Source organism: Clavelina lepadiformis, chromosome 2, assembly GCF_947623445.1.
Source record: "Clavelina lepadiformis chromosome 2, kaClaLepa1.1, whole genome shotgun sequence".
NCBI classification, from domain to species: Eukaryota; Metazoa; Chordata; class Ascidiacea; order Aplousobranchia; family Clavelinidae; genus Clavelina; species Clavelina lepadiformis.
In genome coordinates, this window is record NC_135241.1 from 3,114,246 (window position 1) to 3,346,835 (window position 232,590).

Below are 232,590 nucleotides of genomic sequence, written 5' to 3' on the forward strand. Positions count from 1 at the left end.
ATATGTGTTGAATGCAACATATGAAAGGATTATGTGACACTGGCAAATAGTTATGAAATGGAAAGACGTTTTTTTGATGCAGACGATGCTAAGCAATATTGCTAAAGCTCAATTGCATAGTTAAAGGGTGTTTGGCGTTTAAATATGGGTCCAGATACTGGAACGGCCCGTACCGTACCGGTATCATTAGCGAGCAGTTTGTGCGAATGGTAGGATGTTTCAGGCAATAAATTGTGGAAAGTAATTTTTTATGTATCAATCATTTGCTTTGGATCATGCAACTCTTACTCAAATGAAGGGCTACCACATTGCCTTATGCTAGGCTTATACGGTACCGGTAGGCAATTAGCCTAGACAAACTTACTCATTGCTACAGCTAAAATACAAATATTTACAAAAACAGTCAGTGATAGCGCAGTGCAAACACCTCGGCTTTTCGAAAAACTTCTATAGAATTAGGCCTATACAGAACTAATTTACAATTGGCTTTTAGCCTTTGTCTCATTCTCTCCCAACGCTTTTGGGCGCATGTGTCATCGCAGGCTTGCTTCACTTTTCAGCGAGAGTTGGATATCTAGTTATTATATATAAGATATCTATGACTGCAACTGGAACTGCATCAGTAAAACGAGTGATTGCATTCTGCAGTCATGACTCAGCACGGTCGTTTTTCAGTCTGTTTGTGGGCCGTAACGAGACAGAGTGGTTTCCATGAACTAATTTTGCGTTTCGAGTACAGGTATACAACTTCCTAATTACCCAAATACTCGGGTGCAAGTACAGGCACTTTAGTAACAGTACTGACGGAAAAGTATAAGCTACTCCAGTAGTATTCGAGTCAAGGACTCCTATTACCAAATGTTTTGTTATTGCCTTCGTTTTTGCCAATACATCACAATTAACAAAAATTTGGGAGTTCTCATTTCCCAGAATTCGACGTAAACAGCTTACAGGTTTCAGCGATGCAACCACAGCCTGGTCAAAAAGGTCAGGTAACTAAAATGCTTTTAAAAAATCTTGACCCAACGTGTTTGAAACGGCTGTTGGGATTATGTGCAGGTGCCATGGGCATTCCGATGCAATAAGATCTTGCTTGAATAGCATATAGCAGTAGAATAGTGTCATCTTAAACGGTGATTCTGTTTATTTTGTTTGTTTATTATTTAAAAATACCAGATACGCAAAGAGACGTAAAACAATTCGAACGACATTCACTCATGTGTTGCACAAAGCTGGTTTCTGATTGTGGCTTAACGCTTCATGCATCGTTTAACAGTCAAGGAAAAGCGGTCTAGCACGCCTCAAATTATATAGAAGCTTCAGGTACTTCCACAAGCCTTACAATCACAAAACCTGTTAGCTGCCTATATTGCGACTGCAGCCAGATCATTATCTGGGTAAGAAACTTTTGCGTAAAGCTTGTTGTTAGAAGACACTGCGTGCAGTGAGTTTACCGTGATGAGGCCTATTTAAAAAAAATTGAAGAGAAGTCTGGAAAAAATATTAGCTTTTAAAGCTACAGTGCATATCTTTTTACATACATATATAATTTTGAAATCAGACTAGTCTTGAAATCAGTCTGCGGTTTTAAGGCTCAAGTGATTCGTGACGTATGCTTAGCAATTATAGCAAGGAGTACAGAGCGATAGACCAATCGGCATCGGTTAATGTTAGAGTTTGAACACAACACCAAATCCTCGTTTCAAGTTCCTGCAATTGTTTCTATTCTTACAACATGCCTATCTTTACATGCGTACAGTAACAGAAATAATAAAATCACTGACGAAAAGGATGCGAAAATAACTGGCATTGAATGTGCCATGTGCGTTTGAATAAATGAAGATACCTGTTAGTGCGCGTGTGAACAAACATGGCTGGCTGTTATGCTTAACTTACGTTTATGTTTTCATGAAAAATCAAGCTAGGTATGCTTATGAACGTTATTTTGTTTCGAAAAAACTATGCATAGTTTTTGAAGTCTAAACGCAAATTTAGCAAAGTTGTCTTTCTGCACGCAATGTATACAGCAAGCGATTACCATAAGCAGCAAATTTTGCTGGCAAGGTGATACTGCATTTTGTTCTACGTATAACCAATATACAAGAACTGCATCTACCAATATCAGTTATTCTGGAGCAGTATTAAACCGAACAATTATTATAGAACAGCTTCTTTCCTGCGATATGGCGAGTTGGAAATTGTTTGTTCTCATTAACCCGTTGCAATGCACAACAATTAGAACTGTTGAGTTAATGTTTAAGTCCGTTGGGCTCTTGCCAATGTTTCTTTAACAATGGCTTAATATAATTAATTAATCTAACCCGGATTTTATTTACATCGCTTACCTAAAATAACGTCACTTGTTTTGTTCCCGGTAGGGCTTATACTTTGCATCATTAGGAGTTCTGGGCTTATGGTTTCGTTCAGGATGATTTCTTCTTTCAATGTCTGAATCGTTCATCGTTGTTTTGTTTGTTGGCACATGCTAATTACAATCAAATGTTTTGATCTTACTTTTTAAAATATAGGAAGAAGGAGATGCTAAGGTTTTTTCGAGTGTTGCTTAAAACAGCGTAAAGATATATTTGAGAAAACATAGTGCAGTCAAATAATTGCTAACGCTTTTATGACTATTTTCTATTAAGAGGAGATAGATTAAGAGTTTTGGGTTGACTGATCATAATCGCAAAACTTTCCAGTGCTATGAAAAAAGCAATTGTACCATCTATTTTTTACAGTCACAAGAGATTTACAACGCCTTAATAACCAACCAGGCCCGTGGCCAGACTGTGGCACGGGGGAGATGTCTGTCTCGTGTTTGGCTAAAATACAATTTTTGCAATTTTAAATGCTCAAGTAAAATTACCCACGTGTAAACGATTTTAGAATGGTGTTGATAAAAAATCTCCCATTTGCTCACCGACGCTTTATGTAACTGTTATAAAATATTAAGCCTATCTACGTATATGTAACTTTACCTGTATATATTGTTTTAACGTCCTTTGCCTGGGACTCAAACTTACCTAAAAGTGGGTTTCATTAAATTCCTCAAAATAAAACCATTTTACGTAATTGTTTACAATTTTATTTATTCGTTCAAAATCGCGAATATTATCGATCTTTTTGGCCAACCATAGCCCCCATGCATTTTCCCTGGTTGCTCCCTTTTCACTGCTTTTAAGTTTTACAATTTACCGTAGTTCTATCGCCCTCAGACATCAATACTGAAAGTGCTGCACTGGGCCGTCATCCTGAACTGTATCTCGCTAATAAGACTTGCAAGTACCTAACGTTTTGACATTTCGACCAAATAACGTGCGGTTAGTTCACCAGGAAAATTTGTTGTTACGAATTCAAGTATGCAAATTTGTTAACAGACTTTCCTTTGGTTGATGCAAAACGAAAGAATGAGTCAAAACGCGGCTACGTCGCTACGTCTTCACTTTTTGACAGATGCAAGAACAAAAAAATGTTTGCTTTGCATGCGACTTCAGATTGCAAAGTTTAATTTTTTTATTGACAACATCTTGTCGCTTGTCTCTTCCTTGTCAAAAATTTTTTTTCGTAGATTAGTCACTCGTGCGTAAATCGCAATTTGCGTTAAGAGCGCAATGCAGTTGCGGTTATTCACTGGGTCATAAAACTAATTCGTCGGACAAAATGTCGCATGGCCATGCGACGAAGATTGTTGCGATACTTCCGAAGGCACGACCACGTGTGAAAAGCGCCACTGAACGCAATGCAATGATGTGGTCGGCTCGGTAGCCGAGTGGTTCGAACGCTGACCTCGCAAGAAATGTGGCTTGTGTTCCATGTTTGTTGCCCAGTGGTGCCATACCGTTGTAATGTTCTCGAGTAAGGTGTCGTTAACGACACTTGCCTCTGCTCAGTGGACCGTCTGTTTGACATTTCTAAATTTGGCCAATACTATACAAAAAAATCAAAAAAAAACAAAATAACACCTGTGTGGCAATCGGAATTTGCAAAAGGCTATCTCGGCTACCGGGGCCCGAGCGATTAGGAATCATCGCAGTGCAAGTTGTGCGAAGACTTTCCTCAGCCCCAGTATAAAATTATCATTCTATATGGGCGTATGACTGAATCGCGCCGTGTGAAGCTGCCCTTAAACGGTTAATCCACATGCAGCAGCGCTTAAAAATTGAGCAAGGTATAAACAAGGAATCATCCCCGAGTTTAAGTCAGGCAAAAACTTTCCTCAGTCCGAGGAAAATAATTGTGATATCACACCAAATCATAATTATACCAAGGGTACCAAATACCTCAGAAATGAAGAACGAGAACAAAATAGGGAATTCCCCATGTTAGAAAAACGCTTTGGCTTGCAAGCGTTAGTACGGTAGCTTTCAATCGTTTATGATTGTCACCAATTCGTTTTGTACAGGTAGGTGTGTTCGCATCCATGTGCTGATAAGCAACTAAATGTGTACATAGCTATGAATAGTTCTTTGTTCATGTTTACATAACTATCAGTAAAATGCAAATCGTATTTTTTTAGCGGGGAAACAATGTAATTTTTGAATGTTGTAGACAGCTTGAGCTGAATGATTATTACTGAGGAATTTCTAAAAACTTTGCAAATAATGAAATAATAAATGAGAAATGATTTGAGATTGTTGCACTCAGAAATGACCGTGCAACCAGGTGTCAAAAGTCCAATGAAAGAAAACAGTTTATATACTAGATTTAGATTTTCATGTTGTAAAGTAAAGCTCCAACCTACAACTTTACAAATGTGCATTAGAAAATGTAATATTATGCTAGCATGCTTTCCTACGTTTTGGTATTGAGAGTTGTTTTCATTGTAAATTACCAAATTAAGCAATTTATTGTTTTTCTTCACGTGACAAGTCTGACCAGACTTAGGCCCTCATGCACATGTCTTTCCCTTTATCTCTCAGTTTATTATATAGCCTAATAAGCACTTTATTATAGCCTAAAAAATAATAGCACTGAAAGACGACAATAGCTCATGCCTTTTTTCTCTAGGACCGAGACTATAAACTACTAAAGAAATAGTTAAATACATGCCAAATTTGAAAAAAATATTATTTTTATTAAATTATTTTTTAGTAGGATATGTAGCCTAATGACCATACCTACTGGCCTCAGCTGATAGTTTGTAGTAGAATGTTCAAGAATAAAACAGTAGAAGCTCGATAACTAAACTTCATGAGTTAACGATAACTAATTTCATAGTTTTGACTTTTTGTCAAACCATCTCCATGCACTTTTATTTGTCATTCGATTTAATCATTTTCAATCTTGATTCCACAATCATATGATTTCAAGCTCCTTCATTTGTCTTCTACTTAAAATGCCAGCCTCTATTGGTATTCATCATAACAAAGAATGGATTTGTAGCCGATTGTATTGATTCAATCCAAACATGGTACTTATCACTAAGAGTAAAATGGCTGTTGAAAGATGAATGCATAAATAGCACAACCATAAAATCTGCAACAACTTGCAAGGTTATAAAATTGTGTTGCAGAAAACAACTTTTCTCACAACAAATGCACTGCTGACAAGAAGAAAAATAGTAACGCATTTACAACAACACACAAGTATTCCCTCATTTAATGACAATATCAGATCTGCATTATTTATTTGCAAGTATTTTGTTAAAAATTGGTGCCAATAAACAGTCAGCACAATATATGTACACATTGTTATTGTTAGTTGAAGTCAAGATTAGATTAGATGAAAGCAATCATTTCTATTATTCACTTCTCTTTTTGAGCATTTTTGCATCAATTTTATTGTTGTTCTGTTTTTACTTTTCTTATATACGCACGCTATTCGCTTCCCCTTATGGGCATTGTTGCGTGAAGTTATGTTTTTATCTTTTTTTATGGATACAATCTAGAATAATAAGTTTTTTGTTCCTTTGTTTATCTTTATGATTATTTTTATTTTTGCTTCGCTATTTTTTGTGATAGACTTATTGACATGATTTTAAAGACATGTTAATGCAACCGGAATATTTACATAATCAATTCTCAGGTTCTGATAAACACATGAACATTTAACATTGAGCAGCAAAATTCTACTTACTACAATAGGTCATTGCAGCAATGATTTTGATTGAGACCATACCTCCATTAAGGGTATTTCACATCTGTAATAATTGAAATAGACAGAGAAAAAATGATTTAAAGAAGATAGGAATTGTATTTTTTATACTTTTTGAGACTAGTTTAAGTTTTTAACTCATCTAGTTTTTGTTATGTAATATTTCAAAATCTTTGAATTTTGACTGTATGATCGATTTTAAATGCAACAATGTAAAGTTATTTTAGGGTGTTTTAAATTATTTTTCAGATTTTAGAACCACCATTTTTTAATTTCAAAATCCTGTCATGCTATAGCCCACCCAAGTTGTCAGTAAAAATTAAAACTGTTCCTACTTTGGTGAGGCTGAGATTTTTGTATTTTGCCTTTAACTGTTACTGACTTTGAATCAAAGGTGGTAGTGTGAGCAAGCCTGAACTTCAACCCATACTATCAAGAGATGGAGTTGCAAAACTTTGCTTTGTGAAAAACACCAGATACCGGAAAATGGACTTCAAAAAAACCAAACGCAAGCTTGCTGGGTAGGCCTTAAGCTACAATATCTTGCTGTTATGATATAGACAAAAAGCATAATCTTCACATTCTAGTTTTTTGATTCTTGCGACTTTTTATGATAAGTAAGCCCATAAAAATATAACCAACTAATATTTGAAGTTATAATGTAGTCAGACTATACTACTAATTTTGTATATATCTGCATTGTTATTTAAGTTAGTGGCAAGAGCATGTTTTTTCCATTTTTAGGCTCTTTACACTTTCAGACGACCCAAATGAACCAGACGAGGATGTTATCCCTTGGTGAGAATTAAGAAATGTTTAAACAAATGGCTAAAAATTTTGAAATATTTTTATACAAGCAAACAAGTTTTGTTACATGCATTATTATTAAGATTTATTATGAACATAATGTTTATAAAGTAATAAATGAATGAATGTTGTTTACATGTAGTTAAAGTGATTTTGTCCTGATAAACTACAATTTAATATAAGCTGCAGTGACAAGCCTGTGCTTATACAGGGATCAAACAGAAGTTACTGCTTCAATCTATAAAAAATATTCCATTAAAAAGCTTGAGCAAATGCTGAATGATGAACCTGATAGATATAAGAAGTGTAGATTGGAGAGACTGGAACATTTTCTCGGCACAGCTGTTATTCTAACATACGGTGGAGCTGAATATGGAAAGAAAATTGAAGTCAGCACTAAACGAAACCTTGGTCGATCTTTTAATGGCGACATCGTTGTGGTTGAGGTAACAGTGATCTGCTCTAGTATATCATCATGTTAGTTTCAAAATCATCCACCGGTTTTCATCGCTTGTAAAAGGAATATATCTAACCTTTTTACTGCTTTTAAAGATAACTGCTCGAAGTAAACCAAGTACTTCCCACGGAGAATCAAAGTTGGCTGGAAGAGTTTTAGGAGTGTTGGAGAGGTATGGTAGCAATTGTAGCGCAAATGTAGCAATAAACTGTTAATTATGCCATGATAGAATTGCAATTCACTATGAAACTTGAATTCTATTCTAGGGAAAGATTGATCTTGAAATAGTTTCAGCTTATGTATTATTAAACTTGCAAACCATCACAGAAAAGAAGACATTTACAGTAAAATATTCATCTGCCGTCTTGACGAGTTTATGAGGATGGTTCCAATTGATGAGAATTATGTTAAGTTTTACATCAAACATCCATACTATCAGATAAAAGCAAAAAAAGTACATTTCTACAAAAGATCACAATTAAGTAAGCCAAAAGTACAATATTTTGTTGAAGATGGTTTAACGATTTTTTGCGACTTTCTGATGAAAAAAAAGTGATGATTTCTTGACATATTTTAGCATATTGCATACCTTGGCTTAAAACAACGCTGATGATCAAGCTAAAAGATTCAAATTCGGAATATTACTGTATTAGCAGGGAAATCCACAGATAATGAAATTGGTCTGGAACTGAAACACTCCAAACCTGTAGATCTGCATGCAAGTCACCACCAGGAGGCAGATTTGTACAGTGTTCGATACATGAAGTGGTCATGTAATCGTTTTTATCCATTTGGATATGTAGAAGGCAAGTTTGCTGCAGGGAAATTAACAATTTTTGATGTGAGATACAGGGCACCAGGATGTCACAGGTAAGTTTCTTTTATAATGGTAAATAATATAAATCTTACAATCTAAGATTACTTAGCCATTGAATAATCTGGACAAATTTTTTTTATTAAGAATCCCAAGAAATGAACAAAAGTAAACAATGCACATGTAACTTTCTCGTTTATTCAGACTAACCTCCGCTTAATATGAACAATGATATACATGCATTTGAATGATTTGCACACATATTGAGGGTTACAATGAAATAACAATGCTACTGTATTAATGAAAGCAAGATAAGCCGACTTTACCGCCTGTTAATGAACATTGGACAGTTTTAAATACAGTATTGTTGAGTTATGGCATTTGCTGCTTAATGTATGTATTTTTCACGCGCATAAATGATCCTTTACCAGGCTTAAGTGTTGCTTTTAAGGACGGCTGTATTGCCTACCTAACCTACTACCCTTTTAAAGTACAACAATAAAGTTAGGCTAATTAGCCACTTGTGGCACATCTTTCAATAATTTGGACCTGCTTGTTTCCCTGCTTAGCTCAGACAAACGCACCCGGGCCCGGATAAAGTGCCCGGATAAAGTGGAGTTGACTGTATATCAATTTTGTTTACAATTATAAGGAATGAAATTACAAATGAAGCAAAAAAGCAAATAGCAGCACTCAAAATAAAAAAAATAATCTCCATTACGAAGAAAAGAGATGATTTGACAAATCTTTTCACTTTTACCATCGATGGAGAAAATACAAGAACATACGATGATGGTTTTAGTGTGGACGAATGCAAGGGCCATGAAAACTGCTGGAAGGTAAATAAACTTAGATAAAATGACAGTAAAAAAGAAGCAAGCAAAGCTTAATCAACTTTTAAGTTTTCTAATTTCAACATATTTTTGTCCAAGGTTGGAATTCATGTAACAGATGTTACTTCATTTGTACCTGAGGACAGTGAATTAGATAAGGAAGCAGAAAAACGTGCATCATCGTTTTTGGGTTGGATTCTGTATTTTGTTTGATTCTGTTGGGTTGGATTCATATCACTTTTTAAAAAAATTTCGACTGGCTGGGCTTATACACTATAAACAGCAGTTCGATGAATAATATCTATGACTATTACTCACATGTATTACAGCAAGCTTTTTAATGTTGAATCACAATCCATGAAACTCTAATCATACCTTTAGTTTAAACTATATATGAATCATTCTAACTGAAGGAAACAATACGGATAAGGGCAAAATGCTACCACAACCAATTAATGAAGAATGCAGTTTGATAAGTGGAAAAGAACGTTCAGCTGTGTCATTCTTTCTGCATTCAAGTCAACCACCATTGTGTATCTATTCCAGTTATGACATGGATGGTAGGTCTTCAAATAAGATCACTTCTTCAACACTGTGTAATCTCAGAACTGGTTTACATCTTTATCATATGCAGATTAATTATTATTACAAGAAAAACCATACCAGAGTGAAACATATGCAAACAATTGTCCTGAATTAATTGTACCTTGAAGACATGTTCATTATTTTAAATGCTACTTTAAGTTACCGAAGAAGCAGAGTACAAATCCCTGAAACCACAGTTAACAAAGATACAAATGAAAAAAAATTTAACATTCTCTGAAGCTCAAAATTACTTAAACAAAGAAATGGATTTTTTGTATGAAGCAAATGATTTAATTGTAAACGCACACCTGTATCAGAAAATGGGTAAGTTTATAAAGATTATTGAAGTAAACCGTTTTTGCATATTGATTTTTGTGGCTTTGATTCATAAGCTAAATTTTCTCTTTTGCTTTCCTTTGTTTGCAGATAAGCTTTGGACAATAATGTGGGAACTGCGTGTGCTGCGCTTGGGTGCAGCTGCTTTCTACAAAGAACCAGAAGATGGTGTTAATGATTGGCACAATGTCTGTATGGCTCAAATTCTAGTTGAAGAGGCAATGATAACATACAACTCTTGCATGGCCTATTATATGAAAGTAAATTGGCTGTTTTTTAGTGTTTCTGATGATTATACTAGAAATAAAGATACATACAAAAAATTCATTGACTCCTCAAATGTGAGTTCTACACTACTAATCTTTTATACAGCAATAGGCTTATTTAGTTTTGTACTCAATGAAATAGTCACAATGTCATGTATAGAATGATAGGCCAATAACAGAAGTCTTTGTAGACTCTCCTGTAGACTTAATTTGAACAAAAACTGACATAACATCAATGTATATATTAGAATTCCGATGAATCTTTTATTGGAAGAGCTCTGAAAGAACCAAACCCTGCTGATGTTGAAATATGGAACCCTTCTGTTCTCTCTCTGTATCAAATATCTTTCTATGAGTTTATCAATAGCCAGAGAAGAAATGAGATAAAAGTATGTTTCTAGTTTATTTAAACTACCTGCCATATACATCTCTAGTACGACCTTTGTAGGTGCAATTACTCACATTATAGAAACCTAGCACCTACCTTGCTAAGCTATTGTTTTAATTCCTTTATGGAAGAATTGAGTGCTGTTTGATTAATTATAATGAACAATAACAAATAAAAGGCAAGACAAAAAACGTCCAAGTGCAAAACAAAACGAACATGGAAAATATTATAATACCTTTCCTTTCGTAAATTGCAACCAATCCTGAAAGTAAGGCTTAGTACAGTTTTTAGGCCTGTTTTGTAAGATAAATCCTACCTCGAAATATGCTAGATAGGGCTGGGTATTTAGTCGATTTTCTTTAGCCATTAACCGGATGGCATAGCCGTTAATTGTCAAGTCACATTGTTAATTGCAGGCAAAAGTACTATTTATTTTTAAGAAATGTTTTGAAAAACGTTGTATTAGCAATTTCTGCCATGCCAGATCAAAAAGCTTATCAAGAAAACAAACTATTTAAGAATTAGAATTATTAATGGAGCAGCAAATTTAAGTGAATCAATAGATTACCAAAAATTTTGCTCAAAATTTTCTCTTACATGTACGTTTAAGGCTAATGGCAAACAAAAAATTTAACTGAGCAAAGAGCTTTCAGCCGCTGACGGCTGTTAGCCGGCCAAATTTTCCCAGCCTTAATGCTAGAAGACAGCAAGTAGCAGTCTGAATTCTTGATATGGTGTTGTGTAGTGCTTTCTAATCTCTTTTCTGCTTTTTAGTTACCACAACGCTTTTAGCGTATATATTCGTAAATGCTGTAGCATGATACACATTTCCAAGAAAATAAGTGAAAGCTGTTGTTTAAACTTTAAACCACTTCCTTAAAAAAGGCCAAGAAACTTTTTAAGAGCAAAAACGTTATTAAATCCCAAACATTTGTTGTAACATTGTTTTGTAACATTTGTTTGTTACAAAACACACACAAGAAGCTTCTTAACTGGAACTGAACTAAGTTTTATTTAAATGTTACAATAAATACTCGTACTTATATAACATTCCATGAAATCGTCTGAAACAATATGAGCAAAGACTGAGTAAATACTTACTTTGAGTATTAAGCACTTAAGATGAACATATTATTCAATTTTCTAGTAAATTAGTAGCAAAGTAACTTCAGGAGAATATAAATTTTTAGAAAACTTCACTTGAAACAACCATGCCTGTGTCTAGTGAGGTGTGGGAGATCATTGAAGATGCTCTAAATAATGATAAAGTGGAAACAGCAGTGTTGCTGGCTTGCTGTGATGACAAGCAACCTATGTTAATCCCTGGTTTGAATAGGTATGCTTTGCTTGTTACATCACTCACAAGATGAAGAATTTAATTTTCATGATCTCTTAATAATTTGAAAACAGAACCTGTAATTACTCTATTGAGAAAAGTGGAAAGTAATCTTTAATTGAGTTGATTCATATTTGGAATAATTCGCTTCATCTTTAGATGTTGTCTTACTTATTAATTATTTAGATTCAAGGCAATAACACAAATAGCTGAGTGCAGATCGATGAACCGAGATGACAATACAACTCACTTTTTGCTGCGTGTAAAAGCATACGCTCACTGTTCTTCCCCACTGCGCCGATATGCCGACATTGTCAACCAGCGCATAGTGGTTGGGTTACTATGCAGCAGAAAAGTAGAAGACAAGAACTCTTATCATGTTCCAGAAGACATCGCAAAAAAGTACGGAGAAAATTTTGACACATCGAATATTAGAGTACAATAATCCCAAAGTTGTGTAAATTCACTAACAAAATAACGAAACAAGGAAACTGCTGAATGTATTTTTAAATATAGTATATAATTGAGAGTCTAATAGACAAATCTAATAGACAATTTAATAAGTCTAAAAATATTTTCCAAAGCACGAGCTAAGGGATCCAGGGAAAGTTTTCGGGTAATTAGGTTGAAAATTTTGATTTGCTTTCTTTTTTGATTTGTTAAATATTTTTCACAAATTACTGTAGCTGTCCAAGCCAGTGAGGATTTTGAACTGGTCGTTGAATGAATAGTAAATTAATGATAATGGTCATTGTGACATCATATGGCATATTAACAATGAATACTGTTGTGATGCCAAATGCAATATGTAAGCTCTATATATAAGGCATGATGGTAGTTTTGTGTTGGAGAGGCAGGATAAGACTGCAAAAAGTTAATCAGCCCAGTGAAATTTAGCAAAAGGCTTGTTGTATAGCATAACTATATCACCATATCATCTTAGTACTTGATCCATAAAAATAAAAGCTTAAAGAATTTGAAAAACTTTGATATAGCGGTTTGTAGAATTTGCAATTTATTTTTAAGGGGTCTGTACCAGAAAAAGATTGAAAACCTCTGAGCTGTAATGTAAAACAAATTGCTGGCTTCAGCAGCATATAATAAAGGTTTGTTTTCTTTAGGGTTCATGAGTTGTCACAAAGAGAGGAAAATGCCATTAATTACGAGAGGGCTTTGCGTTGCTTTCATTCAGAGAAAACATTTTCTGCTAAATTTTGTGAAGGTTTTCTCACAAAGGTATTTTGGAATTTTTAAAATTTGTTTGTTTCTTATTATTTGTTTAGTACCGGTAAAGCTTTCCTTAATGTAAAATGTGAAGTTTGGTGTAAGTAGCATTAACGTAAGACTATTGTCAACAACTAGATTAGAGAAGAGCTACTAGATTCAATAAGTGGACTTTAAATAGCAGGTATTGTTTTTTTAAGAAAGATTGACGACGTATTATTCTCAGTAACGTTTCCATCCTTGTCACGCACATATCGAATTTCAGCAGCAAACATTGCTCTGTTTCAGACAAACAATACAAAATTCATTTGGAAATTTAGGTATCACTTTATCATTTACTTTTTGCATTTAGTATATAAATTTTCTTTATTCTTTTCTTATTTAGCATATAAACATAAATTTAACTTATGTTGTTTGAGCTTACAAATTAAAATCTTAAACAATAAATGCATAGCTTATGTCATCAAAATATATTCCATAGTGTATGTATAGTCATTTGATAATTTCAGAAACAGGCTTTAACTTAATCATAATTACTTGAACTTAAAAATTCTGATTGCAATTTACTATTAAGATTTCAAGGATTTAAGTTTAGGAAAATCTAAATCTTATCTGTTACAAGTTGTCTCCAGTCAATTTCCCACATTAAGTGCATTTAATTCTACTATTAAAGTTACGTTTTTCTTAATTATAGCTTACTCATTTTATACAGGTCATATCATCATGGAGGTCGCAAACATTATATGAACTTTGGTGGAGGCATAGCTATAGCAACAAACAAATGGAAAGGACTTCTTTCACTACTTGAGTGTGATTTACTTTTACAAAGGAAAAGAAGTGATGTGAAAAATACCCTCTTAGAGTAAGTTGTTCTAATTATTGATATTTTATTTTGCAGTATCAATTTTTATTTAGTGAAGCCGTTCAACAAAAATGTTAGGTTGTAAAATCCTAAACATTGCAAATAATAAGAAGGATAATAAACATTTCTTTCATGTCATAGCATCATTGCCAATGTGGAACATATGCCAGTGAACTCAACTGCCGCACAATCAACCTTAAATCATTTCTTCAAACTGGAGATTGACATCAAACTACAACCTCTTCATTTCCAGCTTTCCAGGGGTGTGGAATGGGGAATACCCACCTTAGTCCCACAACTTGTGCATCTTAATGACCAGTTTGATGTTTGCTTACAACATCGACGTCATGTAGATGTGTTTGAGATACATAGGCCAGCAGGTAAATTTACCATGATTGCTTAGAATTTAATTTGCTATTGTACATTTAATTGTTGTGTTTGTGCAAGTATATTGTTGGGTACTGCCATTTTTTATTGACTACTACAGATATCTAAAAGGTTAGCTGGTATAAAGTTTACTTTCAGTTAATCTTTTGCTCCATTGAAATTTGTGTTTGTTTTATTGAGATTTCATTTGCATGTTTCTCTAGAAAAAAAGCTGAAATTTAAAAATATGAAACTGAAATACTATCATGACCACTGGGTATCACTTGTTCGACTTGATGGCCAATACTCTGCAGTTCATACTCTCAACTCAATATATTTAAATTCAGTTGATGTGGCATTGGAAGTTAAAAATGGTATATTGAAAGCAGAGTCATAACCAAGTCATCAAACTCGAGTCACAAGTCAAGTTTTTTTGTAGAAGTGACTTGAATCAAGCCAAGTTATTTAATAAATACGACTTGGGTGAAATCAAGTTATTTCATATCTAAAACCAAGCCATATGAAAAGCAAACATACCATTTTTGTCAACAAAAAACGTTTGGAGTTTTTTTCATTTGCTGCGTTCGTAGCTGCATATGCGTTTGTAGACAAAAAACTTTATTTAAAATTACATATTGATATGTTTGGAGAAAGAAAAAAAGTTTGTTTTAGCTTAACGCTGAAACCTAATCAACAAGAACAGCCTCGAGTCAAGTCATGTTTGTAATTTCATAGAGTGGGACTCAAGTCAAGTCTTATCAAAAATTGACTCCGAGTCACTGACTTCATTCGTTACGACTCTGGTTGAAAGAATGTCTCTTGCTAATTTGTGGATAATATTCCTACCAGTAGTTTCTATATTCCTAGTATAGACAATCCTATTTTAGAGTTAAAGTTTGAAGTTTCCAACATTCTTTGTTAATTAAAATCATGTGTCAATTTGTATTACAAAAACCTTCATCAGCAATAACAGATTTGCAATTTTAGATCAAATCATGGGTTGTTTTATGCTGGAAAAGATTTTTTGTCAAGAGCGGTTCATTTATTTCCATGAAGGTGATCTCCTTTGTTTGCGGGAACAACAGTCTTCTTCAGGTTTTAAATCATTAGATTAATTATGTGTTGTTGTGGATACCTTCTAGTAATTTAAATATATACGAGAAAAAGATGATATAAAATGTAGAACATTATGCTCGATTTCAGCAATAGTACATAATGTATATATATTTGCAACTGTAAGTTTGTAGTTTTGATGCAATTTAATCAAACTGAGCTTGGTAGCGTGGTGAAAAGCAATTATACTATGTATTTCCATCCATGTTTAGTAATTGGTTGGACTAATTCAGCAGCTGCGTACATCAAAGTAATGAAAAAACCAATATTGATCAATAACATATGGTAAAAATTCCTTGCTAGTTATAGTGTTTCTACTTTTATAGTTTTGATATTATTAAAATAAATAAATGGTGTTGTATTGTAATATATAAATACTGGAAATAAAGGACTTCTTTAAAATAGGCACTAAGAGACTTTGTAAAAGTCAAAAAATATAAAATCCTGTTTTGTTAAAAAACTGCCAACAGATTGTTGAAACAGGTATTTTCACGTACTTGCCCTCCAAATTTAACACTTTACCAACAAAAAAAATACCAAATATTATAGCTTTGTTTTTGCTTAGACATAATTTAAAATATTTTGAAATATGGCATTAATGTTTCCCTAATGTAAATTTAGAGAGCAATTTTTGGAAACATACAAAACTTTTTATAAAATTACCTATTTTTAATGTGGTTAACCTTGTACCTTGGTATAGGACAGGGGTGGCCAAACTGCGGCTCTCGAGCCGCATGCGGCTCTTTGAGCCTTTAATTGCGGCTCTTTAATGAATTTGCATTGTTGAATTAGACATGCATTTTCCCGGTCTAGACGAGTTGTTTCATCAGATTATGAAACAATGCGTTCTATCACACGTAGTAACAATGGACTCATTGTTAGTAATAATCAAATTACACTCCAAAAAGGACATTATTGTACAGAAGTGTGCTAACTTGTACACTGTAGTTAAGTAAACTGTCAGTTTGAAGCTGTACCTCAGGGCTGACCTAGTTTTAAGTCTCGGTTACGGTTACACTAATAATTGCAAAAAGAGTTGGTGAAGCCCAGGTGGAGACTCATAGTATCACCACGCAGCACTAATGTTTATCAATAGCTTCACTTCGTTGTGAGTGAATAAATTCGTATTTTTTATTGTGTTTGTGTTGCGGCTCTTTTAAAGCTCGAATTGGTAATATGCGGCTCGAGCATGAAGCAGGTCTGGCCACCCCTGGTATAGGATGTTTGTAATAAACTCTATCCCCATGGTTCAGAGTTTTTCTTGCAGGGCATAAAAGTTTATTAGTGAAACAAAACAAAATATTTTAATAATCGATGTTATTTTTAATATTTATTGCAAAACTAAAAAGTAAAATCTTTAATATCTATTATATGACATGAAAAATTTAGCATTTTGCATTTAGTTACTTTTATATCTTTACAACAGGCAAGTAGGCTACATTTTTTATCAAAAAATTATCAAAACAATGCTACTGAGCAAAGCATGTTGCTTAACCTTAGATTTTGTTTGAAAGGCAATGTATGGATTGCACATGCTGTAATCAACGAAGTCAAGAATGATTTTTCAACAACTAAGGTCACATTCACTGTATCCAAGTATCACACAAATGGTTTGCCACCACCACCACATCCACAACAAATGATGTGTGAAATAATCTCGTTGGATATTTCACATAGGTTTGTTAACTTTAGTAGCGATTTGAATCCAGAAAATGAGCTTTTAGTATAAAAAGTATAAATGCATTGAACAAAATACCTGCAAAGGCAATACATAAGCTTAACTTATAGCTTAGCTTCTTAAAAAAGTTGTGGTAAGTTGTAAACCAAATGCTTTTCTTACTATTTACAGTGGCAGTTTCGTAATATTTTATGCTGCCAAAAGAGATAAGTTTTAGGGACGACATATATCATAAAAATGATATTTATTGCTGGCATGCAAATGGAAAATTATAATTTTATCGAAAAATAACTTAAAGTTTACGCGAAATTATTTTACATGACCCTCTTATATTGCAGGAGAATGATCAAAGCTCTGCATTCTTTGCACAATCCAGATCAATCTGCATTGATTGAAGACATATGTCTTAATACACTAACTCAAGAACATATGAAATCTGACATTCGTGTTGATCGTGTAATAAATTCCATCGGTAAAACGCGTCTTGAAGCATTAAATGTTGATCTAAACGAAGAGCAAATAAAGAATATAAAAGTTGCATTGAAAAACAGGCTAACAATTATACAGGGCCCACCAGGTTAGAACCTTTCTAATAACTCAATGTTTAGAACATGTGTAGCAATATAGCAATAATTGTGATTCCATGGTTTTAAGGTACCACTATTGTCATAAATGTTGCACTTTATTTTGCTACAGGTACAGGAAAATCACTTATGGGTGCCCATTTAGCTTATTACTTTTGCAAAATCAATAAAGTCATGATGAGGAAAACAAAACTGCTTTACTGCGGCCCATCAAACAAATCTGTGGATGTAGTCGCAGGTGAAGTAACCAAATCGTTTGAACAATGTGTTTAATTTTATAAGTTTGTTTTGTCATACGTTACATTTTACAATGATATCATATGCAAACAACACTACTAATGCTTTGCAAGAAATTAACCCATTAATTATATATCAACAGTTAAATTGTTAATTAAAGCATTACTAGCCATTGGCATATTTTACTTCGACAGAACGCAATAAAATTCTACATTTTCTTACTCAGAATATTTAATGAAGACGAAATCATTGAAAATAGTAAGAGTGTATGGAAATATTTTGGAGGAACTGGATTTCCCGATTCCAAATAAACCAAAGTTGTTTGGTCTTTCTGAAAACCCAACAGATCCAAAGTTACGTCCATTTGCTTTACATCATATCATCAGAGAAGAAGGAAAACCATTTGCTGAAAAGCTTCAGCACTTCAATCAAACGTTTGTTAACATTGAATTGGATTTGGTATTTGGATTGATAATTTGATTAAATTTTGACTTTGTGTGGTACCATCACCTTAATCATATTTTGCATGAAATGTTTCAAAGCTTTTTCATTAAACAATATAATGTTTTTCAAGGTTTGCTGAAGCAATGGTGGATCCAAACAAAGCTGACTGCATTAAACTTCAGACATACCAAGAATATGACAAATTATTGAAAGAAGCCAAAGAGGCAGAGCTCAAGGACAAAGACATTGTCCTCTGCACATGCATTGCTGCAGGAGGTATTGCAAACATTTCTTAATTACTGCAGTTTTGATGACTGACGATCATGGATTTGTGCTTTTAATAAGCTTCATTTCCACTTGAAGGTCCACTGCTGTCAGGCTTAACATATGCACAGTGCATCATCGATGAATGTGGGATGTGCTCCGAACCTGAATGCCTTGTACCACTGGTGGCTGCAGCAAAGACAGAGGCAACAGAGCTTGAACATTTGCACTAATAGCAAATTATACATACATTTTGTTTATAGTATTACAGCATTGTGATATTTACCATGTGGTAAATGGTAAATCTTATAAGTAGGGTGATTATTTTTTGACCTAAAAAACGAAAGTTTTTGATCTAAAAATTGAAAATTTTGACAAATTTTGACATTAAAAAACTTTCTTTTGACAAATTTTGACATATGAAGAACTCAAGTAGTGAAATTACGCATTATTGTACAAAAAGTTAAAATTTATTGTAGTAAATAAGTGCAAAAATGTGAACACCGACCTAGCCTATTCTGAAAAAGGAAATGAGCTAATTACAAATCACTGCCAAAAAAACTGCAACTAAGACACAACAAAAACTGTTCAATACATTTGTCTAAACTAAAGATACATGAAGTTATTGAACTATCTAAAGCAGAACCGAAGGAAGAGCTGATTCACAATAAGTAGACAATGGGCCATTTACAACAATATAAAGTAGGCTACAAGGTGTACAATGTAAAATGACAAGTTCACCTACAGTGCAACCTCTAAGACACCACGAAAATGCAGTTTGTAAACAATTTTGACTTGTAAAAAATTTTGACTTAGTAAACAATTTTGACATTTTTTGACCTAATGCTGTAAATTTGACAAATTTTTGACTTGTTTTGACAAGTCAAAAAACAATCGCCCTACTTATAAGTGTTTTTATTTTGTACTTAGATATAAGTTTGCTTTCACAAAATGCTGTTGCTCATAGGAACATCTACAAGTGACACTCATAGGAGATCACAAACAACTGCAACCCATTGTTATTTGTCATGAAGCAAAGCGTGGGGGATTGGATAAATCTTTGTTTGAGAAACTCAGTGAACATGCTCTAAAGCTCACGAGACAATACAGAATGGTATTAAAAAGTAATTATCTCTCAAAAGGAGAGCCTATTCTAACAAAGTTAAAATTTTTGTTTCTTATTCTTGTTATTTAAACACTAACTGTAACAATATTAATCAGAAAATAGAGTAACGTTGTAAATTGCACAACAATATAACTGAAGCTATCTACGTTCATTAAGAATAATTTTTACATATTTCTCCAATGTGCTTATTTTGTAGAGCATAATGGTTAAAACTAAAACGGAATTTTTTGTTTTGAAACAAAGTTGCTTTAGCAACGCACTTGGATTTTAAGAAGCCATGATAGGTTATTATTGTTGTTTATGCAAAGCATCCAGGTATCTGTGAATTTCCGTCAAAAGAATTTTATGGTGGTGAATTAATAACTGACCAATCAGTTGAACAAAGATCTGTGGTTGTTGATCCAATTAAGTTTTACCATGTCAATGGTGAGGAAGAAGAAGACAGCAGCAAATCCAAGTTTAACACAAAAGAAGCTGAGCTTGTGGTTGGTTTATGTATCTATGTAGCTACATAATTAATTGTATACACCAACTTGGCAATGAATTCCACCTGATCAAGTGAGTTGTCAGTACTCTGCTGTTCACCAGCTCAATTCAATTTTTTGGGAAGATTTTTATTTAAAATGTGTTAAACAGTTTTCTTCTAATGGAACCGGTCACTATGCTCATACAAAGCTTTCTTATACGTTTGTTTGAGCCACCTTTTGACATGGTATGCGAATACTAATGAATAATACATGTACAACATCGAAAAAGCTGACAAATGTGAGAACTGTACTTCAACAAGTTGTTATGATATAATAGTATATTTTTTGGATGTTTTACAGGCTATTCTGACTGAAAAATTTTTGAAGAAATTCCAGGCTAAAGACATCATGATATTGACACCGTATCTTGCTCAGTGTAGCAAAATACGAGAAATAATCAAAAAGAAACTAGGTGTCATGGGTCACAAAATTCATGTTGGCACTGTTGTTACCAGCCAAGGTTTTATTTGTTTGTTTTATTTGTTTCTTTGACAAAAAGGTTTTAGTGGAATTGTTTTTTGGGGTGAATTATCGGTAAATAAAGCGGTTTAGATTTTTTTTCAATTTTTTCTGTTGAATGTGAATCGTCTTTGTGAGTTTTTTTTATCGGGCATAGGGCGCTGTTCAAATGTTTATTATTATTTGGGAAAAGTTAAAGTGGTTTGTAAATAGTTTAGAAATATTTCAACCGCATCTTTCAATTAATCAAAATAAGGGACTTTTATATGACAACAATATTTACCTCTCCAACAATATGCTTTTTTCTTTAATAACTTTTCGCATATCTACTCAGGAAGCGAAGCCGATTACATTCTTTTATCCATGGTTCGTTCCAACCAGATGTTGCCCCTAGAAGAAGACCCAGAAACCGCCTGGGTGTTCAGAAATATTGGATTCGTATCAGATGATCACCAGATCAATGTAGCAATTACTCGTGCTCGATTGGCCCTAAGAATAGTAGGTGAGCAAATCATGTTATCATCACGTGACCTAATAAATCATTATCATGCGTGCATACAAAGTATTTTGCGTGTTGTTGTCAAGGCTGTAAATTATATTAATGAGACAAACCTGTATTTAGAACAAATGTTAAGATAATCGATGTAATTTGATTTATTCTCTATTGTATTTGGTGGAAGGAAACAAAGATTTACTTTGCAAACATCCCACATGGAAACACTTGGTGACTCACTACAGAAAAGAAAAGGCTGTTGAAGAATGCAAATAAAGAAAAATGGAATACATGCATCGAAGAGTAGTGAACTTTATAGTAGCTCACGTAACTATCATTTTGCTATCTAACTTTTCATGATATTTTGAAAATGCACAATCAGGATATTTTTTCATTCGTTGCACTCATATGCCTATATCATCGTAATAATTATACGTTTTACTTTTCCCATTTCTGTAAAAACGTTGTGATTTTTAATTTACTCATTCGTTTTATCCACGGAAGTAATAATATAAGGTATAGTAATAGTAATAGTAATAAGGTATTGAAAGGCAAAAATTTTAGTTTCGTTATTGCTTTTTACGATTACTTTAAATAGCATGTTAATTTTATCCCTATAACAGTTTCAAGATCGTTATTATACATTTAATTTTTAGATTTTTTATGTTGTGCTTGTTTGCTAAATATTTATCAAGCAAAGTTGTTTTAAAACTAATGTTTAATTTTTCCTGCAATTTGTATAAAGCCCGTTGCCCAACATCTCAACCAATGTAAGATATAAACAATACATAACATCTGCACTTGCACTGGGTTATGCGCAGTTTACCATTATATATCAACTATTTTACACGGAGTATTAAATTATTTTTACAACCGTGAACTCGATGATCTATTTTTGCAACGTTACTTACGTAATAAAATATTCTACCAACCATCATTCCTGTTACAGTAATGCGCTGTTTTCTTTTCAAAGTTTTGTACACTATCTGTCAATGATTTTTCCTTGTATTTGAATATATGTGTCAAACATTCACAGCATACTATTAAATATACTATTAAAAGTATTTTCTGCAAATGAAAAAATCTTCTCAAGACGTGATTTCCGTCAATATGCACAGTTTTACAAAGTTAGTGGGTGTTGTAGGCGCGAACTATGATGGAGTCAGTTAATTTTCGCGTTTGGCCATCCCGTCCAAAATGCACACAAAAATGTGCGGGTTTTGGTTATGCTTCACGTGTATTGTGCGAGCCTGAAAACTGCTACTATATTATAGAATTGTGCTTTAATGCCACCAACACATTTCCATTCTTAAAATTATTATTAGAAATTTTGATCTCATTTGGCCCTCCCATATCGCTGCGCTCGGGGATACATGTCTTTACTTGGCGGGACATCATCGAATAAATAATTGTCATAATTGGGCAAAGTGATCTTTGGCAATGCTTCAAATACACCATAAGCTAAACACTTACGAATTTACAGAAAATACAAAACAAACAACGCTTAGAATGCTAATTTATAAAAAGTGAAGAATTGTGCAGTGCTTAATTACTGTTAACCTTTGAAGGTTTGAAATTGTTATTACGCATTTCTGATAACAGTTAATTCATATTGCTGTACAGTAAACAAAAATAGTAATTCAAAGCTTTCCCATAATGTACTATTTTTCAAAAACAAGGGATCAAACTTGCCATAAAATCAATTTACCAGCGCATTGGGTTATTGTTATATAACTTATTAAAAATAGCAACTTATACTATATTGTTTTTTTTTTCATTAACTGTGCGGACCGATAGTGTAGTTGTCCAATAGTGTCATCTTCCAATAGTGTGGTTGTTTCGTTGTTTGTATTATGTTGGTTTTAAATTCGTCAAAGTTAGGAACTGTTTTAAAGGTTTGATGGCCATGCTAACCTACCATCTTATAGCACAATTCTGTTATTGCTATCTTGCATAATGGACCAGCAAAATCATATCATTGGCCAGTGCAAAGACCAGACCAGTGTTGGGTTCCGTTTTAGCATATTTTGTGTTGCATCGAGTGTCCGTTTTGGCAAACATTTAGGGGGCAACACCAAATAAAGGCTGAATGCCTCAACAAAATCTAAGAAAAAAATCCGTGGTTATTTTATAAATAAGTCGTTGTGCAAAGTTATTGTTGTTGTTTTGAAAATATTCTTAAATTGATCTTTTTATCGCATTACTAATTTGTGCATTAGGCTACTTATGTTTCTCTACACTGTAAGTATGGAGTAAATGTAAGAACTGCAAACAATCAATTTGCTATTCAATTTGAAAAGTTAAAAATGAGACATGAGATGTTCAATGTTCAAAAGAAAATTTTTTACTAAAGTTTTAATACATGTGACACGTCCAATTCAATTGTAATTTGTTGACCTTTTTTATTTGAATGTATAACGTTGAAAGCGCAATGTTTGAGAACCAGTATTGCAGTAGAGCAGTATTTGATTTAAATATGAAAAATTTAATTATCTTTCTTAATACTGTTTCAAATGGTTACCGTTTTATCTTTGTCAGGGAATACAGTTGTTTATAAAGAGATTTTGCTGATAGAAACTTTTCAGTTTCAGTACAGTGAAGTCAATCATGAAGCGAGGAATAAGCTTAGAAGCTTATTTTTCAGCGTCAAAAGAGTAGAAAAATTTGTTACTTTCCGAAACGACTAAAGCTGTAAGTGGTGATGTGACAGAAAACGATCACAATAACGGTCCATGTTCCAGTAAAAAGAATATCAAATGTTTGTCGACCGCAGTGTCGCCACTTGACATACTATTGACGTTCCTGTGTTAGATGACGGAAAACGTCTTGCTGCTTTTATGAAATTCCATGGTGTGCATACTTTGAGCTGACCTTCACTTTAGTAGTAATAACATATCGCAAGGGTAATAACAAAACTACAATTCATTTTCAGACGTTTTTAAGCGGTTTTTAAACATAGAACAAAATTTTTACGCTCCTCACATTTTCGCGGAAAGGAAATACAAGAGAGTTTTAAATCTAGCACTAAACATTTTGCCCCCCCCCCCCCCAACGCCATCCTAACTACGTCACTGCTTGCAAGTGCCCACGAGGATCTGAAAATTAAGTGATTTTTTAAATGAAAATGAATAAAACAAAGTCCGGCCGCGGTGTGTTGCATCGGAACTCTTAACACTAACAAAACTGTTAAAGTTGGAGCAGGCAAAATTTTTGTATAATCTTTACGGTTTTGGTTGGAGATTTCTACGGTCTTTGGCCGCTAGGTAAGATTGGCGGGAAACATAGAAATAAAATCGAACATGAACAGTGAACATAGCGATGATGCAGACGTTACAGATCTAGGCTAATGCCGTATATAGGACAATTTCGGGTAGGCCTACATGGACATTAAATGATATAATCTTTTTCAAAACTAATATTAAGTTTTATACCTAAATACGTGAATAATCTTCTACCGTCTATATATAGGCGCGGGCAGGACCGGATTAAGCTTTTTATGGGCCTGGGGCTCTATGATAGTCAGAGGCCTATTTTTTATTCTATTCGTTGTACTAAAAACTAACCATAATTGAAACGAAAAACAAATATTAATACATAAACAAAGTATATATTTACTTTGTATGCACACATTCAAATGACGCATTTTCTGGATTTAGACAATGCAAAGCTCTTAATAATGTCATCGGTGTCTATTTTTTGCAAAATGTCGTTTTCGATGCAGAGTATAGCTAAGGAATTCAACCTTTTCTGCCTCATAGACGAACGCAAATGATTTTTTACTCTTTTTAGTGCTGAAAATGAGCGCTCGCCAGAGCAATTAGAAATCATCAGACAAAGATAAAGCTTGAAAACAACCGATACATTAGGAAATGCATGCGCGAATTCATTTTCATTTATGAACTTAAACATCTGAATTTCTTTGCATTCACTGTTGAAATGGTGTTGTTTTATCAGTGTAGAAAAATGAATCATCTCCTCAGGCAATGACTCCTCCAGATCATCTGGATAATATTGAAGTAACGATTTCGCACTTGCTTCAATTTTGCAGTTAGACATGGTGTTCAATTCTATCAGAAACGAAAACTTTCTTTGGAGACCGTCGTAAGCTTCTAGTCGGGTTTTCATAGACGAAAGAATTTGGTCAATGATCGGCAGATATGAGTCTACTTTGAATCTGCTCGATGGATCAAGTGATGTGTCTTCAGATTCACCTTCGCTATCCAACCCTACTTTTCTTCTTTTCTTTCTTGAAATTTCTTCAGTGTAATGATGACAGCCACTTAATGTTGACCTCTTCCTTCAAATGTTTGAAATTGGGGTCTGAGAAGTTGAATAAAGTTCTGTAGACCCTGAAGCAAATTTGTTGCCTTATTCAAAGTCATGTTGCTGTCCTGCAGAGCCTGACTCGTCTTATGGAACCGTTCCATTATGCACGACCATACCTCGACTAAAATACCAGTTTCAAGCTTTTTCATCGATGAAACAAAACCCCTGGCTGTTTCTTTAGTTTGATATGTTTCATCATTGTCATCAGATATTGCCGTCAAGACTTGAAGAACCGCTTGGTAACCTTTTCTTAGTGCATGTAGCGCATCATATCGCGCCTCCCAACGTGTATCAGACAAAGGCTTAATTGTTGGACATTTAAGTGGTTTCAGTGCATCAACAAGAAGATTCCACCTGTGTGTTGAAGCTGAAAAGAATACATAGAGTCCTTGAACAAACATGAAAAAACGAACCGCGGATTGGCAACACTCAGCAGCACATTTTCCCACAAGATTCAAGGAATGTGCTACGCAAGGAATATATTCTGCTTGGTGGTTGCGTTCTTTTATTATAGCTTGCATACCTTTATATTTTCCGCTCATGTTAGCAGCGTTGTCATAAGATTGTTCTCGGAGATCTTTCAAACTGATCCCATTGTATTCTATAAACTCCAAAAGTATATCAGCCAATTGGCGACCAGTGTGTCCACGGGTGGGCATAAATTTGACAAATCGTTCCACGGGACCATCAGGTAAAACATACCGAAAAATTATTGTTAACTGGTCAACATTTGCAATGTCAGGTGTTGAGTCCACGGACACTGAATAATACTTTGCTTGTTTTATTTCGGAAATAATAATATGTAATACTTTTGTTGCAATTGCGTCAATGAATTCCTCACATACAGTCGATGAGAAATACGAAACGTGTCCCTTGCCTTTGTTCACTCTCTTTTGAATATGCTCAGCAAGGAAAGTATCGTATTCTGCCAACAACTCCAAAATTCCAAGGAAGTTACCGTTTTGTGGAGAACCAACCCTCTCACTACTTCCGCGGAAGGCCAGCCCTCTGGATGATAGGAATTTTATCACGCTTAAAACTCGAGCTAATACTTTGCACCAATATTTTCTGTCAGATTCTTTTTGCTCTTCCAAATCTTTGCAAATGCTTCCTTTTTTTGCTCTTCGAAAGAAATATGTTGAAAGATAACTTAAGTGTTTGTTAGAAGATTCGTGCCTGGCCAGGTCGCGTGGTGCATGTTTCCAGTCGCCATAACCAACTGATGCCAGCTGCAGCATGATTTTCTCAGAATCAGACGCAAAAAGTTTGCAAAAAAAGCAGTAAAGTTTCTTGGTTGAAGGCGAATAGCACAACCATTCGCGTTTCACTATTTCGCCGTTCAATTGTTCTCGCCAAAATAGCGATTTAGAACAACGCCGTTTAAATTTATCGCCAGTAATACGTGTCTCTGAAGTTGAAAAATCTACATCAAGATGTTGAAATTCTAAACTTCCTATTTGGCAGCAGTAATCTCTCAGCTGGTCAGAAATTCCTCCCCAGCATCCAACATCCATGTCGTGTTGAATAGTTTCTTTTACCCCATGTGTTTCATCCTCAGCAACATTAGATGACTTGGTTTTTAAATTTGGTTCCGATGAAACAATATTTATATGTCGCTCTGCAATACAGTCACTCGAAGTAGATGGTCGCAAAGCAGTTGCATTAGGCCTACAGGACGTCGTTTCTGCAATGTTGCTTTTCGGTTCGCTTACAACATCAAAAAAATCAGTCACTTTTTTTAACCTGCTACAACTTTTTTCAATTTAGCTTCTGCTTCTCTTCTAGATTTCTCCTTTTCCCAACCGCTTTTATACTTCTTCATTTTTATTTTTAAATTAATTTAGCCAAGCTAAAAACAAAACAACTAAAAACAATATGTTGCTATACTCTAGCCTAGACTATAGCAACAGCTACTCTAGCTACGCCTAGAGTCTCTAGGCGAGCTAGATTTAGATGACCCAATAGTGGTCTTTCGCTACTGCCTGCATGCGCAATATTGTTATGTGCGTTATTGCGAAATAAACTTGACTTGACTTGGCTACTAACAATCCTGCCTAACAGCCGAGAAAAAGCGATTGTTGCGTCATAGTGACCAGGTTGGGTTTTACAGTGCATGGACTGTGTTTTCAATAATAGCTGGGAGATTTGTATTAGCCTAGGCTACCTTAGTTGTTTCATTGACTTAGTGCAGTGGTGGGCCTATATTTGGGTGTGGACCTGGGGCTGCAGCCCCATCAGCCCCCGCCTTAATCCGGCCCTGGGCGCGGGTAAGGGTAATAACAGAAATTACTCGATAGGCACGTGGCGGCGCGCGCCACGCTTCGAACATTTTCTTTTTAAAGTTCCGTTTTCTTTCTTAATTTAAATTCTTGCGTTATTTACTTTGTTGACTATGGAGTACCTTAGTTTACATTACGTTTGTTAGTTCGTATATAAAGCTTTATTAGTTTTTTCATTTGTTGGCTGTTCTGTTAAGCACGCGCAATGCCGGGATAAATTTGTAACCATACTATATCTTGGTATGTTTATTGTTCTTATAATTGTAAAAGAGGATAATACGTGTTTCTGAGATTAGAATTTCGGTGTGAGGGTTTTAATTAGAAATTAGCAGTAAACACTCAAGTGGCCCGCGCAATCATTCGTAAATCGCATGTGGCCCTTTGGCCAAAAAGGTTGGACACCCCTGCTGTAAGATGTCCATAAATGTTATTATTTAAAGCGGAAATCAAGGAACTGTTTCAGGTTTCATTACTATAATCAGTTGAACAAGATAATAGATCTATTTCTGTATAATTTAGCCTATACAGCGTTTAGTGAGTTTCTGCAAAATGTAACCACCAATGTACTGAATTAAGAATTCTTTGTCTCGGGTTAACTTGTGTAATGTCAAGTCTTTCCCCTTTTTGTCGTGTGCAACAGCGGAAACGTGTGATAAAAATATATCAAACAATTTTCGCGTTAAACAAATGCACACACAAACTTGCAACATAAGGCTTATGCCAATGAGTCTTAGTTGCTAATTAGTCTTGCTTGACTGAAGCGAAATGTGGGGAACGAAAAAATCTTCCCACGCAACTCAAGTAGGCTAAGCTATATCTTGCTACAAAACAGCAGCATTGTCAGGTGACGGAACTGAAACTAAGCTAATTGATAAACCTAAAACTTTCACCTGATTTCAATAATTAATTTCAAATTAACATCCATTGGATCTCGACAACTGCACTGAAACAATAAAACGAAACGGTTATGCAGTGAACCGTGACCGAATCGAAAGCAGAAAATGCTCCAAGTGAATAAAAGAAACCAAAATTACGTCATGCGACAAAGAAAAGTTTCTACTCATGTGTTAAAATCTCTTTGAGCAGAAGGACGATTTATGCCAAAAAAAGGAATCGACTGTCTTATGATAGTTTGCAACATTAAATTTATGCAGTAGTACCAAGGGTTTTTAAGACTGTCGAATGTACTTCGACTTGTCACCGAGCGACTGACGTTGTGAATAAAGGTGGTGCTCAGTTACTACTGTGGTGTTTGTTTCTTTCAGGCGATCGTATCAATAAGTAAGTGTACGCTAAATTGCATTTTCATATTGGTGCAAAAAATGAGTAGTCAAATTCCTCGGGTAGAAGAGAGAGAGAGACCCATCAGCCAACCAAGACGAGAGCCAAACTCAAAACAGCCAACTAACGTGACGAGTTGAGGATACTGTTTGGTCGTAATAAGTTATAGTGACGTCACATTTATGTCCAAAACCTCGATAAGAGGAAATGAGTCATAAAGGCGTGTGAATGAACAACACGATATTTGATGTATTTCAAGTTTACAAGAAACAATTAAATGTTAAGTACTGTAGCAAGAACGGTAAACACAACGTGAGCCTGATGCAATCATAAATAAAAAATCGTCAATGATGTAACTGGTAAGAAGAAATGGGCAGTCGGTACTTCGAAAGTGTCGTCGGTAACGGTATCGGTACTTGGCAAAAAATATACCGACAGTTTCGGTATTCGGTACTATTTTAAAAAAGTAGTTTGGTGCTTTGTCGGTACTCGTACCGGTATTTTTTGTGTAAAAGATACTGCTGCAAATGCTTTGTTTACCTCAACTATGACCCCGGTAAAGGTTACTCCAAGTCAAAACATATGTTACGTTAATCGCTTGCAATTGTTTTTGGCATTTCTACATTAAAAAAGATCAAGAGATGCTAAAATTGGCATTAAGGATTAATTAACATGTATTTTTGAAAACATACTTGTTAAAATTTTGAAATTATCACTTGAAAAAAACGAGTACCAGGACCGACTGAAATTTCTTGAAAAAAGTAATTCGGTACAGAGATTCGGTACTTTTAGTACCGACGGTATCGGTATTAAAAAAGTACCGCGGTACAGTAATTCGGTACTGCCTACCTATGCTGGTAAGCGTCCGACGTCTTATATTATTCACAAGATAAAATGACGCATGGCGCGACGAATAAAATGAACAGGGTAGCGAACTTCAGGACATAACAAAATTGGGAATTCCCCACGCTGGAAGGCGTAGTTTCGCGTGTTATTGAAAGTTCGGTTCATCATTTCCTACGCAGCACATGTTTCCTCTTACACAGTTACGTCATTTCAACAACTTTGCGTGGGGAATGAGTGTTTGTATTTCCGTGTGATTTAATATTTAAAATACTTCTTATGCTGGTAAGCTGTCGTTACCTACAGTAGTTAAAGATAGGCGGTTAGGTTAGGAATATGGGTATGCAAAAAGTCGATTAACGCTATTTAGGATATAATTGAAGTTAGATTTAGATTAGAGGGAAAGTTTTGTTTAGGTTTGCGTTACTAGGTTGCAACATTTAAGTTAAGTTAACTAGAAAGCTTGAAAAATAGCTTTGGACGTACAATTTTTTTCGGTGAAATAGTGACAGTCAATAAATAAACCACACGGTCCACGCTACTCATTCATGGCGCGACTTATGACCAACACTCCAAAAGTGAATAGGACTACGTCTACCTCTAAATCTTCAAAACTGTTACTTCAGGTTAAGTTGTGTAGGTTAGCTGTGTTTAAAATACTAGAACCTACTTAATACAGTAGAACATGAACTTTAAAATATCCAAAGATAAATTTGTTGGGTAAGTTGTGTAATTAGGCTACTTGCATTGTATATTTATATATTATAATATACGCAAAATTAATCTACATATCCACATTGTATCTGTGTATCTAGACCAGGGATGTCCAACCTTTTATTAAAGTGGGCCGCATTGTCACTTGAAATAATTCAATGGGCCGCAGAACCTATTAAATTTCAAGAAAAATGGGTACATAAAGTACATATTTTTGGAGTGAAAATGACTAACGGGCCGCACAAAAATCTCAAGCGGGCCGCAGGTTGGACATCCCTGATCTAGACATTCAGGTAAAGTTGAGTCTTTTGAGTTTTACAGTATTTAATAGTATTTTCAAGATATCTAACAAATAATAGGAAGTTGGTAATTAATTAGACTTGCACTGTGGTCAGATTATATAAATAATTTTATGTTTATTGTCTAGTCCAGTGGTTCCCAAACTATGGTACGCGTACCACCAGTGGTACACGAAGGTCTTCCAGGTGGTACGCGAGCAACTTATCAAGTTCACACCAAACGATCACAAAAGATCTTTTATTGTCGTCGGCATTATTTTAATTCACATAAATTAAGTAGAGCGTGAAATTTCATGCTTTATTCCCTACTGAATACTAATTCCTTAGGGTATTGACGCATTGGATTGTAAAACAGGGTTTCTTTGTAAAGAAACAGAACGTCATTAATTACTACGTAACAAATCTTTGAAGTCAGTTTTTGTAATACCTTAGTTATGCTGTAGCACTGTAGCGAGGGCGTTAAAAGTTCGACTAATTTTTGTTTAATATTCACGAGCCTTTAGTAAACATTTTGCCTATCATTTTTTATTTTTGAATTCTGGAGTTTTGTCGGACCACCTACAATGTAGGTGGTACGAGAACGCTGCATGAACCAAAAAAATGGTACGCGAGTAGATAAAGTTTGGGAACCCCTGGTCTAGTCTATCCATTAAAAAATTGGCAAGAATACTTTTTTTAAAATTTAGATCATTTACTCTCTCAGACGATCCAAATGAACCAGACGAAGACGTTTTCTCATGGTAAGAATTAAACAATGCTGAGACATATTGACAAGATTTATAATTTCAAAATGTTCTATATGAAATTTATTTCATTAAAGTGTAACTCTGTAGAATTATTAAAACTATTGTTTTGATGAAATTATAAAAGAAATTTATTTTGGAAGATTTTTTACCAAATACACAGGAATCGTGAAGAAGAAATAACAACACTTTACAAAAAGAATTCTGTTGAAAAGCTTGAAAAGATGCTCAAAGACGATCCCAACAGATATAAACAGTGTAGACTGGAGAGACAGGAACACTTCCTTGGCACAGCAGTCATTTTGAAACCAGGCAATGCTGAAAATGGGAGAAAAGTAAACATCACCACCAAGAAAAATCATGGTCGAACTTTTGATGGTGACATAGTTGTGGTTGAGGTACTCTTGGGAATGATTTATTGTGCTTTACAAGCACATGCAGTGATCTCAGCTCTTGTAAAATGTGCATGACTTAACAGTTTTACATTTTTTCAAGATATTTACACAAAATACACTGAGCTCATCAAATGAAGAAACAAATTTGACTGGAAGGATTGTAGGAGTGCTAAAACGGTATGGCATTTCATTAATGTAGCGGCTACCTGAAATATGTGCCATAAACTTTGCAATCCAACATTATCAAAATATGTTTTCATTCTTGGAAAAGATCAATCTTAAAATAGTTTAATAGAGTCTAAAGCATTATTAAACTTGCAAACTATGGCAGGAAAGAAGACATTTACAGCAAAATCTTCATCTGCCGTCTAGATGACTTTATGAGAATGGTTCCAATTGATGAAAATTATATCAAGTTTTACATTAAATCTCCATACTATGAGATAAGAGCAAAGAAAGTACATTTCTACAAAAGATTACAAAGTAAGTCAGGATGTTACAGGTTAACGAAAGTAGCTTTAAGGCTGAGTTTTTTCAAAATTTCTACAAACACAAAATCATTGGTTTCTTGGCTTAATTTAATACAAAGCATGTATGTCATTAGTTGATAAAAAACTCCTCTGATCCTGAAAAATAATTAACCATCCAGACTAAACAGAGTCATAAAGTCATTGTTTTTACAGTTGAACACGAAAATAGCGAAATTGGTCTGGAATTTAAACGCTTTCAATGTGTAAATCCACACTCAAGTCATCACCAGGAGGCAGATCTTTATAGTGTTCGTTACATGCACTGGTCTTGTAACCATTTTTATCCATTTGGATATGTCGAGGGCAGGTTTTCTGCTGGTAAATCAACCATTTTTGATGTGAGGTACAGAGCGCCAGGGGTGCACAGGTAGGTTTGTTTATAACAAAAAAACTAAAAATAGGTGAGATTGTAAAGCTTAATGACTGATCTACAATTTTGAGGAATGAAATAAAAAATGAAGCAATGAAGTTCGTAGAAGCATTCAGCAGAAAAGAAGCCACATCCATTACGACAGAAAAAAGAGAAGATTTGACCAAACTTTTTACTTTTACCATTGATGGAAAAAGTACAGAAATATTTGATGATGGTTTCAGTGTGGAAAAATGCAAAGACCATGAAAACTGCTGGAAGGTAAATATACTTAAATGAAATCATATTTACTTAAAAGGAAGCATATATCAATCAACTTTTCATATTTTTATGATTTCAACATATTTTATCCAAGGTTGGAATTCATGTAACAGATGTTACTTCATTTGTACCCGAGGACAGTGAATTAGACATTGAAGCTGAAGAACGAGGATCATCTTTTACAGGTTTTTCATTTAGATTTAGCATTTTTGCTTAAACAAATAAGAATTACTGGTTTTAGAGATGATATGTAAATGCAATTCTAATAAAAATTTTATACCAAGGAAATGATACGGATAAGGGCAAAATGCTTCCACAGCCAATTAATGAAAAATGCAGTTTAACAAGTGAAAAGGAACGTTTAGTTGTGTCACTTTTTATTCATTCAAGTCAACCTCCATTGCATATCTACACTAGCCATAAGTTGAAAGGTAGTTTTTTCATGGTTATCAGTTATAAAGTGGTTGCTTGATTTATAGCCCACTGAAAGCACGTAATATAATTAAAACTATACTGAAGTAAAATGGGTAAAACAAAAGATGTGCTTGTAATTTACAAAATTGAATTTTAACCACTATTTCATCTTTCTAAAGGAGCAGACCACGAAATGCCGCAACCACAATTAACAAAGATAAAAATTGGAAAGAATTTAACTTTCTCTCACGCACAGAAGTACTTGAACAAACAAGTTGATTTGTTGAATTCCGAAAAGGATTTTACAGTTTTGTTTGAGAAAATCAGTAAGTTTCTTACAGCTAGTTAATGACAATTTTGCTTTGGTTTTGCCTTCTGATAACAACAATGCATATGAACGAGAAAAATTAAATTTTTCCATCATGCCTTTAACTTCAGATAAGCTTTGGACAATAATGTGGGAATTGCGAGTGCTGCGCTTGGGTGCTGCAGCTTTTTACAAAGAACCAGACGATCCTGTTAATGATTGGCACAATGTCTGTATGGCTCAAATTCTAGTTGAAGAGGCAATGATAACCTACAACTCCTGCATGGCCTATTATATGAAAGTAAATTCGTTATTTTTTGGTGTTTGTGTTTTACCTGATATTTGTATTAAAAAATGAGATACAAAAATCTTTTACTTTCTTTAAACTCGATTTTCTATGCACTTACAAACAACAATATTTAATATTCTGTAATTTCTACATTATTAGTACAGTATCGCAATGTTAAACATAGAGCAATGGGACAATGATAGAATTATTTTCAGGACGTTTCATATTGTTTTAATTAAACCCAAATACATGTAATCAGTCTTTGCCAATGCACATTCTAGAGCTCTGGTGAATCTTTTATTGGAAGAGCTGAAAAAGAACCAATTGCTGCCGATGTTGAAATATGGAACCCTTCTGATCTCTCTCTCTATCAAAAGTCATACTGGACATTCATCAATAGAAACAGTCGAATAAAGGTAAAAGTATATTCATTGTTTCTTTGCATTGCCTGTATTAGGTATTCTTGGTTTCATCTTTGTAGGTAGAGTGTGTGCTAATTGTCATAATTAGCCCTTACTCCTATCGAATTATTGCGCCGGTCTGATGATATTATAATGTTATTATCGTTCTATTTCGTGAGTATACCAACAATTGCTGTGCTACATTTTGGCTTTGCTTTAGTATGCGTCCTGTTTTCAATTACTTCTGGATTACATAAACTGCTACACAGCGCACAATGTGCTTTGTCTGCATTTAGTATAGTTTTGCAGTGATGTTGAATGCATCTCTGATATGTGCTCTGAAAGCAGTAATTATTTTGATATGAATCAATAACACAACTACCATATTCGAGAACTCTGTCAGCTTGGTTAACGCACTGTGATGCTTAACTGGTATATCAATGGTTAACAAATACGCACATTATTGGAGTCAGATAAGTGAACAACCATTTAATTAATACAACTAAACCACTAGTTGGCACAAGTGATCTAGACAGTGACACGGTGTAACACAGACACATATAATATAACATTTAATGTAATATATACATAATAAGATATCGCAAAAAAAACGTAAAATCCTAACTTAGTTAGGAAAAATTGACATTTATTTTCTGTAAAACACACACACAAAAACTGTTAACAGGAACTGAACTAAGTTTGCAGAATTTGTCAACAAATTGACTTAAAGCATACATAGCCTTGGACATAAACTAGATTAGATTTAAATTTGAGGATAATTATTTATTCATCTTTGCATGAAATTGTCTGAAACATACATAAACTAATTGCTTAACATGAATATTAAGTGCTTGAGATAAACATTATAGTTAATGTTTTGGTGGTAAAATAGTAGCAAAGTAATTTTTGAAACTTAATTTTTCAGAAAACTTCACTTGAAACAACCATGCCTGTGTCTAGTGAAGTGTGGGAGATCATTGAAGATGCTCTAAATAATGACAAAGTGGAAACAGCAGTGTTGCTGGCTTGCTGTGATGACAAGCAACCTATGTTAATTCCTGGTTTGAATAGGTATGCTTAGTTCAATACATCATTAAATAGGTTTATGATTTCTGTTTCCTCATCATTATAACAGACTAAACATTTTTTGCTGGTTGAACATTGAAAGTTACCTTTTCAAATTAAAGATGGTTATCATATGGTTAGATTTAGTTCAAATAATTTGCTGCATATTTTTGCTGAACTTTATTTACAGATTCAAGGCAATAACACTGAAAGCTGTGCCGAAAAAAATGAACCATGTCGATGATACAACACATTTTTTGCTGCGTGTTAAAGCATATGCTCAGTGTTCTTCCCCACTGCGCCGATATGCCGACATTGTCAATCAGCGCGTAGTGGTTGGGTTACTATGCAACAGAAAGGTAGAAGGAAAGAACTCTTATAATCTTCCAGAAGACATTACGCAAAATTTAAAAAAAAAGTAAGCCATCAAATAAATATTCTAACCCTCAAAGAACAAAAATATAAACAGTAAAACTTTGTGAAAATGCGATCGCCTGGGGTTGATGAAGTATATAAACAATATAAACAATGTGCAATAAACAAAGACCCATTATACAATAAAAAACATATATGCACATATTTGGACATTCCAATATATTTATATATATACGATTTTGGTTTTTATCCGGTCACATTATAGCAAAGTTTTAGATATAATCTATAACAATATACGTATAAGTAGCAGTACTTAGCAAACACTAGCTTCAAGAACTTGCTAATAAACTGAGAAATACACTGGTACTTGTCCTACAAAATTACACCAAGTAGGAAAATTAGACAGTTGCAGCAGCATTTGACAATGGGCTTGTTCTATTCAGAATTCATGAGTTGTCACGAAGAGAGGAAGATGCTGTAAATCATGAGAGAGCTTTACATTACTACCATTTTGTAAAAAATTTCAAACCTGAATTTCATGAAGGTTTTCTCACTAAGGTATTTTTGGATTGTAATCTTTTTTTTGTGTCCAATCACTTACTGATCATACAACATTGACAACTCTTACTTTAAGGTGGATGACTTAAAGGTCTCAGCAACCTTTCCATCCTTAACTCGCACATTTGAAATTCCCAAGGCGGAGATTGCTTTGTTTCAAACAGAAAACACAAAATTCACTTGGATGTTCAGGTATCATGTCATTAGCTTTCTTTGTATTTTATTTAAACTGCTTTATGTATGTTTTGTAATACAACTTTATGTACAGATGTAGATAAGTAGAATACAGTTTTAGATACTGTATATATAAAAGATATATAGAATCTTTAAATATGCCATAGTTATTTATGATATCTGAAATAAGTTTGCAGATGTACAACTCTCCACATACTTTTTACGTCTTGGTAAATATATGTCATACGTAAGATGATTTATGAATGTAAAGTGATGGACTATAAGATGAAAGGCTTAATAAATAATTAGGTGTAAAGCATTTGTAAGATACAAGCCAAAGCATTATATGTTGCTGATAGGAGCTTGCATTTAATTTTATCCTTTTAAACAGATCATGCAGTCTTTCTAACCAAGAGCACCGCAGACGTGATGACAAGGATTGCAATGATGACTACTATCCAAATTTGAGTGCATGCAAGGATATAAGAACAAGAAAATGGCTTGATTTTCTTTTATTATTGGAAAGTGATTTGCTTTTACAAGAGAAAAGAAATGATGTTAAAAACGCCCTCTTAGAGTATGTTGTTTTGAAGTTACTCAATTTTATTCAATGCTTATGTAAAGTTATTTTGAAGTTGTTTATAAGAGTGTTAGATCGCAGACAACCAAAAATATGACAAAAGAAATTTACAGTTTATGGGATAAGTCATGCTTTTCATGTCATAGCATCATTGCCAATGTGGAACATATGCCAGTGAACTCAACTGCCGCACAATCAACCTTAAATCATTTCTTCAAACTGGAGATTGACATCAAACTACAACCTCTTCATTTCCAGCTTTCCAGGGGTGTGGAATGGGGAATACCCACCTTAGTCCCACAACTTCTGCATCTTAATGACCAGTTTGATGTTTGCTTACAACATCGACGTCATGTAGATGTGTTTGAGATACATAGGCCAGCAGGTAAATTTACTATGATTGCTTAGAATTTAATTTGCTATTGTACATTTAATTGTTGTGTTTGTGCAAGTATATTGTTGGGTACTGCCATTTTTTATTGACTACTACAGATATCTAAAAGGTTAGTTGGTATAAAGTTTTCTTTCAGTTAATCTTTTGCTCCATTTTAATTTTAATTTGTGTTTGTTTTATTGAGATTTCATTTGCATGTTTCTCTAGAAGAAAAGCTGAAATTTAAAAATATAAAAATGAAATACTATCATGACCACTGGGTATCACTTGTTCGACTTGATGGCCAACACTCCGCAGTTCATACTCTCAACTCAATATATTTAAATTCAGTTGATGTGGCATTGGAAGTTAAAAATGGTATATTTAAAACAGAGTCATAACCAAGTCATCAAACTCGAGTCACAAGTCAAGTTTTTTTGTAGAAGTGACTTGAATCAAGCCAAGTTATTTAATAAATACGACTTGGGTGAAATCAAGTTATTTCATATCTAAAACCAAGCCATATGAAAAGCAAACATACCATTTTTGTCAACAAAAAACGTTTGGAGTTTTTTTCATTTGCTGTGTTTGTAGCTGCATATGCGTCTGTAGACAAAAAACTTTATTTAAAATTACATATTGATATATTTGGAGTAAAAAAAAGTTTGTTTTAGCTTAATGCTGAAACCTAATCAACAAGAACAGCCTCGAGTCAAGTCATGTTTGTAATTTCATAGAGTGGGACTCAAGTCAAATCTTATCAAAAATTGACTCCGAGTCACTGACTTCATTCGTTACGACTCTGGTTGAAAAAATGTCTCTTGCTAATTTGTGGATAATATTCCTACCAGTAGTTTCTATATTTCTAGTATAGACAATCCTATTTTAGAGTTAAAGTTTGAAGTTTCCAACATTCTTCGTTAATTAAAATCATATGTCAATTTGTATTACAAAAACCTTCATCAACAATAACAAATTTGCAATTTTAGATCAAATAATGGGTTGTTTTATGCTGGAAAAGATTTTTTGTCAAGAGCGGTTCATTTATTTCCAAGAAGGTGACCTCCTTTGTTTGCGGGAACAACAGTCTTCTTCAGGTTTTAAATCATTTGATTAATTATGTGTTGTTGTGGATACCTTCTAGTAATTTAAATATATACGAGAAAAAGATGATATAAAATGTAGAACATTATGCTTGATTTCAGCAATAGTACATAATGTATATATATTTTCAACTGTAAGTTTGTAGTTTTGATGCAATTTAATCAAACTGAGCTTGGTAGTGTGGTGAAAAGCAATTATACTATGTATTTCCATCCATGTTTAGTAATTGGTTGGACTAATTCAGCAGCTGCGTACATCAAAGTAATGAAAAAACCAATATTGATCTTTTTCCTGTTCTGCAATCTAAGATACTGTAGCATTGCACAAGACGACAAAGTTATTTAAAAAAAAACAAGCCAAAAATGTGTTTATCAGAAAACAACTTTCTAATTGAGGAAAAAGTGTTGTTAAAACCTTGCCAAGCTGAATTTGTGCAGAAAAAGTTTTAATGCAATGATAAACTTTCTGTTACTATATAAGTTTATGAAAATAAAGCTAAACTACCAATCAATCTATTATCTTATGCAAAACGAAGGCAAATAATTAATTTCATTAAAAAGGTTGTGTCTGGATTGCACATGCCGAAATTACAGAAGTCGGGAATAAAACCTCTACAACTAAGGTCAAATTTGCTGTTTCAAAATATCACAAAGATGGTTTGCCACCACCACCATATCCACGACAAGTTACGTGTGAACTAATCCCACTGGATATCTCACATAGGTTTGTTTTCTCATGTTGTTAAGCAATTTAAATTGTTAAATGGTCTGCCATTGTTAAACTCCAGTACATGTGTATTACACACTACAAACGTTTTTACAGAAAGTTTTCAGAAGTTATATTGTTATCACACTGGCTGTTGATCAAGAAATATATGTTATGCAGTATTAGTTGCACACAGTAGAATTTTGTTAGTTAAACAAATAAAGCTTTTAATTTTATTTTCTATGACTATTTTTTAATAACATCAACCCAATGTTTTTCCATGACTTTTTATTGCAGGAGAATGATCAAGGCTCTGCATGCTTTGCATAATCCAGATCTACCTGCATTTATCAGGAACATCTATCTTGATACTTCTAATCAAGAATCCATGATATCTGACATTCGTATTGATCATGTGATCAACTCTGTGGGTTCGGTGCGTGTTAAAGCATTCAACGTTGATCTAAATGAAGAGCAAATAAAAAGTATAAAGACCGCATTGAAAAACAGATTTACTCTAATACAGGGCCCACCAGGTAAGATCTTTTCTACAGCTAAACATACACCATTGACTTGTACGTGGGATGTACAATTACAACAATACATTTTTGTATTAACAGCAGCAATAGGAAAGCTTTATTGTTGTTAATCGTTTGTATTATATTTTTCTCCAGGTACAGGAAAATCACTTATGGGTGCCCATTTAGCTTATTATTTCTGTAGAATCAATAAAGCCTTGACGAAGAAAGCAAAAGTTCTTTATTGCGGCCCATCCAATAAATCTGTGGATGTAGTTGCAGGTACAGTAAAAAATCGTTTGAATTATGAGTTTAATTTGGCACAATTTTTAAGTCTTCAAAATTTGCATTCTTCATTGGCGCTGTAAATTTGTAAAATCTTCAAATTGCTTTGCAAGAAATTAATCCATTACGCATCAACAGTTGGGTATCAAATTAAAGCTTTATATCTAATTAAGATTTCTCTGACGTAGTGTAATAAGCATTTTGTAATGTGCATTTTCTGATTTAGAGTATCTAATGAAGACAAAATTATTGAAAATAGTAAGAGTGTATGGAAGCATGTTGGAGGAACTGGATTTCCCAATTCCAAATAAACCAAAGTTGTTTGGTCTTTCTGAAAACCCAACAAATCCAAAGTTACATCCCTATGCTTTACATCATACCATTAGAGAAAAAGGAAAACCATTTGCTGAGAAACTTGAAGAGTTTGACTTAAAGTTTGTCATGATTAGATTTCGTATTTGATTTGAATATATTCTGAGCATATACACCACACAAACGTTTGTCAGTCAGTTCATTGAATCCATTAGCTAAGATCAATTAACAATGAAAATTGAGATTTTAACAGTAAACAAAGCAAGGATATTTTTTACGTTTTTTTCAAGGTTTGCTGAAGCGTTGAAAAACCAAAACAAAGCTGACCGCATTAAACTTCAGACATACCAAGAATATGACAAATTATTGAAAGAAGCCAAAGAGGCAGAGCTCAAGGACAAAGACATTGTCCTCTGCACATGCATTGCTGCAGGAGGTATTGCAAACATTTCTTAATTACTGCAGTTTTGATGACTGACGATCATGGATTTGTGTTTGTAATAAGCTTCATTTCCACTTGAAGGTCCACTGCTGTCAGGCTTAACATATGCACAGTGCATCATCGATGAATGTGGGATGTGCAGCGAACCTGAATGCCTTGTACCACTGGTGGCTGCAGCAAAGTCGGAGGTAATGAAATATGAACATTATCACTGGTAGGATTTAGTCCAAGTGCGTAACATGTTGTGATCTGCTTGTAGCCACTGTATTGTTTACTGTGTGTGAAAGTGTTTTCAATTCGGATTTTAATTACGTGTTTTTAACATCAACAATTTACAAAATGCTGTTGCTCATAGGAACATCTACAAGTGACACTCATAGGAGATCACAAGCAACTGCAACCCATTGTTACTTGTCATGAAGCAAAGCGTGGGGGATTGGATAAATCTTTGTTTGAGAGACTCAGCAAACATGCTCTAAAGCTCACCAGGCAATACAGAATGGTACAAAAATTAATATTGTTTCAGTAAAAAAAAAGGCCGCCTATATGTTGAAATAAAGAATGGGATTTTTTACAAGGAATCGTCAGACAAGTATATTATTAAAGTAAACAAAATATTTATTTTAGTTTTTGTGGTAACAAATGTATGTATGTATGAATCAATGAATGATTTATATTGAAACGAAAAAGTGAGCATTTCATTGCTCAATGACAAAATTGACTTAATATGTTTGTGCAAAGCATCCAGGTATCTGTGAATTCCCATCAAAAAAATTTTATGGTGGTGAATTAATAACTGACCAATCAGTTGAAAAAAGACCTGTTGTTGTTAATCCAATTAAGTTTTACCATGTCAATGGTGAGGAAGAAGAAGACAGCAGCAAATCCAAGTTCAACACAAAAGAAGCTGAGCTTGTGGTTGGTTTATGTAATTATATATATTAATAACTGTACTGTCTGCACACAACATCACAGCCTTTGAACTGCATTTGTTTAACTCAGTGGCCCATTTTCCTCACAATCTCATTTAATTAAATAAATATGTTAATTAAAACAATCCTTTCAAATAAAATTGAGTTTGTTAAAAGGAGCCAATTGAACCAATTTGCCTTTTTCCAAGCAAGTTATGCATATACAGTCTTCACGAGAAAACATTTTCATTGTGTTAAAAATAGTTTTAACATTACTTTTTTCATTAGTATTAGTAATGTTTTTCTTTTAACCACGTTTTTGGAAGATATACAAAACCACTAAATAATATGACTTATTCCAACCAATAAGAAAGACAAATGCTTCAACCACACTTTAAAAGGATGCAGTAAAACACATTATTACTTCTTTTTCTATAGGTCACTTTGGTAAAAAAAATGTTGGAAAAGTTTCAGGCTAAAAACATCATGATATTGACACCATATCTTGCTCAATGCAGCAAAATACGAAAAATAATAAACAGCAAACTGGGTGTAAATCTTCATGTTGGCACTGTTGTTACCAGTCAAGGTTTGTTTTAAAAAACTTTATTTTATTTATGTAAGAAAATCAGTTTTAATAGAATTGCTTTTCAAAATGAATAAATTTTAAAGTGACTTTCACATAACGATAAGTTTGATACCGCTAACTAAGTACTTTGTTCCCAAACAACTGTTTTCTTTCTTCAAATCTACTCAGGAAGTGAAGCTGATTGCATTCTTTTATCCTTGGTTCGTTCCAACCAGATGTTGCCCTTGGAAGAAGACCCAGAAACAGCCTGGGTGTTCAGAAATATTGGATTCGTATCAGATGATCACCAGATCAATGTAGCAATTACTCGTGCTCGATTGGCCCTACGAATAGTAGGTGAGACGATGGTGTTTTCAGTAATGTGTGAAGTGAATGTCTGAAACATGAAAGCCAAATGTGTTGCAATAGGAGCTAGTTACCTTCATAAATCTATATTTATATTATCAATAAAATAAGATAATACTTGTTAAAATTATTAAAGCGAGTTTCATTTAGTTTATTGTCATCTGTTTTTGGTTGAAGGGAATAAGGATTTACTTTCCAAGTATTCCACTTGGAAGCACTTGGTTGCTGACTACAAAAACAAAAATGCTCTTGAAGAAACCAAGTAGAGCAGCTTGCAAATATAAGCAGGAGTTTTATTCAATTTTTACTACTAATTTAGCTAACATTTTATCTGCAGAAATTTTTTTTTGAATTGTGTACACAAGTTTAATCGAGATTTCTTTACATATTTTCACCCTGCCTGCCATCATAGTGATTACGCTTTTCAACACTTCCTATGCCAGTCATCCTATTCCTATTGCCATAACTCTATGATTTTATTTTATGCATTTTTGTTTGCCCATAAGAAATCATCTTGTATCAGTTAGACTGTGTCTGTGTTTTAGCTGAAAATTCATTTATCAGAGTATTGTTTATGTGGGTTCTTAAGCATGTTGTCAACGTTGCTGCACCAGAATTCCAAAGTGTCTTCCACTGTGGGTGGAGCAACACGGTAATAAAATAGAAAACTCCGGTAACATGGGACAGGAAACTCTGCTCAGAATTAAGTGAGCTTCTACCATTTTCGGCTTTAAAAAATAAAAAGCTGAAAGTTAGCACTAACATCGTTGTTTACCGTGCAAATTTTTAAATCGACTCTGCTATACGGCGACAAGTTATATAATATAAGATACACTTGCAGGACATATTGAAAATCACATCCAAAAAAAAGTTACAACACACCGAAATTTTCCAACATTCTGAAACTTTGAGCATTAAATACAATAAGTTGTCCAAGCTCGTCCAGTGGATTGTTCATGTCATTTGCATGCCACACCACCGCTTACCCTAATTGGTGTTAAAACATGCAAGATAGCAATAATACAATTGTCCTAAAAGATGTAGGTTAGCGTGGCCACCAAACCCACATTAAGCAATGCCTCGAAAAGAGCGACATTCTGACACGACACCGAAAAGAGCTTGCATATTGATCTGACCGCGACCGTTGGCACTAAAATAATTTATTTTCGTATACCAACGAAGGTCTTACTTGCAAGGTTTTCGTCTTTATCTGGAAGGCCAAATGACACTAACACCACCTAAATACCCACATCAGAGAAAACGTTGTTGTTAGTTATAACTTGAGATCAGAATAATAACCTAAGTAGCTACGTGTGTGAGTATAGCTGTGTGAGTACGCTTAGTGTGAGTATAGCCAATATCCGCCAAAATTTGGCAGTTGAAAAATAGCGAGACCATAAAAATGACTTTAGTTACAAAAAGACAATTTCTAGCGACTTAAAATTGCTAACGTAGTGGTTTCCATTTTTTAATAATAGTAGAAGCGACAAGTCAAGGATTTTAGGTAGATTGTTATAATAAGTAATTGGAAAAGTTCTTCACCACGTTAAAGGTATGCAGTTAAGCGATCTCTTTCCTTGCAGTTACAAGGGCTTCACTACGCCTTATTACCCATCGTCACGTCTCACCAACGCCCGAAAAAGTTTGCACCAAATACATGAAAAAGAAAATTAGGTATCCTAACATACGAAACAGGCAACGAAATAGGGAATTGCCCATGCTGGAAAGTGCAGTTTTGTGTGTCATTAAAAGTTCAGCTGATGATATACCACTCAAAACATGTCATATCCAGTTAACTCTTTCTGATAACGTTTGTGTGGTGGATGACCAATTATTTGCATTGTGATTCATTATGTAAAATCACTCTTATTCCGGTATGTCGTCGTTGTTAGTTTGTTGTTACTCAATGAACAATACGTACCCTACTCACGCAATCCGTTCAATTCATAACCTAACAAACTGTGAACAGGCCAACTACGTCTACCTGTGAATCAGAAGTGAAGGGCTAGCCGCCAGCCGTAAATAACAACTATGTTTGCTTCAGATAGCTCAGTTGTGTAGATTAGCTGTGTGCAAATTGTTAGAGCTTACTTAATACATTAGAACATGAACTTTAAAATATCCGAAGATAAATTTGCTGGGTAAGTACCGTACGGTTTATTTTTCGTTATTGCTTGTGGGGGAGCGGAAAATAAAATGCTAACCATTATAGCAAGATGACATAATTAATAACTCCGCAAACGAACAGCGAACGGGAAAAAGCAGCAAAGCCTAAAGGCTGAAAACGTGTATGAGTTAAAAAATAACTTGGTAACAATGAATAAATATTAGCACTACCAATAACCCCAAAAAAAGCAATACGTACAAGAAGGGGGATAGTTAATGGGGGTGGGACGAAAATCAAATTACTTGGACTCGTTAGGTCTGAGTGTCTACTGGTCGTTACTCGATTGAGTACTCGCATATGACGTCACGATACATTTTGGCGTGAAACATTAAAAAAGAATTGCCTGCATTAACTGCATGTCACAAGCAGCGCTGCCTACCAACGGCAAATTAAATTGCAGTATGACTGCAGCATTTTTACGGTTTCAATGTGGGCATGAAGTTGAACTTTTGAATTATTCTAAAAATTTGACAAGAAGCTTTTTATCTCAGTCGTTTGTTCTATTAAATTCCTGGCACCTACTGTATTTTGGCACTTTCTTTTTTGTTACGCTTCAGTTGCGATAGAACTGCCTTGCTCACTAAACTAAACTAACTAACTACACTAACTAACTGTGCTAACTAAACTGTGCGGTGGTAGTGCTTCATAGAATATGTGTTTATCTGACTCCAAAGTTGTATGCAGTCGACAAATTGCTTGATGCTAGTTGAACATCACTGTATGTTAATCAAACCAACAGTGTTGCTGTTATTGTATTGGTTCATATCAAAACGAATACAGGTTTCAAAAAACATTCCGAAGAGATGCTTTCCAAATAAATGCTAATCGTTGGAAAAACGTTCCTTATAGTAACAAATGTACGTACACCATAAGTAGTTCAACTTGAACGCGCATTAAACAGGGACTAAATTATAGCCTACCACAGCGTTTGATAGTAAACGACTAAATACATTACTAATAATTTAATATTAAAATTTTACCAAATCTGCACAAAGATTCCATTGGGAAATAAGGGCTAATTAAGACGATTAGCATGCACATTATACAGATACTCCGGTTAATTTGTCCAAGTCTTTTGAATTTCATAGTAAAAGGTATTTAACAAATAATAGGAAATTGATTTATAGATTTAAATAATTTTGTTTTTATTGTTTAGTTTACCCATTTCATAGTAGCAAGAAAAGTTTTTCTTCTTCTAGGTCTTTTACTCTCTCAGATGACCCAAATGAACCAGATGAGGATGTTATCCCTTGGTGAGATAAAAGAATTAAATGTCAAAACATAGACAAGAATTTGCCTATAAATTGGAAATTTTCTGTTTGAAATTAATTTTAACAAAACACGATACTGTAAAATTATTATAATCAAAATTTCAATAAAATAATAAAAGATTTTTGCCAACAAATTTGGAAGATTTTTGTGCCAAATACACAGGAATCGTGAAGGAGAAATAACAACACTTTACAAAAAGAATTCTGTTGAAAAGCTTGAAAAGATGCTCAAAGATGAACCCAACAAATATAAACAGTGTAGACTGGAGAGACAGGAGCACTTCCTTGGAACAGCAGTCATTCTGACACCAGGCAATGCTGAATATGGGAGAAAAGTAAACATCACTACAAAGAAAAATCATGGTCGAACTTTTGATGGTGACATAGTTGTGGTTGAGGTACGCTAGGAAATTATTACTGTACTTTACAAGCACATGCAGTGATCTCAGCTCTTGTAAAATGTGCATGACTTAACAGTTTTACATTTTTTCAAGATATTTATACAAAATACACTGAGCTCATCAAATGAAGAAACAAATTTGACTGGAAGGGTTGTAGGAGTGCTAAAACGGTATGACGTTTTATTAATGTAGCAGCTACCTGAAATATGTGTCAAAGAAACTTTGCAATCCACCCTTAACAAATTATGTTTTCATTCCTGGAAAAGATCAATCTTAAAATAGTTTAACAGAGTCCAAAGTATAAGCAAACTTGCAAACTATGGCAGGAAAGAAGACATTTACAGCAAAATCTTCATCTGCCGTCTAGATGACTTTATGAGAATGGTTCCAATTGATGAAAATTATGTTAAGTTTTACATTAAATCTCCATACTATAAGATAAGAGCGAAAAGAGTACATTTCTACAAAAGATTACAAAGTAAGTCAGGATGTTACTGGTTAACGAAAGTAGCTTTAAGGCTGAGTCTTTTCAAAATTTGTACCAACACAAAATCATTGGTTTCTTGGCTTAATTTAATACAAAGCATGTATATCATTGGTTGATAAAAAACTCCTCTGATCCTGATAAATAATTAACCATCCAGACTAAATAGAGTCATAAAGTCATTGTTTTTACAGTTGAACACGAAAATAGCGAAATTGGTCTGGAACTTAAACGCTATCAATATGTAAATCCACACTCAAGTCATCATCAGGAGACAGATCTTTATAGTGTTCGTTACCTGCACTGGTCTTGTAACCATTTTTATCCATTTGGGTATGTCGAGGGCACGTTTCCTGCTGGTAAATCAACCATTTTTGATGTGAGGTACAGAGCGCCAGGGGTGCATAGGTAGGTTTGTTTATAACAAAAAAACTAAAAATAGGGGAGATTGTAAAGCTTAATGACTGATCTACAATTTTGAGGAATGAAATAAAAAATGAAGCAATGAAGTTCGTAGAAGAATTCAGCAGAAAAGAAGCCACATCCATTACGACAGAAGAAAGAGAAGATTTGACCAAACTTTTTACTTTTACCATTGATGGAAAAAATACAGAAATATTTGATGATGGTTTCAGTGTGGAAAAATGCAAAGACCATGAAAACTGCTGGAAGGTAAATAAACTTAAATGAAATCATATTTACTTAAAAGGAAGCATATATCAATCAACTTTTCATATTTTTATGATTTCAACATATTTTATCCAAGGTTGGAATTCATGTAACAGATGTTACTTCGTTTGTACCCGAGGACAGTAAATTAGACATTGAAGCTGAAGAACGAGGATCATCATTTACAGGTTTTTTAATAAGATTTAGCATTTTTGCTTAAACAAATAAGAACTACTGGTTTTAGAGATGATATGTAAATGCAATTCTAATCAAAAAATTTATACCAAGGAAATGATACGGATAAGGGCAAAATGCTTCCACAGCCAATTAATGAAAAATGCAGTTTAACAAGTGAAAAGAAACGTTTAGTTGTGTCACTTTTTATTCATTCAAGTCAACCTCCATTGCATATCTACACTAACCATAAGTTGAAAGGTAGTTTTTCATGGTTATCAGTTATAAAGTGGTTGCTTGATTTATAGCCCACTGAAAGCACGTAATATAATTAAAACTATAGTGAAGTAAAATGGACAAAACAAAAGATGTGCTTGTAATTTACAAAGTTGAATTTTAACCACTAATTCATCTTTCTAAAGAAGCAGACCACGAAATGCCGCAACCGCAATTAACAAAGATAAAAATTAGAAAGAATTTAACTTTCTCTCACGCACAGAAGTACTTGAACAAACAAGTTGATCTGTTGAATTCAGTTTTGTTTGAGAAAATCAGTAAGTTTCTTACAGCTAGTTAACGACAATTTTGCTTTGGTTTTGCCTTTTGATAACAACAATGCATATAAACGAGAAAAATTAAATTTTTCCATCATGCCTTTAACTTCAGATAAGCTTTGGACAATAATGTGGGAATTGCGAGTGCTGCGCTTGGGTGCTGCAGCTTTTTACAAAGAACCAGACGATCCTGGTAATGATTGGCACAATGTCTGTATGGCTCAAATTCTAGTTGAAGAGGCAATGATAACCTACAACTCCTGCATGGCCTATTTTTTGAAGGTGAATTTGTTATTTTTTGGTATTAGTGTTTTACCTGATATTTGTATCAAAAATGAAATACAAAAATCTTTTACTTTCTTTAAACCCAATTTTCTATGCACTTACAAACAACAATACAGTATTTAATATTCTGTAAATTCTACATTATTAGTACAGTATCGCAATGTTAAACATAAAGCAATGGGACAATGATAGAATTATTTTCAGGACGTTTCATATTGTTTTAATTAAGCCAAAATACATGTAATCAGTCTTTGCCAATGCACATTCTAGAGCTCTGGTGAATCTTTTATTGGAAGAGCTGAAAAAGAACCAATTGCTGCCGATGTTGAAATATGGAACCCTTCTGATCTCTCTCTCTATCAAAAGTCATACTGGACATTCATCAATAGAAACAGTCAAATAAAGGTAAAAGTATATTCCTTGTTTCTTTACATTGCCTGTAGTAGGTATTCTTGGTTTTATCTTTGTAGGTAGAGTGTGTGCTAATTGTCATAATTAGCCCTTACTCCTATCGAATTCTTGCGCCGGTCTGATGATATTATAATGTTATTATCGTTCTATTTCGTGAGTATACCAACAATTGCTGTGATACATTTTGGCTTTGCTTTAGTATGCGTCCTGTTTTCAATTACTTCTGGATTACATAAACTGCTACACAGCGCACAATGTGCTTTCTCTACATTTAGTCTAGTTTTGCAGTGATATTGAATGCATCTCTGATATGTGCTCTGAAAGCAGTGATCATTTTGATATGAATCAATAACACAACTACCATATTCGAGAACTCTGTCAGCTTGGTTAACGCACTGTGATGCTCAACTAGTATATCAATGGTTAACAAATACGCACATTATTGGAGTCACATAAGCGAACAACCATTTAATTAATACAACTAAACCACTAGTTGGCACAAGTGATCAAGACAGTGACACGGTGTAACACAGACACATATAATATAACATTTAATGTAAGATATACATAATAAGATATTGCAAAACAACATAAAATCCCAACTTAGTTAAGAAAAAATAACATTTATTTTCTGTAAAACACACACACAAAAACTTGTTAACAGGAACTGAACTAAGTTTGCAGAATTTGTCAACAAATTGAATTAAAGCATACATAGCCTTGGATATAAACTAGATTAGATTTCAATTTTAGGATAATTATTTATTCATCTTTGCATGATTTTGTCTGAAACATACATAAACTAATTACATACTATGAATATTAAGTGCTTGAGATAAACATTACGTTTAATGTTTTGGTGGTAAAATAGTAGCAAAGTAATTTCAGGAAATTCTAATTTTTCAGAAAACTTCACTTGAAACAACCATGCCTGTGTCTAGTGAGGTGTGGGAGATCATTGAAGATGCTTTAAATAATGACAAAGTGGAAACAGCAGTGTTGCTGGCTTGCTGTGATGACAAGCAACCTAGGTTAATTCCTGGTTTGAATAGGTATGCTTAGTTTAATACTTCATTAAATAGGTTTATGATTCCTGTTTCCTCATCATTTTGACAAACTAAGCATTTTTTGCAGGTTGAACATTGAAAGTTACCTTTTCAAATTAAAGATGGTTATCATATGGTTAGATTTAGTTCAAATAATTTGCTGCATATTTTTGCTGAACTTTATTTACAGATTCAAGGCAATAACACCAATAGCTGAGTGCAGATTGATGAACCGAGATGACGATACAGCACATTTTTTGCTGCGTGTTAAGACATACGCTCAGTGTTCTTCCCCACTGCGTCGATATGCTGACATTGTCAATCAGCGCGTGGTAATTGGGTTACTTCGCAACTCTTATCATCTTCCAGAAGACATCGTACAAAGGTATAAACAAAATTTTAAGCCATTTAGTGTTTTAGCTCCTAAAAACAGCAAATTTACACCACGAAACTTTGTTACAATGCCCTTATCGAGGTTGCTAAAATGCTTGGAATGAACGCAAGAGACAAAACAATACAAAACATATTTCTCATGTAGACATATTGGTCATAGGGACTTCATGTATAAACATAACTCTGCTTGAATTTGTATTCTTGCACCCATCTCCAAACAAAAATTACCATTTTCAAACAATGGGACTGAAATTCTCATAAGCTGGCACCAAGTCCATCGTAGGTATGATGCCTTAGCCTTGTACTGTAGTGCAACATTATCTCGGGCTAATTGGGGTCCATCAATTTATCACGTTATATCCAATTTCAGACTTTACCATGGTGCAGTATAACAAAGTTTCACCATAAATTATATAATAATATATAAGCAGCAGTTATTAGCAGAGAGTAGTTTCTAGGCTTTGCTGATAAATGAGAAATACACCAGCATTTATCCTACAAAAGTACACTAAGTATGAAAGTAGCATAAAAATGGTCAAATGCAGCAGCATATGACATTGGGCTTGTTCTATTCAGAGTTCATGAGTTGTCACGAAGAGAGGAAGATGCTGTAAATCATGAGAGAGCTTTACAATACTACCATTTTGTAGAAAATTTCAAACCTGAATTTCATGAAGGTTTTCTCACTAAGGTATTTTTGGATTGTAATCTTTTTTTGTGTCCAATCACTTACTGATCATACAACATTGACAACTCTTACTTTAAGGTGGATGACTTAAAGGTCTCAGCAACCTTTCCATCCTTAACTCGCGCATTTGAAATTCCCAAGGCGGAGATGGCTTTGTTTCAAACGGAAAACACAAAATTTACTTGGATGTTCAGGTATCATGTCATCAACTTTTTGCATTTTGCTTAAACTTTTCTTTAAATTTGTTGTGTAGTATAACTTTATGTATAGTTGTATATATAGAGAAAAAAATTTTAGAAACTTAGCAGTAGAGCTGCTTAAAGCAAGTAAAGTACTTCTCTCAATTACTACTCAAATACCATTTTTGTGGTACTCGAGTACTGACTTGATTTTTTTTTAAATATTTGAATTGGTTTTATTAACTTTTGTATTTGATTTATTGATTGCATACAAATCTTTCTTAAATAAGATTGTCAAACTATAGGCTTAAGCTATAGTACAGTAGGAGTGTTCATTTGTCCAAAGTTTTTTTCACTATTACCCTTTTGATCATTACTACTATTATGTTTAAAAATGTAAGTGTTATGAGGTAGGAATGTGTTGGTCTTGGTGGACAGAAGAAATGATTACAAAGGAATTAAAAATTATCCTGTAACTTCTATATTACAATAAAGTAGGCGAGGACTTATGCTAAGCAGTTGTTACTTATCACCTGGACTAGTATTTGTACTCAAATGTTTTCTGAACTGACTACTTGTACTCGAGTTGTTAAATTAGCGCTTGTATACTGCCCTGCCCAACAGCATATAAATTCTTTAAACATGCCATATCTATTATGATATCTTAAATATGTTTGTAGATATAAACTCTCCACATATTCAAATTATGTATTAGTAGATATGTGTCATATGTATAATAAAATTGATCATTTATAATGAAAAGTCATGGATTATACTCAAAAAAAATAAAGTGTAAAACAATTATGAGTTAAAACTAAGCTTTGTTGTTGCTAACAGCAACTAGTTTTCAATTTCATCTTTTTAAACAGATCATACTGTCTTGTCAACCGAGAGGGCTTTCTAAATTTGAGTGGATGCATGGTTATAGAAACAGTGAAATGGAATGAGTTTCTATCATTGTTGGAAAGTGATTTGCGTTTACAAAGGAAAAGAATTGTGAAAAATGCCCTCTTAGAGTATGTTGTTGCAATTTTACTTAATACTTATGCAAAGTTATTTTTAAGCCGTGAGCAAAAGTGTTAATATGTGGAAAATCTAAAAATCAAAATTATGAGGAAACAATTTAAGATCTTTTGTTATCATAGAATCATCGAAGAAATGGAATGCATGCCAGTGAACACAACTGACACAAAGCCAACCTTAAATCATTTCTTCAAACTGGAGATTGACATCAAACTGCAACCTCTTCATTTCCAGCTTTCCAGGGGCGTGGAATGGGGAATACCCACCTTACTTCCACAACTTGTGCATCTTAATGACCAGTTTGATGTTTGCTTACAGCATCGACGTCATGTAGATGTGTTTGAAATAAATCGGCCCAAAGGTAAACTTGTTGTTTATTATTAACTTTTTGAAATTTAATTTGCTAGTATCAGTGTATCGTAACTTGTATCTTTAGCCTACTAGTTGCTACCCCAGAATTCATTATAAGTTCTTCATACATGATCAACATTTTCCTCTAACAATTGTTTTTATACTAACAATAAATACAACTGTTTGGTACAAATAAAGATTGCATGTTTTTGCAGATGAAAATTTAACGTTTTCAACTTTAAAATTGAAATACTATCATGACCACTGGGTATCACTTGTTCGACTTGATGGCCAATATTCTGCAGTTCATAGTCTCAACTCAATATTTTTAAATTCATTTAGTGTGACATTGGAAGTCAAAAATGGTATGTTGAAAATATTCTCTTTGCTATGTTGTAGACAATATTCCTAGTTTCTGTATTTCTATAGATATTCCTGGCATAGAATTAAATGAAATTACAAGAACATAAACAACTTAGTAATTTTAGGACAAATCAATGGTCGATTTATGCTGGAAAAGATCTTCTGTGGTGAGCGATTCATTTACTTCAATGAAGATGATCTCATTTGTTTGCGGGAAAGACAGTCTTCTTCAGGTTTTAAATCATTATATAAATTGTGTATTGTAGTGGACACTCTGGTTATTTAAATATATACGAGAAATAGATGATATTAGCAATAGTGCATACTGTATATATGTAATATTTGCAACTGCAAGTTTGTAGAAGTGAAAAGAAACTATAAGTTTAGTAGTGTAGTGGTAAGGAATTATGCCCTTGGAAATGGCATTATTGATACTTTTTCTTGTCAAGCATTCCAAGAAATTGTAGCAAACTTGCGCAAAATGACAAAGTTATCTAAAACAATATATGGTCATCTTAAAACAAACTTTGTAATTGGGGCAAAAGCCTTGTGGAAGCATTGCCTAGTTTGATTTGTGCAAACAGTTTCATTAGTGCAAAACTATAACTTTCTGTTACAATATCAGTTTACTAAACTAAAACTATACTACCACTTAATTAATAATCTCATTTAAAAGGTGATGTCTGGATTGCACATGCTGAAATTACGGAAGTCAAGAATAATGACTCCACAACTAAGGTCACATTTGTTGTTTCCAAGTATCACACAAATGGTTTGCCACCACCACCATATCCACGGCAAATGACATGTGAAATAATTCCTCTGAATGTTTCACATAGGTTTGTTCATTTATTTAAATCTGGTAAATGGTCTGCCACTGTTACATTCCAATGCAGGTGTACTACATATCATTTACAGAATGGTTCCACGAGTTATTTTGCTGCCACGCTGACTATTTTTTTATTAAGAAATATATGTAATGCAGCATTAGTTGCACACAGTAGAGTTTTGTTGGTTTAACAAATAAAATTTTTGAAATGTTTTTTCCAAAACTCGCTTATATTACAGGAGAATGATCAAAGCTCTGCATTCTTTGCACAATCCAGATCTACCTGCATTGATTTTGAACATTTGTCTTGAAACTCCTAACCAAGAATCTATGATATCTGGCATTTGTGTTGATCATGTGATCAACTCTGTTGGTTCGGTGCGTGTTGAAGCATTCAATGTTAATCTAAATGAAGAGCAAATAAAAAACATAAAGACCGCATTGAAAAACAGATTTACTCTAATACAGGGCCCACCAGGTAAGATCTTTTCTACAGCTAAACATTGACTTGTACGTGGGATGTACAAATACAACAATACATTTTTGTATTAACAGCAGCAATAGGAAAGCTTTATTGTTGTTAATCTTTTGTATTATATTTTTCTCCAGGTACAGGAAAATCCCTTATGGGTGCCCATTTAGCGTATTATTTCTGTAGAATCAATAAAGCTTTGACCAAGAAAGCAAAAGTTCTTTATTGCGGCCCATCAAACAAATCTGTGGATGTAGTTGCAGGTAAAGTAAAAAATCGTTTGAATTATGAGTTTAATTTGGCACAATTTTTAAGTCTTCAAAATTTGCATTCTTCATTGGCACTGTAAATTTGTAAAATCTTCAAATTGCTTTGCAAGAAATTAATCCATTACGCATCAACAGTTGTGTATCAAATTAAAGCTTTATATCTAATTAAGATTTCTCTGACGTAGTGCAATAAGCATTTTGTAATGTGTATTTTCTGATTTAGAGTATCTAATGAAGACAAAATCATTGAAAATAGTAAGAGTGTATGGAAGCATGTTGGAGGAACTGGATTTCCCAATTCCAAATAAACCAAAGTTGTTTGGTCTTTCTGAAAAACCATCACGGCCACCAGATCCAAAGTTACATCCCTATGCTTTACATCATATCATTAGAGAAAAAGGAAAACCATTTGCTGAGAAACTTAAAGAGTTTGACCTAAAGTTTGTCATGATTAGATTTCGTATTTGATTTGAATATATTCTGAGCATTTACACCACACAAACGTTTGTCAGTCAGTTCATTGAATCCATTAGCTAAGATCAATTAACAATGAAAATAGAGATTTTAACAGTAAACAAAGCAAAGATATTTTTTACGTTTTTTCAAGGTTTGCTGAAGCGTTTAAAAACCAAAACAAATCTGACTGCATTAAACTTCAGACATACCAAGAATATGACAAATTATTGAAAGAAGCCAAAGAGGCAGAGCTCAAGGACAAAGACATTGTCCTCTGCACATGCATTGCTGCAGGAGGTTTTGCAAACATTTCTTAATTACTGCAGTTTTGATGACTGACGATCATGGATTTGTGTTTGTAATAAGCTTCATTTCCACTTGAAGGTCCACTGCTGTCAGGCTTAACATATGCACAGTGCATCATTGATGAATGTGGGATGTGCAGCGAACCTGAATGCCTTGTACCACTGGTGGCTGCAGCAAAGTCGGGGGTAATGAAATGTGAACATTATCACTGGCAAGAGTGACATGTTGTGATCTGCTTGTAGCCACTGTATTGTTTACTGTGTGTGAAAGTGTTTTCAATTCGGTTTTTAATTACGTGTTTTTAACATCAACAATTTACAAAATGCTGTTGCTCATAGGAACATCTACAAGTGACACTCATAGGAGATCACAAGCAATTGCAACCCATTGTTACTTGTCATGAAGCAAAGCGTGGGGGATTGGATAAATCTTTGTTTGAGAGACTCAGCAAACATGCTCTAAAGCTCACCAGGCAATACAGAATGGTACAAAAATTAATATTGTTTCAGTAAAAAAAAGCCACCTTTATGTTGAATTAAAGAATCGGATTTTTTACAAGGAATCGTTAGACAAGTATATTATTAATTTAAACAAAATATTTGTTTTAGTTTTAGTGGTAGCAAATGTATGTATGAATCAATGAATGATTTATATTGAAACGAAAAAATGAGCATTTCATTGCTCGATGACAAAAATGACTAAATATGTTTGTGCTAAGCATCCAGGTATCTGTAAATTCCCATCAAAAAAATTTTATGGTGATGAATTAATAACTGACCAATCAGTTGAACAAAGGCGTGTGGTTGTTGATCCAATAAAGTTTTACCATGTCAATGGTGAGGAAGAAGAAGACGGCAGCAAATCCAAGTTCAACACAAAAGAAGCTGAGCTTGTGGTTGGTTTATGTAATTATATATATTAATAACTGTACTGTCTGCACACAAAATCACAGCCTTTGTTTAACTGCATTTGTTTAACTCAGTGGCCAATTTTCCTCACAATCTCATTTAATTAAATAAATATGTTAATTAAAAACATCGTTTCAAATAAAATTGAAGTTGTTAATAGGAACCAATTGAATTGTTTAATTTAGAACAAATATTTGCCTTTTTCCAAGCAAGTTATGAATATACAGTATTCACAATAAAACATCTTCATTGTGTTAAAAGTAGTTTTAACATTACTTTTTTGATTAGTATTAGTAATGTTTTTCTTTTAACCACGTTTTTGGAAGATATACAAAACCACTAAATAATATGACTTATTCCAACCAATAAGAAAGACAAATGCTTCAACCGAAGTAAAAACACATTATTACTTCTTTTTCTATAGGTCACTTTGGTAAAAAAAATGTTGAAAAAGTTTCAGGCTAAAGACATCATGATATTGACACCATATCTTGCTCAATGCAGCAAAATACGAAAAATAATAAACAGCACACTAGGTGTAAATCTTCACGTTGGCACTGTTGTTACCAGCCAAGGTTTGTTTTAAAAATCTTTATTTTATTTATATAAGAAAATCAGTTTTAATAGAATTGCTTTTCAAAATGAATAAATTTTAAAGTGACTTTCACATAACGATAAGTTTGATACCGCTAACTAAGTACTTTGTTCCCAAACAACTGTTTTCTTTCTTCAAATCTACTCAGGAAGTGAAGCTGATTGCATTCTTTTATCCTTGGTTCGTTCCAACCAGATGTTGCCCTTAGAGGAAGACCCAGAAACTGCCTGGGTGTTCAGAAATATTGGGTTCGTATCAGATGATCACCAGATCAATGTAGCAATTACTCGTGCTCGATTGGCCCTACGAATAGTAGGTGAGACGATGGTGTTTTCAGTAATGTGTGAAGTGAATGTCTGAAACATGAAAGCCAAATGTGTTGCAATAGGAGCTAGTTACCTGCATAAATCTATATTTATATTATCAATAAAACAAGATAATACTTGTTAAAATTATTAAAGCGAGTTTCATTTAGTTTATTGTCATCTGTTTTTGGTTGAAGGGAATAAGGATTTACTTTCCAAGTATTCCACTTGGAAGCACTTGGTTGCTGACTACAAAACCAAAAATGCTCTTGAAGAAACCAAGTAGAGCAGCTTACAAATATAAGCAGGAGTTTTATTTAATTTTTACTACTGATTTAGCTAACATTCTATCTGCAGAAATTGTTGTTTTGAAATGTATGCACAAATTTATCGAGATTTTTTCACGTATTTGCACTCTGCCTGCCATCATAAGGATTATGCTTTTTTAACATTCCCTATATCAGTCTTGAAATATTGCAGAGACTTTGTGATTTTTATATTTGAATTTTATTCGCCTATGAGTGATCAACGATATAAAAAATATATGCAATGTAGTTTTAGAAATATTTTGCAATGTTTGCGTATTAAATACCTGGGGGAGATATTTTAAGCATAAATTTTGCGTACAACTTTTACTTTGCTTTAACAAATCTAATGTATAACATTTGCACTTTTAGTAGTTGATAAATAAAATATTAGCAGTATTAAAAAAATTTTAAATATTGTTTAGAGTAGACTATACCTACCATATATGTTTATTGAAACAGATTTTAGAAACATGATGCAACTTCTGTCAGACTAGTGTCAATAAATTGTTCATACCCTAATGACACATTGTTTGGTTTTGATATGTACATTTTTAACTTTTCTTTTCTATGTGTAAATTTATTTGTGTAGTGATCACAGCTCAGCGCAACAGTAAGAAATAAGACATCAAGATCTTTACATGAAAACTGATTATTTTGGTAAAATATATTATATTTGATAAAGCAACTGTGACAAGTTACTCAGTTCATTACGTGACCAGTACATTACGTCAGCGGAAGATTTCGGACAACCGAATATTGATGACATCAACGTCGCATGCTGCGGAAGTAATCAAATCCAATTATATATCCAGCCCGTACGCGATCTGGGAACCAAGTTCAAGAAAACGACGTTCTACAGCATAAAAAAGCACTTATGAAGATCAAAGATGCGTTTGTTCTTTCGAAGAGGAAAATTCTTAGCCATGGAAGTTTAGGTTGCCTACCGCCAAAGAGAGATAGTTATTGCAAAGATTTTGTACCCGGAAATTCTCGTGAACTAGTGTTATAGCCATGAGCGAATCTAAATGACCAACCGAAGACGTCACCGTCTATTCTTTTCACCTTTTATCCAATCAGACTTGGTCGTCGAGCTCATCCGATAGGCTGACCATGCCTTATACCTACTAATATGGGCATAATGGCCAGTATAAAGAGAGTAATTGAAACAGCTATTTAACACACAGCAATTCAATTCGAGCTTTAAGACTGACTTTGGAAACGAAGGTGTCGAACAGACTTGAGTGAACTTTGTTAGTTCGAAAAGTGTTGTTGGTCGTAATGCTCTAAAAAATGACAATTCATGAACGAGCATTAAGAGTACAACTGAAACATTAAGTGCAATTATTGTTTTCCTATACTAACTTATCGGAGGCGATTGTGTGAGAGTCGAAAAATATAATTTGTACATATGCTGCTTGCCGTGTTCTTTTGTTCCAGAAGTCAGTAGGCTTGTGTAAGCGAAATAAACATTAAACTCACCGGCAACTCAAGGCTGTCTCTCAGTTGGTTCTCATTGCGCAAATTAGACAGTGACGAGGCATTCAACAAGTAATTGTGACATCAACAACCTACGAATAAACAATTTTTGTCATACAACCGATTCTTTTAGCAATATGCAGTTTTATATCTTGTGAAATATAAAGGCGAATTTTAGCTTTCTTCTTATCATATCGTAGGTTCATAAGTCATAGCATATATTCAGAAACTACTGTAGAATCGAAACAGTTCAAAATGTATTATGGATGAATAAAATAAATGAGAATAAAGAAAAACTAAACTTTGAAGCACAAAGCTACATTTCATTGAGGCATTTCAAAATCCAGAAAATTACGTCACACAAGTTTGCATTGAAGATGACACCACACTGGTAAACTTAATCATGCCAAACAAAGGAATGTGCCCATAATAGTCCTCACGCCAATTAATAATTAATTAATGAAGCCCGAGTTTTATTTGTATTGCATCGTTCTCATGTTACATAAAGTCACCTTTATTTGTTTTGTTTGCTCCCACTGATCACTTACTGTGTAAAAAAAGTTTTAAATCTTATTGCTTGTTAGTAGACGATATTTTTTTCAGTGCTGCCAAGGTTTCACGTTCGAAAAGTGGATGGTACCAGAATCAAAATACTTCAAGTTTAACTAAGTTGTTATAGTTAACTTGGATTAGAGTTAAGATAGGGCTTAGAAAAAGTTTAAGTAAAAGATTTTCAATAAAAAAGTTGAAAGATTTTAGAAACAATTACACCCGGACAATACATTCATCTTGTTAGCAAAAACAGAAATGTGATATACTTCTTAAATAGCCTTCACAGGTACATAATAATTAATACAGTCATAGTGATTGATTTTTGAGAAACAAGGTGTATAAACATAATAGCTGAGTTGTAGAAAAAAAGCAAAAACACCGTAAATGAGTGTGTAGTAATTATTACCAGAGCTCGGCACACACTCACCGCGCAAAAAATTTAATGCAGCCTCTGTCCCCGCGCATTTCGTATTTTACGATGTAGAAATAATTTTCTGCAAGAAAACAGTACAATAAGCTTCCCTCACACACGATACAAACAGTAAAGATAAAGCCAAACAACTTGCACCTACCGTCAGTGAAGGCACCGGGTCAACGCATTAATTACTAAAGCAAGTTGATAAGAGCAATCCTTAGCACTAAACATCCGCAAATAGAAGCCAGGAGAAAATCAAACTGTAAGTCGACAGAAAACATCCTGAATTACTTTAACCCAAAGCTTTAAAACAGTGAAACATGTCTAAATGATTGGATTGCTGATGATGGAAAAAACACAGGACCTCCACGCGTCCACCTATCAAGTATAATTGGCAGCAACCATGCGGGAGCAACATTCTGTTGTGTCATAATAAACCAAAGTCTTTATATAACCCTGTTTCTATGGTCTTTGATAATAGTAATAAACGAATGACTATCTGTGACGTAATATACCGCAACAAAAAGCATCGCATGATAAGACGTAAACGAAATGAAGCATACGATAATACTAAAAAATGACTAATACGTAACAACTAACAAGTGCATGCCTTCGCCAATTTCCTATTGTCAAAATTTCAATAAATGTTTCGTCGCAAACCGTTAAGCCGAGTTCACATAGAAATTTTGAATAACAAATAATTATCATAAATAATTTTGATAAATTTTTGTAGCTCGCTTGCTCTGTTGTGTTGTTGTTGTATATAAGTAGAATATCTTAGCAAAAAATCGTTTTGTAAACCTAAACTTGCACTATAAAGCTTTGATTTATTTTTCGCCATGTTTGTACGGACAAGTTTATTAGTAATACAGTACTGGTTGCAAGTTCTTTCTTTTGAATAGGCCTGGTTGTATTTCTAAAATAAGTATTCGTTTGGCTTAATCAATAACGATGTCATATAAGCAAATAACCTGCTAACAATTACCAACGCCCCATCCACACTACCTAAGACAGCACAATATCATAGCCAAGTTATACTGAAACGTTTATGAAAACCAAATACTTTTTGAGTAGTGTTGCTATCAGAGAGTCGACAGAAAGCATAACCTCTTTTGGAGGTAACTTGTTGGAAAAAGAGAACGAAATAGGGAATCCCCCATACTAGAAAGACAGGTTTCGCTTGCGGAGGAGAGTTTAGTTCCCATGCAAACAAGTTCGTGGTTTCTGTATTTTGTTTGTGACGCTTTTATGAGTGCTGACGTCAAATTATTTCACGTGATCACTCCGATTGCCACGACCTTTGTACATCGATCGCCTACTTATTGTTGTTACTGTTGCCGTTGCCGTTGCAGATGCAGTTTTATTTTGGATGAGACAGGTTCCCCTGAATAACTGTTAACTTTTAGACAGACTGCCTTTTGTTGACATCAAGTTTTGTTCCTTAACCGCAAAAAGTATTGCATGTAGTAGTAAGTGCAGTAACGTAGTGGCGCAATATGAAATCTAAAACATCAAAGGACAAATTTGATGGGTAAGTTACACAATAACTCTATTTAAAGTCGTCTTAATTCAACTAGATGGCTTTTTCAAACTTAGGATTAGGAATTTAGCTGAATGTTTTTAACTATTAGTCAGTTGACATCAGCCATTACCTGGCGGAGAGTCTCTATGGACGGTACTGCTGCTTGCAAGCAGTTATGGATTTGTTCTCAATAAGTGAAATTGTTTATGTAGGTTAAAGATTTCATGCCAGATTTCAAAACTTGCTTTAAACAGGAAACTGCAGTTGTGAACAAGACATTATACGTTGCATCTAACCCTAGAGCTAACAGAGCCAATTTTGCTGCTTTAATGCAATTAAAGTACTAAAACAGTCAATGGCATGTACTCGAAATTCCCACATGTGGGCTTCAAAAATTAAACGTAGATTCGGTTTGCCCTTGGCTATTGTATTATGGAATATAAACAAAATTATATATTTCAAAATGCTAGCAAAAAAATACAGACTGAAGAGTAGATAGTTTAAGCACTGGGAGACATGCAGAAAGCAAATGCTAATGAATCATAAGAACCACAGCTTGACTAGGGATACCCACAATATGAAAAATGAATACATGACTGCTGACTAGGGATTATACAAATGCACTGTTTCAGTAGCCTACATTGAAGTTGTACCATACTTTAATAAAAAGTGAAATTTTCTTGGTCAAAATTAGTTTTAGGTAAAGTTTTTGAAACCGGTGTTGCGTTATGACAATTGTAATGGCAAAAAAGACAACTTTAGCTAACAAGAACAGATATTTTTTTTTAAAATTTTCCTGCAACTCCTTGCAATAAGTATCAACCATGCTAATGTGTAGACACGCATGACGTTATTGTAGCCAATTTAATGTGACACTTATAGTGTGACCTCAAAAGAGGTATTGACTAATTTGACTTGACTCTAGTCTCAGTTTCAAATTGACTCGACTTGACTGGAGTCGCAACTCAAAATGACTTAACTTGAGTCAAGCCATAAAAAATGATTTGTTTACTATGGTTAAAAATCGTTACAGTTTAATAATAACAGAAAAAATAATATCATGATAATTTATTAAGAGAAAACATTATGATAAAATTAATCTTGACAGGACAAATATTGGAAATGTGATACCGGGATTTTGTAGAGTTGCTTTTTGAACAAGATCTGTCCTCCATGGTATTAACCATTTCGTTATCACCATCAATACTTACGCATTTTTTATTATTTAGACAAGACTTTAGTATGTTTTTTTATTAAGTTTTATTATATTTTGTATACCTATTTCGCAAATGATGTAAAGGTTTAACGTTTAACTCACAACGAACATCAATGTTATAAATAAAGGCCAAATAAAGCTGCGTTTATTTAATGTGCTTCTATACAAAAAAGAAACAAGAGCGTTTTTTTTCTTTATTTACAGGTTTTTTACACCCTCAGATGATCCCAATGAACCCGATGAAGATGTTTTCAGGTAACAAGAGTTGAAACATTGCAGATGACTGGATGTTGGTTGCAGTTTTCAAAATTCTGATCAAAATTGTTTGTTAACAAAAAGTGTTTGAGTTTAAAACTATTTGACTAAAATGCTGTAGATATGATAATGTTGCTTGTCTATTAGATTGTGTTCATCATCAATTTAATTGTAAATACGTAACCTTTCACACAGGGATCGAGCGGATGAAATTACACCAATTTATCGAAAGTATTCCATTGAAATGCTTGAAAAAATGCTTCTTGATGAACCTAAGAAATACAAGAAGTGCAGGTTGGAGAGATTGGAGCACTTTCTTGGCAGAGCAGTCATTCTAACATACGGTGGAGCTGAATATGGGAAAAAAATCGAAGTCAGCACTAAGCGAAATCTTGGTCGAACTTTTAGTGGCGACATTGTTGTGGTTGAGGTAACTTGGGTTTATTACACTTACTTTGTATTTAACATATTTTGCATCGAGACCTTTACTAGCTTAACCTATGTTGAGTAAGCTCTGAAAAATTATTGCAGTTAAAGTTTCTTATAGAGTTTCTTTCATTTATAAACAACCAAAAGAAAAACAGCAAATTTGCGAGTAGGAAATAAGGAAAGTTTTGTATATGTAACTGGGACGATGCCTTTTAGTATAAAGTTTTTTGGGAAATGATCATAACAGTTTCTTATGATAGGAATAATAGATTTTGATATTCATGCAAATCTGATTCTGCTAAATTTGCTCATCATGCTTAATCAAAGTATCAGTTAAGCAAGAAAATCATGCCTCAACCTGTCAGGTTATTGAAAATTTATAGAAATTGACTTTTTCTTGTTGCTTATGCAAAAATTGCTAAATTTTCTTGGGATCATTTTACAATGTTCAATGTCAACCATACAACCGAAAGTGCTAAGTTTATTCAAGAAAATGTATCTGGCCTGAATTTGCTTGCAAAATTCATATTCGTGAGAATAATAAGAACTGTCAATACTTGTATGTAATAGTCAAATTCACATTTGAAGCAAAACACCTCTATACAGCGTTAAATCATTTTGCATTTACTCATCTAACTTCATCAAGTACACTGCCCATTAGCAGTGCAGATATATGATGTTCTCATATTTTCAAGATAATTTCACGAAGTAGACGCAATACTTTGAATGGAGAAGTAAATTGGGCTGGAAAAGTTGTTGGGATTCTAAAACGGTGCAAAATTGTATTGGTTAAGATGGGTGCTATCTTATATTGTACAATATCATGTCATAAGCCTGTTATTAATATTTTTAGTTAGTTGATGCTTCAATTTGTTAGTAATACACAGAAACACAAAAACTAACCTTTATGAATAGATTATAAACTTAATCTTGCAAATTGTCACAGGAAAGAGGACATTTACAGGAAAAGATTCATCTGTCGCCTTGATGACTTTATGAGGATGATTCCAATTGATGAAAATTATCTGAAGTTTCACACCAAGTGTCCATACTATAAAATTAAAGAAAAACACGTACATTTCTACAAGCGGTCACAATCAAGTAAATAACTCCCGAAATTACAGTCTTTAATGCACACTAATGCACAAAAAATATATGTTTTTGACATATTTCAACTAGCACTAAGTAAAAGAGTTTTGAATCTGGAATGAATAGCTCTAGCTCCTTATTTTCATTGGAGTTGTACTTTTTTAAACCAACAGATGGAGATATTCATCTGAAACATAAGAATTTTAGGACTGTAAATACCCATGCAAGTAATCACCAGGTGGCAGATCTTTATAGTGTTCGTTACATGCACTGGTCTTGTAACCATTTTTATCCATTTGGGTATGTCGAGGGCAGGTTTCCTGCTGGTGAATCAACCATTTTTGATGTGAAGTTCGGACCACCAGGAACTCACAGGTAAGTTTATTTTGTTATGAAAAAAATATTTATATGATATTGAAATTTGTCAGCATAAATATTGCACAGTCCATACTTTTAAGAAACAAACTAAGAGATGAGGCAAGAAAGCAGATAGTAACATTCAAAATAAAAGAGATGCTATCCATGGCGCGGGAAAGGGAAAATTTAACAAACCTTTTTACTTTTACCATCGATGGAGAAAAAACAAGAATATTTGATGATGGTTTCAGTGTGGAAAAATGTAAAGATCATGAAAACTGCTGGAATGTAAATATACTTAAATAAAATCGTTTTTACTTAAAAGGAAGCATATATCAATCAACTTTTCATAATTTTATGATTTCAACATATTTTTATCCAAGGTTGGAATTCATGTAACAGATGTTACTTCACTTGTACCCGAGGGCAGTGAATTAGACATCGAAGCTGAAGAACGGGGATCATCTTTTACAGGTTTGCTGGATTCTGTGGTATTGCTGGGGTTAAGTTGGTTGCAAAAAACTGATTACAAAGATTTCAAGATTGCATTGAACTGATTAGTAAAACTACTTGTAGTAAAGTTGCCATTGTTTGCTGATCTTCTATTAAAGAAATTCCAGGAAACAGATTTTTAATCCAAGTTTTTGATAGGGGCAAAGAATTTGGTTAAATTTTATTTCTTCATTAATATATCAGTTGGCACTAGCTATTAGCTGCTTTGGTCGCCATTTGCTAAACTATGTAGTCATTTACTACTAATGCAGGTAAAATACTCTTCACTTTCAAGAGTTAGGATCACATTTTTTGCATTGAAACAAACATGTCATGTCAGATTTAAAAGTTTAGCATGACGATGTAATTGTGTGAAAATAACGAAATGATAAAGCATCAAGACAATATAATCAGATAAATGCATTGTAATACATAGATCGACTACAATAACTGTCTCAATTTGTTTTTTTACTAAAATAATTTTGTCTAATCACTAACAAAGTTGATGATTTTCAGCTGATGACTGATAGCCACATAAAATAAGTTACCAGTTTCAATTTTTAGCTTTTTTTTCTGCTGTTGCTTGTGCGTATTTTGATTTAAGCTACACATCAATACAATACATAAAATCATATTCATCCATGGTCTAGTAATAATATATACTAGTGAAATTATTACAAAGCTTGTTTACACTGTGTTGGCTTCTAAATGTTTTTGAAAACCTTTTTATGTTAAGGAAATGGTACAGATAGTGGCAGAATACTCCCGCAGCCCATCAATGAAGAATGCAGCTTAACAAGTGGAAAGGAACGTTTAGCTGTGTCTTTTTTTATTCATTCAAGTCAACCTCCATTGCATATTTATACCAGTCATAAACTGAATGGTACATTTTTTTGTGATATATTTTTAAAGCTTGCTTAACCTAGACATAACTTGCAGCTGAGTTAAAGCCATGCTATTGCAACAGAAAAATAATAAATTATCAGGAACATTTTTTACCTAATTGCTGTCAAAAAAAATTAAAGGTGTGCTCTATGTTTGTAATATTGTTTAAAGACTGGGAAGAAGCAGACTATGAAATGTTGAAACCGCGTTTGACAAAGATCAAAGTAAAACAAAATTTTACTTTCGCCGAAGCCCAGACCTACTTAAACAAATATAACAATGGATTAATTGTAGATGCACAAATGCTCGATAAAATGAGTAAGTACATTGCATTGGGTGTTGCAAACGTATGAGAAAAATTGTGATATTTGCACAAGCTGTACCTATATGTTCAGATAAGCTTTGGACAATAATGTGGGAGTTGCGTGTGCTGCGCTTGGGTGCAGCTGCTTTCTACAAAGAACCAGAAGATCCTGGTAATGATTGGCACAATGTCTGTATGGCTCAAGTTGTTGTTGAGGAGGCAATGATAACATACAACGCATGCATGGCTTATTTTATGAGGGTGGGTTACAGCTATTTCGCTTTTCTTCTTGCAGCTAATGATACTTGAAAATTTGGCAATTTATTAAATTGTTTAACCATTTTTATTAAATAGATCTTAAAGCAATAGACTTCTTATACCAAACGGCTGCAAATAGTCCAACAAGACGCATTTCTGTTATATGTCTTTTTTCGTCGAAAGTTATGCCCCTTTTTTATTTATGTTAACGTCTTCTCATTTAAACACAATGTAATTCTAGATTTATACATGCTACAATGAGGGACTTATGTAAGTCCAAAACATGCCTGTTTTTAAAATATAACATTAATGTATCTGCCCTAATTGTGCACTACTATAGCACCACTATAGTTAACACTTTGCATATTTTAAACCCTGGGGTTTTCCCGATTGTTGATTGTTTGTTAGCAAATTTTATTTTTGTTTTAGCATGCTATAATGAGGTTAGCAGTATACGTTTTTTGCTCCCCACAGTCAATGGCAGAAAATAAGCAATCCAAAAAAATTGGGAATTTTTGTTAAATTATTTAGATTCTTTAGAATATGTTTCTGTACAAGTATTGCTTTTTGTCACAGCAAGTCTTAGCGCATTTGGTTCTTGGTTTAATTAGGAAAAGGAAGTTTAATAATCTTTTTCAACAATATGCTAGGCTTCTGATGAATTTTTTATCGGAAGAGCTCTTAAAGTGCCAAGTCCTGCTGATGTCGAGCTATGGAACCCGTCTGACCTTTCTCTGTATCAAATGTCTTACTGGGAGTTCATTAACAAAGAGACTGAGAAAGAGATTAAAGTAGGTTGTTTACAGTTGTCTTAAGTATGTTTGGCTTGATATTTCTCAGCATCATAGTTCAAACAGCAAAGTTTTCGCTCAAAACTCGAAAGCAAGAGGCTTCGAGCTCAAGGCTGTTTGATAGCATTTTATACTTAATGTGATGTGATCTTAGGCAAGGTTTACGTCATTATCGCGTGAATTCATTTGAACAGCTCTAAACTTGAAACAAAGCAAAAGAAAGGAAAAATTTTCTACTCTGACAAAAACAAAGTATCAAAAGACAAAGGATGCTTGAAACAACAACCAAGTCCTCAGTGCTTACAAGACTATATTTGTGTATTTCAAACTAATCAAAACATATCATTTATAGAAGCCTTCAAGTGAAGGAATCATGCCTCTATCGAGTGAGGTTTGGGAAGTTATAAAGAGGGCCTTGGAAGAAAATAATGTTGAAATAGCAGTCATGTTGGCATGCCAAGATGATAAGCAACCAATGTTAATGGCTGGATTGAATAAGTAGGTTCTACATTTTGTGTCGTTCAACAAGTTGCAATTTTAGATCGAATTCTTTTAATTTTTGAACAACATTACCTTGGAATAAAATTACAATTTCAATCTGTTGGGTGTAATACCTGTTTTTTTTAAAACAATTTGGCAAAATTCTCTTCACATGCACCAGAGGTATACGACGTACGGTCCACAGTCCAAGATACAGGCCCTAACAACCACTTTGTATGGCCCACATAAACTTTGAAATGTAGGCTATACTTTGCTAATATCTTTATTACCTTTTTTCTCTTCTATTAACTCTGAGAAATATGTATACTAATAGAAATATGCTTTAATAGTATAGTATAAACGGCATTTCTTGTTGCCGACTTATGGATGTAATAATTGCTCTGCAATTTTTTACGTCAGTACAATGACATTCTTTTAACGTCATTATTGGCACTGTTAACATTTTTTACAAGATAATGTAAAGACACAAGATGTCAAACATCACAATAACTACACGTAATGAGATGTGAGAGCCTGGAAACTTTTTGGCAACAATAAAATAACATTCTTTTCAGTATTTGTGAATATATAATTAACTGATTATCTGACCTTGTCACGTATTATAAGTTGGCCTTTTGGATAAACTGCTGCAATGACAGACACCTTGTGTTGCACTTCACTTTTTCTGACTCACTTTATTTTTAGATTTAAAGCAATAACACCTAAGATTGATTGTGGAACAATGAATCGTGTCGATGATACAACGCATTTTTTGTTGCGTGTTGAATCATATGCTCACTGTTCTTCCCCACTGCGCCGATATGCCGACATTGTCAATCAACGTATGGTGGTAGGATTACTTCGCAACACAGAAGCACATAGCAGAAACTGTTATCACCTTCCAGAAGACGTCACAGAAAAGTAGAAATCACACAATTTTCATGAGATAAAATAATGTAGCTTATACCATGGTCTAAGCATTTCCAAGTCAAGTGCATTAAAGACTAAACAAATAATACAAAAGATGTTTATAAGTAGTGGTTACTGATGTTCATAAACCTTATTCTAGCTTGCATAAAAGTTTGATAGGCCAAGTTGTGATTAAATAGTATATAGAAGTGCTAATAAATGTATAAGCTGGATAGCATGTGTTGTTGTACATTCAGGGTGCATGAGCTTTCAAGGATAGAGGACAATGCAATGCAACATGAGAAAGCCTTGCAATATTTTCATTTTGAGAAAAACTTCAAGCCTAAATTTTATGAAGGCTTTGTAACAAAAGTACGTTGAACAGCTTCACTCTTTTTTCTGCTGTCGTTTCTTAATAGTACCACTTATAAAACTTTTTTCGATAAAGGTGGATGACTTCAATCTCCTGGTTACTTTTCCATCTCTGTCTCGCCCATTTAAGATTTCTACCAAAGAAATTGCTTTGCTTCAGACAAACGACACACAATTTACATGGGAGTTCAGGTATTACTGTAATTGCATTCGGAAACAATCGTATTTTATAGTTGGTTCAATTATTAATATTTTATTGATTAAGGTGCTTCACATTTGCATTTCTTCAATCATTTTTAGGCAAATCTCCCAAACCTATCGTTCATTTAAAAAATATTTAGTGAAATAATTCCACTAGTTTTGTTATCCAAGCCATTTACTAACCCATAACTATGTTGATTGAACTTAGGTTTTTAGCTTATTTCTATAAAGGTTTTATAAAGATCAGTGTGTCTCAATGTAAAGCCACAGTGGGGCATGAAACATGTGTATTTAGGTCTAATGAATCAATATGTGTTCATTTTCAAAGTTGTGAATTTTCAAAATGAGCAGAAATACACCACGGGAACATACAAATATATTCACAGACATGTCTGGGAGTCAGAAACAAGTTTACAAATGTATTTACAAACAACATGGTTGACAGAAACTGCTCTATTACTTGAAATAAATTTTTAATAAAACCTTTTAAATATGTAAATAAGTACTATGCACTGTAGCCAGTGCAGTGAATCAGGGATTGTTATTCGCGTTTTTATGATTAAAGTGGGTTGTGAAACAACATAATTTGGGAAACACTCTTAAAAATCATAATAAGTGAGACATCTCCAGGGTGAGATTTCAAACTTTATATGTTGTCAGCAGCTCGGTTTGGTGCTGTCAACAGCTTTTTATTTAGTGTGTTTAATATATTTTGCCTGTAAACAGGTCTTACAATATTGTCGACCAAGACCACTTTGTTAATTTGACTGGATGCAAGGTCATAGAAACAAGAAACTGGCAAGAATTTCTTTCAACATTAAAGTGTGATTTGCTTTTGCAAAGGAAAAGAAATGATGTTAAAAATGCTCTTTTAAGGTATATGTTGTTCTGACTTAAAGATTACATGTTATTTGATACAGGTATTAAACAAAGCCTCAACAAAACATGTACATGTTTGTTTTGGTGTCAATAAAACCGATAAGCTGCTGTAAATGTAAAAATGGCAACGTGTGAAGAAATGCACGTCATGCTTTTATGTCATAGCATCATTGACAATATGGAAAGCATGCCAGTGAAATTGAACGACAAAAGATCAAGTTTAAATCACTCTGTTAAACTGGAGATTGACATCAAACTGCAACCTCTTCATTTCCAGCTTTCCAGGGGCGTGGAATGGGGAATACCCACCTTACTTCCACAACTTGTGCATCTTAATGACCAGTTTGATGTTTGCTTACAACATCGACGTCATGTAGATGTGTTTGAGATACATAGGCCAGCAGGTAAATTTACGATGATTGCTTAGAATTTAATTTATTAAGCTCTATTAAGCTTTCAGTTATGTAATGTTTGGTGACTTACTTGTAGAAGAAAAACTGCAATTTCAAAATGCAAAGCTAAAGCTCTATCACAACCACTGGTTATCACTTGTTCGACTTGATGGCCAATACTCCGCAGTTCATAGTCTCAACTCAATGTTTTTAAATTCAGTTGATGTGGCATTGGAAGTCAAACACGGTTTGTGGAAAAGCTTAAACTATTTTGGTCTAAAATTAAACTTTGCAATGACCACAAAAATTTTTTTTGTTTAGGTAAAATCATTGGTCAATTTATGCTTCAAAAATTATTCTGTGATGAGCGGTTTATTCACTTCAATGAAGATGATCTAATTTGTTTACGGGAACGACAATTATTTACTTCAAGTATAAGTCATTATTTTATGTAAAGCGATTAATAATGCAGAGGATATCAAAAAAGATACATCTTAAATAAGATTAAAAATACTGTTAATTATATTAAATAATAAGATAATGATAAATTAATAATAAGATTATAATACTATTTTAAAATCAAAATAACAATTGGCTGTCAAAATTCTGATTTTACTTCAATTAACATCATTTTGCAAAATGAAGATAAATCGTTGATTTTATTTAAAAGGTCGAAAAGGTTACGTCTGGATTGCACATGCAGTAATTACGGAAGTCAAGAATAGTGACTCCACAACTAAGGTCACATTCACTGTATCCAAGTATCACACAAATGGTTTGCCACCACCACCACAAACACGGAAAATGACGTGTGAAATAATCCCATTGGATATTTCACATAGGTTTGTTAACTTTAATAGTGATTTGAATCCAGGATATGAGCTTTTTAGGGTAAAATGTATAAATGAATTGACTAAAATACCTGCAAAGGCAATATATAAGATTTTCCATAAGAAAACTAAAAAATGTGTTTGGTTTTCTTTAAGCAACAGCAAAAAAAGTTAATGAACAGCTATAAATAAAAACATTTTAGCAGGCTATTTATTATGTAAGAGTACTAACAAACAAAATAATATTATTTTCAAACTTTGGATTTTTTAGATGAGTCTCTTTTATTGCAGGAGAATGATCAAGGCTCTGCATGCTTTGCACAATCCAGATCTACCTGCATTTATCAGGAACATCTATCTTGATACTTCTAATCAAGAATCCATGATATCTGACATTCGTATTGATCATGTGATCAACTCTGTGGGTTCGGTGCGTGTTGAAGCATTCAACGTTGATCTAAATGAAGAGCAAATAAAAAATATAACGATTGCTTTAAAAAACAGGCTAACACTTATACAGGGCCCACCAGGTTAGAACTTTTCTATAGCTAAAGACTTTTTAAGTGTTAACATTTGTGTGACTGCACATTTATTGTTTATTTATTTTTCTTGTGGCGAAATGGTATTATTGTTAATTTTTTCCATTATATTTTTCTCCAGGTACAGGAAAATCACTTATGGGTGCCCATTTAGCTTATTATTTCTGTAGAATCAATAAAGCCATGATGAGGAAAGCAAAACTGCTTTACTGCGGCCCATCAAATAAATCTGTGGATGTAGTTGCAGGTTAAGAAACAAAGTTTTTTAAATTAATTGTGTGAACTATGAAGTTTGTTAGTACTGTTATACATAATACAAACTTTACATGACAAGCGTATGAAACATTTGGGTAACTTTGTAAGAATGTAATCTATTTTTATTGGTTATGTTAAGGGATTATTTGATATTGACTTTGTCTCACTTTCAACAGCATAAGCTTTTTATTAACTTCTTTTTATTATTTAGAATACTTAATGAAGACGAAATCATTGAAAATAGTAAGAGTGTATGGAAGCATGTTGGAAGAACTGGATTTCCCGATTCCAAATAAACCAAAGCTGTTTGGTCTTTCTGAAAAACCATCACGGCCACCAGATCCAAAGTTACGTCCATTTGCTTTACATCATATCATCAGAGAAGAAGGAAAACCGTTTGCTGAAAAGCTTAAGAAGTTTGACCAAAAGTTTGTCATTTTATATTTAGACTTGGTGTTTCATCTATTTATGCTATGATATCTTATACTGGTTTTACAGTAATTTTGTTTCAAGTTTATAAGATTTCCATAGCAGCCTTTTCTATTTATTTACAGCAAGTAATATGTATTTTGTCATCCAATTCTTCCGAATCTTCCTAGATCCTGAGATAGATCGACTAAAATCAAAAGTATTTGGAACAATGCAACAGGATTTTTAATTGCAATGAAAGCTAAGGAAAATTTATACATTAAAACGTTTTTCAAGGTTTGCTGAAGCAATGGTGGATCCAAACAAAGCTGACCGCATTGAACTTCAAACATACCAAGAATATGACAAATTATTGAAAGAAGCCAAAGAGGCAGAGCTCAAGGACAAAGACATTGTTCTCTGCACATGCATTGCTGCAGGAGGTATGACAAACATTTTTTGAACATTGCAGTTACGATAATGGAGGGTCATAGATTTATGATTTAAGATACTTCATTTCCACTTGAAGGTCCACTGGTGTCAGGCTTAACATATGCACAGTGCATCATCGATGAATGTGGGATGTGCAGCGAACCTGAATGCCTTGTACCACTGGTGGCTGCAGCAAAATCGGAGGTAATGAAATGTGAACCATTGTCAGAATAAGTTGGTAGCATAAGGTGTTCTGCTTTAACATTCCACCGAATTTCAATGAATTTACATGTTTTGGGCGACAAATATTTTGTTATTGCTTGCAGGAAAATTATTTGCAAGTGACACTTATTGGAGATCACAAACAACTGCAACCCATTGTTATTTGTCATGAAGCAAAGCGTGGGGGATTGGATAAATCTTTGTTTGAGAGACTCAGCAAACATGCTCTAAAGCTCACCAGGCAATACAGAATGGTATAGAAAGTTATCATCTAAAAGATATTCTTTTAAAATACACTTTAGTTTATGAATAAATATATATATTTTGTGAATTATAAAAAGAAAGTGTTTGGTTTGAGGCATATTTTTCTAAAGAGGTTAGAATTAACAACATGAATATTTTTTGAGCTTATTGTTTAAAATACAGTATCAATATAAGGATGTAGTTAATATGTCTATGCACTTGTGGCGTCCATTAGTGAAATATTTTCCAATTTATCATTAAAACTAATGTAGATAAATTAACTAGATTTTACTTAATTCATTTTAAGAAGCCATGATTGGTTATTATTGTTGTTTGTGCAAAGCATCCAGGTATCTGTGAATTCCCATCAAAAGAGTTTTATGGTGGTCGATTAATAACTGACCAATCAGTTGAACAAAGACCTGTGGTTGTTGATCCAATTAAGTTTTACCATGTCAATGGTGAGGAAGAAGAAGACAGCAGCAAATCCAAGTTCAACACAAAAGAAGCTGAGCTTGTGGTTGGTATATTTATTTGTATACACCTATGATTTATTAAAAACATTGTCATGGTTGAATTTCACTTGATTAATCTCATATCGGATTAGTCAAAACCACGTAATAAGGTGACTACTTGCAAGGACTAACGCAATCCATTGTGTAGCAGGACTATTCCAACTTTGACATATGTTACCGGTCCCATCTCTTTGTTAACAACCAACAACGCTTTGTATTGTTTAAAGACACCTTCTGACAAAATATGTGCAAGAGATGTCGCAATCCTTTACTTCTTTTTCTGCAGGTTACTTTGGGGGAAAAGTTATTGAAAAAGTTCCAGGCCAAAGACATCATGATATTGACACCATATCTTGCTCAGTGCAGCAAAATACGAGAAATAATCAAAAAGAAACTAGGTGTCATGGGTCACAATATTCATGTTGGCACTGTTGTTACCAGCCAAGGTTTGTACTGTACAAATATGTTTTATGCCTCAGGAAAACTATTTATGCGTGATTCACTCAATTTGGTATAATTAATTTTGGAGTTACACACGACAACAATGTTGACTTCAGTACCAAAAATGTGCTTTATTCTCTAATAGCAATTTTCTTTCTTCAAACCTACTCAGGAAGCGAAGCCGATTGCATTCTTTTATCCATGGTTCGTTCCAACCAGATGTTGCCCTTGGAAGAAGACCCAGAAACAGCCTGGGTGTTCAGAAATATTGGATTCGTATCAGATGATCACCAGATTAATGTAGCAATAACTCGTGCTCGATTGGGTCTACGAATAGTAGGTGAGACGATGGTGTTTCTATTTCTGTCTGAGGTGATAATAAGTGATGTCTGGAAGGCGATTGTTTTGCACTGTTGTTACGTCTATCTAAAGATGTAGTTATTTATAAGGTACATTAGTATTCTTTTTTAATAAAGAGAGCAATAATCATTTGGAGCGTTTTCTTTTTTATGTTGAAGGAAACAAAGATTTACTTTCCAAGTATCCCACGTGGAAACATTTGGTGGCTCATTACAAGGACAATAACGCCCTTGAAGAATGTAATTAGAGCAGAATGCAAGCAGAAACATAACTCGCAATACTTATATCTTTCCAAACTATTTCATTTGTATAATAAGTCACTGCCCTTTATCATAAAAAGTGCAATGAAATGTTTGCAATGTAGAAATATTTAGTGAAGCTTTGCTCATTTGTTTGAACACCACCTGCCATTATAATAATTTTACTTTGTACATTCCTTGTTTATGTGTTTTTACCCATGAAATAATGAACATTTTTTTGTAATTTGTGCTGTTTCTTTCTCCATCAGAGGTGTTCGAACACTCAAACGTTTTTCACCATTTTACGTATTTACGATTGCTCTTTTCTTATAATTTGCAAATTATCTCTCTACGGCTTACAAATGTTTTAGTTTTGTTAATATATATTTTTTCTATAGCCATTGGATGTTTTTTAAGAAAGGGTTTTTAAAGCTTGTATATGCGTAACTACAACACTGGCACTGGCTTGTAACCGCTTGGATGGCTCTTTTCGCATCACATCATTTTCTACAAGCATTTTTTCTAACTTGCAAATGAATTTTACTTATATGTTTTCCAACTTGTGCGTGAAATTCATTTATAAGTTTTTTAGAGACTAAATTGGTGATGGATATTTTACAAACTTGCTTTCAAATACATTCTGTATAAACTCTTCCCGTTCTCTTTCCCAAGTTGTATTCTATTAGGTTGTGGTAATCGGGAAATTCAATTTTTTTAACGTAAAAATTTGTAGTTTATGTTGTCACATCTCACTGCGGTCTTTGGTACATTATGTTGTTTTTACCAGTTTTATTGCCGCACAACTGGGTGCATTATCGAATGAGTATCGTCTTTTACTAACTTTTTTCCACCATATCAATCTTCACAATTTGATCATAAAAATCAGATGAGATTGACAAATTATTGTGCTAGACCTCATTGCAGCTCGATGTATTTAATGATGTTAAAACTGTACAGTGTTGGAATAAAAACTTCTATCGTTACGATGCTTTGTATGAGCGAATGTGGAATGGGTAAACATAGAGTAGGGCTACTTTACTGGAGTAATTATAGCTACTTGCGTAACCTGGACACAGATTCTTTTTTCAGGGCCAACTATTGGAATTGTTCCTCAACAGGTTTATATTCGTTAAACAAGAACAACATTTTAAATGAACCATTCAACCAGGGACGCGATCGAGCTTTAGGCAGAGCGGCTCGTTCAAAAAGTGAGCAGCATTCTACGGGAATGTTATACCCCCAGTTTAACAGAAAATGAGCAGAAACTAATTGAAAAAGCCCATAGCGTAACATTACTAGGATATTCTCAGCATCTCTTCAACAAATCGCTACAGTTCTGGTAACTATTCAGCTGGCTGATGGGTGAACAATTGATGCGAGTGACGTATTCTGCACTAATATTTTGAACTTACGACAGACAGGTATAGCAAGATTAGAAACTATTCCCGGTGGCAAATTTATAACAATTATTGCTTTTTGTTTTTTTTAGTTGCAAATTTAAACGTTAGGGTAAAACCAAAAGTAAAGCTCGGGTTCGTGTTCGGCACATCTCTAAATTTTACGTTCGTAACCTGTTTAGCATTTTCGTAATGTGTTAAAGTTATTCTTCTGGGAGTCAATTTTGCTGTACATAGTGAAATGTTCTATTCTGTTAGATTTGTAAGGCTAGTAAAAAATGTAAACAAGCAAAATAACAGTTTACTAAAAATGACTAGGAATGATGACAACAGAAGATGTTGGGGTTGTAATGAAACCAATTGTTTGGTAGATTTAGTTAAAGAAAACTACGAATTTCCAACGGCAGCATGCCGTGCATCTACTCCATGCATCTAAAAAAAAAACGAGAAATATGGAGGATAAAGAGTGGGCGGAAATTAATAGCCCTGTCAATGTGCATGGAGTTGGCTCTGTCAGACTGGCTTTTGACAGAAAAAAAAATAGAGAAAGAATACAGAAAAAATGGTTCGAATTAAGATCCATCAGCAAGAAAGCAGTTAGTAAGTACAAAGCTAATATAGGTACAACAGGTGGTAAATGGGGAAAGGCCGAAGGACTTATACAGGCAAACTGTACACTGAGGGTATTCCAAGTATAGAGATACGCGACATAACGTTACAAGTCGAAACTCAATTGCAACCTGAAACGTCGGTGTACCAATCATCAAGAATAGTACCAAGAGCAGTACAACAAAGAACCAGTCAACGGCGCAAAACGTCCAAAGCATTGCAAGCGGAAATTGCAATATGACAAACTATTGCGCGAGAAATCCAACCTATAGTTGAAGATATGGACAACATGAAAAAAAATTGGAAAGAACGCACGAACGAACCTTTGGGCACTTACACCACAGCCTTGACCGCTGCTCGAAATGCTCGAAAAGCCATTTCTGTCTAATTACGGCAAAGTTCGTACCCTGTACCATAAATAACCCTGTCTGCAGCTATAATAATTTTATCTTTGGTCATGATAACGTGTGGTTTTTAGAAGTCGATAAATACAGATAATTTTGACGTCATAAAACGAACGCTTTTGTTTTCTATTCATTATTTCTAAGCATAGAGTACCATTTTTATCAAATTTTTAGAAATACAAAATAACGAAATTCTTTACTTAATGTAGAGCATGAAGTGAAGACATTAGATTGTTTGGTCAGTCCGACCGGGAAGAAAGACGTTGACTTACAATCTAGGATTCTAGGCCTTTTAATTTTTATAACATAGAAAATGAAAATTGAAGTTTTTACAATATTTATTTTACAACTTCTATGTCATTAATATGTCTTCTACATAAACACGGTTATACTACATTGTTGTGAGCATACAGAATTGACGAGAGTTACGTCTTCCGTTATTTAAGTGTTAAGATATTAGTTCAAGGCTATCGTACACTCAGGGTTAAATGCAAGTTATAAATAACATACGCAGTTCAGTTCGAATCGTTTTGCGTGGCAGTTTTTACACCTGACAATATTTTACGATGGTTTCTTCAGACCTATAAAGAAGACCTAATTTTTCCCAAGTCCATTTCGTAAATTTCAACATTGCATGGACTCGCCGACTGAGTTAACAATAGATTTGTTGAACACACGCGAAACCCTGTAAATCCATTACTGCTCAAAGTTTACTTTTTTTTATCATGACGTGAGTGTTTATTTACATAACGTCAGCCACAAATATTTCGACAATGCTGGCTAAGAACTTGACAGATGAACGCCCACGATGACCTTTTTAAAAGCTAAAAAGAGCAAACAGCCATTTAAATTGCCATTCTTTTTCAATGTTTATGGTAGTGTGATTTCACGTGCTAACTGAAAGAGAACAGAATATTCAGAAGAACATGTAAAAAAAAACTTCATACTGTATTTCGACCCATTAGTTGAAGGGCGTTAACTGAAGTGCCTCAGCTCATCTATATATACAACCCGTAATTTGTATTGCTTGCCTGACTTAAGCACCAGGTTTAAAAGCTTCAACTTGGATTGAAAAGCTTTCTTTCGTACTGAACTTTTACGTGAAACATAATACGTCATTTTGACGTCAAATGACGTATGGCTATTGAGATGTAAATCAAGTTGGTGACGTAGAAAGAAGAGTTATTTGGTGATGATTGTACCAATGATTTCATCTTGTTAATAATAAGATGTTTGACAGCGGAAATATCTATCTGATAGCACAGTGTTTAGTTCGCAAACAAAGTAATGTGTTTTTCTATGAACTCAGGAAAAATTGTTTGGGTTTAAAATGCAAAAATGCAGTGTAACTTAAAATTCAAGTTATATATAAAGATGTGTAAGGGTTTAATGGTTGCTTTCAAAACCAGTGAAACGGACACGCGCCATTATACATTTCGAATAAAATATGCAACATGAAATAAGAAGAGGTGCTCGGATTATTTGTGCGTTTAAAGGCATTGAACTAGTATGCCTGCAGCTTGTCGAGCCCAACCAATTGAATATCTACAGTTTAGTACATATGCTTTATGTTACGTAAGACTTGCGATACTTAAGCTTTTGTTAGTGTATTCTCACATGAATTAAGATCATCAAATCAGCTTTCGATTCGCCATTGTTTGAATACGATGACGTAACAAGAAAATACCCGGCTTTACAAAGAAGCTTGTTTGCTAATCCACTAACCTCGATCGATTTTCAGGAAGGAAGAAACAACAAAGTCAGACGGTAATTAATGAACTTGATTGTTTTATGTCTTGAAAGTGGTCTTGGTCTGTTGGCTTGTTAAAGATGAAGAGGTTACACCCCTTAAGAAATTTGTCACACTTTAAAACAGAAGGCCTTTTTTATCCGTACCTTTCAGACTTAGAGGAAACCAAGAATTTTTTGGTTTCAGAAAGGGTATAGACTAGTCATTAAGCGGTGCATAGTACACTTAAGACCATTTAAGTTTCAATAGTTTGATGAATGGTATACTGTCGGCAGTTTTGTTTTCAGCACAAAGCGGAGTGAGAACGAAAAGTAACCCTACGAATGTAAAACTTAAGTTCTTAATGGCAGTTGGGCCCGACTTGAGAAAACTACTTGTATTATCTGCCAACTAAAACATGCAGGCCTCGAAGCGTGAGCTTAATTTTACGGCTTATACGGCTGCAAAAAGCATTTAACGATATTCGGTTACAAGATACATGATAGACTGCTGGTTTCACGCTAGCATCGAAGGAGAAAGATTTTCAACTCTAAAGAGTCAAGCAAACTGTTAATGACGAATCGCTCACTGCCGTAGCGGGGCAGCCACGCATTTATTTGCTGTCAACAAAGCGTGAATTTACGACCTGGTGCTATATGAAATGAAAGTAATTACAGTACAATGTGTGAGGCCTAGAACACGAGGGGTTTAAATTTGTCTATCACGTGGTTCAAGTTAAACGTACAGCTCGACCGCAATCGTCTTCTTTCCATTGTTGTCGTTCACAGCAGCTCACTAACTTTGAAATATAGAAATGAAACGTTGGTTAAATGTTTTTTTGGTTGTTTGCTTTTAGAGAAGAGTCGATCAGCAAAATCTGAGGATTATAAGTGAAATATATGATAGAACTGTCGGTAGAACGTACAGCATATGAATACCGCAACATAAAACGTTTTACAGAAAACATAATTTCGTTCCTGATTAGTTTTAATTGGCAAAAATATACTCAGGTATGACGCAACGAGATGAAGGTAGTTTACAGCATCTGTATGCTTTTGTCTATTTTAAGCTTTTCTTCAAGTGATAACTATAACAAGCGGAGAAAAAAGTCCCCAAAAAAACCACATGTTGTCTTCGTGCTTGCCGATGACTTTGGCTTCAATGACATAGGATACCACGCCAGAGATTATGGTTCGCAGATGTACACCCCTTTTCTCGACAGTTTGGCAGGTGACATTTTGTTTAACGTTATAGGTTCTAAGTGTGATAGACAGAAGTTAGTTGGTTTAATCAACCGGATCCTAAGTAAAACTTTTATACCGTTGTATTACCTTTAAAATAAAGTTGTCGTGTTTAAAAGTAATTACAAAAGGCATCTAGCGCATACCATCAATATAATAACAGTTCTTTCATTTTACAAAAAAAAGTATCTTGATCCAATAGTTTAGATTAAATTTGAACCTAATTTCTAAGTAACCGGCCTTAATCTATCCTTATAGCCCTTAATTAATCTCAAACGGATTAAGTTTGACGTTTTGTCTAAAATTTTTCTCAAAACCTACAAAATAGGTTAAGTTAATTGCTTGCTGCAATCTACGTCCTATTAAAAAACCAAATGGTCTCTATAATTTCTTTGTTTTTCAGAGAAAGGTGTCAAATTGGAAAATTATTATGTTCAACCAATATGCTCTCCTACAAGAGGCCAGCTGCTGAGCGGAAGATATCAGGTATCATATTATCATGTTGATATCATCTTGCTGGTATTAAAATATATCAAGCACAATGTACCTCAGTCTTATCTTGAAAAGTTATTTGATACTGATCTTAATGGTGGACTGCAAACTAAAAAAAGTATTTGCCCGGTCAGATTCATACAGGACTGATGCATGGCGTCTTAAAAGGAACACAAGCCCATGGGTTTCCGCTGGACAATATTCTTCTACCCGAGCAGCTACGCAATTGTGGTTACAAGACCCACATGTTGGGAAAATGGCATTTAGGCTTCCACAAAGACGAATATCTCCCCTGGAATAGAGGATTTCAGTCATTTTTCGGTCAGACGTTATATTTAAAATGGTTTTTGAAATACCATCAAACAACTAAATAGGTTTAGCTGATTGTAGGCCTATTTTCAAGCAATAATTTTCATTGTGAAAACGTAACTGTTGTTAATTAAGGCTTCCTTACCGGCGGCGAAAATTATTACACCAAGCACAAATGCGAACCGAAGAAAACACGTAAATATTGCGGCGTCGACATGTACGATTCAAGGCGAGGACCAACCAACAGCACATGGGGTGTATATTCCACTGACGTATACATCCGTAAAGCAAAGCAAATAATTTCAGCTCACCGAAAAACCAATAAGGTTTGGCTGGGACCGTTAAGCACAAGATACCGCATCTTGCTTAATATATACATATCGACTTAAAGGCGAAAGCATATTTGTTTAATATGTGCCGCGGTATGTTCATTGTGTATGTATAACATATGTACGGTAAAATGGCATCTGTTGTACGTCAAAACAGGAATGCTTGTGTAAACTGTTTTAAAATTTAGAATTAATGCACTAAATCTTTCTGTCTTAAGCCTTTGTTCCTGTATCTTGCGCTACAATCCGTCCATGGACCTCTCCAAATGCCACCTCAGCGCTCGAGAAGGTTTCGGGACATTAAAGACAGGGACAGGTACGTAGCTGTACCCCCGTTTACGCAATTACAACCCCTAGCATACTGTGTGCTAGAAGTAATACATATCAGTAAACTGCATATGTATAGGAGTGTTACTTTGCCTCATCTTGACATCAGTCAATCAGCTTCTTGATTTAACGCTTCAAAAAGCTGGCAGTTTTCTTATGCAGGCGCGTATACGGTTCAATGGTGTTGGCGATGGATCGAGCGTTGAAGCGTCTGAGCCAGCATCTGAAGCATGCCCGGATGTGGAAAGACACGATATTTATTTTTTCAACTGGTGAGCATCTTTGAAATATAAATCTATGACATTGTTTTTTTACAATTATATACGGACCTGTAACTAGCTTGGGACAGTAGAAGAGGCAAAGAGTATTTTAGAAGCGGCTCAAACAAAAAATGCTCTAAATGTATGACAAGAATGAACGTGTTACTTTTAACCGATGCCCGACGCATTTTTCAATTAGGGTTCTTTTCCTAGACATCGCAAGACCAATTTAAACATAATCCAGTTACGTACTTCATAAGGTAATATATTTTTATCTCGTTTACCAGACAATGGCGGTCAGGTCAAAAGAGGCGGAAACAATTGGCCGCTAAGGGGAAGCAAAGGGACACTATGGGAAGGTGGGGTGAAAGCGGTTGGTTTCATCCACGGGAAGTTCCTTGGGCTCCAATCATCAAACGTGGTGAACCGTGAACTAATCCACGTTTCTGATTGGCTACCAACAATCATGAGCGCTACCAAGTGTCCAATCATGACAGGAACTAAACCATTGGACGGCTATGACCAATGGGATGCAATACGGTGAATGCCTGGAAAAATGTTTTAGAAATAAAAGCAGAGTAGGCTTTTATGATATAGTTTACTAAAAACACTTTGGCAATGAGCACGTTACAAATACTATGATTTATGATGCAAACTATTACGTCATCACTTTAAAGGAAGAAGTACGAGGCATTAATAAAAACAACCTTCTAAGATTCTCATCTTCAAAATCTTGTCGATAGCAAGATTGAGCTATAATGCAGCATATTAATCTAGCCTATCTGATAATTTTTTCCAGAGGACTTAGTCGTTCAAAACGCACAGAAATCCTCCACAACATAGATCCACTCTTCAACAAGAAGAAGTTGAACGTTACGCCTGATATAAGACACGGATTCGACGTCTCCATCCGTGCTGGCATACGCTCCGGGAAGTGGAAGCTCTTAACCGGAATTCCAGGTAAAAAGATCTGATGGCAGAAGGTTGAATTAAATTAACTGGAGGATTTTGTGCAACCGTTCCCGGGGAAAATCATTATACTGGAGTGATGCAACAGTACTGTAGATAGAACGATACTACTACAGGCGTTTGATACGTAATATGTCTAAGCAAATTAGGCTATAAGCACGCAAGCGGTATTCCCACAAAAAACACCGACATTTATTCCCAGGCATGGACTTGTGGGTTAGGCCACCAGAGTGCGACTGCTACAACAAGAGTGAGCTAAATTTCAAACCGCAAAACAACCCAACACAAAACGTCAAACTTTTCGACATCGAGAACGACCCGAACGAAACTGCGGAAGTGTCAAAATTTCACCCCGAGGTGCCAAAATGATGTATCCAAGTAGAGCTTTCGTTCCTGCTGCATATAGTAAGACGATTGCTCACTTTGCAATTAAGAAGGCTTAACCTTTTGCTATTTACTTGAAGGTGGTAGAGTTACTTCTGTCTCGTCTCGTTGAATACAACGCATCGGCAGTTCCTGCGGTTTATCCACCAAATCGGCGCTTGGTCGACCCCAAACTACACGGCGGGTTCTGGGTGCCGTGGAAAAACAAACCCCAGAAACAAGGTCGGATCGAGAAGAAATCCCATAAATATGGGCCCCGTAATCACGCACCTGATTCTGCGCAAAAATTCAAAGCAGGAAAGTTCGAAACTTTTAAGGATTTATTTTGGGAAAAGAAATCTCATAAACGCAGACTTGTTAAGCTTTTCTAGGACCTTAATCGATCTTTTTTTGTGTAAGTTTTTTAGCTGTTCGTTGCAATTTCTGCTTTCTTGTTTCTCATGTTTTTGCACATTTGTCATAGCAATCATCGCGTACGTTTATTAAACCTGTCCCGTCTAGACTTGCATGGTTAAATCAAAACGAAGGCAAGCATATCAAAAGCAGCCTAAACACGCGACTCACTGTTCAAAGGTACCTCACCTACTAGCGTTCTGCTCAAGCCAAAGTGCGTTTTTGTTTTTGCCTTTTCGTATTTACAACAAGATTTTCAACATTAAGTAGGGAACAAACTATTTTCGTCCAAAGTTTTAAAATAACTTACTAAAAAGTAAGGCATCTAATGTTTTTAATCCTCTATTGCAATCAGGGCTGGCCTTAGCAAGCGTGGGGCCCAATGCAAAAGCTGAGGCCCTTGCCGATTTTAAATAACTTGATGTAGGCCTAATAATAATAATAATAACGTAAAACAAATATCAACTCTTCGCAAATCAGTTCCCATCAAAGCTTTGCGTCGTGATTTATTTTTCACCAAATCATGATCTTAATTTCGAGAAAAAATTGTGGAATAACGTCGTGATTTGCGCAAAATAAAAGCTTAATTATTATCTTCAATTTAATGCTAAGCAGCACGGAGCCCAACGCAATCGCATCGTCCTCAAGGCCGGCCCTGATTGCAATATCGATGGTGCTGTCGGTGGAAATCCACTTCTGATACTTAGCGATCTATCGGCATCACTACAATGTATTGCAAGAATAAGATTAAAAAAGACAGTACAAGACACGCTAGCAGGGCGGCAAGCTTATTGGCAATGCACAGGTGAAAAAAAAAATTGGCGAATTCAGAACTTGGTCGTCTGCTTGGCTGCTGGTATTGTCACGTCACAGAACCCGCCTCTGTGTAGTGAGCGACCAAATTCCTCCAGGTTTTGTGTTTTGAAAGTAGATGTTTGTTTCCTGCAAGTGTAATTGTACTGCTTTAATGACCAATGGCTGTTTTTTGCTTCCAATATTTTATGTTTACAATTTTGCATAATTAGCAGCAGCAGACGAACCGAGAATAACCATTTCAATTACAAAGCGGGTAGTCACGTTAGGTTCGGTGTAGAATCAGAACACAGATTGGAATGGGGTTTACAATGATTTATGTTGAGTTTGTTTAACTTGTCAAAGTTTATGCTAGATCATGTTCTGCGGTGAAAAGGTCATGCTTTCGACCGAAGCATATCGCGTCGATGAGCGATTTTGCGCGTATGATAGAAGCTATGTATTGCTGTTACCCTGAAAGCAAACCTAAACAAACTCACCAACAACCTTCAAGCTCAACTTCGCTCTCGTAATCGCGACGTTGACCTGGTGGTCGTCTGACACGAAACCGAGATTCTTGTACAACCAGGGTCGTTCCGGATTCTTTTCCCGTGGGAGGGCGCTGTTGGAGCGTACCGTCGACAAGATCACGTGATTAGCCTCGCTGCCTGTGATAAGTTACACGTCATCAAAACAAAAAGAGACCTGAAGCGAACATAATATCATATCGTTGATGGCATGAAACCAACCTTGACTGGAAATGACGGTCCCTATACGGAGGTTCTTGTAAGCGACTTGAAGACGTTCTCGAAGTTTCTCGCACTGGGCAATGTACGGAGTTAAAATCATGACGTCCTCCGCTGAGTCGGCAGCCAACTCCTGTACCTCCTTCACCTAAAGTGTGAAAAATTTGCTTAATAGGGTGCTGGATAATTGAATGCGTGATCGACTGGTCGCGTTATCACAGCAGCAAACATCAGAGAAATTGATCAAGTCTGGAATGTCGTGAATTTATCGAACCCAATATTGGAACAGCGACGCATATTGCGACTAGCCGGGCATCAGTTACCGTTTTAAAGCAAACGTTAAATGGATTCTTTTTTCGCAGTTGTGGTTTAAAAGCTCCAATCTAATTTTAGTCTACTTCTGTCTACCAGAACTTTCAATATTTTCTTAATTACTGTAAGTAAAAAATAACTGTCATGGAAGATGTCAAATTTTCGATATTCACTAACTCGTATCTGAAGCCCAACAAGTGTTGTAGTGTCTGATACCAGGGAATTTTTAACTAGTCAACGTCAAAAACAACTTCATACGAACCACGGCATCGACTTCTCCGATGTTAAATTTGGATTTGACGTCATCTTCCGCTTCCTCACCTTCAACGTGTCGAAATACAATTGGTTCATGTCGATTGACACGTTGTTTCACTGAAATGTCGGTCTTCAGCTCATCATTGTAAAACTCTTTCGACGGGAAGGAGCAGATTTTCTCATCCTGGTATGACATTTCAGCCATATTGAGAGAAAAGTCGACAAAATATAAGTAAAATAAAGTCGACGACTGCAGCATCAAGAAGTGTAACTAGGGTTTCTTACCCTAGTTCCAAAAAAGCTTTGGGATACGAGAAGGCCCATGAAATGTTTTTAGTCAACCTAAGCATTACTCTTGTACCGGTAATCACTATTATTCTAAGAGTGCATGCCGCCCGGACCTCAATTATTTTCACGCAAAATCAAGCGTCACTTGTCTAACAAGCTTAATAAAATAAAAATGTTTTCACATGGTGGTAATGTAATTTCATTACCACCATGTAATTTCATGGTAATTTCATAGCTTAATAGATAATAATAGATAACAGATCATCTCCAGCTTTGCGAAATAACCTTCTAATATCATATACCCACCATTCTATATTGTCTTGTTAATTTTCCCGCGTATTTGTTGAGTCGTTCAAACAGCGAGGTTTTTAAACCGGTTCTAGCCGCTTGTTCGCATGTGATGATCGGCTCCAGTTGCTTGTGATCGCCAATCAAAGCGATTTGTAAAGACTGCGGTAGAAGACGACAGAATTATTTACCGATTAACATTGGTAATATGCATGTCTGACATGTTTCATAGAAAACCTGTACTCCCAACTCGTTTATCATAATCCGTTAAACATTTTTTGACATAAAACATTATATTTCAGCTTAACACCGAATGTCTTTGTCAAGCAAAGCTCGGAATATTCAGCAAACAGTTTAGAATATAATAAGATGTAAAAACAGGAACTAAATAAAACATCCCGTAACCTCTGACTGGGCGGCTGCTGTAGTAAGTGGCACCAGACATTCCGGCTCGCTGCACATTCCGCATTCGTCAACAATGCAGTGCGTGTATTGAACATTGTTGACAGGACTGCCTGGTTGTAAGATAAACAGATTTTTGCCTTAAATTAGTCGTTGTATGGTTTGATAAGGACACACAATAACACTAAAATAAGGTTTTCGTTATGACATTCTAAACAAATTATTCAACTAACTATAAGTCCATTTATTAAGGTTACTTTAATCATAAAGACACTAACAAGTAGAACACTAGATATTAATTACCTCCCGCAGTGATGCATGTACATAATACTACATCAGTGTTGGACAGCACATCCAATTTGGCGTCTTTAAGAAGACTGGTGTACTGGTTGAATTCTTCAAATGACACCTTTCCCGGCTCCGTTGCAAATCTGAAATTATTATTTACTTATTGATGTGACCACCTGTCTGAATATCTGAATGTCTTTTTACCGACAGTATCGAATCCATACAAAAATGATTGATAAAAAACTGACCGCTCATCAAACCGCTTGAGTTTTGAAGCGGATGGTTTCCCATCTTCTCTTATGATGTGATGTAAAGCAAAGGAACGTAATTTTGGATCTGGCGGAACTTCTGACTGAGAATGCAGCCTCGGCTTATTTGGTATCGGAAAATCTTTTTCTTCAAGGAGGCTGCCATACACTCGTACTATTCGCAGGTCGGTGAAGTTCTTCAGATAACCTGCGTGACAAGAAGATTGTTGATGGGGTGCTAATGAAAAAAAAAACTTTGTCTTGTATCTATGTCTTGTCTCGCAAAAAACACAATTAACTGAATAAAATGGCAGAAGAATTTTGAAAAAATTTTCACAAGTAAAGTAGTTACCGCAACAAGCATGCTGCAAATTTGACGGTCGTTGTGACACACTGATAAGAATTAATCAACAAATCGCTGTGTCTTAACTCTTAATTAATCGGCATCGCCACCTGTCGCTTTTTATCTGCTCATAACCTCTCATTCGGTGCAAATTCAGCAAAACACTGACTGTAAGCGTCATTGTCATGCACGATGATTTTCGTGTATGACGTCACAGTCGCCCCAGATTTGTGACATATTTTTGCCGATAAATCTTTAGGCAGAGAAAGTTTTCACCAGTTTATTCAGTTAACAGTTCTCTTTGAAATAACATGAACTTGATTTTGCACTAACCCCTCTTTCAGTTCAATAAGGTTGTTTGAACTGAGTGGAATAGTAGAGCCTTTTTATCGATTACCGTTTACCGATTACCTTTTTACCGTTAGAATATGAAAGAGAAAATGGTTATGCTCGAGTGATTTTAAACCTATTAGCCGGCAAGAAATCGGTACTTTGAAAGTATCATCAGTAGGGCAACCATAAGTCAATATGGTCAATTTTTTTAAACCTGCCCAGAATGTTATCAAACAAGCACAAAACAAATTTCAGCTTTGTACGACGTGTGGTATAGAAGTTATTAGGTCAAATAAAGTCAAAATGTTACGTTAGGTCAAAATACGGTCAAATTGTTTCTTTAGGTCTTTTTTTAGGTCAAAATCTATTAAACTTGTAATTTTGTAACCATTTTGTAATATTATTCTTCCGTTTTTCTCTTTTCTTGTACCGCAAACAATTCCAGTGCCGCAAATTTTACTTAGAACCAAAGCCACAAAGAGAGGGAAGGCTTTTCAGCGCGTTTGGTGACGTCACGATGTGACGGCATTGCATTCGAAACTGCAAGTTGTCAATCTTAATACGCAGAAACGAAAAAAAGTCAACACTAGAAAAGCATTTTGTCATTTTTAAATGCAGCTTTAGATTAGAAAGTTGCTGTAGACAGTGTAGAGACTATCAGTACGTATAGCGTTTTTAAAAATGAGGTCAAAATTTAAACGTTTTAGGTCAAAATAAGGTCAAAACTTAAACTTTTTAGGTCAAAATGAGGTCAAAATTTGCAAATTTCAAGGTACCGGTAAAAAAGTTCCCGACGGTTCGGATATTCGGCACTATTTCAAAAAAGTATCTCGGTACTTTGCCGGTACTTTTTGTACAGCGGATACTGTTGCAAGTGCAATTTTTGCCGATATTATGTCCACGCTAAAGGTTATATCTGGTCAAAAAGATGTAAACTAACTCTTGCGATTTTATTAGACATTTTTAGACCAAAAAAAGAACAGAAAGGCCTAACATTGGTACTAAATTTTAATTACAATGAAGTTTTAAAAAATATACTTTTCAAAGCCTTGAAGTAATGATTTTAAAAGTACCGAGTACCGGGACCGACTTATATTTCTTGAAAAAAGTAATTCGGTACCGGTACTGAAAAAGTACCGCGGTACAGCCCATTTCTGCCGGCAAGCTAGATGAAACTTTTTTCCACACTTTGGAAGAGACCCGCTCTTTCACATTCCAATGGGTGATAAAAACGCTCTGAGTGAAATGTGAAATAAAATGGACCTGAGAAACGCCAACTGCTACCAACGAAGTACCTGCCACAACGTCCACGGATTTGTTGGATGGGCCGCAATACAGAACTTTTGCTCGTTTTCTTGTTTCATCTTTGAGCAAGTTCAAGCGTGCTTGGACGTAGTAGTATGCCAAATATGCACCCATGAGAGACTTGCCAGTGCCTAAATGTCAACCGTTTATTACGAATTATTCTTAACAAAATATAACATACACCCATGTTATTTTCACCTACATCAATTTTAATGAACATTTGTACAGTTATTATTCTGACCTATTTCGGTTTTATATAATCGATAACAACAGTCTGCTTATTACAACGTATTTGTCACATATTAAATAAATACCATAAACAACTACTACCGTATATGAAGACTAGTCAGAAAACCATCACTTACACAGTATTAGATTACCTGGCGGTCCTTGTATTAAAGTCACTTCTTGGCATAAAGCTTTTTTGATTTGTTCCACTTGTTCAGCGTTTAAGCTGGTTTCGAGGCCATCGACCGATTTAAGAATGGAGTTTATGACGTCATTCACACCTGACTCAAGAATTATCTTGGACTGCATAACTGAGTCAATATTTCCCAGGCAGATGTCTTTGATCAATGGCTTTGTGTTTGGAAGTGATCTCAATGCGTTTATCATTCGCCTGCACAGAAATATAAGCAAAGTTTGTCAGTGCAAGAACACAAATGACCCATATAGAAAAGCAGACAAACTGCCAGACAACCTGTGTGATATAGAAAGGGATATGATCTCTAATAACGCAACCATTCCACGTTTAGGGGGCGACCCCATTTCGTCGATTTTTGAAACCATGAAAGTTATTGTTGCATCATAATCGTTCTTGTTGACTCCAGTGATAATTCCATGGGCAACCCATGAACAGTTTCTGTCTGTTTTGGTGAAAAACAAACCAGTTGTTAAGCGTTCACGGTTGGATTTTAACTCGTACAAAATGTGAGCGAGCAGTACACGTAGTTTCCCGTTTGAAGAACGACACTACCATTACATAAGTCAGACGGAGTGTGCAATATTCACAAAGGCATTAAAGTGTACGAAGTAAAGCAAAGTCGAAAACTTCAATCAACTGAAAACCTGATTGTTTCTTTGGCGCTCTCACGCAAACAAAATCGTCTTCTCTAATTACAAGAAACCTTTCCTCACAATAAGCAATTGAAACTATGAAGACACCAAATAGTTGGCCTGCGTGAATATAAAAAGTTTGCGATAGCATATATACTTATTGAGAAACGCATACAGATTTTCGTTGTTGAAACGTCTTTAATACTGACCTTTTACGCAAACAACAGTTAATTTGCTTTTCAAGTAAATCGAATTCCCATTAGACACAGATGCATATACGCCATCTAAATGAACCAGATCAAACCAATGCTCATAATACGTTCTCAGTTCGTCATCCACGAACAACGTACTGCCTGTAAACATTTAGCAAACGGTATCTTTTGTTAATCAATATTTTAAGATTCACGTTAAACATAAGCAACAAGCCAAGCTTTGAGGTACCAAACTGCATAAAACCTTTATCGTATGGAAAATCAAAGACGCCGTAACGAGATCGATGATGAAGACAGAGATTAAAGTTATCCTGCACGTGAAGAAGTTGAGGTGTCAGCTTCCAAATTCCATTTCTGACGGTCTTGAACAACTGAAAATGAAGAGTGGAACTCCGGCTTATATTTAGTTGTATTTTCTTTCCATGGATGATACCGTTTGTTGTTCTCAGCTTTTCACTGAGTTCAATTCTCTGCGGTAACTTTCCAATGCTGTTGATTGCACTAGCACAAGCAAAACAAAAGATAATTTACATTAAGATAATAATATAAGAAACCATAAGATAATAATTTATAAAGATATTTACCTGCTGTTGAACGTATTTTTAGAAGAGACAGGAACAACGTTAACTACTGATTAACCAATGGCTTACCTCGACAAAGCCTTCTCTATGTTGTTTCTGTTTTGTTGCATCAGTTTATTTTCATTCAAAACCATCAAGAAATTCATCCAAGCTCTCGTATCGATAGTTCTTGCTTCAACAAAATCAGGTGGAGGAATGAGATCAGTTTCATCCAAGTCATAATACCTATGCATGCAACGACCTGTTACTTATGGTATTTGATGATATTTTTATTTGAAACCTTAGGTATTTTATTTCGCAGTCCTATAGCACAATAACAAAATTATTACCTGATCAGCCAGGAAAACTTTGTTTCCACCTTAGTGTTTTCTGTCTTTGTTGGAAGTAATTTGGAATTGTAAACCATACATGGTTCACCCAAGATAGGAAATGACACTTCAAATCTGTCACTGACAACCTGAAAAAAATTAATATTGCTAATGCTTACTACAGAAAAGTACACAAAAAATTTCAGTGAAATAAACATGTTGCACACTTGCGGATGAACGAACTAACATAGCCTACTTCTAACGTCTAAGCAAGTATTCTTCTCTTTTCCATTATAACCATGGTCTAATGTTTCCTGTCGCCAGTTGTAATGCTAAACTGACAGCTTTCCAATGTTATAAGCATTGTAATGTTTTCCCTAACCCTTAGTTGTTAAACTAGCATCTGTTTTGCCGCCACAGATTAATAAATGCAAATAAACTGCATCCAACCGGACTGGATAAGAAAAAGGCATCGATCGAGTGCAAGAAAGTCATAACTTAAAAAGAAAATGCAATCACCACTATTTATAACATTTACCTGAGTAACAAAACCTTCAACGTAATGCGGTTGAAACTGTTGGCACAACTTAAAAAGGTCAACTTCCTTGTCGTGTTTCTTGTGGTTGGTTTCTTTTTCGTTAATATGCTCAGCTCTGCAAAACCGGGTCAGTTTATTTGCATTCAGATTTGCCTAAACTTTGGATTATATGCATTTTTATTTGGGCTTCATTCCAACACATACGTAATAAAGTGTAGCAAGGTATTACGAAAAACTTACAAGTTTTTGCCAATTGATTTCCGCAGAGTTAAAGGCTTTCTGGACAATCCATTCAGAATTCTAACCAAAATTTTCTGATTTTGAAAATCTTCGTACCTCCTCATAGGCGATGAGCAGCGCGCATAAGCTTCCAAACGCAGATGGCAGTGTGCCTTGTATGTGGCAGAATGCAGACAAACTCCTTTGGGCAATATGCTGTGCAATCTGCAACAACATATGTCATAATAATCAAGGCATTAGTAATTTTTATTAGAAAGTTTTCATTACTTTTTCAAGCCATGCATAAATTCAGGTTGTTTGTTATCGCAGCATGCTAAGAAAACCGCGGCTTCTAATTTTCCTTTCCGCAGAGCCATACTAATGTCATCCCAGACTTTTGAAGAGATCAAGATTTTATCTTTAGGTGGCGCTTTCTAGATGCATCATAAAATACAATACCATTACCCAATTCATCAACAATCAATTCAAAGAAGATGGTCAAATAAGATCCTAAAAATGATTCAATTCAAACCTCTTCTCCATTTAAAACGCTGACACACTTGCAAAAGTATTTGTAACATGAGGTTTGGTAAATTGATAAAGTGGAATGTGGCCAACGTAGTAGTTTCATGTCACTTGGTGCACTTTGTGCTCTGGCATAAAATTCACACTGAAAGTAAAAATCAAAAGACCTGAAATCAAGCAATCAAAAGCATATTATGAAATCGTAACAAATGCAAAGTAAAAATAAAAATACTCAAATCAAATTTATGGTAGAAAATCAAAATCAAAATTAATTTTTCCAGCAAAACCTCGTGAAGCTTCATAAATTTCACAGCTAACAGATTTGAAGTAATCATTGCCTCCTCCACTAAAATACGAGCCATGCAGTTATAGTACCATTCACTATTTGAATAATCAGATTCCTGGAATTGTTGATAAAATGCAGCTGATTCCAACCGCATTACTCGAAAGCCCCAGAAAATTTTCCACAATTGATCTGACAAAAACAGGAAATGACATGTTAGTAGATGATGGATCAGTATTAAAAGGTTAATACAGGAAATGGCGTCAAAAACAACACAGCAACTGCATGGAGCCAACAACACATGTTAGAGAGATTGCAAATGTTGATTTAAAAAAAAGGTGTTAACCATCTAAGTCTAATCATTAATACAAAATGACCAAGCGGAAGTTACACACAACAGTGAATAATATGAGGATTACAACTTCATGCAGTTTAAATAACAACACACCTCGATGGAACTTACATATCTGTTGTGTCATATTGTCCACACAACTCTTGGAAAACTTTTCACGATTCTCTTCATCTAAATACTTTTGCGCGTTTTCAAAGCTCAAATTCATTTTTGGTTGAACCTTTGTTAAAACAATGTCAAAATCCGGAGAACAGGACTCATCTTTGTCTAGAAAATATAGGGAAGTATGCAGTTTTGCCACAAGCAATTATTATTATTATTATGTGCAAGTACAATGTATGTGCATTATGTAACAATGATTGAAAGTAACGACCAACATTATTTTCAAATTGCCAAAATTGTATTTTATATTTATATTTTATTTCTAAATTTGTCTTACATAAACGCATTAAGCAATCACCTTGGCTAGCAGTGTCATCTTTTAAAACGGAATACAAATCCTTGGGCGGTTTACTTGAGTGGAAAAACGTGGACACAGTATACACGTAGTTGCCGGCAGTTAAACTACAGCTATCATTAATCGCTTGTGGAAGCATTTTTCCCTCAGATGGTGCTGTTCAGAAGATATTTGTGTTCCACATTTAATTCGTACTAAGCAAAATCATCATGTGAAAAATGATATAACAAAGACAGCTTAATAGGTCAATCACTAATATACGATTCAACCTTAAATCTATTAAAGCTTATTGAGTCGCTTCAAAAGTTCAACTTTTCTCCAATCAATAATTAATTCATTGCTATTCTGTTTTATGCTTGGTACTTACAGCCAGTGCTAAATGTACAGCAGCGGGTCTTTGCTTCTTTGTCCACCAAAGAGTCTTGCGGAATAACAGAGGCTACATCTGCAATGTGCACACCCACCTACAAATAAAAATTTGTCTCATTTAAATGTATTATCTTTAACCTTTCAATTCATTACCGAAAAATAAAATATAACTTTGTGTCAGTCCAAGACCATATCACCTTCCAGCAATCTTTGTGTTCCTTGCATTGTTCTATGCTGAGCCCATCGTCATAGATTTTTGCCCGCTTATCATCAATGGTAAAAACAAAGAGCTTTGTTAGATCACGTCTCTTAGGCTTGGATGAAACGAACGCTTGCACCAACCTACGAGCTTCTTTGTTAATTTCTCTCCTAAAAATAGAAACAAAGTGCAGGAAAATAGATCTTAATACATTATATAAACAGCAGCATACGTCACAGAACTATTCTTTTAAACATTCATTTAGTATTCATTTGTACATGTTGCTATATATAAAATCTACCTATGCTCTCTTGGCACGTGGTACTTCACATTAATCTGAGTCTGTCTATCATTAGAGTACAAGCCTTCCACATAGCCAAGAGGGTTGCGATGATAGTGCGTCCAGCGCATGTAACGAACACTAAACAATTTTCCCACATTCAGTTGATTTCTGCTGAAATTTTCCACCTCACTACGAAGGTCCTCTTTTTCTGTCAGGGTCACCATCCCTGATAGACACCATTTATAGAGTTTGTGAAAATTTAATCGAACCTAAGCATAATGATGTGAATCTGAAGTTATTAGCTACAAAACACAGTGCATACCAATGTACCTGAAACAACAGAAAATTTTTCAAATAAACTACAAACAAATCTAACAACAGCCTTAAAGGAAAAATACCATCTGTTTCTGCTCTTTTAAAAACATGAATTCTTCTCGTGTAAAAGTGAGATTTAGGGGACTTCAGGTTGAATGAAACAGATTCATTTCCAATCGCAACCATTCTCATTTTTTCGTCCAGTTGACATACAAAAATTTTCTTATATATGTCTTCTCTTCTATATACGAAAACAGCGAATAAAAATCAACAAAAACAAGACCAATGTTAAAAGTACAGTGACAGAATAGCACCACCAAGTACAGTTTACATACTTCTGAGTCTATATTTACCCACTAGCGTACCACACCAAGCTTAGCCAAAAGGTTGTTGTATTTGACACCATATCTTTTGTATTTAAGCAGTTAAGTTTTTTGGCAAAAATAAACTATGTGAGAACACGTACCTTTTTAACACTCCAATGACTTGTGCTGTTTGGAAACCGTTCCTTTCTTCAGAAATCTTAAAACATGTTGTTCAAGACACAGTATTTGTGTTGGATTTTTTTACGTTTACCTCTATTTATACCATACGTTCAAAACTTACATGGACAACAACAGTATCACCATCAAATGCTCGACCAAGGCTTTTCATTGTCGGCAGTTGAATGACATTTTCATCACCTTCATCGTCAATAACCATGGCCTTCCCAGACCACCTGCTCCTCTGCATTCTGCACTTCTTGTACTTTTGTGCATCTTCTTGCAACAATTGCTCCAACTCATCAACAGAGAACACTTCGTGTATTTGATCTCGATGTTTCGCGTAAGCACTGGTGTGTTTTATACAGTTAAATGTGTACTCTCAAATTTATGGCTTGAGTGGCCATAATTATGAAATGAAGTATTTCATGACAAATTGATGTTGTCTGAATTGCATTAACCAAATTTTATAGTAAAATAAACACAGGATATAGTTTAGCACTCTGAAGGTTAACTTTATTTATATTTTTCCACACTTCATTTTCATCAGTTAATATAAATATAAAAAAGTATAGAAGAATATATAAAAACATAATAAACTATAAAAATAAATAATGTATAAATATAAATAATGAAAAACATGAATAAAGTTAGCCTTTAGAGTGTCAAACTATATCCTGGTTTTATGTTATGACAGATTGAGTTAATGTCACATTGACTACCAGTAACAGCGAAGTAGTAGTAACAGAAAATATGACTTTACATTTGTGCTAAAAGGCATAACACCAAAAATAGTACAACATTTGACACAGTAAATATTGAAGAAAGAACATCTTGTTCTTAACATAAGCCATTTGCGAACTAATACTTTCAGCTAACTATTTTCAGGCTCTGTTGAAAAACGTCTAAAAGCACATCACACACTAAACAGTCACATATCTGTACATGCATGTTTCACTGTTTATCAAAGGCATAATAATTTTATTTACCTTGTATCGGTGTCTGGTTCATTGGGGTCCTTTGCAATTTCCATTGCTATTGAACTACAGCAATGTGCAAGCCTCGTAGTGTGATAGTAACTGAAGCAAATTGCATTTCTTTCTTTATTTTATCGTCTATGTTAGACTAGAAATATTGACTAGCACTACAAAACCCTCGTGTCATACATTTTTTCATAAAACCAAACGTGAATCAATGCCTCACATGATCTAAGACAAACTGTGTGAGGTGTATATTAATAACATGTCGCTGGTAAAAGGAAGCAATACACCACAGATGCGTTCTATGAGTAAGCGCATGCAAATGGTGCAGTGTAATTATGAGCAAAGAATAATCGAGCTAAATTTCGATGTATTAAATTTCACACCACTCTTGCCTTGCTCTTTTCCAGACACACACTGTAATTTTATACGAATATCAGCAATGCAGATATATACAATATGAAATATTCATACAAAAATATAACCATCCTTTTTCATGCTCTATAATTAACTTTAATACTTTTTGTAGGATTAAAATAATTGGTTTCACAAAACTTAAAGTTGTTTGAAAGGCAGCACAACGCTGTTGAAAAAGTGTTGTAAGTTCCAGCATATTCAGAAACAAGCCAATTCCATACAAGATAAATTGCGAAAAGACTTAGTGCAAATGATGTGTTCTAGGTTTAGCTTTTATGTTAATCCCAACACCAAATTCAGCCTGCCGTGAGTAAATTATCACAGACAGTTTACAGCTGGAACAGTATACATGGCAATTATATTTCTTATAAAAATGTAGGTATTTCATCTTATTATTTTACAAGCTTTTGTTGAACTAACTTTTCCAATAACCAGTGGTTCAAAATGCAAAACAATCAAGTTTTGCTTACAAGATGGTAAGAAGTGAGATCTAACTCAATTACTTGATTAAATGTGGGAAAGAGAGTATAGTAAGCCACAACATTGAAAATACAGCTGGTATCAAATTATGTGACTAAATCCGCAGTGATTTTAGAAAATATCTAAACAACATTGAATAAATTTTACTTGTCATCAAACCTTTACTTTCTAAAACAATTTTACAAAGTTTCAGATTAGGATGACACTGTAGAGGAACTATGGTTTCGCTTACCGCTATTCTATTCTTTAACCTATGTCGCCATCAAGCTGACATATACAAACATGCACAAAGATGATTGCTTATTAACAACACCATCTGAAGGCCATTTAAACCTGTTGTTACCACTGCTTGGTAACAAAATTACGAAGTTATGATACAACGTTATCATAGCCATGCAGTTTTCGTTTTAGTTCATGACAATTCTGAATGCAGTGTTAACAGCAAGAACAATGTTTGTGTGGGAAAGCTATGACATCCACAAACAGGGTTAAAATGATGTTTTGTTCGGAGTATTTGCATGCCGGTTACAGCTGTTCACACAGGAAGTACATTCGGGCATGTTCAAAGTTGCGTCATTGCAAATGTTAATAAGGAATAATTAGCACGTTAAAAAAAACAAAATACAACAAAAAACAGTCCAGATTGAAAAACTACAATCTCATGCGAAGTAGTTTCCAAAGTGAGATGGAAGATATAGAACACTCACATTGCAAACATACTTTTAAACCTTCATAGGCTATCTCTCTTATAACGGAGGCTTAAAACCAACACTAAAATTTTGGCATATAATGTATGTTTTACCTATTTTCATGCCCAATTTTAACTAAATTCTTCATGGGACCAGAAACACCCAATTGTTAGGGTAATTCCCACCAGGTAAATACACAACGTCAACCATACTGCCCTCTGATTGGCCCAATCAGGGTATTTAAATGCTTTTGTAAGACGCTATACACTTTGATAGAGATTTTAACTTTTACCTAATTTACGGCTCCTTCACGCTTTCGAACTTCTAATGCTCTTTGCATACTTGTAAATATAAAATGATCTTGCACATTTATTAATACTGACTATATGTTTAGATACAAATCACAGTTTTAAAAGGTACTTGAAAATACAAAAATTTACAAAAATAAACCATGAAAAACACTTTAAATTCATCCTAATTGTACAAGCACATTTGAGTTTATGGCGCAAATACTGCAAACAAAATGCTAAATCTTTTTCTATTCGATAAAAGTGAGAAACAAAACATTTGCATAAATATTTTAGAAATTATAATTTATGAAACATAAGTGAATAGTGTAAATTGATAATGCACTATTGACCGCATTGCTATTGGATCATTATTTACAAGTGATACGATTTTCACATCCTCTTCAATTTACAGAAGCTGTTAATTGTAAAAATCCAACGCCAAAAAATCAGCAAAAAATAAAAAATCGTAAGCAAATTAAAGCGGGTTAAAAAATGGGCCAAAACATATCTTATGCCTCTTCAACGAATTCCTCCAGAAATTCCTCTTCAACTGTCAATGATACAACCCGCCTCTGTGTAGTGAGCAACCAAATTCCTCCAGGTTTTGTGTTTTGAAAGTAGATGCCTGTTCCCTGTAATAGACATACAGTTGAAATCATCCATAGCTGTGGATGATTCACACCCGTTGCAGGTATAAGCTTTGTACAAAAAGAGTATTAGTGAGTGTGCAATGTACATGTTGTTAACATACTTGGTGTAATTAGAAACCAAAATTTCAAATGATCTTACTAAAACAATATGTTCTTAAGATGTAAGAAGTCAGCTAATAAGATTGAGACAGTCAACAGTTAGTGCTACGTGTATATAGGTTTCACTTTATAACGTTCACGTAAAATTTCTGATTAGACTAACGCTTGACCAAAAATCCTGCTCGGCGTGTGCAGTTGTTGCTGGTCAAATGGACGCTGTAGCGTTGGCTCACATTAGCAATAACTAAAAAACCATCGCACAAGCGCGCTCATTTGTACTTCAAAAACCAATTTTGCGCTTTCAAATCATTATTTTCCGTCACCAACCACAGTCGTTGCTAATTAAAAAATACCCAGAAAAAATCACTACATTTCCGCATATAGCTATTCAAAAAATGACAACTTTCTTTCAGAGCAGCAAACCTTGCAGATAAATTCTCGCAAGAATAACCATTTTCATATGGAAGACGTTCTTATTGGACAAAAAGTCTGCGAGAGGAGGTCTACCACTTGAAGTTGTTGGTTTGCAAAAATAAACTCGCCGCCAAAAAAATCTGAATCTTGTCTCTAAAAGATGCGACCGTTTATGGGAAACAACAGGCTTTGCTACATTTTACATTTTTGCGCAATTTCTACTTTCTAATGACAATCTAAGCCTGGAGTCGTATGTTCTTTAAGCGCGAGTTTATGTACAAAATTCACCTTTTCAAAAGAACTGCGGCGCACAATCGCTGCGCATCAACGAAACTAAACATTAAAAACATGATCAGGCGTGCAAGTGTACAAATTTTGAACTTTGAAATTCGTAAACCAGCCAGTTCGCCCAACGTGGAATCATCCCAAAACATACTTACCAACAATCCTCAAGCTGTCTCTAGCTCGTGTAATCGCGACGTTGATTTGGTGGTCGTCTGACACGAAGCCGAGGTTCTTGTACAACCAGGAATTATGTGGAAGCTCTTCCCGCGGCAGCGCGCTGTTAGAGCGTACCGTTGATAAGATCACGTGTTTCGCCTCGCTCCCTATTGCAAGAGTAATTACGTAATTTTCACGTCATAGAAAAGTCATTAGTAAAAAGATAAACTAAATGACACCAACCTTGACTGGAAATAACGGTCCCTATACGAAGGTTCTTGTAAGCGACTTGAAGACGTTCTCGAAGTTTCTCGCACTGGGCAATGTACGGAGTTAAAATCATGACGTCATCCGCTGAGTCTGCAGCCAACTCCTGTACCTCCTTCACCTAAAGTGTAAATGTTCTGTTTAAAAAAATGGATAAGCGGATGCGCTGGTGGTTAAATGTTAAAACAACGGCAAGTATCATAGACATCACGGAAATTGGTTACAATTCTCGTAATACACTTGGTTCCGTTTGAGAGCAACAAAAGCATATCAAGACTTGCTTAAAACCCACTCACGAGTTACACCAATTTCAACAATTTAAATTTCCAACGTATGGCGGAAGTGAATATCAAATAGAAGTTTTAGACCATAACCATATTAAAATTTTTAGTATACAAAAAAAATTCGAAATTTACTCAAATTGCAACTGATATCCGGGGATTTTTAAACTAGTCAACATCAAAAGCAACTTTATACGAACCACGGCGTCGATTTCTTTGATGTTAAATTTTGATTTGACGTCATTTTCCGCTTCCTCACCTTCAACGTGTATAAATGCAATTGGCGGACGTTCAATTTGCCGCCAAAAGGCAGAATCGTCGGTTTTCAACTCGTTACCGTAGAACTCCTTTGACGGAAAGGAACAGATTTCCTCAACCTGCCAAGAAATTTAATGTATTTCATAAAAACTGCTGGCACCATGTCATTTGTAAAAAAATCTACGATACCTTTTACACTTTCAAAATAAAATGTGTCATTGTATTCACCAAAAGTGACACAGAAAGCGGGATTAATTGATCATCTCCAGCTTTGTGAAATAACCTCCTAATATCATGTACCCACCATTCTATATTGTCTTGTTAATTTTCCCGCGTATTTGTTGAGTCGTTCAAACAGTGAGATTTTTAGACCGGTTCTGGCCGCTTGTTCGCATGTGATGATCGGCTCCAGTTGCTTGTGGTCGCCAATCAAAGCGATTTGTAAAGACTGCAAAGACATGATTCGAATGTGAATATCAAGACATGATTGCTGTGCAATGTGTGAACAGCATCGTAGTGCATGGTTCGAAATAGAGACAACTGAACGCAGAAAATAAGCACTAAAACCTTGTTACAATGTAAAACTACCGCTATAATATATATAGCGCTATACCGCTATAATATATATATATATGCTATAATATATATAGCATCAATAAAACTTTGCAGACAAGATACAGTGTACTGTGGAGTTGTAATTTCCAGTAGTGGTAGGTCTATTCTAGTGCACTGTAAAGGATTGTAAACCTTATTACAAATAAATAAAAGAAATAAAACATCCCGTAACCTCTGACTGGGCGGCTGCTGTAGTCAGTGGCACCAGACATTCCGGCTCGCTGCACATTCCGCACTCGTCAACAATGCAGTGCGTGTATTGAACATTGTTGACAGGACTGCCTGGTTTTAAGATAAACAGATTAAAAAAAAACAGATTTGTTGATATAACTAGGTTTTATGAGATCACATAACACCAAAAATATTTTTCACCATTAAAATACAACATATTTATCACTTATCGGTATTACTTATTAACTGATTAACATTAATTACAACAAGATGTATTACAAGATATTAATGACCTCCTGCAGTGATGCATGTACATAATACTACATTTCTTTCTTTCAATTCCGTCATTTTTGCTTTCTTGAGTATTTTTGTGTATTCCTGGTAATCTTCAAATTTCACTTTTTCCGGTTTTTCTTTAAACCTAAATTAAGTTTTTCAAATATTACCACGTCAATATTTCATCTGCATCTGCTAACTTTCTTAAAACAGCATGAATATTAGTTTCCAATGAACAACGGAAAGCTCATATAAATGCAACAGAAATAAAGAACTAACAGTTTGTCAAACTCTGTGAGTTCTGAAGCAAATGGTTTCCCATCCTCTCTTATGATGTGATGTAAAGCGAAGGAACGTAATTTTGGATCTGGAGGATCTTCTGACTGAGAATGCAGCCTCGGCTTAATTGGTATCGGAAAATCTTTTTCTTCAAGGAGGCTGCCATACACTCGTACTATTCGCAGGTCGGTGAAGTCCTTCAGATAACCTGCAAAATGTGAAAATCATTTTAGTTTAGAAAAGTATTTGCACGCATCATAGAATTATACTGGCTCAGTACCCACCTGCCACAACGTCCACGGATTTGTTGGATGGGCCGCAATACAGAACTTTTGCTCGTTTTGTTGTTTCATCTTTGAGCAAATTCCAGCGTGCTTTGACGTAGTAGTATGCCAAATATGCACCCATGAGAGACTTGCCAGTGCCTAAATGTCACTTTTATGGTCACTTTTACACAAACCAGATCTCTAACATATCATCTCATGCCATCTTTAATTATTTTTATAGATGTGCAATGAATATTTTCATAATTAGAATATTGGACGGTGATTTTGTACAATCAACTACAAAAACTAAAACAACTAACCAACAACAACAAATTTTAAGCGTCTCAAAAGTTAACAAGAAAAAAATCAAAAATCCTTGCTAATATAATAAAATACCTGGGGGTCCTTGTATTAAAGTAACTTCTTGTGATAAAGCCTTTCTAATTTGCTCCACTTGTTCAGCGTTTAAGCTGATTTTACGATCACCAACTGGCTGTCTAGAGACAGATTGTATGAGATGATTGGTGCTGGAGCTACTTGTTATCACTGGTTCCATTCTTGAGTCAATATTTCCCAGACAAATGTCTTTGATCAGTGGTTTTGTCTTCGGAAGTGATCTCAAGGCTTTTTTCATTCGTCTAAAAATCGATAAAAGTAACTTTTCTGCAACTTTGCATGATTACCAGGAAAGTACACTATAAGAGATAAACAGCTGAGACAACAAAAGCTTTAAAATACATAACAACCTGTGTGATATGGAAAGTGGTATAATCTCCAGCAACGCAACTATTTCACAGTTGTGAGGTTTCATTTCCATTTCATCGATTTTTGAAATCATGAAAGTTATCTCTGCATCGGATTTGGTTTCTTCATCCTTGTTAACTACTGTAATAATTCCATGCGCAACCCATGAGGAGTTCTTACCTGCATCAATGAAGAATAATCTGGATTGCAAGCAAGCGACTTAACAGACTTTAAATTTTTGGGTTTTGATAAATAGTAAAAGAGAAATGAAAAAATTCTAACTGCTAAAACCTGATTCTTTCTTCGGTGCTCTCACGCACACAAAATCACCTTTTCTTAAGACAAGAAACCTTTCCTCACAATAAGTTGTTGAAACTGTGAAGACACCAAACAATTGCCCTGATGGAAACAAATATTAACCGAATAAGCTGACAATTGACTTAATAAGAACCCTACAAGTACTTTTATAAAAAATTACTCGCAATACATTTTAAATACTGACCTTCTTCAGAAGAAACAGTCAATTTGGTTTTCAAATAAACTGAATTTCCATCAGACACAGATGCATATACGCCATCTAAATGAACCAGATCGAACCAATTTTCATAATACGTTCTGAGTTGCTCATCGACAAACAATCCACTACCTGAAAAAAAGCAAACAGTGTTTTCATTGACCTACATTTCAATAAGCACCATATCAAGTTCTGTATCTAACGAAGCTATCCAGTTAGAAACAAGCTGTATCTAACCTTTATCGTAGGGAAAATCAAAAACACCAGGGCGAGATTGATGATGAAGACAGAGATTAAAGTTATCCTGCACGTGAAGAAGTTGAGGTGTCAGCTTCCAAGTTCCATTTTTGATGGTCTTGAACAACTGAAAATGAAGAGTGGAACTCCGGCTTATATTCAGTTGTATTTTCTTTCGATGGTTGAATGGTGTTGTTGACGGTTCACTGACATCATTTCGTTGTGATAACTTTTGAATGCTTTTAATCACACTGTTATACAAGAAGATAGGTTATTAGAATATTCAATGAAATGTATAATATAGAAATTAAGAAAACGTGTTAATTACTGGTTCATTAATGATTTACCATGACAAAGCCTTCTCTATGTCCTTTCTGTTTTGTTGCATCAGTTTATTTTCATTCAAAACCGTCAAGAAATTCATCCAAGCTCTTGTGTCGATAGTTCTTGCTTCAACAAAATCAGGTGGTGGCATCAGTTCAGTTTCATCCAAGTCATAATACCTATGCATGTAACAACCTGTTACTTGTGTTATTTCTTAAAATTTTTTTCTTTTTCCTTAAACCTAAATCATTTTACTTCACCCATCTACAACGCAATTGATAAATGTCAACAGCAGTAACAAATTTAACCTGATCAGCCAGGAAAAGTTTGTTCCAAACTCAGTATTTTCCGTGTTTGTTGGAAGTAACATAGAATTGGAAATCTTATTTGATTCACGCAGAATAGGAAATGACACTTCAAAGCTGTCATTGTCAACCTAAAAGATTAGTATTTTTAAAATTGACAAAAAAAATTCAGACACTGTACAAAAACGTTAACAACACAGAGATGTTGCTTAGATTCAAATGAGGTTTTAATCTTGCTTTGTAATAACTAACCATGCTTTTCTTCCAGCCACTAGTCGAAAAAAGAATAACGACCTAATGATGTCATTGCAAAACCGCAGCCGCATTAAATCAACGTCAGTAAACCACAATAAACAAATCAATTCAACATCGCTGCATTTACCTGAGTGACAAACCATTCAACATAATGTGGCTGAAACTCTTGACACAATTTAAAAAGGTCAACTTCCTTGCCATGTTCCTTTTGGTTCTTTTCTCTTTCATCAATGTGGCGAGCTCTGTGAAACAAGTTCATTTTACTTTGCTTTAAATTTACCTGAAACTTGGATTATATTTTTTATATACTGTATAATATCCGCACCTATCATAAACAGTTGAATAAACAAGTCTGCAAAACTTACAAGTTTTTCCCATCTTCTTTTTGTTCAGCTGTATTTTCTCTTGACTCCCCATTCAGAATTCTAACCAAAATTTTCTGATTCTGAAAATCTCCGTACCTCCTGATAGGCGATGAGCAGCGTGCATAAGCTTCCAAACGCAGATGGCAGTGTGACTTGTATGTAGCAGAATGCAGACAAGTTGCTTTGAACATCATCTTGAACATTCTACAAAAAAAATCTGTGCTGTCAAAAAGATAAGCTAATGCATTTACTCCAAATAATGATAAATGTTACAATGAAAGAAGTACCAATATTTCACACATTTTCATTTACTTTTTCGACCCATGCATCAGTTCAGGTTGCTTGTCATCACAACAAGCCAAAAAGATTGCTGCTTCTAATTTTCCCTCACGCAGTGCCATAGCAATGTCATCCCAAACTTTTGAAGATACCAAAATTCTCTGTTTGGGTGGCGCTTCCTTAATGCATTACAAAAGCAATGCTGCAACTATTGTGCCGAATCCCTATTTTTTTGGTCAAATAATTGGTAACAAAACTAAATTAGTTTAGGTTTGGCATGACTTTACTAAACTAACACGATTTATACCTTTTCATCACTAGGCATCCCAACACACTTGCAAAAGTATTTGTGAAATGAGGTTTGGTAAATTGATAAAGTTGAATGCGGCCATTCTAATAATTTCTCCTTGCTTGGTGCACTTTGTGCTCTGGCATAAAATTCCCACTAAAACAAAAATTAAATAGGTTGGGTTGCAAGGTCATATACAGAGAAAGTAATCCTGCAGGAAAAGAATAAAAAAGAAAGTCCATTGCAAAACAAACATAACTTTTCCAGCAATACCTTGTGAAACTTCATAAATTTCGCAGCTAACAGATTTGAAGTAATCATTGCCTCCTCCACTAAAATACGAGCCATGCAGCTTTTGTACCATTCACTATTTGAATAATCAGATTCCTGGAATTGTTGATAAAATGCAGCTGATTCCAACCGCATTACTCGAAAGCCCCAGAAAATTTTCCACAACTGATCTGGTAAAAACAGAAAGCAGTCAGTCACAATGTTTTTTACTAAGCATTAATATTGAAAAGAAATCTTAGCTAGAGGGTGGGTCAACAGCACTTACATATCTGTTGTGAGAAGTTATTTTCACAACCGCTCTCAAACTTTTCACAATTCTGTTCATCCAAATACTTTTGGGCTTCTTCAAAGCTTAAGTTTAATTTTGGTCGAATTTTTGTTAAAACAAAGTCAAAATTCAGTGAGAGACTGGATCCATCCTGATCTAGAAAAAAGGTAAATGCAAAACATGGGCATACCTTTTGCAAAAAGTCAAGTTCTGCCAATGTTGCTCAACTAGATTTACCTTGGTTTGCAGTGCTTTCTTTTAAACTTAAGTACAAGTCCTTTGGTGGCCTACTAGAGTGAAAAAACAAAGACAAAGCATATGTATCTGTTCCACTGGTTAAGCTACAGCTCTCATTAATGGCTTTTGGAAACATTCTTCCTTCTGAAATTGCTTTTTAAAAGAAAAATGTGGAAAGTAAAGAAGCTACATGTAATATTTTAGATTAGCTATATAATCATCAAAAGAACCGTTGATCAAGCCGACTTAACTCAAAAACCACCATTAGCGCAAAATGTAATAAGTTAACAGATTTGAACAGATTTATGCCAAACTAAGATTAAACCAATTATTTTACGATAAAAATATTTTGTTCTTTTAAATGTATACTTACAGCCAGTGAAAAATGTACATCCACGAGCTTTTGCTTCTTTTTCCACCAAGGAGTCGTCTGGAATAACAGAGGCTACATCTGTAATGTGCACACCAATCTAAAAAGAGCAAAACTGAAAACTTCAACTACCTATTGTCGTAGAAGCATAGTATGTAGATGGTTTCATATGGTAGTGAACAGTAATAAGTTTGAATAATAATGCATGAAAACCAAAAACCAAACAAAACCTTGATAACTGGGACTTATGTGGTGAATAAACATCACCAAGTTGACACCGTGCAAATATTATTTTCAGTTTGAGTAGAGTATCTGAGTTACACCATGCAGTGTTGCAGTTTATGGTTAAATATCACCTTCCAGCAATCTTTGTGTTCCTTGCATTGTTCTATGCTGAGCCCGTCGTCATAGATTTTTGCCTTTTTATCATCAATGGTAAAAACAAAAAGCTTTGTGAGATTACATCTCTCGGGCTTGGATGACACGAAGTCTTTCACTAATCTGTAAGCTTCTTTATTATTTTTTCTCCTAGAAATAGGAGAAAAAAATATCAATGACAGTAAATGTTATAAGGTTTTTATCCCTATCATTTAGATCGCATTCATTAATATACATCACTTTATGTTAGTTTAATACCAACAATTCACCTGTGTTCTCTTGGCGCTTGATATTGAACATTGATCCAAGTTTGTTTTTCATTTGAGTACAAGCCTTCCACATAGCCAAGAGGATTGGGATGATAGTGCGTCCAGCGCATGTAACGAACACCAAACAATTTTCCCACATTCAGTTGATTTCTGCTATAACTTAGCACCTCACTCCGCAGATTGTCTTTTTCTGTTAGCGTCACTACTCCTAAGAATAACATTAAAACTTCATTTACAAAGCTTTCACAACAATTTCATTTCTCATTCTAAACATTAGAGCAGTGGTTCCCAACCTTTTCCTACTTGCGGAACCCACCCAGCTACAATAATTCCTTTCTCGTGGTACCCAACTTCAAAATAGTTACGTCATAGGCTATTTATTAGGAAGTAAAGTCACCTGTGGACCGCCTGAGACCCCTTCGCAGACCCCAGGTTGGGAACTACTGCATTAGAGTCTGATTTTACAAGTTGCATTGGCGCAGTAAACTGCAATATTCTTAATACAAAGCAGTTTTTAAAACATACTGCTTTGCAAGCAAAACTAAGCAAACCTTAAAACACAGTACCATTTAATTCGTCTCTTTTATAAACATGTATTCTTCTGTCGTCAACATGGAGGTTAGGGGTTTTTAAGTTGAACGAAATAAATTCATTTCCAATGGCAACCATTTTCATGTTCTCATTCAATTGACATATAAAGATTTTTTTATATATATCGTTTTTCCTACAAAATAATGTCAAAAATGAAGACCCATAACAATTAAATCAATAACATGTAAACTAATGTGCTTGAAGAATAAGATTTTAACATGTCACAAATTACAAATTATACCAAACTTATTTCACAATCACGGCTCTTCAGTATAGTGTAATGTCAGACTACAGCTAACAGTATTCGAGAACCTATTTTGCCGATACAGTAATAAAATGTCAAAGCATTCCTACCTTGCTAATACTCCAATCACTTGTGCTGTTTGATAGCCATCTTCTTCATCAGAAACCTTAAAAAGTACTTTATATGTTATTATATCACACTATTTATAAATTAATAAATGTAAAATCAACAAAATAAATATTCAGTAAACACAATACAGATAGTAGAAAAGGCAATAGAAACAATGCAAAACAATCGATGCACAATACAATAAATGTATGCTTGCATAAATATCATTAAAATTAAAGCATTCATCAATTCAAAACTTACATGAACAACAACAGTATCACCATCAAATGCTCGACCAAGGCTTTTCATTGTGGTCAATTCGATGACATCTTCATTATCTTCTTTGTTAATAACAATTGCCTTTTTGCTCCTTCTTTGTAATCTGCACCTTTTGTACTTTTCGGCATCTTCTTGGGACAATTTTTCCAACTCACCAACAGAAAAAAGTTCATGGAATTGCTTTCGATATTCCTTGTAAATACTGGAGTAAAATGAACAAGAGTTACAATATATACCGGCACTATCACATTAATAATGAACTTCAGTATTTTGCAACAAAATATTCAATATCAGATCATTAATTGCAGGGTTAAAAATATAGCTTTTCCTTGAGTTAGTTAAGGCATTACTTTGAAACACAAATTAAACACTTTTTACGCAAGACTAATGCAAAATCGTTGCAGACTTAACGTGCTCATGCAAAATCTATTTTTCATAAAAAGACTGTAAATACACATCTTGCATGCATATTTGAGTCAGTTGAAATATTACTAAAATAAAGCTAAATCAAATTACCTTATATCAGTATCTGGTTCATTGGGATCTTTCGAAATTTCCATAACTGTTAAGAACTACTGCAACTCATACAGCTTGTGTTGTAACATTAACTGACATTAATTACTGTATTATTCACTGATTTTACTGACTGTAGTCGGTATTGGTTAAATAATTTCAGCAATGAATCCTACACATTACGCACTGTTGTGACAATATGTGTGACATGAGAAAAATTATACCATATATGGCGAACAATGAGTTGTACAGGGTGGTTGCCAATGACAAGCTAGTGTGGAGGATGCAATAGTCTACGTATTATGAGTAGGCCCACATTGTACTTACCCACCAACCAAAGATTAATGGAACTGTAATCAATTCAAAACTACGTTAATATGATATCTTCGTAAGGATTGCCGTACAACATTTACATTTAATACCATTTGGTTTTATATGTTTCATTGTTTGCTTTAATGCCGCGAGTGCAGTAAAAACTTCCAGAAAACTTAAAAAGGTTGTTCTGTTTATTTTTTAAAACTAGCACGGCACTGTTGTGAGAAAAAGACTTGAATTTCAACTCATGCAAAAATAAGCTTAACTTTGATACGAACAGAATAAAAACTTTATGGCTGACATCACACTACAAGATTAAGATGTGGTTTAGTTTTATCACAAAATTTGAACAGCTTCATTTAAATAAATTGTTACATATGAAAGTTGGTGGTTTATGAAGAAAACAACAGTAAGAACAATAAATATGGCAAATTTATTTTAAGTTCCTCATAAAACGGTCGATGTTTTTATCTAAGTATTCGCGAAATCTTTATTGAAGAAGCACAACATCATTCACTAGGGGTTTAACGAGCTTTAAAAACCTTCTCAAATTACAATACTAAGCTTTAAATTTTGCCTGAAGTATAACATGCTCACACTAAATTACTTTCATAAACTTGCAAACAACAGCACATTGAACTATTGCATAGGAAATATGGCAGCCTTCAAATTATGTGACTAAATCTGCAATGATCTTAGAGAAACAGCTACTCGGCGTTGAAAAACTTTCACTCTTCATCAGACCTTCACGTCCTGAAAATATATATGGTGTGTCAAGATCAGAGAATGAAGTCATTAAAATGCAGGTGGTATTATTTAAATATAAGAAACCAGCTGACAAATAAATCTGACATTAAACAAAGTCCATTATTAATCATTAACAGACCTCAGTATTATTGTAACGGAATCTATGACAATAAGGTGAAACTACTCTCTCTACCCATGGAGAAACTAATACCCATGGAGAAACTACTACCCATGGAGAAACTACTACCCTATCAGTTCATAATAAACAAACCGCTGTGTAAAGAGGAACAGAAAAAAAGATTCCTACCTTTATCGTAATGTCGGAATAAATCAAACTACGTAACAAGAGCCTAATCTCTGCAATTATGACAATTTTTTGAATTTTATTGAAACTAATCTTTGTTTATTATCGGAATTATGGTAAACTTTTAAGTGACTCTATCACATGTGTAGTGGAATTATTCTGGTAAGGATATACCAGCACTCAGCCATACCATGCGCCATCAAACTGAAATAGTGTTGAACATTTGCTTACAATGAAGTAAAGCTTTTCACATGAGAAGTATGCTGTGGCAATCTTACAAGTGCAGCAAAGCAGTCATGACATAGGAAAATGATATGTTAGTAAAAACAACAACAACCAATCAACACAGAAAGGCTCAAATTAAACAGTCAATGTTGACAAATTGCGAATAAATATAAAGCATGTAGTTCGAATGCAGCGTATACAGCTATAGAAAAACCCATCGAAACACTGGTTGAATGGAAGTTTCCGCTCTTATTTTTATTTACCCCGTTGGGAAGTTTGATTATTTACGCCATAGATTTTATTATTCTCCTCACTTTGACTTGTCTGGTGAAATTAAATTACAAAAACGCCGTGAAAGTGCGACGCATTTACCGTAACAACCAAAGCGTAGAGACGACATTCCTTTGTTTTCAATATATTTTGTGCTACCAAACGTACCACACGCGAAAAACTCTTATTGATTTTGAATGTATGCAGCGTTGTCTCACCTACAATTCGCGAATTAGGCAATTAGTTTATTGTTGTCTTTGTTCGGCTCAGGTGCAGTTGAAAGCGTGCACATGATTTTCAAGGTCTTTCTTTTAACCAAAATTTTGTAGCGTAAGTGCCGAGTCATGTCGTTTACTATGTGACAGTGCACCTCTGCGGCGAACCCTAGCGCACGCAAACTATGTGGTTACTTCGTAATTTCACATAGTCGACGCTGACACGTCTCGGGCGCGAGTTTAACAGCAGCAAATTGTGCTTTGTTTCTAATTTTGCGATTGTTAGTTTCGCGCTGAACTTTTAACAGATTGTGAACTGTCGGTATTTCTGGAAAGCCAATCACCAGTAGAATTAAATTATTCCGCGATCACTTAAAGGGTATGTACGGTGTGGGGTCAACCAATTGTTCCCCTTTTGCGTACGGTATGTCCAGAACTTTCATCGACGTTGTGACGTATTCAAATCTAACGAGTTTAAAAACTTTCAATCCATTGTTTTATCCAAAGTAATTGCATGCTGTGCGATTATGCTCTGAAGGCGGTTGAACATAGAGTCATAGACGGACGAAGTCACAGATACCTTTTGCGATTCTGCATTAAAACGAACTACAGGTAGTTTTATTATAGATTTCATTACCGGTCATATCCACATACAGTGATCTCTATACGATGGTTTAGCGCAACAAGTGACCTTTTTAATAGCAGGTCTCTGTAAAACGCAATCACTACAACCCAAACCCTTTGACCTCAGTTCAAATCTAGCTTCCATTCTAAATTTAATTGCATTTGATTTGAACTTTCTGCACGAGAGGTTTCCAAATTCAACTGCTTATGGATTCCAGTACCTTACGTGACGTCGTTTCGCGAAAATGTCAGTTGTAATTACTAGCTTACATTACATCCAACGATTCCATTTGCGCGGCTTATAAACAAAGAATATATACACGAAGGTTTACTGTCAAGGCAATAGCGAATATTTTGGTCAACAAACTAATTCTTAACACGCATAAAGATTTTGAACGGCCATACAACGGATAATGGTGGTTGATGGCCGAGTTGCATCACACACGGACTCAGTTTAACCAACGTACCTTTAAACTTTTAAGCCGGGCATCTATTATGGTCTGCATTTGTTTGCTTGATGTAAGTATGCTACCGGCGGCAATACGCAGACTTCGGTCAAATATCTTCCCAATTTCGCTCAAGTCCTAAAAATGGGACATAAATAACTTGTAAGCGGGAATATGACAGCTCTCCATGCTAAAATGCAAATATTAAGTCTACTCTATAGAATTAACGCACCGTAAAATTCAAATAAACATCAACCACACATTTAACGCTTTTTATAACAACTGGGAGGAGGGCATTGCCAGTTAAGCATTCAACGCCGCATTTTATCTTGCTCAGCGTTTACGCATGATGGAACGGATCGGTGTTGGTGGCGTAATTACTTTACCTTTCCACAAATTTCTTCATCACTTTTTAAGACTTCAATGTTTTCATTATTGGTTGACACAGGATTGGATGAATGTTCATTGGATGTGGACGAGTTTTCATCTTTTACATCACAACAAATTTCATTGTTCTGCTGGTTGCTCTGATTCGCAGCATCAGTGATGTTTAATTTGTTTTCAAGTGTTTCGTCCAATTCTGCTACTGAATCTTCATCATCTTCTTCGCTAAGTTTACAGCTGTCTCTCATGATCTTGACGTCATTTTGCAACCTCTTCATAGCAGATGTGAACTGCGCTCCGATTTCTTTCATTCCTTCAACACTCGCTTGGTAATCGTTGATGAAAGATGGCTGCTCAAAAATTTTTTGAAATTAGCAGAAGTGTCGGCCCGGAAAAATTTTCCTTTAATGTTAAAAAATGTTTCTTTATACATAAAGCAAAGATGTTACTTAAATAAAAAACTTCGAGCTTATACCAACTGTACTGGGGTTTGTTTTCCTTTCTTTTTTCGTTTTTTCCTCTGCAAATCGGACTTAACGGCCAGGACGTACGGCTGCATGCACACCAGTGACAACACGGATAAGCTAAACATCTCCATACAAAGTACGAGCCTGGATTCAATAGAAATGTTAGCAATGAAATAAGGGGTTTAGTGCAGCAATTATAAGTTTCAATTCACAAGCGACCAGATGCCACATGACACTAAAAAGTGAAATTAAATGCTTTTTAAATTAGGGCAGACGTGGCAATTTTATGGACGTAAACCATACCTTTCAATTACACCTGTCTTCACCCTTAACAGGTTTTCTGGTATAGGCTCTGTAAGCATGGAACCATCATTTATAGGGGCTTTAAAATCCTGCTTGCATTCTGCAAGAATGCCATGGCAGCAAGTCCCCAAAAATTCTGCACAAAATAACTGATGTCAAACTCAAATGATTGCTAAGTCTTTGAATTCCATTGGTAATAGAATAGCACAATTTGGTAAAGACCAGTATACTTATGGACTTACAATACCTTTAATATTGTCATAGACATTCTTTATCTTGTCTGAAAGCTCATCCAGTTGTTGCATGTTATCTTCAGACGCACTTGACAGGCCTTGACAATACCTGAGATGCAGTCAACAACAGTCATGCAACGTGCCATAAGAAACAGGTTACGTCAAGGTTACAAACCTGAATAACGAGACCATAGTTTGTGGGTATTTAGCTTCAAAACAGAGATGTAATTTTGTTGGATGAGGGCCATGGTATGGATACTGTGGAGGTGGTGAAAGTTCTTCGCTGCAGAACTTTTCAAGCTCTTCAACATAATCATCATCTACTTTTCCGTTTGAATCTAAAAAAAGAGGATAAATGCTATAAACTTTGACACCCCACTCTTTCAGGATAATGTATCTATATGGGTACAGCAGCGTCATTTGGTGGCAGTTTTTTGCAACTAAATATTGTTTGACAGAAGAGATCAAGAGTATGATCACAGTCTACCATCAAGCTAACATCAACCCAACGTTATTCAATTATTGAAATTGTCATAAGCAAAATACACTCGCAATCCTTCACTGGATTCTAAACCTTTCATTTTATTTCAATCCTTGATTTCTCTAAAACCCGTGGTTTGAGAAACAGTAGATAAGGAAGGCACAAGGCTTGCACTAATTTACAAATTCTTAGATGCACCAAAGAATTACAGACCACACATGATATCTTGTCAATATCAAGTCAATATCTTGAAACTTTGGAGACCAGACATACCAATATCACGAGAGTGGCCATTTTGTTGGGAAGTTTTGCTGCGAGCTCCATAAAGAATTGACTGAACACTGCGAAGTAAAAGCTCACGGAAGCATAGCCACCTTTTGTCTTCAATGAAGCTTTTGTCAATTAATTCATCGCATAATCGCCTACAACAACAAAACCATAATATTGATTATTATAATTGTAAATAACAAATTTTGGTCATGCGTTGATTAAATGGTGAAAAGAAAAATGCAAAAAATGTTAGTAATGTGAAATAATATGAATAAATAATAAATAAGAATAATAAATAATATAATCTAATAATACGTAATCTGAAATAAAACTTACTTCTTAACTGGGTTGATGTCGGAAATGACTGAAAAATCTCGATTGTCTGTTAGAAATTCAAATTCGATCCTGTCGGGATCAACGTTTTCGTGCAAACTGTCCAAGGCTTGATCACTGTAAAATCAGTTAAAATGTCTTGCAAAGTTTTTTAATCATGAAATGAGGTTTACACGTAACTGTCTACATCGATTTGTTCATACATGTCACATTCTGTATATAAATCCATGAGTACGTGTTCGGTTCTTATGTAAGCAGCATGTAGGGAGTTGCCGACTCTTCTCCTGTAACTTACAAGCTCAGATATCTGCGATAAAATAGAATTATCAGAGTTGGACAAGTGATTACGGTCTGAATTCAATCTCAATCAATATTTTCTACCTTAGTTTTTATTTCACGATTGAATTGACTAATTCGTAATGAATAAGAAACGTACTTGAACAATAACAAACACAGCAAAGCCAAGATACGGATATATATATATATTATATATATATATATATATACAGGTATATATATATATATCATATACTTATATTTAGCATAAGCACATATGTTACATTCTGTTTATAGCCATCTTAAGAAAGTGTTGCTTATGGTATTAAACTAACCAACATTTGAAGCTACACTATACCTTATGAAAGGTCCCATTGCGAAAGCATGTAATAAGGCATTCCACAGAATCTTTGTTGTTTGTGACATAGAAGCTACGAGCGACTTGGAAGACTTGGGATGCGAGATGAAAGTGGCCAAGATTTCCGACTTGCTCACATATTAAGTAACTGAGAAAGGAAATTATGACAAACTCAAAGAAATTTTAGACGTAAAGTTACCTTTAATTATTTTTCTGAAATTCACAACAACTACCCCAGTGTGTCATGTTGGATGTGTTTCAGTTCCAGTGAGTCATAGATTGAGGCGCACGGTGTGAAAAGGCCTAGCCTGCAGTAGGTTCTGATTAATAAGAGTTTCATTTCATAGTTATGTGGGCTATTTGTCAGCCCATACTCCAGTAAACCCACACATCTCCACAACCACATCGCGTCATCTGCGAGAAAGTCTTATTGTTGGTTTTTACTGCTGAGATTTCTATGATTTTGAAAAATCGAGTAGGATTTTTAATAATCTTAACCTGTATCTGTGAAGATATCAATCAATAACCAAACCACGGAAACACAGTACGCATCAACAACTATTCCGTCTGTGAGAGGTCTGTCAGCACCTGGGTATGCAAAACAAACCATTACATGCAAAACTACAGCTATTAGTTTATTACTATATTTATAAATGAAACTGAAGCTTCGAATCCTACATAAATAACAAGATATAAACGACCTTTATAGGCCAGCAGTGGTTTTTAAAAATATAGCAGTTTAAAGAACTCAAAACTATACACAAACAATTGGTACAACATAATTTTAATCTAGTTTAATCCGGAATTAAGGTGATCATAATTTCTCCATAGAATCCTAATATAACGAATAAACTGTTGAACTGACTGTAGCAGAGCCCCTTTTCATAACGTTCCATATAACCTTCGGCAAGTTTAATTTTTTCTTCAAGAGATAATAACTCGTGCTTGCCCAAGTACCTTCAAAAAACAAGAACATCGAGCAATCCAGTTTTATGTGAAATTTTTATATTTTGTATACAGATAAGTTCGCAAAGATACATAACAAAAGCTGTTAGTATTAACATGGTAACGTAATAATTGAGTTACAGTTTATGATCATATGCAAGCAACAATAAATCTAACTGAAGGAATAAAGACAGAGAAAGTTTAACCATACCGTGCTACTTGAACTATAAAAATATGTCGTTGTATTTCTTTTTCTTTTCCGCGATTAATTTCAGGGGTCGTAAGTTCACTCAAGTCGCTCTGCACATCACTTTCCATCAATTCATCCAGTTGATCTGACAACTCCTTAATAAACTGTAAAAAATACAAGTACAGTACCTAAAAGTTTATACATATACACTATTGGCTTTAAAAGTATTTGTGAGAAAAACAGTTAATGTGCATTGTGCGATGCTAAATCTTCAACTTGCCCAATAGTCCCTACTCTCAAATATTGCATTACACACACACTGACTACAGAAGTATTAAGTAAGATACACCCTTTTAAGTATGTGTAAGATATGGTTATAAAGTATGATATCTATGTGCATGTAGTAGCCTTACTCCTCCATGCCTTCAACACATTTGCTGCCATTACAGTTATGTGCTATGGAGTACAAGGCCATGCCTGGTAAGCCTGCTACAGTAGAAGGTTGCAATGGGTATCTCAACCATGTTACAACACACACCTCATCAACATCTTCCTGTGACAGCAGTGAGAGATACACCTTGACATCATGAAAGCAACAAGGCTTCGATGAAAAGTCTTGCGCATATTGCAGTAGAATCTTTCTTGGCGTTCCCAGTTGTTCTGTCTCATCTAGTATGAGAACCAAGAAAAGCTTTTGCATACGAAGCATCAAATACAAAAACCACAGTAGAGAATCTATACACTTTATTTAAACAATGGAAATAAAAGATGAACAACAAGTGTCACATTGTTAGTAGCAAGAACCTTGATTCTGTAGATTCATCTTCAACCTTAAAAGCATTTCTAACTTCAATAAATATGGTCCACGGCTTCTATTCCATTCATATTGGTTTTCTCTTTCCACTAGCCCATTAATGAAGGTGAATACTTGGTCCAGAGTATAATCAGGCTGGGGAATCAACCTATAATTCATATAAAGAAATTCCGCTTGTTTTGAAAACAAATTCACATCACGAGTCAAGGCACTGTGTTAAATGATAAAATTACTTAATGTATGTATTTAAGCAACAACAAAAAAATTTATAACTGAATGATCAATAAGAAAAGCTTGTAACTGACTTGTTAAGAATGCTGTTCTCTTCTTGTGCAGGTGGATTTTCATAAAGCTTGAAAAATGAGTTGAGATATCCCAATGCATAATTCCAAACATCTGGTCTGCAGGAGACAGTAAACAGTAAGAGCTGATATGTAAGTTTTTAGTTTGAAACCATAAAAGTTTGATGAAACAAAACCTCTCGTTTAGAAGGCGTTTATATTCTGCATTCACTCTGTCCCAACGATTGGCCTTTTCCTCGGCAGCCAAAACAGCAAACGCAAGGCCTTTAAGTTCCGATGTAAGCTTTTCTGCACACATTAGTTTCGAAATAAGCTGTTTATTTTTAAAGAATGTACTTAACTACAGCTTATTACACAAGCTAACTATCAAGCACTTACTTCCAAGATCTCCCTTTAACACAGCGAGAACTTTTTCATGTTTTTCAAGTAGATTGAGGATAAGAAGATAAAGACGAACCTCTGAGGTATTAAACAAAAAAGCACTTATTCTAAAGCACTTGTGCAAGCAATCTGTGCATAGGCATGTAATGCAACAAGCATTTAAAAGATAAGCAGGAGCTAGTAACATCTACGAGTCTGTCTATCTAGCGAATGAATTTCAATCACTAAAACATACAATTATATGATTTTGGGAATTATTTTAGGACGTTTTTTTAATGTTGGTATACTTTTCAACATCTACGACAGTTCAAACCTGCTTCTGCTTCGAGCTTTCCTTTCTCAATGTGTTTTTCGATCATCTTCTCTGCTAGTGGCAAATACATTGTTTCTGAAAGTTTTTGGTTCGAAGTGCTTTTGGCCTGTTATCAGGTTGAACATTGTTAGTGCAAACCTTAATCAAAATGCAGTGCACTAAACTACCAGCATATACAGTACTAGAATTAGAAAAAAATGTATTCAATGCCCTCTTCACCTGCAAAACAATTGCCATAATAGCCCAAAACAGGTACGGATTTTTGGGATGGTGTTTATAGAGTGTCATGGCAACCTGAAATACAAATGTGAATTAACACCCGGGCATTCAAGTACACACCTAACAAAGATAAACAAACAAGTTATCAGTCTCCTTGTTTCAGGAGGAGTTAATCTGGATACTTTTCAATGTACAGCTAAAAGCAGGGAAAGAAGCAAAGTTTTAAAAACATTCGGCCCCAACCCGTTGCATCTCTTGAAATTTCTCATGTCTGACGTAAGACATGAAAAGATGGGTTAGGTAATCTTCATTTGTTGGGAAACGTTTAACTGCAGCCTCATAGATTTTGCTGATTAATTCCGCTGAAACAAAAGCAAACAATTAAAATCATGTCTGCAACACTGTGAGGTTTCCACCAAGACATTAAAAAGGAATAAAAGTGCCTTTCCCATGAATTAAAAGTGGACATTTGCCTTAAACTTCCATTTAATTATTTGCATTATTCTCAGAACAATGAGGTGAGAACAAAAAATTGGAAGACAAATTTGCAACAACTGGACAATAAGGAATGAAACACAATTAGTAACAATATAACAGCAACAAACTTTTTTGGATTTCTTTGTAATAGAGACTAAGTCCTTGCAGACTATTTTCATCAGTAGGTTCCTGCGCCACAATGTCATTTGAAATAGCAAAAGCTTCTTGTTGTTTTCCCATTCTATGGAGAGCAATTGTTTTCAGAACCTTGAAGTGATAAACAGAAACATGTGTCAATTCTGAATAGAAATGCCCATGTACACAGCTACAAACCAGGTAAATCGCCGCATTTTATTCATCGGCAATGAAAACTGCAAGGATACTGTTATAATTATTATGACTTAGAGCAGGGCTTCTCAAACTTTTTTGTTCTGCGACCCCATTTTGAAAAAGGTATTTCTATGCGACCCCATTATGGGGACATTCACGTTAATGACATTAAAACGGGGTTAGTTCTTTTGTCTATTAAGACTAGGGTTAATTAGGATATCAATAATTGTTACTATCTGGATAACGGATATATCCGGATATTTCCATTTAGTTAACCGGTTAACCAGCTAATTACCGCTAAACAAAACAGACCCAATTTGTTTCGGTTATTTTTGGCTTTATAATTCAATTGCCGAAGTAACAAAACAATATCGAAAGGAACATGAAAACAACAACAATGAAACATGAAATAAAGCAACGAATGAAAACAAGAAATAACAAACAAATAATCCGACCCTAATTAAGACTATAACATTGACATTGTTACCACATGAATCTACGAAGCCTAACCACTGATCCATACTAAATTAATGTTGTAACTGCTTTAAACTTTAGCCTAGGTTCCTTCAGAAACTAGTTACTAGGCTACTCTGAAATCGTAATGCGAGCGGTAAGGTTACTTTTGGTCAGCACGTTACAGCAATCATAGCGTAACAATGCATCAATTGTTACGATTGGTTATATTTTATCTTTCGACATTTCACACCAACGGTTGCGGTCAATCCTTAAAAAACACATTTCTTGGAAACGGATAGCCTATTAACATGACAATAAAAATATTTAATAGACCCCAAAATTTCATTACGCGACCCCATTTGGGGTCGCGACCCATAGTTTGAGAAGCCCTGACTTAGAGTATCATGAAGTAAAGAGGTGAAATGTAAAAATTCATAATCATACCTTTGCAGCAAGCAAATTTTTTTGCTTTCTTAGAACCTTCTCTGCTTCATGGAATGCTTTTTTATTGTTTCCATTGTCAAGTTGCTCTGGATAAAGATACAATAATTATTCCAGAGGAAGAAAACCAATTCCATAAAGCCTATTTTATAGGCTCAAAAAATAACTTTACCATAAATCGGTCGCAATCTTCTTTCATTGACAGAATTTAAGGCAGTTGCCATGGCTGCTCTGCACCAGATGTCAAATCACCACCAAAATCAACCACAAAATTATACTTAAAATGTCACCACACTGAGGCTAGTAACAACAACATGAAATCTATGAAGTATTGCTCATGGTACAACCAAATACAACTTGAACACCAAACAGGATGTACACAAAAACATTGGTTGGAAGAAAACAAAAATGTACCACTCAATGTTAAAATTCTGTCCTCAAAAAAGTAAAAAATTAAGGCAAAGTCGCTCGATACAATTTTGCACCTATGCAACTTGGTCCAATTCTGTTAATTTCCACTTGCTTCATAGCCGGATTGCAGAATATGACCATTTTTAGCAAACATTGCGTGCGCCATACAACCAAAAATGACAAGAGTGGGTATACATAGTATACATAGTAAGGTATACAAGTGCATATTTAGGTGTGCAATGGCACAGTTATAAACACAGTTTGACTAATTGTATACATATATATGTATAATTGCAATGTATTTATACTTCACAATCAGATGTAGCAAACTAGGCTACAGATCCCAAGGTGCATTTCGTGCAATGTGTACACGCAAGGTTAGATAATTGACATACATTGCAAATATGCCATAGATGTTATGTCAAATGCAATTTCTAAAAAATGAGAAAGTGTGCTTTATTTCCTTTAAGGAAAAAATGAAAAGACAAAGTGAATTTGCAGTTGTGGTGGTTACAATAAGACTTGTATTTTCTCTGTGCTATGCTGAGGTCAAACAAAGTTTACACTGCTTGACCGTAATTCATGCTGAAGTCATCTTGGTATGGACCTAAAAGATCTTGCGCCAACTTAATATGCCAACAACCTACTTTTATAATGAGAACAAGTAACATTTCAGATATTTCAAAGAATTCCTATAACTTGATTTAATTTGTCCAAAATGACTTAAGTTGACTCGAGTCAGGTTATGTTATGATTGCATGACAGATCACAGATGCGACAAAAATAAAGCTTTACAAGTTTAAAATGCATATTTTTCTAAACCATTATCTTTCGCCGAAAAAAGGTTTATGAACCAGACTAATTTTGAGACAACCGTGACAACCCGGTCTGCAGCATATGTTCGTTTTCAATAAGATCTTATGTGTGCCAAACAACAAAAAATGACAAGTACGGCTGGACAAAAATACCCAAACACATTTGTGTGCAAATACACACTAAAGTGGAAAGTGTGGAACATGTATGCACGAGACTTACCAACTAGCACACGGAATTTTTACAAGTTCACGCTGATATATCATAAACAAATCAAGCAAAGTTGGTTGTGTAACTACTTAAGTGCCAATGAAGCTTCAGTGCATTCCATCACGCCAAAAATCGCGTCTAGACACACACGATTTCTCGTCGAAAGCCGCCATGTACTTTTCAGTCAGAATTAAAAAGACTGAGAGGTCGACTGATTCAATTTCTATAAGACAGTACGAACTAAAAATTAAGTGTGCAGAAGTTTTGTCATTAAATGCAAAACCAGGCATCTAAAGTACGTCATTGTTGCACATGAAAAGCAATATTGAGTGCGCTCAAGCTATAAAATCTGCAATTTGCCTGGCAACGACTGTATGACATAACATAACCAATTCAACACGTAATATGGCAAGAAAACTGTCCCAAATAAAAACAATTGACTTGACTCGAGTCAAAAGAAAATGACTTGGTTACAACCCTGCTAAAACCATGTAGCCAACACCCTGACAGACTGACAATAGCAAACAGGCATAGGCTATCCTGTAAGATAACTCTGAAGCCCACGCTTGCAAATCAATTAACCAACGCACAACGTTAACATAGCACTTTGCTTCTTGTTGTCATGAACATCCTATATTACATCTCAACATAGATTGTAGGAGGTCGATACGGTCCATTAAGACAAAATTGCCGATCGGGGGATAATTTGTGCTCTTCGCACGTACAAAAATGTTCCTATCTGTGGCTTATTCACATTCGTCAAATTTATTAATTCAATCGCAAAGAATTAGTGCTAAACGATTGCGACGGTCGTATTTTGAACTCCATGCTTTGTTTGTTTTCGCCATTCGCAATGCCGAAACGCTCCATTCAAAATGACACTCCAAAGAGCGTAATAGCCTAGTGACCGTGCTAACCTCTATTGCTATAGGCTAGAACTACTGCAGTTAACGTCCTGCACGTTTTAAGCTCTAGGGCAGTGAATTTCAACCTTTTTTGGCTTTCGGCACCCTGCAAACAACGAAAAGACTTTGCGGCACCCACAGTCGAACCTAAGAGCTTCCACATGCAATCAAATCAAATTTAGGTGTAAAGTTTGAAATCAAAATACTACATTGAAAAAAGTTTCGAAAAAAACTCAAAGTAAAGTACAGTAGGCCTACCTGTGCATAACATTTCTGACCTCAAATATAGCACCGGTATTAAGGCATAATAAAAATTTATGACTTCAAAATAACATCACAGCACGCTATCGTATTCCTTGGACTAGTGAATAATGTGCAATAGCTCATGGCAACCTAGCCAAACGCAAATGGAACCCTAGGGTGCCGCGGTACCCCAGTTGAGAACCACTGCCCTAGAGCTTTTCCGCCTTTTCCTTTTCGTTCATTGTATGTGAGCGTATCTTGCCTGTTTTAGCATGCTATAGGGCTATGGCCCAAAAAATTGGGTTTGTGAGGGGTGTGGATGGCCCAATGCATCCTTAAATACGCTTGTGAGACCGAATAACGATTAAGTAAGACCAGAGGTGGCCAGTTGGTACTTTGAAAGTACCATCGGTAACGGTACCGGTACTTGGTAAAAAATGTACCGACTGTTCCGATATTCGGTACTATTTTACAAAACTAGTTCGGTACTTTGTCGGTACTCGGTACCGGTACTTTTTGTGTAAAAGATGCTGCTGCAAATGCAATGTTTGTCACTATTATGCCCCCGGTAGCGGTTACTCCAGGTCAAAACATTTGTTACGTTAATCGCTTGCAATTTTACCGGGACCGACTGAAATTTCTTGAAAAAAGTAATTTGGTACAGAGATTCAATATTTTTTTCAAAAGTACCAGCGGTACAGGTTGTGACGGTTATGTCACGAGTCACGAGTTGTTTTCGAAATGCTGAAATTTTATTTCGGGATTTTGCAATTCTATTGTTGACCGGACTTGAATTCTCCTTCATGACGTTCAGATAAATTACCTCGCTTGAACTGGTGTGCCATAGGCCTATATATACCGATGTAATGTTTGCAATCCTGTAATGTTTACTACTGCGCAATGTAACATTCAGTAAGCTTTGTCCGAAGGTGAAAGCCTTTGTGTCTGATAATAAATAAAATGGGAACTTTATCATTTAGTAATATGCATAGCCAGAATTTAAGCAACTAACAACATTATCACGCCGTTTCAGAAATGAGAACTCAAATCATCGAAGCAGAAGTAAAACAAGTTATCAACCATTACTCGTCCTCGCTCATATTGCTACAGCCGCCAGTGAAGCCGGTCTTTATGACAGATATGTTTGTTGTGTAATACTTCACACAAGAAATACACAAACGAACTAAAATTTGTCAAAAGGTATCGGTACTGAAAAAGATACTGCCCGCCTATGACTAAAACATATTGAATGAAGGTAAACATAACAAAATTAAGCCCTTATAAAGAAGAGTAGTCTTTATAACATAGAACAAATCAAATTAAAATATCCAAGTGGGGTAGTTGATGTCCCATTCTGTCACGCACAACGCACAATGATGACGTCAGGGGAATGTTTGTTTGGCAGCTTCTCGCAGAAGCGAAGGAGGATAGTATTCAATATTCAAAACCAGTTGCTTTGCCAGGAAGCCGACATAGAATGTAATGTATTGGCTTCTGATGAAGTTTTTCGCCAGTTGAAATTTTACCAAATGTTTAAAGTTCTGTGCCTATAAGTTATACTATAGCCTACCTAGGCCATCTGAAAGTGAAAGGCTCGGATAGCTGGTGAAAAGCCATACGTATTTTTACAGTACTATCATCTTTGTGTTGCCACATTGTAGTCTTGCACGGCAGTTTCGCTTTTATATTTGTGCAGTTTTATCGATAGAGAGAACATTCTCGCCTAGTCGGAAAGTAAACACAATCTTATTTGTAATGTTTTTCGCTGCGGCAAGGCACCGTTCAAAGCGTTATTGCGTTGTATGGTTAATAGGCCTACATACAAGCAAGCTCGTAGCATCATGTTCAATCCGCCTTGTGATATTTCGTAAGGTAATGGTCCGTAGAGGTAGAAGTTAGGGTTGCCAGAACTAAGGAAGGGAGCTCCTGTTTAATACTCAGTTTTTTGTGGTTATTCTTGTCTAGCAGATTATTAGCATCTAACATTGTTGCTCACGCCGAAAGACGAATCGATCTTTGACAAGCACTGAGTGGTTAACGGGCCTAATTTACAGCGAAGTCGAGAAGTCATGTTCCGTAGGTCGTCGCTTTGCGATCTTTCGTTGCTGGGTAATGGCATTGTAGATGTTGAGGTCAAGGGAGAAGACAATGAACAGTTTTATAGCAGGTTATGAGGCCACAAACACTCTGTAGATTGTATTGCAACCGAAGTCAAGTCGACCGAAATTTCCATGTTAACAAGAGTCAATTCGAGATTTTTAAGCGCTAAAACACGAATCAAGCATAGGCGTAGCCAGGGGCCGGGGGAGGGGGCGAAAGGGGCCATGCCCCCCAAATTTTTGTGTCTATAGGCTTCTACATCAGGTGGCGGTGTCTTAAAATAAACACTTTATAGTTCCCTTAAACTCATGAAATATTTGCCCCCCCCCCAATTTTCTTTCTGGCTACGCCACTGGAATCAAGTCAAGTCTTTCTAAAGTCATGAACTCGAGTCTTTCGATCTCTGGGTCTAGCCTAGGCCAGTATCCTGATTCCGCGAAAAATGAAAAGTTGAGTTAACATTAACTGAAAATGGCCATTTAGATTTTAACAGTGGGTACCAAATGAAAAACCAAATGCCAGCGGAAAGGAGCATATTGATCAATCACTTTTATAGCAGTTAAAGCATATTAAATTTTAAACACTGCGCAGCGCAAAGTAACATTACGCCATATTACTTTATTAGTATATATAGGCCACTATATCCGGTATTGCAAGTAGAATAGTGAAAAGCACAAACAAATTACAATCGCAAATCGGTTAATTTACTAGAACTTGGTGAAATGCTATTTATTAAAATTCAACAGGAATTGGTCGATGCGCTCTACTCATGCAAACGAATGCGTTTACATAGCCTGGTGAAGCTTTAACCTGCATACAGACGACCAAAGAAAACAAAAAGAACAGATAACAATTGCTCTGCCAGGGCCACAGGCCGCTTTCGTCAAAGCAATAAACGATGCGATATAAGATGCAGTACGCATACTGAGGGAAATCTCACAATGCCAGTTATTATGCGCAAGCTCGTCAACGGTTTCAAATTTCAATGCAGTTGGTTCATAATGATTAAAAAGCCTTTAAACTAGTGCTAAAGCCTTAGGGAATATCTGATCTGGCCTGTTCCTGTTGAAAGCCATAAAACGACGCGTTTTTATCGAAAGCTTATTCTATACCTTGCAGTCGTAGAGAAAGGTATAGCTCTGTAGCATACTTTGTAGATATCTATCTCATTCCATTACAATTAATGAAAGATGACTCAACCAGCGTTGCGAAATGTGGTAAGTTTAACACAGTTTGTGTTTAACTAGAGTAGAATTGTTTTACTATGAACAAAGTTCTGAAAACATTGACAATTTCATACCTAGTTTGTTAAACTGTAGTGTAGTATGGATGTGGAAAGTGTGCTAACTTGATGAATGTGTATTAACATAGTAGCACGATGCTTGGAGTTGCGACTCAAACGCACAAGGAAAAATAAAGCCTACACAATATTGCTTTTACGACTATAACGTATTTAAAATTACTCTTTGCAGACTCTGCCGCTTACGACTCATATTAACGGAATGTACCCTGGCCGTATTATCACAGTCAACGGGATCGTACGGCCCAACGCAAACAGGTTAGTAAAGTATTTGTTGCCAATACGTGCCAGGTCGGAGAGCGCAAACACAACCCAGCCTAATCTGACAAGCTTTTGTGTGCAATAAGACTTTTTATGTAGATATGGCAAACAAATATCGGTACAAAATTAGCGTGCAATACATTCCGGTAATACAAGCTCATCAATATTACAACACGATCCCTTGCTCTGAATAATCTGGTAGAAACTGTCTTTGAAATACATGTGTATGTGCCCATTTAATTATCCACTTTTAATTACAAAGGAAGTGAGGGTAAAGTTTGCTTACGCACGTTAGTATGAAGATTGCGGACTGACTGATTATGACGTCATCATTAAAAAGACATTCAAATGTCATACGTAAGTGTAGGAGGCCCGTACTGGGCCAGTCCCACTCCATTTTAAAAGAAACGTTTGAAAAAAACAAGAATCTTTGGCGCGGTAAAATATCAATTTTAAGACCGCTCTAAATGCAATGAAGTGCTGGGTGCGGAAAACTAAAACGTTGGACTCGTGTTAATAATCATCCAGAACTGAATTTGCAGTCCACACCAGAACTGACTTGGTGGAATGTTAAAGTTCAACTGTAGGTAAAAAGTAAAAACCCCCTTGACCAGTGGTGAAGTGAACAGTTCAATATACGGGTGAGATTAAAGTAAATGAAAAAATTTCAAAAAATTACTTTGAAAAAAATCCAATCGTGCAGGTAAGATCGGTAATTGGGGTTTGAAGAAAAATTGGATTGAACTTACAAGCAATGCAGAGACTTCTCTCAAACCGTTGATAAAAGTTCCATTAGGCGTAACAGCGCTGATGTTGCCCGAATCGCAACAATAGAACTTAACGACTATGCGTGAGGAGTAAAGATGAGTTTTTTTTGTTTACAGGTTCTCTATCAACTTGCAAACGGGCTTCGCAGATAACTCGGACATCGCCTTGCACTTTAACCCACGCTTTAATGAAGGGAACATCGTAGTGAGGAACAGCCGGTTGAACGGGCAGTGGCAGGGTGAGGAAAGGGAAACGCCCAAGTTTCAATTCCGTCATGGACAGGCTTTTGAAGTTTCAATTCTTTGCAACGAGAACAAATACAAGGTGAAAGAAACTGTTGGCTATAGAGAACGATTTTCCGTCGGACGTTTTAATTCTTGGACATATATCGAGTACAACACGTTAAACGCATAAGTTTTTAAATAAAATTTTTGTTATTCTTAACCCAGCTGGGGCTGGAATGAGTATTTAAATTGTAAGTTTGCTAATACACACCTTTTGCGTATAGACTAACTATACCCTCCTTCCAATCTATTATTCTTTAATTGCAACCCAATATAGTCTACGTCTACGGTATTATTCTTGTCTCAGATATCGGTCAATGGAAAACACTTTGTTGGCTTCAAACATCGCATGCCCTTCTACGCCGTATCTCATCTTAAAATCCAGGGCGGTATTCAAGTGAGCAACGTGGCCTTCCTTACGGAGAACCAGGTACTTGGAGATTTTTTATCATTTACTGGCGACACGAAGAGATCTTGTTTCATTTGCCGTGCACGGACCTAGCTCTGCAAACAGCTACGAGTTTTTGCCGTTTAATTTAAGCTAATTGAATTACAGTTAGATAATAATGTATGTAATTATTTACTTGGAAGTTTATCAATACAACATCATAAATGCTATGTGTAGCCTTACACTATATCCAGTATGCGGCAAAAATCAAGTTATTAACTTAAACTAAAGATGTAGGCTTAACTGCTGATTTATTTTACAGTTTCCTCCGATAATGTCATCGTTAAGATCTCCAGTAAGTTAATTGTTAGCTGCGATTGTTACTTTTATTTCATTTGCTTAGTCGTTCATTGCTTTGGCAGCTTATAGCTAGTTTCATGCAAACTTTTAGGATTGTAACGTTTTGTAAAAGCTTTAATGCAAGCTATTTCCTTTCTAGAGTCCCGGCTCTACGGTGGGTATTCCATTCCGGAATATTCGTGATCACAGCGTGCATATCATTGGAAAAATGAAGCCACAAGCAAATAGGTAGAATGAAAAGCTGAAAGATGGTCGAATGTCGATTCAGTTTAATTCAAAGAAACGGATTTATTTGTAGAAAACTTAAAAATTCTTACCGCAAATTTTAACTTTCGGCTTAACAGACACTTAAAATAAATTATTTTTACAGATTTGCCATCAACTTTTTAAATGACGAAGGAAAGATCGTGTTTCATCTTAACCCGCGATTTGAAGAGCGCGTTATCGTGCGAAACGCAAATCTCGGAGGCTGGGGCCCGGAGGAGCGACAACTTAACGATGAATTTCCAATGGCCAAAAACTCGCCATTTGTGGTAAGCAATAAGCATACGTAATTCGTAGCGGGCTTCTCGTTAAATATATCAATTCCCCAACTGGTGTTGTCGCACAAGCTGTAACTTTTCTGTTTTATTTTTTTCAGTTTGACATTGCTGTGAACAAGCAAGGCTACCACGTCAAATTGAACGGGGTTCCTCAATTTCTCTTCAATCATCGCTTCCGTCCAATCAATAGAGTGAAGTGCCTCCAGGTTACTGATGGCGCTTTTATTTACGAAATCCTGTTCTATTAGACATTTGTCACAAATCACAAATGCAAAGACGGATGTATCAAATACGTCACTTGCGTATTCCTATAGATCGTGTGGATTTTTAATTCGATTCTTTCGGCCGTGCTTCGTTGAGTTTTAGTATGCAGTTGTTTTGTGCATTCTCGAGTTTCAAACAATACAGCAAGTGAAATATCGAGACGAGTTTGGATTGTAATTGTGGCCTGAGGAGACTTAGATGTTTCAAACTTATACAGCCAATTTTATTTCCGTCCGAGGTGTTGATGTTCAAATGTATGAAGCACAAAACGCTCTAAATGTCGCTGTACGTTCCAAGCAAAGGCCCCAAAATAAATCATCTTGTGTTCATATTTCCTCTCGAGTAAACAACAGTACATAATCGTTGTGTAACAAATCTGCACCTGCTTTCCAATTTAGGAGCGACTGCTTGGTTTGCAGCCCAAGCAAAATGTTTAAAGGTAAAAGCCGTTTTTATGGGGTTAAACACAACAGAAAGCCGTATTTGATGAGCAAGTACGTTTCATCTCTGGTGTTCAATAAAACTGTATTTCGAATTGTAATGCATTCTTAAAGCTCTTTTATTCTGACATTCAAACATTGAAATATCATCCCATTTGAACAACAAACCTCTACGATAATTTCAATATGATCTCCAGATCTGAATTAATGAAACGTGAAAAAGCGCAGAAATATGTCAGACCTGTTTACACAGAAACAAGCTAAACTACACTTGAAAACTAGCAATAAACTTGCAGGATACTCCTTCAAGTGCGATCTGATACTACAGTATAACAGTAAGAGCTTTTAGTAACTACTTCGAATCATGCAGTCTGATATGCCAAGGCGTACAAAAATGCCACGGACTGATTTGTAAAAAGTAATCTAAATTCTATTGGGGATATAATATACAAGCTTCATGGAAATTATTCGAAACGGTAGGACGGTGTTACTTCCATCAATGATATTGTACGTCTAATGCAAAAAATACGCATTTTACAGTAACATCACAAAAAATGTGTATGCCATTGAGTTCGTGAAAAGCTTTATTTTCTACTTCAATACATAATAACTTGGCATAACAAAAAGTAGATGCCATTCGGAGTCAATTGTTGACAATGTTAAACGATATTTTTAACGATATTTCAACAGTTTTCATTCAATAGTGAGTATAGAAAAATCAACTTGACACGGATATTGACAAAGCAGACACATTTTTAAGTATAAAAAACAAATTGCTAACCACTTTCGCTTTGCCACTTTCTATACGACAGAAGAAAAAATGTTAAACGTCTTCGAAGCAAAAATGCATTTGCACAGGGAGTCTTTTTCAAAGGACCTTACAAAGTCAGACTTGCAGAGGAAGAAAAAACAAAAACACAAGCCCGAAAACAGCCAAAATATTTAAACAACAACAAATCTGGGTTCACACAGTAAAGGGACAAAAAAGAAAAGTGATGTTTGTTACCAAATTAAAAAACTGTAATCAATGAATGCACCACGATAGATAAACTTTCAAAATTTACTAGTCTATTGGTTTGTTGCATTGTACGCATAATCAGCTTTGTTGTGCATCACTAACTTGCCATTGACGAAGTAGAAACTATCCGATTTGGTGTCGAAAGGGCTTTCTATCATAGTTGTAACTGTAAGAAAATGACAACAATCAGTGCGTTAAGAATTGTCAACATCGTTTTACACAATATCTAAAAAAACAACAAATTATATAAAGATTTAAACGTGAAATTAAAAAATTAACAGCGGACATACAATATCGCAAGCTTTCGTAAAACCTATTAAAATCACTGCTTCTATATTGTCAAAGGCTTTTTCCATTACTCCTGCTCATACTATGTTGAAACAATAAATATCAGTCACCACTTACAGAAGTGACTAAGCAAATATTTTTCAACAAACAGTTTTCCCCCTAACTATTTCGGCATACACAATGATAGTTAGTTGAGAAAAGAAGAAGCTTCCTTTGTACAAATAGTGTAGCAAAGGAATGTAGCACAAACATACTATACGAGAACAAGAAACATGTCTGTATAATTTTATGTGACAAATAGCAATGGTCCAATTTTTAGCAAGTGCTGTCAGTTCGAAATCTTCCGAATTCAGTCAGTTGGGTGAAAGAAACTAACACATTCATATAAGTATTCTGAAAGCAACATTAAATATTTACTTGATTCCTTGCTCAGTTGTGGAAACTCATAAATGTGTTCACACGTGTTGGTGCTGTTTGGAATGCAGAAGCCGAAGTCAAAATCGAAACTCTTAAGCAGTTGATCACGGAAATAATGACGCTCGATCATTCGAAAACTTTCCACAGGTTTATCGCCCACCACAAACTCAACTCTAAGAAATTCAAAGCATATATGAACAAAGATTCAAAACGACCCGGGATTCAAGCAGCTACTTATATTAAACTTAACAAAAAATACATGCAAAGGAAAACACCATGCTTTACAATATGAGTATTACTTTTGTATATATGTAACTAGAGCAATGGAGCCAAGTTGGCAACAGTGGAAAATAGTAAAAGGCTTAAAATGTAGGCTATGCAAATTTTCCACTACTTTTGAAAGCAAGAGCTTTCTTCATTGATAAGGTGAGTAAAGGCGATATTGATGGGTGGTTTCAGATTTCAGTTCAGTACGCTGTAGTGACTGTACACAGCTAAATGGTCGAATTGCATACGAAATCAATTTTAATGTTGAATAACAGGTTTTCAAAGCATTAAGCTTAATATTTTGATATCGTGGCACCAAAAGTACACAAATGCAGTGAGTTTCACTACTGTTAAAAGTAAAAACTAATGACAAGCAGTACAATTCAAACCATACTTACGTTGCACCAACAGTCCTCAGCTTCAAAAACATTGGAGTGAACTGATAACGAACAAAACGTCCGGCATTAGGATCTGATGTATCAAGAACTGCTGACATTTCAGACATTTCATCTGAAAAATATTAATGTATAAGATTTGCAATAAAATTGATTGCTTACATACACGATAAATTCAAAACCTATTCTCATGAGCCAATTCTTGTTACATAATGGTATTACATAACAAAAATATGGCCCCCAGCAAAATATTATACCTTATATATATATATACAGTAAAGTAGATACAGTAGATATGCTCTTCCTTTAAACATAAGATAAATTCCAACAAGCAGTAATATGATGCAAGTTCACACTCAGTATGGTGCAAGAGGCACAAATCAGCGAATGTCTGTTTCACAATTTACCATATATGCAGGCAAAAGGAAGAAGCTATTGTTGTTACAAAGTTGCCTTTGCCGTTTCTGACACTTGTTTTAAGAAAAAAGTAGGTGGTATAAAGTGGCCTTCAAAATAACAACTCTACTAAGTTTAATTAGAATCCAACTACTTGTACAGTTTCATTACTTATTCATAATGTACATCGATCTAAAAAGCATTTCCAATGCAGATATGTCATAACATGTCAATGCATGCATTTAATATAGTTGTACTCAGTTTGATTAAAGGAAACTGAACTGAACGGTTTGAAAGGTAACTGAACTGAAAATGTATTTATCTAAAACAGCATGAAGTAATTGTCTAACGGCATTGCAAATGTGTGTGTGTGTGTGTGCACTAAGTGTGTTTGGTGAAAGTTTTTACCTGGAGATGGTTTTGAAATTTCAAACAGCACATTCTCCGTGTCCAAGTCTCTTATTCGAAACCTTGTAAAGTCGATACCGTAAATGTTGTCTTCGACATCACACAGATAATCTGCACAAAAATCAATAACATTACAATTTACATCTGACATAGCACTGTCAAAAGCTTAGATTCAAATGAATTTAAAGTTTTGAAAAACACAAAGGAATTAAGAAATTGCATGTGCTTGCATCACTGGTGAAATCAACATTAAACGCTTTTCCCTTTCCAAGCTAAAGGTCATACATGAATAAGTTTTGCATATTTTATGAAGCAGTTGGTGCAATCCATTAACTTAGCAATGCATTTAAGGTAGCTTTAAACACTGTTCCCAAACGGCAACTAAATCAAATACAACAAAAACTAAAGGTAAAAAAAAACCTGATCTGTAATCTGTAATTACATAATATAGCCCACTAATAAAATCACAATTTAATACAAAGTACTGTTATTAGACACCATAAACTTACTATCTGTTGGGGCTATGAGCCGTAGCACATCTTCAGGAGATATAGTTTTCTTTTGCAAAAGTTCTTCTTCTGTTAGATAATTTTTTGAGGAGTCTTTTGGGTCCTTGCCCTTTCTTTTTGTTCTTGACAGTAAACCACTTTTCTTTTTGTTGCTTGAACCACTCATTGTCTTAGAAGAACTAGCCATAAGTTGTCATTAAAACAAGTATATAACGTTTATTGGCTTTCTACAAGTGGCAAAGACTTAGAGTTTAATGCATGAATTAACATACATATTGGGCAAAAAAATACTGTACAGTATATCCAAATTCTTTAACTTCTAGTGCGCCTCACTCTTTAATTTGTCAAAATTTGTTAAAATCTGTCTACATTTTTGTACCAATTAGTGACAACCTTTGACAAAGAGCTAGGTAATATATATAGTTTATCATGGTTAATATTGCAAAGATACAGTTCAAACAACTTTCTGAAAGAACATGTTAATTAATGAAATTTTATACAAATACAGTCAGCATTGCATATAAATATAGTAAACATTATCAAAGTTTTTTACATTGACCCCAGTAATAATTTTGCTGCAAATCTTCCAAAACAGTCTTTACTTTCGTCCCTATCAGGCTTTCATAATTAACAAACCATTGCGGATTGATCAAAATACCAAAGGTCTCAATTTAAAGCCTAATCCTCATCGTTTCATCCATACACCAAAGTGTTAAAGTACTTGTGTCAGTAATTTAATATTGTGTTTTCAATTGTCGGTCAAAGTTGATGCTTTCTTAATCCAGAAGAAGAGTTATATAATTGTTTTCATTTATCCATTTCGGTAATGAAACCAGAAGAAAATAAGTTCTAAACACAATGCTTTTTAATTGGATTAAAATAGTAATGTGTAATCTGTAAGTTGTGCTAAGTGTCTTATAATGTACTTATTGCAGGCTTGTAACAATTTAAAATACATTGTCTGTCACGCCTTTGAAAGTCATTATAAAAAGCTTGACAAAAATATGGTAGGGAAGGATGGAGTGATACAAATTTGTCGCGTAATGATGCAAAAGTTTTCGACTTCAAATTTGATTGCTCTGTGTTTGCTCTGTGTTTGCTCTTTAAGTTCGACACACTTTACATAAATTTATTGGTACTGGTGCAGATAGGTACAGTAACCTTGACCATTTCATTTGTTGTACAGGATGGTTCAATTTAGTGTCAACAACCAATTTATTTAGGTTTGACAAAAGATTTCCTTGAATTTTAATGGTCTTAAAGGCTAAAAAGGTTGAAAATCACTAGTTTAGCCAATCGAATGCATAAGTAGTTTGAAATGCCAACGATTCTGTATACAAGTATGCGACACGATACCAACACTTCACATTTGTCTGCATAGTTTTTGATATGGAAAAGCAGTTTCACAAAATATAAAAGATTTTCTTGACATGTTAGGATCTAACCAGCTAACATAATAACTACTATTTAGAAAAAAAAATATTCACATTTGGTTCAGTTTGCAGGTTATCCATTCTTAAGAGTTCCTGTTCTGAAGAAAGGAAACCCCACACTAAGCATTTAAGTGTGGGCGATTTTTGCAATAAGCACCATCTTCGCTTGATTTATTTTAGCAAAATGCTACAGGCTATGTATTGTGCGACACTACAACTGCAGTTTTTAAATCTCCAGGATATGGGCCATTTTGGGCTAGTTTTTCACTGCAGTGGTTTATTCAATCATCTTACTTTTTGCAATTGCCACGACTGGTGTAAAAAAACAGTGCTAAACCAGTTGGCAATATATGCTAATGCGCAAGAGGCAACATATGCTAATGCACAAGAGAAAGTGACACTGGGTAGTATGGTGATTTGTGGTATAATAATTCTTAATGTTAATCCCCCACGCACTTAGCAAACTTTCAAATCTGGATCACGACAGATTTCAGCTTCAGAAATTTTTAAGCATATTGCTTTTTTTTCGTGAGCTGGTATAGCTACCGCTACTTATTTAATAATTATTAGCTACATGTAACAGGATCAAGATCGGAGTCCATTGTCTTAGGCTAAGTCTCCTTTATCACCACTGGTGCAAATAAATACGAACAGTCCAAATCAAAAATTCTCACAAAATATTATTTGAGCAAAATCAGCTTTCAACAACAGTCACTGTGTTTATTTCACATCCTAAAATGTCATTGCGGGCTCAGTGCAGAAGTGCACAAACAGATGACGTCACAATTTCAGTACCTAACTGTATAGGGTCTAGTATACAAAGGCATCCTGTGGATATGGATAAATTGAATGAATGAATGGCTGTGCACTTCTACACTAGACCCGTTAAATTGCAATGTGGTCAATAATAACATTTCTTTATCGCTAGTGAATAAAGGTATAGGCCTACGTACCAGAAGTGGCATATTATCATTTTAAAAATAATGTAAGAAACAGGACATAGTTTGGCACTCTTAATATAAAGCCGTCGAAAAATATTAAGTTAACCTTAATAGTACCAAACTATATCTCGTTTCTTATATCACGTTTCAATATTGTAGCCTTATAGTTATGTTGTTCATTACCGGTAGTACCAGTTCATTCAGTCTATGACACTCAAACTGCGTTTTTGGCCTAAGATCTTGGATGTGCAACAGATCTAAGGGCACACTGACAGTTTGCCACTCCGGCACGAAAGTAGATTAGTCTGGCAGTTTTCGGTGAGAAATAGCCTAACCGGTCTTGATAAGTTGATAAACACCGTAAAAAAAACTTTACCAGAATTACGCTTAATATGGATACCAAAGTTTCAAAGCTTGTCCGCGAGTCCAGTTCAGGTTACCAGTATGCAGTATGCTACTTTATTCTCCACATAGTTACATTTCTTTGTTCAAAAGCACTTGGGTCCGGTAAAACTTTGGTGTTGAATACGTAACTTGAACCTGTCCACCGACCTTTCCCATGGTCGAACTAGGAACCTTTCGCCCTTACAGCGATTGTAATACTGATAAGTAGGGCCCGCAAAAGTCAATAAAGTCAAAAATTTTTAAGGACCTCGTCTGACCAGGAATTAAAGAGTAAAGTTGTTTTCAGCACCTAGGCCGGCTAGGGGATCGTTTCTAAGAAGTTTATAGGTCAAAATAAAGTCAAAATTTACAACAAAGTCAAAATTTTCAATAAAGTCAAAATTTGTCAAAATATGGATTTTTACAAAGTTTTTGTGTTTCTTGAGAGTAATTCTTGTAAAAATTCTCGTGGAAGCATTGTATATCAGGAACTGCGACACAATTAAACCATATTAACCCATAAAAGCATGAAATAAGTCACAATGCCCACTTGGATCAGCAGTAACTTTTATCGCAAAATGTCCATTCATTGTTACGTATTTAAATACTGTAATTCTTATAAAACACTTCCTCTTCATAAACGTGGTCTTTTCGAAGATCAACAGTCTGGATTTTAGGAATAGCCTACTGACATTCTGTAATACAAAAATGCCTAAGCAAGCTAAATCGTCTTCAGCAAAAGTTAGACAGATTTGTCGAGATTTTTCTGATGAATTTAATGCAACTTCCGGGGGTGGTTTAATGTGCAATTTTTGCGAGGTTATAGTGAAGTGCGATAAAAAGTATTTTGTCGAAAGCCACAGGAAAAGTAAACGCCATCAAGCTGGATTGATTGGAGCAGCAACAAGCATTCCCTGTTTAATTTGCTGTTTATTAGAATTTACCATGCGGAGAAAATCGAGGCAAAGTGCCCTTTTCACAAGGACAAAATAACACAAGCTACCTAAATCTATCGCCAAAAAACACGACACACTTTTTATAATCCATAAAACACCTTAACTTTTCTACAAAATATTACGTTTGGGTCTGAAATCGACAAAATATTATGTTTGGGTAACTGGAGGAAGAACTGTGGCCTTTACAAATAAGCAATTTCGTTAGGTCAAAATAAAGCCAAAATTTGATAAAAATAAAGTCAAAAAAAAATTTTTTCAGGTCAAAATAAAAATGGCCCTACTGATAAGTGATTTCTGATAACAGCTACAACTGGACTACGAAAACCGATTGCTTCTGGGCAACAATTGCTTGATTTTAGTCACCAAAATGATATTTTTTTGTAAATGTACATTTTAAAGACCTATCAAGTTTGCCAGTGTTAAAAATCATGCACCATTTTTGCCCAGGATCAAACTGGGAAGAGTTTTCGTGAAAAATGGACATTTGAAGTCACGGTTTTCCAATTCCACCATTGGTTGGCACAAGCATTGCTACCTAATCGTAAGAATTTAATCAGACTTCATCATAAATTCTAAATCTCTTGCAAGACTTCATGTTTCCGCCAACCATCAAAATGGACACCTTTCGCGTGTTGGGCGAGTTATGTGATAACCGCTACAATAAGGGAAGAGGACGTAATGCTAGTTTTAGTTTTGACGTATTTAGGAAAGGGCATTCCTTCTGTCACGAATCCAACGTTTTTAGGCCATAGACCTTTTTACGTCATCATAATTTTTCGTGTAAGATCAGAACTAACGTGCAATTACCCAAAATAAGCTTTTTATTGATTGAGACCGTAGTTATAAAACAATACTTTGATAAACATATGATAAATTAGACCAGCAGTTTATTAGGCGGTCATATTGATTGCATTTACATTTTGGCACATGGTTGGGGAAGGTTCGGCCATTTGATTCGAAGTATCCAGTAAAAAAAGGTCTTCTTCATTGGTGAAGTGATTGACTTGGCAAACTCTGACGATGAAGGGCAAGACAAAAATCTCGACATTAAATTTTATAGAAAGAACACCAAAAGTTCTTAAATCATTTGTTGAACCGCAAGTAGAAGATATCCACGCTGTGGAAAGCACACGAATTGCCTTGGTGTTGCCAAACCCTGTACGAGTGGGAGGATATAAACGGCAAATGGCCGCCCTTAGGTTTCCCATTAACCTTTCGTTTTACAACATGCGCTAATGTGCTGGTTGTAAAACGCTTAATTTTAATTTCTTTATTTCGTTAAATAAACGAAAAATATCTGTAAAATTTATACTGCCCGAGATGATCCCAAGCATATACGAAATTACCCCTGTACCGTGGTAATTTCGGACACTTGAGGACTGCACAGATAAGGCTTTTTTTAAGGACTTTCGGATACCTGAAACAAACGATCCTACAAACAAACGATAGACATGCAGTATGGATTGTTGAATAACGTAATATAGCCTACCAGATTTCGAGAGTGGTAATGCAACGAACGTGTTGGCCGCTACACGTACTACGGAAACACCACATGGAATGGACTAAAGTTAGGCCTAAGTGTTTTTTTTAACTTCTGAACAAGTAGGCCTACAGTATGCTGAGGGCAGTAAAATTCGATCCACAGTTTAAATTAAGAACAAATTTTATAAAGATGGTAATGTAATCTTCGACAGAGAAAGAGCAAGTTAAACATCCTTCAAAAACTTTAATCAAATGAAATCCAAATCAATTTATACGACAGCTTCAAATAGAATCATTGTCTGAGTAAAGTCTTCTTCTGCTTAACCGAATTTCCACTAGATTTTTGAAATTCGTTTTATCAGGCAATTGATCGTTGAGATGACGATGAGGAACCTGCGTATCTTGTCTGAAACAACTGGCTTGGTTATGGTTTCACAATCCCCAAACTCGTAGAGAGGGTTCTTTCGGTTTGATCCATGTAGAAATTGATTGCACTGCAAAACTGGGTTGCTCCCTCACGTTGTTAAGTTTTGAATTTCTGTTGTTGCTTCTCCAGGCAATTCTTTACAAAGGACAACCGCCGTGGTTTGCAACCATGTATCTTGCCATATCATAGGCCAGGTTTCCTCTGATACGGTTTGCTTGCTTTTTTAATTTCTTATATAATATGTCAATTAAATAAGTTTCATTGTAGACCTTTGGGATTGAATAAAACAGTTTTTCCAAGTCGACGTTCGTTGTTGAAGATTTTCGTCGCGGTTTTCTTGAATTCATAGCTTTATCCAATTCTTTCATTTTTCTCAGTTGTGTGACATCTCTATTCATTCTTTCTCGCCCATATTCATCTACTTTCCTCCACAAGGTGGCGTTGAAGTGGCGATACAGAATTAAATCCTGTAAACAGCAGTAACCATATGTAAGCAAGATTTATGTTTGAAACAGCAATGCAACAAAGTTAGACATTTCTTTCCATTGGGAAGTTTTAGCATAAACATAACTGGTGTTGCCATCAGTACTATGGACATACCAACTTAAAGAAATGTTGAAAATTGGCGTATCTTTCTGAATAACTTTTGAGATCAAAATGGATGTAATCTAGTGCTTTACGATCTCCCTGTAAAAGGTCTTCCCAATCCATTTTCAATTCATTCTGCGAAAATGCAAGGCTTTAAGTTAAGGTACTAGATAGTATAGCAGATAGCTTGTTATACGTACTTGATATTTAAACCAAAAAATAGATATAAGGTTACCTTTAACAAAACGAGGGATTCATCAATGTGTTCATTTATCATTACTAGATCCAACCCAGATTCGAGATGTTTGATCTCTTCTTCTATTTCCTCCTCATTGTCAATAAATGGATCAATACCCAAGTCAAAACCTTGCGGATTTTTACTTCTATTTACATAAGAATTGGATAATGGCTTTGGCTAGTTGGCTATAAGGCATATAAACTTAAATCCAGTCAATCATGTCTTAGTTTTTCAAACTTTTTCATTCTTATGTTTTTGACAAAAATCGTAGGCAAAATAAAGGTAAAAACCTACCTGAAGAAATAAGGAATGCTCCGGGTGAGATTTTCATAAGCTAAATCTAGATATTCCAAAACATTTATGAAGCGTCCTTTAGCTAATTGCAAGTAAGGATAAGGCAAGCAATTTGAGCCAAACATATTTTTTTCTCCCAATTTAATTTGGTTACCCTTTACAGCATAGTAGTAATTAAACGATGATTGAAACTGTCTCCAGGGTTCCCGAACGATAGAAAGTATCCTGTACAATTTTAGCATAAAACAGCTTCTTTGGGTTTGATTATTATATTGCCGAGAATAATCTAGCATAGCACTGGCTATATGTCTATGGACACTCAAACACACTACTTTTACTTAATTGAAAGACTATACGCTGCACATACTTTGCTCTCTTTGGCATAACACTTTTGGCAACACTGAGGTTCAAACGAAAATGACCGTTGATCACAGAGAATTCACATGCGCTGTTCTGGCACATTGACCCCAGCTCTGGTGTTGTGTCGTCGTTGTCGAAGAATACGAATTTGTTTTGCATAAAACCAGGATATCCTCCGATAAACGGAGGAGGAAATTTATGTACCTGTTCTCGAAAACAAAATTTTAATGAAAGCTACTATACAGTATTTCATCGTTTCACATTTTTTTTGAAGGTCACCCAGCCAGTAGTTGAAGATAGAAGTGTAGGTTTTTTTATTTAAAGCAAAACTGAAGTTAGATTTAGATAGAAGATCATAATCAGGTTATGTTTTGGTTACTATGTTAGAAATTTTCCAGTTCAAAAATCGGTGAAAACAGCTTTTTCTAATAGCAATTGTTTCGGGTGTAACAATAACTTACGAAGTCATTATTTCACCATGCGTAGGTCACGTAGCATGATGTTGCTAAAGATATACGGTTAGGGTAGTTATGGAGACAGATATGCAAAAAGTTAATTTTAATTTAAACGTTTAACTGGAGTCAGATTTAGATTGGAAGTTATATTTAGGTTACCATGTTATAACATTTTAGTTAGGTTTACAAAAAAATTGTGAAAAATAGCTTCAAACACACAATTATTTTTCTGGTGAAATGTTGGCAGCCAATAACTAAATAGTGACAGCCAATTTCATTACGGTAAAATGTGCGCTGTTCTTTACGATATTGGAACATAATTATGACGTACGTATGAAGAAAAAAGTCTCCGTAAAACATGATTATAGTTCAAGTGAAAAGCTTGGATCAACAGGCAAGTTTAATATATCGGTATTGATAAGGTCACCTTTCTAATGTGAAGTCTTTCTGTATAATGGTCCATCATGGCATTAACAGTAGAACTACCAGTTTTATGGGTCTTTACAAACACAAACGGTCTAAATGTGGTCCACTCACCAATAGTTTCATTACCCCAGTCAATCTAAATGCAAAAAGTTCAATGCTTGTCTAATGTAAATGCAATTGTTTTGACTTTAAAACTTTAACGCCATTCTTAATTTCAATTTGGCAGCGGTTTTACGGGTACAGAGCAATAGCCGGTATCACTATTACCGCTGTCAAACTTACGTAATTGTCGTCATAAAGCACACTTCTTGTAGTTGAGTATTCTTCCTGTAATAAGCTTTTGGAATTGTTAACAGTCGAAGTTGACATCCTCTCAGGTAACCTTTCTCCCAATTCTATGACCGCATAGGCACGTTGAACTACAAAAAACTTGACGTACCAAATATTCAAGCAAACAACTATGACTAGGAGGGTAATTTTATAACTAGTTTTGAATAACCCATTCAGGCGACTCCATTTCAGAAAGTACTCCATTTGCAACTAAATTTATGAAAGATTAGCCTACTTGTAGCTATTGCGCTAATTTGAACTCGTTATTGCAGTTTTAACTATGTGTGACACCATACATCTGAGATCAATACTATCATATTCGATGTAGGCTAAAACATCACAGCGCAAAAATAAAATTTACAATACAGAACTTCCGCCCATATATGGTCACACGCTATACGCTTTCCGCAGATGTGATCAGAGTCATGCTTTTTCGACCAACGCTCCTTCAAACAATTTTTTGAAAAAAAACTGAAAAAATTGGCTGGCTAGTAAGTAACAAGCTTTTTCGGAAACGATTAATATCTAGCGTACCTCCCGACGTCCAAATCTTCACTTCCTGCAAAACATTGAAATTCCGCAGCTTGAACTTGTCAAACATAACCAAAACACTAACAACAGCAAAGAGCACTATCGGAAATGGCAATACCTGCTTTAAAACGCGGTTTCTCTATTGAACGGTAAGAGCTGTTTTTACTCTGAAAGTGAGTATTTAAAAGGAAAGTGAAACAAGTTTCGTTATCACGGTATTTTCATTCTTTTTTCCCGCATTTGCTGTACATTTCTTTTTCTATTCAGGGATAAAAAAAAGAATTAGTGAATTTTTCACTGTCAGACTTCGCCTTTGGTTGCATGCATGGACCACGGTTTGACCACTGACCATGCTTCGATAGCATGAACTATTCAAGCTAAATGCTTGTCGCCACCTGTTAAGCAGCTGTGAGCGCTATCAATTTTTGAAAGTAAGGCCACTCCCTCTGCCAAACGATGTCACGTTGCTTTAAACGACAATGAATCTACTATAAAAAGCTGAGTATTCATAATGCGAAAATGGTCATTGGCTCCGTATCAATCAAAACTACTGTAATACCACCGACCGACCGCCTACGTCAGTACAACGCTTTTGTCCACCACATTTATGGCGAAAAGTAAAAAATATGAATTCTTCATAAATCGATGTTTTAATACTCTGTTTCGATACCAATGCTATATCGAAGCTGAAATATGCATCAAAATGATTTAAAACAGAACAGATAGAGCAATCTACATTTTTTGGTTAATTCTCTCTTTAATGAGTAAAACACTATGGAAATGGGGACTGAAAGATTTTCCCGCCCCTATCACTATCTGTGACGCAAAATACGTTAAAACTTGTGCAACTTGGCATGGAATAACATTATTTTATCAGTTGAATTTTAAAATTTCAAAGTGGAGTTATATTGAAAAAAAGTTTTCGCGTCACAAATATAGTTGTCAGCTAGACGTCTGTTTTTGAGAAATTTTCTTTACGTCAGATGTTGCAATGTTGTTTTGATTTTTAGGCTTTATTTTATTTCTTCTTTCTGCCAGGTCAGTCCACTCCTCACACTTCTTCCACAGTTGATCAGCCAAGTCGCCGTCACAAAGATCGCAAGTGGGCGCTATGGATTCGCAATCGCTTCAACATAAAAATCATCACATTGAAAGGATATGACAATGAGTAGTCACTGGTGTCGTACAAGTCTGAAGGACAATGCTCGGAAAAATCCAAACCTTACCTATAGTACCACCCGCTCTTATGGGTCAGACTAGGATCAGTTGCCAAATGTATGCTTGTCTGAGCTCCCTGCAGTGGAGTCTTCATTGCTGTGAGTAGCTTAAACGGCTCTGCAATTATGACAAAATCGTATACTCGGTTCTAAGTGTTAAAGCATAAACTGATACAAGGAACGTTTCTCCACTTCAAAATTTAATGTCATCATAAAAGCGTGTAGTTGTAGAAGAATAACTCACTTACTGAATAAGCTGTACATTGGAGCAACATAAAAAGGCACAGTTGAATATTGACTGATGTTAGTATCCACTATCCCGGGGTGGATGCAATTGCTGACAAGCTTCTCGTTATATTCCGACTTTGATCTGCGATTGAGTGAGTCTGTAAAGAGAACGTTGGCCAGCTTGCTCTGGTAATAAAGTTGGTTCAATCTCTCTTCTCCTTCAACGTCAGACTTGTCTATATTTTCGAGATCAATCTAAATTTTACATATACACAATGATATGGGACTGTAAGGAAAACACAGGGACTGAAATAGTCCCACTTTCCAAAATAAACCATGTTGACAATTACAATTTCTTGATAATCTGGGATAATTTTGTTAAAAAACTTTTGGATTATTCCAGGGTTGGGGTTGCGATTGAGATCAGACACTAATATCATAGTTAACAATACATTAAACCTAATGTTAAACTACAAAATTGGAATCTCCTGTTACAAGGCTTGGCGTAAAAATTAAGCCAGATGCATATCAGCAAAACAAGGATTTAAACATGTACGTAAGCAAAACAAAACTACCACTACTTAGCACACATCATTCACTGGGTGAGAAAAATGGACTTCCGCGTTGAAATACAGCTAATGCCCCATACTGAACTTTGGTTACTTACACTTCCTTGCTTGTAAGCGTCTGAAGTAATATTTATTACTCGTCCTGGCTCTTCGCCATTAGTTAGTTTCTCCAGCAGGAGGTTGGTTAGCAGAAAATGGCCTGAAAATATTTAACAAGGAATGGAAAGCATGCACTAGGTCCACAATGCACATGTATGCAAAGTCAATACTTTTCAGACGTCTGGGAAACTGCTAGCTCTTAAAGTATCTATAATAGTGACTTATGCTGATAGTCACAATGCTACGAGCTATCACTCGAACTATAGTGAATAGAGGAGAAAAATTACCAAGATGATTGACTCCAAACTGACGCTCGAATCCATCATCGGTTTTGAAAGTAGTCTTTGGGGGTCTCGGTTTCAAGACACCAGCGTTATTGACTAATACATCAATGTGTGGAAGTTCTGTAGCAACAGGATTGAAACAACTTAATCAACATTAAACGAAATAGGACTGAAAAAAATGAGACAATTTTACTCTATCAAATGCAAACAACAAGTACAAATTAAGAAGAATAACACACAAATGGAAAGTACTGATCGGTCCTTCTACTTTACCTTTCTGAATTGTTTCAGCAAATTCCTTCACAGAATTAAGGTCGGCAAGATTTAAGAATCGACAAACAACATGTTTGTTTTCAGACAATCTCCTAATTTCAACAGCTGCATCTTCACACTTGCCCATGTGACGACATCCAAGAATAACAGTAGCACCTGGAATACAAATAGGCTTTGGAGAAATTATACTAAACATAAAAGAAAAAATATCTGGTATACTGCAAAGTATGATAGTTTTCAACAAAAAATTGCAGAAACAAAAATTTTGGAGTGATGCATTGAAGCCTCAATTTTTTTGGTGTCATAATGGCTGAAATTTTCTTGTTTATTTATTATAATATAAATTAGCATGAATGTGAAAAAGTTTGGTGTGCACATTGATGGGTCTCATTCATGCAGAAGCCACTTTCTATAAAGGATCACATTCATGCTATAATATATAATAATTATCATAATTATCTGTGCTTTGAAGTTAGAAAATTTCAAAACAAAAACCAAGTTCAAAACAAAAATTTCCAGAAGCAGAAATATATCACAAACAATGCTTAATTTAAACCTCTTTTTGCAACTTCCTTGGCAGTTTCTTTTCCAATTCCAGAGTTAGCCCCAGTGATCACAACAACTTTGCCATCAACTCTATTAGTATTTGGACACTTTTTTCCACCCTTTGTTTCCCTGTCAAGGAACACTTAGTTCAGTAGTATAGAGGTTTGAATACTGGACTAGAAATTATGCAACTGCTAGCCGAGTTTGACGCCTGGCAACACTATACTATTGTTGCAATGCCATTAGGCTAGGCATCAACGATACTAACTAGTGCCAGTAGTAGTAGCGCCACTACTAGCACACACATTAGCGCAACATTTTCAAACTCAGGTACAATGACAAAAAACAACCTAACAACTGATGATTTGTATCCATCAAAAAGTGCAGTAAAACAAGATTGGTAACAAAGGGCTTGAGTCTGCAAGCTCTCAGGAACCATCAGTAAGTTCATGTCGTGCAAAAACTTCACTCAGTTCCAAAATGAAATATTCCGGTGCCATATCACAATAATAAAATAAATTAAAAAAATAAGTTTGATTTCATACTTTACACATTAAAGCCGAAATATTTTCGAAGTGAATATTTCACCATAAGTAGCTCACACAGCCTGTTGTTAAAGACAGGCAGTTAGGTTAGGAGAAAGATCATGCAAAAAGTTGATTTTAATTATTTAAAATTTTATTGGAGTTAAATTTACATTAAAACAGGGGTTCTCAACCTTTAATGGTTCATGCCTCTTTACCATGACCCTCAAAATCCATGGCTCCCTGTTCATCAATAAAAAATGTAGGTCTTTGTTTGCAAAACACTTTTTACTTCACTACTACGTGTGTAGTAGCCTTTGCGCCACTAATTTTGCAAAGCAAGCACAAGCACACAAACGTGAGAAACTTGTGTCTCGCTTTGTCTCCTCTTCCCCTACTACTACACTATAGCTCACTAGTGAGGCATCTGTTCGTGGCTCCCGTAGAATGCCCCCGGGTTGAGAAACCCTGCATTAGAAGATAGATTTAGGTTACTGTGTTATAACATTTAAGTTGGGTTAACAAAAATCTGTGAAAAATATGCTTCCAACGCACGATTTTTTCCCTGTGAAGTAGTAGCAGCCAAATAGTTTGGCGTCTAGTATACAAGTCCACAACCAGATGACGTCAAAATTTGAGCAGCTGGGTTCTAGTATACAAAGGCATCCTGTGGTTGTGCACTTGTATACCAGACTCATATTTTGTACAAGCAAGCTAGGTCTAGCCTGTCTAATTCCAAGCCAAGCACAAGCCTACCGTATACCTCAGTAGTAAAATTCCACCACAGACTGAAGATACAAGCGACAGTGGCACAATAACACGATTGAATACAGGTCCGTTGATGAAAGACATCCTTATTTTCAACAACTTCTTTCATAACCAACCACACGACGTTCTTACTTTTGACTTAAATAAACCAACAACATGACAAATTTCCTTTGCTCTACAAAAAGCCCCTAATGTGAGTTTGGATTTAACGTTGTTGTCAGCATTAAATCAAAACGGGGAGAGATACATAAACAAAGTAATTCCAAGAAATACAAAGAACAAAGAAGGTGTTGATACAAAAAATTACATTGAATTAAATTTTATGAATTTTTGGTAAATTTAGTTAGCAATAGGATATTTTGAATGATTGTGTGGCCGTCCCTGCACATCAACAGCACGCCTATAAAGCAAAAACCGACAACAATTTGCAGTATTGTATTGTTATCTACTTTGATGACTTGGTTACGACTCTGCTACATATTTTTTCAAAACTCTCCAAAGAAAATCCCTGTAAGTCGATCATAGGCCTAAACACCTATTCTCTTAAGTTACATTTCTTACAGCCTATTACACTATTTATTGTAGGACTTTTACCTAACTTTCTATCCCGTTTGGTCGATGCCGAAGCCCTAAATGAGCCTTGAGGTTACCGCTGTAGCGGGAGGAAAAAAACAATTCCGCAAACTGTGGCATACAAAAAACAAGAAAAATTTATAGGCTAAATTGACTCGATGAAAATGAATAAAAGGTTAGCACCTAAACATCAGGCATAGTGCATTTAGATTCGTGCATCATCTAGCCTACTTCTTTTTCTATTGGTAGCGACTTACAGTAACTAATGTATACCTATGAACAGGGCACGTCGCCCTTTACCACAAGTCACTTGAACGGGTACTCCAGTTTCTTGAATGGAGTTCATTTTAGTAAGGCTCATTCATCCATCCATCCAGAGTCCAGAGAAATATAGGCTGGGTCGTTTCCATTATGACTTTAGCTCAAAATGCAACCGTCCTGCCAATTCACTACAGCTTCACTTTGGTTTTAATCTAATAAACGTAAGTTGCGTATTTAATCTGGTGATCGTGTTTGTGCTACGATCCTCTTTTTCTTAAATTACGTTGAAGCAACTTGATGCACGTTTTTGACCTCAAAGCTTTGCTCCAATTCCTTGCTTTAATTGTGGTATTTCATGGGCGTTGTTTACTTCCACAACAATTATGGCGGAAACTAAAATGAACCACAGCGTTAAAACAAAAAACTTGATTTGCATTTTAAAGTTTTGAACAAGGAGCTACGGAGAGATGGTAAGCAACTACAGCCTACACCTAGTGACTAGCTGCTTTTCCTGATATACGTTTATTCTAAAGATGCTTAATATTTTATTTTGAATGGGCAGATGAATATGAAGGTTTAATTATGCTTAGCCTATAGTAGGATTCTGTTCTATAATAATTAGGCTGTCATACTGGCGCAGTAATAATTCTTCGTTTCATGTGTTCTCCCCTAAGAACAAAGAAACTAAAAACTAGTGAAGCAAAACGTTGTAGGCCTACTGCGTTAGCTATTTAAGAAGCGTTGCTCTTCTGTTTACGCTATGAGTGAAATTTGTACAATTCCAGCGACAGGTTTGTTTTATTATGTATAGCCTACGGTAAAAATTAACTCACCACAAAAATCCGTACCGTTTGAAGAAGAGCAGTGACAATAAAATAACTAATGATACAGGGAAGCATTTGTTGAGAGAAAAGACTAAACGTTAACTATATAATTAATACGTAATGACTAATGAGGTTAAAATAACCAGATCATGCACCTTGTAATTAGCGAGGTAAGAGAACACGTGGCCAAAAAGCAGTGAGCGGCCATAAACTGTTTAAATTTTAGCGGCAGCATTTAATTAAGATGACGCAAATATTTTGTCGTCTATGATTTTGATACTTGTACTACAACAACTATTAAATAATTGCGGAGTTTGAACAACTTTTCAATAGGTACAGCAATAAAGGCAATTAAAAGAAAGTTGGAACAAAAAATAGCAAAGACATCATCTAAAAATACATTCAAAAACAATTTCAGAGCATGCAAAGCTTGCTAAATTGCATTGTGCAAGGCATAATAAACTACATAAGCACTTAAACTACTCACAAATTCAAAACGGCTTTTGAAGCTGAACTTACAAGGCATCTTTGGAATCGGACATTACTAAAAGTGCAAGGCGTTCAAAATTAAACACAAAATTAAAAAGCAGCTAAACTAAGTGACGTGGTAACTTTACCACTTTAATTTGCCTGGAGTGTATTTGTCAATCAGTGATTGATAGTAGGGTCTAAGCTCCTCAATGTCTGGAAAATCCCGAGATTTTGTGTAGAGATCGTGTTCACTGCGTATAAGCGTTTAAGAAATCGTTAACTACACGGTAACTCAGTAATAAAAGTATTTCCTAATAATCACGAAGTCATGCCTGAACCTTACTGCAGTAAGATCAAAGAAAAACATTTCTAATATTGTTGGAAAATGGTAAGGAATATAAAGAGGGTAATTTTTCTCAACACATTAACGGAAGTTTGTTTTGTACTTTTACCTTTTAAATAAATTTTCATATACACACACATAACGTTTTGACAATATAGCACGTTTTAGTAACACCATGTCTACTACTGATATGATTTTCTTTTCAACTTTAATCATTTCACAAATGATTAACCATTTCCGCTACTATCGAAAAAGGAAGGGGGCGTCACCAATTTCCAAGTAAGTAATTGGTTTTCGTTCAGGACGCAAGGAGGCCAAATGTTGCATTCTACAGCAGGGTTAATGGAGCATCGCATGGCGAACGTCTGTTTAACTATTCGTTTCTGATATACTAAAACATTAATCGGAAAGGCAATTGTCCCAAAGAACAGGAATTGACAACCACACAAATATTTAAAGTTTACAAGACCACGCCAAAGTTAAACAAAACAATTGTGACAGCGAAGTACATACGTAAGACAGCAAACAAGAAGCGTTAACATAAGGTACAACGTTTCACTTTTATTTCTGTTTGCTAACTCCACTGCAGAAGGTTAAGGCACAAAAGCATTCTCTGTTTTGCTGAATAAGAGTTTCATCAAAGCAAGCATTTAAAGAATAAAGTAAACATCGAAGTTTAAAATTAAACTTCCAAAGTACACAAACGGGACAAAGAACCGCGTTGTTCCCTGTTCAACAACAAACTAACAAAATAACCGAACAAACTAACTTGAATTTCAAAATCCATGGCTTCATCTCTCTATCCTTGTCTGAGCAAAAGTAATCATAGTCACCACCAGTGTGCCAGGGATAAAACGAGTGATAGCGAATGCAGTACAAACCTTCCTCGGGAATGTTGCAATTGTTATGTTTCAGAACCCGATACAAGTACTCTAGAAACAGCAAAATTTTGTTACAATTTCTAGTTGGCTGTAACGATATTGTTGATGCATTTCCAACCAAACCTTACCATCATGACCCCAAGACATAAGCACGTTGTCCAATCCACAATTAGGTTTATAGACGCCAAACTTTGTGCTATTAAATACAGAAAATAACAGTTTAGTACATTATAATACTGCAATACCAGTAATAAAACGAAAAAATATCAAAATTTTCTTAAGCTGCATAAATCCAAGGAAGTAAAACAAAATACAATATCAGTGCGCATTATTGACCAAATGGAGTATCACCTTGATATCATTTCTTATTGTATTTCTAAGCAAACAGAGTTTACTTGCCTGGGATGCTATTTCGTGTTAAACAACCTAAACTAGTTCAAATTACAAAATATTTGCAATAAAACCATGAAAAGAGCAGAATAAATCAAATTATTTTTATTATCTTATCTTATGATGATTTTGTAAGTGTCTTTTTCTCTCTCATCCCTTATTAAACAGGCGACAAGCAAAGTTTTTTCAGCATGTTACTTGTATCTCGGATCATTCAAATCAGGATTGTTCTGGAATGTGGTCTCGCGATAGACAATTGATGGAGCAAACTCAGCTCCGACTACAAATGTATCCCCAACTGTTGCATATTGTGGTTCTCCCCAAATAGCCATGATTTTTCCAAGATCATGAATGAACCCACACAAGTGAAGCCAATCTGCTCAATAGAAAATGTCAAACTAATCACAAAATTCTTAAATCTTGTGATAAATAAATTTTAGAAATGACAAATTAAATTTACTGCACTATATGACTCAAATTTATTTAAGACAGGTATGACAAAAGTGGCACCACAGGAAATGACTTGTGGTGGTAAGCGATGAGCTAGTAAGCAATTTTGTACGGAGATAAAACATATACAACGTGGCTTATACAGACATGCATACGTATACTTAGATGCGTTGCTAGTTGCTGCAAATATTATTACAACAATCTCCCAAGCTAGTAACATAGCAAACTTTGAAATATTTACTGCATTGCTCACAATAGCCAAGTTTATTGAAAATAAACACAAACTAACCTTTGTCGGGATATTTCTTTCTCAAGCCTTCCGCTGTTTGAAAAGCATGAAATGAATTGGGAAAGTCCACCTAAACGTTTTCAAAAGTACCAGTGCTGCATAAAAAGCATTACACACTTTTCTCAATTTAACCCATGAAATGGGTTAAGATCTTGATGTATTAGTTCCATGTATGTAAATATTATGGCTAATTGTAAAGCTGGGAAAATTTATTCTGCTATAAGCCACTGAACGGGTCATGCTCTTAACAACAAAAAAATTAACCTAAACGTATATACATGCAAAAAAAACAATTTGGGGCAAAAGTTTTGATAATTTATCAACCCGCGAAAATGAACTGCTTGTTAATCATTTTTGAAGGGAGAATATGTTATTTTGATGATATATGCTACAGAGTCTAGCAAGGCATACTTTGGAAATACAACAATTTTAATCCCGATATAATATTTTTGTTTGCAATAAACAATGTGACTTGACACATAATAGTAGTAGTTCATGGATACAGAAAATAAGTTAATTTTCCAGCTCTAGCTTACTGACATTTTAAAGCAAGGAGTAAAGATTTATATTTAATATTGTCTCCACAATCAGTATATGCTTACATCAGGATCACATTCGTCTTCAAAGTGACTTAGTTTTCCAAGAATTTCCATGATAGTGTATTCACCATGTTCAAAATTCAACCACTTTTTATGCTACAGGGAAAGTTGGAATTGTGTATTAAATCTTGGCAAATGAAACAATGTGCAGAGCAAAAGAAAGTGGTAATATACTGTACCATTTGTTGAACAAACTCAACACACTGATTTGCATGCATGTTTGCATATACATTGAAAACTTTTTCAAATCTTTTGTTTTCCTAAAAATATAAAATGATAGTCATTTCTCTTTAGTATAAAATAACATATCATAGACCAGTTGATTAAAAAAGATATAAGATGTTTATAAAAAATTAACTTTAAAGCAAAAACTACGGTAGCCTGTAAAGGCCACAACAATTATAATTTGGGTTCCGCAAAATATTTATGATCACCACAAAAGTATTTCACGTTAGCGCAAAATATTTATGATCACCACAAAATATATATTTTTCTCAGCAAAATATTTTAGAAATTCACAATATATATTTTGTCTCCCTCTAAAATTATTTTGTGCTTTCAAATTATTTTGTGCCTTGAAAAAATATTGCGACTTCGAAATATTTTGCGAAGTCGAAATATATTTCGCTGTGAAACTTCCACTACCGCAACAAATATAAATTCGCCGCACAATATTTTAGAATCGCCGCACAATATTTTAGAATCGCCGCACAATATTTTAGAATCTCATCGCAACATTTCAAAATGTGTGCTTACCGTATGGTAGGCGTAGTTGATGAGGTCTTCGGGAAAGGAATAAGGTTACCGGTCACAGCCACAAATAGTGAGAGATAGTAAGCTTTTGCAAGCCTTAACAAGCTTAGGTCTAGGCTACATTGTAAGGTCTTTTGCAAGTTCAGTATGCTAACAAACTTGTAAAGAAAATGTTGAAGGCTTTTGTCTTGATTACTATTAGGTATATAGGCCAAAGCTGGGTGGAACATTATAAAAAGTTACCTGGAACCAATGTTCCCTCTAATTTTTCACGAGTCTGAGCAAACACACTAACTCCCTGAGCGGTCCCTTGGACCACTGTGAGCAACATCAGACGAGCCAAGTGCGCACTGTCGCTACTGTGGCCATTATTAGGCGTTTATTTTATTTTTAATTCAAGTTGGATTATTTTCTTGTGCGCAGCACAGATTTTCTGTGCGCGGAGACCGTGTCAGCAGTGCGCATTTGCGCACGCGCGCAGCTTAGAGGGAACATTGCCTGGAACAGGACCAAACGCTATAGACACGTTTCAACCAAAAGTTAAAAATATTGTAGCCTTCCCAAATTAATAAGGGTGTAGTATACAACCTTGCAGTTGACGACATAGTTTGAGTAGTTGGGTTTCATTTTACAAAGGCATCATGTGGCTGTGCACATATATACTAAACCCACATAATATATGATTGTCACTTTTTTTAAGTGCAGTTGTGTAATTTCTGTCACCAATTCTCCAAAATAGCTGTGTGCTCAGCTTCCCTTTCCCAGCTTCTTATAACTCTTCGACACGATTGAGTATTTTTATCAAGTTTTTTGAACATGTTTTGTTAAATATTCTTGCAAATGTGACATCAGCAAACATCCTTAAAATAGCAGTGGGCTATACTGGGGTGATTTTGACTTTTTTCAAGTAACACAACAGAACTGGAGTTTAAAAGGTGCCTATGGACATACCTAGGAACGTGCAAAAAAATTTTTTTGATTTTGTTCAAATTCCGGATGGAGCCCGGACTTTATATGAAAAATTCAAGATGGCCGCCATACAAATTGACGAATCTGCAATAAATTTACTTCCAGTCAAGCTTTTGGGCTGATTTTGGTGTCAAAAGAAGAAGAAAATTGAGCCTGTTACTTTAAAACAGCAACAAAAAGCCCAGTATGCTTGAAAGTTCCCTAAAACATTGAAACTATTATATTTTGGTCATTATTTTTCATAGTTTTTTCATTTTTGTTGGTGCAACTTGAGATTACTGGTCGCATCCAAGAATAATGATGACAATTTCAACACTATATACAAATAACTTGTTACCGGTATATGAAATTCACATAAAAGTGTCATGAAATACACCAGAGATTTGAGAAACATTTATACACTTTAGTAACGACACAATGGTCGTCACACCTTGGAACACCCATTCAGTCTCTACTGTGACAGGGGCGATTTGAACAGGAATAACATCCTGAATGTCATCTCTTTTTGGTCTCCTCCACATGGTATTGTTGTTATCGTTAACCCGCTGGTATTGGTCACATTGTACAGTGCCATCATTGTTTAAATGGCAGACCCTTGCCAAAAACTACTGACGTTGATTGTTTTCTCCGTCCCACACCACAGCCACATTCGTTCCTATAGGGTATTCTTCATGGAGTTCAGGAATTGCTGCCGCAATACACATTTTCACTGGTTGATCTGTGTCACCAGAGGAAGCTGCAGCAGCAGAGGTTAAGATGGCATATACCTCATCTTCTGTTGGGAAGATGGTCCCAACATCCTCATCCTCAGTTCCAAGAATCACAGCTAGGTTCACCAGCATGGTATCTACATTCAAGCTGTTTACTTTGTAGAGGCTAGGATTTGCCTGGCTGTCGTGTGGATGAATCATCCCTTGGTACTGGATCTCCATGCGGACGATTTTTCAGCGTGGATGATGATGCTGTTGGCAGAGCTCGGAGCTCTTCTACTTTTGTAATTGGGCCCCCATGTCCCTTACATTGATCCACCAGGTGGTTATATCCTTAGTTATAAAACAGGATTGTACTTGCGTATAATTTGTAGCCAGTATAAGCTATTTAGTCCAGTGGTTATGAAATTGGAGTGCACGTAAGGTTCTTAAGGTGGCACGAAAAATTCTCTTTGAGCTATGACGACGACAGCTGGATTTTTTTCACTGGATGGTTTCGCTACTGGGTTGATTATTTCACAACCAAGTTCAATTGCTGTCGGTTGGCAATGGTTTGTTTTCCAAATTGCAGTCCAATGATGAAAGTTACACGCACATAACTTGTTATTTTGTTTTATTTTGCAATAGGATAGAGACACAAGTTTTTTGGCACCATTTCTAAGAGTTTAAGAACCCCTAATTTCGTATTTTTGACTTAAACTATTTAAAGATGACCTAAATATGAAGAACTATGTTAACTTTCCACGTTATTTCACAAATACTATTATTGCTATCATGCATGTTTTAAGCTCTCAAAGTTTGACACTTTTTCCTGCTCATTAAATGTTAGTGACCATTGTGTTTTATTGTGCTATAACTGTAATAGTTAGCATCGTAACTATGGCACAGCACAACTATTGGCGAAAAATAAACAATGCAATTGTAGCGATAAGTCCAGCTGCTACACAGCAGTAATTACAATGATACATCACAATAATTATGATGAAGTAGATGTTTGTTTGTGTATTTAGTGACGTTACCCGTTTGTTCATTATTTAACTATAGTTACACTATAATCGTCAGTTTACTTATATAAAAAAGTGCTCATAGTCAGTTTCACTTGTTGACAAATTGTCAGATTCCAGTACATTAGAATATTTAATGATCTGCACAATGTATTGCACAAACTGTGGAATAGTACTCTCTTCAACACATTTATTTTGCGGCTTTTGTGGGCAAGGTAAGTTCAGTTTAATCTTAAATACATTATACCATGTGACAGGTCTATGCAATACATGGAATAAGTATAAAGTTTTTTGTAACATATTACTTATGATAAACAGAATTATTGATTGATTGGATGATTCAATTAAACTGTAAGCTGTGAATCATATTACCATAAAAAGGTTTCTGAACGCATGTGTGATTGTCACTATTAAAGTAAAAGATGCCAGTCAAATTGGCTCGTTCAGATAATTGGAAACTAAGGGTATAATTGCAACCAAAATTTTCCTTAGCCAGGAATCTTCCCGCCTTAACGGCTAGTCACTCAGCCGGTTTTGCCTTGTTAGCGTTTAATGGCATTTTTTTTCATAAAAACATCCACCTTACTCTAAAACCAAAACGTAACTACCGACAACCGTCGCCCAGCCGAGCACAGCACTACACCAAACAAATTCCACGCGATAAAGGAATCAACGTGGAACGTAAAACACGATACTAATTAGGCCTTTGGGGTAACTACGTCAGACGTCACAAGAAATTTGATTTGAAAAATGTTGCTGTGCATGTTTCTGGTTTTTGTTTCAGTTATGGCTTTTTTTAGAGAAACCTCATTCCAGTATTGAGACACAGAACTTCTGTGATGAGACTAGTTCAAAGGAAAACGGAAGTAACTGCCATGACAACTTGATGGACAACAAATCAAATGGTTTGAAAGTTTAAAGTTATTTAATTGTGTGTAATTATTTTACATTAGATTTCTAATTGGGTATAAGTTGATAGCGAAATCGGGTGGAAGTTACAGACAGTCTATAGTGCAGTGGTTCCCAAACTTCATCTACTCGCGTACCATTTTTTTGGTTTATGCAGCGTTCTTGTACCACCTACATTGCAGGACTATAAAATTAAAAACTGACTTCAAGGATTTATTACCTAGTAATAAATGACGTTATATTTCGTCACAAAGAAACGCTTGTTTCACGATCCAATGTGTCAATACCCTAAGGAATTAGTATTCAGTAGGGAATAAAGCATTAAATTTGCTCATACTCTACCTAATTTATGTGAATTAAAATATTGCCGACCATAATAAAAGATCATTTGCGATCCGTTTGGTGTAAACTTGATAAGTTGCTGGCGTACCACAAGTGGTATGTGTACCATAGTTTGGGAACCACTGCTATAGTGGTATTGTAACGATTTGTTAGAGGTTAAAAGCACTTCATCTTCAAGAAAATGTAGCCCTTTACATATGTTTTGTTACAGTGCTTACCAGTGCAAGTTTTTTTCTTTTTTGCAGTTTTGTCTATTTCTATTTGAAATAACTTACATATGCAGCATCTTTTTGGGACAATGAGAAATTACAGCATTACAAAGGAATCCATTGCTTTTTGAACCTCTTTTTATCACATCGTCTGAGCGTGCTGTTGATGCAAATTATGTTGCAAGTCTGTTAATTCCCAATCACTCTGATGAAAATTCCTCGAAAAGAATTGTGGAAGAAAAAATAATGGATAACTTTGTGGATTTTTTAATGCATTTAGAGGACAATAAGGTAAATGTAACTGGACATGAAATCTTGGCTAACGACGAGAATGATTGTCATTTAATTTCATGTACTCCTCCTGACTTGACACCTGCAGGTGTGTTGGGTTGGCTAACAGGCCAGAAACACAGGCCTATATTTGGGAACGACCTTCAAATTTCGGTGCAGTTCGATCACAACTGTTTGGAAAATAATCCAAAACACAGTATTTGCTACCCTGTAGTTGGAGCATGCGGCAGGGTTGTTACACTACCAGCAAAGCACATGGAGAAAGAAAACGATTTTAGGTCTATCTTTTTAACGGCAATATGTAATGCTCAAGCATTTGGACTGCATTAAAATTTTATATTTTACATTAGTTTAGTTGTTGAACCTATTTCACTTGCCTTCAATGTGTAATGACCACTGTTTAATGTTTATAAACAAAGCTTGCCAAACTGAGTTTTTCCTGAAATTAGTAATTTTTTTGTGTGTTTAGCAGTATTTATGTTGCATGCTTGTTGTGGTACAGTAGATATATTTCTGTGAGATTTTCAGTATTCTTTTCAAGTGTAATGTTTCTGTGAGCTACAGTTGTATTTCTTCAAGTGTATCTGCTAAAATTTCGATACATAGTTTTTCAGTGTAATAGAATCGTGCTTATGATGAATGCAATACAAAAGTAATACAAAACACGACATTTATGTTGATAGACTTAAAATGATAGGCAATAAACTTTACATTACTTGCTCACACAGAAATAAATAGTTCCGTTTATCGGTCTCTGGCTACATTCATAAGCATTTTATACAGATCTAAGGCTTCAGTGCAACAAGATGGCACTCCTTGTCCAAGTTCAGATGTAGCATAATCAAAATATTCTTGATAGTCTTCAGTTTCAGTTGGTTGTGATATTTCAGCCAATACCAAACTAATGTTGTGTGGTGCAACGTTTTTTAATAAGCCAGAAATTCCTCCATATCTTTCTGGCATGGAATATAGTAAATCTGGCCGTCCTGCAATTACATTATGTCGAGATTTTCTTATTCGGTGAGTATTCCAGTGGTCCTTGAAAAAATCTAAGTCATTTTGAATTAAACATGAAAAGCAATACCACAAGCATTCTTTGCTGAGTGTTTGGGAGAAATCCACAATACCTCGAAACTCAAGGTCACTAAAAAAGTTGCGCCACCAACAGGCACGAAACCTGGAGAATATTGACCACCAGCTTTCTATCCGCTGATTTCGGGGTGATGGTACATAATGATGCGAGTTAATGTTATCTCGAAAAAAGCACTGCGCTGCTGCCAACAATCCATTTTCTGTACCCAAATCTGATACTACTTCAATCGGACAGCCTTGGAAGTGAGTGACAGCTTTAATATACATATTAGCGACAACATGTGGACATTTGTTTGATCGTGTAACATTAAGCCACAGCACTTTTCGACTAAATCCATCAATTGCACCATGTATAGAAAATCCGAATGGTTTCAGCTTGTCGTAACCATCTGTGTGCCATGCATAATTTGGCCCAGGGTTGTGATACTCTCTTCGCCTTAAACGGTGAGCTCTTCGAGCCTCACACCCTTTCGGATCAATATTACGTAGTACATCAGCTACATACAACCTTGGTACTCTTAAACCTTCCATTTGTAATGTGTGCCAAACTGACCGATATCCACCAAAAGAAGAGGGTCCATCTAACAACTCCTCGATACGTTTTTCTGCCTGAAATAAAACGGTGATGTCTTTTTTCCAGCCACATTTTCTTCGCAGTCCAATTTTGTGCAATCGTCTCTTTAAAGTTCTCATACTGATTGCGTAGTTATGACGACTGTGTAGCAATTGTAAAATTTCTCCATACTCATATCCTGAATGGAAATATTCAGATATTATTTGATCTTGATCCAAAGTAGTAGCTGCAAAACATAAAAACAACATGTGGACTTTTGAGACATGACTTGGCACGTTGTATGATATATTTTTTACTAAATAATAATTCGTTATTAATAATAATACACAGACACACAGTCGATTTAGGTAAAACATTTCTTGTTGGTGTAAAAAAGAAAACAAAAAATATGTTAGTCTACAGCCAAATTTTCATTAAAATATTTATATCTTCACTTGAAAGGTACGCTACTCACCGTGACCACAGTGTGAACATATCACAAAAATGTCAGGTATTTCATTATGGCACTCAACACAATTCATTGCAATGAAGATCAGTTTTCACACTAAGAAGGTACACTTCATTTTATAAAACAAATTTCTGAAAAAGTCAGTTAAAATTTATGCTGTTATGAACAGCTTTGGTCTTCGAGACAAAAAAAACAACATAGCCTATAGCCCTACACCTTACATTCGGTAGGCCTAACCTATACAGCCAAGCCCTAGAAAGTTTGTTGGCATACTGAACTTGCAAAAGACCTTACAATGTTTAACGTGTAGCCTACACCTAAGCTTGTTAAGGCTTGCAAAAGCTTACTATCTCTCACTATTTGTGGCTGTGACCGGTAACCTTATTCCTTTCCCGAAGACCTCATCAACTACGCCTACCATACGGTAAGCACACATTTTCAAATGTTGCGATGAGATTCTAAAATATTGTGCGGCGATTCTAAAATATTGTGCGGCGAATTTATATTTGTTGCGGTAGTGGAAGTTCCACAGCGAAATATATTTCGACCTCGCAAAATATTTCGAAGTCGCAATATTTTTTCAAGGCACAAAATAATTTCAACGCACAAAATAATTTTAGAGGGAGACAAAATATATATTGTGAATTTCTAAAATATTTTGCTGAGAAAAATATATATTTTGTGGTGATCATAAATATTTTGCGCTAACGTGAAATATTTTTGTGGTGATCATAAATATTTTGCGGAACCCAAATTATAATTGTTGTGGCCTTTACAGGCTACCGTAAAAAACAACATAGTAACAAGTAATAACCAGACATTCAAGCAGTTTGAACATGGCATTCAGTACTGTGTGGTATATAATATATTGATCCAGTATAAAAGTGCACAACCAGATGACGTCACAAATTGAGTAGCTGGGGTTTAGTATGCGAAGGCCTCCTGTGGTTGTGTAGTTGTATACTAGATCCTAATATATTAAATAAACTATTGTCAACAATTCAAAATATAAATTATGTTGCTTACATGTGAGAAATCTCTATATCCAGGCCTATCACAATCGTTTTGGTATTTAAAAAGATCATCAGGATTACTCTGTGCTGTTTCTACTGCAGATGCCTGAAAATTAAGCAGCTTCACTAAAATGAACCTTCATAACAGAAGCAAATTTAACCTTTTAAAAGGTTATTTAAAGAAATATACCTTAGAAGTTATAAGAATTAAGCGACATGGTTAAATTGCAGAATATGTGATAAACGCTATACAATGCTAAAACACAACTGAGCCAACAATCTTTAACTTTAATTATATAAGATGAGGGAAAAGTGAATTACAGTGTAACATAAAACTTAATCACTTACTGCCATTGCTATGAAATTAATCTGTTAAGTTTACAAAGTTAAATATAAGTGAACGTTGATTAATGCTGACAGTTTTGTTGGTTCAACTGCTGTTAGCCTAGTAGAAAATAGCAATTTAGATTAATTAACTATTTAACTTTGTAGTCATAAGCTTATCAAAAACTATATGAACTAGGTGCAGACGTTAAATATGACAAATGGAAGCAAATTACGTAAATGGATAGGATAGCAAACTGATAATTCTCTTGTAAAAGACAATGATTGGTATTGGATATACCTTTCTGCCTTAAAACATCAGTTGCAAAAATCCATAGATTTATTACATTTTACAAACTAATTAAAAGTTATTCAGATAGTGGTCTGCGAAACGTCTATTGCCTGTGGCCGAACGAAAAATAAAATGCGAATCATTATAGCGTGACAAATTTTAAAATAACAACTACCCTAAAAAACAATAAGCGGTAAATCGCTTAAAACGAGCAGAAATAACGTAACCATATAATAAAAATGAATAATGGTTAGCACGTCCTCTGAATCAAAAAAAATGGTATGATATCAAAGGTAGTATCTCAACTTTAACCAAGATTTACCTTCCAACAGTCTAGTTAATCTAAATCTAACTTAAATTAATTTCCCAAACATAGCTAAGATCAAGGTTTGCATACCCATTCTGCGGGTCCTATTTTTAGCAATAACAATGGGCTGCGTGACCAACTTACGACGAAGTATACAGCAGGTGATTATTATTATATAACCAACTACCACAATCGCTAATTGCTGATTAGTCGCCAGCTAGGCGCAGCTCGTATTGAAGCAATCGCCCGCAGCAGAAAAAATATCTCGCGTTTCTAAAAAAAGAAAAAAAGAAAAAAAGAAAAAAAGACAATAATGACGGAACGCCCACAAGCATTAACTTCTCACGTTTGATGGTGGCGCTAGAGTGGCTAGACTAACAACCGCGCTGTCAGGTTAAAAGGTTTGTAAGTGCTGACAGCAGTGTTGTAATGACTCGAGTCATTGCGTTTGCTGAAGTTGATTCGAGTCTCGTTTTTTGATGACTGGACTTGGCTCGAGTCAAAGTCCAAAATGATTGGGGAGTTATCATGTTATAACGATTGTGACTGCAAAAAGACAACTTTTGGTAATAAAAACGGATATTTTTAAAAAACTTACAACTTTGTCATTGATTTAACTTGATTCAAGTCATAGTAAGCGAATCTACTGGACTCGAGTCACAACTTAATTTGACTCAACTTGATTTGTGCCAGAAAAAAATGGCTTGGTTACAAGGCCGGCTGACAGCTAATTACCATTTGTTGTATTGCGATGTATTTGATTCTGTGCCGTTAATTGGCGTACACCATGCAACCATGACCAGGTTTGGGGAAATTACGTCTAGGGTACCACGTAATCAAGCAAATGTTAATTTAAATTGTTTTATTCGATTTGTAATTGGCCTTAGTGGACTATTGTTCAGAGCTCAAGTTCTTATGACTAGTTATTGGTATATATAGCCTTTTACTCACCACTGAGAATACGAAAGAGAAAATGGTTATGGTCAAGTGATTTTGAATCTATGGCCGGCAAGCTTGCTGAAGCGCATCCAACATTCTGAAGAAAATACCCTCACTTTCGTATTCTGAATGGTGAGCAAAAAGCGCTACTCTTGACTGGAATACTACTCGAGTACCATTTCTGTAATACTTGGGTAGTAATTTCCAAATACTCGGGTGTACTTGATTGTTTTTAAAATACTTGAATGCGTGACCTACTTAGTTGTCAATTTTTATGATTGATTTGTTACTGCATATTAATCTTTCTAAATAGACTCATCTAATTACAGTAATAGCTTAAGTTAAGCTGTAGTTTATGGCGGATCTTATTACCAAACATTTCATTACTCATATAATTAAGTATCGTGCTTAAAAATGTAGCCTAAGGTTTTGTGAAACAGGAAAATGATTACGAATGAATGAAAAGCAAATGATTGAGACATGACAATATCGTAAGTGTCGATACAGTGGCGTATTTAAGATTGTGTGGACGGGGGAAAACTTTTTCAAGCTAGTTCCAAAATGCCAGTGTTCTCCACCTTGCCTAAAATGCTGTGGCGGTCGTGATAGTAAATTGTAATAAGTTATATAATTGGCATTTTAATGTGTGTGTGTTCTCCAGTTAGATGTAATTGAATATTTAGACAGGTGTATTATTCTTTGTTAATCCTGTTATTCAAACAATGAATCCTAAACCGACATACTGACCTAGATATGAGTGTTTTCAAGTAGCATCGCATTTCACAGTGTATAAAGTTAGATGGTACTTGTGGTGAAAAGCTTCGCTGACGTAAAATGACATATCTATGAAATGACATAGTAATGAAATAACGTACGTGTCTTTCGTTGATTGGCTGGTAGGCTATGTTTCGATATAAAAGCTAAGGCTTGGTTCAAACCGTTCTCTTTTCTTCTTCAGTCTCTTCAGCCTTTCTGTTTTGCCCGTTTGGCTTATTCATTATTCAATTGAAGTGATAGCTCGATTCGGATGTGAAATGGTGATGAAATTGTTTCTGATGTGACTACGACTATATTTTGGACAATATAACAATTTAGACTTTATGAATGTTGTGCTGACTTAAAGAAACAATCAGATATACCATACGCAACGGAGTCAAATATAAAATAGTCAAGGAGTTCTAAAAGAAAGACTAAAAGCCTTTGGCTTTAAGCCAACATAAACCAATCCACATCGCCATCCCCACAATGCACAAAGCGCTAGAATTTTGGGTTTATACACCTCATAAAACATTTAAAAACAATGTTAGCACTTACTGTTAATATTAGAAAATCAAAAGCTGGGAAAACCGACAAAATCTCAGCAGAATCGATTGAAATCACTGCATTTCTATCGCATCGCCCTTGGATCTGCTTTTTGTAGAAAACGTAAATTAGCTTAAAATGAGTACTCTTTCCGGTCAATTAGGGCGAGCAAAACAGACACCATCGAAAAGTAAAGCAAATTCCTGTTAATATTAGCAAATAAAAAGTGGGAATGCCGAGTTAGATTTCTCAGTGGAACCGATTGAAGTTTTTGGCTGAACCACTGCATTTTTTTTCACTTGTTAAGTGTTGTTAGTTCCCGTTAGTTACACATTTGTTTTAAATGTAAAATTTAATCTTTTTTGTTTTGTTTAACAATTTTATGCTTAACGTTACTTCAACGTAATTCTTGCTTGACCATCTCGTTTGGCAGCTGAATGACTCATGTTGTTTTAGGTTCTATGGTCTTACTAGGATTTTGCCAGGATGACCAAAAATCATAGAAATCTACCAGGTTCTATGGAGAGACTTTGAGAATGACAGGCAGTGCCAATGCGAATGCAGTGAGTCAAAAATAGCTTTCGGCATTTCTTTCAGTTGCAAGCTTCATGTGTTCCGTCCCGTTGTGAACTACATATCAAGGTCTCGGCAATAGGCTAATAGCTTGCTAAGTGAAATTCACAAATCACGACTCGAATGAATGAAACGCCGTAATCAATCATGGTCCTGATGGTCAATCAACAGCAGTTTTACATTTTTATTTTTGTTTGGTGCCGAGTTGTATCTATAACAGCAAGTTCAGGTTTGTAGGAGTTGGTTACCCTATGCTTTCTGAATTATAGTTACCTGTCAGATTCTCATGGCCTTAATCAGTTTGACTTAAATAATGTGATTTATATCTTACAGGTCTGTTCCTGTGTTACAGTATTAGTCCAATATCAGTTAATGGTTCTCACCCACGGATTATAGAAAAAGTTATAGGTTTAATATGTTACACCGTACATTCTTTTATAACACATATTTTGCTTCATGTTGCATCCTTTATTTTCGCAATTAACTGTGTGGACCAAAAATTACTTTGCTAACCGTTATAGCACTATAAAAAAACAAGCCCACGGGAAATTAATGAGCAGGAAAAATTGAAAAAGCTCCAAGGTTTTAAACATACAACATGGCAATAGTAGAACCGTGCTATAAGATTGTGATGTAGAAAATGAGTTACTTCGAACTTTACTGGGCAAAACTTGTGCTGGTAGTATGTACTTTGTTTTAACAACCTAATAATCTGTACGTGGAAGTTAATTTTACCTTGTCTGTCCACACAAAAACGATAGACATCCCAGCACAAAAACATTCTAATTACTGCAACAAAAGGTGACCATAAAGGCAATAAGTTAAAAGCTACTGTAAAAGGCCGTGATAACTTATATTTGCTTTGGGCCAAGATTGAGATTACTTAAACTAAATGATGGAGTTTTACTTACCATTCCCTGCAATTGCACTCACCTGAAATTTAGATACATACTCAGTTAAAAAATCTTTTTTTGAAAACAGTTAATAATCAGATTTTTGAGACAGAAAGTACAGTATAATTCAACCAGTTCAGGAGTAGCAAATTATTATGCCCATGGTTACCACTGCCCACTACCATTATTTTGATGTTATCTGTGGCGAGGCTTTTAGTATAGAACTAACATATATATTCTTGTAAAAGTTTTGCTCCAGGTCTAATCTGCATTTTCAAACAAACAATTTACTGCAAATAACTACATTGTAAGCATTTTAAGTTTTGTTACATTTAGATTGTGAAAAGTGTCTTGGAAAAACGATTCATGCCCGCCAGAGAGTTTGTTGCGAGATGAAGGATATTTTGGAAAAAGTGGAAAATGACGTTTCTAAACAACCCGCAGCTGATTTAAGCAAGTCAAGTCCTAATGAGGATCAAAACGATCCACCTGGTTTATCACTTTTATCGTTTGGGTAAATGTCACCAGCCGAAAAGACTTCTGTGCATAATATTTGTTAAAGTTTTGCTTCCGATTAATTGACCAGTTCCTGGAACTCTTCTTTTTCTAGGATTGGTGCAACTATTTGTGTCATCATTGGAGTTTTGATGCTTTGTCTTGGCTGTGGAGTTGCCCTTTACTACTGCTATAATGGTGAAAAGCAGTACAGCTATACTTCACCGGTCATTACTCGAAGACAATCAGGTTGGCTTTTTCATGGTATTGATATTTGTGCGACAGTTAATTGCTGTAACAGTGGAGGTGCTATAACAACAATATTTTTGAAGGAAGGAGTACTCTTGTGTCAGTTCCTATTCATTCAGAGCGTGGGAGATCACTTTTAAATATAACCATAACACATAACGAAGAATCAACTACTCGGCTTGAAGATCAAAATCCACCTAAATATGAAGATATTTCTAAAACATCATTGCCAGTTCAAAAAAGCCTGCATGGTTGTTCCAATGATCTTCCATCCTACTATGACGCAACGAAGTTGTAACTTGTAATTGACTCGTTAGACGGGTGGTTCAAGCACTGGCCTTGTGAAAATGCGGCTCAGGTTCTCTGTTCGATACCCAGTGGACAGTTCTAAATTCAGGCAATACTATAAAAACTATAATACTAACTGGAGCTTGAAGGATGAGGAATCATCTTCTGGTTAAGTCGTGCAAAGACTTTGCTCAATCTGAGGATAAACATTATCATACCATGCCAATTTTTCCAGCAAATGGAAATTTTGTTTAGTTTCACGTAAAGGCCATCTGTAGACCAGGCCAATGTTTTCACAAATTCATTGTTGCTAGTGTGATGAGGAAAAAATGCAAAGCTCATTTTTCAAATCGTAAATAATTGCTTTTGTTGTATACATTGATGCTGTAAATGAGTGTTCATTGTTTTGTGTGCAGTGAGTTTTATAACATGCATGTTTTATTATCGAAATTTTGTTTTGCAGTAACTCAAAATTGCAGTTTACCTGAATGCTGTGCCCTTCAATTCCTGGAGAGCTTTTTTCTAAAAATATTTTTGTGCTATACCATTTGTTTTTGTTTAACCTAAGCTGTGTTCACGTATTAGGCTGCCACTGTCTACTTATCGTGCGCTTTCGCTAAGAAAAACTTTTTCATTGAACGGCAAGTGGTTTTCACAGGTCAGTGTGGATTCCGGGAATGGTGTCAGAACATTTGAAGTTTTGACTTTTCCAAGAAGACCCAAGTTTTGAAGTTTCAGTGCGGCAATTCACGGTTTGAAAACATGGTTATTAGAAAATGATGACATGGCCAAACAATTTTCTGATATACTACTAGCTTCACATTCGCATCTGAATTAGCAAAACTAGAGTATGAAGTCATGCATCGCGAAAACGTACTGCAACAAATTTAGGAACAATGTTAACCAATTTATTAAAAATAATTGGCCCACCAGTATTAAACCATGTCAAAGTATAGCCTACTCAAATGTCTATAGAATACAAGTGCCACATTTTCAGGTGCCGGAGTTTTGTAGAGCCTGCCATTTCCTATACTATTGTATATATTACATTTCGTGTTTGAGCAGCGTTTAGGCAGCATTGCACTCAAGGAAAAGTTTACAAAGCGATATCTTTGCCACAATTCATGTTCGCCGTTATGGATGGATGTCATAAGCTTTCTCTTGCATTTAGGAGGCGTCAAAGACCTAAAATTACGATTTTGTTGGACGTCCTACGTAGGGCTTTAAAAAACATGTTTAAATCAGAAGGAAGCATGGTTGGTGTTGTTTTCTATCTGGGAATTACCCTAGCGGTCGGCGTCCTTCAATGTACCAGGTCGCGTGCAGAATTTGGCAAAAAATTAGCATGAAGTAGTTAAAATTGTTTTTTTTAGGCCAAAAATTCTGGTGTTTATTTTGCGCCTCTGTTTAAAAAAGTTGGAATCATGGTTTTTTGATGGCATTTTATGGAATGGTAGTCCAAAGCATACTAAATTGACATGCAGAATTTCAGAGCCTCATGTAGGATTTTTCGAGTAATCGGTCTTTTAGAAAATTCACTGTATAATAAAACAAAGATTTTATGGCATCTTTCTAATGTTTGACGCTATCTTTACGCGGTGCGGTAATCTGTGAGCTTTCCTGCCCAGGTTAAACCCTTGACCAACCTTTCCCGTTTTGCTTTCAAACACGGTAGTGGTAACATTTATAAAAAAACTCGCTCAAAACAGGCTTGGACGCCGCAATTCCAAACCTAAAACTTAATTTCTCGTGTTCGGAAATGTAGCGCGAAAACGGTGGAATCCAATTTGAAACCTATCTGAACAGACAAGCAACTGTCATACAATAACTTGTACGGAAGAGGAAGTATGCATTTTATCATAACTTAATAAAGCGCTCCGTCGTGAGTCATATCCACTGATTCACGGAGAACAATTTCAAAACATCAATTGTTTTGTCAAGCAGAAAAGGGGGGAAGACATTAAATAATGCAATCTATGAATTGACTGAACTAGGCACATAGACTTGACATGTGGAAGCCTGACTAAGGTACTGTAGCTTTCAAAGAAAATAAAGGTGTCACTTTCCTTTTGATCACACATTTTTCTTTTTATAATCAAATGCTAAACATAATAGGGGACTGACCTTTATCCAAGCAAATACACGTATCTTTCTGCCAAATACTGACACATCATTTTCGGTAATTATTTTAATATTATTGCATAGCACTCTTCACTTTTATACATTTGAACATGCCAAACACGAAACTGAGCCCCAATACATCCTCTATTGTATTTCCAAACTATATATGCTTATAAGAAACTAACTCATAAGCTATTTCACCGCAAGTCGTGACAAATAGTGGTAAAAATTCACCAATGTATTTTACATCCCTAAAATAAAATGGATACAAACCTCTGACAAGCCATAGGCACCCTTCTATTTCTCACTGAAGTATGGTTTCCCATGTGATATCATCGATGAGCAGGCTTCCTTTTCGTATAACCATATAGATGGTATATTTAAATACGTAAACTACAGTCTTTCCACGTTTTGGTCACTCATCTTACGATTTCCAGTGCAAAGAAATGTGCATTTAAGGGTATACAACGTATTTAATCGCAATCAAAATGGAATGTTATTAAACTTTGATATAATAGGCTGCAATTCCAAATATCATCCAAACTCCAGATGATGAGCAAATTGTACGCAAGCATCCAAATTTATTACTTTCTATGAGAGAACATATGATTAGTAGTAAAAGTTAACATGTGATACATACTGCAATTGATTTTTCAGACACTGCTTGCCAAGATTGAGCTTAATGAATCATCAATTTCTATTTCTCTCAGAACCCAGAAATACCTAAGTTGTTGTTGAGCTTAGCACGCATTGTTGCATAATGATCAGTCGCCTATTGAGGTCTGCTTTGCAGGAAGGTGTTATTCCTGAGCATTGTTATGAGATTCAGTCATCAATATTGCTGAGAGTTTAGGATTGAGAAGTGGTTTGTTTGATTGGATTGCTTGGATTTGATTGATTGATTGATTGACTGATTGATTGGTACATGGCAGAAGACTATGGTGCCACAAATTTGCAGTTGATTCTAATATTACAAAAATGACAAAACAAGTTTAGAAAAGTCGTATTTACAATAATATTGACAAATGCATTTAACTGTAAATCCATGCTTATCAATATGGCAAAAATTGCAATTTTTCATACATAAGTTTCATTTGCTTATTGCTTAAAAAACCACAGAATCGCATACATTATGAAAGCATATATTTCAAACTTCAATATTATAAGAAACCCATACATTTTGGAAAATGTATGACTCTTTGTTTAATAATTTTGTCTGCAGTAGTATTTCATACACAAGTCTAAATTCTTCAGAAGTGGCAAAAATAACTACAACACAGTACTTTTCTGTTCAAGACTATTCTCAAAGACAGACATCGCAGTATGTAGTACACTTTCAAGGTGAGCGTGCATTTGCATCAGGAGAGCCACTAGCGCTACGGTAACTTCCGCTATTAGGTGTAACGGAACGGCTATGTTGGTCATCTGATTGTTTTTCTTCCCTAGATCTTGAACGAACAGATTTCTTTTGGGGACTTCTTGAACCACTTCTGGAACGTGATCTACCATTTCGGTCAACTGGTGACCCATTTTCTCTGCTTGTGCTTCTTCCGTAGCGTTTATTGCTATTATGATCCATACTCCGGCTTCGACTACGAGAATATGATCTACTGCGACCTCTTGGAGATCGAGATCTTGATTTGCTGGGCCTTGGTAGATCAGCAGTAACTTTAATCCGTCTTCCATTAATTTCTTTTCCATCAAGCTTCTCAACGGCAAGTTTAACTTCACTACGAGAAGCCAATTCCACAACTCCTTCATTTTTGCGATAATGATGTGCATCCGCATAAATAACTTCCCCGTAGGAGCGCACCATATCTTTAAGATCTTGCCATCCAACACGACTGGAGAGATTTTCAACAATAATTCTGTAACCATCGTCACTGGGGCGACCAAAATAGCCACCCGTTCCACTGCTGCTGCGGCTGGATCGATGGTTGCGCGATGATCGAGGTGGTGCAGGGGGTACATAATCAGAAACAAATGCTCCACCAGCCCCACGAGGTATCCCTCTTGCCATTTCAAGTAAAACCCTTTCACCACAGAGATCACGTCCATTTAATTCATGTATCGCATCTTCAGCATCCCTATAATCTTCAAATTCCACAAACCCAAAGCCATTTTTCAACATTATATCATGGATTTTCCCAAACCCTCGAAAAAATCTGTCCACATCGCTTTCTCGAGCCCGGTGACTAAGGCGCCCAACATATATGCGAGGTCGTGAGTGTGACATACTTTTTATATTACCTTTATCACTCCTGCTTTTGCCAAAAATTGATGTGAAATTAGGCCGGATATGTTCTTCCTTGTTGTCAACTTCGAAAGCAAAATGGGCCAGAAAAAGCAGTTTTTAAAAATTTAATTTATGGATATTAGCTAATGTATGTGGAAACTGCAAAGAAAACATAAAATAGAATTGGTAGACTACATACTGGTACATAGCATACCAAGTATCATTGCTGATAGGTAGGCAATGGGCAGTGGACAAAGACTATACAGCCTATTGACCCGGAATAAAAAAATGGGACATACATGCACGAAACTTAACATGCAAGCTAATCCATTGCTTTTTCACACCAATAACCAATTTATAAAAAACAAGAAACAGGGAAAGTTTAGTTGTGTAAACATTGATTTATAATAAACAACAAATTTAGTGTCTACGACACACAATCCAGACCGCAAAGTATGGAAAGAGCACACTCAAGAATTTTTGGCCGAAAAGGTAGTGCACACTGGGAGAAGACCTATCTCTCCGAAAAAAAGGAGACACTACTTTTCTCTGTTTTATATTATAAAAGGCCAAATCTTGCTTATCACAAAGCCGGATGTGCTGCCGCAGTGTATACTAGCTGTTTCCTTGTATACCTGCAAACTGGAATTTTGCTTCTGTGCCCCAAGATCTCAGTAAAAACTGCCATACTCACAAGTTTAGCGAACCATCAGGCTAAACCTGTTATTTGCCGGTATAATTGGTGTCATACCTTCCAGTTTAGCACTTGATATTGTCTTTAAGTTAAATAACTTTGAATATAGCCTATGAATGTTAGACAGTGTAAAGATAACTTTGTATCACAATTTTTCTCTTCATAGAAAAGAGCATACCAAACAATCGATACTAGTCAAACTAGTTGGTATTGTAAACGAAATTTGTCTACAAAGATAGGGCAGTAGACGGTGTAGCCTTGAACTGACATGTTGACAGTTCTAAGGCAAGGCATTACCGTGGCCTGTCAAACGTTGTAAAACGGTAAATAATAACTTCATCTTCACTAATAACACTCGTTTTCCTTTTCCAGCCAATTAGGCCTTGTGCAGCAAGCGCTTGGCGTGTCCCACTTTCCGACTTTTAATTACTGAAAATATTACAAGACGTATGAGCTTGGGGGTGTCCTTTAGTTTTGTTCACCAAGAGCGAAATTAAATAAATATTACATCATAAGTTTTCTATATTTCCTTATAACTCTATCCCATACAGGTCCAAAGGTTTGCGTTTTACATCATCACTCATCATAAACCTGCACCCCTACCGTACCGCCGTACTTTAGCCTAACCTAGTTCAACAAACGCTCGTCATAAGGCGATTTGCGTCCATGGAGTGCGGTTGTTTCGTTTCCACATTTTTCTAGACTCACAGCAGCCGTTATCACGTGATGTAAAGCGCGAATTCATCCATTGTTACTTGTTAGAAGCGCAAGAAAGAGAGAATTTATTTCACCAATCAGATAAATAAATAAACAACTCAGCTTAACAGAAAGTAACAGTTGCTTGGGCTGGCCTAACTGTTTATTCGAAAAACTCTTGCGAAAGGTGGTGATATTAGCCTACTCAGAGGACTTATGGCCCACTGGACTACTACCATATCATAAAGTTGTTTTTTACGTCATTACATGTTTTCACGTCATACTGGCCCAATGGGCCCCCTTAAATTAGCTGGTGTTTGAGGGTGAGAGTATGGCTTTGAGAGGGTTAGACTAGTGATTAGCCGGACTGCAGAGTGTGGCAGTTTTTGCCAGTTTTCTTTTAACGTTTATTTAACTTAATACTATCTCTATTATCAGCCTTTAATTATCACATTGCATCAGTGTCCAAATTTAACTGTAACAATTATTTTTTTGGTTTATTTTTTATTGTTATTTGCACGTTGGGTTTAGTGGCCGTGGTAACCACTGATTGTCTTTATCTTGTATTAACATCATTTTTGCACGTTTTAAGCCCATGGCCTTTGCTGCTTATCCTAGTCACTGTCTGCTGGCTAAACTGTGATGTTTTTACATTGTAATGGTTAATATTTTGTTTTTCGTTCCCTCAGTGATGGTGAAAATAAATAAATAAATATTTTCTGAGCCTTTATGTCAGTTAACTGCTAAGTCTGCTTGAGATACATACAGTGGTATAGTCTTTTCTTTCAAAAATATGCCTTGTTTCCCTGGGATGCTACAAGCCCCAGTCAAGGGATTTTTAAGGCCAGGTGTTTGGATGCCTTGCGCACGAGACTTTCATCAGCATGTAGAAAGGTGAGAAAATTTCCCAGCTGGTCCTATATTTTAGTGTTCAATGTGCAGTAAAATACGAACAGCTGTGTATGTTGAAATCATGAATTTTGAAATGCCAGACGCCTTTGCAGTTGGATTGAAAACTGTCTGACTAACATGAATTAGGTTGAGTTACAAAATAATTTAGTTAGGTATGGTGTAGTCTTTAGCTTAATCTTTAAAACAGTGTTGTTGCAGTTGCATTATGTGAAAAGAGGGAATTTCTGTGGTTATAACTGCATGATTACGTTCAATATTTTTTTGGAGATAGCTGTATTTCAGAAATGAATGGCCTGCTGTGAAACATTGGTTTATATATATATATATATATATTTGCCAAAACGAACATACATATACATTTGTTATTTTTCTTGGTTAAATACAAGTGATATTGGTATGCTTTTTTAACAATGACTTTGCCAGTTTTCTTCTCATTTTTACCTCACCATTCTTTTTTCTTATGCCCCCATATATATTTTTTTTGTTTTCATTGATGGCCAAACGGGAACTTTTGGTTAAACAAAACATTTCCTCTCTAACATTATGTAGTTCTTTTGACATATAAAGTATGCATATTTATAAGTTATTTAGCTTACATGTAAAATATCTATAAGTTAGCTTACATATATGATATATATATATAATATTTTTATATTTTTGTCATATATATACATATGCTAAAAACATTTATTAATTTATGTAGTTGGAAGATAGATGATGATCCAACTCATTGTTTAGAAGAAATTCTTATTGCTACTGAAAATTTAAATGAAGTTGAACATCCAACTGAGTTTTATGTTAATAAGGTGCACAATATGCATTATTTGACTTACTAGTAGTTTAGAATGTAAACAGTTATATATATATATATATATGTGGTATATATGTATATTTTTTAGTTTATACTTTTTTCAGATTTTGTGGCAAAGTATTAGTTCTTTTCATAGTTATAAAACTTCATTTAATAAAACCAGTGTTAGAGCCAACTGTAGCACTGGATATTTTCGAGTAACAGAGCAGCAGTATTTTGACAAATAAATGAGTAGTGTAACAAAGCACGAGTTTAAGGAGCACAAGAGTTACATGTAATATTGGTAACAACACCTGGCAATGTGACTGCTTTTATGCCTTCAACTATCATATCGATGATATAACTTTGTTTACTGATTATTGCTGTAGATGCAGGCATGCTTCATTTTCTGACTTGTTTGTTGGCACATCAATTTAACGATAGTATTAGTAAAAACATAACAAAGTAAAATCAGTAGCACCTGCAATTTTTGTAGAAAATGAATGACATAGTAAGACATGAAGTATTAGTCTTAATTTTTGTATAAAGTGTCTGTAGTAGGCTACAGTTTTTTTTTATTATCTAGAAGCTTTTAAAATCATTAAGTCTTCTTTTTCATTTTTCACTTAACGATTCTTTTAAAAATTCTTGGAATAAAAAATGAAATTGTAACAAAATTGTTCACTTAAAGACTCCACTTTTCTAAGTAAATAAAATATGATTTGTAGAAATTATATATACGCTCACACGACGTGATTATGCAATAATACACAAGCCATTAAGCCTTCATGCAAGATTGCTATTAGACCATTCTCATGTTCTTCATAAGTCAGACCCAATATATCTGGTAGACGTTTCGCACAAAAAAATGTGACTTACACCCGATTGCGATAATTTTAAAACCTTAACGCCTGCTGTTGAGTGTATGAATAGCAAGTACATTTATGCAAGTAGCTGAGTATTCGCAATACAGTGAGACCTCGTTAATCCGTACCCCGATGAACCGGAATCCCCGATATCCGACACAAAACTGCCGGGAACGGATATCTTCCTATGCATTTTACCCCTTTAATCCGGAAACCCCGCTGTCCGACTCCGACACAAAAGTTTTGGAATAAATGTGCTAAATCAATAGCAATAAAATCCGATAAACCGGATTATTAACAGTTAAGCGAAAATGATTCACGATTGTCCTAATACAGTATGTAGTTAGTTGACAAAACAATAGCCGATTATCCGATTATCTACGCATAATAACGTTGCGGTCTTTATTGATTCAAAAGTACAGTACTGTACAGCATTGCGCTTTGTAAAAAAATTTAGCTGTGCTAATCAGTATGCTCAACATAGGAACAAACAACGCTTCCGCGGTTGCAAAAAAATACGTACAGTACATCGGTTGAGTGCGGCAATCTATTGAAGACATACTGCTGCAACTCAATCGTGCTATCAGCTTTTGATATTGCATTGCGCAAAGATTAGAAACAGGTCAAAGAAAGTTCAAGACTGCTGATCCTGCCGGAATGCTTCGCCATGCAAGAGCGGTTGTCAAACCGATTTGCGGCCGCATGTTCGTCACTTCTGACTTAGAGCATTCGTCTTTAATACGGTGGTTCTGGGGTTCGACACTGGGTCGGATCATACAAAAAATATAATTTTGTTTTAGTTGCTGTCCAGCCAGAAACTCGGTACTTAGAATTGGAGTAAGGTGCATACTGCGTTTTTAACACGGTACTGCATTTGCAAGATTGATTGATTTTTTACTTTCCAATAATCCGGATACCCCGCTAAACCGACATTTTTTGACGAAACGAAGTGGTCCGGATTAACGAGGTCTCACTGTACTCATATTTGTGGCACGCTGATTGATAAGTGACCTTGGAGATATCCAGATTGTGTTTGTTCTTACTCTTGATGCAATTAGTTCCCCATAATCTATCACTGGTTAACACTTATAGTATAAATGCTAATGTATCTGCATACTAAAGAACAAATAAAGTATATTTTGCTGTTTTAGGTTAGATATGATGATAGTTGGGTGCAAATTTTTTGTTACACCCCTGCTGGTTGGCTTGATGTTATGGAAATAGATTTATGCAAATACGGAGAAAATATGTCATTAGCAAAGGTAAAATTATGACCGTTCTTTCATCATCTCATGTTAGAAATATGAACTTTTATAGTTTATCAAATGGCATTGTTGGCAGTTAATTTTTTGCTACATGATGTTTTACAATTTTATCTTAGGTGGTATCGTTTTCTACTGGCCTGCTTCCTGCATGGTTACCATTTGGATTCCTCTGTGACATGGTATGTGTAGCCGTTTTAGATACCTTGAGATCAACTGTGTCTTTATAGCTTTGGTATTAAGCATTCTAATGTCGTGCCAATTTGTTCCGGCTGCCGAATTTGTCTTTGTGACGTAAAAATGTCGCATGAACCAGCGCAAAGTTTTCGATCGAAAACCTTGTATTCCTGATGAGTTTGTATGTATTGTTTTTTTGTTTGTAAGTTAAGTTGGCAACCTTGTAAGTTTTCTCTAAACCGAAGGGCAATATCCAAGGTTTTCAAAAAAATTACACTAAATCATGCCTAACCTCTACATCACAACGCCCGGAACAAATTTGGCAGTCGGAACAAATTGGGCATGACACCGGCAACCTGTTATATGCACAGGCACTTTGTTGGTGCCCATTCAGAGATAATGGCAGCAATGAGATGAGATGTCAATCCCTACGTGAAGTTTTGCCCTTTAATGTGCAAGTTTTGGACAATAGAGAGGATGAAAGACTTTTGCCAAAAGCAACTAATCAACGCGGTCGCTCTTCAAAGTATAGAGAAGAAACAAGGAAGAACAAATGAAAATTACCCAAAAATTGTTTCACAGTTGTTATTGATATTTGCATTTGTTATTGATATATAGCATTCGTGTTTTACACGAATGCTTTGTGTAAAACACGTCATCGGCATTGCATATGATACCATCATGTTGGTTTAATGAACTAGCACAGTTTTCTTTAGTGTCATTTGAAAGAATGGTTAGCAAGTGATTGTATAAATCTTGTGAAACAAACATGATAATGTTGATACATACCTTACAGACTTCAACACACTTCAGACTTCAACGTCCAAAGCAATTTTTTTTATTTCTTTTAATTTTTCTTCCTGTCACATAAAATTTCTTGATCATGTCTGAATTCTCTGTTTGTATGTATAACTATCGCTGCAAGTTGTTTATGGTGGAGTGTCAGTGTTAAACTTCCTGATGGATATCAGGCAACTGCACAGAGACAGATACCTGTGATCTGTAGGTTTTGCTGTTCAGGAATCTAAAGCTTGTTTTCTTTGACTTTTTCACTCATTATTTCTATTTGGTGTGAACGGTTTGTTACTATTGTCATGTTTGCAATATGTAATTTGAAAGCATTTAAATTTTTGTTTTATTTTTGTATTTCATTGCTTCAAAGCTATATGTTTCCTTGAAAAAAATGTCTTTTTAATAAGTATTCCAGTCCTCCTATACCAGTTATAAATTGTATACACAATGTTTCACATTCCGACTTATGGTTCATGACTTTTCATGTGTAACAAAGTATTAGTTTTGATGTGGCAATTTTGCTTGCGCTCGGAAGAATTTTTACCACTTTCGCATTCGTTATGCTGTTATTTCTACATATACATTCTTCATGAGAATTAAAGCATTTCTTTCTCAGTTGTATTTTTCTATTTATACTAAATTTATACTTTTGTGAAAACAGGGTGAATGGTACGTTGTTATTTCTACTAACCACTGCAGTTTTATTAAAAGGCAATTCTTTATTTTGTGCATTATTGTTATTTTTTCAAATATCTTGCATTACAGTACTTACAACATCCATCACATGTGTTATCTAAAGCAGGCAATTATGTGAAAAAGATTTAGAGTACTACTTAGTAATGGACCAAAATGTCCACTAGCACACCACAGGAAAACCCTCGAAATGTTCTGGTGTCAGAATTGCGATTTCGACTACTTTTATATCAGAAATGTTTCACAAAAAATTGTAGTCATCTATTCCAATCAAACAAAAAAGCCGCAGTGCAAGGCGACCTAAAGTTTTAGAAGCTTTTTTTGTTACTTTTTGCATACTCCAAACTCCATTTTATTTTGCTACATTGAATAAGGGAAATTAGCCAATTTTCATTAGCCTTTGGCTGTAATAGGAACAAAATGTCAAGTCCATTCCAAAAAGTCAGCCAAATTAAAAAGACTACTGTAAATAAAAGATGTGTTTCAGTTGGAACTTGCACAGAGGCTAGCTCAGTCTGAGGATAAAAATTGTCATACCATATTAAGTCACTTCGACAATTACAGGAAAAATCAGTAGTTATCCTGACGAATCGAGATGGAAATCGTTGTACTAGCATAGTAGTACCGTATGTCATGCTAGGTTCCCAAAGTTTATTGTACAAATAAGATAACCAAGCATTAAAAGGATTACCATGGTAGCGTATTTTCGTGAGTGGATGCATTACGAATATTTTTCCAATCCTAACTTGAATACGATATAGTAATGAACTGATGAGCATCTGATTAGGGACGTATGGGAGTAGTAGGCGTATTTCTTTAAACCAATCAGAGGACAGCATGGTTGTTGTTTTTTTAGCCCGGGAATTACCCTTACAATTGCCCCGTTTTCAAGTTCTACGTTGTGTGCAAAATCTAAATAAGAATCGTCATTAATCATCAAGATAAATGAGCAAAAGCGGATTTTTAGCCTAAAAATACACTCTTGACCTTGGGCCTGTGTAACTGGAACTTGAGATATATCATTAAAGTCATGTTTCAGTGCATGAGGTAGCCTCAGACAGGCGTACTTTACATGCGAACTTTCAGCAAGCTCCATGCGGCAGTTTTCAGGTGGTTGCATTTTTCTAATTTTACTGCATAAAAAACAAAATAAGTAATTGAAATGCTAAAGAGTCGGCACATGACGCCTTCCTTGGTCTGATTTTGTGTTTTGATTTGCAGTTTGGCTAATTTCAACCGGTTTTGGCTCTACGTAGGCTATATTGAAATTGAGTTACGTAACGAATTATTATATGCAATGCAAAGGCGTTTTAATTATCTTTTTTTTGTTTCAGCAATGCGATCGCTATCAATGGCTGTAGATGACTAGCTTATATACCGTGGAGCCTGAGTACAAAGCATTTCTGGCATTGCCCATAAGATTGATTTAATCTGACCGGTAACCAACAGCAGATCATCAAATGGTAAGCAACAAGCAGATGAAGTCATAACTTGAGTAGCCGTGGCCGCACACTTCTGCACTAGACCCTATATTTTAATGAATACAGGTTGTAGAAAATGGGCCTTATATGTTCTTGACATTATAGCCTAATTTTACCATACCATCTTGCGGAAAAATGTTTGATAAAAGCACATGTTGATTTTAGTTCCACTCACAACATTATTTCTTATTAATTTGTGAGCAGGCCAAATTTTTTTGGACCAAGAATTGAAACTGAACTAAATTTATGAAATTATTTCCTCACAGTATCCATTTATTAATATAAATTGTTGGCAAGTTTGATCTAATTTCAAAGGTTTGTGTTATGGTTTTAACTTATAGATCATGTTTTTTACTTGTCAATTTTGGGTAACTTGGTACTGCTCTAAAGTCTAAATCAGGGGTGACGAACCTGCGGCCCGCGGGCCGCATGCGGCCCGCCAAACAATTTTGTGCGGCCCACCAAACGATTTGACAAACGCCCATACATGCAAGGCATATAGGACTTATAGGGTTGCCATACCGTCCGGAAAATTCCGGACATGTCCGGAATTTAGGGTTAAATTTTGCGTCCGGGAGACCAGCAGTCTTGAACGAAGCGTCCGGTGAGACCAGCAGTCTTGAACTTTCTTTCACCTGTTTCTAATCTTTGCGCAATGCGATATCAAAAGCTGATAGCACAATTGAGTCGCAGCAGTATGTCTTCAATAGATTGCCGCACTCAATCGATGTATTTTTTGCGGCCGCGGGAGCAGCTAAAAATCTGCCAAATGAAGCGGTTGTGCTTGAATGCTAATTATTATGCAAAATGTTAAAAAAATTGTGCGGCCCGCTTGCTCAGCCGTAACTGACAAAGTGGCCCGCGTCATCGAATAGGTTCGTCACCCCTGGTCTAAATGCATGCAGTTACAGCATATATAATATATGTGATTTATATTTGTTGATCAATAGTTTATTTCTAAGTTTGCGAAATTTCTTAATTGCTTAGGCTGTTGCATGAGGCTATTCATTTTTATCGAAAAATTGTTCTCAATTTGTAATATTTTTAAGTTTCGCTCAGGTAGTGGGTCAAATTAAGGATGTTTGTAAAATGAGTATGCAAGAGTAACTATTTGATTTTGGCTCCAAAATCCCATAGAAGGAGAGGTATGGGTGAAAAATAAAGATTTTTGCTGATTTTGTTGGACTTTTACGTAGGCCATTAAAAAACATGTTTAGACCAATAAGAGAGGGCAGTTTAGTTAGCGTTTTTTTTAGCAAGTTAAGATTTAGGAAACTTTTGTTAAAAACGTTTACAATAATAAATATGTCAAAAATTTGGAAAATACTGATAAAGCTACTAGGCTTGGAAATAGGTAATATCAATTAGGCCTAAAGGAATTGGTCTGATTCTCACTTTTCAAATTTTAATCACAATCTTTATTTTTACAGACGAAACTATAAGAGGTAATGTGTGACGTTGTACAATATAAGCATTTGTAAAAGAAATGACAGTAATGAAACGCGAGAAATACAGCAAGCATGACAGGTCTTAAAAGTGCAATTGTAACGCTAAATAAGATGGTTGGACGAGTTGGACCAATAAGTGGATTTTTGCTTTCAAATAACCAGCAAAGTGTGTTTGCATGATATGCTGCAACCATTCAGAATAAATCAGTAGAGTAAATGATTTTAGAGCAAACTACGTATGCCAGCATCGCTTCATCACTTAACAAAATTTTAGATACAAGAAAATTTTAATTTTCGAGTTCCCAAAGCTTAATATGGGTGGCAAATGAAATATATATGCTTTGTCTGGGTCGGTTGTCGGGTCATGCAAAAAAATCATTTAAATCGCAGTAAAGTTTTTACATATACAAATAGATTTTGATCACTGCAGACTGGTGTCCCTCATGTTCAGCACAATCTAAACAGTATGAAATACATAATCTGAAATTCTACAAAATGCTTACAATTTATTAATAAGATATTTCTAGTCAGTTTAAACGACTTTACATGCCTCTTCATCACGTCTTTGATTGTTATTGTTATTCTGTTTTTTCTTTTCATCATGTGCCACTCCACACCACATCAATTTCCTAAATCTATCGGGCAAGCAACTAAACAAAGCGTGGTCAAAAATGGGGTGGATCAGTTTGGCAGAAACATTCTTGCGATTACGATGCCCACCTGTTTATGGAACATAAAAATATGGGTTTTTGGATTAGTTACTATTATAAATATGTAGCAATACTTTGTGGCGCATGTTAATCTCTTTGTAGGGTAGCCTACTATGATGGTGTCAGATAAAAACTTACATGTCATGAAACTGACGATTAAGGCGACGGTAATCCCAACAAGAAATCCAAATGCAGTCAAATAGAAATACGACATAGAGTAGAAGTCAGCTATTGGTGGACGAGGTGCTGTTGTAACATTTTCCATAACTTGCGTACTATTTTCCATAAGCTCTATGTTAAGCTCAAGTGTCGTATTTTCTGACACAAGGCATGCTGAATCACTGAGAGACAACCGATTATTAAATTCTGCTTCAGGAGGATAGATAATTCTGCCCACAAACACCCACACAGTTGCTGTAGAGGCGGATATTACTCCAGCAAGGGCGCCCTAAGTACAAGAATGTGATTAAATGGTTAATTATTAAATGTTAATGGGTTTTTGGCACTAACAGCCGTTATTATAATATCTGATGGTTTGAAAAGCATGTCCAGCTGAGAATATCTTTTTACAAGGTTCATACAATTTGTTTGGCACCTCTAGAAACGTCACATAAAATCATGCACTCATCTAATTCAGTTGCTAGCCATCAAAATGTGATGATATGCTTTATTCGTAGGGCTACCCGTAACAAAATATCTCACCCAAGTGTTGCCACAAGGAAACAAGACACCCAAAGTGAAGACTGTTAACAGCGGTGCACCTGCCAATCCTAAAACACTGATGGAAGCCTGCAGTATCCCACCTAGTTGAGAAGTGAGGTAAGCGAATAAGATGCAGAGTAGCCCGTAGAAAACAACAAGACCTGTATGAGAAGGTTCAATGTTATAAATCTTTCTTACTTTAATGTGATCTGCCGTTTGCTAATTCTCACTACACCAGAACTAGCAAGGCAAAAGTAAAATGTATCGATTATGCGATATTTCAGCACAGTTCGGAGTTTTATTTTGGATCAGTACTAAGTAAATGTCAACAAATTGCTCCAGTCGTGCAGTGGAGATTCTTATTATACGTGATGGTATCATTTATTTCGATGTTGGGAGCCTAGGAGTGCTTTATAGCTTTCATTATTTCGATCAAACGAATCAACGTTGTTTGCATTTACCTTTTGAAATCCAAGTGTAGGTCATTTCTTTAAACGTCTGTCCTTTCCAACTGAGAATCGGTTTCAAAAAGTCTTGCAAGGTTACACTTGCCATTGCGGTTATTGCTGTGGACACTGTACTAAGACTTCCCGAATACACGCTCGCAACAAATAAACCCGGCATACCGGGATTGTGTCTGAAGAGATCCAGAACGAAGTAAGGCATCAACTGGTCTCCTCGTTTGACATGCCCAAGTGTTATAGGATCGCAGTTGTGGTAATAACCGTACAAGGCCACCCCAGCCAAAAGAGCCAGCAAATTTATGACGAAAATTCCCAGGAAATTGAACATAACCGACTTCTTTGCGTCTTTAAGCGATCGACAGGAAAGGTATCTCTGTACTTGAGCTTGGTTTGTGGCGTACAATGCCATGTTTAAAAATATGGAACCGACTCCAACAGTCCACACACTGTGACGTATCCGGGGGTCGGTGTCAAACCTGTTGAAACAAACAAATATTAACCTCTCCAGGTTTTGCACTTAAGATAAAACAAATTATAAAAGTTCCCAAAACGATACTTTATAAGACGTGGAATGTCTGCGCAATCAGTTTTCGACTCTCACCTAAGAAACTCGATCCGTCCTCCTTCTTCGCCATTCCTCCAAAGATTTTCAATCCCTCCAGCATTTACGCTGCTTTTTATGATTACTGCAACCAGACCAACAACTATGACAACGGCCTGTAACACATCCGTCCAAATAACCGCTTTCAAGCCGCCCTATCATATAGGTTATTGTAAGTACAGAACTGAATCCGTTTCTGTCTCTTTATGTCTTCATACATGAAGTTATTACCAAAGTGCTGTAAATAATGCAAATGACACCGGTCGACACCGCTGCTGCCCAAAGGTTCAGGCCAGTTACAGCGTTAAGAGCTAGCGCCGGAGCGTAGATGACGATACCGGCATACAAAACCGTTTGAACCATGTATATCAAGGTAACCAAGATACGGATTCCCCTGTGAAATCTGTATTCCAAGTACTACAAACACAGTAGAAATAAAGGTTATTTTTGTTCATAACTTCTGCAGTGCGCGTGAGTGTTTTTTTGTGATCTTAACGAGATAATCCGACCTTCGATAAGATACTCTACCATTGTAAACAATTTATAAGTTGGCTTAACATTTTTGGTGTGATTTTGTTTTTAAATTTGTTTACCTGATAGACGCTTGATAACTTTGCCGAGTAAAATACCGGTATGTAGATTTCAGCCGTGATAACAGCGGCTGTGAAATAGCCCACGAATGACCTTCCAAAAATAGGCACATTTCCGTTACATCATGCGTACTTTTTATGCAAGCAGACAATGTGAAATTCGTCACCGACGCTTGTAAAATTACGTGCTATGTATATTTTTATATGTGCTTGTATTGGCATTTTTCGATTCTATTTTTATTCTATTCTACTTGAAAGTGTATACCATGTATACATCGTTCCATACGCGTATACTTCCGCAGGCGTACCAAGGACAGTTACAGCTGATAAGAAACTCACGCAGAGCGACAAGGCTACGGGATAGGGGCTCATAGATCTATAAAAAATATAAATTGTTGGTAACACGTCGCTAGAGCAAGAGTCGGTAACACGATGCTAGAGTCGGTAACACGATGCTAGAGCAAGCGCTTTAACTAAATTTAAGCAAAGTATTTATCGGATTTAGGAGCCGCAAACATCAACATTACCTTCCTGCTAACAAATAATCCTCCGTGTTTTGCCGCTTTCTGTCTTTGAAAGCGTAATAGAAGCCAATTACGGTTGAAAGGAAAAGCATTACAGCAAACACCGCATAATCGGCGGCAGAAAACATCCTAGAGAAGGAAGTGTCCATTCTCGTTGTTATAACAACGTAAAATAATGTTCTTAATCTTTTCAAAACTGAAAACATGAACAGCGTTTTGCAAATCAAAACTCATCTTAATTTTATGAACAACTGGACATTTTCCCGCTTTGGCTTGCTTTTTTTTTGCTTCGTCTTTTCCTGTATTATGTTCACTTTTTCTCATCAGTGCTCAACAGCATACCATTCTCACAGACGACTGCCTTAACTAATCAGTGTGCTCGAAGACTATGCTCTATGAACGCATAATGCTATTTTCATGTGAAGTTAAAAACTATTTTGGTTTGTTGTTTCGTTGCATTCTTTCTTGACAAATACGTTTTGCGCAAGAAATTCTACAAACATGTAAATATATTTATAGTATATAACTATATATCTATAGTATACTATAGCTTTTTTCCTTTATGCGTTACGAAACGATTTATCTTCCCATGATTTGTAACGTCCTGTCAAGCGCAGATGCGAAGACTTTGCTATTTTAAAGTCTAATTTAACTCAAAGCTCATTAAGCATCTTTATACGTGTTACGTTCAGACCTCTGCAGCATGTTTATATTTTCGCGGTTTCGACATTACTCCGCTCAGAGGCCGCCCTTATGTCGGTAACACAAAGAGATTATTGTTGTGTTTGCAGAAAGACGCCATTAAAACTCTTCGATCCAAAAAACTTGTGGGCGAACTCGTGGATGAGTGATTTTCAAGTACATCAATGAAATCATCCGTTTAAAATTTCACTGTAAAAGCCTCGCAATCGCGATATTTAGAGAAAGTTCGAAATCCGCTTAACCTACCATAACATTAAATCGACAAACCAAATCTTTCCTTTCACCAAAAATTGTTCTCTAGCGGTTCACGAATAAAACGGTTCTCAGATAAAACCCCAGGGAAACAGCTACGCGACCAAATATTGACATAATCACATTTTTTCTTTCAACCTTATATTGAGGAAAGATGTATGATACAACTTCCTTCATGAAACTCTACTTACTTTTGCGTTCGGTAATGCGGAACCTGTTATGGCTCAAGAATGCAGCTACACTCGCCTGTGTAAATTTTCGGCATATAAGGAAGGCTTTTAAAGATAAGAAAGCGTATAATGCAATTATCATCGTTTGAAACCTCATGGTTCATTTCATCTTCGTATCGTATTGCTCGAGCATGCTGCGTTGCTGTGCTGTAATTTTAAGTAATCACTTAGACTGCTGCTAATGACGTTTGCTTGTCCCCCCAGGGAGTTTGTTACCGTGAACTTACAAAATATCAAATATCACGTTTGGCAAATTAATTGCGTGATGAAGACATTGCTGGATTAAATTATTTGCCGTTTTCAAATGTCACACTCTAAATTAATTTTCTTGCTGGGTGTCAGAGATGTTAGTGCTTGCAGGCTAATTTCTGACATAAAAGGAGCAAACGCATTGTTCGGATGTACGATGACCACCTATAAAAACTCTGTTTCTTTTTTATTATTATTTACTTTGATACATTTAAATGACCCTCTATCAACGTCCGAAATATGAGGTTAATTTCAAAATATGGAGTTACGTTCTAGTGGCGATCACTGTGGTTGATTGCGTTTTTAGGCTTTGTTGGTTTGCTTATTTAGAAGACGAGAAAAATGTCGGTGTAAGACCACCCACGATACTGATTGTCCATGCCTCTGTATCTGTTCATCGTCTAACATCCTTGACGTAATTGTCGACATCATATCTATACGTCATAGCGCAGTAGCTTTCCCGTCGTTATAACGTCGCACCTTTTTCCGTCAATTGTCATATGGCTCTTCTGTGCTATTTACTCTGCTTGCACAACCATCGTCAACAATGGTATAATATTTTCAGCGAAAAATAAAAATTCTGCTCTGCTGTGCCCAAATGCGTCTTCTGATTTACTGAGTATATTGTTGCAATCGTTGAAAATTCTTTTTGCTCTAGTTGATGGCTGACGTTAATGATGACATGGTCATTGATATGAGTTGGTGTAAAGCAATTTGGAAGAGCAGTTGTGTCTGTGTTGGACTAGTCACTAGAAGGACAGGCATTGCCTCGGACGAAACATACGCAAACATGGAAATATAGTTTAATAGCATATTTTAGGAAGCACTACAAAATGTCGTTGATGTCATCTTTCGATAATTTCTATGTCAAAATCATTTTTTAAATATCGGCATTTCTTTTTGTTCTTCTGAATGTTTGCCAACGCATGATACGTTGGAAGTGTCGTCTTCTCCGAAAATAGGTTACTAAGTATGTTGTTATTAAAGAGAAACGATTAGATTAGCGTTAGGAGAAAGGTTAGGCAAAGAGTTAGATTTAGCTGGTACGGATGAATTGAGGTGAGTTTCCAACTACTACAGTATGTGATAACTGTTGTTAACATCAAGCCAAAAGGGATTACTTGGTATGTACGTTGAGATAGTGACAAACTAGTATCATACGTCGTCACAAAGAGAATAGGCTTTTTAACTACTGTTTATTGTTCCTTTTCTCTATTGGATTTGCTTTTTTAGATAAGCTATTTGCGAAGACAAAACTTATTGCAAATTGTACAGTGCAAGCAGTTTTAAGGAAAGTATCATGCGATGTTGATGAAGCTATAATTATTGCAATCTTGTTAATGCGTTGTAATGTTGGCTGTTAGATATTCAAGACTGTTAGTTGACAACTTAAACTGTTATAATTATAACAGAGCACAGTGATTTGAATTGGGTCACTTGGCATTCGCGCAGTGCCGTGCGGCATTGTTCCAGAATTATCTATAAGGAAAAATCACTGGAAAACCCTTGCATCAAAACCTTTCGTCTCTGAATGTGGCGTTCGAGCTGCCTTGCTCATTTTCAGTTGTCTGCAACGGAAACAATCGCTTTAGTCAAAACAACCTGTTTTAATTCATCCGATATCACGTTTTTAAACGTCGTTGCATTACTTTCGTGTTACTTCTCACGAAGTCATGCGGCACTCCGCACCAAGTCCCTTTCTGAGCCGATTTGGGCAAAAATATACACAGCCAGTGACTGAAGAAAGGATGAACAAATCGAGGATCTACGTCTTTACGGCTACGCTGTCCACCTAAATCAGCATAGATTTCATTTTTTTCAATTTAGAGCACGTAGTAGCCTATATCTAGGCCACGCCTCGGCCAGCGTCACAATGCGTAAGAAGAGTTACGTACATTTCTACTGCTAAGAATGAAAAAAGCAACTTTGTTTACGATGCCAGGGAAATACGTACATGTCACGAGGCTTGTCAGCAACCCCACGACGATCGTGAAGGTAAATCCCCACGCTGAAAGGTACCAAAAAGACATCGAGTATATCTCCACCACTGCCGGCACAGTTCCGGTGGTGCTGCTCTGATGAGTTGACATTGCCGTTGAAAGTGACGCGAGCGGTGTTGTTGCGTTGCTGGGCAACGACGTTTCTGTCATTGGGCACATGTCTGTTCGCAATGGAAGAAAGCCTTGAAATTGCTCAATGTACCAACTGTAGTCCAAAGCACCGGTAAAAACCCACGCATTCATTGCGACACCGACAAGTAAACCAACAATCGCTCCCTGCGGAAGACAATAATTAGTGGGTAAGTTTTAAAACTTAAGCTGATCTTCCATTAAGACATGTACTAAAAAGTATAACCATCGAACTTAGCAACGGTAACACGTAGTAGTTATACCCACCGCAGGATTGGCGCAAGGGAATAGAATTCCGAGTGTGAATAAGCCTAACATAGGCCCGCCTAGCAAGCCATGAATTGCCAAGGCTGCCTTTAAAAGTCCTTCAAGTCGTGATGTTAGAAATGCGAATAAGATGCCCAAAATTCCATAGAATACAACAGATCCTAAAACCAAACTTAATATCTAATCTCTATTCTATAAATTTCCGTGTAAACGTGCAATAGCGAGCTCTAGCGGTAATAGATTTTGACTTAATTTTGAACACTTATGTAATAGATGGCGCAAGGAAGTTATAAAGCATGTACCTCTTGCTATCCAGGTTAACCTTTCTTCACTAAAATCCCACCAAGGAGAAAAAATATCCGTTACTGTTACGCTTGATAGGGCAATGAGTGACGTAGATACTGAACTAAAGCACATCAGTTATTTACTTTAACGGTTGAAAGATTTTTGAACAAACCAAGTCTTACAAAATTGATACTTTATCTGAGTTGAAAATGTCCCCGTGTTATGGTGTTTTGAAACCAGTTATTTCACAAAACAAACGCCACTTTTTACGTATTAATCTTATACTCTTAAGACCCGGGTTGACTTTCATTTTACCTGAGACATGCTGAATAAATACTTGCCACGATTAATCCTGGTGCTCCCGGGTTATTTTGAAACAAGTCCATCACAAGAAATGGTAAAAGCTAACAAAGTAAAGGATAAAGTTTTTTTTTCATTTGCACTTTCTTATATTTTTACTAAAGTTTAGTTGGTTGTTGTTGTTTTATTTTGTTTACTCCAACTAATTTCCATAGATCTCTGAATTTGCTTCGAAACATAACATACAAACACATCAAGTCGATTAGAAAGCTTACTCTTGCTTTCATGAACAGAGTAATAGGTGATTAGTGATATACAACACTTAAATAACCTGGTCCCGCTGTGTTAGATGAGTAAACTGTAATGGATCACATTTGTGATAGTAGCCGTAAATTTCAACACCGACCAACATGGCAAGTACGTATAAAATCAGCAATCCAGCCCAATTGAGAAAAGCAGCCCTAAGCGGAAAACAGTTGTTAGTTCCTCTAGATATGCTCTTTAACAGCGAGTAATAGCAAAAAGTAAATGAATTTAAGCCGTCAACCGCCAAGCAATTTCACAAGTCGGAAAAGATTTGTTTTTGGTTGGCTTAATCTTTTTATAATTTGTGGTAAATTTTGTGAAACAATGACACGCTTGGTTTGTTACTCACGCTTTTGCAGTGGTTGCCGATCTGCACGACATGAAACGTTGCACAGAAGCTTGATTGACTGCATACAAACTTGTTGCGCTTAGTCCACCGCCAACACATAATGACCAGAATGTGTTCGACAGTCGCGGGTCAGGATTGAAGCTGAAACCAAACGAAATTGACAAACACTTGTCATATTTTTTGAAAGCTTTACGTTTGCAGTTTATTCAATCGACGTGGAAATGTTTTAAAAATCGTAAACTCATTCAATTTGTAATAAATTCGCAAGTTGACAGGTTCTTTGTTAAAATTAGAATCGTGATGTAATTTGATTCATTTACTTTCCAAAGTTAATTCTCCCTCCATCGATGCATTTCTTCCATAAGACCTCATAGCCGCCAGCTTTTAAACTTCCTTGAATGAGCACCGATACAAAGCCAAAAACAATGAATATCATTTGAGCTACATCGATCCATATGACAGCTTTCAAGCCACCCTGTTGAATGTTGAAAACCTTGGAGTAATTTTATACTAACTTTTGTATTTTTATACAAGTAGCAGTATATTTATGTTTTGTAATCAGTGTTTTCTTGTACACTGGTTCTGTGCGGTCATATACGCATAGCTTCGAATTTACGTAAATTATAAACTTCGTATGCTTCGTATAACTTAAATATGCAGTCTACGAGATGTGCAATGTATTGTTCTTGAAGGTCATTTGCGTTAAGGCTGTGTCAAGGCTGTGAAAATCTTTGTCTTGTCTTTCTTTTGCTTGCAAGCGCAGTATTTAGTTTCGGTTTCGTTCCTCAGATGTTACCGCATGTAGGTTATTTTTCGAAACTGGCGTTTCTTAAACTTTACGAATTGCTTAATTAGTGCGGTTATGTCGTACTCGACATCAATCGACAAGTGCATCTAATTGCGTGTACACCTTTGCAAAGTAATGAAGTCGAAGAAATGAATCGTGATATTAAAAATGAATGAACACTTAACTACTCACCAGCGCTGTATAAATAATACAGACGAAGCTTGTTGATGTTATGGCGCCCCATATGTTCCATCCAGTAACTGCATTAAGTGCGTAGGCTGGCGCGTATATGACGAAGCCCAGGTAAATGACAGTGTGGACAATATACGTTATCGCACCCAAAATTCGTACCGACCGGTGAAACCTATACTCCAGGTACTGTGCAAGAAGAAAACAAATGTTGGTATATATTTTAGTGACAATCCAATCCAGTGTTATGTTGTATACATATAATATTTAGCGGTATCTTTCCAAACTAAAGCATCTCGCTGTAGACGACTAGACGGCATGCAAGCAGATTGACATATTGATCAATTAATCAATTAAAATCTTATTTCTTAGAAGATATTTGTGAGACGTGGTTGCCCACAAAATCAATACACTCCTACCGACGACTTACTTCGTATGCACTTCTTAGTCGTAAGCCGTAGAAAATCGGAACGTAGATTTCTGATGCAACTACAGCGGCCAAGAAAAATCCAATTACCAGCCTACACCATGACAGACGCGTTTAGACGTTTCGAATCGCGGTGACTCACGGCAGCAATTGTACACTTAGATTACTTCCTCGATGTAATGAGACTTATTACTTACCATATATATGTCGTCCCAAATGCGTAAACATCCCCTGGTGTTCCCAGCACTAAGGTGCCCGTTACAACACTTACAGATAATGATAGGCCCACTGGGTAGGGACTGAGTGACCTATAACATAGAAAGAGTAGCCTGTACATGGCTGTCAACAGGGTAAGGCATCCTAAAGGTGTTTTCAATGCAAAAGTTGTAACTTTCTCATGTCAATGTCACAAAAATTGGCCTGCGAATTCGATACGGATGTAACACGCTGTTATTACGTCACATTATTTTTGTCTTGAAAGTGTTTTCCTATTTTGAAACAATGAAAACAATCGACCTACCTTCCACCAATGAGAAATTCATCACGGTCTTCTTTCTTTCTGTCTTTGTAGAAGTAAAAGCAACCAATCAGCGTTGACACAAGAAACATCAACGCAAAAACAACGTAATCACCAGCAGAAAATGTTCTTCGAGTAAAGTCAGGAGCAAAATCCATTGTGCATGTGGAAAACGTTTCTATCAACTATAACTATACACTGGCTTGACACTAGCGAGAATAGCTGTTTATATATTTTTTTAAATTGACCCAACAAATTACCATAGTCTGTAAGTCTTTTCCTGTGTGAGAGCGATCGATAAACCGGTAGGCAGTTTTTATTGACTTGTTCTATGCCTATGGTAACTTCTTCAGTATTGACTTTCTAAGTTCATGATTTTCCTGTCACCAATGCTACTAAATTTTACCTGTTTCCCAATGCTCCGGCAAATCAAGTAAACTGTGCCCATTTGAAACGAAACCAAGACTGAGTGCTCATTCACGCGAAGATTGTCAAGAAAAAGTCATAAACTGAACGTAGTGTTAGAAATTCAGCCGCTTTAAATATAAAGTCGCTATCGATCCAATTCTCTGCAATCTACCGTACAGCCATGCTGATTAAATGCGAATACAATTTGAATACGATGTTTACTTTTAGAGATATACGGATACAGCCGCGCGTTTGTGTGTTGACTGTAATAGCTGAGTTCTAGTTGTAGAATAGTTTCTTCGCGTTACCACTAGCCCTATTTATACGCTTTTTATGGCTGCTAGCAGTAACCCAAATTTTAAGCGTAAAGGTGTATTGTATTCCGATCGCTTGCACGCACGGTAAACGTCGGGCAAACATTTCAACAGCGGCCAGGTCATGCGTGTGGAGCCGCATTATTTCGTGCGTAACTCTGCTGTTATGCTTACAAACAGATTTTGTAACATTTGCAACACCTCAAGTGCGACAGTCAGAAAACCTTTTTGTTTGTCGACTTCAGTTTTATCTTTTAACTGTTTTTAGTGAATTTGATAAACTTACCTCTATTGTTACTTCTGTTGATATCACATACTGTTATGCTGTTTATGGGGCGTGCTTGTGATAAGCATTTTTAATGTCACAGTTGGCCGAGAAGGGTGAAGGAATACTACGAAACCTGTGTGCGTTAATTTCTTAAAGGACTTACATTAAAGGTTACGTCAATATTGCATGGGTGCATTGGTGATAAAGTATACTTATTCTAGCAATTACTTTCATGAATTAAGTTTCATTCACAGATACGTTATCTACATGTAAGCTATCGTTTATACACTAATGTCTACTCTTTTTTATGTAGTGAAATGCATAAACTGGTAGTTTATGCGTAATGTTCCATCAAATGCCAATATGAAGATAAACAGCTACTAAAAACGAACGTTTAAAAATTTCTTTCCGTTTTAGAGAGCTAATTACAACGGAAGTTTACGACACCTTAATACGTGTTATACTGTTGGCTGCTAAAGTTTCCCAAAATAACTTTCGAAACTCCAGCCAGGTACTGTAAAACGAAGAATTAAAGTTTCGGTGGTATTTTCAACTTGGGCGATACCTGCTGGTTAGTTCTCTGAAGTTATGCTGTTGCAATATTTATTTAAATGAGTGTAAGGGTTTACCAAGTCTGAATTTATGTAAATATTAAGTGAATGTAAGTAGGCGAATAGAGCAATACATTATGCTGTTATTGCTTGACATCAAGGCATTAAATATATTCGTGCTCACGATAAAGCTCGGAACATATTAGTATGACGTTATGTATATAAGATTATATACGTACACACATGGCATTGAAAACAAGACTAATACAAGGTGAAAATGTGCTCAGCAAAACATGATGCAGTCATTTGTTTGGTCGTAACCTTGCGCTGACAAACAAATGATTTGCTGTAATCACCAAAATTATTATTGGCTTGTCATTTACAAATAGTCTGTTTTATTCGGGCAATTGGACTTTTTGATTTAATAACTTCACGAACCTCTTGTAATTCTTGCCTAGCGGCTTCACACAAAGCCAGCATGCTTTCTTGGTCTTCGGAAACACTTATGGCTTTTTTGTAGTCCGCTTCTGCGTTTTTGTAATTTTTCAGGGCGTACTTGCACGCGCCAGAAATGTAATGACTTCGCGCTTTAAATGAAGAACGAAGATTTTGATCCGTTCCGAGGTCTAACGGTAAAAGTTTGTACCCTTTTTAAGCCAGTCTTAAACTTTTCTTGTAATCTTCTACCTTCAGACACCAATAGCTAACATCGATCATGCACAAGCTTTGATACTTGATTCTAATCTCTTCATCTGTTTTCGTGGATTTCTTAATTTTATCAATTGCATCTTCTCCGAAAGCGATTATGTCTCTCGCTAGGTCACGAGGCTCATTTTTCTCCAGCAAAATGGTAAAAAGTTGTTTAAGGATCTGGAACAAGTCATTAACGTGACAAACTTTGTCAGACTTATCCGCGATGAACGTGCACAGGTTGAGGCCACATTTGCAAAGCGTTGCGGCACATCTTAAATTGTTCTGTTGAATCAGTCTTTTTGCGGTCACTGCCACATAGCCAACTACTTCCTGGCAAAAGTGCTCCGGTGGTTGGATTTCTGTTGCGATTTTGCAGAGATCTTCAGAAAGTTGTGTCTTATCCCCCTCCAGCTGTAGTAGAATAGCCAAGCGGAGCATATTTAACTTATTGATTAGACGTGGGTAGCCCGATACGTCACAGTTCTTTAGATACTGGTAGATGTCTTTGCTTTTGTTGGCTTTGAGTTCGGGAAAATTTTCGTATAGTCTTGCCAAATCTATGTGAAATGTGTAAGATATAAAGGTTGATGAAAGGAGGTTTTGACAGATCTCCGAAGTTTTGCATAAAACGCCCAGGGCTATACTTATCAGACGCTATTTCAGTCGATTTTACAAATATTTAGCTATATATCGTATCAGCGTACGTAAACAGTTTAAAACATTACACCAAATATCAAAAACATGTTGCAATTACCTTCATTGTTACAAGCGAGTTGATCATTGCTTACCATTTATTGTCTTGTAAATGCTATTTACTTTCTTTTCTTCACTTAACGCATTGTCAACTTCGCGGAACGTGTAATGCGACTTAAGGAAATATTCTTCCGCCTCTTTTGGTTTCTTCTCCATCTCGTAAATCGATCCGAGATTGTTACAGCAAGACCCATAAGCGATAAGCTTCCTACAATTGCTCCCAAATTCTCTCTCTAGTTCTGTTATTGTCTTCTTGTTGAATTCTATCGATCCTGTTATGTTGTTGGTGCGGTTATAACAGGCTGCAATGCATTCCCAACACGCCGCTTTCGCTTGCAGAAGCAACTTTTTACTGACATTCTCATCTGGAAGCATCAGACTTAGAAGTTCCTCCGCGTAAGGCATCATGACACTGTTAACGATCAATTTGGGCGCACTTACAGACTTGGAAACAAGAGCTTGCATCACCCTTGCGCATCTTTCAAAGAAAATAACCCTAGTCGATGATTTGGTCATCTTCACACAAAGTTCTTTTGCGTACTGCATCAATTGCAGGATTGGTAATAGGATCTGGTCTGGGTGTTTCTTGTGAACCAATTGAACCACGTTGATTATAGCATGAGCCGTTTTCAGCAATTCATTTTGGGATAGTGATATCGTGCTGACTACCTTGCTCAGCTTTTCACAAGCTACGGTTGCTTCTGTGCTATTGTCAATGGACTCTCGAATGGAAGTTATATACTGGTGGACCGTTGCGTTTTCTGGCAATAATTGGAATAAGTTTAAGCATAGTTATACTTACCGTTTTGATTTGGGTTTACTTTGAAAAACTGTATTTGCATATTAAGCCCGTGTTTCCCAAACGTAGTTTAACAGAACCGTGCTCCTCTAGTTTAATAGAACCCGTAGTTTAACAGAAACCTCCGCCCAAAAACGTTTGGGAACCACTAGCCATAATCTATTGCTTTGATATAACTTGAAACTATTGAACTTGGATTGTTAATTAAAATTTACACCTTTGTCGTCATCAGTGAAACAATTCTCCAACATTTGCTCGCTGCTGGTTTTGTCTACTTCTGCGTTTCGCAAGAGCTCCTGCTTTTCTGAAAACAAATCCCCAAGCATATACATTGAAATAATTATAGTGGTTTCCGATCACATTAGCCGTCTTTCATTAGGTTCATACGAAGTTCGAAGCAAAAAATACCAGAGCCGGAGTAAGTGCAACCTTAAACAACGCGATCATTGCTTATAATAATGACGGAACTATACGAAGTTGTTCTGTTGAAACCTGTGTTGGTCAGAGAAGTACTCATTGGTTCCACTGATGAGGTGTGTGGCATTTGTGCGACATCTGCTCGTTGGACATCTGCTCGACCTTTATCAGTATAATTCGAAGAATTACAATTTTACCTAATACGTAGTATACTAAGATCAACACGGGTTTTTGTCTATGTATATGATTTACAAATAACAGGAAGTTTTATAACCAGTTTTATGAAACCATATGTCTGAATAATAGTTAACTTCAATCCTATCACCTTTTTTGCGGCATATAATTTCATCTATTGAAACACATTCCTTTTCATCCGGTAAGCCTCGTCTTATGTTTACAAGCTGTACAGTGTTCAGCACGCATCTTGCTACTTTCGAGTGGTCGATACTTTCCATTTGACTGCGCAGCCTGTCTCTTACAGTCATCATCGCAGGTCGCAGGGCTGGCGAGTGGTTCCAGCATTCTCTCATAACGTTTTGAAGCAAAGTTACGATCGTTGCTTCATCTTCTCGGCCTTCTTCACGAAGCTTGGTTAATTTTTCTTGTATCTCAGCCTCATTGAAGCGGATGCCTTCGATAACGCGTAACACCAGTAGGTTAGGCATCACACGAGCCGATTCGGGGTAGCGTCGCACCAACACAATGTATACAATAACACCAAAGCTGTAGACATCCATCGCGGTTGTGACGCGACTTGAATCCGTCGCCAGACGTTCAGGAGCGGCGAATAGAAGTGTGTATTGGTTGCCTTCGTCAGGGTTATCATCATTCGGATCTTGGTTCGATAGAGTATGCATAGATAACGCGGCACCACCAAAATCGGCAACTTTGCAATGCAAATCAGAATCCAGGAGGATATTTTGTGGTTTTAGGTCTCCGTGCGCGATCCGTATAGTTTGAAATAAATTGTGGATGTAAGTGATTGCGTCCGACACTTCATAGCATATTCGTAAAAGAAGGATGACCGATATAGTGTCGATGGTTTTGTTGAAAAGCAGGTCATGCAAGGAACCGGCCGCCATATACTTTGTAACCATTCCAATCCATCCTTCCCATTCTACCATGCCTTCGACTCGCATAACAAAATCGTGGCTGGCGAGAAGCACCATCTTGATTTCCTTTAAAAACCTAAGAGAACATTTGTGCATTATTCTGAGTGGTCCAGACCGCCCTTTACCAGTTTTCCACCACTGAAGATTAGACCACCTCAACAATTCTCATCGACTTATAGCCTAGCATCAGCATACTTCTTGCGTGAGGCGTCTATTTCCTGTTCAGATCCTTGTAAGGGTTGACACTTCACAGCCAATCTGCCATGCACTCTGTGGTAACCAACAAGTACGGTACCAAAGTTGCCTCGTCCGAGTATGCTATCCTCAGCCTTGCATAGTATTTCGGATGCTTGGAACTCTTTCACGTCGTCCCGGGCTAGCAGAGCCTGTTGTCGTCAAACATATGACAATTGTATGGTTTGTGATCTTTTTCATGACTTTTGCAATTGCGATCCTTATCTAATTCGTGTATGCATTGACTATTTTGAAGTCAAGCAAAGAATTGCACACTCACATAAGGATTGAGTTTTGAGAGATTCGTATGTCATAACTCTTTCCCATGTGGGCCTGCACATGGGTACATTTCTTTGCTTGACCACTCTTTTGTTTATGTATAGCTCATGCAAACCTTGATAAAAGCAGAAACTTCCAGTGCTTTAAATTAGATAAGAATCGTTAAAAGTTATATTAACTGTATGAGATCGTTTACTCACCTCAGCATCGTTCATAACGCCTGTCTTTGGCTGGCGAGTTGTTTGCTATTATAATCAGTTTATCTAGGCTTAAACTAGAATTTACGTAAACATTTATGCCTTGTGCATCATGTGCCAAACAATGTTTTCTAGTTTTACCGTCATTGTTTTCCGACACCTGACTATAATTGAGTAAATGCTAAACAATATGCGCCACGCATTAGAATTACATGCTTTATAATTGCCGTCTCATACTTAAAGTTGTTACTGGAAAGCCTTGTACGCAGTTTTATATGCCCTAAGGCAGTAGCTAACATTTTTGGAAATGCTTTGGTGTGCGTCAATTTAGGTTTAAAGCGTTAGGTAATTTGTTGTTCAACATTAAGGTGTGGTTGTATTTAGAGCGTTGGCACGTTGGCCATAACTTTTATACAAACACTTTGCAAATAACTTTTGTTCTATAAAATGCCAAGATATTCTCAATTTTATTGTGGCTGCTTCAATTAGGCTATTTATTATCACGATAAAGCCAATTCCTACAAAATGGGCCTTGGGGGAAATTTGAAAACAAACTGTCTACAAACACTTTCAATTTATTAATGATTCATTTCGGAATTTAAAACAATTGCACAATACCTGTACTTAAGGTTTCGCATATAGTAGTTTAATTATGGCAGATTTTTTTTCTGCAAAGTCTTTTTTCCACTGAAGCCTTTAATCTGAAATGAAAATGATGCTCTGTTTCGCCACCTACCGGCGATATCGCAATAAACATTAACATTGCTCATTTTCAGTTGTCTGCAACGGAAACAATCGCTTTAGTCAAAACAACCTGTTTTAATTCATCCGATATCACGTTTTTAAACGTCGTTGCATTACTTTCGTGTTACTTCTCACGTAGTCATGCGGCACTCCGCACCAAGTCCATTTCTGAGCCGATTTTGGCAAAAATATACACAGCCAGTGACTGAAGAAAGGATAAACAAATCGAGGATCTAAGTCTTTACGGCTACGCTGTCTACCTAAATCAGCATTGATTTCATTTTTTTCAATTTAGAGCACGTAGTAGCCTATATCTAGGCCACGCCTCGGCCAGCGTCACAATGCGTAAGAAGAGTTACGTACATTTCTACTGCTAAGAATGAAAAAAGCAACTTTGTTTACGATGCCAGGGAAATACGTACATGTCACGAAGCTAGTCAGCAACCCCACGACGATCGTGAAGGTAAATCCCCACGCTGAAAGGTACCAAAAAGACATCGAGTATATCTCCACCACTGCCGGCACAGTTCCGGTGGTGCTGCTCTGATGAGTTGACATTGCCGTTGAAAGTGACGTGAGCGGTGTTGTTGCGTTGCTGGGCAACGACGTTTCTGTCATTGGGCACATGTCTGTTCGCAATGGAAGAAAGCCTTGAAATTGCTCAATGTACCAACTGTGGTCCAAAGCACCGGTAAAAACCCACGCATTCATTGCGACACCGACAAGTAAACCAACAATCGCTCCCTGCGGAAGATAATAATTAGTGGGTAAGTTTTAAAACTTAAGCTGATCTTCCATTAAGACATGTACTAAAAAGTATAACCATCGAACTTAGCAACGGTAACACGTAGTAGTTATACCCACCGCAGGATTGGCGCAAGGGAATAGAATTCCGAGTGTGAATAAGCCTAACATAGGCCCGCCTAGCAAGCCATGAATTACCAAGGCTGCCTTTAAAAGTCCTTCAAGTCGTGATGTTAGAAATGCGAATAAGATGCTCAAAATTCCATAGAATACAACAGATCCTAAAACCAAACTTTTAATATCTAATCTCTGTTCTATAAATTTCCGTGTAAACGTGCAATAGCGAGCTCTAGCGGTAATAGATTTTGACTTAATTTTGAACACTTATGTAATAGATGGCGCAAGAAAGTTATAAAGTATGTACCTCTTGCTATCCAGGTTGACCTTTCTTCACTGAAATCCCACCAAGGAGAAAAAATATCCGTTACTGCGTAATGCGTAAACATCCCCCGGTGTTCCCAGCACTAAGGTGCCCGTTACAACCCTTACAGATAATGATAGGCCCACTGGGTAGGGACTGAGTGACCTATAACATAGAAAGAGTAGCCTGTACATGACTGTCAACAGGGTAAGGCATCCTAAAGGTGTTTTCAATGTAAAAGTTGTAAATTTCTCATGTCAATTCCACAAAAATTGGCCTGCGAATTCGATACGGATGTAACACGCTGTTATTGCGTCACATTATTTTTGTCTTGAAAGTGTTTTCCTATTTTGAAACAATGAAAACAATCGACCTACCTTCCACCAATGAGAAATTCATCACGGTCTTCTTTCTTTCTGTCTTTGTAGAAGTAAAAGCAACCAATCAGCGTTGACACAAGAAACATCAACGCAAAAACAACGTAATCACCAGCAGAAAATGTTCTTCGCGTAAAGTCGGGAGCAAAATCCATTGTGCATTGGGGAAATGTTTCAATCAACTATAACTATACACTGGCTTAACACTTGCATATAATCTAGCGAGAATAGCTGTTTATATATATTTTTATATTGACTCCACAAATTACCATAGTCTTTTCCTGTAGAAGCGGTCGATAAACCGGTTGGCAGTTTTTATTGACTTGTTCTATGCCTATGGTAACTTCTTTAATATTGACTTTCTAGTTTCTAACTTCATGTCACCAATGCTACTAAATTTTACCTGTTTCCCAAAGCTCCAGCAAATCAAGTAAACTGTACGCATAACGAAATCAAGGCCGAGTGCTCATTCACGCGAAGATTGTCGAGAAAAAGTCATAAACTGAACGTAGTGTTAGCAATTCAGCCGCTTTAAATATAAAGTCGCTATCGATCCAATTCTCTGCAATCTACTGTACAGCCATGCTGATTAAATGCGAACACAATTTGAATACGATGTTTACGTTTAGAGATATACGGATACAGCCGCGCGTTTGTGTGTTGACTGTAATAGCTGAGTTCTAGTTCTAGAATAGTTTCTTCACGTTACCACTAGCCCCATTTATACACCTTTTATGGCTGCTAGCAGTTCCCCAAATTTTAAGCGTAAAGGTTTGTTGTATTCCGGTCGCTTGCACGCACGGTAAACGTCGGGAAACAGCGATCAGGTCAAGCGTGTGCAGCCGCATTATTTCGTGCGTAACTCTGCTGTTATGCTTACAAACAGATTTTCAAAAGCAACACCTCAAGTGCGATAGTCAGAAAACCTTTTTGTTTGTCGACTTTAGTTTTATCTTTTAACTGTTTTTAGTGAATTTGATAAACTTACCTTTATTGTTACTTCTGTTGTTATCACATATTATGCTGTTTGTGGGGCATGCTTGTGATAAGGATTTTTAATGTCACAGTTGGCCGAGAAGGGTAAAGGAATACTGCAAAACCTGTGTGTCTTAATTTCTTAAAGAACTTACATTAAAGGTTACGTCCATATTGCATGGGTGCATTGGTGAGAAAGTATATTTATTACAGCAATTACTTTCATGATTACTTTCTTTCATTAGATTCATTCACAGATACGTTATTTACATGTAAGCTATCGTTTATACACTATTTTCTACTCTTTTTTATGTAGTGAAATGCATAAACTGGTAGTTTATTAATGTTCCATCAAATGCCAATATGAAGGTAAACAGCTACTAAAAACGACCGTTTAAAAATTTCTTTCCGTTTCAGAGAACTAATTACAACGGAAATTTACGACACCTTAATACATGTTATACTGTTGGCTGCTAAAGTTTCCCAAAATAACTTCCGAAACTCCAGCCAGGTACTGTAAAACGAAGAATTAAAGTTTCGGTGGAATCTTCACCTAAGGCGATACCTGCTGGTTAGTTCTCTGAAGTCATGCTGGTGCAATATTTATTTAAATGAGTGTAAGGGCTTACTAAGTGAATGTAAGTCGGCGAATAGAGCAATACATTATGCTGTTATTGCTTGACATCAAGGCATTAAATATATTCGTGCTCAAGATAAAGCTCGGAACATGTTAGTATGACGTTATGTTTATAGAATTGTATATGTACACACATATGGCATTGAAAACAAGACTAATACAAGGTGAAAACGTCGTTCAGCAAAACATGATGCAGTCATTTATTTGGTCGTAACCTTGCGCTGACAAACAAATGATTTGCTGTAATCACCAAAATTATTGTTGGCTTTTCATTTACAAATAGTCTGTTTTATTCGGGCAATTGGACTTTTTGATTTAATAACTTCACGAACCTCTTGTAATTCTCGCCTAGCGGCTTCATACAAGGCTTTCATGCTTTCTTGGTCTTCGGAAACACTTATGGCTTTTTTGTAGTCCGCTTCTGCGTTTTTGTAATTTTTCAGGGCGTACTTGCACGCGCCAAAAATGTAATGACTTAGCGCTTTAAATGAAGAACGAAGATTTTGATCCGTTCCGAGGTCTAACGGTAAAAGTTTGTAACCTTTTTCAGCCAGTCTTAAACTTTTCTTGTAATCTTCTACCTTCAGACACCAATAGCTAACATCGATCATGCACAAGCTTTGATACTTGATTCTAATCTCTTCATCTGTTTTCGTGGATTTCTTGATTTTATCAATTGCATCTTCTCCAAAAGCGATTATGTCTCTCGCTAGGTCACGAGATTCATTTTTCTCCAGCAAACTGGTAAAAAGTTGTTTAAGGATCTGGAACAAGTCATTAACGTGACAAACTTTATCAGACTTATCCGCGATGAACGTGCACAGGTTGAGGCCACATTTGCACAGCGTTGCGGCACATCTTAAATTGTTCTGTTGAATCAGTCTTTTTGCGGTCACTGCCACATAGCCAACTACTTCCCGGCAAAAGTGCTCCGGTGGTTGGATTTCTGTTGCGATTTTGCAGAGATCTTCGGAAAGTTGTGTCTTATCCCCCTCCAGCTGTAGTAGAATAGCCAAGCGGAGCATATTTAACTTATTGATTAGACGTGGGTAGCCCGATACGTCACAGGTCTTTAGATATTGGTAGATTTCTTTGCTTTTGTTGGCTTTGAGTTCCGGAACGTTTTCGTATAGTCTTGCCAAATCTATGTGAAATGTGTAAGATATAAAGGTTGATGAAACGAGGTTTTACAGATCTCCGAAGTTTTGCATAAAACGCCCAGGGCTATACTTATCAGACGCTATTTCAGTCGATTTTACAAATATTTAGCTATATATCGTATCAGCGTACGTAAACAGTTTAAAACATTACACCAAATATCAAAAACATGTTGCAATTACCTTCATTGTTACAAGCGAGTTGATCATTGCTTACCATTTATTGTCTTGTAAATGCTATTTACTTTCTTTTCTTCACTTAACGCATTGTCAACTTCGCGGAACGTGTAATGCGACTTAAGGAAATATTCTTCCGCCTCTTTTGGTTTCTTCTCCATCTCGTAGATCGATCCGAGATTGTTACAGCAAGACCCATAAGCGATAAGCTTCCTACAATTGCTCCCAAATTCTCTCTCCAGTTCTGTTATTGTCTTCTTGTTGAATTCTATCGATCCTGTGATGTTGTTGGTGCGGTTATGACAGGCTGCAATGCATTCCCAACACGCCGCTTTCGCTTGCAGAAGCAAAGTTTTACTGACATTCTCATCTGGAAGCATCAGACTTAGAAGTTCCTCCGCGTAAGGCATCACGACACTTTTAACGATCAAGTCGGTCGCACTTCCAGACTTGGAAACAAGAGCTTGCATCACCCTTGCGCATCTTTCAAAGAAAATAACCCTGGTGGATAATTTGGTCATCTTCACACAAAGGTCTTTTGCGTACTGCATCAATTGCAGGATTGGCAGCAGGATCTGGTCTGGGTGTTTCTTGTGAACCAATTGAACCACGTTGATTATAGCATGAGCCGTTTTCAGCAATTCATTTTGGGACAGTGATATCGTGCTGACTACCTTGCTCAGCCTTTCACAAGCTACGGTTGCTTCTGTGCTATTGTCAATGGACTCTTGAACGGAAGTTATATACTGGTGGACCGTTGCGTTTTCTGGCAATAATTGGAATAAGTTTAAGCATAGCTATACTTACCGTTTTGTTTTGGGTTTACTTTGAAAAATTGTATTTGCATATGAAGTCCGTGTTTCCCAAACGTAGTTTAACAGAACCCTCCGCCCAAAACGTTTGGGAACCACTAGCCATAATCTATTGTTTTGATATAACTTGAAACTATTGAACTTGGATTGTTAATTAAAATTTACACCTTTGTCGTCATCAGTGAAACAATTCTCCAACATTTGCTCGCTGCTGGTTTTGTCTACTTCTGCGTTTCGCAAGAGCTCCTGCTTTTCTGAAAAAAATTCCCCAAGCATAAACATTGAAATAATTATAGTGGTTTCCGATCATTTTAGCCGTCTTTCATTAGGTTCATACGAAGTTCGAAGCAAAAAATACCAGAGCCGGAGTAAGTGCAACCTTAAAAAACGCGATCATTGCTTATAATAATGACAGAACTATACGAAGTTGTTCTGTTGAAACCTGTGTTGGTCAGAGAAGTACTCATTGGTTCCACTGATGAGGTGTGTGGCATTGGTGCGACATCTGCTCGTTGGATTTCTTGTGCGGAGCCAGTAGCAAGATCGGAAGGATAACTAACTCTGTGTCTACTTCCTCGCGGACCTTTATCAGTATAATTCGAAGAATTACAATTTTACCTAATACGTAGTATACTAAGATCAACACGGGTTTTTGCCTATGTATATAATTTACGAATAACAGGAAGTTTTATAACCAGTTTTATGAAACCATATGTCTGAATAATAGTTAACATCAATCCTATCACCTTTTTTGCGGCATATAATTTCATCTATTGAAACACATTCCTTTTCATCCGGTAAGCCTCGTCTTATGTTTACAAGCTGTACAGTGTTCAGTACGCATCTTGCTACTTTCGAGTGGTCGATACTTTCCATTTGACTGCGCAGCCTGTCTCTTACAGTCATCATCGCAGGTCGCAGGGCTGGCGAGTGGTTCCAGCATTCTCTCATAACGTTTTGAAGCAAAGTTACGATTGTTGCTTCATCTTCTCGGCCTTCTTCACGAAGCTCGGTTAATTTTTCTTGTATCTCAGCCTCATTGAAGCGGATGCCTTCGATAACGCGTAACACCAGTAGGTTAGGCATCACACGAGCCGATTCGGGGTAGCGTCGCACCAACACAATGTATACAATAACACCAAAGCTGTAGACATCCATCGCGGTTGTGACGCGGCTCGAATCCGTCGTCAGACGTTCAGGAGCGGCGAATAGAAGTGTGTATTGATTGCCTTCGTCAGGGTTATCATCATTCGGATCTTGGTTCGACAGAGTATGCATAGATAACGCGGCACCACCAAAATCGGCAACTTTGCAGTGCAAATCAGAATCCAGCAGGATATTTTGTGGTTTTAGGTCTCCGTGCGCGATCCGTATAGTTTGAAATAAATTGTGGATGGAAGTGATTGCGTCCGACACTTCATAGCATATTCGTAAAAGAAGGATGACCGATATAGTGTCGATGGTTTTGTTAAAAAGCAGGTCATGCAAGGAACCGGCCGCCATATACTTTGTAACCATTCCAATCCATCCTTCCCATTCCACCATGCCTTCGACTCGCATAACAAAATCGTGGCTGGCGAGAAGCACCATCTTGATTTCCTTCAAAAACCTAAGAGAACATTTGTGCATTATTCTGAGTGATCCAAACCGCCTTTTTACCAGTTTTCCACCACCGAAGATTAGACCACCTCAACAATTCTCATCGACTTATAGCCTAGCATCAGCATACTTCCTGCGTGAGGCGTCTATTTCTTGTTCAGATCCTTGTAAGGGTTGACACTTCACAGCCAATCTGCCATGCACTCTGTGGTAACCAACAAGTACGGTACCAAAGTTGCCTCGTCCGAGTATGCTATCCTCAGCCTTGCATAGTATTTCGGATGCTTGGAACTCTTTCACGTCGTCCCGGGCTAGCAGAGCCTGTTGTCGGCAAACATATGACAATTGTATGGTTTGTAATCTTTTTCATGACTTTTGCAATTGCGATCCTTATCTAATTCGTGTATGCATTGACTATTTTGAAGTCAAGCAAAGAACTGCAAACTCACATAAGGATTGAGTTTTGAGCGATTCTTATGTCATAACTCTTTCCCATGTGGGCCTGCACATGGGTACATTTCTTTGCTTGACCACTATTTTGTTTATGTATAGCTCATGCAAACCTTGATAAAAGCAGAAACTTTCAGTGCTTTAAATTAGATAAGAATCGTTAAAAGTTATATTAACTGTATGAGATCGTTTACTCACCTCAGCATCGTTCATAACGCCTGTCTTTGGCTGGTAAATTGCTTGCTATTATAATCAGTTTATATAGGCTTAAACTAGAATGTACATTAACATTTATGCCTTGTGCATCATGTGCCAAACAATGTTTTCTAATTTTACCGTCATTGTTTTCCGACACCTGACTATAATTGAGTAAATGCTAAACAATATGCGCCACGCATTAGAATTGCCTGCTTTATAATTGCCGTCTCATACTTAAAATTGTTACTGGAAAGACTTGTACACAGTTTTATACGCCCTAAGGCAGTAGCTAACATTTGTGGAAATACTTCGGTGTGCGTCAAATTAGGTGTAAAGTATTAGATAATTTGTTTTTCCATTTTGTTTTTCCATTTAGCCTGTATATGACTGTCAACAGGGTAAGGCATCCTAAAGGTATTTTCAATGTAAAAGTTGTAACTTTCTCGTGTCAATGTCACAAAAATTGGCCTGCAAATTCGATACGGATGTAATACGCTGTTATTAGTTTTATTACGTCACATTATTTTTGTCTTGAAAGTGTTTTCCTGTTTTGAAACAATGAAAACGATCGACCTACCTTCCACCAATGAGAAATTCATCACGGTCTTCTTTCTTTCTATCTTTGTAGAAGTAAAAGCAACCAATCAGCGTTGACACAAGAAACATCAACGCAAAAACAACGTAATCACCAGCTGAAAATGTTCTTCGCGTAAAGTCAGGAGCAAAATCCATTGTGCATTGGGAAAACGTTTCAATCAACTATAACTATACACTGGCTTAACACTTGCATATAATCTAGCGAGAATAGCTGTTTATATATATTTTTAAATTGACCCAACAAGTTACCATGGTCTGTAAGTCTTTTCCTGTGTGAGAGCGATCGATAAACCGGTAGGCAGTTTTTATTGACTTGTTCTATGCCTATGGTAACTTCTTTAGTATTGACTTTCTAACTTCAGGATTTTCTTGTCACCAATGCTACTAAATTTTACCTGTTTCCCAATGCTCCGGCAAATCAAGTAAACTGTGCGCATTTGAAACGAAACCAAGACCGAGTGCTCACTCACGCGAAGATTGTCAAGAAAAAGTCACAAACTGAACGTAGTATTAGAAATTCAGCCACTTGAAATATAAAGCCGCTATCGATCCAATTCTCTGCAATCTACCGTACAGCCATGCTGATTAAATGCGAATACAATTTGAAAACGATGTTTACTTTTAGAGATATACGGATACAGCCCCGCGTTTGTGTGTTGACTGTAATAGCTGAGCTCTATATCTGGAATAGTTTCTTCACGTTACCACTAGCCCCATTTATACGCTTTTTATGACTGCTAGCAGTAACCCAAATTTTAAGCGTAAAGGTGTATTGTATTCCGATCGCTTGCACGCACGGTAAACGTCGGGCAAACATTTCAACAGCGGCCAGGTCATGCGTGTGGAGCCGCATTATTTCGTGCGTAACTCTGCTGTTATGCTTACAAACAGATTTTGTAACATTTGCAACACCTCAAGTGCGATAGTCAGAAAACCTTTTTGTTTGTCGACTTCAGTTTTATCTTTTAACTGTTTTTAGTGAATTTGATAAACTTACCTCTATTGTTGCTTCAGTTGATATCACATGCTGTTATGCTGTTTATGGGGCGTGCTTGTGATAAGCATTTTTAATGTCACAGTTGGCCGAGAAGGGTGAAGGAATACTACGAAACCTGTGTGCGTTAATTTCTTAAAGGACTTACATTAAAGGTTACGTCAATATTGCATGGGTGCATTGGTGATAAAGTATACTTATTCTAGCAATTACTTTCATGAATTAAGTTTCATTCACAGATACGTTATCTACATGTAAGCTATCGTTTATACACTAATGTCTACTCTTTTTTATGTAGTGAAATGCATAAACTGGTAGTTTATGCGTAATGTTCCATCAAATGCCAATATGAAGATAAACAGCTACTAAAAACGAACGTTTAAAAATTTCTTTCCGTTTTAGAGAACTAATTACAACGGAAGTTTACGACACCTTAATACGTGTTATACTGTTGGCTGCTAAAGTTTCCCAAAATAACTTTCGAAACTCCAGCCAGGTACTGTAAAACGAAGAATTAAAGTTTCGGTGGTATTTTCAACTTGGGCGATACCTGCTGGTTAGTTCTCTGAAGTTATGCTGTTGCAATATTTATTTAAATGAGTGTAAGGGTTTACCAAGTCTGAATTTATGTAAATATTAAGCGAATGTAAGTAGGCGAATAGAGCAATACATTATGCTGTTATTGCTTGACATCAAGGCATTAAATATATTCGTGCTCACGATAAAGCTCGCAACATATTAGTATGACGTTATGTATATAAGATTATATACGTACACACAAGGCATTGAAAACAAGACTAATACAAGGTGAAAATGTGCTCAACAGAACATGATGCAGTCATTTGTTTGGTCGTAACCTTGCGCTGACAAACAAATGATTTGCTGTAATCACCAAATTTATTGTTGGCTTTTCATTTACAAATAGTCTGTTTTATTCGGGCAATTGGACTTTTTGATTTAATAACTTCACGAACCTCTTGTAATTCTCGCCTAGCGGCTTCATACAAGGCTTTCATGCTTTCTTGCTCTTCGGAAACACTTATGGCTTTTTTATAGTCCGCTTCTGCGTTTTTGTAAATTTTCAGGGCGTGCTTGCACGCGCCAGAAATGTAATGACTTAGCGCTTTAAATGAAGAACGAAGATTTTGATCCGTTCCGAGGTCTAATGGTAAAAGTTTGTAACCTTTTTCAGCCAGTCTTAAACTTTTCTTGTAATCTTCTACCTTCAGACACCAATAGCTAACATCGATCATGCACAAGCTTTGATACTTGATTCTAATCTCTTCATCTGTTTTCGTGGATTGCTTGATTTTATCAATTGCATCTTCTCCGAAAGCGATTATGTCTCTCGCTAGGTCACTAGGCTCATTTTCATCCAGCGAAATGGTAAAAAGTTTTTTAAGGATCTGGAACAAGTCATTAATGTGACAAACTTTATCAGACTTATCCGCGATGAACGTGCACAGGTTGAGGCCACATTTGCACAGCGTTGCGGCACATCTTAAATTCTTATGTTGAATTAGTCTTTTTGCGGTCACTGCCACGTAGCCAACTACTTCCTGGCAAAAGTGCTCCGGTGGTTGGAATTCGGTGGCAATTTTGCAGAGATCTTCGGAAAGTTGTGTCTTATCCCCCTCCAGCTGTAGTAGAATAGCTAAGCGGAGCATATTTAACTTATTGATTAGACGTGGGTAGCCCGATACGTCACAGGTCTTTAGATACTGGTAGATTTCTTTGCTTTTGTTTTCTTTGAGTTCTGGAAAGTTTTCGTATAGTCTTGCCAAATCTATGTGAAATGTGTAAGATATAATGGTTGATGAAACGAGGTTTTGACAGATCTCCGAAGTTTTGCATAAAACGCCCAGGGCTATACTTATCAGACGCTATTTCAGTCGATTTTACAAATATTTAGCTATATATCGTATCAGCGTGCAAACAGTTTAAAACATTCCACCAAATACCAAAAACATGTCGCCATTACCTTCATTATTACAAGCGAGTTGATCATTGCTTACCATTTATTGTCTTGTAAATGCTATTTACTTTCTTTTCTTCACTTAACGCATTGTCAACTTCGCGGAACGTGTAATGCGACTTAAGGAAATATTCTTCCGCCTGTTCTGGTTTCTTCTCCATCTCGTAAATCGATCCGAGATTGTTACAGCAAGACCCATAAGCGATAAGCTTCCTACAATTGCTCCCAAATTCTCTCTCCAGTTCCGTTATTGTCTTCTTGTTGAATTCTATCGATCTTGTGATGTTGTTGGTGCGGTTATAACAGGCTGCAATGCACTCCCAACACGCCGCTTTCGCTTGCAGAAGCCACTTTTTACTGTCATTCTCATCTGGAAGCATCAGACTTAGAAGTTCCTCCGCGTAAGGCATGACGACACTGTTAACGATCAAGTCGGTCGCACTTCCAGACTTGGAAACAAGAGCTTGCATCACCCTTGCGCATCTTTCAAAGAAAATAACCCTGGTGGATAATTTGGTCATCTTCACACAAAGGTCTTTTGCGTACTGCATCAATTGCAGGATTGGCAGCAGGATCTGGTCTGGGTGTTTCTTGTGAACCAATTGAACCACGTTGATTATAGCATGAGCCGTTTTCAGCAATTCATTTTGGGATAGTGATATCGTGCTGACTACCTTGCTCAGCCTTTCACAAGCTACGGTTGCTTCTGTGCTATTGTCAATGGACTCTTGAACGGAAGTTATATACTGGTGGACCGTTGCGTTTTCTGGCAATAATTGGAATAAGTTTAAGCATAGTTATACTTACCGTTTTGTTTTGGGTTTAATTTGAAAAATTGTATTTGCATATAAAGTCCGTGTTTCCCAAACGTAGTTTAACAGAACCCTCCGCCCAAAACGTTTGGGAACCACTAGCCATAATCTATTGTTTTGATATAACTTGAAACTATTGAACTTGGATTGTTAATTAAAATTTACACCTTTGTCGTCATCAGTGAAACAATTCTCCAACATTTGCTCGTAATTGTTGGTTTTGTCTACTTCTGCGTTTCGCAAGAGCTCCTGCTTTTCTGAAAACAAATCCCCAAGCATATACATTGAAATAATTATAGTGGTTTTCGATCACATTGGCCGTCTTTCATTAGGTTCATACGAAGTTCGAAGCAAAAATACCAGAGCCGGAGTAAATGCAACCATTTTAATTTCAGACTTGTCTAGTAATATTTATGCTCATTCTCAAGGGAGGATAGAGCTAATCTTAAACAACGCGATTATTGCTTATAATAATGACAGAACTATACGAAGTTGTTCTGTTGAAACCTGTGTTGGTCAGAGAAGTACTCATTGGTTCCACTGATGAGGTGTGTGGCATTTGTTCGACATCTGCTCGTTGAATTGCTTGTGCGGAGCCAGTCGGAAGATTGGAAGGATAACTAACTCTGTGTCTACTTCCTCGCGGACCTTTATCAGTATAATTCGAAGATTTACAGTTTTACCTAATACGTAGTATACTAAGATAAGATCAACACGGCTTTTTGGTTATGTATGTGATTTACGAATGACAGGAAGTTTTACAACCAGTTTCATGAAAATATATGTCTGAATAAAAGTTAACCTCAATCCTATCACCTTTTTTGCGGCATATAATTTCATCTATTGAAACACATTCCTTTTCATCCGGTAAGCCTCGTCTTATGTTTACAAGCTGTACAGTGTTCAGCACGCATCTTGCTACTTTCGAGTGGTCGATACTTTCCATTTGACTGCGCAGCCTGTCTCTTACAGTCATCATCGCAGGTCGCAGGGCTGGTGAGTGGTTCCAGTATTCTCTCATAACGTTTTGAAGCAAAGTTACGATTGTTGCTTCATCTTCTCGGCCTTCTTCACGAAGCTCGGTTAATTTTTCTTGTATCTCAGCCTCATTGAAGCGGATGCCTTCGATAACGCGAAACACCAGTAGGTTAGGCATCACACGAGCCGATTCGGGGTAGCGTCGCACCAACACAATGTATACAATAACACCAAAGCTGTAGACATCCATCGCGGTTGTGACGCGACTTGAATCCGTCGTCAGACGTTCAGGAGCGGCGAATAGAAGTGTGTATTGGTTGCCTTCGTCAGGGTTATCATCATTCGGACCTTGGTTCGATAGAGTATGCATAGATAACGCGGCACCACCAAAATCGGCAACTTTGCAGTGCAAATCAGAATCCAGGAGGATATTTTGTGGTTTTAGGTCTCCGTGCGCGATCCGTGTAATTTGAAATAAATTGTGGATGTAAGTGATTGCGTCCGACACTTCATAGCATATTCGTAAAAGAAGGATGACCGATATAGTGTCGATGGTTTTGTTGAAAAGCAGGTCATGCAAGGAACCGGCCGCCATATACTTTGTAACCATTCCAATCCATCCTTCCCATTCTACCATGCCTTCGACTCGCATAACAAAATCGTGGCTGGCGAGATGCACCATCTTTATTTCCTTTAAAAACCTAAGAGAACATTTGTGCTTTATTCTGAGTGGTCCAGACCGCCTTTTTACCAGTTTTCCACCACTGAAGATTAGACCACCTCAACAATTCTCATCGACTTAAAGCCTAGTATCAGCATACTTCTTGCGTGAGGCTTCTATTTCCTGTTGAGATCCTTGTAAGGGTTGACACTTCACAGCCAATCTGCCATGCACTCTGTGGTAACCAACAAGTACGGTACCAAAGTTGCCTCGTCCGAGTATGCTATCCTCAGCCTTGCATAGTATTTCGGATGCTTGAAATTCTTTCACGTCGTCCCGGGCTAGCAGAGCCTGTTGTCGGCAAACATATGACAATTTTATGGTTTGTGATCTTTTTCATGACTTTTGCAATTGCGATCGTTATCTAATTCGTGTATGCATTAACTCTTTTGAAGTCAAGCAAAGAATTGCACACTCACATAAGGATTGAGTTTTGAGAGATTCGTATGTCATAACTCTTTCTCATGTGGGCCTGTACATGGGTACATTTCTTTGCTTGACCACTCTTTTGTTTATGTATAGTTCATGCAAGCCTTTATAAAAGCAGAAACTTTCAAAGCTTTAAATGGGATAAGAATCGTTAAAAGTTATATGAACTGTATGAGATCGTTTACTCACCTCAGCATCGTTCATAACGCCTGTCTCTAGCTGGCGAGTTGTTCGCTATTATAATCAGTTTATCTAGGCTTAAACTAGAATGTACATAAACATTTATGCCTTGTGCCTCATTTGCCAAACAATGCTTTCTAATTTTACCGTCATTGTTTTCCAACACCTGACTATAATTGAGTAAATGCTAAACAATATGCGCCACGCATTAGAATTACATGCTTTATATTTGCCGTCTCATACTTAAAGTTGTTACTGGAAAGCCTTGTACGCAGTTTTATATGCCCTAAGGCAGTAGCTAACATTTTTGGAAATGCTTTGGTGTGCGTCAATTTAGGTTTAAAGCGTTAGGTAATTTGTTGTTCAACATTAAGGTGTGGTTGTATTTAGAGCGTTGGCACGTTGGCCATAACTTTTATACAAACACTTTGCAAATAACTTTTGTTCTATAAAATGCCAAGATATTTTCAATTTTATTGTGGCTGCTTCAATTAGGCTACTTATTATCACGATAAAGCCAATTCCTACAAAATGGGCCTTGGGGGAAATTTGAAAACAAACTGTCTACAAACACTTTCAATTTATTAATGATACATTTCAGAATTTAAAACAATTGCACAATACCTGTACTTAAGGTTTCGCATATAGTAGTTTAATTATGGCAGATTGTTTTTTCTGGAAAGTCTTTTTTCCACTGAAGCCTTTAATCTGAAATGAAAATGATGCTCTGTTTCGCCACCTACCGGCGATATCGCAATAAACATTAACATTGCTCATTTTCAGTTGTCTGCAACGGAAACAATCGCTTTAGTCAAAACAACCTGTTTTAATTCATCCGATATCACGTTTTTAAACGTCGTTGCATTACTTTCGTGTTACTTCTCACGAAGTCATGCGGCACTCCGCACCAAGTCCATTTCTGAGCCGATTTTGGCAAAAATATACACAGCCAGTGACTGAAGAAAGGATGAACAAATCGAGGATCTACGTCTTTACGGCTACGCTGTCCACCTAAATCAGCATTGATTTCATTTTTTTCAATTTAGAGCACGTAGTACCCTATATCTAGGCCACGCCTCGGCCAGCGTCACAATGCGTAAGAAGAGTTACGTACATTTCTACTGCTAAGAATGAAAAAAGCAACTTTGTTTACGATGCCAGGGAAATACGTACATGTCACGAAGCTAGTCAGCAACCCCACGACGATCGTGAAGGTAAATCCCCACGCTGAAAGGTACCAAAAAGACATCGAGTATATCTCCACCACTGCCGGCACAGTTCCGGTGGTGCTGCTCTGATGAGTTGACATTGCCGTTGAATGTGACGCGAGCGGTGTTGTTGCGTTGCTGGGCAACGACGTTTCTGTCATTGGGCACATGTCTGTTCGCAATGGAAGAAAGCCTTGAAATTGCTCAATGTACCAACTGTAGTCCAAAGCACCGGTAAAAACCCACGCATTCATTGCGACACCGACAAGTAAACCAACAATCGCTCCCTGCGGAAGACAATATTTAGTGGGTAAGTTTTAAAACTTAAGCTGATCTTCCATTAAGACATGTACTAAAAAGTATAACCATCGAACTTAGCAAAGGTAACACGTAGTAGTTATACCCACCGCAGGATTGGCGCAAGGGAATAGAATTCCGAGTGTGAATAAGCCTAACATAGGCCCGCCTAGCAAGCCATGAATTGCAAAGGCTGCCTTTAAAAGTCCTTCAAGTCGGGATGTTAGAAATGCGAATAAGATGCCCAAAATTCCATAGAATACAACAGATCCTAAAACCAAACTTTTAATATCTAATCTCTGTTCTATAAATTTCCGTGTAAACGTGCAATAGCGAGCTCTAGCGGTAATAGATTTTGACTTAATTTTGAACACTTACGTAATAGATGGCGCAAGAAAGTTATAAAGTATGTACCTCTTGCTATCCAGGTTGACCTTTCTTCACTGAAATCCCACCAAGGAGAAAAAATATCCGTTACTGCGTAATGCGTAAACATCCCCCGGTGTTCCCAGCACTAAGGTGCCCGTTACAACACTTACAGATAATGATAGGCCCACTGGGTAGGGACTGAGTGACCTATAACATAGAAGGGGTAGCCTGTACATGATTGTCAACAGGGTAAGGCATCCTAAAGGTGTTTTCAATGTAAAAGTTGTAAATTTCTCATGTCAATGTCACAAAAATTGGCCTGCGAATTCGATACGGATGTAATACGCTGTTATTGCGTCACATTATTTTTGTCTTGAAAGTGTTTTCCTATTTTGAAACAATGAAAACAATCGACCTACCTTCCACCAATGAGAAATTCATCACGGTCTTCTTTCTTTCTGTCTTTGTAGAAGTAAAGGCAACCAATCAGCGTTGACACAAGAAACATCAACGCAAAAACAACGTAATCACCAGCAGAAAATGTTCTTCGCGTAAAGTCAGGAGCAAAATCCATTGTGCATTGGAGAAATGTTTCAATCAACTATAACTATACACTAGCTTAACACTTGTGTATAATCTAGCGAGAATAGCTGTTTATATATTTTTATCTTGACTCCACAAGTTACCATAGTCTTTTCCTGTATAAGCGGTCGATAAACCGGTTGGCAGTTTTTATTGACTTGTTCTATGCCTATGGTAACTTCTTTAATATTGACTTTCTAGTTTCTAACTTCATGTCGCCAATGCTACTAAATTTTACCTGTTTCCCAAAGCTCCAGCAAGTCAAGTAAACTGTACGCATAACGAAATCAAGGCCGAGTGCTCATTCACGCGAAGATTGTCGAGAAAAAGTCATAAACTGAACGTAGTATTAGCAATTCAGCCGCTTTAAATATAAAGTCGCTATCGATCCAATTCTCTGCAATCTACTGTACAGCCATGCTGATTAAATGCGAACACAATTTGAATACGATGTTTACTTTAGAGATATACGGATACAGCCGCGCGTTTGTGTGTTGACTGTAATAGCTGAGCTCTAGTTCTAGAATAGTTTCTTCACGTTACCACTAGCCCCATTTATACACCTTTTATGGCTGCTAGCAGTTCCCCAAATTTTAAGCGTAAAGGTTTGTTGTATTCCGGTCGCTTGCACGCACGGTAAACGTCGGGAAACAGCGATCAGGTCATGCGTGTGCAGCCGCATTATTTCGTGCGTAACTCTGCTGTTATGCTTACAAACAGATTTTCAAAAGCAACACCTCAAGTGCGATAGTCAGAAAACCTTTTTGTTTGTCGACTTCAGTTTTATCTTTTAACTGTTTTTAGTGAATTTGATAAACTTACCTTTATTGTTACTTCTGTTGTTATCACATATTATGCTGTTTGTGGGGTATGCTTGTGATAAGGATTTTTAGTGTCACAGTTGGCCGAGAAAGGTAAAGGAATACTGCAAAACCTGTGTGTCTTAATTTCTTAAAGAACTTACATTAAAGGTTACGTCCATATTGCATGAGTGCATTGGTGATAAAGTATATTTATTCCAGCAATCACTTTCATGATTACTTTCTTTCATTAGATTCATTCACAGATACGTTATTTACATGTAAGCTATCGTTTATACACTATTTTCTATTCTTTTTTATGTAGTGAAATGCATAAACTGGTAGTTTATTAATGTTCCATCAAATGCCAATATGAAGGTAAACAGCTACTAAAAACGAACGTTTAAAAATTTCTTTCCGTTTCAGAGAACTAATTACAACGGAAATTTACGACACCTTAATACGTGTTATACTGTTGGCTGCTAAAGTTTCCCAAAATAACTTCCGAAACTCCAGCCAGGTACTGTAAAACGAAGAATTAAAGTTTCGGTGGAATCTTCACCTAAGGCGATACCTGCTGGTTAGTTCTCTGAAGTCATGCTGGTGCAATATTTATTTAAATGAGTGTAAGGGTTTACCAAGTCTGAATTTATGTAAATTTTAAGTGAATGTAAGTAGGCGAATAGAGCAATACATTATGCTGTTATTGCTTGACATCGAGGCATTAAATATATTCGTGCTCACGATAAAGCTCGCAACATATTAGTATGACGTTATGTATATAAGATTATATACGTACACACAAGGCATTGAAAACAAGACTAATACAAGGTGAAAATGTGCTCAACAGAACATGATGCAGTCATTTGTTTGGTCGTAACCATGCGCTGACAAACAAATGATTTGCTGTAATCACCAAAATTATTATTGGCTTGTCATTTACAAATAGTCTGTTTTATTCGGGCAATTGGACTTTTTGATTTAATAACTTCACGAACCTCTTGTAATTCTCGCCTAGCGGCTTCATACAAGGCTTTCATGCTTTCTTGCTCTTTGGAAACACTTATGGCTTTTTTGTAGTCCGCTTCTGCGTTTTTGTAATTTTTCAGGGCGTACTTGCACGCGCCAAAAATGTAATGACTTAGCGCTTTAAATGAACAACGAAGATTTTGATCCGTTCCGAGGTCTAACGGTAAAAGTTTGTAACCTTTTTCAGCCAGTCTTAAACTTTTCTTGTAATCTTCTACCTTCAGACACCAATAGCTAACATCGATCATGCACAAGCTTTGATACTTGATTCTAATCTCTTCATCTGTTTTCGTGGATTGCTTGATTTTATCAATTGCATCTTCTCCGAAAGCGATTATGTCTCTCGCTAGGTCACTAGGCTCATTTTCATCCAGCGAAATGGTAAAAAGTTTTTTAAGGATCTGGAACAAGTCATTAATGTGACAAACTTTATCAGACTTATCCGCGATGAACGTGCACAGGTTGAGGCCACATTTGCACAGCGTTGCGGCACATCTTAAATTCTTATGTTGAATTAGTCTTTTTGCGGTCACTGCCACGTAGCCAACTACTTCCTGGCAAAAGTGCTCCGGTGGTTGGAATTCGGTGGCAATTTTGCAGAGATCTTCGGAAAGTTGTGTCTTATCCCCCTCCAGCTGTAGTAGAATAGCTAAGCGGAGCATATTTAACTTATTGATTAGACGTGGGTAGCCCGATACGTCACAGGTCTTTAGATACTGGTAGATTTCTTTGCTTTTGTTTTCTTTGAGTTCTGGAAAGTTTTCGTATAGTCTTGCCAAATCTATGTGAAATGTGTAAGATATAATGGTTGATGAAACGAGGTTTTGACAGATCTCCGAAGTTTTGCATAAAACGCCCAGGGCTATACTTATCAGACGCTATTTCAGTCGATTTTACAAATATTTAGCTATATATCGTATCAGCGTGCAAACAGTTTAAAACATTCCACCAAATACCAAAAACATGTCGCCATTACCTTCATTATTACAAGCGAGTTGATCATTGCTTACCATTTATTGTCTTGTAAATGCTATTTACTTTCTTTTCTTCACTTAACGCATTGTCAACTTCGCGGAACGTGTAATGCGACTTAAGGAAATATTCTTCCGCCTGTTCTGGTTTCTTCTCCATCTCGTAAATCGATCCGAGATTGTTACAGCAAGACCCATAAGCGATAAGCTTCCTACAATTGCTCCCAAATTCTCTCTCCAGTTCCGTTATTGTCTTCTTGTTGAATTCTATCGATCTTGTGATGTTGTTGGTGCGGTTATAACAGGCTGCAATGCACTCCCAACACGCCGCTTTCGCTTGCAGAAGCCACTTTTTACTGTCATTCTCATCTGGAAGCATCAGACTTAGAAGTTCCTCCGCGTAAGGCATGACGACACTGTTAACGATCAAGTCGGTCGCACTTCCAGACTTGGAAACAAGAGCTTGCATCACCCTTGCGCATCTTTCAAAGAAAATAACCCTGGTGGATAATTTGGTCATCTTCACACAAAGGTCTTTTGCGTACTGCATCAATTGCAGGATTGGCAGCAGGATCTGGTCTGGGTGTTTCTTGTGAACCAATTGAACCACGTTGATTATAGCATGAGCCGTTTTCAGCAATTCATTTTGGGATAGTGATATCGTGCTGACTACCTTGCTCAGCCTTTCACAAGCTACGGTTGCTTCTGTGCTATTGTCAATGGACTCTTGAACGGAAGTTATATACTGGTGGACCGTTGCGTTTTCTGGCAATAATTGGAATAAGTTTAAGCATAGTTATACTTACCGTTTTGTTTTGGGTTTAATTTGAAAAATTGTATTTGCATATAAAGTCCGTGTTTCCCAAACGTAGTTTAACAGAACCCTCCGCCCAAAACGTTTGGGAACCACTAGCCATAATCTATTGTTTTGATATAACTTGAAACTATTGAACTTGGATTGTTAATTAAAATTTACACCTTTGTCGTCATCAGTGAAACAATTCTCCAACATTTGCTCGTAATTGTTGGTTTTGTCTACTTCTGCGTTTCGCAAGAGCTCCTGCTTTTCTGAAAACAAATCCCCAAGCATATACATTGAAATAATTATAGTGGTTTTCGATCACATTGGCCGTCTTTCATTAGGTTCATACGAAGTTCGAAGCAAAAATACCAGAGCCGGAGTAAATGCAACCATTTTAATTTCAGACTTGTCTAGTAATATTTATGCTCATTCTCAAGGGAGGATAGAGCTAATCTTAAACAACGCGATTATTGCTTATAATAATGACAGAACTATACGAAGTTGTTCTGTTGAAACCTGTGTTGGTCAGAGAAGTACTCATTGGTTCCACTGATGAGGTGTGTGGCATTTGTTCGACATCTGCTCGTTGAATTGCTTGTGCGGAGCCAGTCGGAAGATTGGAAGGATAACTAACTCTGTGTCTACTTCCTCGCGGACCTTTATCAGTATAATTCGAAGATTTACAGTTTTACCTAATACGTAGTATACTAAGATAAGATCAACACGGCTTTTTGGTTATGTATGTGATTTACGAATGACAGGAAGTTTTACAACCAGTTTCATGAAAATATATGTCTGAATAAAAGTTAACCTCAATCCTATCACCTTTTTTGCGGCATATAATTTCATCTATTGAAACACATTCCTTTTCATCCGGTAAGCCTCGTCTTATGTTTACAAGCTGTACAGTGTTCAGCACGCATCTTGCTACTTTCGAGTGGTCGATACTTTCCATTTGACTGCGCAGCCTGTCTCTTACAGTCATCATCGCAGGTCGCAGGGCTGGTGAGTGGTTCCAGCATTCTCTCATAACGTTTTGAAGCAAAGTTACGATTGTTGCTTCATCTTCTCGGCCTTCTTCACGAAGCTCGGTTAATTTTTCTTGTATCTCAGCCTCATTGAAGCGGATGCCTTCGATAACGCGAAACACCAGTAGGTTAGGCATCACACGAGCCGATTCGGGGTAGCGTCGCACCAACACAATGTATACAATAACACCAAAGCTGTAGACATCCATCGCGGTTGTGACGCGACTTGAATCCGTCGTCAGACGTTCAGGAGCGGCGAATAGAAGTGTGTATTGGTTGCCTTCGTCAGGGTTATCATCATTCGGACCTTGGTTCGATAGAGTATGCATAGATAACGCGGCACCACCAAAATCGGCAACTTTGCAGTGCAAATCAGAATCCAGGAGGATATTTTGTGGTTTTAGGTCTCCGTGCGCGATCCGTGTAATTTGAAATAAATTGTGGATGTAAGTGATTGCGTCCGACACTTCATAGCATATTCGTAAAAGAAGGATGACCGATATAGTGTCGATGGTTTTGTTGAAAAGCAGGTCATGCAAGGAACCGGCCGCCATATACTTTGTAACCATTCCAATCCATCCTTCCCATTCTACCATGCCTTCGACTCGCATAACAAAATCGTGGCTGGCGAGATGCACCATCTTTATTTCCTTTAAAAACCTAAGAGAACATTTGTGCTTTATTCTGAGTGGTCCAGACCGCCTTTTTACCAGTTTTCCACCACTGAAGATTAGACCACCTCAACAATTCTCATCGACTTAAAGCCTAGTATCAGCATACTTCTTGCGTGAGGCTTCTATTTCCTGTTGAGATCCTTGTAAGGGTTGACACTTCACAGCCAATCTGCCATGCACTCTGTGGTAACCAACAAGTACGGTACCAAAGTTGCCTCGTCCGAGTATGCTATCCTCAGCCTTGCATAGTATTTCGGATGCTTGAAATTCTTTCACGTCGTCCCGGGCTAGCAGAGCCTGTTGTCGGCAAACATATGACAATTTTATGGTTTGTGATCTTTTTCATGACTTTTGCAATTGCGATCGTTATCTAATTCGTGTATGCATTAACTCTTTTGAAGTCAAGCAAAGAATTGCACACTCACATAAGGATTGAGTTTTGAGAGATTCGTATGTCATAACTCTTTCTCATGTGGGCCTGTACATGGGTACATTTCTTTGCTTGACCACTCTTTTGTTTATGTATAGTTCATGCAAGCCTTTATAAAAGCAGAAACTTTCAAAGCTTTAAATGGGATAAGAATCGTTAAAAGTTATATGAACTGTATGAGATCGTTTACTCACCTCAGCATCGTTCATAACGCCTGTCTCTAGCTGGCGAGTTGTTCGCTATTATAATCAGTTTATCTAGGCTTAAACTAGAATGTACATAAACATTTATGCCTTGTGCCTCATTTGCCAAACAATGCTTTCTAATTTTACCGTCATTGTTTTCCAACACCTGACTATAATTGAGTAAATGCTAAACAATATGCGCCACGCATTAGAATTACATGCTTTATATTTGCCGTCTCATACTTAAAGTTGTTACTGGAAAGCCTTGTACGCAGTTTTATATGCCCTAAGGCAGTAGCTAACATTTTTGGAAATGCTTTGGTGTGCGTCAATTTAGGTTTAAAGCGTTAGGTAATTTGTTGTTCAACATTAAGGTGTGGTTGTATTTAGAGCGTTGGCACGTTGGCCATAACTTTTATACAAACACTTTGCAAATAACTTTTGTTCTATAAAATGCCAAGATATTTTCAATTTTATTGTGGCTGCTTCAATTAGGCTACTTATTATCACGATAAAGCCAATTCCTACAAAATGGGCCTTGGGGGAAATTTGAAAACAAACTGTCTACAAACACTTTCAATTTATTAATGATACATTTCAGAATTTAAAACAATTGCACAATACCTGTACTTAAGGTTTCGCATATAGTAGTTTAATTATGGCAGATTGTTTTTTCTGGAAAGTCTTTTTTCCACTGAAGCCTTTAATCTGAAATGAAAATGATGCTCTGTTTCGCCACCTACCGGCGATATCGCAATAAACATTAACATTGCTCATTTTCAGTTGTCTGCAACGGAAACAATCGCTTTAGTCAAAACAACCTGTTTTAATTCATCCGATATCACGTTTTTAAACGTCGTTGCATTACTTTCGTGTTACTTCTCACGAAGTCATGCGGCACTCCGCACCAAGTCCATTTCTGAGCCGATTTTGGCAAAAATATACACAGCCAGTGACTGAAGAAAGGATGAACAAATCGAGGATCTACGTCTTTACGGCTACGCTGTCCACCTAAATCAGCATTGATTTCATTTTTTTCAATTTAGAGCACGTAGTACCCTATATCTAGGCCACGCCTCGGCCAGCGTCACAATGCGTAAGAAGAGTTACGTACATTTCTACTGCTAAGAATGAAAAAAGCAACTTTGTTTACGATGCCAGGGAAATACGTACATGTCACGAAGCTAGTCAGCAACCCCACGACGATCGTGAAGGTAAATCCCCACGCTGAAAGGTACCAAAAAGACATCGAGTATATCTCCACCACTGCCGGCACAGTTCCGGTGGTGCTGCTCTGATGAGTTGACATTGCCGTTGAATGTGACGCGAGCGGTGTTGTTGCGTTGCTGGGCAACGACGTTTCTGTCATTGGGCACATGTCTGTTCGCAATGGAAGAAAGCCTTGAAATTGCTCAATGTACCAACTGTAGTCCAAAGCACCGGTAAAAACCCACGCATTCATTGCGACACCGACAAGTAAACCAACAATCGCTCCCTGCGGAAGACAATATTTAGTGGGTAAGTTTTAAAACTTAAGCTGATCTTCCATTAAGACATGTACTAAAAAGTATAACCATCGAACTTAGCAAAGGTAACACGTAGTAGTTATACCCACCGCAGGATTGGCGCAAGGGAATAGAATTCCGAGTGTGAATAAGCCTAACATAGGCCCGCCTAGCAAGCCATGAATTGCAAAGGCTGCCTTTAAAAGTCCTTCAAGTCGGGATGTTAGAAATGCGAATAAGATGCCCAAAATTCCATAGAATACAACAGATCCTAAAACCAAACTTTTAATATCTAATCTCTGTTCTATAAATTTCCGTGTAAACGTGCAATAGCGAGCTCTAGCGGTAATAGATTTTGACTTAATTTTGAACACTTACGTAATAGATGGCGCAAGAAAGTTATAAAGTATGTACCTCTTGCTATCCAGGTTGACCTTTCTTCACTGAAATCCCACCAAGGAGAAAAAATATCCGTTACTGCGTAATGCGTAAACATCCCCCGGTGTTCCCAGCACTAAGGTGCCCGTTACAACACTTACAGATAATGATAGGCCCACTGGGTAGGGACTGAGTGACCTATAACATAGAAGGGGTAGCCTGTACATGATTGTCAACAGGGTAAGGCATCCTAAAGGTGTTTTCAATGTAAAAGTTGTAAATTTCTCATGTCAATGTCACAAAAATTGGCCTGCGAATTCGATACGGATGTAATACGCTGTTATTGCGTCACATTATTTTTGTCTTGAAAGTGTTTTCCTATTTTGAAACAATGAAAACAATCGACCTACCTTCCACCAATGAGAAATTCATCACGGTCTTCTTTCTTTCTGTCTTTGTAGAAGTAAAGGCAACCAATCAGCGTTGACACAAGAAACATCAACGCAAAAACAACGTAATCACCAGCAGAAAATGTTCTTCGCGTAAAGTCAGGAGCAAAATCCATTGTGCATTGGAGAAATGTTTCAATCAACTATAACTATACACTAGCTTAACACTTGTGTATAATCTAGCGAGAATAGCTGTTTATATATTTTTATCTTGACTCCACAAGTTACCATAGTCTTTTCCTGTATAAGCGGTCGATAAACCGGTTGGCAGTTTTTATTGACTTGTTCTATGCCTATGGTAACTTCTTTAATATTGACTTTCTAGTTTCTAACTTCATGTCGCCAATGCTACTAAATTTTACCTGTTTCCCAAAGCTCCAGCAAGTCAAGTAAACTGTACGCATAACGAAATCAAGGCCGAGTGCTCATTCACGCGAAGATTGTCGAGAAAAAGTCATAAACTGAACGTAGTATTAGCAATTCAGCCGCTTTAAATATAAAGTCGCTATCGATCCAATTCTCTGCAATCTACTGTACAGCCATGCTGATTAAATGCGAACACAATTTGAATACGATGTTTACTTTAGAGATATACGGATACAGCCGCGCGTTTGTGTGTTGACTGTAATAGCTGAGCTCTAGTTCTAGAATAGTTTCTTCACGTTACCACTAGCCCCATTTATACACCTTTTATGGCTGCTAGCAGTTCCCCAAATTTTAAGCGTAAAGGTTTGTTGTATTCCGGTCGCTTGCACGCACGGTAAACGTCGGGAAACAGCGATCAGGTCATGCGTGTGCAGCCGCATTATTTCGTGCGTAACTCTGCTGTTATGCTTACAAACAGATTTTCAAAAGCAACACCTCAAGTGCGATAGTCAGAAAACCTTTTTGTTTGTCGACTTCAGTTTTATCTTTTAACTGTTTTTAGTGAATTTGATAAACTTACCTTTATTGTTACTTCTGTTGTTATCACATATTATGCTGTTTGTGGGGTATGCTTGTGATAAGGATTTTTAGTGTCACAGTTGGCCGAGAAAGGTAAAGGAATACTGCAAAACCTGTGTGTCTTAATTTCTTAAAGAACTTACATTAAAGGTTACGTCCATATTGCATGAGTGCATTGGTGATAAAGTATATTTATTCCAGCAATCACTTTCATGATTACTTTCTTTCATTAGATTCATTCACAGATACGTTATTTACATGTAAGCTATCGTTTATACACTATTTTCTATTCTTTTTTATGTAGTGAAATGCATAAACTGGTAGTTTATTAATGTTCCATCAAATGCCAATATGAAGGTAAACAGCTACTAAAAACGAACGTTTAAAAATTTCTTTCCGTTTCAGAGAACTAATTACAACGGAAATTTACGACACCTTAATACGTGTTATACTGTTGGCTGCTAAAGTTTCCCAAAATAACTTCCGAAACTCCAGCCAGGTACTGTAAAACGAAGAATTAAAGTTTCGGTGGAATCTTCACCTAAGGCGATACCTGCTGGTTAGTTCTCTGAAGTCATGCTGGTGCAATATTTATTTAAATGAGTGTAAGGGTTTACCAAGTCTGAATTTATGTAAATTTTAAGTGAATGTAAGTAGGCGAATAGAGCAATACATTATGCTGTTATTGCTTGACATCGAGGCATTAAATATATTCGTGCTCACGATAAAGCTCGCAACATATTAGTATGACGTTATGTATATAAGATTATATACGTACACACAAGGCATTGAAAACAAGACTAATACAAGGTGAAAATGTGCTCAACAGAACATGATGCAGTCATTTGTTTGGTCGTAACCATGCGCTGACAAACAAATGATTTGCTGTAATCACCAAAATTATTATTGGCTTGTCATTTACAAATAGTCTGTTTTATTCGGGCAATTGGACTTTTTGATTTAATAACTTCACGAACCTCTTGTAATTCTCGCCTAGCGGCTTCATACAAGGCTTTCATGCTTTCTTGCTCTTTGGAAACACTTATGGCTTTTTTGTAGTCCGCTTCTGCGTTTTTGTAATTTTTCAGGGCGTACTTGCACGCGCCAAAAATGTAATGACTTAGCGCTTTAAATGAACAACGAAGATTTTGATCCGTTCCGAGGTCTAACGGTAAAAGTTTGTAACCTTTTTCAGCCAGTCTTAAACTTTTCTTGTAATCTTCTACCTTCAGACACCAATAGCTAACATCGATCATGCACAAGCTTTGATACTTGATTCTAATCTCTTCATCTGTTTTCGTGGATTGCTTGATTTTATCAATTGCATCTTCTCCGAAAGCGATTATGTCTCTCGCTAGGTCACTAGGCTCATTTTCATCCAGCGAAATGGTAAAAAGTTTTTTAAGGATCTGGAACAAGTCATTAATGTGACAAACTTTATCAGACTTATCCGCGATGAACGTGCACAGGTTGAGGCCACATTTGCACAGCGTTGCGGCACATCTTAAATTCTTATGTTGAATTAGTCTTTTTGCGGTCACTGCCACGTAGCCAACTACTTCCTGGCAAAAGTGCTCCGGTGGTTGGAATTCGGTGGCAATTTTGCAGAGATCTTCGGAAAGTTGTGTCTTATCCCCCTCCAGCTGTAGTAGAATAGCTAAGCGGAGCATATTTAACTTATTGATTAGACGTGGGTAGCCCGATACGTCACAGGTCTTTAGATACTGGTAGATTTCTTTGCTTTTGTTTTCTTTGAGTTCTGGAAAGTTTTCGTATAGTCTTGCCAAATCTATGTGAAATGTGTAAGATATAATGGTTGATGAAACGAGGTTTTGACAGATCTCCGAAGTTTTGCATAAAACGCCCAGGGCTATACTTATCAGACGCTATTTCAGTCGATTTTACAAATATTTAGCTATATATCGTATCAGCGTGCAAACAGTTTAAAACATTCCACCAAATACCAAAAACATGTCGCCATTACCTTCATTATTACAAGCGAGTTGATCATTGCTTACCATTTATTGTCTTGTAAATGCTATTTACTTTCTTTTCTTCACTTAACGCATTGTCAACTTCGCGGAACGTGTAATGCGACTTAAGGAAATATTCTTCCGCCTGTTCTGGTTTCTTCTCCATCTCGTAAATCGATCCGAGATTGTTACAGCAAGACCCATAAGCGATAAGCTTCCTACAATTGCTCCCAAATTCTCTCTCCAGTTCCGTTATTGTCTTCTTGTTGAATTCTATCGATCTTGTGATGTTGTTGGTGCGGTTATAACAGGCTGCAATGCACTCCCAACACGCCGCTTTCGCTTGCAGAAGCCACTTTTTACTGTCATTCTCATCTGGAAGCATCAGACTTAGAAGTTCCTCCGCGTAAGGCATGACGACACTGTTAACGATCAAGTCGGTCGCACTTCCAGACTTGGAAACAAGAGCTTGCATCACCCTTGCGCATCTTTCAAAGAAAATAACCCTGGTGGATAATTTGGTCATCTTCACACAAAGGTCTTTTGCGTACTGCATCAATTGCAGGATTGGCAGCAGGATCTGGTCTGGGTGTTTCTTGTGAACCAATTGAACCACGTTGATTATAGCATGAGCCGTTTTCAGCAATTCATTTTGGGATAGTGATATCGTGCTGACTACCTTGCTCAGCCTTTCACAAGCTACGGTTGCTTCTGTGCTATTGTCAATGGACTCTTGAACGGAAGTTATATACTGGTGGACCGTTGCGTTTTCTGGCAATAATTGGAATAAGTTTAAGCATAGTTATACTTACCGTTTGTTTTGGGTTTAATTTGAAAAATTGTATTTGCATATAAAGTCCGTGTTTCCCAAACGTAGTTTAACAGAACCCTCCGCCCAAAACGTTTGGGAACCACTAGCCATAATCTATTGTTTTGATATAACTTGAAACTATTGAACTTGGATTGTTAATTAAAATTTACACCTTTGTCGTCATCAGTGAAACAATTCTCCAACATTTGCTCGTAATTGTTGGTTTTGTCTACTTCTGCGTTTCGCAAGAGCTCCTGCTTTTCTGAAAACAAATCCCCAAGCATATACATTGAAATAATTATAGTGGTTTTCGATCACATTGGCCGTCTTTCATTAGGTTCATACGAAGTTCGAAGCAAAAATACCAGAGCCGGAGTAAATGCAACCATTTTAATTTCAGACTTGTCTAGTAATATTTATGCTCATTCTCAAGGGAGGATAGAGCTAATCTTAAACAACGCGATTATTGCTTATAATAATGACAGAACTATACGAAGTTGTTCTGTTGAAACCTGTGTTGGTCAGAGAAGTACTCATTGGTTCCACTGGTTCCACGACATATGGCCGCGGGAAAGTGGCCGCGAACAAACTCACCGGGGTCAACTGAACGTGACGTAAATTGACCGCAGACAAACTGACTGTGACATAAACTGGCCGGCGATCAAATTAACCGTCGATAAATTGGCCGGCGATCAAATTAACCGACGACAAATTGGCCGTCAAAAGGTCAAAATTCTAATTCACTATCTAGTCACTTCTGTTTATTTCAATAAACGTTTCAATGTGTATTGAAATAAAAAACAATTTTGTTAAAAACAAAGGAAATAGTTACAAACAAATATTTACTTTACATATCATATACTACCGAGTTTAAAATTTTGACCTTTTGACGGCCAATTTGTCGCCGGTTAATTTGATCGCCGGCCAATTTATCGACGGTTAATTTGATCGTCGGCCAGTTTATGTCACAGTCAGTTTGTCTGCGGTCAATTTACGTCACGTTCAGTTGACCCCGGTGAGTTTGTTCGCGGCCACTTTCCCGCGGCCATATGTCGTGCTCCCGGTTCCACTGATGAGGTGTGTGGCATTTGTTCGACATCTGCTCGTTGAATTGCTTGTGCGGAGCCAGTCGGAAGATTGGAAGGATAACTAACTCTGTGTCTACTTCCTCGCGGACCTTTATCAGTATAATTCGAAGATTTACAGTTTTACCTAATACGTAGTATACTAAGATAAGATCAACACGGCTTTTTGGTTATGTATGTGATTTACGAATGACAGGAAGTTTTACAACCAGTTTCATGAAAATATATGTCTGAATAAAAGTTAACCTCAATCCTATCACCTTTTTTGCGGCATATAATTTCATCTATTGAAACACATTCCTTTTCATCCGGTAAGCCTCGTCTTATGTTTACAAGCTGTAATACAGTGTTCAGCACGCATCTTGCTACTTTCGAGTGGTCGATACTTTCCATTTGACTGCGCAGCCTGTCTCTTACAGTCATCATCGCAGGTCGCAGGGCTGGTGAGTGGTTCCAGCATTCTCTCATAACGTTTTGAAGCAAAGTTACGATTGTTGCTTCATCTTCTCGGCCTTCTTCACGAAGCTCGGTTAATTTTTCTTGTATCTCAGCCTCATTGAAGCGGATGCCTTCGATAACGCGAAACACCAGTAGGTTAGGCATCACACGAGCCGATTCGGGGTAGCGTCGCACCAACACAATGTATACAATAACACCAAAGCTGTAGACATCCATCGCGGTTGTGACGCGACTTGAATCCGTCGTCAGACGTTCAGGAGCGGCGAATAGAAGTGTGTATTGGTTGCCTTCGTCAGGGTTATCATCATTCGGACCTTGGTTCGATAGAGTATGCATAGATAACGCGGCACCACCAAAATCGGCAACTTTGCAGTGCAAATCAGAATCCAGGAGGATATTTTGTGGTTTTAGGTCTCCGTGCGCGATCCGTGTAATTTGAAATAAATTGTGGATGTAAGTGATTGCGTCCGACACTTCATAGCATATTCGTAAAAGAAGGATGACCGATATAGTGTCGATGGTTTTGTTGAAAAGCAGGTCATGCAAGGAACCGGCCGCCATATACTTTGTAACCATTCCAATCCATCCTTCCCATTCTACCATGCCTTCGACTCGCATAACAAAATCGTGGCTGGCGAGATGCACCATCTTTATTTCCTTTAAAAACCTAAGAGAACATTTGTGCTTTATTCTGAGTGGTCCAGACCGCCTTTTTACCAGTTTTCCACCACTGAAGATTAGACCACCTCAACAATTCTCATCGACTTAAAGCCTAGTATCAGCATACTTCTTGCGTGAGGCTTCTATTTCCTGTTGAGATCCTTGTAAGGGTTGACACTTCACAGCCAATCTGCCATGCACTCTGTGGTAACCAACAAGTACGGTACCAAAGTTGCCTCGTCCGAGTATGCTATCCTCAGCCTTGCATAGTATTTCGGATGCTTGAAATTCTTTCACGTCGTCCCGGGCTAGCAGAGCCTGTTGTCGGCAAACATATGACAATTTTATGGTTTGTGATCTTTTTCATGACTTTTGCAATTGCGATCGTTATCTAATTCGTGTATGCATTAACTCTTTTGAAGTCAAGCAAAGAATTGCACACTCACATAAGGATTGAGTTTTGAGAGATTCGTATGTCATAACTCTTTCTCATGTGGGCCTGTACATGGGTACATTTCTTTGCTTGACCACTCTTTTGTTTATGTATAGTTCATGCAAGCCTTTATAAAAGCAGAAACTTTCAAAGCTTTAAATGGGATAAGAATCGTTAAAAGTTATATGAACTGTATGAGATCGTTTACTCACCTCAGCATCGTTCATAACGCCTGTCTCTAGCTGGCGAGTTGTTCGCTATTATAATCAGTTTATCTAGGCTTAAACTAGAATGTACATAAACATTTATGCCTTGTGCCTCATTTGCCAAACAATGCTTTCTAATTTTACCGTCATTGTTTTCCAACACCTGACTATAATTGAGTAAATGCTAAACAATATGCGCCACGCATTAGAATTACATGCTTTATATTTGCCGTCTCATACTTAAAGTTGTTACTGGAAAGCCTTGTACGCAGTTTTATATGCCCTAAGGCAGTAGCTAACATTTTTGGAAATGCTTTGGTGTGCGTCAATTTAGGTTTAAAGCGTTAGGTAATTTGTTGTTCAACATTAAGGTGTGGTTGTATTTAGAGCGTTGGCACGTTGGCCATAACTTTTATACAAACACTTTGCAAATAACTTTTGTTCTATAAAATGCCAAGATATTTTCAATTTTATTGTGGCTGCTTCAATTAGGCTACTTATTATCACGATAAAGCCAATTCCTACAAAATGGGCCTTGGGGGAAATTTGAAAACAAACTGTCTACAAACACTTTCAATTTATTAATGATACATTTCAGAATTTAAAACAATTGCACAATACCTGTACTTAAGGTTTCGCATATAGTAGTTTAATTATGGCAGATTGTTTTTTCTGGAAAGTCTTTTTTCCACTGAAGCCTTTAATCTGAAATGAAAATGATGCTCTGTTTCGCCACCTACCGGCGATATCGCAATAAACATTAACATTGCTCATTTTCAGTTGTCTGCAACGGAAACAATCGCTTTAGTCAAAACAACCTGTTTTAATTCATCCGATATCACGTTTTTAAACGTCGTTGCATTACTTTCGTGTTACTTCTCACGAAGTCATGCGGCACTCCGCACCAAGTCCATTTCTGAGCCGATTTTGGCAAAAATATACACAGCCAGTGACTGAAGAAAGGATGAACAAATCGAGGATCTACGTCTTTACGGCTACGCTGTCCACCTAAATCAGCATTGATTTCATTTTTTTCAATTTAGAGCACGTAGTACCCTATATCTAGGCCACGCCTCGGCCAGCGTCACAATGCGTAAGAAGAGTTACGTACATTTCTACTGCTAAGAATGAAAAAAGCAACTTTGTTTACGATGCCAGGGAAATACGTACATGTCACGAAGCTAGTCAGCAACCCCACGACGATCGTGAAGGTAAATCCCCACGCTGAAAGGTACCAAAAAGACATCGAGTATATCTCCACCACTGCCGGCACAGTTCCGGTGGTGCTGCTCTGATGAGTTGACATTGCCGTTGAATGTGACGCGAGCGGTGTTGTTGCGTTGCTGGGCAACGACGTTTCTGTCATTGGGCACATGTCTGTTCGCAATGGAAGAAAGCCTTGAAATTGCTCAATGTACCAACTGTAGTCCAAAGCACCGGTAAAAACCCACGCATTCATTGCGACACCGACAAGTAAACCAACAATCGCTCCCTGCGGAAGACAATATTTAGTGGGTAAGTTTTAAAACTTAAGCTGATCTTCCATTAAGACATGTACTAAAAAGTATAACCATCGAACTTAGCAAAGGTAACACGTAGTAGTTATACCCACCGCAGGATTGGCGCAAGGGAATAGAATTCCGAGTGTGAATAAGCCTAACATAGGCCCGCCTAGCAAGCCATGAATTGCAAAGGCTGCCTTTAAAAGTCCTTCAAGTCGGGATGTTAGAAATGCGAATAAGATGCCCAAAATTCCATAGAATACAACAGATCCTAAAACCAAACTTTTAATATCTAATCTCTGTTCTATAAATTTCCGTGTAAACGTGCAATAGCGAGCTCTAGCGGTAATAGATTTTGACTTAATTTTGAACACTTACGTAATAGATGGCGCAAGAAAGTTATAAAGTATGTACCTCTTGCTATCCAGGTTGACCTTTCTTCACTGAAATCCCACCAAGGAGAAAAAATATCCGTTACTGCGTAATGCGTAAACATCCCCCGGTGTTCCCAGCACTAAGGTGCCCGTTACAACACTTACAGATAATGATAGGCCCACTGGGTAGGGACTGAGTGACCTATAACATAGAAGGGGTAGCCTGTACATGATTGTCAACAGGGTAAGGCATCCTAAAGGTGTTTTCAATGTAAAAGTTGTAAATTTCTCATGTCAATGTCACAAAAATTGGCCTGCGAATTCGATACGGATGTAATACGCTGTTATTGCGTCACATTATTTTTGTCTTGAAAGTGTTTTCCTATTTTGAAACAATGAAAACAATCGACCTACCTTCCACCAATGAGAAATTCATCACGGTCTTCTTTCTTTCTGTCTTTGTAGAAGTAAAGGCAACCAATCAGCGTTGACACAAGAAACATCAACGCAAAAACAACGTAATCACCAGCAGAAAATGTTCTTCGCGTAAAGTCAGGAGCAAAATCCATTGTGCATTGGAGAAATGTTTCAATCAACTATAACTATACACTAGCTTAACACTTGTGTATAATCTAGCGAGAATAGCTGTTTATATATTTTTATCTTGACTCCACAAGTTACCATAGTCTTTTCCTGTATAAGCGGTCGATAAACCGGTTGGCAGTTTTTATTGACTTGTTCTATGCCTATGGTAACTTCTTTAATATTGACTTTCTAGTTTCTAACTTCATGTCGCCAATGCTACTAAATTTTACCTGTTTCCCAAAGCTCCAGCAAGTCAAGTAAACTGTACGCATAACGAAATCAAGGCCGAGTGCTCATTCACGCGAAGATTGTCGAGAAAAAGTCATAAACTGAACGTAGTATTAGCAATTCAGCCGCTTTAAATATAAAGTCGCTATCGATCCAATTCTCTGCAATCTACTGTACAGCCATGCTGATTAAATGCGAACACAATTTGAATACGATGTTTACTTTAGAGATATACGGATACAGCCGCGCGTTTGTG

At 36.1% G+C, this 232,590-nt stretch overlaps 26 protein-coding genes, 1 long non-coding RNA gene and 1 pseudogene across 45 annotated transcripts; 9 read left to right on the top strand and 19 right to left on the bottom strand.

Annotated features, from left to right (window-relative positions):
- Positions 1 to 6,345: 6,345 nt before the first annotated feature.
- LOC143447399 (3'-5' exoribonuclease HELZ2-like) lies at positions 6,346 to 22,350 on the top strand. 3 transcript variants are annotated; one of them, XM_076947482.1, is made up of 31 exons: positions 6,346 to 6,614; positions 6,838 to 6,891; positions 7,112 to 7,346; positions 7,453 to 7,529; positions 7,685 to 7,839; positions 8,011 to 8,227; positions 8,824 to 9,010; positions 9,104 to 9,194; positions 9,418 to 9,564; positions 9,749 to 9,913; positions 10,016 to 10,185; positions 10,440 to 10,580; positions 11,770 to 11,915; positions 12,102 to 12,317; positions 13,037 to 13,151; positions 13,344 to 13,459; positions 13,852 to 14,001; positions 14,143 to 14,381; positions 14,592 to 14,741; positions 15,355 to 15,462; positions 16,995 to 17,157; positions 17,497 to 17,735; positions 17,855 to 17,980; positions 18,206 to 18,413; positions 18,554 to 18,699; positions 18,787 to 18,893; positions 19,655 to 19,801; positions 20,122 to 20,298; positions 20,641 to 20,800; positions 21,134 to 21,301; positions 21,480 to 22,350. In XM_076947482.1, the coding sequence occupies exons 1-31, from the start codon at positions 6,580 to 6,582 to the stop codon at positions 21,566 to 21,568; spliced, it is 4,644 nt and encodes a 1,547-aa protein (XP_076803597.1). In that variant the 5' UTR covers positions 6,346 to 6,579; the 3' UTR covers positions 21,569 to 22,350. The 3 variants fall into 3 exon arrangements, with proteins under 3 accessions (XP_076803597.1, XP_076803598.1, XP_076803599.1); XM_076947483.1 differs by having other exon boundaries at positions 8,014 to 8,227; XM_076947484.1 differs by lacking the exons at positions 20,641 to 20,800; positions 21,134 to 21,301; positions 21,480 to 22,350 and having other exon boundaries at positions 19,655 to 19,811; positions 20,122 to 20,288.
- Positions 22,351 to 30,300: 7,950 nt separating this feature from the next.
- Positions 30,301 to 43,757, top strand: LOC143447398 (3'-5' exoribonuclease HELZ2-like). Its single transcript, XM_076947481.1, has 31 exons — positions 30,301 to 30,741; positions 31,721 to 31,774; positions 31,941 to 32,175; positions 32,273 to 32,349; positions 32,504 to 32,655; positions 32,856 to 33,069; positions 33,144 to 33,333; positions 33,428 to 33,518; positions 33,618 to 33,764; positions 33,927 to 34,073; positions 34,186 to 34,355; positions 34,625 to 34,759; positions 35,670 to 35,815; positions 36,000 to 36,227; positions 36,628 to 36,742; positions 36,819 to 36,934; positions 37,308 to 37,493; positions 37,643 to 37,881; positions 38,098 to 38,247; positions 38,859 to 38,966; positions 39,534 to 39,696; positions 39,976 to 40,214; positions 40,353 to 40,478; positions 40,708 to 40,915; positions 41,084 to 41,229; positions 41,317 to 41,423; positions 41,591 to 41,737; positions 41,977 to 42,153; positions 42,585 to 42,735; positions 42,904 to 43,071; positions 43,258 to 43,757. The coding sequence occupies exons 1-31, from the start codon at positions 30,707 to 30,709 to the stop codon at positions 43,344 to 43,346; spliced, it is 4,656 nt and encodes a 1,551-aa protein (XP_076803596.1). The 5' UTR covers positions 30,301 to 30,706; the 3' UTR covers positions 43,347 to 43,757.
- A 1,280-nt stretch (positions 43,758 to 45,037) lies between these two features.
- LOC143447402 (3'-5' exoribonuclease HELZ2-like) lies at positions 45,038 to 59,451 on the top strand. The gene is made up of 31 exons (XM_076947488.1): positions 45,038 to 45,221; positions 46,447 to 46,500; positions 46,682 to 46,916; positions 47,013 to 47,089; positions 47,246 to 47,397; positions 47,598 to 47,811; positions 47,886 to 48,075; positions 48,170 to 48,260; positions 48,361 to 48,507; positions 48,669 to 48,800; positions 48,913 to 49,082; positions 49,356 to 49,490; positions 50,403 to 50,548; positions 50,733 to 50,927; positions 51,512 to 51,626; positions 51,702 to 51,817; positions 52,672 to 52,818; positions 52,948 to 53,186; positions 53,392 to 53,541; positions 53,665 to 53,772; positions 54,216 to 54,378; positions 54,608 to 54,846; positions 54,978 to 55,103; positions 55,333 to 55,549; positions 55,717 to 55,862; positions 55,950 to 56,056; positions 56,210 to 56,356; positions 56,590 to 56,766; positions 57,204 to 57,354; positions 57,523 to 57,690; positions 57,877 to 59,451. The coding sequence occupies exons 1-31, from the start codon at positions 45,187 to 45,189 to the stop codon at positions 57,963 to 57,965; spliced, it is 4,578 nt and encodes a 1,525-aa protein (XP_076803603.1). The 5' UTR covers positions 45,038 to 45,186; the 3' UTR covers positions 57,966 to 59,451.
- A 2,218-nt stretch (positions 59,452 to 61,669) lies between these two features.
- LOC143447400 (3'-5' exoribonuclease HELZ2-like) lies at positions 61,670 to 76,740 on the top strand. Of its 3 annotated transcripts, none has more exons than XM_076947485.1 (31): positions 61,670 to 61,961; positions 63,373 to 63,423; positions 63,619 to 63,853; positions 64,548 to 64,624; positions 64,799 to 64,953; positions 65,115 to 65,316; positions 65,400 to 65,586; positions 65,682 to 65,772; positions 66,527 to 66,673; positions 66,847 to 66,993; positions 67,071 to 67,240; positions 67,888 to 68,028; positions 68,381 to 68,526; positions 69,214 to 69,429; positions 69,675 to 69,789; positions 69,866 to 69,981; positions 70,717 to 70,866; positions 71,035 to 71,273; positions 71,359 to 71,508; positions 71,583 to 71,693; positions 71,932 to 72,103; positions 72,383 to 72,621; positions 72,752 to 72,877; positions 73,097 to 73,313; positions 73,591 to 73,736; positions 73,823 to 73,929; positions 74,052 to 74,201; positions 74,534 to 74,710; positions 74,992 to 75,151; positions 75,319 to 75,486; positions 75,665 to 76,740. In XM_076947485.1, the coding sequence occupies exons 1-31, from the start codon at positions 61,927 to 61,929 to the stop codon at positions 75,751 to 75,753; spliced, it is 4,632 nt and encodes a 1,543-aa protein (XP_076803600.1). In that variant the 5' UTR covers positions 61,670 to 61,926; the 3' UTR covers positions 75,754 to 76,740. The 3 variants fall into 3 exon arrangements, with proteins under 3 accessions (XP_076803600.1, XP_076803601.1, XP_076803602.1); XM_076947486.1 differs by lacking the exon at positions 61,670 to 61,961 and adding an exon at positions 62,045 to 62,160; XM_076947487.1 differs by lacking the exons at positions 61,670 to 61,961; positions 63,373 to 63,423; positions 64,548 to 64,624 and having other exon boundaries at positions 63,627 to 63,853.
- A 3,046-nt stretch (positions 76,741 to 79,786) lies between these two features.
- Positions 79,787 to 84,697, top strand: LOC143447406 (arylsulfatase B-like). Of its 2 annotated transcripts, XM_076947495.1 has the most exons (11): positions 79,787 to 79,922; positions 80,954 to 81,114; positions 81,529 to 81,611; positions 81,752 to 81,938; positions 82,062 to 82,252; positions 82,474 to 82,571; positions 82,745 to 82,854; positions 83,130 to 83,382; positions 83,642 to 83,802; positions 84,014 to 84,168; positions 84,276 to 84,697. In XM_076947495.1, exons 2-11 carry the CDS (start codon positions 81,084 to 81,086, stop codon positions 84,564 to 84,566), a joined length of 1,560 nt encoding a protein of 519 aa, XP_076803610.1. In that variant the 5' UTR covers positions 79,787 to 79,922; positions 80,954 to 81,083; the 3' UTR covers positions 84,567 to 84,697. The 2 variants fall into 2 exon arrangements, with proteins under 2 accessions (XP_076803610.1, XP_076803609.1); XM_076947494.1 differs by lacking the exon at positions 79,787 to 79,922 and having other exon boundaries at positions 80,742 to 81,114.
- A 603-nt stretch (positions 84,698 to 85,300) lies between these two features.
- LOC143447404 (3'-5' exoribonuclease HELZ2-like) lies at positions 85,301 to 97,661 on the bottom strand. Of its 2 annotated transcripts, none has more exons than XM_076947492.1 (30): positions 97,357 to 97,661; positions 96,492 to 96,717; positions 96,352 to 96,407; positions 95,969 to 96,126; positions 95,589 to 95,796; positions 95,286 to 95,457; positions 95,087 to 95,183; positions 94,777 to 94,875; positions 94,374 to 94,529; positions 93,915 to 94,102; positions 93,635 to 93,772; positions 93,391 to 93,536; positions 93,124 to 93,327; positions 92,884 to 92,998; positions 92,367 to 92,494; positions 92,107 to 92,262; positions 91,701 to 91,957; positions 91,454 to 91,597; positions 91,257 to 91,364; positions 90,889 to 91,054; positions 90,569 to 90,807; positions 90,179 to 90,319; positions 88,208 to 88,415; positions 87,975 to 88,102; positions 87,675 to 87,784; positions 87,288 to 87,431; positions 86,701 to 86,877; positions 86,130 to 86,274; positions 85,881 to 86,048; positions 85,301 to 85,530 (listed from the first exon to the last, which is right to left on the bottom strand). In XM_076947492.1, exons 1-30 carry the CDS (start codon positions 97,398 to 97,400, stop codon positions 85,451 to 85,453), a joined length of 4,506 nt encoding a protein of 1,501 aa, XP_076803607.1. In that variant the 5' UTR covers positions 97,401 to 97,661; the 3' UTR covers positions 85,301 to 85,450. The 2 variants fall into 2 exon arrangements, with proteins under 2 accessions (XP_076803607.1, XP_076803605.1); XM_076947490.1 differs by having other exon boundaries at positions 94,723 to 94,875.
- A 1,623-nt stretch (positions 97,662 to 99,284) lies between these two features.
- LOC143447403 (3'-5' exoribonuclease HELZ2-like) lies at positions 99,285 to 110,488 on the bottom strand. The gene is made up of 30 exons (XM_076947489.1): positions 110,104 to 110,488; positions 109,570 to 109,789; positions 109,311 to 109,366; positions 108,932 to 109,089; positions 108,366 to 108,573; positions 108,075 to 108,246; positions 107,722 to 107,818; positions 107,349 to 107,501; positions 107,109 to 107,267; positions 106,826 to 107,013; positions 106,571 to 106,708; positions 106,297 to 106,442; positions 105,985 to 106,188; positions 105,747 to 105,861; positions 105,368 to 105,495; positions 105,083 to 105,238; positions 104,736 to 104,986; positions 104,487 to 104,630; positions 104,276 to 104,383; positions 103,987 to 104,164; positions 103,637 to 103,878; positions 103,259 to 103,399; positions 102,975 to 103,182; positions 102,713 to 102,840; positions 102,421 to 102,530; positions 101,938 to 102,081; positions 101,576 to 101,752; positions 101,071 to 101,215; positions 100,827 to 100,994; positions 99,285 to 99,855 (listed from the first exon to the last, which is right to left on the bottom strand). Exons 1-30 carry the CDS (start codon positions 110,145 to 110,147, stop codon positions 99,770 to 99,772), a joined length of 4,572 nt encoding a protein of 1,523 aa, XP_076803604.1. The 5' UTR covers positions 110,148 to 110,488; the 3' UTR covers positions 99,285 to 99,769.
- Positions 110,489 to 110,588: 100 nt separating this feature from the next.
- LOC143447405 (N-alpha-acetyltransferase 25, NatB auxiliary subunit-like) lies at positions 110,589 to 123,237 on the bottom strand. Its single transcript, XM_076947493.1, has 26 exons — positions 121,392 to 123,237; positions 121,223 to 121,308; positions 120,121 to 120,259; positions 119,759 to 119,877; positions 119,516 to 119,590; positions 119,297 to 119,402; positions 118,981 to 119,061; positions 118,779 to 118,890; positions 118,606 to 118,701; positions 118,291 to 118,448; positions 118,025 to 118,155; positions 117,508 to 117,650; positions 117,217 to 117,308; positions 116,850 to 116,939; positions 116,585 to 116,765; positions 116,352 to 116,499; positions 115,921 to 116,024; positions 115,721 to 115,834; positions 115,388 to 115,536; positions 114,809 to 114,971; positions 114,648 to 114,742; positions 114,401 to 114,536; positions 114,106 to 114,241; positions 113,633 to 113,980; positions 113,268 to 113,384; positions 110,589 to 111,168 (listed from the first exon to the last, which is right to left on the bottom strand). The coding sequence occupies exons 1-26, from the start codon at positions 121,441 to 121,443 to the stop codon at positions 111,154 to 111,156; spliced, it is 3,186 nt and encodes a 1,061-aa protein (XP_076803608.1). The 5' UTR covers positions 121,444 to 123,237; the 3' UTR covers positions 110,589 to 111,153.
- Positions 123,238 to 126,893: 3,656 nt separating this feature from the next.
- Positions 126,894 to 130,227, top strand: LOC143446177 (galectin-9-like). The gene is made up of 8 exons (XM_076945700.1): positions 126,894 to 127,118; positions 127,374 to 127,459; positions 128,347 to 128,554; positions 128,822 to 128,944; positions 129,225 to 129,257; positions 129,402 to 129,490; positions 129,633 to 129,795; positions 129,903 to 130,227. The coding sequence occupies exons 1-8, from the start codon at positions 127,092 to 127,094 to the stop codon at positions 130,050 to 130,052; spliced, it is 879 nt and encodes a 292-aa protein (XP_076801815.1). The 5' UTR covers positions 126,894 to 127,091; the 3' UTR covers positions 130,053 to 130,227.
- Positions 130,228 to 130,609: 382 nt separating this feature from the next.
- On the bottom strand, positions 130,610 to 134,469 carry LOC143446178 (protein unc-119 homolog B-B-like). Its single transcript, XM_076945701.1, has 5 exons — positions 134,207 to 134,469; positions 133,698 to 133,808; positions 132,897 to 133,008; positions 132,232 to 132,404; positions 130,610 to 131,692 (listed from the first exon to the last, which is right to left on the bottom strand). The coding sequence occupies exons 1-5, from the start codon at positions 134,391 to 134,393 to the stop codon at positions 131,577 to 131,579; spliced, it is 699 nt and encodes a 232-aa protein (XP_076801816.1). The 5' UTR covers positions 134,394 to 134,469; the 3' UTR covers positions 130,610 to 131,576.
- A 5,204-nt stretch (positions 134,470 to 139,673) lies between these two features.
- Positions 139,674 to 142,850, bottom strand: LOC143446575 (galactosylceramide sulfotransferase-like). Of its 2 annotated transcripts, XM_076946272.1 has the most exons (7): positions 142,473 to 142,850; positions 142,192 to 142,326; positions 141,317 to 141,513; positions 140,950 to 141,174; positions 140,653 to 140,800; positions 140,430 to 140,552; positions 139,674 to 140,296 (listed from the first exon to the last, which is right to left on the bottom strand). In XM_076946272.1, the coding sequence occupies exons 1-7, from the start codon at positions 142,722 to 142,724 to the stop codon at positions 139,967 to 139,969; spliced, it is 1,410 nt and encodes a 469-aa protein (XP_076802387.1). In that variant the 5' UTR covers positions 142,725 to 142,850; the 3' UTR covers positions 139,674 to 139,966. The 2 variants fall into 2 exon arrangements, with proteins under 2 accessions (XP_076802387.1, XP_076802388.1); XM_076946273.1 differs by lacking the exon at positions 142,192 to 142,326.
- Positions 142,851 to 143,682: 832 nt separating this feature from the next.
- LOC143445839 (retinol dehydrogenase 13-like) lies at positions 143,683 to 148,226 on the bottom strand. The gene is made up of 8 exons (XM_076945179.1): positions 147,555 to 148,226; positions 146,278 to 146,396; positions 145,722 to 145,877; positions 145,452 to 145,568; positions 145,164 to 145,264; positions 144,517 to 144,751; positions 144,278 to 144,386; positions 143,683 to 144,177 (listed from the first exon to the last, which is right to left on the bottom strand). The coding sequence occupies exons 1-8, from the start codon at positions 147,641 to 147,643 to the stop codon at positions 143,994 to 143,996; spliced, it is 1,110 nt and encodes a 369-aa protein (XP_076801294.1). The 5' UTR covers positions 147,644 to 148,226; the 3' UTR covers positions 143,683 to 143,993.
- A 946-nt stretch (positions 148,227 to 149,172) lies between these two features.
- LOC143445840 (inositol oxygenase-like) lies at positions 149,173 to 161,647 on the bottom strand. Of its 2 annotated transcripts, none has more exons than XM_076945180.1 (9): positions 161,303 to 161,647; positions 160,968 to 161,060; positions 152,820 to 152,900; positions 152,644 to 152,736; positions 152,042 to 152,111; positions 151,501 to 151,678; positions 151,041 to 151,108; positions 150,801 to 150,963; positions 149,173 to 149,939 (listed from the first exon to the last, which is right to left on the bottom strand). In XM_076945180.1, exons 1-9 carry the CDS (start codon positions 161,306 to 161,308, stop codon positions 149,831 to 149,833), a joined length of 861 nt encoding a protein of 286 aa, XP_076801295.1. In that variant the 5' UTR covers positions 161,309 to 161,647; the 3' UTR covers positions 149,173 to 149,830. The 2 variants fall into 2 exon arrangements, with proteins under 2 accessions (XP_076801295.1, XP_076801296.1); XM_076945181.1 differs by having other exon boundaries at positions 161,580 to 161,618.
- On the top strand, positions 153,880 to 158,490 carry LOC143446143 (uncharacterized). 3 transcript variants are annotated; one of them, XR_013113895.1, is made up of 4 exons: positions 153,880 to 156,291; positions 156,877 to 156,981; positions 157,611 to 157,827; positions 157,916 to 158,490. XR_013113895.1 is itself a non-coding variant. In XM_076945652.1 (3 exons), the coding sequence occupies exons 1-3, from the start codon at positions 156,213 to 156,215 to the stop codon at positions 157,727 to 157,729; spliced, it is 303 nt and encodes a 100-aa protein (XP_076801767.1). In that variant the 5' UTR covers positions 153,881 to 156,212; the 3' UTR covers positions 157,730 to 158,490. The 3 variants fall into 3 exon arrangements, 2 of the variants coding, with proteins under 2 accessions (XP_076801767.1, XP_076801768.1); XM_076945652.1 differs by having other exon boundaries at positions 153,881 to 156,291; positions 157,611 to 158,490; XM_076945653.1 differs by having other exon boundaries at positions 153,882 to 156,291; positions 157,573 to 158,490.
- LOC143446142 (uncharacterized) lies at positions 158,421 to 160,130 on the bottom strand. The gene is made up of 2 exons (XM_076945651.1): positions 159,948 to 160,130; positions 158,421 to 159,719 (listed from the first exon to the last, which is right to left on the bottom strand). The coding sequence occupies exons 1-2, from the start codon at positions 160,012 to 160,014 to the stop codon at positions 158,572 to 158,574; spliced, it is 1,215 nt and encodes a 404-aa protein (XP_076801766.1). The 5' UTR covers positions 160,015 to 160,130; the 3' UTR covers positions 158,421 to 158,571.
- A 2,947-nt stretch (positions 161,648 to 164,594) lies between the features above and the next one.
- LOC143447053 (uncharacterized) lies at positions 164,595 to 167,255 on the top strand. Its single transcript, XM_076946976.1, has 4 exons — positions 164,595 to 164,920; positions 165,921 to 166,098; positions 166,195 to 166,328; positions 166,412 to 167,255. The coding sequence occupies exons 1-4, from the start codon at positions 164,839 to 164,841 to the stop codon at positions 166,624 to 166,626; spliced, it is 609 nt and encodes a 202-aa protein (XP_076803091.1). The 5' UTR covers positions 164,595 to 164,838; the 3' UTR covers positions 166,627 to 167,255.
- A 1,534-nt stretch (positions 167,256 to 168,789) lies between these two features.
- LOC143446422 (uncharacterized) lies at positions 168,790 to 171,462 on the bottom strand. Its single transcript, XR_013113931.1, has 2 exons — positions 170,988 to 171,462; positions 168,790 to 169,701 (listed from the first exon to the last, which is right to left on the bottom strand). It is a non-coding gene; the product is annotated as an uncharacterized LOC143446422 (long non-coding RNA).
- On the bottom strand, positions 169,729 to 170,989 carry LOC143446421 (serine/arginine-rich splicing factor 5 pseudogene; annotated as a pseudogene).
- Positions 171,463 to 172,524: 1,062 nt separating the features above from the next.
- LOC143446401 (uncharacterized) lies at positions 172,525 to 177,940 on the top strand. Its single transcript, XM_076946019.1, has 5 exons — positions 172,525 to 173,257; positions 173,979 to 174,081; positions 176,083 to 176,193; positions 176,313 to 176,375; positions 176,742 to 177,940. The coding sequence occupies exons 1-5, from the start codon at positions 173,157 to 173,159 to the stop codon at positions 176,925 to 176,927; spliced, it is 564 nt and encodes a 187-aa protein (XP_076802134.1). The 5' UTR covers positions 172,525 to 173,156; the 3' UTR covers positions 176,928 to 177,940.
- Positions 177,941 to 180,721: 2,781 nt separating this feature from the next.
- Positions 180,722 to 184,621, bottom strand: LOC143446762 (sodium-coupled monocarboxylate transporter 1-like). The gene is made up of 10 exons (XM_076946544.1): positions 184,379 to 184,621; positions 184,117 to 184,227; positions 183,855 to 183,945; positions 183,493 to 183,678; positions 183,262 to 183,416; positions 182,658 to 183,136; positions 182,197 to 182,357; positions 181,633 to 181,942; positions 181,335 to 181,504; positions 180,722 to 181,241 (listed from the first exon to the last, which is right to left on the bottom strand). The coding sequence occupies exons 1-10, from the start codon at positions 184,579 to 184,581 to the stop codon at positions 181,206 to 181,208; spliced, it is 1,902 nt and encodes a 633-aa protein (XP_076802659.1). The 5' UTR covers positions 184,582 to 184,621; the 3' UTR covers positions 180,722 to 181,205.
- A 1,983-nt stretch (positions 184,622 to 186,604) lies between these two features.
- On the bottom strand, positions 186,605 to 192,793 carry LOC143446763 (sodium-coupled monocarboxylate transporter 1-like). 2 transcript variants are annotated; one of them, XM_076946547.1, is made up of 14 exons: positions 191,368 to 192,793; positions 191,045 to 191,155; positions 190,851 to 190,941; positions 190,424 to 190,609; positions 189,765 to 189,919; positions 189,445 to 189,585; positions 189,121 to 189,250; positions 188,805 to 188,893; positions 188,507 to 188,610; positions 188,205 to 188,365; positions 187,763 to 188,084; positions 187,458 to 187,600; positions 187,305 to 187,376; positions 186,605 to 186,774 (listed from the first exon to the last, which is right to left on the bottom strand). In XM_076946547.1, exons 1-13 carry the CDS (start codon positions 191,520 to 191,522, stop codon positions 187,320 to 187,322), a joined length of 1,845 nt encoding a protein of 614 aa, XP_076802662.1. In that variant the 5' UTR covers positions 191,523 to 192,793; the 3' UTR covers positions 186,605 to 186,774; positions 187,305 to 187,319. The 2 variants fall into 2 exon arrangements, with proteins under 2 accessions (XP_076802662.1, XP_076802661.1); XM_076946546.1 differs by having other exon boundaries at positions 186,605 to 187,376.
- Positions 192,794 to 193,031: 238 nt separating this feature from the next.
- On the bottom strand, positions 193,032 to 197,599 carry LOC143446761 (uncharacterized). The gene is made up of 7 exons (XM_076946543.1): positions 197,393 to 197,599; positions 196,875 to 197,065; positions 195,893 to 196,755; positions 195,643 to 195,729; positions 195,368 to 195,454; positions 194,387 to 195,112; positions 193,032 to 194,155 (listed from the first exon to the last, which is right to left on the bottom strand). Exons 1-7 carry the CDS (start codon positions 197,405 to 197,407, stop codon positions 193,557 to 193,559), a joined length of 2,568 nt encoding a protein of 855 aa, XP_076802658.1. The 5' UTR covers positions 197,408 to 197,599; the 3' UTR covers positions 193,032 to 193,556.
- Positions 197,600 to 197,912: 313 nt separating this feature from the next.
- LOC143446764 (sodium-dependent multivitamin transporter-like) lies at positions 197,913 to 199,889 on the bottom strand. 3 transcript variants are annotated; one of them, XM_076946550.1, is made up of 6 exons: positions 199,676 to 199,889; positions 199,302 to 199,463; positions 198,998 to 199,158; positions 198,556 to 198,877; positions 198,251 to 198,393; positions 197,913 to 198,169 (listed from the first exon to the last, which is right to left on the bottom strand). In XM_076946550.1, the coding sequence occupies exons 2-6, from the start codon at positions 199,381 to 199,383 to the stop codon at positions 198,146 to 198,148; spliced, it is 732 nt and encodes a 243-aa protein (XP_076802665.1). In that variant the 5' UTR covers positions 199,384 to 199,463; positions 199,676 to 199,889; the 3' UTR covers positions 197,913 to 198,145. The 3 variants fall into 3 exon arrangements, with proteins under 3 accessions (XP_076802665.1, XP_076802664.1, XP_076802663.1); XM_076946549.1 differs by having other exon boundaries at positions 197,913 to 198,090; positions 198,204 to 198,393; XM_076946548.1 differs by having other exon boundaries at positions 197,913 to 198,393.
- Positions 199,890 to 201,236: 1,347 nt separating this feature from the next.
- On the bottom strand, positions 201,237 to 205,899 carry LOC143446766 (uncharacterized). The gene is made up of 7 exons (XM_076946554.1): positions 205,681 to 205,899; positions 205,163 to 205,353; positions 204,180 to 205,042; positions 203,876 to 204,016; positions 203,601 to 203,687; positions 202,662 to 203,387; positions 201,237 to 202,431 (listed from the first exon to the last, which is right to left on the bottom strand). Exons 1-7 carry the CDS (start codon positions 205,693 to 205,695, stop codon positions 201,557 to 201,559), a joined length of 2,898 nt encoding a protein of 965 aa, XP_076802669.1. The 5' UTR covers positions 205,696 to 205,899; the 3' UTR covers positions 201,237 to 201,556.
- Positions 205,900 to 207,874: 1,975 nt separating this feature from the next.
- LOC143446765 (uncharacterized) lies at positions 207,875 to 214,861 on the bottom strand. 3 transcript variants are annotated; one of them, XM_076946552.1, is made up of 11 exons: positions 214,660 to 214,861; positions 214,286 to 214,447; positions 213,982 to 214,142; positions 213,540 to 213,861; positions 212,991 to 213,377; positions 211,858 to 212,048; positions 210,875 to 211,737; positions 210,566 to 210,706; positions 210,226 to 210,315; positions 209,287 to 210,012; positions 207,875 to 209,057 (listed from the first exon to the last, which is right to left on the bottom strand). In XM_076946552.1, the coding sequence occupies exons 7-11, from the start codon at positions 211,716 to 211,718 to the stop codon at positions 208,183 to 208,185; spliced, it is 2,676 nt and encodes an 891-aa protein (XP_076802667.1). In that variant the 5' UTR covers positions 211,719 to 211,737; positions 211,858 to 212,048; positions 212,991 to 213,377; positions 213,540 to 213,861; positions 213,982 to 214,142; positions 214,286 to 214,447; positions 214,660 to 214,861; the 3' UTR covers positions 207,875 to 208,182. The 3 variants fall into 3 exon arrangements, with proteins under 3 accessions (XP_076802667.1, XP_076802666.1, XP_076802668.1); XM_076946551.1 differs by lacking the exons at positions 212,991 to 213,377; positions 213,540 to 213,861; positions 213,982 to 214,142; positions 214,286 to 214,447; positions 214,660 to 214,861 and adding an exon at positions 212,376 to 212,932; XM_076946553.1 differs by lacking the exons at positions 212,991 to 213,377; positions 213,540 to 213,861; positions 213,982 to 214,142; positions 214,286 to 214,447; positions 214,660 to 214,861 and adding an exon at positions 212,177 to 212,323.
- Positions 214,862 to 215,952: 1,091 nt separating this feature from the next.
- LOC143446362 (uncharacterized) lies at positions 215,953 to 223,229 on the bottom strand. Of its 3 annotated transcripts, XM_076945961.1 has the most exons (11): positions 223,035 to 223,229; positions 222,661 to 222,822; positions 222,357 to 222,517; positions 221,915 to 222,236; positions 221,366 to 221,752; positions 220,233 to 220,423; positions 219,250 to 220,112; positions 218,941 to 219,081; positions 218,601 to 218,690; positions 217,662 to 218,387; positions 215,953 to 217,432 (listed from the first exon to the last, which is right to left on the bottom strand). In XM_076945961.1, the coding sequence occupies exons 7-11, from the start codon at positions 220,091 to 220,093 to the stop codon at positions 216,558 to 216,560; spliced, it is 2,676 nt and encodes an 891-aa protein (XP_076802076.1). In that variant the 5' UTR covers positions 220,094 to 220,112; positions 220,233 to 220,423; positions 221,366 to 221,752; positions 221,915 to 222,236; positions 222,357 to 222,517; positions 222,661 to 222,822; positions 223,035 to 223,229; the 3' UTR covers positions 215,953 to 216,557. The 3 variants fall into 3 exon arrangements, with proteins under 3 accessions (XP_076802076.1, XP_076802075.1, XP_076802077.1); XM_076945960.1 differs by lacking the exons at positions 221,366 to 221,752; positions 221,915 to 222,236; positions 222,357 to 222,517; positions 222,661 to 222,822; positions 223,035 to 223,229 and adding an exon at positions 220,751 to 221,295; XM_076945962.1 differs by lacking the exons at positions 221,366 to 221,752; positions 221,915 to 222,236; positions 222,357 to 222,517; positions 222,661 to 222,822; positions 223,035 to 223,229 and adding an exon at positions 220,552 to 220,689.
- A 1,098-nt stretch (positions 223,230 to 224,327) lies between these two features.
- Positions 224,328 to 227,367, bottom strand: LOC143446989 (uncharacterized). 2 transcript variants are annotated; one of them, XM_076946882.1, is made up of 4 exons: positions 227,315 to 227,367; positions 226,975 to 227,064; positions 226,037 to 226,762; positions 224,328 to 225,807 (listed from the first exon to the last, which is right to left on the bottom strand). In XM_076946882.1, the coding sequence occupies exons 1-4, from the start codon at positions 227,337 to 227,339 to the stop codon at positions 224,933 to 224,935; spliced, it is 1,716 nt and encodes a 571-aa protein (XP_076802997.1). In that variant the 5' UTR covers positions 227,340 to 227,367; the 3' UTR covers positions 224,328 to 224,932. The 2 variants fall into 2 exon arrangements, with proteins under 2 accessions (XP_076802997.1, XP_076802996.1); XM_076946881.1 differs by lacking the exon at positions 227,315 to 227,367 and having other exon boundaries at positions 226,975 to 227,178.
- Positions 227,368 to 227,788: 421 nt separating this feature from the next.
- LOC143446979 (receptor-interacting serine/threonine-protein kinase 1-like) lies at positions 227,789 to 230,218 on the bottom strand. Its single transcript, XM_076946865.1, has 4 exons — positions 229,652 to 230,218; positions 229,134 to 229,324; positions 228,148 to 229,013; positions 227,789 to 227,979 (listed from the first exon to the last, which is right to left on the bottom strand). Exons 1-4 carry the CDS (start codon positions 229,664 to 229,666, stop codon positions 227,789 to 227,791), a joined length of 1,263 nt encoding a protein of 420 aa, XP_076802980.1. The 5' UTR covers positions 229,667 to 230,218.
- Between the last annotated feature and the right edge of the window lie 2,372 nt (positions 230,219 to 232,590).

Bases quoted from the DNA above. Each gene is read 5' to 3' on its own strand.
- LOC143447399 (XM_076947482.1), top strand. From the start codon at position 6,580: ATGGACTTCAAAAAAACCAAACGCAAGCTTGCTGG. The intron at 9,195-9,417 runs GTTGGATTCTGT...TTCTAACTGAAG, and splicing joins ACGTGCATCATCGTTTTTGG to GAAACAATACGGATAAGGGC. The intron at 19,802-20,121 runs GTATTAAAAAGT...GTTTATGCAAAG, and splicing joins TCACGAGACAATACAGAATG to CATCCAGGTATCTGTGAATT.
- LOC143447398 (XM_076947481.1), top strand. From the start codon at position 30,707: ATGAACTTTAAAATATCCAAAGATAAATTTGTTGG. The intron at 32,350-32,503 runs GTATGGCATTTC...AAACTATGGCAG, and splicing joins ATTGTAGGAGTGCTAAAACG to GAAAGAAGACATTTACAGCA. The intron at 37,882-38,097 runs GTAAATTTACTA...ATGTTTCTCTAG, and splicing joins TGAGATACATAGGCCAGCAG to AAGAAAAGCTGAAATTTAAA.
- LOC143447402 (XM_076947488.1), top strand. From the start codon at position 45,187: ATGAACTTTAAAATATCCGAAGATAAATTTGCTGG. The intron at 50,928-51,511 runs GTATAAACAAAA...TGTTCTATTCAG, and splicing joins CCAGAAGACATCGTACAAAG to AGTTCATGAGTTGTCACGAA. The intron at 56,057-56,209 runs GTAATGAAATGT...TGTTGCTCATAG, and splicing joins TGGCTGCAGCAAAGTCGGGG to GAACATCTACAAGTGACACT.
- LOC143447400 (XM_076947485.1), top strand. From the start codon at position 61,927: ATGAAATCTAAAACATCAAAGGACAAATTTGATGG. The intron at 63,854-64,547 runs GTAACTTGGGTT...CATATTTTCAAG, and splicing joins GCGACATTGTTGTGGTTGAG to ATAATTTCACGAAGTAGACG. The intron at 75,152-75,318 runs GTTTGTACTGTA...AAACCTACTCAG, and splicing joins CACTGTTGTTACCAGCCAAG to GAAGCGAAGCCGATTGCATT.
- LOC143447406 (XM_076947494.1), top strand. From the start codon at position 80,910: ATGAAGGTAGTTTACAGCATCTGTATGCTTTTGTCTATTTTAAGCTTT. The intron at 81,612-81,751 runs GTATCATATTAT...TTGCCCGGTCAG, and splicing joins TGCTGAGCGGAAGATATCAG to ATTCATACAGGACTGATGCA. The intron at 83,383-83,641 runs GTGAATGCCTGG...AATTTTTTCCAG, and splicing joins GACCAATGGGATGCAATACG to AGGACTTAGTCGTTCAAAAC.
- LOC143447404 (XM_076947490.1), bottom strand. From the start codon at position 97,400: ATGGAAATTGCAAAGGACCCCAATGAACCAGACACCGATACAAG. The intron at 95,184-95,285 runs GTGATATGGTCT...TTTTATTTGTAG, and splicing joins AACACAAAGATTGCTGGAAG to GTGGGTGTGCACATTGCAGA. The intron at 86,878-87,287 runs GTGGGTATATGA...ATGTCATACCAG, and splicing joins TAACAAGACAATATAGAATG to GATGAGAAAATCTGCTCCTT.
- LOC143447403 (XM_076947489.1), bottom strand. From the start codon at position 110,147: ATGGAAATTTCGAAAGATCCCAATGAACCAGATACTGATATAAG. The intron at 108,247-108,365 runs GTGAATTGTTGG...TCCTATTTCTAG, and splicing joins CAAGCGCCAAGAGAACACAG to GAGAAAAAATAATAAAGAAG. The intron at 100,995-101,070 runs GTTGGTGTCATT...CTCTTGCAATAG, and splicing joins GACCGTTATTTCCAGTCAAG to GGAGCGAGGCGAAACACGTG.
- LOC143447405 (XM_076947493.1), bottom strand. From the start codon at position 121,443: ATGGCAACTGCCTTAAATTCTGTCAATGAAAGAAGATTGCGACCGATT. The intron at 115,835-115,920 runs GTATGAACAAAT...CTGATTTTACAG, and splicing joins TTATATACAGAATGTGACAT to TGATCAAGCCTTGGACAGTT. The intron at 113,385-113,632 runs GTAAAGTAATTA...TCCCATTTTTAG, and splicing joins ATGAAGAAATTTGTGGAAAG to GACTTGAGCGAAATTGGGAA.
- LOC143446177 (XM_076945700.1), top strand. From the start codon at position 127,092: ATGACTCAACCAGCGTTGCGAAATGTG. The intron at 129,491-129,632 runs GTAGAATGAAAA...TTATTTTTACAG, and splicing joins ATGAAGCCACAAGCAAATAG to ATTTGCCATCAACTTTTTAA. The intron at 129,796-129,902 runs GTAAGCAATAAG...TATTTTTTTCAG, and splicing joins CCAAAAACTCGCCATTTGTG to TTTGACATTGCTGTGAACAA.
- LOC143446178 (XM_076945701.1), bottom strand. From the start codon at position 134,393: ATGGCTAGTTCTTCTAAGACAATGAGTGGTTCAAGCAACAAAAAGAAA. The intron at 133,809-134,206 runs GTAAGTTTATGG...ATTTTTGTGCAG, and splicing joins GCTCATAGCCCCAACAGATA to ATTATCTGTGTGATGTCGAA. The intron at 132,405-132,896 runs GTAAGTATGGTT...TGAATTTCTTAG, and splicing joins CTGAGGACTGTTGGTGCAAC to AGTTGAGTTTGTGGTGGGCG.
- LOC143446575 (XM_076946272.1), bottom strand. From the start codon at position 142,724: ATGGAGTACTTTCTGAAATGGAGTCGCCTGAATGGGTTATTCAAAACT. The intron at 142,327-142,472 runs GTAAGTTTGACA...TTTTGCATTTAG, and splicing joins TGCTTTATGACGACAATTAC to ATTGACTGGGGTAATGAAAC. The intron at 140,801-140,949 runs GTAGGTTTTTAC...TTATGTAAATAG, and splicing joins AGCATTCCTTATTTCTTCAG to AAGTAAAAATCCGCAAGGTT.
- LOC143445839 (XM_076945179.1), bottom strand. From the start codon at position 147,643: ATGTCTTTCATCAACGGACCTGTATTCAATCGTGTTATTGTGCCACTG. The intron at 145,569-145,721 runs GTAAAGTAGAAG...CTGTTGCTACAG, and splicing joins TGCTGAAACAATTCAGAAAG to AACTTCCACACATTGATGTA. The intron at 144,752-145,163 runs GTAAGTAACCAA...TGTAAAATTTAG, and splicing joins ACGCTTACAAGCAAGGAAGT to ATTGATCTCGAAAATATAGA.
- LOC143446143 (XM_076945652.1), top strand. From the start codon at position 156,213: ATGATCTGCACAATGTATTGCACAAACTGTGGAATAGTACTCTCTTCA. The intron at 156,292-156,876 runs GTAAGTTCAGTT...GGCTTTTTTTAG, and splicing joins TTGCGGCTTTTGTGGGCAAG to AGAAACCTCATTCCAGTATT. The intron at 156,982-157,610 runs GTTTGAAAGTTT...TTACATATGCAG, and splicing joins GATGGACAACAAATCAAATG to CATCTTTTTGGGACAATGAG.
- LOC143446142 (XM_076945651.1), bottom strand. From the start codon at position 160,014: ATGAATTGTGTTGAGTGCCATAATGAAATACCTGACATTTTTGTGATA. The intron at 159,720-159,947 runs GTGAGTAGCGTA...TATGTTTTGCAG, and splicing joins ATGTTCACACTGTGGTCACG to CTACTACTTTGGATCAAGAT.
- LOC143445840 (XM_076945180.1), bottom strand. The intron at 150,964-151,040 runs GTAAGGTTTGGT...TGCTGTTTCTAG, and splicing joins TATGTCTTGGGGTCATGATG to AGTACTTGTATCGGGTTCTG. The intron at 149,940-150,800 runs GTTAGTTTGTTC...GCTTATACGCAG, and splicing joins CCATGGATTTTGAAATTCAA to TGAACACGATCTCTACACAA.
- LOC143447053 (XM_076946976.1), top strand. From the start codon at position 164,839: ATGGTCCTGATGGTCAATCAACAGCAGTTTTACATTTTTATTTTTGTT. The intron at 166,099-166,194 runs GTAAATGTCACC...TTCTTTTTCTAG, and splicing joins TTATCACTTTTATCGTTTGG to GATTGGTGCAACTATTTGTG. The intron at 166,329-166,411 runs GTTGGCTTTTTC...ATATTTTTGAAG, and splicing joins CATTACTCGAAGACAATCAG to GAAGGAGTACTCTTGTGTCA.
- LOC143446401 (XM_076946019.1), top strand. From the start codon at position 173,157: ATGCCTTGTTTCCCTGGGATGCTACAAGCCCCAGTCAAGGGATTTTTA. The intron at 174,082-176,082 runs GTGCACAATATG...TTGCTGTTTTAG, and splicing joins CTGAGTTTTATGTTAATAAG to GTTAGATATGATGATAGTTG. The intron at 176,376-176,741 runs GTATGTGTAGCC...TTATATGCACAG, and splicing joins TTGGATTCCTCTGTGACATG to GCACTTTGTTGGTGCCCATT.
- LOC143446762 (XM_076946544.1), bottom strand. From the start codon at position 184,581: ATGTTTTCAGTTTTGAAAAGATTAAGAACATTATTTTACGTTGTTATA. The intron at 184,228-184,378 runs GTAATGTTGATG...TATTTTTTATAG, and splicing joins GATTATTTGTTAGCAGGAAG to ATCTATGAGCCCCTATCCCG. The intron at 182,358-182,657 runs GTAAATGCAAAC...CTTCTCATACAG, and splicing joins CTACACTTGGATTTCAAAAG to GTCTTGTTGTTTTCTACGGG.
- LOC143446763 (XM_076946547.1), bottom strand. From the start codon at position 191,522: ATGGATTTTGCTCCTGACTTTACTCGAAGAACATTTTCTGCTGGTGAT. The intron at 188,085-188,204 runs GTGGGTATAACT...TGTCTTCCGCAG, and splicing joins TCCCTTGCGCCAATCCTGCG to GGAGCGATTGTTGGTTTACT. The intron at 187,377-187,457 runs GTAATGCAACGA...TTTCCGTTGCAG, and splicing joins TCGTGAGAAGTAACACGAAA to ACAACTGAAAATGAGCAAGG.
- LOC143446761 (XM_076946543.1), bottom strand. The intron at 196,756-196,874 runs GTATGCTGATGC...ATGTTCTCTTAG, and splicing joins ATAGACGCCTCACGCAAGAA to GTTTTTAAAGGAAATCAAGA. The intron at 195,113-195,367 runs GTGTAAATTTTA...AATTATTGCCAG, and splicing joins TTTCACTGATGACGACAAAG to AAAACGCAACGGTCCACCAG.
- LOC143446764 (XM_076946549.1), bottom strand. From the start codon at position 199,383: ATGTTTACGCATTACGCAGTAACGGATATTTTTTCTCCTTGGTGGGAT. The intron at 199,159-199,301 runs GTACATACTTTA...GTTTGGTTTTAG, and splicing joins GTCAACCTGGATAGCAAGAG to GATCTGTTGTATTCTATGGA. The intron at 198,878-198,997 runs GTGGGTATAACT...TATCTTCCGCAG, and splicing joins TCCCTTGCGCCAATCCTGCG to GGAGCGATTGTTGGTTTACT.
- LOC143446766 (XM_076946554.1), bottom strand. The intron at 204,017-204,179 runs GTGATAGGATTG...ATACTGATAAAG, and splicing joins AATTATATGCCGCAAAAAAG to GTCCGCGAGGAAGTAGACAC. The intron at 202,432-202,661 runs GTAAGCAATGAT...CATTTCACATAG, and splicing joins CATTTACAAGACAATAAATG to ATTTGGCAAGACTATACGAA.
- LOC143446765 (XM_076946551.1), bottom strand. The intron at 211,738-211,857 runs GTATGCTGATAC...ATGTTCTCTTAG, and splicing joins ATAGAAGCCTCACGCAAGAA to GTTTTTAAAGGAAATAAAGA. The intron at 210,707-210,874 runs GTGATAGGATTG...ATACTGATAAAG, and splicing joins AATTATATGCCGCAAAAAAG to GTCCGCGAGGAAGTAGACAC.
- LOC143446362 (XM_076945960.1), bottom strand. The intron at 218,691-218,940 runs GTTTCAACAGAA...ATTTGTTTTCAG, and splicing joins TACTTCTCTGACCAACACAG to AAAAGCAGGAGCTCTTGCGA. The intron at 217,433-217,661 runs GTAAGCAATGAT...CATTTCACATAG, and splicing joins CATTTACAAGACAATAAATG to ATTTGGCAAGACTATACGAA.
- LOC143446989 (XM_076946881.1), bottom strand. From the start codon at position 227,092: ATGTATATGCTTGGGGATTTGTTTTCAGAAAAGCAGGAGCTCTTGCGA. The intron at 226,763-226,974 runs GTGTAAATTTTA...AATTATTGCCAG, and splicing joins TTTCACTGATGACGACAAAG to AAAACGCAACGGTCCACCAG. The intron at 225,808-226,036 runs GTAAGCAATGAT...CATTTCACATAG, and splicing joins CATTTACAAGACAATAAATG to ATTTGGCAAGACTATACGAA.
- LOC143446979 (XM_076946865.1), bottom strand. The intron at 229,014-229,133 runs GTATGCTGATAC...ATGTTCTCTTAG, and splicing joins ATAGAAGCCTCACGCAAGAA to GTTTTTAAAGGAAATAAAGA. The intron at 227,980-228,147 runs GTGATAGGATTG...ATACTGATAAAG, and splicing joins AATTATATGCCGCAAAAAAG to GTCCGCGAGGAAGTAGACAC.